General features: G+C 42.7%; 8 protein-coding genes and 1 long non-coding RNA gene across 26 annotated transcripts in view; 2 read left to right on the top strand and 7 right to left on the bottom strand.

Moving 5' to 3' along the window:
* The window catches only part of LOC110395443 (glutathione S-transferase-like), a 22,352-nt gene extending 22,210 nt beyond the window's left edge, over positions 1–142 (bottom strand). The window contains exon 1 of one of the 2 annotated variants that reach the window (XM_021389841.1): positions 46–142. In XM_021389841.1, the coding sequence (XP_021245516.1) occupies positions 46–108 (63 nt within the window). In that variant the 5' untranslated portion in view covers positions 109–142. The remainder of the gene's footprint in view (positions 1–45) is intronic. The other variant, XM_021389842.1, reaches the window with a different exon arrangement.
* Positions 2,664–13,968, bottom strand: LOC110395444 (glutathione S-transferase-like). 3 transcript variants are annotated; one of them, XM_021389844.1, is made up of 7 exons: positions 13,861–13,968; positions 11,111–11,232; positions 10,384–10,435; positions 6,787–6,919; positions 6,302–6,443; positions 4,127–4,258; positions 2,664–2,949 (listed from the first exon to the last, which is right to left on the bottom strand). In XM_021389844.1, the coding sequence occupies exons 2-7, from the start codon at positions 11,195–11,197 to the stop codon at positions 2,824–2,826; spliced, it is 672 nt and encodes a 223-aa protein (XP_021245519.1). In that variant the 5' UTR covers positions 11,198–11,232; positions 13,861–13,968; the 3' UTR covers positions 2,664–2,823. The 3 variants fall into 3 exon arrangements, with proteins under 3 accessions (XP_021245519.1, XP_021245518.1, XP_021245520.1); XM_021389843.1 differs by having other exon boundaries at positions 11,111–11,245; positions 13,861–13,961; XM_021389845.1 differs by lacking the exon at positions 4,127–4,258 and having other exon boundaries at positions 11,111–11,245; positions 13,861–13,961.
* On the bottom strand, positions 22,330–30,229 carry LOC110396690 (glutathione S-transferase 3). Its single transcript, XM_021392529.1, has 7 exons — positions 30,075–30,229; positions 29,041–29,146; positions 26,196–26,247; positions 25,087–25,219; positions 24,581–24,722; positions 23,838–23,969; positions 22,330–23,102 (listed from the first exon to the last, which is right to left on the bottom strand). The coding sequence occupies exons 2-7, from the start codon at positions 29,125–29,127 to the stop codon at positions 22,959–22,961; spliced, it is 690 nt and encodes a 229-aa protein (XP_021248204.1). The 5' UTR covers positions 29,128–29,146; positions 30,075–30,229; the 3' UTR covers positions 22,330–22,958.
* Positions 31,653–51,577, bottom strand: ICK (intestinal cell kinase). 4 transcript variants are annotated; one of them, XM_021391244.1, is made up of 14 exons: positions 51,274–51,414; positions 47,608–47,857; positions 45,880–45,934; positions 45,207–45,328; positions 42,973–43,052; positions 41,796–41,928; positions 41,167–41,338; positions 40,527–40,694; positions 39,570–39,866; positions 38,324–38,514; positions 37,521–37,672; positions 36,049–36,177; positions 35,243–35,356; positions 31,653–34,777 (listed from the first exon to the last, which is right to left on the bottom strand). In XM_021391244.1, exons 2-14 carry the CDS (start codon positions 47,706–47,708, stop codon positions 34,623–34,625), a joined length of 1,869 nt encoding a protein of 622 aa, XP_021246919.1. In that variant the 5' UTR covers positions 47,709–47,857; positions 51,274–51,414; the 3' UTR covers positions 31,653–34,622. The 4 variants fall into 4 exon arrangements, with proteins under 4 accessions (XP_021246919.1, XP_021246920.1, XP_021246917.1 ...); XM_021391245.1 differs by having other exon boundaries at positions 47,608–47,778; positions 51,274–51,393; XM_021391242.1 differs by lacking the exon at positions 51,274–51,414 and adding an exon at positions 51,432–51,577 and having other exon boundaries at positions 31,655–34,777.
* FBXO9 (F-box protein 9) lies at positions 51,702–77,312 on the top strand. Of its 3 annotated transcripts, XM_021391248.1 has the most exons (14): positions 51,702–52,019; positions 54,880–54,957; positions 55,829–55,987; positions 56,609–56,666; positions 58,345–58,444; positions 59,626–59,756; positions 62,289–62,403; positions 63,646–63,764; positions 64,155–64,245; positions 65,230–65,325; positions 66,074–66,167; positions 66,718–66,872; positions 67,847–67,995; positions 75,171–77,312. In XM_021391248.1, the coding sequence occupies exons 1-13, from the start codon at positions 52,017–52,019 to the stop codon at positions 67,953–67,955; spliced, it is 1,308 nt and encodes a 435-aa protein (XP_021246923.1). In that variant the 5' UTR covers positions 51,702–52,016; the 3' UTR covers positions 67,956–67,995; positions 75,171–77,312. The 3 variants fall into 3 exon arrangements, with proteins under 3 accessions (XP_021246923.1, XP_021246924.1, XP_021246921.1); XM_021391249.1 differs by lacking the exon at positions 75,171–77,312 and having other exon boundaries at positions 54,884–54,957; positions 67,847–69,240; XM_021391246.1 differs by lacking the exon at positions 75,171–77,312 and having other exon boundaries at positions 67,847–69,240.
* Positions 79,821–87,620, bottom strand: GCM1 (glial cells missing homolog 1). The gene is made up of 5 exons (XM_021391250.1): positions 87,310–87,620; positions 85,742–85,994; positions 84,713–84,825; positions 83,620–83,748; positions 79,821–81,172 (listed from the first exon to the last, which is right to left on the bottom strand). The coding sequence occupies exons 1-5, from the start codon at positions 87,409–87,411 to the stop codon at positions 80,648–80,650; spliced, it is 1,122 nt and encodes a 373-aa protein (XP_021246925.1). The 5' UTR covers positions 87,412–87,620; the 3' UTR covers positions 79,821–80,647.
* LOC110396021 lies at positions 86,584–106,537 on the top strand. Of its 4 annotated transcripts, none has more exons than XR_002436750.1 (4): positions 86,584–87,056; positions 88,694–88,736; positions 89,980–90,758; positions 105,668–106,537. It is a non-coding gene; the product is annotated as an uncharacterized LOC110396021 (long non-coding RNA). The 4 variants fall into 4 exon arrangements; XR_002436749.1 differs by lacking the exon at positions 105,668–106,537 and adding an exon at positions 93,764–94,877 and having other exon boundaries at positions 89,980–90,806; XR_002436747.1 differs by lacking the exon at positions 105,668–106,537 and adding an exon at positions 93,764–93,854 and having other exon boundaries at positions 86,587–87,056.
* Positions 107,209–146,168, bottom strand: ELOVL5 (ELOVL fatty acid elongase 5). Of its 4 annotated transcripts, none has more exons than XM_021391253.1 (8): positions 146,113–146,168; positions 123,755–123,820; positions 121,667–121,854; positions 114,703–114,780; positions 114,104–114,275; positions 112,492–112,616; positions 110,604–110,738; positions 107,209–109,128 (listed from the first exon to the last, which is right to left on the bottom strand). In XM_021391253.1, the coding sequence occupies exons 2-8, from the start codon at positions 123,810–123,812 to the stop codon at positions 108,997–108,999; spliced, it is 888 nt and encodes a 295-aa protein (XP_021246928.1). In that variant the 5' UTR covers positions 123,813–123,820; positions 146,113–146,168; the 3' UTR covers positions 107,209–108,996. The 4 variants fall into 4 exon arrangements, with proteins under 4 accessions (XP_021246928.1, XP_021246927.1, XP_021246926.1 ...); XM_021391252.1 differs by lacking the exon at positions 146,113–146,168 and adding an exon at positions 145,217–145,337; XM_021391251.1 differs by lacking the exon at positions 146,113–146,168 and adding an exon at positions 145,037–145,060.
* On the bottom strand, positions 174,752–207,057 carry GCLC (glutamate-cysteine ligase catalytic subunit). Of its 4 annotated transcripts, XM_021390810.1 has the most exons (17): positions 206,908–207,032; positions 205,933–206,106; positions 193,780–193,892; positions 192,264–192,446; positions 189,846–189,959; positions 189,059–189,117; positions 188,831–188,967; positions 186,587–186,661; positions 185,594–185,710; positions 184,720–184,858; positions 184,083–184,195; positions 183,304–183,396; positions 182,491–182,595; positions 179,721–179,802; positions 179,530–179,633; positions 179,309–179,429; positions 174,752–176,373 (listed from the first exon to the last, which is right to left on the bottom strand). In XM_021390810.1, the coding sequence occupies exons 3-17, from the start codon at positions 193,881–193,883 to the stop codon at positions 176,168–176,170; spliced, it is 1,752 nt and encodes a 583-aa protein (XP_021246485.1). In that variant the 5' UTR covers positions 193,884–193,892; positions 205,933–206,106; positions 206,908–207,032; the 3' UTR covers positions 174,752–176,167. The 4 variants fall into 4 exon arrangements, with proteins under 4 accessions (XP_021246485.1, XP_021246483.1, XP_021246484.1 ...); XM_021390808.1 differs by lacking the exon at positions 205,933–206,106 and having other exon boundaries at positions 206,908–207,057; XM_021390809.1 differs by lacking the exons at positions 205,933–206,106; positions 206,908–207,032 and adding an exon at positions 195,772–197,458.

Below are 218,471 nucleotides of genomic sequence, written 5' to 3'. Positions count from 1 at the left end.
CAAGATAGCCTTGCCATTATCAGTAACATAGCTCCAGGGTGTTACCTGCTCACTGTTGCTTCTAGAGCTCTGCGCATTCACATCACGACACACTCCTCTGAAGCACATCCCCTGCTTTGAGATTTTCTTCACCTTCCCTCTTGTTTGCTCCCTTTCTGACTATGTCCTCACTACCCTAGAGGGAGAGATGTCAGCCACATGATTGTTAGGTCTTCTGTCAGGAGCTGGGAGCAGAAAGAAATGAAAAGTGGGAAACTGAGGCACAAGAGAAACTTCTGTTTTGAAACCCAAGTTGGGCATGGAAAGGAAGACTTTTGCACCAAGTACGATAATGGTGTATTTGTTGCCTTCTCCCTTATGCTGCAATGGAGCCTGGACCGTCAGTGTAGCTTGTTAAACTACTATGCTCTCTGTCCCAAGAGTTGTTTAAACCAATGCATGTCCTGAACTAGCTAGCTCCAGTCTTTGGGAAATGCAGTTGTCATTAACACTGCATATCTCTATGCAGTTGAACTGCAAATAGGATATGCTGGAGTTTTTCCAGGACATTTATTTTCAGAAAATTATCTATCTTTTTTATCTGGCCTATAGACTTGATAACACTGAGGGACACACTGTATTTTTTATTTTAAAAATTTTACAAACATGATAATATTTTACAGGAGGGCCCCACCTTACACACATGGGAATAACTCACATGGGGATATTTTCTACTTTAGTGCTATTTATGCCCACAGTGCAAAGATGTGTGTGAATAAAGAATTTGCTAGCACTCGCTGTTTGTGTTATAGCTGTAGTTAGGCATAGACTTGGCTTCAGATTGAGAAGTACTGCAAAAAGACAAGTTTCAGAGTTTGCAGTTCATTTCTGGTACTGTCCTGGTAAAATCCAGCCATCTAGGCAGACAGGAGGTTAGGTAATCATCCCCATGTAGGATGAATGGTTTTCTAGAGCCAGGTGCTGACACCAGTCCTATCCCACAACAGCTACCATCGTCAGGCTCAATAGCTTGGAATTTGGAGTAGCTATGCAGAATGTAAGCAATGCAGCTTTGTTCCTCCCTTCAGTCTGAGCTGCTGACCCTCACACCAGACCCAGCAGTTTTTTGGGTGGGACATTCTTCATTGCTCTCACTGGAGCATAAGTCACTTTCCAGTAAGACTTCACTAGCTTTTGAGGATAGAAATAATGAGCATAATCCACTAAATGTTTAGTGAACTTGCTAACAAGAGGGGAGAGAGATTGACAATAAGGAACCATATGGCACTTTTAATGCACTTTAGTTGTCCTAGTCATGAAATGTGCTACGCTGTGACTTGCCTTTTCCCTTCCCTGCTGTCCCTCTATGGATCAACTCCAGCTCTATGGACAGACCTCACTGGAGCAGCTCTGACCACCTTGGTGTCACTGTCCCACAGCAGTGACACGCAAGTGGGTGGGGACACATGGTGCCCCTGAAGCAGCAGCAGGTCAGGGGCGCCTACATTTGACTCGATGCAAAGTGGCAGCTTAAGTTTTGCCCTCCAGAGATCCAAAAAGCCAACAGCAAAAATGTCTGCCTTGGTACAAAATGAAGGTGTGAGACTAGTCTTTCATTTTTGCTTGCATACACATGCACTTATCCCTTAGGTGTTTACAAGGTTTGATGGCAGCTGAATGTCGGGTTGAGTGTTAGAGTTAGGGGCTAAAACTGTTTTTACATGACATAAAAAGAGTAGTCTTCAATTTTCAAAGACAGAGCCATGAGAAGAGGCGTGGAGCAAGGGAGGGTCAATCTGAACAGCAGAAAAGGCAGATCTAGCACAGCTTCTGCAAAGGGAGAAAAATTTCTGTTTTTGATGGTGCCAGCAAGTGGGATGGTGTCAGGGCACAGGTGGTACTCAGGGACCACACCATCGGGATGTGACTTTAGTGACAATAGATGAAAGTAGTATTAATTTAGAAATTTCTTCAACAATACTGTGAAAATAAACTAATATAAGCACTTACCCAAATTGCTGTTGAAACTAGTGCATTTCCTTAAAGGATAAGTGACTCTATCAGTCTTTTTCTTCTCTTCTGTAGTCATTATTTTGAAGCCTATTTCCACAGAATCATAGCATCTTTTGAGTTGGAAGGGACCTTTAAAGATCATTTGGTCCAACTCTCCTGCAATGAACAGGGACATCTACAGCTAGATCAGATTGTTCAGAGCCCCATCCAGCCCCATCTCAAATGTCTCCAAGGACTGGGCATCCACCACCTCTCTGGGCAACCTGTTCCAGTGCCTCACCACCCTTACTGTAACAAACTTCTTCCTTATATCCAATCTAAATCTCCCCTCTTTTAGTTTGAAGCCATTTCCCCTTGTCCTGTCACCACAGATCCTGCTAAAGAGTCTGTCCCTTCTTCCTTGTAGCTTCCCTTTAGATACTGAAAGGCTGCTCTCAGGTCTCCCCGGAGTCTTCATTTCTCCAGGCTGAACAGCTCCAGCTCTCTCAGCCTGTCCTCGTAGGGTAGGTGTTCCATCCCTTGGGTCGTTCTGCCATACTAGCACTTCATCACTCTCTTTACAAAGGAGTAAGTTCCCTACTCTGACAAGGAGTTCTTTGCTTCCATTCCGTTCTTTGTTTTCTTGTGTTGCAAAGCATTAGATACCAATAAATGAAAATCTGCTGTCACACTGCCAGAGTAAACAGAATGCTTTATTTCACTTTTCTATTTATTTCTACCTTTGCTTTTAAGTACAATAGAATTTCTCTGAGTTTCCTACTTCCTTTAAGGGTTTGGGTTTTGATGTCTTTCTTCCCAGCACTTTGGGACTCTCTGAAGTTAACATTTCACTCAGTTTATCTTAAAAATCTCCATCACAGTTGCTACATAACGTTCATCTGGTGGGGGCTTCCTTGGGCTGCCAGGCTGCAGGAACTTCTTAATTGTAGGCATGTTGCTCATTTTGGTTTTAAAAGCCTGAAAAATGAAAGCAAGAGAGATAAATCCCAATGATGTGAGCAGCAGCGTTCCTTGCAAAGGACACTGGATAGCTATTTCCCCCTGCTGGTAGGATAGATTCAGTCAGGTGCTGAGCAGGTCTATGCAGGCTCCTTCTGTCTAACACGAGAATGACCCAGCTGCTGCCAAAAGCTTACTCTTACCAGCAAAAGCAGTGCTGAAGCAAGCAACACCTAGATCTGCACTGCCTGCAAGAAACTGAAGGCAAAACTGCAACATCCAGGAGCGTCAGGGATTAGTTTGGAAGGTCTATGTACACTAACCAAGTTCATGTCCTTTTTCTTTCCATTGCTTGTTATGGCGGTGCAAACTTAACACCTAGGCAAACCAAATTAGCAACATGATTTCCATTTTTACCACAAGGCACTTCTAAGATTGTATGGGTGAAGGTGAAAGGGCTGGAAGCAGTCTTTGCTCAAGTCAGTTGTCCTGTGGAGGCTTCTCATGCTATGTGTCTCACCTCAACACAGCCAAATTATTTGCATGGAGCTGGCAAATAAAGCATGGGCCTCAGGCCAGTTCCCTTCTAGGGTTGTGTGTGGTGGCCAAGATGAGGATGACTTGGCATCTCAGATGACAAGAGATTCCTTCTCTCACTGTACAGTCTGAGGGGACTCAGTGGTGCAGGATTTGAACATCTGGAGACTCCACAGCTAGCTCAGCAATATTACATACATGAGAACCTCCTCTGACAATGGGACTAAGGGAGAGGAGCTTCACAGAACAACAGCCATTTCTTGCTGGCACATGTTTGGACATTTCCACAGACTAAGTTTGTTATTGGTATTAGATAGTATTTACAAGCAGGAGACAGGAAAATGAAAACAGAGCAGCTTAGATCAGTGATTTCCTTAGAATGACATTGATTTCTATTGAGATGGCATATGCCACTTGAAGAGGGAGAGGTATGCCTTAACAGGGTTAAACAGGGGCTTGGTGCCTTACAACAAATCAACAAAATCCATTCCCTGGTGTGTTTTATGTTAAACAAACATAAACATTGATAGTTTGTTGAAGAGCCCACAGTATTGATTTACACAGCATGGAGAGACAATCACTGCAGGATTGCATTAAATTTTTGAGGTCTTTGTATTGTGTGGTTCCTGAATACGGGCGTGTTCAATAACATTATTACCTGCAGCTGAGGAAACCCAGAAAGCACAGAAGGTACTTTCTCCTCCACTGCCAAAATAGCTTCCAAAAGCTGAACATCTGCCCAGCTGAATCGGTTGCCCACGAGAAAGTCTTGGCCATGCTGTTTCAAGACCTGTAGAGCACAAGAGAATGTGGGTTGCAGATGATACCTGGCAGCTAAGCCTTATGGCACAGCTGTAGAGATAATCAGTGATTACAAGTGATTGTAAGTGAAGTTTCAGTTTTTAGCTAGAGATCTGTGAGCCCAAATTGCTTCACTGTTGTTGGAAAAAATCAGAACTTCTAGTACACATATTACAAACTCTGGTGTCAACGGTTCACGGGCGTTAGGCCCGATTCCGTGACGAAGGGGACGGGGGACCCAAGGGCCCACGTCCCGGGAAAAGGGGAAAGGGGAAAAGCGTAGGGAGATGGCCCTGAGAGCAAAGAACAGCGGCAACAATCTGAGGAGAAACAAACTAATTTACTAAATAAGATATCGGAATGCAAAACAACACACTATAGTACAATATAATTACAATTTAAGCTGATAAATCCAATACAGAGAGAGAGAATGTCCCAAAATCAAGGTAGGCCTTACTCTACTACCGACGATAAGACGGCCGGAGAGCGAGGTGCTGCCAAGACGAGAGACGGCGGAAAAAGGGATGAGGTCTCGTGATCTGCAAGTTTTTATACTGTGAGCTTTTATCTTTTCCCTCCGTCTGGAAATGGTAACAGAGGAGCAAAGTACCGTGGGGACTGTAGTAGTCCTTCTCTTCTGAGAACCAGGTATATCCACTACATGATGTTATGATGTGGAATATCAATAACCGAAAATCACAAAACCATGACATCTGGTCATTTGGTAATGATGAGTGATGATCAGTACTGGGAAAACAGACAAAACCACACGCTTAAATAAGCTATTAATATTCATAAGATTATAAATAGAGATAATGGAGGAATTGAAGAGAGTTTATAACATTGCCACTGTCATGGTTTCATGATTTTCGGTTATTGGTACTCCACATCATAACATCATGTAGTGAATGTACCCGGTTCTCAGAAGAGAAGGACTACTACATTCCCCATGGCACTTTGCTCCTCTGTTACCATTTTCCAGCCGGAGGGAAAAGATAAAAGCTCGCAGTATAAAAACTTGCAGATCACGAGACCTCGTCCTTTTTTCCGCCGTCTCTCGTCGGCAGCACCTCGCTCTCCGGCCGTCTTATCGTCGGTAGTAGAGTAAGGCCTACCTTGATTTTGGGACATTCTCTCTCTCTGTATTGGATTTATCAGCTTAAATTGTAATTATATTGTACTATAGTGTGTTGTTTTGCATTTTAGTTTGTTTCTCCTCAGATTGTTGCCGCTGTTCTTTGCTCTCAGGACCATCTCCCTACCCTTTTCCCCTTTCCCCTTTTCCCGGGACGTGGGCCCGTGGGTCCCGTCACCTTTGTCACGGAATTGGGACTAACGCCCGTAAACCGTTGACAACCACTTAGATATTTAATTTATGGTTATGTTTAACATACAGTATGCAAAATTACAATAGCTAACCTAAGAGAATCCCTGCTTTTGGGAGCAAGTTGTTATAGGAACTTCTAGGATGTTGAGCCTTTATTATTGTTTTCCATCAAAACTAAATGAATGTTACAAAAGTGAACACTGTTGCCAGATCTTGTGGGTTTGGTTCTTTGTTTCTGCAAGTGAGGCATGCAGAAATCTGAGGCTGTTGTTTTACTAAGGCAGTCCTAATACCACAGTTGTTTTGTCTCTCTATCTGATTTATTTGCAAGGGATTTTTGCATTCTTCAAATGAAAGGGCTCCAACTAATATTAAGGATAGCAGAGAACAAATACAAGAGTGGAATTTTCTCTCACAGAAGAAAAAAAACAAAAAAACATATGTGCTTGCTTTTACATCAGTAAAAAGATATGCTGTGTAAACTGAAAACATTTCACTTTGTTTGCTTGGTAGCTGTTCCAATATTACAGCCCTGACAACACAAGCGAACAAACAGAAGATTTGCTGTATCATTTCCCCTTCTTTGTTAGAGCCAATAAGGTTGAGGATCTTGATCTAACTGCACCACAAGTATGTTCTTACTTTTGGGAAAGTTTCTGATAACTGAAATGCAAGTTTTCTAGGCACATCCTCACTGTCACGTACCTTTTCAAAGACAGGGAAGTACCTCTCTGTTGCCTTCTCTGCAATTGAAGCAAGATTTTTCTCTTTTGCCTCAGGTGGAGAGAAAGGAAACATCAAAATCAGCTGCATCAGATCAGATATTCCTTCCACATACATGTCAATCCTGTTGGTGGGGAGACAATAGGCAAGAGCATGGGAGTTATTTCATCTGTATTCCAGTTAACTAAGGCAACTTACAAGAATTGCATATTATGATCACAGTGCCAATTTTCATAGCCAAAACTAAATACAAAATAAAGCTAGGTGCGTTTTAAAAGGACTAAAAGCCCGTTTCTATTCAACAACATTTCATAAGCAGTGGTTAAAACTTGAACATAGGCGAGAGATTACTTTGTTGTGTTAGCTTTTCTCACACTTTTCTATTAGATTTACAGGGTTGCATTTGTTCTGTAATGCAGCTATCAAATAACAGATTGCTCATTAAACAAGAGGAAGTGTTACGATACAGGGCTCTCTCCTTCAGGTCTTTCCCGTAGAGATTGTATTTCCCTGCTATGTAGCTGAGAATGGCTCTGGACTGCACCATCTTCATCCCGTCGATCTCAACCAGTGGCACTTGATGGAACAGCAGGGATCCATCTAGGGCAGAAAGTCGAAGGAGAGCTTGTTAATTCCTCCTGGACTTCTAGCTTTACAGGAGAGTGCTTTTCTTTTGCAGTGTAGATAACGCACACCTTGCCCTAACTCTGAAACTCCATGTGGTTAATTAACATTGTGGGAAAGAAAGATCAAACGCTGTCTGGTAGGCATCAGGTTTGCAGCTCAGTCAGTGCAGTGCAGCTGGGCCCCATGCTTTGCAGCTTTGCCAGAGCTGCAATGCCTGATGGAAACTGGCACCGCTCCCTTGTACTGGCCCCTGACCCTGTTGGCAGGAGAAGAGTGACCCAGCAGTTCCAGCCCCGGGGATCTGAGGAGAATGAAGAGCTGTGTTAAATCTGAACTTCAGAACAAAAAGTCCAATTATTTTGAATGCAGATCAGTTCCCTGGCAGGCACATAATTATGGGTGGAAATGAAAAAAAGAGGCAGTACCACAGTAAGACTGAGCTACTGGGATAAAGGGACAGGTCAGGGCACTGGGAGCAGCAGTGCCAGGTTCATTGTGAAGCAGCGAAGCCAGGGACAGGGAGTGTGACAGCAGCTTGCTGCTTCACTAAGTCTTGCATAGTTGCTCCAGAAACAAGACTTCAAGCATTCCTGTAGTTTTCCATTACCTGACCGTCTGTTCCCAGTTTCATTCCACAACAACTCAAACCCATCCAGCCATGCTACCACTATCCCCTCCTGCCTCTGTGCTGATAGCCCTGTTTTCTCCTGGTGCTGGAAGTAATCTGGCTGATCCTTTAGCAAGGCTGCGCTGTGACCTTGGGTTCAGCATAGCAAAGCCAATCTTTTCTAGTGCAGTTTTCTGCTGGACTCATTTGCCAGCTTTGGAGATACTCCCTGCTCCAATTACATGTTTAGGGGCACCCAAAGAACAGTCCTGACCTGTTAAAATCACACTGAAACTCTAAATCCAAGTAGACAGCTGCCACTTTGCATTGCTCAAAGTTAAGCATTTATTTTAATTGCTTGATTTTTATTAATTGCACATTTCTTCCACGTATAAGAATTCACAGCACCTTTACCTACTCTCTTCTCCACAGAGCACTAAAAATACTCTGCTAACCAAGAATTAATAAAAACTCTTCACTACATCACTAATTTACAGCTTAAATTCAAAAAGCAGCTCTCTTTGTGGCAAGGAATAGCTCGTTTATTTCTCATAAACACTAACAGAATGATCATGTGTCATCATGTCTTACCAGAACACATCTCTGCAGATTAAGAAAAAATATCACCTGTAAAAAGACCCCTATCTAGCAGAAATACCATAGGACGGGAAAAATAACAGCTATACAAGCATACTTCTCAGCAAGAAGTTGCACTAAGTGGATAATAAATCTTACTTTCTGTCCCTTGATAAGTATAGTTTAGCAAATGTGAGAACACTGAATGCCTGGATTGTTTCTTTTCTTCAGAGAAGAATTTTCGTCTTATGACCATCAACAGGCTGCTGCTTCTGGTTTTGCAATGGAACCACTTCATATAACTACTGCACATAACACACATGTAGGATTTAAAGCAGTTTGCCACCCATTTTGCTGACTGTATTGTGTGTCTGATGATGGTCTGTGGGCATACATTAAGGAGCTACAACCTGGGCCTGTTTGTCACAGAACAGCAGTGCTTCTCGACATCAACCTGTGGCTATGTAGATTGAGCCAAGCCACCTGGTCTCAGGCCAGTGGGTACAGGCCTGGCCAGGGTGATATACTGGAGTCTCTCAGTCTCCAAAGCAGCTGTCTGGCTGCAAGGTGCCCACTGGGAACAGTTCCTGGCCCAGGCTGATTCCCAGAAAGTCCTGGGGGATTGCTAGAAGACCATCAGCTGGCACAGGCCAGAGCCGCACCAGGCCAGTGGTAACAGTGCTCTGGAGCCTGAACACAGGGCACCCTGGCACAAGGCACACTGGCAGGGAGAGAGAAAAAAAAAACTGGAGGGAAAGGGAGTGGTGGTTACTCATGTTCAGTCCTGCTCTGAACATCTGGCAATGCTCCACCAAATGACTAATATTTTTCTTTCTTCAATTTATTGTATCAAAGCCAACCTTTTTCTTTGTGCTCTGAGCCTCTTAAGCTCAGTATACATATATACATAAAGAGCCTGGATTTTCCTTAGAAGACTTCCCTGTCTCTTTTCATCGTCATTTAATTTTCCTCTCTGGCTATGGATAGGCTTTGTTAATAAATGCAGAATTATGCCATTCTGTTTGGGTTAAATATCTTTGAGAAGGAAATTCAGATTTGGGTTTTCAGTACCTAAGCTATTGTATTTAGGGCTATATTTGTTGTCTTTACAGCACACAACCCTCCCACATTATCAGATTCCTAGCCAACTACACCTGCAATTGATCTCAATGATACCACTTTTTTTACTGCTGTTGTTTTGTTCATTTTAGTTTTGTTTTCAGCTTTTCTTTAAACACAGCTTTCCCCATTTGGGGCAACCAGAACAGCCAAGTCCTTTTCAAGGCGTCTCTTTGCTGCACTGGGATGTTCCTGCCGTGGGCAGCAGGAAAAGTGCAGGACAGGCACAGCTGGCAGTGCACCGCACAGGCCCAGCTCCTTCCCTGCCTGGGTAGGAAGGCCTTCTCCTTTGAGGGTGGCTGCAGAGGGCTTCGAACTGGGCTTCAGCTGACCATGTATGAAGGCTGGTGGCTGGGGGTTTGCACTAGTGTTGGAATGGTCTCATTCCTACAGTTTACGTGAAGGCTTTTTGGCTGCTTGGACCATGTCAGACTTACCTGGGGGAAGGTTCATGGTTCTGGCTCATCCAGCACAGCTGGCCTCAGACCTTACTGCCACGTCAAGTCCTACCTTAAACTTCCAAAATTCTGCCTACTGTTTGCACATGAGGGTTTGCAGTGTATGGAGAAGGACTATCACTGTGGGATTCACACAGAACCTAATACAAAGGCCACAGATGCCTTTCACTCAGGAGGTTTATCTCTACCCCCCTGAAGATTAAGTCCTATGCAAAGATATGTCTTCACTAGTCAGCTCTACGACACCTCAACCGGCTTGCACAGGCTGGCCACAATCTCAGTTCAGCTCTCTGCCTACAGAAGACGGTGGTCACATCTAAACCACAATTTGGAAATGGGTCTGGGCCTCAGCTGGCTTCAGAGAGTGCTGTCTGCCCTGCATCAAAAGTGTGCCAGGAGCCATGCTAACAGTCCAACAGCACTAAGCTGCACTAAATAGGAACATTTGCTAGTCATATTTAATGTGTTACTGTGAGCACAGTCATAGAAGCTATGACTTCTATCTTGTAGGAGTTATTTGGCACTGCAAAGAACAGGTTACAGAAAACCAGTGTTTCTGCATTCTAGATGTACACCTAGAAGTTTGCATTGGTTTAAATGAACTTCTTTTAAATCACAAATGTAGCTAAATATGAGCAACTTTTTGATGGCCAAAGCCTTAAGCATCATAGTCTTACCTTTGATTAACTTCAATAATTGTTCTCTTGTTTGCAGAAAAATTTCTTCAAACTGGAAAAGAAGACAGAAGAGCTCTTTATGTTTCTGGCATTTTTCTCTAAGTGACTGCACATAACCTCAAGCAGAACAATCCAGCCAAGCAAAACACGATGAGCTGGGCCTTCAGCTGTGCTGTTTGGCTATGAATCCCCTGAGGACTCCCCACCCATCCCATGGATGGATAGCAGCGGAAGGGCCTGGCCACTTCTGCCTTGTTGCACTGATTCAGGAATTATTGGAATGCAAGCAGAAGTCAGACACAGACATCTACAGGGTAGAGCAGGCTACAGCCAGTGCCAAGGGAAGCACAAGGTAAATCAGCTCTTTTTAACACCACCCCAAGAGCATGTGGGTCAACATCATTTTTTTTATACACTTTGCAAATGCAGTCTAAATAAGACTGAGCTACAGTGATTTTGCACAACTGGAAAACTTAGATTCATTAAAGGTCTTTTAAAAAATTTCCATTTAGACCCTGTATGATTACTTCAGAAGACTGATGCTAGCTCTGTGAAACCTAAAGCTCCACTGAGTTTGCATCCCAAATGCCAGCCACTGAACAGGGTAGGTCCAAATCTAAATTAATTAAAAAAATAATTTATTCACCCTTTTGCAGTCACTTATTCCCTATGTGCATATTAATTTTTTTCACACAGAGTCCATTTAAAGAGCTGAGTATCAACCAACCTCCACTCCAGCTGCAGCAAGCAGCCATCGGATGGTCTCCATTCGCCCTCTCCCATTGATATACGTGAGCCTGGGCTTCCCCGACATGCTTCTGAGCTCCCAGTGCCTTGAAAAATATTAAGCTAAAAAGAAAACCTCATAACACAGGTGTAAGTACCATTATTTGAGGGGAAAAAAAGAGAAAAGCCTTTTATTCTCACTACATCTGCTGCAAGTGTACATCATTTGACTTAAAATATAAGAGATGGATTAGTGACAACACAGCTTATAGAATCACAGAATCATTAAGGTTAGAAAAGACCACCGAGATCATCTAGTCCAACTATCAACCCATCCCCACCATGCCCACTAAACCATGTCCCTCAGTGCCACATCTACACATTTCTCGAACACCTCCAGGGACAGTGACTCCACCACCTCCCTGGGCAGCATGTTTCAAGGCCTCACCACTCTTTCTGAGAAGAAATGTTTCCTAATTTCCAATCTGAACCACCCCTGGCACAGCTTGAGGCCATTACCTCTTGTCCTATACTAGGAAAGGAAAGATGTGCTGAGTGGTAAAGCTTTTCCAGTGCTACTGGAAGGGGTTTTCATGGTTATCTGCAAACACCGGCATGTTTAAACAAGCAATCTGAATACTGAGCTGGAGGGGGAACCTTACTGCATTACAAGACATTAATACAAAGCCACTGGAAATCCTACCATGCCCTCAGGGGTATGACCCTCATTGCCATGATTCCCACTGAAAAGAAGGAAAGGAAAAGGTGTTTTACTGCTAGGCTGAAATGTGCCTAGCTTTGCTTGCCAGATGTCAGAATGCATCACGCAGCTTCAGCTGTCATCCAGTTCTTTCTTTAAGTAAATGAATCATTGATCTTCCCTCTGTTTCAAGAGGCAGGTTGAGCTGCCTTGGCAGTCATAGAATCATAGAATCACTGAATCACAGAATGGCTTGGGTTGGAAAAGACCTCAAAAATAATCTAGTTCCAACCCCCCTGCCATGGGCAGGATTGCCAACCACTAAACCAGGTGCTAGATCAGTCATCTTGGATGGCCTCAGCCTGTCTCCTTGTTGCTTATGGTCCCCTCCAAAACCAGAACTGCAGCCCGGCTGCACGGCTGCAGGTACCCCCAAAATGTCCCCCAGGGCACTAGGGAGTATGTATGCCCAGGGCCCTGCACACCAGCACACCATGATCTCTGCAGTTCCCATCACAGCACACACCTTTGCGCCATGAGGGTGTGTGGCACAGGCAGCAAGTCAGTATGAACCTGCTTCATGCAGTACAGACAAACAACTGGGCTGTTTGTGTTGAAGCTGGATCATAGAGATCGTAGAGCCTTAGTTGCTCTACGTTCCATTGCCCTAATTACTAAAAAATGGGACTAGAACTTCCCCTTCACAAACATGTTAGTGTCACATGCTACAGAATGGGAGAAAAAAAGCTTAAAAATGGGTATTTTAAGCATGTCCCAAAACCAAAACAAGACAAAAACAAACAAACAGAAATCCTACAGATTATCTCAGTTTTCTCAGAGCTAAAAACAAAAGCTGCAATAGTAATACTATTGCTACCAGTGACTGCACCCACACTTCTTTTTCCATTTAACTAAGTTTCAGTGTGTTCTAGTAATATTTTCTCCAGATCACAGTGCTTTTTAAGTGTGCTTAAAATGATGTACATTCAGATGATACTTTACCAAAACTTCATTTTAAAGAGCAATCAAAACAATTCTGGTAAGAATTAAGTTATGCTTTTACAATAAGAAAGGACTGTTCATGTGATTTTGACAACATAATCCAAATACTCAACAGAAGAGAAATTATCACCTCTAGTTTTAGAACGCACACAGCTGTTGCTAATTAGGGTTCTGCCTGTAAGACAGTGGTTGCATTTGATCCTACAAATGATCAGTGAACAGTTTTTACGACGTGACTGTACAGCTTATCTGTCTCTCCACAGCTAACTGGTGCCTCTTCATCACCATGCTTATCGGAAACATTGCATCGTATCATTCCAACACACCGTGACCCTGTTTGTAAATAGAACGTTAACTATACAGCCAAGGATTCTACAACTGCACAACAAAACAGAGGGATCACAAGCAGACAATAAAAACTTTCTGTCAGCTGCAGCTTTCTAAAATAAATAATAATTCCATCAGCCATAAGTGGATTTTAATAATCTTAAACCTCTGACAGAAAGAAATACTTGGGTGGGTTTTTTTTTGTTTGTTTGTTTTTTGTAGTCTTCTCAGTCTTAGATCCACCAAACATTACCATTGACTGCAAAGGGCCCTGCCACACATAGCTTGTATATTGACACTCATGTCACAGTGCCTGGATCAGGAGCTGAGTCTTGGACACATGCCCATGTGCCTGTTGCCACTGGAGATGGGCAGAAACCACTCAAAACTTGCTGGAGCCCTTTGTCCTTCTGAAAAGACAGCCTGGTGCTTGGCAGGAAACTGTGGGTGCAGTCAAGCTCTCAGCATCACCACTTCAGTGGAAACCCACAAATTGCTCTTGCTTCAAGTACAAAAGTTAGTGGATGTATCTATACACATATACGTTCACCGCTTTTGCCTAGGCTCCGTATTTCTATCCTACTCACTCCCTCAGCGGTTAAGAATCTGCTTTACCCAGATGTGAACCACACTGCAGGATTAGTTCCCCAATTAAAAAGATCTTTCTTGCTATATATATAGTAGCCCAAACACTTAAAGGGAGTTTAGAAGTCTGTACTTACCTTCTGAGCTCAGTCTCCACTGCTTATGGGTGTGGTCTCACTTGGTTTAACTTGGGAGCTCCTCCTGCACCCAGGCAGCTCCCAGCCATACCCAATGAGAGACAAATTCTCCTACTGCCATTAATCTGATGTTACTGAACTTAAAGGCATATGTATCTGAAGGTGCCATTCAACGCAGAGGCTCTTTCTTTTGGTTCCTGATTTGACCATACTATGGGGTAGTCACACAGTTCCTATCATTGCCATCTATTCAAGCACCTCTTTTGGAGCTATTGGGGTGTTTTACACACATATAAGAGAAAGACATTTTAAAACATTGAGAATGTTATAGGTTCATCTATGTCTTATTTAAGATAATAGCAAGTTTTTAAAAACTAACCAGTAAATTTTCTAGGCCCGTCTTAACAGTAACCTAGGTTTTTATTTTCAGTGCTGTCTGGCACAAAAAGAAGATCCAAAGTATGGGATAACGATTCCCAGCTACTTCTAAACACAGCTTGCCAGTGACAATTTACGCAGCGACAACTTGGTATAAAAAATAAATACGCAGTTTATGAGACAACTTAGCCCATGTGTGAAGGCAACAGCACTCATTTCACAATTGAGTGTACATGGAGATGTACACACAGTGCATACACAGATGAAGTAAACTATGATTTTCCCACCCTGTTTCTGTGACATATAGCTACCTCAGCTTTGCTATCTACATGTCAGATGAAATGATCAAAATGCAAGGGAGTGTGGACAGACACAAATGTGGCATAACAGATATGAGGTAGGATTTGGACACCAAAGATCATTTTCTCACCTCTAGTGTAGACTCACATATGATGTAGCATCATTTACTCTCTGCATCAGATGTTAGCACAGCTAATCTGAAGATCTGCCCATAGAACACACACTGAGCCATGGTACAGTCATGTCTGTACCAACTTAGCATCACAAGGTGGAGAATTTCAGGACCAAAGTCTGTACCTAACTACCTTGAAGAAATTCCCAAAATACTGTAACTTTCTTTTCGTCCTCACATTTCTGGTTTAGTTACAGTTCATCTTCCTGACAGTTGCTGACAATCTTCTCTAGAGGATGCATTTTCGCTGGAGTCCTCTTGGTAATTTGTAATTTATGTTCTACAAAGGTTGATGGTGTCAGCAAAATACAATGATATGGCTCTTCTTCTTACTTTGCTTAATTCTAACTCTCTCACATTCATCACCTAGAGAATAAAGTAGATCATTAAATGTACATTTCTGCATTGCTTCCATGTCAAACCCAATTAGCACCCTCCAGAAAATCCACAGGTATAGGCTGGAAATTTTTGCCCATACCTGTCTGTGATGGCAGCACTGAATGAAGATTAAACCATTCCTGTTTTGAGGTCTCTGATATCTCCGATTTGAGTCACAGTGATGAGCAGTCAAGCAAACTGTTCTGATGCTTTTTGGATTTGCTGAACAATGTCACATCTAGTTTCAACAGTTGTTCCCCTTTCACACATCCCTATTTGCCAGGAAGAGTTTATCCCTTGTTACCTTTAGATCACCTTTGAGGTCCCTTTCAACCCAAGCCATTTTATGATTCTGTGAACTTTTTGTTTTGCTTTCAGCTCAGCAATTGTGAAAGCAATGTAAGCTCCACTGACATCCATATCTACTGCCTATAAAATTACTTTCATCTCTAACTTGACTTGTTGTATAATCCTCCAGAGTAGAATAGAAAACAAATTTATTTTATAAAACATCTGGTAAGCCACACCTGTGAGCATCCAGGCAGCTGGCATAGATCCCAGGTACCACTTAAAGGATCTTGGGTTGGGCACAAGCATGCCCCAGCCAACATGTCAAGTTCCCAGTGCAGTCTGTGAACACACTTCATGATGATGCACCTTAGAGAACTCAAAGACTTCTCTAAATGTGATGCTCACAAACCCCTAAGCGGCTGTCTTGGGGCACCATGCCTGATTCCAAATTCTGGCAACATCTTTTCAGAGGTAAGGGCTGGGTATGCAGCTAAATGCTCCTGGAGAATGAAGTAAGGAGTTGGGAGGATTCTCCCTGTACTTCCAGTCAAGCTCTTAAAATGAAGCACAAGAACACACTGATTAGTTTTATCCACATAAACAGTTCAACCGAGTTGTGTGTCACACAACCCAAGACATGCTGACCTGCCATACTGTGACTCTCCAGCAATGACTCTGGTCTTGTCCTGAAAGCCCTACTGAACACCCAAGTACACAGACTCTTAGAATTCTGTGATCCTTAGTTGGAAGGGACCCATAAGGATCACCAAGTCCAGCTCCTTGCTCCACACAGGAACACCCAAAATTCAAACCCTATTGTCCATACACTCCGTGAACTCCAGCAGCTCAGGGCAGTGCCCACTGCCCTGGGGCAGCCTGTTCCATGCCCACTGCCCTCTGGTGCAAAACCTTTCCCTAACCCCCAGCTGCCCCTCCCCTGATGCAGCCCCATACTGTTCCCTCGGGCCTTGTTGCTGTCACAGAGAGCAGAGCTCAGCATTTCCCCTTCACTCCCTGAGTGGGCACACTGTTGACTCATGTTCAGCTTGCTGCAACCAAGATCCCCTAAAGTACGATGCCAGCCAAGCCTGTGTTCACCTCCTGCGCATTTCTGCAGGCCAGTTGGCACTTACCCAGACCACCAACACAGAAAATTCTGAGAAAAGCAATCCTAACCCTGATTTACGCTCATTGTGCTGCTGGCAAGGAAAGCTTAAATGGAGGGACAGAAACAAGATTTATGCTAGAAAAAATGAGAGGCCAGCACACAGACCCCAGCAACAGCATGTGCTTCTCCTTGTAGCAAAAGTTTCCTAGCACAGCTGTGACCTGGGCCAACCAGCTCTGTCCCACAGGGTGACCAGGCACTGCGGGTGGGCAAGTGTGGGCCAAGGATCGTTGCCAATAACTGCTTCAGAGGTGGCCGCTCTGTTTGGGGAGTGGGAGTAACTGTACAGACACCAGCTTCACCGTGCCAATGGCTGCAGGGCCAGAGCAGAATCAACAGTGCTGAATAATGCAGAATCCTTTGAGGGGCTTTAGACAGAACCTGGAGTGATGTTTAGCAATGCACTTAAAAATGAGAAGGACAGCAAGGACAACTGAAGAGTGTGCTAAAGCCAGCAGGCAGGCAGGGAAGGTGACTCATACTAACTCAGGTCAGCGTCAGGGTCAAACATAAATACCAGTTACACACGTGCCCAAAAGGGAGCAGGGTCTTCATAGATATCTACCCCCATATCTGTAAAATCTGGTCAAAGAGTGGGTTGTTATCCCACATAGCGTGAGATGTGCAAGATCAAGGCTTTAAAGCCAACCAAAAAATAACTTTAATCCCTAATGTGAAATACTGAACTTAAATAACTTATGTATTATAATCACTCCTTATTTCAATAGTAACTTGTGTATGTTTCCTCTGTATGGTTTCTGGCATGTGCTGCAAAACTTTCAGTTTATGTGCATTGTTACAACCAAAACAAATAATTAGTTTAGGTTTAAATGATATTTGTATTTTCGAAAGGAGATGGAAGGAAGTAAAGCAGACTTCTACATTTATCTGATGTTGACCAATTATAAAGCTGAACAACAGCATTTATTCTTTTTTTTTTCCCTCAGTCTAAGAAATTGTATTTGAAATTGGTCACTGGAAAATATTTAAAGCCAGATTTTATCCTGTGAGACTTTTTCTTTGTTTGTTCTGGTCATTGTCTTCATAAAACCAGATCTACTTATACTTCTTATATAAAGAGAAATAGATTGTAGTGAACACAAGTCCACTTCTATTCCTATGAAACAGCTTTGGTTTTACTGAAGTTTGTGTTTCCCCAGAGTTCATCATTATTCTCATAAGATTCAGTATCCTTAATATAGATTTCAATCTTCATTTCCCTTTAAAAAGAAATACTCTCTCCTTCCCTTAGACTCTCTTACACAGACCTGTCAGCATGAAAAGATTCAATGAGACGAGAGTAATGACACATTATTTATGCAGTATTGAACAATCTGACTTTTAAGATTCTCTTTATTAACTGTTTTGTAGTATCTTCAAAATTATAACATGTATATGTTTTAATAATATTTATGAGCAAACTTTTACCTCAGTATGTACTTTTCTTGCAGATACATCTAACAGTTTATGAAATGTAACCTGGTTTGCTCTCTGCTGATGTGAAAATATGATTTATTTTTCTGTGCGGCATGATCATACAAATCTAGAAGGACAAAAATCAGGGAAAGATGAAATAGGAATAGGGGCTGGAAAATGGCAGCAGATGTTGAAAATTCTCTGTATTAATGCTACAGCTTCTTCATCTGGTGGTGGTTTCCTTCCTCAGCTCTGCTTCTTCATTTTATATTCTTTGTACTTTACTTTGTTGGCTGTATTTCCTGATCCCCTCTTGACTACTTCTACACTCTGGAAGATTGCAAAAACCTTCCAAGAATTTTAACTTCTCTTCCACAAGAGAAGATATACTGCCCTTCCCAGAACAGGAATGCTGAAAGAAGGCTTTGGTGGGCTTGAGAACCAGGCTGACACTTTATGCACTCTTTATATACAAAGTAATAAACTTGTAGTAAATAAAACACTGGCAGTACATCCATGCTGGAAAAGTTATGGTGAAGCTATGTCTAACTGTTCCTCTCAAGGCTGGTACAAAGCAAACACAGAAATCTGTGTTGGGATAATTGTTTTATTGCCTCCAAACAGAGTTTGGTCATGAAAGCCAAGTACATAGTCCGAAACAGTATAATTGTATAACAATAAAGAGAAAGATTTATGAATCCTCCTGCAGGTTAAACTTTCTACATAAGTATACTATGACATATAAATGTCATAATAATTCCTTCCTACACATCTCCATCCACAAGCCTCCTGTCTATAAGGTGCTTTCCATGGACACCCATGGCAATAAAATAAGCATTCTGCTCCACTGCTGTAGCTGTAGCACAGATTCCTAGGCTTCTACGTAGGAATGAGAAGACAAATCATCTTTGAGGCCTAAACCTGTACATGGGTTTTCAGGAGTCCAATTGGGAAAGGTATCCCTCCTGCTTCAGGAAGGACCAGGACACTCTACAATGTGTGAGTCTGCTCCTTTCAGTGCAAAATCAGCTCCTGGATCCTGTGCATGTACATTCTCCTGCCTCCAGCCTGCCCTGCTTCACATGAGAACCTGTTAGGATTAGCAAGAAGGTACCACGGCACCAGGAAAATAAAGAGTGCTTGTTTAATTAACGTTAAGGTACATACACCCCTGTTACACTTTGTTGTTGTTGTTGTGTGGGTGTATGTGCACATGAGAACATAAACAATGAGATATTCTACAAAGCGTGAGAGTTACGCCTGTCATCTGAGGCTGTCTCCCTTCTTAATCTAACGTTTTCTGAAATTATTTCCCAAAGCAGGCTTACAAAGGAATCTGGAACACACAGATCTTTCATCTCAAGGCTAAAGTTTTCCAAGCGCAAAACTGCCCAGCAATGGCAAGTCTTCAAATACGTAATTACTTCTCTGACAATGCAAGTGGAGGGGTGCCCTGTGCTTGAACTCATGTTTATCGGAGTTGGAGCTGAGCTTTGGAGTCTCGGGCTGAAGGACAAGGGTAAGCCCCTTCTGTCTCTTGCCAGAAAGAAGGCAGCGTTTCCTTTACATCCATTTCCAAGTGTGTATTGTAGAAAGTAGTAGGGCAGGCAACAGAAAAGACTTGGAAGCTGCAACTTGGTTTATTTAATCTCAGTGTGCACACTGACTTGGATCACCAGTCTCACCTTTCCTCCCCCCTTACTGTCAACTTTATTTACTTTAATATTCTGCAAACGTTGCAATTTTTTTTTTTAGTCCCCTCATAAACCATTAAATTGCAGAGTACCAAGGGTCTAATTGCTGTCTTCAACTATCTAATGAGAGGACAGGAACAAGCTCTTCTCAGGGAAGCAGGGTGAAAGAAGGAGAGGCAACAGACACAAGATGCAGAAACAGAAATTTTAAGCAAACACAATGAAAAGAAGTTTTACAACGGCGTGGTTGAATGCTAGAAGGGGCTGCTGCAGATGTGTTTGAACAAGGCTGAGTTCTGCTCTTAACTCCTGGGAGACATGCAGACATGCTTCCAGTCACGTGATAAGAGGTTAACCATGCCTTACAGCTCAGATAAATGGCCATTTGGATATACATACTTCTTTCCATGGCTACAGAAGTAGTCATAGTTCAAAACCAGGCATCTGGTGCTTAGAGTTACTGTACTAGGCTCCGTCCTTCAGCTCCTTCCCATAGAGGCTGTACTCTTCCTGCTGTGTTACTGGGGATGGCTTGCAGCAGCACCATTTTCACCCCATGTCTTCACCATTTTCATCCCGTCAGTCTCCACATGGGCACTTGCTGAAGGAGCAGGGCTCCATCTAGGGCAGAAAAAGTGTAATGTCTGTCTAATTCAAGGCCTACAGCTTTTGCAGTGTTGAAATGGAGCTGACACACCCCTGTAAGTGCCTAAGGCTGAAATTATCTCCTGTAGCAAATAGGATCTAGAATAACCTTCACTAGAAGCAGGATCGTGTGTATGATGCCAACAGTAAAACAGTATGGGAGAGCTACGGTGGCTGAGCAGTATCCTATGCTCTGTTGTCCTCTTCCCTGTGTTGGGAAAACCTCTCTCTAGAATCCCCATGTCACACTCCAGATGCGTTTATAAGTGCTTTGTAACGATTAAGAGATTTTGTAAATCTTTTACAACCATGAATAACCATACTAAAGGGTTTTTATATAAATTTGCAGGCACCTTGGGCATTGCAGTTCTTGATTTTAACAATAAACAAGCAGGTAGTTGGACTTCTTATTACAGAGATCCCAGTTTAGAAGCAGCTCCCTCCTGCACAGCCCCTTGGCAGCTCCTATGGCAACTACTGAACTCTACTCTCTGGCCTCCCACTTGGCAGCAACCGTAGCCAGTCAGCTGTCCTCAGCCTTCTCCACAAAGACAGCTTCGGAGTTGCATTTCAGCAGGGGGGTTGTAGTCTGCTGAGGGGGAAAAAAGGAAAAAAGAGTAGAAACAATAGGTTCATAGTCTCAAAGAGGGGAACTTGAACTCCAACAAGGACAAAAGTGGAAACAATTGATCACAAATATGCAAAGAATGAATGAAAAAGAAACAACTGAACCACAAGTATACCGAAGATGATAATGTGCTGGTGTCAACAAGAAAGAAAGGGAAATTGTCTTGTAAGTGACTTTCAGGCTCATAAATGGCTACACACGTACTAAAAAATGTATGAAAATGGGACAGCAGCTTTCCCCTCCTAAATCTAGAACCTTCTAGCCCCAAAATACGCATGACTAGCAAAGCCCCTCTTGAACCTCAAATCAGTGCCTGATGCACAGAAGCATTAGCTCCAGGGCTACCACCAGGTCCCAGGAATCCGCATGTCCATTTTGGAAATCAGCCAAGGGGCAAGCTCCTTCATTGCACATCAAAGCATACGCTGATGTGCCAGGTGCCGGTGTTTGCAGCCCCTTGATCTTCCTGCCCAACTCATGCTGGCCCCAGCAGCCACCTGATTGTGTGGTTAACTGCATGAGACAGTAATATGGCATCCTCCAAGAAAAAACTCTTGAGCTTTTAATTGGATCAGCTCATGTTGTAAATACTAAGACAAGAAAAGCATGGAAGGAGACTGTAGGCAGGGGAGGGTTTTTTTTTGGTGAGAGCATAGCCGTAACTGGCTGTAAAACCACAGCCTGAACCATTCACTATGAATAGGGTGCACAGTAAAGACGTCAGAACTCTTGCAGGGGACAAGTTTGGCCTGCATTTGGCATCTTACTATTCTTTTGGCTTTTGTAGTGCTGAGAACTTCAGTCGCTCTGAAGCTGTGAGACTGATGAGCTCTCTAGTGGGCAATTTGTTCATCAAGTATTACTCAAGCATATTCGCTGCGTTACAAGGTCAAGAAGTTCCCCATTTCTCAACATACAGCCACCACAGGAATTAAGCAATGACACTGGAGATTGAGCAGAAGTGTTTTTTAAACTATGTAATTAATACAGAACTATAAAAGCCATGAAAGCCTAAGATAGCATTCTATTAAGCAGCCCTTCCAACCAGTGTGATTTACTTAAATGATGAAAAACCTTTGCCAGTCCTTTGTGCTGAAACTACAGATTCCACCTGCTGAAACTACAGATTAAAAATAACAGAGAGAGGAAAAGACCTAACATTTTGAGTCTGGAAATTATTAGAGCTCAGACAGGAACTATACCAGGTTGGTGTGGTGGTTTACCACTTCCCATCTCCTTTCTTTGGTTTATAAATGCAAAAGAAATGTTTTTTCATGAGCTATGCGGGTTGATTAGGATTTCTTTCAAATCAAGCATATAGAATATATCCTCAAAGACAGGTTACAACAACTTGCAAACTTCAACTTTCAATCATGAGACAAATGTGACAACAAGCATATGTAAGTATAACGAGTTTATTTGATTAGAATAGGTCTTCTAGATAGGCCAGTTATACACTCATGACATTTGGCAGTCATTTTATTTCCTGATTCAGTTATAAAAATGCAGCTAAGTTAGGAAGGCACAAAGGCACAGCACTGGTATTTCACATATGTCACTAACATCCAATACACCTGGCAAGAAAAACACCTCCATCCCACATTCTTTAAAAGCTCTTTGTTTCATTTGCTAAAGTGAATCTAAAATCAGTAAGGACTTGAATCAGAACTAATCATACAGAAACCTGATCTGGATCCTCAGAGCTAGCACAAGATGCTGGAGCTGTCAGTCAGCAACTCACACTTCTTTCTCTTTTGCTTTCCCCTCTTCTGGTGAGACTCCAGGAAAACAGCATGTCTGCTGCCATTTCAGTCAGTGGAAATTACCAGAAAAATCTCAAGAATGGATTAGTAGTAAAGTGTTATATTAGTAGACAAAATACTTGCATACTGCATTTTGTATGACAGAATACAAGGTACTGCTCATCACAACTACTTTCAGATGCCTCCTCACCTTCCCTGCACAGTTTAATTGTGCCGTCTGGTAGCTCTCTTCAACCAAGAACAGCCCTTGTTTTAGACAAGCACGCTAATTTGGTTTTAGATCATAATACATACGGAGAACCCTCCTCACAGTCTCCACGTATTTATCATCAGAAATAGGTTTCCTTTTGCTTCCGGGCGCTAGGAACTTCTTGATTGTGGGGATGCTGCTTATCCTTTTCTTAAATGCCTAAAAGGGAAATGTTAAGAACATTGCATTCAAAAAACAAAGTAAAAAACCAGTTACACTCATTTGTGTAAGTGGGGGATTTGACTGAAGAGGGGAGCCCTGTCAGAAATCATTAAGCAAATCGTATCAGCTGCTGCTGGAGATACTAACGATATATGTCCAGTACTGCTCCACCAGTACAGGAAATATTGATGAGACCTGTGCTTGTATTCATCTCAGTCTTCTTAATGAAGTCATTAACATCCTTTAAAAAGTGGCTTGTGAATGCAAGACAAAAGAAATGCCATCTTAGCTAAGAATAAACTTTACTCTCTCTCACCCCAACCCCATTTTAAATAGTGATTGAACAGCCCTCCACATTGTACTGATGTAGGATGGCGTGGCAACAGTTATTTGTGGATTCAGATACGTACTTTTCTCAAATCACATATTTTTATCTAGAAAATATGTTCTGCTTCTGGCATCATAGAGCTGGTGAGAAGAGGGGGAAAAAAAGCAACTAAACAAAAAAAAGAGAGTTGTTTCCTTCAGGCTTTACAGGAATGACTCTAAACAATAATACATTCTGTAGATGAATCCTATTAGGACGTTCATCCTAAAGCAAGCAGAGCAAGACTGCAATAAAAGACGAATGACAGACACTCTTTGCCTTATGGAATTGTCCACGCAAATTAGACTTTGAAATATATTTCCACGATACTTCCAGCCATAGAGTGTACTGTTAATGTAAGTCACCTGTAACAGAGGAAAGCCCGACAGAGCATCTGACTTCTTCTCTTCTACCATTAAAATGGCTTCAAGCAGATGAATATCTGCCCAGCTGAGACGGTTGCCAACAAGAAAGTCCTGGCCATGGTCTTTCAAAACCTGGAGGCGTCAGAAATGAAAATGTTCCGATGTGGATAAGCAGATGGAGTTATCTTTTCAAAAAATGCCCTGGTACACCTTTGGCAATACTTCTGTTCTATTCACCTTTCTCTCCCATGGCACTGGGATACTCTGAGAGTGGGAAATGTTAGCTCAGTGCCTGCAATCACTGAGCAGTTACCTGCGAGCGGTCCTCCCAGCAGCAGTCTGGAATCCAGGGTTTCTCTTACCCATCCTTCCTTCCTATAGCCTCATGTAACCCCACACACTGTACTATACTGGACTGCAAGGTTAGACCTCTCTTTGGTTTCCTCTCCTTTCCAGTCTAAGAAATCTCTTTCTGTATATATGTGTATATTTAACTCTGTTACAGCTTCAATGGGAAAATAGAGATCAGCAAGAGAAACACTGAGATCCCAACATGGCCTATGCAGCAGGCCATTCAGATCAGAACATTTCATTGCCTGGAAGTGCTCCTCCTACATCTACCTGGGGAAACACTGAAGCATCTTTGAAACTGTACTTTATAAACTGCTGTAATAACTGTTTGTTACTGTGGTTAAAATTAAAAATAAAAATCAAACATAGGAGGGAGCGATTCTCCTACTTACCTTTTCATATGCTGGGAAGTATCTGCTCGTAGCCTTCTGAACTACAAAGGCACATTGTTTCACCTTATCCTCAGCCGATAAGAATGGGTAACTCAACAAAAAGCCCATAAGGTCATCTGTGCCCCCAACATACATGTCAATCCTTAAAAACAAACAACAAAACTTAAATAGGGTGGCGTCTCCACAAGCGCAGATTTGCACTGTGTTAAAGCTGAATTTCCATATGCAGAAATAGTTCAATATTTACAGTCATCTCTTGAATACCTGTGTCAAGTTGTATTAATATTTTACTAGATAATGGGCCTACACATCAAGTATTTTTTATGTAAAGATAAACTAATTAGAACAAATTAGTTGGGTTGCATTTAACTGTGGCCTGTCGATCTCACAGCAAATTATGCATCACCAAAGCAAAGGTGGCTCTCTGAGTGTGCAAATATACAGTTAATTCTAGATGTATCTAAGCTACTATAACATGTTCAAGAAGAATAGTACTGGTACAGTACAGGGCTCTCTCCTTCAGGTCTTTCCCGTAGAGATTGTATTTTGCTGCTATGTAGTTGAGGATGGCTCTGGTCTGCACCATCTTCATCCCATCGATCTCCACCATGGGCACTTGCTGGAACATGAGGACTCCACCTAAAGACAAGGAAAGCCACACATTACTGTATCGGTACTTTTATGTAAGATGTCTTGTTGTCTTCATAAAAGCATCACTTTTATGTTGAACTTGCTCTAGAGAGTCTTTATATTAAACTGGCATATTTCCATGCAAACAGTAAATTACAGAGGTGCAGACTAATTAAAGTGAAGAATGGAAGAATTGTGGCTTATCAATCTTGCTTTAAAAAACGAAGTTCATAGAAGTTGCAGGTAGGGCTGCGTACAAGAGCTTTTATGCTGAAACTGAAATATAATTGGGACAATCATCATACTAAACATATAAAATAAGTAAGAAGCTTAGTTTATATAAACTAATTCTAAATACATAAAAATATATTTCTTTCCTACTACTTAAAACACAGTTGAAGCAAATGTGAGATTATAAAATGTTTTCCTTATAACCTGTACCTTAAGCTAAACCAGGGCATTCCATGAACTTTTAGGTTAAGCTTGTGCAAGTTGCTGAAGCCTGGAATAAGTTTGTTGGACGATATTCCCATGGAATTAACTTCACAACTCTGCTTTCTTTGGGAATGAGAATCCAAGAATCCCAGCAAAGCTGTTTTAAAGAAAGATTTACAAACACCCACGGCCTACTATATTTTATGGCCAACTGACAAACAACTGCTGTAAAGCTGAAGACTCAGAAAGAAGTCAGGCCAGCAAGAAATTGCACATTCGCTGAAGGTGAATTTTTGCCAACAAACGTTTGGCAGCAGTGGGCAAAAACAAAATAGCCCAGAGGACTGCGAAACTCTGTGAGTTGGAAGGACATTCAGTTTTCAGTTGTATCTGCCCACATGTGGAAAACATTCAGTCTCTGCAGCTGCTCAGAGCTCTGTTCTAATTCCCTCTCTGCTGCGTGGAAGTCAGTCCACACAGTCTTCAAGCTTCATCTCTGGGACCGAGCAGAACCTGCTCACACTTCTCTTGTGGTCTCGTATGCACTCACTTTGCAGGAGCTTCTCGTACTGCTCTCGTGTTTCCAAAAACACCTCTTCAAACTGGAAAAAAGAAAAGTAAAAGAAAAAAAAAAGAATAGGGAAGAAAAAGAAATGACCATCTTTGCATTTTTCTAGAGCAGACAAACTTGGGTGGTGCTTAACAAAGAAGAGAATACATGCTCTGGCCCATACATTCCAGGCATGGCCCTAAGGGAGAAAATGTCAGGAGCAGAAACACTGGCAAAATCTCTTAGAATCATAGAATTGCTCAGGTTGGAAAGCACCTTCAAGATCATCAAGTCCAACCGCAACCTAACCATACTACCCTAACTCTAATGACCCACCGCTGAATCATGTCCCCGAGCACCACATCCAAATGGTTTTTAAACACATTCAGGGATGGTGACTCAACCACCTCCTTGAAGAGCCTGTTCCAGTGCTTAACAACCCCTTCTGGAAAGAAGTTTTTCCTGGTATCCAACCTAAACCTCCCCTGGCGCAACTTGAGGCCATTTCCCCTTGTCCTGTCACCTGTCACCACTGAGAAGAGACCAACCCTGCTCTCACTGCAATCATCTTTCAGGTATTTGAAGAGAACAGTAAGGTCTCCCCTCAGCCTCCTCTTCCCCAGACTAAACAGCCCCAATTCCTTTAGTCTCTCCTTGTAAGGCATATTCTCCAAGCCCTTCACCAGCCTTGTTGCCCTTCTTTGGACCTGCTCCAGCACCTCAGTGTCCTTTCTGTACTGAAGCACCCAAAACTGAACACAGTACTCAAGGTGAGGCCTCGCCAACGCTGAGTACAGGGGCAGGATGACTTCCCTAGTCCTGCTCACCACACCATTCCTGATACAAGCCAGGATGCCATTGGCCTTCTTGGCCACTTGGGCACACTGCTGGCTCATATTCAGCTGACTGTCCATCAGCACACCAAGGTCCCTTTCCGTCAGGCAGCTTTCCAGCCACTCCTCCCCAAGCCTGTAGGGTTGCCTGGGGTTGTTGTGACCAAAGTGCAGGACCCAACAATTGGCCCTATTGAAACTCATACAGTTTATCTTGGCCCATCAATGCAGTCTATACAGGTCCCTCTGTAGTGCCTTTCTACCCTCTGGCAGATCAACACACCCTCCCAACTTGTTGTCTGCAAACTTACTGAGGGTGCACTCAATCCCCTCATCAAGATCATTGATAAAGATGTTAAATAGGAGTGGCCCCAGTACCAAGCCCTGGGGGACACCGCTCGTGACTGGCCGCCAGCTGGATTTAACTCCATTGACCACAACTCTTTGGGCCCTGCCATCCAGCCAGTGTTTCATCCAGCAGAGTACATGCCCATCCAAACCATGGGCAGCCAGCTTCTCCTTGAGGATGCTGTGGGGGACAGTGTTGAAGGCCTTACTGAAGTCCAGGTAGATCACATCGACAGCCTTGCCTTCATCCACTAAGCGGGTCACCATGTCATAGAACAAAATCAGGTTTGTCAAGCAGGATCTACCATTCATGATCCCATGCTGACTGGGCCTGATCCCCTGGTTGACCTTTAACTGATCCATGATGTCTCCTGAGATTATCCGTTCCATAACCTTCCCTGGCACCGAGGTGAGACTGATAGGTCTGTAGCTACCAGGATCATCTTTCCAGCCCTTCTTGAAGATGGGAGTCACATATGCTAGTCTCCAGTCAACCGGGACATTCCCTGTTAGCCAGGACTGTTGAAGGATGATGGAGAGTGGCTTGGCAACCACATCCACCAACTGCCTCAGCTCTCTAGGGTGCAATCCACCTGACCCGTGGACTTGTGAGTGTCCACCTTTTGGAGCAGGTCCAAAACCATCTCATTATGGATTATGCAGGCCTGTTCTGTTCCCCATCCCTATCTTCCAGCGCAAGAGGCTGTGTGCCCTTGGTCTATTGTGTCTGAGAAACCCTGCTAAAGGTGACCCCAGTAGAAAATCTGGCATTAAGAACCAGAGTGAGGATGGTTTATTTGGTGCTGAAGAGGGAATTTAATCTGAGACATTCAACAGTACAGAGCAGGCTGTCCTTACAATGCTTTCTGATATGTGAAAAAGAGCTCTGCCATGTGATATGTTGATTTGGGAGCAAGACAGAAACAAATTCTTAGAAAGTTAAAACAAATCCTTTGCAAAATGATGTTCAGGAATTATGCAAAGCAGCAAGCTTAGTGCAGAAGCATATTTAGGACACCCGAAGATGAATTATTCACCAGATGAAAGTCAAACAGAAGCAGAATTGCCTGTGATCTGTATGATGTAGTTATAATCACTATGGATGGGGATGGCTGTTACTTATGGAGGGATTCAGTTCAAGATGAATGTGCCAATGTTAGATGTCTATGTGTACATGTTTGCAAGTGTAAGTGGCCATTACAGTCACCTTGTTCACTTCACCTTGTTCACTTCACCTTGCTACGCCTTTCTACATGGTGCAAGCAGGACAATGTAAGTGCCATGCTGCAGCTTACTGCAAAGGATGGAAGGAAAATGTAAAGAATCCTGGAATGAGCATCCAACAGAAAAGATAAAGACCAAACAAAGCAAATTCATTGCTGTTTGCCTTGGCACAGATTATATTTGCTATGTCAACAACAAATCTGTCGTTCAGCTCAATAGTGCCTGGCAAGGAACAGAAGGTTTAATTAATCATTAATCATTCTTTCATTAAGCACAATTTTGGATGATAGCATCATGTTTGAGAAGAGATGTAACTTAAACTTTTGTGCACCTAAGTACTTTCTGTTGCATCTAGCGGTATTTTTTTGGTTAATGACTGATGTTCTGACTCACAGACAAGCTTAAAACACATGCAGTAATGTCACAAAGATGGAACAAACCTCGACCCCAGCTGCAGCCAGCAGCCAGCGGATCGACTCCATTTTGCCTCTTCCATCAAAGTAGTAGAGTTTAGGTTTTGCAGCCATGCCTTCAGACTTCCTTTACCTACAAAGTGTAAAAGAAATCTGTTAATAAATGATTCAAAAAATGGATGGCTCTTGGAATACTGGTTCACAAGTCACTTGCAGGACAGAAAATTGGGTTAATGTCAGACAAAACATATCAGTAAAGCCACTGTCTGTACTGACTTGGTTTTACTGTGGCACGGCCACAGCTCTTTTAGTTTCCCCCAAGCAAGAAAAAAAAGTGTTGCCACTGAGTACATCAGCAAAAGTGTCAACAGAATCATTAAGGCTGGAAAATCACAGAATCATAGAATCACCAAGGTTGGAAAAGACCTCCAAGATCATCCAGTCCAACCGTCCTCCTATCACCAATGCTTCCCCACTAAACCACGTCCCTCAGTACCACATCTAAACATTTCTGGAACACGTCTCGGGACGGTGACTCCACCACCTCCCCATGCAGCCCATTCCAGTGCCTTACACGCTTTCAGAGAAGAAATTTTTCCTAAAGTCCAACCTGGTGCCACTTGAGGCCATTCTCTCCAGTCCTATCGCTAGTTATGCAGGGAAGAAGACCACTAAGACCATCTAGTGCGACCAGCAGCCGATCCCCACCATGCCCACGCACCGTGTCCCTCAGTGCCACAACCACACGGCTCTCGAGCACCTCGCGGGGCGGTGACCCCACCACCTCCGCGGGCCGCCCGTCCCAGAGCCTCACCAACGCGCGTTTCAGCACTGTTACTCGGTCAAAAACCGCTAGCAGCCACGTTTCAACCAAAGCGACGAAAGGGCTCAGAGAGGCTTTCCAAGCCGGGCCATCCTTTTGCCAGAGCACCAGAAGCCCGAGTACGGGAACCCGCTTTCAGGACCCGGCACGGCACGGCACGCTCCCGGAGAGCCGCTCCCCGCCCCACGCCCCGCACACCCGCGCAGCCCCCGCCTCGCAGGGCCGGGGTCGCACGTACCCTCGCCACAGGTCGCTACCCCGGGGCCGGCGGGTTCGGAGCGCGCAGCGAGGCGGGCGAGCTTCGGCTGCGGGAGGCTCGGTGTCACCCAGAGCGCGGGAGGACTCCTCCGAGCCCTCCCGGTGCCGCCCCCTCAGGCGGGCCGGCCGGCACAGCCCCCTGCAGCCGCCAGTGGGAAGGCTCTGCTTTGCATAACGCGCAAAGCCTGCTGGGAGGAAAGCGGAGCGAGAAAGAACGTTTACGTGCGCCGGCGTATTTTACAGCAAAAATATTTCGACTTGAACGATCGATGAGAAATGCTTCTGCCGCCCGCTTCCTAGAAGTTTCAGACCCATCGCAGATCACCATGACACTTAGGGCATCGAGGTACTGGCCCTTATATAGTACTTGGGGCGGTGTGTTGCTCTGGATGTGAGGGCGATCTGGCTGCGACATCTGTCACCCCATTGATCGCCAGGGTTGATTCGGCTGATCTGGCTGGCTAGGCGGGTGTCCCCTTCCTCCCTCACCGCTCCATGTGCGTCCCTCCCGAAGCTGCGCGCTCGGTCGAAGAGGACGACCTTCCCCGATAGAGACGGTACCGTTCATCGGTCAAGGGTATACGGTAGCTGCGCTCCCCTGCTAGAACCTCCAAACAAGCTCAAGGTCCATTTGTAGGAGAACGTAGGGTAGTCAAGCTTCCAAGACTGCAGACACATCCAAGTGAGGCACTGCATGGGGCAGTCTGCCATTGTTTTGTGCCCACCACGGCTGACAGGTGTGTTTTTAAGCCCCCTCCCCTTCCCTGTTCCTTTATCTCTCTGCGGTCCGAGCGCTGGGAACTACGTGTTCTGCTCATCACCTCTCCCGCTTCTGCCCCACAAAACCTCTGAGCTCCCTCCTCCCTTTACATGCACAACCCGCAAACCACAACTGTCACACTCTTTCATGCACGTCTCATTTCTCACTGTCACATCTGGTCCTTCCCCTGTACTACCAATTTCAAGCCCACTCAAACAGCAGGCAAATAGTTGGGATTAAAAGTTACTGATCAGCTTCTGCTGCCTTGAAAGGAGCAGGAGGAGCTGACACAACACAGCAAGAATATGTCCTTCTTTCAGGGTGTGATGTATTTCTCTCATAGGATCAGAGAACATCCCGAGTTGGAAGGGACCCAAAGGACCATCGAGTCCAACTTCTGGCTCCACCCAAACTTCAAGCCCAATGTCTGAGAGCATTGCTCAAATGCTCCTTGAGCTCGGGCAGCTCAGGGCCGTGCCCACTGCCCCGGGCAGCCTGTTCCATGCCCGCCGCCCTCTGGTGAATAACTGTCCCTGATATCCAACCTGACCCTCCCTTCTACTCCCGCATTATAGTTAATTTCAGATTTGACATTACATCCAAAGCTTACAGAACATGGCACAAACCATGTGCTTAGAGTCACATCACGCGGCCAAGGAGCTGCAGAGAGAGCACAGGCACGGAGCAGCACCCACCAGAGAGGGCACCACATGGAAGGCTTATTAAGTAACCATAAAGCAGCCAAACCAAAGCGTAGTTATTAACACTCAGTACAAGGTAAGGACTCTCATCAGTCAGTATTTCTTCAAGAGTAACTTTATTCTGGGCAGGAGACTTGACAGAGAAGGAATGAAACAAACATTTATAACATTTTTGAATAAAAACACTGAATAAACAAGAAGCATTATTTCTTTATGATCTTACTTTGACAATTCCATGCTCTTCATGTAAGTTCAAAACAGTTCTCTATGAAACATCGCATTTGCACCAACAGCCTTACCAGATACAGAAACACCACGGGTTGCATGGCTTTGTGGCTAATATTGTGGCACTGACACAAGACTTAGGAAGATCTGGATGGCAGGGGTGAATGGGGCCGCTTTATTCCCAGAAGTCAATACCACACGTTATGCTTAAGGCTGAGAACAAGTAAACAGCAGAATTCCAACAACGTTTCGCGTAACGACGCTGCTAAGCATTACATCACGAAGTAGGATGCTACGATGACAAATGCTCTGATATGCAGCTTGTCCAGCTCTCAGTATAACCAACAGGCTGACAGCTTTTCCCTCTGCACTGCACTCCGACGCACTGCACATAACACATTGCTCAGTCAGGTTAATCCTTATTGAAAAAGAACATCCCCAACTTCCACGGGAATTTGCTTGTGTAAAGGCTACAAGAGTGCTGCCAGAATAGCAACATTTTGCAGTTTTCCCACCCCACTAAGCTAAAAGTAGCAGGTGTCATTCTGAATGTCAAGATTATTGGCTTTTTTTCCTCCAAAATAAAGGCTTTTATTCAGGAAAGGAGGAGTTGTGGTAACAAGTGTACTACTACATTTTCTAATACTTTTGCTGGACTGACTAAGACCGAACATTATATGCAAGAAAACAGGGCTGGGCTGATGGGGGCTCACATATACACAGGCCAGGTCCATATTCATCCTGTACCACTTTGAACATGTGGAACAGTCCCCGCTGTTGACAGGGAGAGGCTTGGGCATCTCCAGGGGAGTCCTCAGGTGAGCTGCACTTCTTGTGAGGCAATTCTCACTCCTCCCTGCTTTGGAAGAAGCTCAGGCATGTGTGGTTAGGTAGGATGAGCCCAAGCCTCAGCAGCCCGCTCTCATGGCTTGTCTCCTGCTTCCATTCATAGGAATTGTATGTACGGAACAGATTACATAAACTGCCTACGTGGGTGTAGGGATACTTAGGACAGGTTCAGGCTATTTCCTCCTGAATTGATTATTCAGCAAAAAAATAAATTAAATGACATCTAGACATAAATACAGATATTTATTTCCACCAAAAGAAACAACTATCTTTCCAGTTTCTAACACAAATATACATATTTCCCTTCCCACTTACTCAAACACAACATCAGCGTGTGGTTTAGAATTGGAATGGTCATTGCTACGCACTGGCATTACTGCTATGAAAGCAGTTAGGTACTGTTTGCTGCTAGCACTTGTTAAGAACAAGTGCCTGGTGTAGCTGGACACATTCATGGCATGTGCAAGTCTTATGTATGCACTTCTTTAATGCTTAGACACTTCTGGTCCTTTCTGCCTTGTGGACTCACTGTGGATTGAGTCAGTAAAGGCCAACAGTGACCAGAGCCCCTCCCGGTTCCCCCAGCACTGAGCCAGCAGCCTACTCCGGGGTGCAGCTTCCCCAGAACAGCCAAATGCTGCCTATGACCAAAATGAACCACTTGCTGATAGTCGAACTGCGGCGCTCCCTTCCAGTGCAGAAACAAGCTTCCTTTGTCTAGAACGCGCTCATTCATTTTCTCCTTCAAACTGAATGGTTTTTAGCAGTATGACATAAGGCCTCGTTTTTACCCAGTAGAGTCTGGGGGCCTAATTTACAGCAACTGACATACTCTTCACATCACAAGTGAAGACATGTTGAAATGAAGAAGAACTGAAGCTTGAACATATTCATTTGCTCCAAATTTATGTTTTTTTCCCCCTTCAAAGTCATTTAAAACAGTTACAAAAATTAAGTCAAATGCATAGATACTGTTTCCTTAAACTCTGCTGGTGGCATCTCACTAATACTTTTTTACTACGAAACCAGCTTCGCAACTCTCAGTACTGCCTTAAACATGTTCTTGCATCTTACAATTCCAACAACAACAAAAACAGAACCTGATGTTTCTCCTTGTTAGTCATTAGGAAACATTTCAACAAATTTAAGAGAGGTAGGTCCACATTCTCTTTCATAGTGAACAACACCAAGAGGTAACTTTGAAGCAGGACAAACAAGCAGTGTCAGAAAACAAATCTACCCATTATCCTTCACAAAACAAGATTACCCAGATTTGGTAAAAGCAAAAGAATGGGACTGGAAGGCCAGGCAGCAGTCCAACAAAAGCCTTGTGAAGTTAAAAAAAATAAATACAAAAAAGAAAAAAAAAGAAAAGCTTCCCACTGACTTAGGACTTCCAGCAGTCTCTCTCAGTGGCTGCAAAGCAGAGGTTACACTGTTGCTCACTCATTCCTTTGATGTACAAAGCAAACGAGTACGCAACAGTAGGGTGGCATCAAGATGTGGCATCACTGAAATGATACAGTCTCACTTAGCGCATAAGCTTTAGAACATATCTAATGAATGCCCCTTCCTCGCTCTTCTCTTCCATCGCAATATTGCACCGCTTCGCTTTTTGTTTTTAAAACTCGTTTTTATAAAAATGTCGAATCCCATAAAGGAAAAGCTACCATTTAAAAAAGTTTGTTATAAAAATTTATCATATAAAAATGCCAAGATCCCTAAGCCATATATACAAAATGTATCAGATTTATGAAAATAATTGGACCCAATTATATAACAAAATTTCATACAAAAAAAAAGTACAAGATTGCGTTGAAATGAATACAAATAAAAGTTAAAAAAACAAAACCGAAATAACCTTCGGAAAGGTCTCGACCATAGAAGATTTGTTTCTTTTAAATTTACAAGTCTATAAAACAATATAAAATCGTCACACATTAAGTCACCATCTCAGGGGAAATAAGCACCGCTGGGAGAGTGTCTGCACGCGTCACCGGTGAGCGCCGTACTTTGCAGACCAGTCAACACGGCCGTGGATGGGCTGAGCCGGGGGTGGAAGAGCCATCAGCCCCGGGGTGCTTTTCGAAGGTGAATTGAATGGTGGCTGTCCAAGCTGGGGTCTCACTGACTTCAGAGAAGCATAATCTAAGGGAGAAAAGAGAACAGCAGGAGATTAAGGTTAACTAAGTGGCTGTCCACACTTAAGAACAACTGGATGCAGATCTAGAACTTGTTTCCTGAAGAAATTAAGAATCCTTTTATAATAGGATTTGCCAATGGAAACAGCAGTGAATCCAAGCCCTAAAACCTTATTATACAAGGAGCACCTGTATCTTGGATTTGTAAGTGTGAATTCTGCGCCAGCTCTCTCATCACTCTAGGTTCCATTGCACTGTGCTTATTGGTTAACAGCTGTGGTTAAAATACATAATTCATAAACTATATAAAAATAACCCTTCTCTATATGAAGTTCTGCAAGGCTACGAGCCGTAGTTCCCATCGCTCAAATAATTGCAAAGTAAAGCAAAGATCTACAATATAATGCTGCATATACACAGAATAATCAAAGTAATGAGCAAGGGACCAAGGTGATGGCAGTACCACACTTACTTGAAGATGGATCCACAATCGGCGCTAACTGAACCCTCTGCCCAGCAGAGCCTACTTCCTTCTTCAGAAATGAAGGGATATAACCACCAGTTAGACCACCCGATCCTATGGGACCTGAAAGAAAAAACAAGGAACATTTGTGCTCATTGCAGTACATCTCCTATACAGGTAACAAAGGTGTGAATTGATGGGCCATATTTGAGATGTAAACTGATCAGAGACCGATGGAAACAAGAACTCTGCCAAACACGCTGAAAGTCCACAGATCCTTTATATGCCTGCATTTATCCCAATAAACAGGGATAGATTCGCATACCAAATTTGGTAGGTCAGCTACCAAACTTGTCCCTGCCATATATGAGAACAGAAGTGACTGACCTTTTGGGTAAGCTTTGTTCCTTTTGGAAGAAAACAGTTATAAATAAAATCATCTAGAGTCATACTACAGCTGTACGCTAAACAAGTCAGCACGGACGGAGCCATAGCACACATTCTTGTAACACAATAGAGCAGCAGAGCAGTGGCAAAGCATATTGTGGGAAACGATAGTACTATGAAGGGACAAACCTAATGATATCCTATGAAGCTACAAAAATAAAATCAAAAAGTGGTAGAGGAGCCAGGAAGGAGCCTGGCCACGTATATAAAGGTTCTCATGTAGTTCAGCCATTTACGTTCAGTCATTTAACTCATTACCTCACTTAATAAAAGGAACAGGCACAGTAACACGTATCTTTGGAGATGGCAATGCACTAGAAATGGGTGATCCCCAAACACAGCTATGTGGAATTGTGGAGCCATCTTACCTGAATTTATCCTGTTAATACTTCCTCCCAAAACTGAAGCTTTTCCAGGCAAACCAGAACCGGGCCAGGGATTAGATGGAACAGGCTCCTTGCTTGAAGCGGAGACTATGCTATTTCTTGTGTTTACTCCTATTGCAAAAACGCAACGATTACCACAGTGAAAATCTCAAATTACACAGACTTGCATGCATTCCAGCTGACACACAATTTTGGAGCAACTACTCAGTTCAGTGAACTCAACCAAAACCTTCTCACCCTACCATGCCTCTGGGTTACTTCCCATCCTCTCATACCATATGGGAGGCCACAGGCACGCCTCCTGAGATTATAGTAAAGAGTCCCACTGGTGTCAATGGCTGTTTATGCCAAGGGCAGGATCCTTACCATCAAGGCCATTGCCTCACACCAAACACAACATTTTACAGTTTTCAGCCTGACAAGATAGCCCCTGGGACTAAATAATGGTAGACAGTATTTCTCAAAGTACGGTGCTCTTCTCTGGTGTACCTACTGAAACCACTGAGCTTGCAAACAGTTTGCAGTAGAACATGTCACATATTATTTGCATTTAATACACAGATGATACATAAGCAGGGTATCTAACATGCAAGGATACGCTCACAATTCACAGAAAAGCTAAAGCAGGCTTGGGATTCATGCATTTTACCACCTCCTACAATAACAGAACTTTGAGCTACCAAACTCTATTTAAATGAACCAATTTGAAAGTGTCCGAAATGGTGAAGCCACACACCATCTTTTCATTTTTTTTCAGGAAAAAAAGACCAAGTCTTACGTCATGGGCTCTTCTAGTTAACTTCATCAACTTGGAGTATTCATACTGTAAGTTAATGAACAACTGATACTGCCTTTGTAAACAGAAATTATGAAACATGACACATTTCTATTTAGTTCACTTTAATTACAGGCAGCCATACTCCCCAGTCCTGCACTTCACTCTACTTCAGCGCCAGTCTCAGTCTAACTGGAGGTTTGTATGCTATACTGGCATGCAGCTCCTCTACAGAGACAGGACTTGGATTCTATAAAATCCCAAGCTATGGCAAAGCTAGCTTCTGTTGTTCGTGGTACTACATACCCATGAGGCAAGTTCAGGGCACTATCTCTTCCAGTCTACAAGGCCAGCCTTATTCTTCTTAAGGAAACAGGGAATAGCTTGGCACATTATTAGACATATTCTAACACACTTTAAGATACAAAAGAGCATCTGGCAGGAGGAGGAAATGCCAGCATCCCCTTCAGGTAAACAGGATTCATCTCAGTTGCTAGACTGCTAGAACGCAGTTTGCATTATACCCACCTGCATTGGCAAGAAAGCTCCTCCTCTCCTTTCTGTAAGCAGTAGCCCCAGTATCACAAGCTCAAAGTATAAAGCATAATGTATTCATGACTATTTCATACTGTTGTTGGTATTACAAGAGGAAAAAGAAATTAGTATTTTTTTTACTAACCGGGTAGATACCTAGAATGTCTCAGGTAGTGCTGCTTTGCTGCAGAAACTTGCAGTGTGGGAGTGTCTTGCCGTGGGAAGATAGCATGGGAAGGTGCACTGCTGCCGGAGCCAACGGCATCCAAAGGCTTCAGGTCCAAAATGCTCTCAAATCTATAACCCAAAAATTGCTATGCTTAGTCCAATACTTATAGCATATGTTTATCCACAGTTGGCCTTCTCTCCTCCTTCTCATCTCCAGGAATCATTTCCTCACTGTGTTTGCTACAGCATAAACACACAGACAACAGGGAATATTTTCAGCCTGAAGCCATATGAGCGCTCCTGAAAATCTGACCCGCACTTGTAGCTCCCTTATAAATGGCTTCATCCGTTTTTATATCTTGCTTAATAAGTTTTTCTCTACTGCCTCTAATCCATGGAAAATGCAGCTTACAGTAATGCAAAATAGTTTATATGTGTGAAATACATTGAAACGGTTCACACGACAAACAGAAAACATGTAGTAAACAATTAACCTGGAAAAACTTACTTTAAGCATTATTTTCAGCAGGGAAAAATGAGCAAGGAATTGCTTAGACACATGCACTGTCCATGAAAGAAGATGTTGCAGTTGAAAGGTCAGCACTCAACAAGAAGCTATGAGAAAGTAACATACAGAAAAATTGCCTGTCCTTGACTGGCATAGATGTATGTTTCTAGGTCCATAGAAAACATAAACAGCAATGTTATGGGGGAAAAAAAAAAAAAAAAAAGATGGGAAATTTAAGGAAATAAGTTCAAATATAACAAAACCCAACCTACCTACAAACAGATTCATCACCCTGCCTCTTCTTGTTTTTCAAGTCAACCCTCGTGACAGAAGAGCTGAAATCAAGGTCTTCCAAGTCATCCCACTCTTCAGAATTCTTCACTGGCCTAGCAAGATGTCCCCACCTTCGCCTAGCTTTTGGTTTAAGTTCACCATTTATGTTCTCAGTCCCAGTAGATGTTTTCTATTACAGTGATTGGAAAACAAAACAAAACCCCACACACTTACAACATGAACCAGGTGATAGGACCAAAGCAACTTTTTTCCTGTCTTAAAAAACAAGATTGGTAGCAGAGCTGTAGAAGACATCTAGCCTTCATTAAGCTTGCTAAGAACACAGTCTCTAGCCCATAGACCTCACTACTTATCTTCTCCATTTTATCCTATTTATAATATCTTACACTGACAAAACAACAGATTTCTTAGGACTCATTTCCAGTACGACTTATCTTTCACTACACAGCTTCAGAAGAACTAGCTCACTCTTGATTTTTAATTCTTGATCCATCTTGGGAGTACAAAACCACAATCACATTCGTGCTTTCACAAGCCTGTACCTAGACATTTATAAAATATATTTTACTTGTGGCACAGCCCAGATAAAAAATTAATTACTAAAATTAGCCATTTAATTGCATTTGTACAGTTGAACTTTGTGCAAATGAGTACATGGCCGGCACACACAGTCTTAAGTAAAGACCAACTGCTTGCAAGAAGCATTCACCCTTCTTTAGTCACCTACCCAGCCTTTGTTAATCAGAAGAAATGGCAGGTTCTTATTCTGAAAGAAGAAACTGTTGTCTTTCATGGCAAGTACAGAAGCTCAAAGGGAATAGCTGTCCTGGTCATGTAATCTGGAAGACTTCAACAGCCTAAGGTAACAGCTCACCATCTCAATTCAATACCATCTGATTTAATACTTTTTTCCTTGGAATCAAAGCCATTAATATTCTGACTCCTGTACATCATTTCAGTTGTGTAAAATCATCCTTCAAATGTGCTATTCCACAAAGGGGAACGTAAAACACTTTGAAATGAGAGATCAACTTGCTTGTTTTAAAGCAATCAGATTTAGATTTCAACATGCTAACTTCCAGTTTATGACAGAAAACATATCAAACGTATGCTATTTTTTCCCCAATTTCCTGTACTTTTAGCACAGTATAAGAACCTTATGCAAGAGAACAAGCAAAAAAACAACATAATTAAGGAAAATCCGTATGCTAGATGGACTTTTACCTGCTGAGAAACCTTATTGTGAATTGCAGGCAGAAGAACCTGGTTAGACTTGTCCTCCTGTAAATATTTACTGTGGTCAGCCCCAGAGTTATCTGTCTTACACGGATAGACCAAATGTTGTGAAGTCTGGCTTTGCTGAAATGGCCGTGAAGAAATGCGGGCGTGGGATTTTGAAGGAGGTTGTGCTGGAGGGACAGGCTTAATCTGCAGAGATGATTTATCATGGAGTTCCTTTTGTCTTGTCAGTTCCTGAAGGCCTAGGGCATGTCCAACCTGGAAGTATGGATATCGAAGCGCCTGAAACACAATGAAGATGTTAGGAGCTAACTTAGGAATCCAAAGTTTCTAACTTACGCTTGCTCTATGGGACAGCACAAGTTTTACTTCCCTTTTTCTGGGGTAGAAAACAGCAGGTGCTCCCGTCTGAACATCAGGAAACACTTTACTGGGAGAGTGACAGAGCACTGGTACAGAGAGGCTAATGCATCTCCATCCTCGCAGACACTCAAAAGCTGTAAGTACATGGTCTGGGCAATCTGCTCTGGGTGTCCCTACTTGAGCAGGAAGGTTGGAGCAGATGGACCCAGAGGTCCCTGTCAACCTCAGCCATTCTGTGATTCTGCGACACATATCAACAGCAATGAAAGCACAGCATCACAGCCTTCAGCCACACATCCTACCTTCACTCTACGTAACTCACTGTGACTGGGTTAACCTTTATTTAGGTGTACATACACTGCACTCACACATTTGATCATTGAGGATACACCTCATACAGCTCATGCTGCATGCAACAGATTAATTACTTCCTTTTAATTACTCTTCTTTGTCTTGGAAATTGTACTTGGCTTCTGCTCTTTTCCCTTCCAAGAACTGTTGAATAACTGCCTATACCTAAGTGACTTGCAGTGGAAAGAAGAGTCATATGCAGAAATGAGAAAGAAAACAAAATCAAACCTGGCTAGCTGTTGGCCGCTTTTTGGGATCCCACTGCAGCATGTCTCTCATGAGTTGCACTGCTTCACTGCTAGCATTAGGTATAAGGGTTTTTAGATTGTTAGGTACACACTGAGGCCAGCGAAAATTCATGGACGATGAAAGTTGGTAGCCTTCAGGCCAGTCATTCTGGGAGAATGAAATTTCCAAACACAAAGAAAATTTAAGTGTAAAATATCGTAGTGCCCAAAAACACTAGCATATATTCTCCAATCAGTTACAGACTGCAACCAGCCATTCTGCAGCCAGCTAGAACATTTTGAAGGTTTCACTAAAAGTTCTCACCTCAAAGCTCTAGTGGGAACTAAGGGCTTTATATTTGATCGTGTCAAAGGCACAAACGTGAAGAGGACACAGGAGTTTGCTATGATTTCTTTATCCTCTTACAGCATAGCTTTCCATGCAAGAGATAATGAAATTTCAATGGCAAGATAAATCACAGTCTAATGACTTTGTCTGCTATTCAGGAGTCTCTCTCTCCTCCTCTACAAATTAGTTTTTACAGTAAAACTACATAATGCTTATGCAGTAAGTGTAAAGTCAAGTAAAATTATTAGGTATTGTAGATCTTTATTGCAGAGTGGAACGTTACTGTACCTACCTTCTTTGGTGTCCCCAACACTTGACAAATTTTGAATATTGTATCAATTTCACTGGCGCCTGGGAAGAGAGGCCTCAGTGTGTAAACTTCTGCCATTATACAACCGACAGCCCAAATATCTATTGGAGAGCTATAGCTAGTGGATCTCAGAAGGACTTCAGGAGCCCTGTACCTGTGAGAGAGGAAAAGAGAGAAACAAATCCCAACCATCAACACAATTCAAGCGCAGTCATACATGAAACCTTTCAGCTTTTTGTTCTATCCAATTAATAGCAAGCGTCCCTTAAAAGGTTCCTATCCTTTAAGGCTTCCTTTTTTTTTTTTTTCCTTGAACAAAGAATTAAAATCCATATAAGCCCTTTAAGTTCTCTTATGTTTTCCTGATGTGCAGCATTGCTACCACGTCCCACCTGTGTTATCAGGTCCCTCTCAGTTCTTGTGCTGGTGCCGTCTGCAAACCACCTTGCTCCAGTTGAAGCTTTTTGAATTATGCTCAGCTTAAGTAAAAGTTTCACAAAGAAGATGAGTCAAGAGTGATATTACACTCTGCATAAATGTTACACTGCTTATTTACGAGCTTCATTTTTGACCTGTAGATTCCCACAATATCAAGAAATACGTGCACCTACCATCTTGTGGATACATAATCGGTGTAAGGAGGTCTCGATCGGATTTCTCGGGCTAAGCCAAAGTCTGCTATTTTCACAAGCTCTGGTCCCATACAAAGGAGGTTTTCAGGTTTCAAGTCTCTATGAAAGAATCCTAAAATTCAAATGAAATATTGATGTGCATTGCGATGCCACCATTTATTTTCCACCTAGATTGTTTTAATTCATTCTGCTGAAGCTTGAATAGCACCACACAGAGCTGAATGTTTTCAGTGACCAAGATAGCCAGTCAGTATAAGAATTGCTCAACAGACTGTGAAGAACAAATCAACTGTTTTATAACAATTCTGAGCATTCAGTCAGGTAACTCCCTTTCAGGTGACTCTTCCTTTAAAAAAACAAAAAATACTATTTTAATGTTAGCTTTATTTAAATTATGATGGAAATCATGCAACGAATCTATCAAAACTTTTTACTTCAAAGCTTTTTTAAATAGAAATTTAAATATGAGGTTTTTTTGTACTTAGAAGCTTTTACTTTCCCATCTGAGAACTTCTTAATAGCCTGCAAGCGCTCATTGTTCTATCAGGCAGTGGATCTCAGTATATTTTTTTCTTTCTGTAGAGTTCTCTGCATTCAGCAAATAATAAACAGAATAAGATATCCTTTATTCTCAATGTCAAGTGACCTCTAAGTCTACCAGGAACATGGCCATTAACATCAGATGAGTTATAGAAGGTGGCTAGCTACCAGTTACAGAATGTGGAAACATACAGAAAAGAAACTAAGCAAACCTCCAAACTGCAATATCAGGCAGCTATAAAATCATGGAATCGCAGAATCATAGAATTGCTCAGGTTGGAAAAGACCTACAAGATCATCCAGTCCAACCATCCACGTACCACCAATATAACCCCACTAACCCATGTCTCTCAACACGTCTCAACGTTCCTTGAACACCTCCAGGGTCGGTGACTCCACCACCTCCTCGGGCAGCCCATTCCAGCGCCTGACCACTCTTTCAGAAAAGTATGGATACTTGCCCTCTATTTTCAGTAATCTGAATTTCTAGCCACTCTTCTGATCACTCCCTGTCATGAAGTTAGTAATGCATTGGTACTCACCGAAACAAACAAGAACGTTACACAGAGGTTATCTCATTCTAACTCAAAATACTTACAACTAAAACACAGCTTACCATGTTTATGGATAAATGCAAGCCCTTGTAGGATCTGATACATAATATTCCTAACTGTGGCCTCAGGAAACAGTTTGTTTCTATAGTTCAAAAAGAAAAAATAAAAAAGAGGAAATGTTAATAATTAAGTTTACATATCAGCTTATGCTTCTTATGAACCAAAGAGAAATGGTAATCATAAAATCATAGAATTGCTCAGGTTGGAAAGGACCTTCAAGATCATCAAGTCCAACCGCAACCTAACCATACTGCTCTAACAACCCACTGCTAAATCATGTCCCCGAGCACCACATCCAAACGGTTTTTAAACACATTCAGGGATGGTGACTCAACCACCTCCTTGAAGAGCCTGTTCCAGTGCTTAACAACCCCTTCTGGAAAAAAGTTTTTCCTGATATCCAACCTAAACCTCCCCTGGCGCAACATGAGGCCATTTCCCCTTGTCCTGTCACCTGTCACCACTGAGAAGGGACCAACCCCGCTCTCACTGAAATCACATTTCAGGTATTTGAAGAGAGCAATGAGGTCTCCCCTCAGCCTCCTCTTCCCCAGACTAAACAACCCCAGTTCCTTTAGTCGCTCCTCGTAAGGCATATTCTCCAAGCCCTTCACAAGCCTTATAGAATCATGATAATAATGAGAGTAAAACTACTAGATACACTCTAAGGACTCTCAGATAGTTTATTGCTCTATGAAAACTTGCATGGTATTTTCACAATCTGCTACCAGTTAAAACAAGAGGCTCTTCTCACAATATTCAGGCAAGATCAGCCATAGCAGGCAGTTTAATGATGGCCCCTTTCATCAACAGAAGATTCTGATTAAGCAGCTCTGTATCAGCTGCCTCTGCACACGGGGCAACACTGTACAGACGGTTTGGGAAGAAGAGGAGGAAAAAAAAAATACATCAATGACAATTTTAATTAGAAAGGCCCCAAGAGTGAAAGAAGATGGCCTGGGCCTGGCTGAATTTCCTGAGCTTGCTTCCTCTAAAAAAAAAGATCATCACATATTTTGGAAGTGAGATCAGCTCCTACAGCCAACTTTTCATACTTTATTATTTTTTTTAAATTACAGCAGAAAAAAAAAATTCCTCCGCAGTCCCTTCAAACAGAACTAGTAATTCAAACTAAGATTAAAGAAAATAAATCTTATCAATCAGATCTTTAAGAATGAGATGACTAACCAGCCTGAGACCTAGCTAAACTGAAGAGAACGTGGTGTGCTGCATACTTTCACAGACATCTACTTTTTTGGTTTTCACAAGGAGGTAAACTATATTCTGCATTTCTATGCATTTTTGTGATAATTCCTAGAGGTCACTGGTTTGTATGTTAGGCGCTAGAATTATTTTATCAAGGTTTGTTATTTCATCTAATTAAAGATCAGCATATACATATAAGTGTACAATTTAGTGAAAGTTGTTCTATACCTGTGCATGCATAGTAAGTATTTCTACTTTTAAAAGGGTATTTCATTAAGTATTAATAAAATATTCACAGGAATATATTATAACAATAGTCTTTTGTGGCTACATCAAGAAGACTACGGCCCTCTCACTGGCTTATTCTAAAGACCATAGAACAAAAACAGCTTTTTCAGAATGATTCAAAGCAGAAAGCTATTTTACCCCAAATTACCCTCCGGAGGATCCTGTCATGGTCTGAAGACTAAAATTAAGACTTTATCAAATAGGTAGAGGATTTTTCTGAATAAAGTGACAGACAAAACAGGCAGTCTTTTGGACGTTTCAGATAAAATTGCAAGGCAAAAAAAAGAAAGAAAGAAAGAAAGAAAAAAAAGATTCCTAGAAGCAATCCACGATAAGACCTCTCATAATTACTATTTAAATGACTTATTATTTATTTATTTGAGGAAGCCAAATCTGTGTCTAATAGAAAATCATTGCTAGTTGAAGTACCTATGTAAAAATCAGAAGTTCGATGCCTGTTCAGCCTGAGGGACATTAGAAGTCCACAGTTCCTAATTCTCAAGAGTACTCAACTTTTCTGCCAGGCTAATCTGAGAAGAGACACTGGAAACTCTCCTTAAGCTGTCTGGGATACGCTCAAAGGTGACAGCCACAGCTCCTGCTGCAGCACACAGGCTTAAGCCATTGTGATCAAAGAATAAACAAAAGATCCATAGTCCTTTGAAAAACAGCAGGGGTGTTAAAAGTAAGTAGAATTAACATATTACAAAGGTAATTAGGAGTGAGTGATGTTGTTACATACCTTTCTTTCATTAACTGATAAAGATTTTCCTTCATGTACTCAAACACAAAATACAGATGATCATTTTCCCTGATAACTTCTTTGAGCTTCACTACATTGGCATGGTTTAGTTTCTTCAAAGACTGGAAGCAGAAAACACAAACAGGATTTTACAAGGGTCTTACTCTAACAGAAAGGAAAAGATTATTTCACTGATGCAGGAGACTTGGCTTCCAAACTTTTAACATTTTAAATAATCAGATGGCTATGAGATCAAAGACCAGACTTCCAAATATCGACTGTTACTTAAATTGTATACACATATCAGTATAATGCACAGTTGGTCACCCATAGGCCAGCTGCCTGGCAGCACAGCAGATACCAAAACAATGGTATTTTCTCTATATGTAGCTTCCCATTGACAGAATTTGCACCACTTGCACTAATGACAGTCAAGTCAGACTGAGGATTAAGTGTAACCCTGGAAATCATTGTTGATTCTTCACCCTCCCTTGTTTCTAGATTTTCTCATGCACATTCATTCTTGCAGTAGCATCACAGTTGTACTAGAAGAAAATGCATCATACTGGAAGAGAAGTGACCTTTTGTCAAAAGAGGTAGAAAGAATTTGATGTTACCCAAAAATCTGTTAGGGATCTTCTAATTTAAGTCAGACATTGAATGAAGCATGTACCTTAACCTCCCGAAGGTTCATGCATTCCTCCCAGGAATAAAACTTTCTCTTCATTCTACAACAGTAGAGGCAAAAACAATTAATATGTGTTCAACATCAGCTACAGTCTTGGATCTAAAAGTCTCACTACAGCAGTATAGAATGTGGTGGAGAAGAATGCAACACTAAAAAGAACAAGGGCAACCACAGTCATGATTGAGTCAGACTAAGTTTTGAAACAAATCTATTGAAAATCAAATTAGATCATGTCATGGGGTTTTCCAATTTCATCATATTCTATTTGTTCCTCTCCTCTATATTTTGATTTCTTTGTAATTTTTATACATAGAATTTTCCCTATATATTTTCTTTATTTTTTCAGTGTCTACTGCTCCCTTGCTAGTTTCCTCTACCATGCCAATTGCTTTTCCAATTTTGCCTTTCCTTTCAAGCTCATAAGCAACTCTGCTTTAACAGGAACAAACTGCACGACAGATCTTTTCTATCCTAATCCAGAATACAACTGTACAAAGTATTAACGTGTAAAGAATGGTCTTACATGTTCAAACATTTTGACTGTGAATCAGCTCTTTCATGTAATGATACTTTCAGAAACACAGACTGAAAGCAGTATGTGTACCCACCCACAGAACTACACAGATTAAACTCAAAAAGATAACTGCCTGCTTAGAGTCTGGATTTTGAAGGGAGTGAGGTACCCTTCGAAGACCTGAGTCTTTGTCAGAATTTAATAAGAAACCATTACTTATTATTATCATAGTGATTTCCAAGTTTGAAATCAGTTCTTAGGATATTTTAAGTATATTGACAGGCTCTTCGTTCTTGAAGAATGTTACATTTTTGTTTGTTTAAGCAGTGTTTTTGCAACTAACACCTTGTCCTGTCAGGCACCAGTTCACTTCTGCTCTTAACGGGTTGGCGTTCAAAGGTAAGAGATCACACTACTATTTCCTGGTTTGTTCTGAAATAGTTGAGTTTCTACCATGCTGCAAAACAAAAATCCAAAGCATTTCTGGCAAGGTTTGGCACAGGTAAAACATCTCAGCACAGAGAATTTAGGAAGTTGCTGAAGCCAACTATTGACTATTCATATAAAACAACATTGTACTGAAAGCTTTTTTGACAAGTACATCCCTGGGTCGAGGCTGGTATTTCAGGAAAGTGACTGCAGTCCAATGTCTCTTACCACAACTAGGACAAGCAAGCCTTTTACAAACTGAGGTCATAACTGAAGTGGCAGAGGAAAAAAATGAGAAAATCAAGCCAATTTCTCAAGGAATTTTAAGAAAAAACATAAGCTGAAACTACTAATAATTAATAGAATAAAGAGTTAATTGACACATCAGATCTCATTGTCTCTTACCACTGCAGTATTAACAAGATACTGGGAATAAGACCATTAAATATATATTCCATGTAAGCAGCAGAGAAGAGGCTACAGATTCCCAAAGCAGCATTGCAGAGCAGTCTAAATAATATACACGTGTCCGGCAGCATGTAGTAGCTGGGCACTGTTATAATATACCCATGTATTTCAGCCTCTTTATTTTCTGCTGGAGCTGAGGAGGATACAAGGAACTTGTTTTGAGGAAGCATACAGAGCTCAGTCACAAGCGTGTACATCACGTGGCACCTGGAGTGCTCAAACTAGTGCACAACCAGGTGATAACATCACAGAAAGGAAAAACTGGGACCATCCAGCATTAGGTAACAGAGGAAAATACTTACTTTTTAATGGCTATTAGCTCCCCAGATTCAATGCTTCTCCCTAGGAGGACAGAGCCGTAGGTCCCATCACCAAGCTGTCTGATAGTTGTGTACCTATTCATGATGAGGATACTTTAGCTGCAAGCGCATTTGAGTCCTTAGGGTTTCTTCTCCGACTGTAACCAGTTCTTTCTGTGGCAGCATAAATACAGAGCACTCAGGACAGTGTCAACAGTTGCAGGAATCATGTTTTCAAGACTTAGCCTCTGGTCTGAAAGCACAGAACATAATCCACTTGATTTCTGTACCCTTCCGAGATTGCTCGCTTGCAGACCCCATTCTCCTCAAAGAAACAGCCCTTGGAAGCTATAAACAAATACCTGCCTTGGTTCCCCACCAGAAGCAGACAGCTTTTAACTGGACTTAACTGTTCCCCAAATCTGCTCTCACGCTAAAGGTCCCTTACAGAAAGCTTGTAGCCAGCTTTAATTACACATACTAGAAATGAAAACAGAAGACCAAGTCTCACAACTTGTTTTGTAAAACATTATGCTCGCATCAGATAAGGCCAAATGCATGGTACAGCACTCCTAAGAAAGGATCAGTCTCTAGCAGTGGACACATCAGTTTATCCATCAGACCTTTTGTCCTGACACTGCTCCTATGAACAATAAGTTGCTAAATAATAAAGAAAGATGGCTTATATTCCCTCACTTAACTGCTGCAAATATTTCCCAAATTTTACATTATTTCACAACAAACGTGATCTACGCCAATTAATCATACATTTGGAATAAAACAGAATTCCTCTGCAATCAGAGTCTGTACCCGCTTTTTTCTCCAGCTCTCAGAAGACAGCAACGTTGCTGGCATGTGACTTTTGCCTTTTGTAACCCGCTTTTCAGCAGGATTGTAAAAGGATTACATTGTTTGAACTCTGTAACCAATATCACTGCAGAACCACAACTCGGTATTTGCAGGATGTTGCTAAGATTCTTTGTTTTCAGTCTTCTAAGGCTATCAGTCCCACTAATATTGGTACAGGAACAAACACAAATTAGGAAATACAATGACAACACACCTTTGAGCAATTTTACACCTCATGTATCAGAAAACCAGCCTGCTTCAACCTAGAGCATCTTCAAGAATGGCAGCAAAGCTGGTGAAGGTTTCCAAGGAAAGGGTAAACGTGGCACTGAGGGACATAGATCAGTGAGCACAGTGGTGATGGGCTGATGGTTGGACTACATGATCTTAGAGGTCTTTTCCAACCTTAATAATTCCATGATTCCACGCACCTGCCTTAGACAGGTGACCTGTAGGACAGGTGAGAGGAGCTGCCCTGCTGCAGGACCAACTTCTCTCCATGCACCACCTTGGGGAACCACGACGGAGCAGATTAAACAGGAGAGTCAGTCCCACATTTTGTACTGCTCACCAAGGAGTACAGAACCTGTCAGGATAGCACTTTAGGGTTCCGGTTTCTTTTTGTCTGGTTTTCAGGCTGCACACCTGTCATGGTTTTATGATTTCTGTTATCGGTATTCCACATCATAACATCATGTAGTGCACTGGGAGTTAATGCTCCAGTTTCGTGGATTGATGATATTTCTGGGTACCTGGTTCTCAGAAGAGAAGAACTACATCTCCCAGAAGACTGCTGTTCTGTTTCCGTTTTTGTTTAGAGGGAAAGATAAAACTGCTTGCAAATCATGAGGCCGTCCCTTCTTTCACTGCTCATCTCCGTATGCATGCTCCCTAGCCGTATCGCCTTCAGCATTAGAGTAAGGCCTTCAGTTTTGGACACTCTCTCATTTTATTTGATTTATTACCTTCAATTCCAATTATACTGCATTATATTGTGTCGTCTTGCATTCTGCTATCATATTAGGTAAATTAGTTTTCTCCCTTAGGTTGTTGCCACTGTTTTGTTTTTAGGCCCATCTCCCTATCCCCTCTCCTGGGGCGTGGGTCAGTGGGTCCCCCCGCCCCAATTAGTCACTGCACTGGGCCGAAGTGGCCCAGATAACCGTTGACAACACCAGCATAGCATAAATGCGTGTTCAGGCCACATTTGTTCAGCATCCATGTGAACAGCTTTGGTTACTCCAGCTGTCAGCAGCCCTGGCTCCCAGCCCTTTATTCAGACCCTTCACCTCACTGGGGATACTCCTTTAAGCCTCTCTGCTTTCCACAGCCACTGATTTCCACTGAACCTGTAAGAAGCTCTCTTTGAGACTCCAGCTCTGCTGTTGAACACAACCAAAACAACAAACGGACTGAAATATTGCTTGTGCGTTAGGGGGAAGTGTGAAATCATTCAGATTGGGTAAGATCCCTAAGATCATCTAGTCCAACCGCCAGCTCACCCCCACCACGCCCACTGACCACGTCCCTCAGTGCCACATCTACACGGATCATGAACACCTCCAGGGACGGTGACCCACCACCTCCCAGGCCCCCGTTGCAGCGCCTCAGCGCACCACCCCCGGCCCACTGCCCTCACAGTACTCGTGCCCCACTGCCGTTCCTCCTCTCTCAGAAAAATCAAACATGGGGCACACCCAAGGGCCGCACTAGGCCGGAGCCACATCCCCCTTCAGCCCGTGCAGGAAGGGTGGACAGAGGGTGGGTGGCAGCGGCCACAGACACTGATCCCCGGAAGGATGAGGGCCCTGAGCGGGGGGAGCACCGCGGGGGCTGCAGGCAGCCTGGCGATCTGCGGCTGCCACAGCATGGCCCCCAGCTGGCCCTGCTCTCGCCATCCCCGCGGCTCAGGGCCATGCCCACTGCCCTGGACAGCCTGCTCCAAGCCCACTGCCCTCTGGCGCAGAACCTGTCCCTAACCCCCACCTGCCCCTCCCCTGACACAGCCCCGTGCCTCTCCCTCGGGTCACTGGTCACTCATTTAAAAAGACACTCGTTTAAAAGGTTGTGGGCGGGCTCCAGAAGGCCTGGACACACAGGGCCACACAAATCTACATTGAGACCGATCTTTTATTTATTAAACTAAATAATATTAATAAATAAAAAGAGCTGAAAAGCAAGAGTTAAACTCTCACAGGTGCATGACACTTCCTGAAGCCAGCTGGAGCTGCCTGTATTGACTTAAAAGCGACTTCTGCTTTAAGTCACCCCTGTGCCATCCCGCAAGCACACACACACACACAGCCGCACGCAGCCCAGTGACAGGGCTTCGTTCCCGAATGAGAGACGCGCCCAAGCAGGAGAACAGCCCAAAAGCTGTAGCAAAAAGCCATTCCAAAAAGCCATTCCAAAATGGGTTGTACACGTCTTCTTGACCACACCACCTCAACACCTCAGGCACGCAGCGTATCCCAGCAGCTCGCCCCGCCGCCCCACAACACAAGCACGCAGACGCGCTGGCACTGCGCCTGGCGGCCCCGGGGCGGCTCTCCTGTCCCAGGCCTGGCGGCTGAGGCCCGTCCTGCAGCGGCCGCCACGTCTCTCCGCGCTGCCGGGGGCGAGCCCCGTCCCCGGAACAACCACGCACCTCCTCTGTTCCGAAAAACACTCGGGGCTGTGGGTATGGATAAGGGTTAAGAGGCGATGCGTAAAGGACATACGTGTGGGATTTCTTCCTGAGAAAATCGCCACAGAGGTTAACGAGTAGCTTGACTCCTATTTTAGAGAACCAGCTGGAGCAGCAGGACGGCACATACAAACCTTTTCACTGCACTGGATGGACACGGACCCGTGACACTCGCGTGACTTCAGCGGCGCCGCCGCTATGCAACCACAGTACTGACCGCTCTTACCCGTAACAGCCGCCTGACCGCGCCGCCCCAGCACGGGCCCATCCCCCAGCGCCCCGGAGTACTTACGCATGGCAAGAGAAGGGCTCCGCTCGCTGCGGGCATCGGCACGCTCCAGGCCGGGCCCAGCCGAGCCCGCAGCCCCGCACGGCGGGCCGGAACTGGCGCCATCCAGCGGAGACGGAGCCTCCCCCGGGATGGCCGCCCGCGCGGGACTACAGCTCCCGGCAGCCCCCGCCCCTCCGCGCCGTCGGATTGGTCGATGCTGCGGCCCACGTGGAGCGCGCTTCCCAGCGGGCGGCGCGCCGAGCCGAGCCGAGCCGAGCCGCTTCGGGAGAGGCGCGGGGGGCGTGGTGCGCCCAGCGGGGCGGGTGGTCCCAGCCCGCGGCCGGCGCCTCGCAGCGGCCCGCGCGTCGGGCGGCGCTCTGGCTCCGCGGGTTTGTCTGTCCGCCCGTCTCCGCTGCTCGCGCCCCGCCTGCCCCTCACTCGCCGGGAAGATGGCTGCCGTACGCCGGGCCCGCAGTTACTCCCGCTGCGTGGTGCGCTTCTCCGACCGAGAACTCTGCTAATTTCCCCCTCGGGGACGACGCGCGGGCCGAGAGGGGGGGGACGAAGGCCCCCGGGACGGGACGGCGCCGCCCGAGCGCTGGCAGCATGGTGAGCGGGCGGGGGCCGCGGGCGGGCGGGAGCGGGGAGCGGCCCGGCCCGCCGCTGGTGCTGCCCGGCCCGCCCGGCTGAGCCGATGGCCGCGCCGCCTGGAGGTGCCCTGCCTTCCCCGTCCTGTGCCCCGGTGCCGCCTGGGCTCCTTGTGCTGCGTTTGTGGTTTAGCGTCGCGGCGGTGCCCGGTTCGGTACCGCCCTTCTGACAGCGCGTTTGCGTGAGCTTAGGTGTCAGCGATCGCAGCCTCAGCCCTCGAGGTCCGTCAGAACCCTTTGGTGTCACTCAGGAGCTCTTAAAACTCCTTACCGCTGTGACTAAAACTTACTTTTGAATATAGCGTTCGTTTGACAACGCTGAGAGAAAAATTGAGTTACTTCCTCGATCTCTTAGAAGTCAGCCAGCCGTCAGACCTGTTTTGCAGTGTCATCTCTGGGATGGACGCGTACAACTGCCGTGCGGCCCCATCCGCCGCGGCAGTCAGCGCTGAGCCGGTTCTGATCTCAGCTTCGCTTTGCTGAAACGAGGATCTGAAATACTGAGCGTAGCGTTGAGTCCTTAGGAAATGGCTGTTGAGCTCCGAGGAAAACAGCACACAATTAATGACTGCAAGAGTTAAAACTGACCTGTGCAAAAAAAGCTGGTCTCATGTTTTGCAAGCGTTTTCTAAAGCTTTGCAAACAAATTGGAACCAAACAGGCTCAGCTGACTTATTTTTAGAGGTCGCTGTCTAGCTCAGACATTTGCTGCTTCCACATTGACCTTTTGGTTGCTTGATTTGCTACCACTTTTCTCGTGGAAGAATCACTTGAGCTGATCTGCATAGAATGAGGATGGCTCACCTTTTAAGCAGGATACAGTCGCTCACTGTTAGATGTGACAGCTGGCAAGTTGCAGAAGGAAGGCAGGTGGCATAAAGATGAAGAGGATGGAATTTTTTAACTAAGCAGTAGCTACAGTATGGTATTCTGTGAACTTCAGAAGCTGGAACTGTAGCTTACGTTTTGTCAGAAAGGGCAGAAGGAGCCAAGTTCTACAGATTGAAGCCTGCCTTATGTATGATCTCAGGAGTTGCCTGTGCGTGTTTATTCATTTGTATTAGCAAAAGTGTAGAGGTTTTGAAGATCAAATAAATAGCAGAGAGGTTTTTAGTACAGACCAGTTAAACATGCAGTGCCTATGTGAACTAATTGCTTTACTGGTAAGTGTGGAGGAATTGTTGCTTGTGCTGCCACTGCTCCCTGAAGACAAACCTTTCATTTGAGACTTGAGCTTGCGTATAAACTCAGCATAGAGGAAGTAAGGATGAAAGTCAAATTTTGGTTATAACTAGCTTTGTAATGCCCAGACCTGTTAGACTTTGCTCTAGGACTCTGTTGTATTTTTTTTGTTTGGAGTGAGAGCACATTGAAGTTTTGAAGAACATTTAATGATATTTGGAAGCAGTTGGTGCAGAACCACAACAAGTTTTTGACTCTGCAGCAGAGAAGACATAGGTTGGCTGGAGCAGAGACCAGGGGAAGGAAATCAGGATTCCTGAACAGTTACTGGAACGAAGTCTGTGAGTGCTAGGTAGACTTCAGCCAGCTTCAAACCTAGGTCATTCCAATTCTTACCGCAGCTTGGTTTGAAATTTATGTACAGGCTTTATAGGTTAAAGCTTTTAGTGGGTGCGCCTTTATGCACTGGAAGATGGCATGTTGATTTGGTTTAGAAATAGCTCTACCAGGCTCTGCATTTTGCAGATAAAACCAGACTTGTGGAGCCCAGGCTGAGAGCTGACTGGGCATAACTCAGCCATGCACCAGAAGCCTTATATCCGCACTGTGCAGGCAGAAGTCGGCCTTCCTTGTGTCACCACAGTGCCACAGTAGTGCCCTTACCAGACAGCAGTTTCAGAGCTAACTTGTTATCTGGCTGTCTCTGTCCAGCATAGATGTAATCCCTGTGTGCTGCAGTACTGTGGCGACAGGACAGCTCAAAATCCTATAGCATGAGCTGCCTGCAGTCAAATTCAAAGTTACTTACTAGCTCAGTTGTAACTCTTCTGGTGCTTTGGAACATTGCTGTTTATCTCTTTCCTCCTCTGAAAAATCTTTGGTGTTAGGGTTTGTTTTTGGTGGTGGCTTTGTCACTGACGCTTAGAACTTGTTTAATTTTAACAAGGCCCTTGTTAGGTTGAAGGTCTTATTTCGAGTCTGACTTGTTTAACTTATCTCATAGCAGTATTGTAAACAAAACCAGCTGTCACACTCTCGTGTTAGCTTCTTCGCTGCTTTTACAGTAAGGTGGCTTCTGTATATTTTCATATGTGATTTTTTTGAGATTACCCATAGTGTCCCACGATTTTCATAAAATAGCTGTTTTTTTCTCTGAGCAGTATCTTTTCATTCTTTCCTAAATACTAAACAAATCAAAACTATTGGTTACCTTTACAATGAGAAGATAGTGATTAATCTTTAATTTCTTACATGCAGCACACTACTACTGTTTAGTACTAAAGCTTTGGTGCTGTGTCTTGAGCCCTGGGTGTTCTTAGTTGGGTATTGTGTCGGTGTGCTGATGTACGCGTGTCTTAACGTAACTAGTCTGTATTGGGTTGATATGGCTGAAGTGCAGAACATTTCATTGGGTTAACAGGGAAGTGCAGACAACACCAGTTAATTTAAGATGAAGTTTAATCATCAGTTAAGACTGATTGGTGGGCATGAGCGGGTGGGATGGGAGCAGGAAGGAGGTGTTGGTTGTTGTGTGGTGGTGTGGTTTTTTTTCTAATGGGTGTCTGTAGTGGCTGTGCATTATGAAAGTTCTGCTGGGACTTGTGCGGACTGTGTAACCACATTGGACCATTCTCTACTAGGCAGAAGCTGAAGAAGATTGTTACTCTGATTTGGTAAGAACTGATGACAATGAAAGATCTGGTGAAGCAAACCTTCAGGTATGTCTTGTATGCTAGTGTTTCATTGCAAACATAGCACTGCTGTGATTTAAACTGTGATGCTTATGCTCATTTGGTTACCATGTATTTGTTGATCTGACGTTTTTAATCTCCCTGCCCCCCAAAAGTGAAATAGTTGAATTTTGCGTTGTGTTCCAAGAGTGCGAGTCAGTTGTAAGTTATCTGTACAGATGGAAGTTTCTGTCAGATTTGGAATTTCTTTGAAGAACTGTAGAAACCAGACAGCAATTTCTGCATGGATTAAAATCAGGTTTAATTTGTCACTTTGTTCTGGAGCAGAAGGTTGATAAAAGCAGTCTGATAGAAAAGCACATCTTACATTACTTGCTTTCTATGTAGTTGTTCTCCAGCAGCCTTGACAATTGCAACATTTAAAGCATAACTTCAAAGGTACTGAAAAAAAAAAACATGGCAAAGATGTTTTGTCTTCTTTCACGGAGCATAATACTTCATTTTAAAAAGAGAAAGGAGAGTAAGGCCTCAGATCCGCTTTATTCTAAATGATAGCCTTGATTTTCATGAAGTTTAGTATGCTTATGTACAAAAATTAGCTAAATTCTAAATTTTACTGTCAAGAGCTTTTCCTCTGAGGTGGACAGTCCAGATAAAGACGTTTATAATATTGAATGATATTGAACAAATACATGTGTACTTAAAAAAAAAAAAAAAAAAAAGTATACAGAACGATGGTTAATTCTCCATGACTACAGTCACTGAAACCATGTTAAGACTTGTAAGTATAAAGCATAATTTTGAAATTCTCTTTTGGGTTCGTATTATATCACCTCTGCTTGGAAGGCCTACTGTCTGATTATGTGATACTAAATCCGAACGTGATGGATTTTTTTAGGCAGAGCTCCAGATGTTCAGAGCTCAGTGGATGTTTGAGCTTGCCCCAGGTGTAAGTTCTAGTGGGTTGGAACCTCTGCCATGCAGAACATCATCGAGAGGACCTGGAGTAAAGTCTGTAGATACCAGAGGGAAACAGGAGATAGCAAAAGAGGAAAAGGTACAAAAAATACATGTTTTCTGGCCCAGTGCTGTGCTGCATTTTCTCCTAATCTTTTTAGTTGTATTTCAGTAATCATGTTTATTTTTAAGATTTTCTAAGGGGTTTAGCGTAGGCTATTTTTTTACTTCTTTCCATCTCCTCAGTTCCTTTTGGAGTGCATAGCTCTCTGTTTTTGCAAAGCTACGAGGCTTTGCAAGGCATTGTCATAGTTGAAAGTCAAACCCCTGTTTTAAGGGAATCAAACTACTGAAAAGAATACAACCTTGCAGACGACGTGTCATAATGGGAGTACTGTGATCCTGTTAGAATTAGAATTCTGATAATTTTATACTCTTCTTACACCTCCAGCATCATTCTGTGATCTGGGTTGATAGTGCTTCTTAATTTTTTTTAACTTGTTCGGATCTTCTTCTTCTTTTAAAAAAAATCACATGGAGAGATTGTTGTTTGGGAATTTGTTTGCACTTGAATATGTCCTGACATTTTATTAATGCCAATGGATGTATTTAATTCATCTTATTTGTAGAATACAGTATGTAAGATGAAAATAATTCTAAGCAAAGGATGCTGCACTTGTATTTGTAATGAACTTAAGAAGTGTTCTGTGTAATTGTGCAGGCAAAAGAACTTTTCCTGAAGGCAGTGGAAGAAGAACAAAATGGGGCCCTTTATGAAGGTAATACAGAAGTCTGCAGTGAATGCCCTTACTGCAGAGTAACAGTCTAATTTATGTACAAAACTGCATGGTAACAGTGATCTTGAACTGAAGGCTAACTGTAATTTGAGAGCTCAGTTGTTTGGATAAGCAAACAAACTAGGTACCAAAGGAGTCATTATATCACAGATCTAAGGTCAAAGTGAAGCTAAAGGGTGTTCAAGGAAAGAATTTCTAGCTTTCTGACAAAATGTGAGAGTATTTCGAAATGTAACAGAATTGCACGGAATTTAACACCCTCTTTCTCAGTTGAATTTCATTTGTGGAATAAAGAAACAAAACTGTTCCTACACATACATCCTTATGAGACCTTAGTGACAAGGTCCTACACTAGACATGGATATCTTTCTGAGTGTGCGCTGGGACATCTGTTCCCAGACCACACTTCTATTTGCTGACCTGGCCCAGTTCACCAGAACCCAGTGACATTTTAAGCCTGCTTCTGAAATCTGCTGATAGCTGACATTTGTGAGGCAGTCATGTGAAGCATTTTCTTCCACGTTCAAGTGCATTGCAGGCCTGGCTGTGAGATCAGATGCTGAAGTTGAGACCAGCTTGCTCAGCTGAGGCTGCTGGTATTCCTCATCCTCACCAGCCAAAGGCTGCCACTTGTCAGTCAGCAGCACTGACGTGTGCTCAAGGAAATAAGAATGCTTATTTGCCCCAAACTCAGGCTTCTCAGACTCTGTAGCGTAACCAAACTCACTGTTAATTTGGTGCCGAGAGGTCGAAACTGAAGGAGAATAGTCATCCAGCCACAGGTTGGGAATCAGCATGTGGGAATACAAAAAGACACGTAAATACATACATGATCTTAATACCAGTATTTTACCAGTGTTTTTCCTTTGCCTATTCCTGTACTCAGTTTTTATAGTATCTTTGGAGTGCTAAAGGCAGACGTGCTTTCTCTGAGTGCTGGGTGAAGCCCCACCTGTCAGTTTTTCTCTTGCATGCCATTGTGTTTTGTTAGCTGCATAACTTCTTGAACAGGCTGCTTTCCCCCAGTCAGCTTCCTCATACTCAGTGTTCTGAGTGGCTTGCTCCTGTGCCTTCTCTAGTTTACATGATTGTACCACAGTCACATTTGGTTTGTATCTGTTGTAGTTTTTTAAGCGTGCAGCAGTATTTTTTGCTATTTTACTGTTGTAATGTTACGTAGAGCTGAGGTGTCTGCAGTGTAATGGATATGTAACTTACACCTGCATCTTCTTTTGGACTCTTTTTCACGTTCCTTTTGATTATTTAAGACATTAGTGCCTAAAATCTGTTTTGTTTCCTGGAAAAACTGTAAGTCCTGCGCAACAAACGAAATCAAGACTTGGTACCATTTTGCTGTAAAATTTTGCATACTCCACCACTGATGTTTTTTTTCCTAACAGTTAAGGTAAATTTGTAAAAGCTGAAACATATGTGAGATCTTTATTCTGAAAAAGTATATGAAGTTTTTTGTTTTGACAGTGTTTGGTTTGCTTCTCTTCTGTACTGAATTTAAATCCAATCAGTTGGGACTTGCACAAAGGAGTTTTCCACTTTTTTTTTTTTTAGCACTTTTGGTTCAAGTCATCTCTGATAAAATCTTTGCTTTGATAAGCAGGTATAGGCATCGGTCTTGTTTAAATGCTACACCTTTTGTTTTCAGCCATCAAGTTTTATCGTCTAGCCATGCAGCTTGTCCCTGACATAGAGTTTAAGATTGCCTATACACGGTCCCCAGATAGTGATGGAGTTGGAAAGAGGTGGTAAGTATGAAAATTTACTAACTGAGTACGTAAGACTATTGAGACCTGAAAAAATTTATAGGATGCCCTGTAGCCACTGGGACTCTGTGTCTTAGTCTTCAAAATAAAGGAAAGTTTCAGTTTAACATCTTAGTATGGATTTAGTTACAACAGGCCCGGACCTAATTTCCTCCCCTACACATTTTAAAACCCGTTGGTATGTCTCCTTGTTACTGGTGGGCCTTTATATTCTCAGCTCATTCTATTAAGCTTGTTTAGTGTAGATATTTAAAAAGTGACTGGAAGATCACTGAGCAAGTCTGTGTCCCAAGACAGGGGAAGGAAAGTGTTTTTTGTTTTTTTTTTTTTTTATGAGATTGAGGAGAATTGTAAGGTTTGTGGTTACTTGCTGCAGGCAAACCTACTTCTTTTAAAGGATTATGCTATGATACACAAATTACATGTAGATATACATATTTTTTGAATGTAGTAATGTTATCTTTGTAATCCTTCAAGTTTATGGATGAGTAGTAAGCATAATTTTTCTATTCTGGCCATCTTTTGCTCCCTCCTGAAATATTTTAAATCTGTTGACTTTACTTTTTGCCAACTTTTTTTTTTTTTTTTTAGTTTTCCCAAAAGAAATTTTTCCTTACTGGTAAAAACCACTAGGGGTCACTCTTCAGCGACTAAAGCAGTAGAAATAAATAAATAATTTTTAGTAGTTTGCAGTACTTTACAATGGGAGAGGTATTACTAAATATAACAGTCCATCAATGATAATAATTTATTTCCTGCATATGGCTTATGTTAGACAAATTAAAGAATAGGATTTGTCTTTTCATGGGATCCAGCAGTTCTTCAGTGACTTGGCTTAAAAGAGGAACTGTGAACTCTCAAATCCAAAAAGAGTCTGGAACTGAAATTAAACGAGGGGAAAAAAGAAGCTGTTACTATCATAGAATCATTAAGGTTGAAAAAGATCTCTAAGATCAAGTCCAACTATCAATGCAACACCACCGTGGACACTCTCAGATGGGTTCCAGCAAAATCTAAATGAACTTGAAAGGATTGCTGTACTGTTTTATTATGTGATAAGATAAGATGGCTTTAATATTGAAGACAGCAGATTGATGCCAAGGTAAGGACATTTGTTGTTACGTTTTGTCCAATATCACAGTGTTGGCATTCCCCTTTTCTAGTGTTGAGGATAATGAAGAGGATGGCAAAATGGCTGATCTCCTGTCAGATTTCCAGCAACAGTTAACCCTTCAGGAATCTTCTGTCAAACTTTGTCAGCCTGAGCTTGATGTCAACCAGACCCATATTTCAGGTATGAGTTAAGGTGGACTGGAAATGTTCAGAGGAAGAAATTTTGGGGATGTTTCACTGACTTCTTGAAAAACATCTATCTATTTCATTCTGAAGATATTTTTAAATAAACGAACACAGCATCTCTTTACTTACTTTCATAGTTAGATGTGAAACAACGCATGAAAAATTTGTCTTAATCCCACAGCTTTTTTTACATAGTGCTTCTAATATAGTTTTTTGGGGATTAAGAAAGAGTATTGCTTAAGTAATAACTTCTAGAAACAAACGTACTTCAGTAAGTTTTTTCTACTTTGACATACTGAACTTGTTTACTGGTTTGTGGATTTCCTTTGTTCATTTGTTTTAGTTTGACCTTATTTATTGTGATTGTAAAGTGTAAGAAAGAGACAGTTATTTTGTGAAGGGATATGCGTTTGTGTGTTTTGTATTTTTTATATCTGGCTCTGTATCAGATTCTTTACAGCAAATGTTTTCAGCTTCAGCAAAACCACATAACAGTTAGAAAGGTTTTTGAAGGTTAATGATTTTCAGTGCTTCAACTACAGGATTGTCATCGTGAGACTCCCTTACGAGATGTAAATTGTAGAGCGTGTGTATAAATTATGAACTGTCTTAAAATCAGATGCCTCCAAAACATATGCATTTTGCACCCACAGTTATCAGTTGCTCTTGGAAATCTGTTCTGCTTAAGGAAGAAAAATAAATATACCAATCTGTTTAAGTCAAAACATAAAATGGCATTTCTTATTTCTAACCAGTGTGGCACTACATGCTTGGGAACACAGTTTTCCTTTTTTTGTGAGTAAAGTCAAGGTATTGTAGGCCATTACTATAAAATGATCTCAGGACATGTCATTTTTTAGCATCAGTCTTCATCTCTTTCTGGTTTTACTGTTTCCCTTCCTGACAGTCCTGTGTTGCATTATCTCACTTATCTATGTTTCATGGTACAGTGAAAACTGTTAAAATTGTGATATCTGCTGCAGAAGCTAGTAGGCTGGAGAGATCCATGTTGATCAGCACAGCAGTACAGTAGTCACAGATTTCAGCAGTCAAATGGGAATCAAAACATGAAGCAACATATTTAAAGCAACGAATTCCCTTTCTTCCATTATGTTTTACATTTTATTAGCACTCATAACCTTGTAATACTGGTTAACTTCAGTACAGGACAGGTTTAGTCCTCTGCTGTATTACAGAAATAGTGAAGGGAGGTTAGTTTATTCATTGGGGAGTGACTTTACATTGTATGTTGGTTTCTGATGTTGTTGCATGGGTAGAGCTTAGAACTTACCATTCTTCACCAGAAGACCGTGGATCATGAATTTAATGATAGGAAATAGTAGCAATACTGCAAATTTGTGAGCGTTCCGTAGTGAAACATATAATTAATTCAGATTCATAAAATGAGGGGATGTGTATTAAATGAATACAAAAACTGTTGCCCAAATGAGGTGTCATTTTTTAATCATGTCAGTGTTCTTAAATATGAAACTTGGTTTTATCAATTTTTGTAGCAAAAACAGTCTCCTTGGACTTCTGGGAGTGCAGAAATACATTTTCTTGTTGTAATAAGCTTGTATTTACACTAGAAGTCAAAATTTTATTCAACTGCGGTCTCTACTGTGGTATTTACAGCTGGTTACTGTTTAATGTACTTTTGTGCTTCAGCTATTCTTTTCTTCATTTGATCTTAAAGTGGTTATACTGAGTAGAGTCATTGAGTCTTTTGTGGATGTGGTATTACAGGTCAAGCCATAGGCTCCAGAAAGCAGCACTTGTTGAAAGTAAGTGAAGTGTAATTCCTGATGATAGAAGATTGGTATACAAAATTCTATACAACCGAAATACAGAAAACTCAGGGAGGCAGAAAGTTATGAGAGAGAATTTTGGCTTCATTTCCTAGGGCATTCTCACTGAGCTTATAATTCTAGGAAAAGTATCATATGATCTTTTGAAGCTTTGACGATGGCACTGTCATTATCTTGTATTACATTTTTTAAAAAGTTTTTAAACACAGCAATAACATTTTTGATCATTCGACATGTACCACAAAATATAGAGTGGAATAATACATATTTCACAGTGGATAGGTTGTTCTTGGGATTTTCTGTCCAATACTAAACCTGATCTGAGCCTGTCATACAGAAGTACAGCATGTACTATAGTGTTACACCTTAGGTCAGTTTGAAGAAAACACAGATTTATGGACACTGTATGTATGATGTGTCTGTGGAGTTCTTGGTGTGACACCTTACAGTTATAGCATTAGACTACAGATATGTTTTATCCTATTGTTTTACATAATGCACTTAACTCTTGATATTTTTTTCATTCTCTTTGTTACTTTTTTCTAATGCGTAATTATTTCCTTATTAAAGATATTTTTGATAGCTTCCTTGGCATCTGAATAGTGTGTGGAAAAGTAGGGTTTTTTGTGTGTGGAAAGTCAAAACATCAGTTACTGAATTATAGATAAGCTATTGATTTACGCATCAGCATCTAACAAGAAATTCTATTCTATTTGCAGCGTTGCCTCTGGAGGTATTAATGTACATTTTCCGATGGGTGGTTTCGAGTGACTTGGACCTGAGATCATTAGAGCAATTATCTCTTGTTTGTCGAGGATTTTACATTTGTGCCAGGTATCGTAAATAAGTTACCTAGAGTGAAGCTTCTCTCTGTTCTAAGAAAGATAAAAATAATTTGTTTTTTTTATGCACAAGACTCTGTAGACTGTAATGCAGAGGTGGATGTTAAATCCATACAACAAAATTTTCTGTATTGGAGGAATGGGGTTGTCATTGTGTTTTTATTGGTTTTGCATTCAGGCCGCTTATGTGTAGGACTGTGTTAATGCTTTTTCTTCCCAAGGAAAGTCCTATGTTATGTTCCTCGCAGCGCTCACCAGCTTTAGAGCATGTCAGTAATCAGTATCTTACAAGGGCTGCTCTGAAAGCAATGCCTCTTATTTTGGATGTTGTGTTGACCCTTGACGTCAGAGGCAGGTGTTGGTAGTATGGCAGTAGAGGCTGAACCTTCCTGCCAATATCCTGTTCCATTTTGTTGCCGTGTGACAGATGGTGGCAGCGGGACAGTATGACAGAATGGTGTCTGACATGGCAGTGCCTATGAGGCAAAGGTGTGTCATAGAATTCCTCCATGAGGAAAAAATTGCACTCATTGACATTCATCGATGCTTGTTGAACGTTGATGGAGGTCAAGCAGTAGATGTGAGCACAGTGAGGTGATGGGTGGTGTGTTTCAGCACTGACAACAGTGACGTGAAAGACAAGCCACATTCAAGATGGCCAAGAAGATACTTACTAGCGTAGCATGCAGGCTGCTGTTCATCACTGGCAAAAATGCATAGCTAATGGCGGTGACAGCGCTGGAAAAAAAAGTTTTGTAGCTGAGAATTTGCTCTATCAAATAGTGTTATTGTGCTGCTGTGGTTCCCATGGAAATAAATAAAAGGCCTTATATTCAGGACAACCTATGTACTTGACTTCACCGTAGTAAAAGATGCTCAAAATCCTGTTTATTCTGCCTTACTTGGAAAAAGTTGCAGAATCTCCAAAATAGTGCTTCTTGAGTTGTAACCCTCATCTTGCCACACAGAGAAATGCCAGGCTGCTCAAGTGTTGAGTACTTGGCTGAAAATCACATTGTGTTCTTGGATTTCACAAGGAGGAGGAAATGGCTTTAAGAGCTCAAGGATTCAGGCAATTAATGATTCCAAGTTATGCTATAGTGTGAGCAACAGAAGCTCAAGAAGGTTTATTTAAGTTGCATTCAAATGAATAAAGGAGTTTGTTGCTCTGATATGTAAAAGAAAAGGAAAGTTTTGAGTTACAAATTCTGCTTTTTTCCCTCTTTTTTTCCAGAGATCCTGAAATCTGGCATCAAGTCTGTTTGAAAGTATGGGGCAGGAGCTGCAATAAACTTGTTCCGTATTCCTCCTGGAGGGAAATGTTTTTGGAAAGGCCTCGTGTTCGATTTGATGGTGAGGTGTACTTCTGGAAACAAATTTTTGTTACTGCGTGTAACTGTGACAGAAGCAGTCAGATGGGTTTTGTGTTTATGAGGTTGTTCGACCTATTTTGAATTTAGCGAGGCTGCTTGGTTGTGATCCTGGGCAACCTGCTCTAGGTGTTGCTGCTTGAGCATGGGGTTTGGACCAGGTGACCTCCAGAGGTCCCTGCCAACCTTAACCATTCTGTGATTCTGTGGGCTTTTGAATCTGTAAAGATGACTCTCTAGGGGACTAAAATAAAAACTTTTGTGTATTTAAGTAACTAAAATAAACTGAGAAGTTTTGGATTATCATTTTTTAATCTTAAGAATTGTGTGTACTTCATTTTTGTTCTTATACTTATTTTCTTCATTTCTATAGGTGTATATATCAGCAAGACAACATACATACGCCAAGGAGAACAATCTCTTGATGGTTTCTATAGAGCGTGGCACCAAGTGGAATATTACAGGTAGAACTGTAGTACAATGAGTGAGTGAAATGTTTCTCTCTCTTAAGTTCTTGAAATCCAGCCCTTGGTATCGCAAACATTAACCAGCCTGTAAACTCCAGTGGGAAATTACTCTGTGTAAAGCTATATATAAATATTTTGAGAATAGGTCTTAAGAAATAGGATTTATTGCAATAATTAGAGATGAGTTTAGAAACGTATTTCATCTTTAGTTTTACTGTTTCTTGTGAATAAGAATTAAACAATAACAACACTATAACTTATCCACAGATTTCTTTCCCAAGATTTTTTTTTGCTTTAAATTTCTGAAATAATAATTCTTTTTAGGAAAGGGAAAACAAATGATTATACAAGAATTATTTTTTAACTCTTTTGTAACCAGTTGTAAGTAATCAAGAGGCTGGGCTTTCTCAGTGTGCTGTAAATACCTTGCCATTTGTTCCTCTGGCTGTTTTTCTGTTGTCCTTCATCCTGCTGCTCACCAGGCTTACTGTGCCGTTCTGCTGTCCCTTCTGAGGCTGGAAACTGTTAGTAGAAGTTGCTGACTCTCTTGGACATTTATAGAATGTCATAAACATCAAGGTGGTATCTGAGTACTGTAAAAATTGATCAGATCCTGGAACCTGAAAAAGACCTTATGACATTGTCCATTCAGTACTAACATTGTAATTGAGATTTTATCACAGTTGTCTTAAAGCATGCTGGGAATGGAGACACTTATTTGAGGTCAGGTTTGATTCAGCGTAGCCTGTTTGCTTTATTGAGAAGTGGCAAAACTCCAGAACTCGTCTTTTTGCACACTTCTTCATACCTCGATCTTTTAACCTTCCAAGCTATGTTTTTTTCTGATCTCTTCTGCTGTATTGTATGAAGAAATAAGCTTTCAAATCCGATTTCCTGTAAAGTTTTATATTCTTCTGTGCTACACTCTGTGATTTAAAATAAACAAATCTATATTTATATTGTGTAATTTTATTTTTTCAGGTATTTGAGGTTCTTTCCAGATGGTCAAGTTATGATGCTTACGACGCCTGAAGATCCGCAATCTATTGTTCCTCGCTTACGGACTAAAAATACAAGGTTAATGAAATAAAATACAGATTTGTACAGTTTTCCCATTGCTTTCGCCTGGCAATTTCTGTTTGCTTTTGTCTCTGATTCTGTATGTGTGCTTAGCAAAATGAGAATAAAACTGTAACAATCTTCTTGTTGTATGAGAACTATTGAGAACTGCAAAAAGTTTTGATCTTCATGCCAAGATATCCTTCATTTTGTAGTTCTGGTATTGTAGTTAGATTTCCTTTCAGGCTATTTGTTTTTAAGCTTAGAAAAGAAGTAGATGGAAGAATACTGAAGCCACTGATCTAACAACATAGGTACTTTTAAAGATACTATTTCGTTATTACTTGCTTTCTTGTACTTCCTTGACTCTGTGGAGGAAAGGAAAGGCTTTGGTGGGATTTGACTAAATTATGGCTTGATTTCTTGTTGATGGTTGCATGAATTGGAAAAAAAAAAAAAAACAGATGGGTACTTCAAAACAGGCTTGAGCTGCTCACCAGAAATCTGAAAATATTTAACAGCTGGGAAGATAGAACAGTAAAGATTAGTTAGTTCTATGTATGAAAATTTTAAAAGCATCTTTCCAAAATGTTTTCATCATTTCCTAACATCAGTAAGCCTGGTATTTACTGACTGCAAATAAAAATGTTTCCTTGATTATGTTACACATTCTTCTTTCCATTTCTGATATTTGTGTTGTAAGTAGAGGAGTTTTTGGACAGCAAACATCTTTGGCCTTGATACTGTTCTGCTCTTAACCTTTCAGAATGGATGCAATCTTGCTTGGTCACTATCGCCTTTCCCAGGAAACAGACAATCAAACCAAAGTATTTGCTGTAATAATGAAGAAAAAAGAAGAGGTAGGTTCCAAAATAGATTAGAGAAAAATAATTTAAGAGGGCTTTTTAGTAAGGTTTTTCTCAATCTGAATATTTTAAGGGGAATATGGGGATTTATCCCACTTTTTTTTTTCCCTTCAAATCTTTTACAGTTATTATGAAGACAGATTGATATTCAGTTCACTTTTCAGCAGTGGTTCTTCCCCCTTAGGCTTAAATATTGTCGGTGTTTCTATTAGGTAGCTTCTAACAAACAGGAGGGAAGGGTGGAAGAGGTCACTTTCTGAAATCAATTTTTGGTTGCGTTTATATTCCATAGCTTTAAACAAAAATAAATGAGTTAGAAGTGTTACCATACTTTACAATGAGTTTGCATAATTGGGTGATGTCCTCCATCCTTACCTTTCTGTGAAAACTTCTATCATCAGTATCTAAACTGATGTATTTTCAAGGAAAACCAGCACTTACTTTTGAGGGTTTAACAATCTGACATCATACTTCCTTAGTCCTGATGATAAATAGTTGCACCTCGTGTTCTTTCTACATCTCAAAACTTTTTTTCTTTTTGCAGAAACCGGTTGACTTCCACAAATATAGGTATTTCCGTCGTGTTCCAGTACAGGAGACAGAACATAGTTTTCATGTAGGACTTCAGTTGTGCTCCAGTGGGCGCCAGAGGTTCAACAAACTTGTTTGGATACATCATTCTTGTCACATAACTTACAAGTAAGTAAATCCAGAATAGGATCGAAGAGGGATACTTATTTGTAGAAATACATGTGACAGGAATTTGTCCAGTGCTAAGTTTAGGAAATATATTACCGTGAGACTGATGAGGCTTTAAGAAAACGTCCTGGGAAGAGTAACTCGTCTTGAATTGATAAATTCTTATGAACTTTAAGAAATCCCAAGGTTTTATTAACTTTTTTTCTAACGGTACGGGAAGTATACTAAGTAGTAGAATTGCAGTATTTTAGCCATTTAAAGGATTTATGCAATGTTGAAAAGATATCAAGATGGAGTCAGGGTTGAATGGCTTCAATATGATGTTAGTATAAGGGTGTAGAAAACAAATATTCGGTAAGGTCTGCTTCTCCTCTGTGAATGTGTAGAAATGCTTTAGAAGATATCATTAGGTGAGTCTCTGCACCCACTGTGTAAGCAGTGCAGTGTCTTGTTCAGGTTCTGCTTTACCTGTTAGTGTGTTGGTGTCCTTTTGAAACTAGAATAAACATGAGTATGAAACACAGCTAGAAGGACATGTGCTTCCTGTTACTGATGTTCAGAAATATTTGTGGGTTTTTTTTTTTTGGTTGTTTCTTCTCTGTAAACATACAAAGTGAGAGCAAAAACTTCTCTGTATTTTGAATTCTTGGTTCTAACTGAAACAAATGAAAGGGGATATGTTATTTTAAGATATGATGGCTCCAGTGATATCCTGCACTATTTCAAGTTTCAGAGCTAGTAATAAAAGCAGAAAGAGGAAGGTGATTTCCTTGTTATTAAAGTTTGCGTAGAAGTGTATTCTGCATGGTATGGTCTAGCCAACTTTAGTTTGATTTCGGAATGAGGTGGCATGAAAGATGCTTACATTCCAGCTGTAGTTTGCTGCACATGCTGTACTGTGGATCGTGACTTCATAACTGAGGGAGTTAAACAGCAGCTTGTGTCTGATTTAACTTTCACTGTGCTCTTTGCAGATCGACCGGTGAGACAGCAGTTACTACTTTCGACATTGACAAAATGTACACCCCTTTGTTCTTTGCACGAGTGAAGAGTTATACAGCATTTTCAGAAAAGCCGCTCTAAGAAACACCTTTTCCTCTCACAAGTCATGCATGAATAAAAGGTTGTAGCCGATGAGCACTTAAGTTATAAATGTGTATATATTTGGAGCATTTTAAAATTCCAGGGTTGGTTTTTTTTTTTTTTTGAAGGCATTATCGTTCTCTTTGGTTGTTTGGCTGGGGTTTTGTTCTGAGATGAGCTTTGAAGTATTAAACGCCTTTACTTTGTGACAAGAATTTGGTAACAAAGTTTTTATTTTTTTTAAACAGATTTTATAAATCAGTCTGCTTAAAATGTGAGTCTTCATCTGCCTGGACATTGGTCTGTCCAAAAGGAATTGCCATAGGAAACTCTCATTGTCCATGGGACAGTGTTTGTGGTCTTGGGTGAAGGCTTGAAATGTGAATGGGGGAAAGTTGTCTTATATTTGTTAAACTGTGTGACTTAAAGTAACTTCAAATAAATGTTCTCTTTAAATTAAATTAATTTTGTTTGCCTTCAAGATCTGGCATTATATCAACATCAACCTTAAGAAAAAACAATCAAGGGCAAGCAGTCATGAAGTATAACATTTAAATGCGGAGGTACATCCCCACCAATGCAGTGATGCCAGTTGATCATAAAAGTAATTTGATCTTGATACCAAATTGGTGGAGTCTACCTTCTCAACAACATGAACATAAAAAGGAGAAGGATGTGGGCCGTGAGTTGTTTTCTTGTAGTGTAGGATGAGTTGGCAGGGCACACGACTCTTCTTGAGAAGTGTCACAGTGCAATGGTAAAATGCTTGTGTGTGCTGCTTGTGCATTGGCAATGTCTGACTGCACGAGCAGGCAGGGCTTGTTTGAACTTGTTTGTAATGTGTTATAACCCTTCATCTAACCTTGCTGCAGATGCTGTAAGTCCTTCGAGCATTTGTTGTACTAAGATAAATCTTGAGGCTGCTGTAGATGTTCAGGTGCTGTGTACTGCTAATCATGAAGTGTACCTTGAGATTTGGTGCAGGTACTGTATGCTGCTTCTCCTGCATATATTGCTTGGGGTTTAGTGCAGACACTGTTATACTGCTTATTATCATATGTGTATTGGATTCTGAAAGAATTGAAGCTTTTTAGTGTAGTTTTTTTAAAGCCATTTTGCATCATTTACCTTTGAACATCTCATTTCAAAATACTGACCTGGACTTGAGGACTAAAGTGTGAAAGAGCTGTGGGAAGTACTAGACTTGTTCCGTAATTTATAAAGTGTATCTTTGCAAGGAGTTACACAATTAAAAATACATCAATAAAAAGTGATTTGGAACACACGGTCCCTTGCAATTTCTTATTTTGTCAAGAAGTCATTATTTTCGTACAGTAAATGATTACTTAGGAGTTGCCATGTGTGAACTACCTGCAGAGATGCTGTCAGATACCTGAGTTCTGGGTAAGGGTGCTTGTAACTAAAACTGTTTGCTTTTTCTAGCTTGTCTAGTAAGACTCTGCATACAACCCTTGTTTGGCCTATGCCCTTGGACTGTAGTTAGGCTGCAGCTGCACTATTACTTCATGCAACAGAACAATTAATTTAGTGTATTTTATTCTCAGTGTTGAGTGGGAAATGATTGCAAAAGAATGTCAGCTTTGCGTTTTGTAGATAAGTAACAAAATATTGACAAGTTTGTGAACAGGAAGAGATGTTAGTTCCACTTTTGTTGATGATGATGAAGGTCAAATTCTTCCTGCTGAGAGATGTCAAAAGCTTTTGTGACAAGAATCAGAAGATTATACTGACTATTAATTTTGTCCAGGAACCAGATTTAATGTAACTGAGCTATCATGTCAGTTCAAAGCACTCTTTATACCAAGACTTCTGAGCTTCTGGTTAGTTTTTCCTTTGTGCCTAGCGTGTATTTCAAACATATTCAAACATATGGCCAAGGAAGGAAAAAAAAAACAACAAAAAAAAAAACAATCTAATGTCCTGCTACGAGTTGAGATTATTATAAATTGAGGTGTAGGTTCAGTGAAAGCATCAGGCAATGATTAACATTATATGAAATACTTATTCTCCAGGAAAGTTACATGACCTTCCTGTTGAGACCTAGCTATGACTAATATGCTGCTTCTTTTATGTTTAGCAATATGAGAAAGTCAAGCTACTTTGTCTCTTGAAATGGTTTACTGTCAGCAGATGCTATTACTGTCTGTTCACATGCAACTATTAAAACAGTACTAGTTTCAGCAAAGAAGTAAGTGAGAACTTACTATTTCTTCATTCCATGTAGGAATTTGTAATAGTCGAAGGCTTTGATAGCTGGTGGCTCTGTGTTTTTACAACTGACTTTTATTGTCCATTTAATTACTATAGAAAGACACTGGTTGGTATAACTGGTTTACTGCTGGTAAGTTGTCCTTAGCTATTTAGACTCATGAAAGAATCAGGTGTGTGTACATATATACCTCTGCAGTGCTTTTTCCCAAGAGGTTTTTGTTGTTTTTGTTGTTACATGTCCACTTGTTACCTTCCTTCCATTTGTCAGAGGAGAGAGAAGATGCTCAGATGACCAAATATTATGCTAATTTGACTTGGTCTAATCTGAGATGAGCACCGGTTAACCCTGTGTGTAATGTTGGCCTGTAGATGGTGAAGAGAACTAGAGACTGTGACTCAGTGCTCAAAGCAAATGACCAGCTGTAGACACGTTCCAGATGCTGAGCTCAGCTCCTGATCGTCTCAGTAGGCTTGAGCCAGCCCAGTCAGAATTTCAGAAGCACGTGAGGTTTTTCATTAAATAAAGGAAACAATGTAAAAGCTTAAATACATCTTCAGAACAGTTTGGACTGCAGAAATGTACTGCTGTATGTATTACTTTGATTTCTCCACATTACAGATACTAAGGCTTCCGTTTGAATTTCATTCAGTCTGGGGTCAAGCTCTGTTCTTTATGTGATGATGAGAAGGAAGTTTTCTTGGTAACATGACCTGCATAATGGTTTTCTTGAAAGAAACAATTAATGCTTTGCCCCACATCTATTTTTTTTCCCCAGAGTTTATCTCCTGTTTCCTTAGAATAGTGTTTAAAACCACTAGTCCTTGATGACATTGGATTTGGAAGAGAAGATAGAATCTGCTACTGAATGGGAATTTTGGAGATGCATAAAAATGGCACTTTCTCTTAGCTAAAACATATTTGAGCTCTGGTGATGTAGCCCATTTGAACAGGTCCAGATACTGCTGTGTGACCATTGCTCAAGGCAGTAAGAAACAGACTGTAAAATTACAATATAGTGTTGTTTTTTTGTGAAACACACACCCTGGGTATAGGTAGACAAAATATATGAAATGCAAATAATGTTCCTACATATTTCAGGATTTACAGCCTTCCTCCCTCACCAGCTGCAGGTACTCCAGTGTCTTCTGACTGTAACACATCTGCTAATTTAGCGTCAGAATGTTCTGTGAGGAATAGCTGGGTAAGTTGCAGTGCTAAGAAAATTAAGACTTGTAAATCCCGTCAAATTAAATGATTCTTCAGTATGGAAAGCCAAGATGAGTAGACATTCCTTCACACATTCTTTTTCTGAATGAATGAAAATTCTTCCTGATCTAGTTTTTGTTCATTTTTGCAAATGAATTCTTTTTTCTTGCCCCCAGAGTAGCGGTACTGTGCAGGTTGCTGAAGCTCAGTAACAAAGACAAGCTTTGGGATGCAGCTTTCTGATCTGTGTTTACTGCTACGCATGCAGGAGAATTAAGCTGTTTTGCCATTAGGTGGCATGCCACAGTTGAGAGTTTCCATTTGTGCTTTAAAAGTTTAGGACATTCCAGGAAAAAGAAAACAGAAAATGCAACAAGCTGTAGGTTTAGCCCACCGGGCATTCAGCTCCTTAAGTTTCTGCCAGTCAGATGCCCATGATAAAACAACGGAATGGAGATAATACAGGAAAGCTTGCTCTTCAGTGGGCTTCTAAGTGTCTGAATCTGAGTGGAGTTTCAGGGTCCAAGTTTGCTTCCAGGAGAACAGTTTCCAAATGAGATCTGAAGCAGCCAACGTGCTAAATGAGAACATCCTGATACGATGGGTAGTAGTTAACGGAGTTAAGTCCAGCTGGGATCCCATTACAAGTGGTATCCCCCAGGGGTTGGTACTAGAATCTTGTTTAATATCTTTATTGATGACCTAGATGAGGGGATTGAGTGTACCCTCACTAAGTTTGCAGATGACACCAAGTTGGGAGGTAGTGTCGATCTGCCTGAGGGTAGGGAGGCCCTTCAGAGGGATCTGGATAGGCTGGATTGCTGGGCTGAGGTGAATTGGATGAGGCTCAACAAGGTCAAGAGCCAGGTCCTGCACTTTGGGCACAATAACACCATGCAGCGCTACAGGTTTGGGGCAGAGTGCTGGAAGACTGTGAAGAGGAAAGGGACCTGAGGGTGTTGGTTGATGCTTGGTTGAACATGAGCCAGCAGTGTGCCCAGGTGGCCAGAAGGCCAATGGCATCCTGGCCTGCATTAGAAATAGTGTTGCCCGTGGGCGCAGGGAGGTAATCATCTCCCTGTACTCAGCTCTGGTGAGGCCACACCTCGAGTACTGTGTCCAGTTCTGGGCCCCTCACTACAAGAAAAACATTGAGGTCCTGGAACGTGTCCAGAGAAGGGCAATGAAACTGGTGAGGGGTCTGGAGCACAGGCCTTATGAGGAGCGGCTGAGGGAGCTGGGATAAGTTAGTCTGAAGGAGGCTCAGGGGAGACCGCAGAGCACTCTACAACTTCCTGAAGGGAGGTTGTGATGAGGAGGGGGGTCGGCCTATTTTCCCAGACAACAAATACGACCCAAGGAAATGGCCACAAGTTGCACCAGGGGAGATTTAGATTAGATATAAGGAAAAACTTTTTCTCTCAAAGAGTGATCAGGCGCTGGAATGGCCTGCCCAGGGACGTGGTGGAGTCACCATCTCTGGTGGCGTTCAAGAGGCGTCTGGATGAAGTGCCACAAGATATGATTTAGTAGCTCAGTGGGTAGTAATGGTGATAGGAGGATAGTTGGACTAGATGATCCTGTAGGTCTTTTCCAACCTTGTGATTCTATGATTCTATGATGAAAGATGGTGTGCTGTAGAGAAATGCAGTTTCAGCACAGCTGCTTGGGGAGCATATACGTCCAAAGCAGCAATCATAGTCTCCATCACTGATGTGCTCTGTAAGCATCTGTTCAGGCCTCCAGTTTCCTAGGGCAAAGCTGGGAGCCCTCACTCCTTAGCTCAGTCAGACATGCTTTTGGCTGAGGGGTTGCTCATTCTGCCCTAAAGTATGCATTACGAACCTATGTGCTCTTGAACAGCTTTAACAAGGAGGGCTGAATGTCTCTGCAGAAACCCTATAAAACTGTTATGCATGGGCCAGGATGTTGGACTAGGTGATCTTAGAGGTCTTTTCCAACCTTAATGATTCTACGTGAATGGAACAGGAGACAGCTGAACCCATGAACTGCCTGCAGGAGTGCGTATATCCTCAGTGCAGATCTCCCCCGGACTTGGATGCTGCAGCACCTGCTGTGTTCAGAAGCAAAAGGCACCAGTCCCTTCTTGTGTTTTTAAAGACAGTGCTGTGAGGTGTCTCACTGCCACAGGAATGCAGGATGCTCCTTCCTATCTTGTTAAGAAACTAGGTTTACTTGCCTATTAAGATATGTTTACAGAGGTGGTAGAATCTCTGATACAGCTGGCAGTTGCAGTTAAAAAAAGAAAGAAAGAAAGGAAAAAAAAACACAAAAAAACTGGACCTCTTTCTCCTCTTTTCCCTAAAATCCAGTATCCTTACCTCCTAACTTGAACTGAGGTAATGCAAACAAAGCGACTGGTTTTAAAGAACTAGGGGAGCAGGCAGCTTGGGAGTGGTGGGATTCAGGGTCTTACTTTTGAGGAAAAGGCACAAATTTGCATAATGTAAGGGAAATTTGATAAACATATATGAAACTAATAATCAGTTGCAGTTTTCCTATATTGGGTTTAGGGTTATTTTCTTATCTGATCTATGCTAGTGGCTATGCCTACTTCAAGGGCATCAGTGTTGGAGATCAAACTATAGACAGAGCTGAATCTCTCTAGCACTGTGCCGTGATGTGCAGGCTGAATGCTCAGTCCCGGGCTACCCGACATCTGCAGCAGTGCCTGCAGGGCTGCCTCTGCACCTCTGGGGGCTGCTGACCTGTGCTTGGTAAGTAATGTGTGGGGGGGTCTAGCTGCACCAGGAGATACTTAGTAAAAACTGTATTTAAACTGAACGTAAATGCTTTTTTTCCAGTAAAGCCAAATCTTTCCTTGTACAGGTTTGTATAGGGATGGGTATTGTTAGTCTGACTGCTCCTCAAAAGCTTTTCCATTTCTTCTCAGTAGTATGTAATGTAGCATTAATTCACAGCCCATGTCAGTGAATCCTTCTTGCCCCCAACTTAGCATTTTTTAGGTGGGGGATATCCAAGGCAAAGACAGCTCCTGCTATGAAACCTTCCAGAAGACCTCTGAAGTTTAGGGTACTTCCCAAAACTTCTGCACTTTGTTTTCAGTAAAAATCAATGTAAAGGTCTTTCATTTGTTTTGGATAACGTGATGTCTGCCTGAAATGACGAATATGAATATAGTGGGTTGGTTCAGTACTGCCTGGAAATTTAATTACGCGGGGAAGAAAACACTGAGTACCCTTAAACTCACCTTGAGTACATGCATCAGTAATTGACAGTGTCTAGACAGATGGTGATCTGGAAAGTAAAGTGTGGGGAAAATAAACGTACAGATATTAAAGTCAGCTGCACTTCCCAGTGCCAATAAAGGGGAAGGAGCTGGGAGCGGGGGTGACAACTTTCGTAGCAACTGACAAAACAGTTGCCAGCTGTTTCATGTGGAACCTGCTCCCTTGCGAAGGAGTGTGTCTTTTTAAAAATTTCACATAAAAAAACAAGGTCTGTAGAACCTGAAAAACTACAGCAAAAAGCAATCTGACGATAAGGTGAGTATTTGTCTGGGTATGTGCAAAGCCCTGAATCAAGTTTTTCTTCTTTCCTTTCCAGCGACTCTAATTTAGAAAGGCGGTTGTGAGACCCAAATCATACAGTGGATCATAGCACGTGATTACCAGCCCTCACTGGAGCATAGCATTCGCAATGGGATGTGCTGCTGGTCAGTGTGTGATCTCTGAGCTGTGGCATAGCAGCAGTTCTGATTACCCCTCCCCCCCCCCCCCTTTTTTTTTTTCCAGGAGTCCTTGTGTTACAGATGTGTTCAGAGAACACCCAGCTGGTGACCCTCGCTGTGCCCATGCCCAAGCCACCCACTTTGCAGACAGAGGTGATGTTGGCTCTCAAGAAGATGTGTGTGAGCTCAGCTTTCTCTTGTTATGCTTCAGAGCTTTCCTGAAGCCCAGGCCTGGAAGCAGGCTTGACTCTTTTAATAGACAAGATCCAGACACACAACAACTTCTGCCTCTGAATCTGAAGGAGAGTTATGCTGTGGTTATACAGCTGCTGCTGATTGTGTCCAGGAACTGTGAGTTTGGTGCTGCTAGTCTCAAATTCCTACAACTCTGCTCCTACTATGAGCAAACAGCCTGCATTGTTAGGGTAAAGTAAATCAGGACTTTCTGGATCACAGCTTCGGCGCTTAAAAATTACATTCGTTTCCTTGATAGTTTTCCCAGTCACTTTTTTCAACTGACTGCTGCTTGTAATGCCACTTTGCCATTTGCAGTGCTGTGATGGTAGCGTTTCTGGAAAACAACCTGAGCAAGGATTTCAGTTAAAGCTTTTTTTACTCCCTTGCTGTAAATATGCGCTCAGCTATCAACAGGACTAAGATGGAACAGGAGTTGGAAAAGCTATAGCCATCATGGAAATGGAGAGGCTGTTTTGTTTTTAAAAGACCATGTTACGAAGTTTATCCGGACAATGACAGCTACTTGCTGCAGCAGTGTTGTCTGTGCTGCAATCACTCTTCAGTGAACTGGTAAAAGATGTGCTTGGATCCCCAGCCATGTGAATGCAGATTGATATTTAGCCATCTCCCTGTCAGTCTGATGGCTCCCATTAATAACTCTTGAACTTGCTGACCAATTTCAAAATAAATTTGACCAGTTATACAGTTCTGATGCAAGCGCCAACAGATGATGTTTTAAAGTATCTATTTAGAAGAACTTGAAGCTTGTTGCTGCTTAATGAGGTTTTCTTCTCTTACTGGAATAGGGGATCAGAGAGACCAACCAGTTAGAAACACTGAAGGGGTCCCTTGCCACCCAGAAGGGATCTTTTTGGGAAAGCATTAGTTTTACAGGAAAGAGCTATAAAATGGATATAAAACCAGAACACACTTCACTTGACCTTGAGGGAAAACCTCTGCCTCCACAGGCCCTGCTCTGTTCAAGGCCATGGCCGAGGAGCTGGCGTTGATAACAGAGGACTAAAGTCACATCAGTGATGGTATGATTGCCAGATGACGTGAAGAGCTGCAGTTCAAATCTTGGCATAACTGGTTTTGAGAAATGAAGAGCACTCTAATCAGAGACAAGCCCTCCCAGCCAGTTTTGGCTCTTCATTTACTAACTCAAAACAGAAGGAATGAACACAGTGTGAAAAGCTGATCAAAGGCCTTCCTGGCTTGCCCTGCTTTCTGAAGGGCCTGTCTGTGCCTCAAGAATTGCTTGCCATCCAGGAGGTCATCCCGTCACTCACAAACTCAAGCACCCAATGAGGAGAAGGCAACTGCCTGACTTGAGAAGAGCTACACTGGATATTAAATGTTCCTAGAATCACAGAACAGCTGAAGTTGGAAGGGATCTCTTGAGATTATCTGGTCCAACTTGTACTTAGGGACACCCAGAGCAGTGGGCCCAGGAACATGTCCACATGGCCTTTGAATATCACTTTTTTGGGCATGTGGATGCATTGCTGTCTCATGTTCAACTCGGTGTTCACCAGGACCCATAGGAGCATCCTACCAGGACCCATAGACTTGTTATCCTGCACTGAAGGCAATGCTTCCTTGCTCCTGAAGGTGAGCAGTGTTGAAATTTACTTTGCTGAAGACAAAACCCCGTGGAGCCTGGGAACTGCAGCAGCTCTGGGAGAAGACACTGTGTTGAATCAGGACATTGCACAAGAGCCAGCTTCAAACTGTTTAGGGTATTTAGATGCGCAACATTAATATCCTACTCATGCTCTGCTTTGATTGCTGATTGCATCTATTTATAATTGGACGTCATCAGAGTTCCTTCACTTTTTCCTCTTAAATAGACTGCACCACCTTCTCATCCTTCTCCACCTTTCCTGCCCTCCTGCGGAGTCCCACCATGGGGCCACTTCTACATTTTGCTTGTGGTAAAGTAAAAGATTATGTGGTTCCATTCTAACTCCTTGGTCATAACTACTTACTTAAAAAGCCTCAAGTGATGACATCAAGGGGAAGCAGAGCAGAATTTCCATGAGTACCAGATGCACAGGGTAGTACCCTTCACAGAGGCCAAGAAGAAAGAAAATAGTTGATGAAATTACTTGAATTGTATCCCACAAAGCTTACTCCGCATTTGTTTTTTTTTAAATCAGAGAGAATGCATTTAGGAGCATATTTTAGAAAGCAGCCCATTATTTTGCACATAGTTTATAGCCTCAGTCTCCTAATAAAAAAAAGAGGAGATTTTGTATCATCAGTGGTTAAAAATGAAAATATCTGATTGTATTCAGTCTATAATTTTTTTCACTTGCAAAGTTAGAGAAGGCTGAAAGAAACTGCGCAGGGACTGTACCCAGGGCTTGGGAGATGTGGGTCAAATCCCTCTTCAGCATTCCCCTTTCCCTGTTAGTGTGATTGATACAGAAGCATTTCCCTCCCTTACAGTGATATTCTCAGGGCAACAACATTAAGAATTGGAGGTGTCCGGTTGCTGCCTTTTATTGTTATCTGATTATATGCCTATATTTCATCTTTAAATTCTGCATGGTTACAAAACCTCACAAAAACAAAAAACCCAGCACCAACCCAAAACCGAAGACAAACAACAAAAAAAACAACACAAGAAATACTATATTTTTGTGAGACATAGCTTGCCTATGTGTATCATTCTGAGTAACTTTGCTACAGGGTATCTGGTGGCCTCAGAAGAGCCATGGTAGATCAAAATATCTGCTTTGAAGCAAGCACTGGGACTGCTTCCAAAGAATACTGGAGGCAGGGCTTCCAGAGCTGGGACCTTGGGAAAGAAGAGTGTAGTCCATTCGTGCCATGCAGTGATATTCACACAGCCTTGGCAGTACAACTGGCTCAGTGTTCATGACAGTTTCTTCAAATTGCAGGATAAAATGTACCTAGTGCTATCTTTCACCTCTGATTCCTGTCATTGCTCACAGCTGAGCACAAAACTTTACAAGTTCTTAACAGAGGGTTACAGCAGGGAGCGAAAGGCATTTCTTTTCATACATTCTAAATATATTGCAAAAAGTCCTTATTGCAAAGACGAAACCTGGAACATGTGTCTTCATATTCTGAGCCAAACAGTTATAAATGTGGCACCATACTGATCCAGCATGTTATTGTATCAGAAATGGAGGGAGCTGCTGCCAGCACAGAAATCAGTGCAACAACGTGGAATGGTCAAACTGACCTTGGCAGTGTGCAAGTCTGGAAGGCCTTTCTGTGCTTATTTAACCTGAGGAAAATCACATGGTCATCCTGTGTCTCATTTCCCTTCTTTTCAAAAGGCATTTTATCCCTGAGCCTGAAACACATTTAATTTGGAAACATGCTGGGTGCAGTCAATGCTGCACAAATGGGGGGCCAGCTGTCCCCCCAAAAGTGAGGTATGACCCTGGAGCCTGGGTGCACGGGATCATGAGGAGGGGCTGCACAATGTAAGGAATGTGGGGGAAAGGCGAGACATATGTCAGGCAGGGTCGGTCCTGGTGCGGCTGGTTGGGCAGCCACAGAGGAATCTCAGCTATGGGACATGCAGCCCCAAGGGATCTGTCTGCCCCTCCTGCATCTCACTTCTTGGAGCACTAGTGCTTATAGCTCTCATCATTTTCCCTTTTGCTGTCTTAGGGGTGGGGGATGTTCACACCCTTGACGTTTCTTCTCTGAGACACTGATCCAAAGGAGCATAAAAAATGCACAGAATTTGGGATTGGCATGGCATTGGCATAGTTTGGTGAACTGACCCTTGCGTATGACAGTGGGCTGTCCTTTTGTGATCTACATTTAGATTTTTCCACATAAAAAATTCACTACACATCCTTTGTTTCACAAGCATTTCGAAACATACTATAAATATATTTTTTCTGGTCTTGTAAATGTCTCTAAACTCCACCCTTCATAATGAGAGCAGTTTTCCTATATCTGATGTATTCCCAAGTCCTTAAAAAAAAAAAAAGAAAAAGAAGGAAAGAAAGAAAAAGAAAGAGAGAAAGAGAGAAAGAAAGATGGAATCTAAAAAGCTGAAAACAAGCAGAAAAAAAAAAAAAAAAGACAAATCATGGAGTCAGAATGGTTTGGGTTGGAAGGGATTTTTGAGACCATCTAGTCCCAACCCCTCTGCTACAGGCAGGGACACCTCCCACTAGACCAGGTTGCTCAAAGCCCCATCCAGCCTGGCCTTGAATGCCTCCAGGTTGAGGGCACCCACAACCTCACATGGCAATCTGTTCCAGTGTCTCACCACCCTCACAGTAAAGAATTTCTTCCTAATATCTAGCCTAAATCTACCCTCTTCCAGTTTAAAGCCGTTTCCCCTCATCCTGCCACTACATGTCCTTACATAAAGTTCCTCCCAACTTTCCTGTAGACCCCCTTCGGGTACTGGAAGGCCACTATAAGTTCCCATGAGAAGACCAAACCTGTTTTGATGGACACCAGATATGCCACGGTCTGAGGTACTGTGAAGATTTTATTGCCACTTTTTGTAATACTGTCCTCCCAGACTCATCCCAATAGAAAGGTTATTTTGCCTGGGCACGTCTTGCTCCACAGGCATGGCAGGGCCAGTCAGGACTGCCAGTGCTGTGTCTGACTCCAGGGGCTGGGCAGCGTGTGAAGCCATGGAAGCTGGGGGAACCAGCCATAGACGTGGCTCCAGACTTGGCGTCCCTCAGCTCTTCCTTGCAGAGATGGCAGTGGAGGCATGTACTGGGGCTTCCCTCTACGTGATGTTGGATGGTGGCCCCCAAAACATGGTCCAGAGAGTACAGACGTTGGGAAAGTCGGATTGAGTTATGGTAAAAAAGGTAAAGAAGTCTTTGCCAAAAATCTCAAAGCTGGCCACTAAATTCAGACAAGGAAATTCATTTTTGGCACCCTACTTTTTTAAACAAATTAGGGAACGAATATCTCCTGCTGAAATATAGCTTGCAGAAGTGACTGGAACATAGGGTGATGTGGAGGAAAGGATGCTGGAGGATTTGTTACCAATGGAAATTAGCTGGATAAAGCAACGAGACACCTTCAGTACAGAAATGTGTGAAACTGGGTCAGGCGGTACGGTTATAGGGCTGGTGCCATGACATTCTGCCAGGCTGCCTGGTAGCAACTGGGGTAGTTTGTAAGAAGAGATGATGCCTTTTGTTAGATTAATAAAGTAGTGAGGGAAAAGAAAAAGAGCAGAGAGAGCTCTGCAGGCACAAAAGCCCTTCCTTATATCTAAAAGCGAAGATGCTGCCCATTGCCGGAGGGGCACGTAGAGAGGAAATGTTAACCCAGTCACCGTAATGGGTACAGGTTGCAAAACAGGTTGTTACAGTAGCTGTGGTTCGTGCAGTGCCTTCCCTCTTCCACGTCACCATGGCTTCCCTTGAGGAGCGCTGGGAGGTGCTGGTGGTGCTGGTGTGAGCCCCCCAGGCCGGGCCCATGCTGAGGCAGAGGATATGATGGAGGGGGGAGGTTGTAGGCCAGGGGGGCTTTTCCCTCACTGTTTTCCTCGCCCAGAGGGCCAGCACTGGGCCTGAAAGGATTGTGGCCACCCTTCATCACTGGCGGCACACTGGGGATGTGCAGGGGGCTGCTCCAGGCCTGTGTGCACGAGCCGCCATGGGCAGGGTGCACCCCGCCTTCCACATGCTCCCCAGCTGCCCTCGGGTACGGCAGCTGTTCCATGCAGCATCCTGCTGTCTGCTCCAGGGAGCTTGTGCTTAAGCATCCCCCGAAACTGGCAGGTAGCATACACGGGTCCGGCTTGGAAAGGAGCAAAGGCAAAGCCTTCTGGGTAGTCATCTCACCTGTCAGAGACTTGGGAAAGTAAGGTGAGGTTTAGAGAAACACGGTCCAGATGAGCAACATAAACCAAAGAGCAGTCAGTGCATTCAAAAAGGCATTAAATTATGCAGGGAATAAAGCAGGCACAGCAGCAGGGCCTCCTTTTAGGGCAGCGCCAGGAGCTATGGGGGAAAACACAGCAGGGGTCTGAGCTCATGGTTCTCAGCTTGGCTCACTGGTTTTCAGCTAAATTCTGTCTTAAATGAAAAGAATCTCTAGATCTCACATTCACAGCTGCCAGGATATACTAAAGGAACACCTGAAAATGGAAATATTGAAATACATTTGATTCCATAGAATTTAAATTATTCCTATTGAGTTTGGAAAAAATACAAAATTTTTTTTTACTGGTTGTTTTGAAGTGTACTTAACTATTTTTATTATCTTTACATTTTTTTTTCTGCCATAAACACCTCTCACTGAAGGAGGGAGCAGCACACTGGAATTACTCTTCTGAGACATTTTTTTCCCTGGATGTTTTGCAACCTCTTTTAATGCCTTAATTATTGGATTATAATTTTACACTATTTAATTCCTGTCAGAATACTCATTCTGTGCTATCATTTCTGATTAGTACTTACAGCTCTCTGTTCTTTATAATACTGCCTTTGCGTCCATTTAATTATAGTGATTTTCTGACTTGTTGACATCCAGAGTAGCAAAGCTCCTTTCAGCTGCTCTCCTCTCACCATGAGAAGAAACCCCAGTGACCTAATTTAGGACCAGCCTATCTTCAGCTAAAAATCAGGTGACGACACAGAGAAAACATCCTACGTATCACTTGCTCTATTTTGGGCTCATACTTTCTATGGCTCTCCTGCCTCATTTCTTGAAGGCAAATCTTCTATGGAGACTTCTCTCAGCTTCATCAATACCAGCTGCACGTGAGAACCAGTTCCTGAAATTGTTGTATTACAACCGGTCATAGAAAACAAGAATATAATGAATTATTCCCAAGTCCCACTCTGACTGCATGAAGTCAGGCCAGCTGAAGAGTGGGCAATTAGGTATTAATTAAATATTTCAATATTTATTAAAAAATTAGATTTTGAAGACATTTGTGTGAATTAAACCAACAGTATGAAAATTATTGTTTCAGTCTTTGTTAGATATTAACATGGAAGTCTATCTTCTTGTGTTCCCATGCTCCTGTGTCAAGAGGTCACTGTCAGCCCATTGTGTGTTCTCCAGCTGTCCTGTCCCAAGTCAGTGTGTTCTCATGAGAATCACACCTAAGCTCTGTTTTTTAGTGTCCTCCTGCATATTTCTAGTAGAAATAGCTGCAGCTTTAATATTCATATTCCATTTAAATGGATTTAACGTCTGCTGACTCATAAGCTACTTTGTGGGCTCTGGATGCCCCTCTTTCCCTATGGAATTTAAGAAGTCCGTCTCCGTTCGGTCCACTTATCTTTTTTATCTGTTGACGAAGGGGGTATGAGCACTATCCTTAACACCGGGCTGGGGAGGATACGCCATCTCCAGCACTTCAAAAGACAAACTGCATGTGAAGACGTGTGGTGTACAAGTGGGTGTAACACAGCCTTAGCAAGAAAAGTCACTAAATGCAGCCTTGCTGCTCTACCTTCTCTCTCCATCAGGCACACAGGGGTCTACAAGACCTCAATATCTTGTCTTTCCCAAGAGCTTCCACACCCAGCTGCTTGGGCAGAGATTTGTGGATCTGCCTTGTAAATGACAAGTTTGTTTTGTCCAGATACCACACTCAGTATATAATAGAGATATAATATAGGTAATACTACATAGTATTTATGGTATTCAGAAGTGACATAGTATACTCTGTATGCACACTCATACACAAATATTCCTCTGAGCCCAGTTATTATCAAAAAGATGTCCCAGTTTTTGTGCTCATTTGTTACAAATATTCTCATACTAAAAGTTAAATCCAATTAAAACCTACCAATATTCCCCTTCAATGTCAATACAGAATCGACCAAATACCTAATTACTTTATTCCCAGATTTGTTTACAAGTAATTTAATTTCTAGAGCAGCACTTACACTTGTAAGAAAATTTTCTAAAGGGAACTTGTGCATTTCTAAAAAAGGAAAAAGCTGCAGCTCTAAAGTTATTTACATACCACTACACAAAATGAGGCCAGGAACTATTTGCAAGCATGAGTTACGTGGGCAAAAACCATGTTGGGGATGATGTGAATAGTGATGTGATGGCCCTCCAGCCCAATGAGTCTCTGACTGGAGAATGCCAGCAATGGACTCAGTGCTGAACTGAGCAAGGTGCTCAGGATGGTCCTGCTCCATCTGCACCTGACAATGGGGAAATGAAAAATAGAGACATAAAACCCACTCCCACCCAAAGACAAGGCACCTCAAAGAAAGTGTCTTGGACCATGGATCCCTCACCCTGCAATTTCATTTGTTGATAATAAAAGTTACCTTCATCTCCTGGAGTCTTATTAGTGTTGGAGAAGGTGGAGAAAAAGCTGTGTGTGCTTTTTGGACGGATCTCCTTGCTTCTGCTTCTAGCTTTGTTTCTGGACGTGGATGGTCATGAGCCCCTTTGGACTTGAGAAAGTAATTGCAATATGTTAAATTTAGAAATAGTCTTGTCATTAATCTTTAGGGAGCAGGATTTATTGCACAGGCCAAAAACATACACATGGCCGGGTTTAATGCCTTGTATTTAATAAGACTTATTTAATTTGAGCTCAAGTAACAAACAGATCATTGATGAAGTGTGATAGGGCAGAAATTCTCTTAAGTCATAAAGAAGTACACCACAATGATACGCAGAAGAGACTTCCCACACTGGAGACCCAATTAAAGCCACAAGGTCAGCTGGCTACACTGTCCCTGCAGCTGATACCATTCTTCTTAGATGTGTTTAGCAGGACATTAATTTCCATTAGCTCCCACAGAGAATTAATCTTATTTAATCTGCATGTAAGTGAAAGAGAAGTATGAAGACTTAGAAGACTGGACAATGCAATGTTTATGGTATTAAATTAGGACTATGGCTTCCAAAAATAGTTCCAATTATTTAAACATTCTCATGCATTGTTTTCCAGGTATAGGTTGAGTATAATGCATAGATGGTGTTTTCCATACACAGTCCCTTGGGATAGCATCATGTCTACACAAGGTTCCCTGGCAAGGCTGATATAAAATAGCATTTCTGATTCTTTGATCATTTGTTGTTTCCTATATATGAGGAAAACTACTTCAAAATCAACAGGTTCTTGTGGGAGCCCAAATGAAAAATATGCCGTGAAATTATATAAGCATAGAGTAATTTAGATTGGAAGGACCTTTGGGGGTCTGGCTCATCCTCCTGCTCTAGCAGGGATGCCTTCAGTTAGATCAGGTTGCTCAGGAATTTGCGCACTAACCGTGAAAATTTTTGATCTTACAACTGTATTGTTGACATATTCCATGACCCTTATTTGGTGGAACAAAAAAATCTTTATCAACATATAAAAAAAAAATCTTTAAAATTAACCTGCATAATGAAAGGTAATTTTATACCAACCTGAAAAAATATGAACTGGCCTTCATGCCTCCAGAAGTTGGTGACTGGGTAACCCCCATGGCCTCGGCAGGAAAGGAGCCTCAGGGGTCCATTGCAGTTTGGGCAGCATTTCCCTGGAGCAAAGACAGGGTGAAATATTTCCTATGTAACACCAGTCAAGTGAATCCCATCTGGTACAATGGTTCACTTGGAGGTGGACTGCCATTTCTAGTTTGGGTCTTAGAAACTGCACCGAGAATAAACTATGCAAAAAAATTCAAAAATCAACATAAATAAATAATTACATTTATCCTGTTTCATTATTAAATATAATTAGCAAAGACTATTTCCATGTTTAATATGGTCAGCTGTGTCTAAAGTAAGAGCTTTCACCTTCAAAGGTCTTAACATTTTCTTTCAGTTCTTGAAGGTGCCTGGAATGTCAGGTATGTTCTTGTCTGATTTTTCCATGGGACATCATTCTGACCTCAGTGAGCGCTCGAGTAAAACCTTTCTTTAGCTAAAATGTTCATTGGTTTCAGAAATCAGTAGCTCTACTGAGGAATACAAAAGAGCTTGGAATACCTTAATGAAGGATGTACATCCAGCTCATTTTCTCTGTTTGTACGGTCTTGTCTCTGGTGACGTGGCCATGAGGCCTATATGCCAGACGTTGTAGTTAATGAGCACCATCTTTCCTGCAAGACTTTCCCAAGGTACTCTCGGGCCCATGAAATAATGAAGCCAACACTCAGGTCAACAGGGCCTGAGAAGGCTGCAAATCAATCTCTAACCACTTTCCATCAGCAAAATATACAGTTGTAAATTATTCTGAGTCAGAAGGTACCCATAAGGATCATCGAGTTCAAAAGAAAACAAATAAACAAACAACACCCTCCAATTTTAAGAAATGTAAAGTGCAGTGTTCCAAGAGTTTCATTTGAATACAGGAATGGCTTGGTAACCCGAAGTGTATCCTCTACTCTGATTTGACTTACGTGGTGTTCGCTTACTAGCTGCCACATAATGAGCAGCCATCCCCATACTCACGCTGTTGTTTTTGCCTAGCTTTGTCGCATATGGCTGGCCTCAAGTAGATCTTCCTGCCATCCACAGTGGAGCAGTCGTTGCCGCAGACCACCACCCCAAGGCAGGACTTCTTTAAGATACGGGAGTTGTGGTTGTTGGTGTTTCTCATTGCCCAGCTACTGTGGTGTCTCTGAGCATTTTTATCCTCTGAGCTGTAAATACGTTTCACGTAGGAATCTGGCCATTCTTGAAACCAGTCCGTCTGTCTCACATCCTGAAAAGAGGCAAAAAAGAAACAAAAGTGTTAGGCTGGAGGAGAGCTCATGTAGGAGCCCAGCATGGCGTTCTGCTGGGTTTCCAGCAGTCTGGGTCACTCCCGCACAGCAATGCTGGTTGGCAGCTCAGCTCCTAGAGCATGTGGCAGGGGGAAAGCTGAAAAAATGAGGCTCCTCACAAGCTCCAGAGAGCCAAGAAGGGCTGGCCATGAGGCTTGGCCTGTGGGTCCTGCTCCGAGGGAGGAAGATGGGGTACCTGACAGAAAACAACATGTGCTGTTCTGATTGCCATTCAAGTCATGAAAGCAGCATTATACTGAGTCATCTGGCTTGATTTAGCTCAGTGCACTGGATAAAGAGCAAATAATGAATTGAACTGAGGCTATTTGCACGTTTGTAGGTCTTTCATTCTGGATTTTTGGCCTAAAAGTGCCATGGAAGACTTCCACAGTGATTTTTTAAGTCCAAAACCAAAGGTCAGGTTTTATTTTCAACACTGTGGAGTGAGAAGGAAAAAAAACCACAAAACAAACAAACAAAAAACCCCAAAGACAATACTGTAAAGAACAATAAAAGAAAAAAAAAACATCTCAGTGGAAAATAAAATAAGAAAAAGAACTAATTACACAACTCCTTTATTGCTACAGTTGCCACAGTAAAATGTGGTAAGCTGTAAAACAGGAGGCATACTCTCTTACGGTTTTTGAGGGAAAAGGTTGATCATAAAAAAGGTATAAAAACTGAATAGGACTTTACTTAAAATTGCTGTTCCCAGCCACTGAGAGCCATTATTGCAGTAAGAATATAAACTGTGAAAACAAAAACTGCTGAGCTCCCTCATTGGAGAGCGTAGAGAAGGCTATGGGGGAAGCCTCCAGGCTGAATGCAGGTGAAGGTGACCTTGGGGAGGAGGTAGCCTGCAACATGGAGGCTTTGGGCCAGCAGCAGTGACATAGCAGGGAAGAGACTGGGATCAGGTAAGAAGGCTGGGTTGGAAGGTGAAGGACAGAGCTGGATGGCAAAGAAGCCAGGCAGGAGGAATTTGGCGCATATGTACTAAGGTAAGAGACAGGGAGATGGCTTTGAGGTGTGGGATGGCATGGGTTTTCCGTGGAGGAAAAGATGGTTAAGATTTTTAGGTAAGGAGACCAGAAAAGGACACAAGGAGGGAAAGATCATTTTACTGGATATTTTCTAGCCCTTTAAGCAAAACAGTGTGCTATAACTCAGGGTGACAAAGAGCATAAATGCAATGAGGCACAGACGAAAGAGAGAGTTTTGAATAGGGTAGATTTCTAAGACACAGACACATACCTGGGGAAGTTTGATGTCATTGATATCCCAACTTGATATTTCTTCATTTTGGGAAGCAGAGTCCTCCTGCTTCATAGCAACATTGTCTGCAGCCTTCAGCATTTTTGAGTTCCTTCCCGAACTTTGTAGGAAAGTCTCTACTGGCTGCTTTTGAAGTTGTCAGCACTCTCGAGCAGTTTACAACCAGGAAGCTGTTTCCTGAAGCAAAATGATAGAGAGGCTGCTCATTAAAGATAAAAATCAGTGTTCTTCTGCCAGAAAAACTTGTTCCATTAAAAGTTTTGCAAGCCAGCAGTGCAGTAGAAAGTATAGCTTAGAGATAGACCATGATATTACAAAGGCATGGTGAACAGCAAGCAAATCATGCTTTTATTTGTGTTATTTTACTGGGTTTTCTCTCCCACCCAATCATGTAACTCTGGTGACAGACTCCTTGCACACAAGATCTCACCCTGGCTCAGTATTTTCAGTATTTTAATCTGCTGCACAGGGCTCATGGAGTCGCTGCTTATTCGTTAGGTGTTTCACATATGACATGTGACAAGGGTGGGAAACAAGAATGTACTGCTGCATCACTCCAAAAGAGATTGCTTTCAACCACTGCAGAAACTGTTGGCATCTCTGAGAGCTTATCAACTGCACAAGGGAAGTAGGGAGAAGAAGGCTGGGCTGCCCATGTGTTTGGCACCATTGTGTGCAGGACTTGGAGCTGAGGCTGATTCTGAGAGGGCAGTGCAGGTTCAAATGAGATGTTAGACTGTAGGAGAGGGGGATGTTGCTGCCTCAGAACATAAATGGCTGTAGGAAACATCAGGTCCTCAGCTATTTCCATATCGCATTATAACAGAGGTAGAATTAGTAGTGTCAGGACAAACAAAATATGAGCTGCACTGGAAAACTAGGGTGAACGTACTAAATAAATAACTCTTGACTTATGCGTGCTCTAAAACATGAAATGAATTGTTACTTAATCCAAAATGGCAGTCCTGTTGCTTTTAAAATAACTTTTCAAAATGAGATATCTTAGAGATTGACTTTTAATTTCCACCTTGTTAGAGAGAACAGAATATTTCTTCTTTTTATGTTATATTGATGAAGATAAAACCATAATTAAATATTACCATAAAGTTTAATGAAAGACAATGATAGCTTCATGATAATAAGCAGAAAATCCCAAATTTACAGTGAGTCATACCAATCCAGCTACATGCTGGCAAAGGCTGAAAGAGTAGCAAAAAAATATGAGTAATAATTACAGGATGATGTAACATATGACTTTTTTCATTACTGTGTAGCTTAAATTATTACTGAGATGTTGCAGCTTAACAAAATATGAGCTCTGAATTAGTCTTCTTTTTTGGTTTTCCTCCTTCCCTTCCTGCAGAGATACTGAGTGGCTTCCTGGGTTTGTAAAGTGCTTGAGGAAGGTAGGTCTAGAACAAACAAGCAGCCTTCTGCTCCTCTTAGATAAAAAGTGATAATTAAAACATCAGTGCTGATTTATTTTGATTTGTAAAAACAAGCAGCAACGTTGGGATAGGCTTCCACTACCTCCAGAGGTGCTATTTAAATATAAAGAGGACTTTGCGAGATGAATTGTAACACTGAAGTAATTTGTTCTTCTCCTGCCCTTTGCTTTATTTTTGTTTTCTTTTGACTTGTAATCATTACAGAAGGTAAACAGCAGGGTGTAGCAAGATTCTGGTTTTGGTCCAATGTTCATTGTATTTATTGATGATCTAGAAGGGGAGAAAGCAGAAAGGGACAAAAAAATAGATTGCAAGAATGTATCTGAATTAATCCCGTAGCTGAATCTGCCCATATTTCACCCTGATAAAGTATTTCATATTTAGAAACGTAATACATAAAGTACTTATTTCACAGACATCTAAATTAACTCATGGAAGTGACTGAGGAATCCATATGGGCAGTTCTGTAAATGCAAAGTGTTGGACAGAAAGCAGCCAGGCTGCTAGACTGCAGAAAGCTTAAATGGAAGGACTTCACACAGCGCTGTGATACTGCCAGTTGCAGAACAGCACTGCCTTTTTTTGCTTACATTACCGTACAGAAAGGTCAGTCCTTCCCAGAAAGAGAAGATGGTTGTATCAGAAATAGTGTTGCCAGTAGGAGTAGGGAAGTCATTGTCCCTCTGTACTCAGCCCTGGTGAGGCCCCACCTCAAGTACTGTGTCCAGTTTTGGGCCCCTCACTGCAAGAAAGACATTGAGGCCCTGGAGCATGTTCAGAGGAGGATTGTTCAGTCTGGAGAAGAGGAGGCTCAGAGGTCTTATTTCTCTCTGTATTTCTCTCTGTAACTACCTGAAGGCAGGTTGTAGTGAGCTGGGGGTCGGCCTCTTCTCTTGTGTAACTAGTGACAGGACAAGAGGGAATGGCCTCAAGTTGCACCAGGGGAGATTTAGGCTGGACATTAGGAAACACTACTTTTCTGAAAGAGTGGTTAGGCACTGGAATGGGCTGCCCAGGGAGGTGGTGGTGTCACCGACCCTGGAGGTGTTCAAGGAACGGTTAGACAACGTGTTGAGGGACATGGTTTAGTGAGAACTATTGGTGATCTTGTAGATCTTTTTCAACCTTGGTGATTCTACGGTTCTAAGAGAAAGGGCTCAGAGCACACAAAATCCATAAAAGCTGGACTTGTTCTCTCTAGAGAAGACAAATAAGCAACAGCCCAATAAGATGATCTAAAATATAGAAGGGTGGAGAGGAAGAAGGGGGTTCTTCTCATTGTAACTGCCTAAGAGCCTGGAGAGCACAGAATAAAATCTACTGACAACTTCAAAAGAGAGGTAAGAAAATATCTGTCATTCATTCTATAATTAATATCAGCTGATCTGGTGAAGGCTATTTCCCTTGCCCACATTTCTTTAGACCCTTGTGTTATAACACTGCTGCTGGTATTGCCACAGTACGTCATGAAGATCGAACAGAGAAGATTGAAAAAAATAGGAAAAGAAATAATATACAAAGATCTGCTCTTTATTACTTCTATCTGTGTAACATCTGAAACACGTTAGCGTACATTTAGAAAGAGTTACTCTATATTTTACAGCTTATGATGGTTCTTCACTTCAGCAAGGATTAAGATTTCTTGTAGTCTCCTCAGAAGCTCTTGGTGTTGGCCACTGTTAGGAGCAGATTTATGTATTTATAAAAGAGATTATGTGTACTACAAAGTGCCATAGTATCCAACAGCTTGAATTAATTTTAATTCGATGCAAACTGCAGGCTCTCCTTTGAAAAGGTGGTCTTTCAAACCACAACCACAGATGGACCTTATGAGTTCTTCAGTCATCATCTGCGACGACGGATCTTGGTCTGGAGCTGTGAGCTGCTTTTCGTAGCCTCATGGAGCAGTGCCCAGCAAGCAGCCATCTCCATGTGGGCTGCTGCTGCTGCCTGTCAGTTGATGCCGGGTGCTGATGGAAGGTGAGAGCTGGAATGCTCGGATGGAGGCTGCTGCAGGGTAGTCACCAGGTTTGGCTCCTTGTTTGTGCTATTCTGTTGCCGCACAGAGAAATGCTTCTGTCACTGCCACCATGAGGGTTCCCTTCTCCAGTGCCGTCTGTCAACGCTGACAATATTTACTTGACCTCAGGTGCAGACGGTGGCCCATTCCATGTCTGAGTTACCTGTCCTGCCACCAGCACGTGTCTCGCTCTCTTCCATGCCTGCATTTGTGTCCTGTCTTCAACCCTGACACTAAAAGGCTCTCCGTGCAGCACTTGTGGGAGCTGTACTACCCAGATGATCCCTAAGATCCATTCCAACCCAAGCCATCCCATACATCTCACAGCCACTGCAGGCATCACCCCTTGCTGCTCTCTTGTCCTCTCTTGGTCTTCCTTTCATTACTGCTGAGCGCAGTGCAAGGAGCTGGCAGCACCATGCTAAGATGCTATGGTTACTTCTTGTGGAATAGTTCTTTAAATTGACAGGAAAATTTGTTTTCCTTTGAGTTTTTTTTTTTTCCTCCAGTGACTTAAAAATGCCAATTTTATCCACGGATCCATCGTTCTCATTTGATCAACTGTGGCAGCAGGATGGAGGAATTTGATTAAATTCCCAGACATGGAGCATAAACTTCCTACAAGTAGATATGTCACTGGTAGTGAGAGAACAGTTATGACCTGTACAAAACGTGCTGGGGATGCTTCTTATTTTGTGGAGACAGGCTTTGTCCCAGGTAGCCCCAATGTGTTCCCAAGGTGCTGCCTCTATACTTGATATCACCTGAAATGCTTACGCTATCTTCACTGCTCAGGATTGCAGAGATGAGCGAAGGCTTCTCCCCAGTAATCTGGTTTGAAGAAAGATGGACACAGTTGTGAATCTTTCTTTACTTTTGTTTGGGCATTTTTTCTCTTTAATATTCTACTTGAAACTGGCCTTATTAACACCCTTAATATCACAACAGGTTGATCACCTCTGCTTTTTATCCAGTTAGAACATTTCTGGATTCCAGACCTCTCTGGATTAGAAGCCAGTTTAGTTAGCACATCTCTTCTAGCTTTTCTATTTCAGTGACATTCACTGAACACTTTTTTTTTTAATTTCAAAGATTAATTTCCCATTCCTATCCTGACACCCTCTGTATAGAAGTGCTATATGGAGTGGCATATTCTACATGGTTCTCTGTTGATTACATTGTATGAGGCAGACTATCCTGGCCTTCGTGTAACAGCTCAAACACTACTGGATGTTTTGGACTAGTTTCTGATAGACTACAGACACATACATCAGCTTTGCCTACATGGGCTTCTGTCACTGCTTGTACTGCACAGAATAGACATGCACATATAGAGCAAATAGGCTGACGGGATATTAAAATACTCCTGATTGAATGGTAATTTCTAGACCTCCTCTAACTCAATAGCTTGCAGCAATCTCAGTTTTTCCTTCGTGTCAAGAGAATGATGCTTCCACCTGTTGCGGTATTCTCTTTTTTCATTTTCCATATCCCTGGGTCTTTCCAGCAGATGGGTGCTGTTGTGGGCATGATCTGCCAGAGGTCCTGCCATGTGAGCTTCATGTCCACACATTCGTGTCACACAGAGTAAATATCTCTGCCAGGCATCTTGGTTTGTCCTCTTGAGGAAATCAGTATTAATCCACTTGTGGGATAGCTCCCAAATGACATTCTCAGCTGTCAACCTGGGATGGGTATGAATTACTACTTAAAGAATAGTATGAATAATGTAAGAAGAATATTTGGAGACTGAGCTCTTTATAGTGATCTCTTTGGAGTGCTTGAGTCTAGAGACTTCACTTTATTTCTTGGTAATTCTTCATTAAAACTTCAAGCTCTAATGCTTTGACAGCAAAGTCTAGCTTTATTATTAGCTCTATTGATCATTTTAATGGACGTCTGATCTACTTCACGAGGTGGCAGCTATTTCATAGATGCACAAACACCATGATAATATAACTGCATTAATATTGGGATACTTTGGTGGAGTCAGCTCTGAATCTTCTTTTTACTTGTTTTGCTTGTGCGTCTTGATAGCTCTATAAACCAATTTTTCTATTTTCCCCTTACGATCACCAGTTCCCTACTTTTGTTGAAATAAGTGGTTTCTGCAGACTACCCAAAATTTTAATTGAAATGCTTTCTGTGGGTCTTATGCTTATACACTGTAATAGCTTAGAGACAGTATTTCCATGTAGTCAAAAATGGATTTATTGTACAGACATTGTGCCTACTTATTTTGCTAATCTTCTCAGTCTAGTGCCTTCACACGTATCATGTCCTGATTTTACATTCAGTTTCTCATCTTATCTTTGTATCTGGTGGAAATACATTTAATTTCTTTGTTCTTCGTAGCATGAACATTATTTGCAGGCAAATCATCTTACAGATTGACACTTATTTGCATATTGAACATGGTTCTATTTTCCTCCCAGCAATTTTGTATTTTCCCCTTTTCTTGATCTGAAGAGCACCTGATTACTAAATGAGTCACCTTCCATGTTGTGATGCTATAATGTGATGGAAAGCACAGCAATAATAGTGGGGTGGCAAAGTCCTAGGCTACAGCAAATGAGGACAGGCCCAAATGCAGCAGCCATAGACACAGAAATAAAAGAAAAAAAAAAATTGCTTACCTTTAGAAAGCCTCAGATATACAGGGATCTCCAGCAAGATATCCTTGCCTTCACTGCCAACACCTAAATGAGGTCTGGGAAGGAGTGGATCCTGGCTCCACCCCTTCCAGTCACTCAGGTGCATGCAATGCACCTGAGCTCCCCTGGGTTGACCCTTCCTTCCCACCAGGTGCTCAATCACTGGTTCAAGCTGTGATTTCACATTTCTGCTACATGTCTACATACTTCAGAAGAGAAATTTAGTATGTTGATTATTGTCTTCCCTGTTCCTTGTAGGAGCTGACTCATTTCTAATATCATCTCTGACAGCTTTTTCTTTTCTTCTCCAGGGTCAGATGAAGTATCATCCCTGATGAATCCAGCCTCACCTATTCGTAATTCCAAAATAAATTCCTATCAGTTACTCACACCCAAACTTCAGATCAGCCTCTGTTGCTGGTATAATCATCTGCTACAGTGATCCAGTATGCACACACTGTTCCAGTTTCTACAGATTACATCTTGTCATGGATTCATGTTTTTGTGCAGAAGTTCTAAAGCTTTGACTAATTTGCTTTGTTGTATATTCAAAAATGAGTGGAGCTTTCCACTGCCCAAGCAGCTGGAGGAACACCTTGTGGGAGAAATCATTTCCTCCCTGTTGTTTGCTTCACAACAGGACTTTGTATTGCCGCTGAGAAAGCCTAGCTTCTCTTCCAAGTGAGCTTTTCTCAGTATGTAAGAGATGGATGGGAATTAGAACAGTGATAAAAGATCAGGTCTTTTTCAGCTTTGGAAATGCCAGATTACGCTTGGCGATCTATTTGATCCCAGATCCTATCCCTGTAGCTCTTAGGAGAGAGGTTTCTCAGCTGTGAGTGCAGGTTCAGCAGTATGATGGAGCCTTTGGAGATGCTTTCTCTGTCACCACTTGAAATCCCTCAGCTCCTTCCATGTGCCTCATTGGCTTCATCTCATCCAACTAAAGCTGTTCCAATATCTTTTATTTAAGCCGTTTCCCCTTGGCCTTCACAGCAGCTCCAGCAAAGCCCAGCAAAGCCAGGAAGACTAGTAGTCCTGGCTACCTGATATACTCTTTAGCTCTGACCTCCCTTGTTTAGACCCAACTAACTTCGTTGTGTTTGCAGAATAATGATTACGTTGTGAAGCCCTCATGGAACCTGAACAAAGCTCATTGAAATCTGGGTATATCTCTATAAAACAACATAGTTGATTGGGTAGTGGAAGTTGTACAGGGTGCTCTGCCAATGTTGGTTAGCTGTGCTGGATGTAGTGGTATCTCACACCACATCATGACATGGAGAGGGTCCCTCTGCCTTTCCACCCAACTCGATGAATGTCTGACCAACATTGCTACAAAAGGTTTTGCAGGTTGTTCTGAATCTGCACAGAACAGACCATTACCCTGTGTTCGAAACTAAATACAGCACTGTTTCCAGCATATCTAATAGCACAGTGCAGCAATTTTCCGGTAATCTGATGACAAACTCCAGTGATGGCCTATGTATTCACTGTCATGCTGCAGCACAAACTGCAGTGGGACTTTAATAAGAATCACTGGATTTCTTACCCCTTGTGCTCAGCGCAGAAGGGCAAGCCTGCCTTTCATTTTCTCTGTTTTTCACTTATCCATTTGTCCTTCACAAAGAGGAGTTGCAAGTGTTTTTTCTGCACAGGCTATTAGTAAATTAAAGCCCCTGGATTTGTACCTGCCTTAATAGCTGCAGTGTGTGAGGGCAGTGCTGTGCAGTCCTTGTCCCACAGATCTGGGAAACCTGCTGGCAATACTGAAATGGAAAAACAGAGACCAAGAAAAAAAGGTACGCACAATCCATGCTTTCTTTGGCCAAATCTTGCCTTGAACAAAGCATTCACCTCTTGCAACTCTTGATGGATTCCTGGCCTCCTATTGCCCTAGATGATGTGCACATTTTTGCCTCCTCCCGCTGTGCCTCCCACAGTACTGGCAGTATGTCAGGTCAGTCAAGAAACATATTGCATGGATAGGCATTTTTCAGTGAAAATGTGACCTGTTGTCTCTAGTAAAATGATGTCCACTATTGCTAATACTAGAAATTCAAGTCATAGTAGGAGAGGCAGTGCAAAGCTGAGAAGGACAGCAATATAGCAAGCAAGGAAGGGCTTGATGCAAAAACCATACATACATATAGATGGATAGATCTACTGGGGTGCACAGGTGCCTACAGGTAAGGTCTAATGCTGACAAAATGCACAATACTACAACATGTAGAGTTGAGGACAATTTAAACAAACTGGGCACCTACACGTGTCTGGAGACTGGATGGGATGCTCCCAAGGACTGAGGGAGCTGGCTGACGTCACTGCAAGGTCATCTCTGAAAGGCTGCAGCGGCTGCAGGAGAGTCCTGATGACTGGGAAAAGGCAGACATGAATCCCACAGCTGGGCTGGGACAACCCCAGACATTCATGTGAGAGAAACCTCAGCTCTCCCCCCAAGATGCTTCACACTTTCCTATTAACTAATGAGATGGGAACATCTCCACTTTTCTTGTTACTGGCAGCGTAACTGTCTGATGAATCCTTATTCCTCCGAAGCATTTCTTCACCAGGTTTGTAGTTCCTCTGAAGAACTGTGCTTCGGCTCAAGCCAGCTTGCTAACTGAAATGGAAAACTCATGTGAGGAGCCCCGCAGCCCATGTTTTGCCAGGCTCTGTGGTTGCATTTATACCTCCAAAACTGAAGGAAACAATGTACCAGTGCTGCTATTCAGCTCACACCAGAGACCAAAATTACTTTTCTGCTGCTTTCTTCTAGCTTTCTTTATAATCCTTTTTTCCCCCTAGCTGCGTTTAGCTAGTTTCTTCTTTGGGGATGGCATTAATTTTGTGGCAAAAATGCCTTTTTCACTGCTATTGATAGAATGAAAAATTGCTTTTAACACTCCCTTCCCCAAGCAACTCACTGCTGAACAGAGGACCTTGCAAAGTGAGAAAGTCAGGATGTTCCCATCTATTCTTTGTGCAGAATGTGCGTGACTCCAGTTCACCTTGACAAAGGAGGCAAATTGATCTCTGTATGAGAAATTACATCTCCAGAAGTGATGTCCTAGCACATCTAACTGGCAGCAGGTTTCATACCTTTGGAGAGAGACACACAGTCGTGCTACCTCCCCCCACCTACTGAGCCCCATGTCCCTTCTGTAAGGACCGGCTGTGCATTAGCCATCTGGCCGTACAAGTGATGGCTTCCACTCTTAGCTGCTGTTTGCCCACTTCATTTTGCTGATCTCAGGTTAGATGCAGAACACATTAAGTGTCTTAATTTTAAATAGGTATGAGCAAGAGATGCTCTTGTAAATTCCAGAGATGATGTACTCTAATCCTGCTGCTACTGTGCCTAGTTGAGGCTCAAAATGTTCTAGTATGCACTGTGCCTTGTATCACAGAGAAGAGGCTCTAAAAGTTTCCGTACAGAAAAACAGAGAACAGCAACAATAAGAAATAGAGCAGCAGTCCACTGACAGTAAGAACTGCTCCTGCAGCTTCCCCCCAGAGACATGTGGACAGCACAGGATGCAGCTGCCCATCAGGCCTTTAACGAGCAGGCATCACAGAGGGGTAGACTGCTGATGTCAAGCAACAACTGAGCTCACCGCAGCTTTTTTCTGAGCCATGAAACTCAGTTGTTTGTGTGTAAAGGATTTGTGCAAAGGGACTATTTTACCGTAGACATAGCAACCACTACAACATTTATTAGTCATTTAACGGTGAAAAAAGCAGAAACACGGAAGTATTTGGAATCCAAAGTTTAGGTGGTTACTCATTTGCTGGAAGTGTTTCCTTTCACTCGCACTCACTGAAATATTCAGAAAGAAAAAAAAAGGTGAATCATCTCATTCAGAACAAACATTTTCTTAAGTAAAGCAATGAATTGAATTGATGGTTTGAGGATAAACATTTACTACTGAGATCTTACCTACCATACCACGCTGGGCAACACAGAGAAAAAGATAAGAAGAGAAACGTGTGAGTCCAGGATGCACAATGGTCACTTACGCATTGGGCTGCTCCATTTTCTGCTGCTGTCTTTGGCAATGCACATAGTGAGGTCATAAACTAAAATGACTTCCAACTATCTCTGGAACCTTTCTTTGCTAAACATGCCAGGTGAGTAAAGCGGTGGGGCAGGCAGCTGTTGGGTTTAGTTTTCTTGCTTCCCCTTCTTCCTTGATACTGGTTCCTCATTTCTACGCATACTGGAGCTTTGCATAGACCACAGGCAGGAGAAGACATGACCAGATTTACAGGATCTTGAGAAATCACCACAGAGATGGCACGGAAGGACCCCAGAGATCCTCTGTGTTCCATTTGCACTTGCAGGGCTTCACATCCAGGAATCATCATTGCAATGGAGCTCTGCAAGGGGCACACACCTGCTTGAATTAGATGGGAACTGGAATCAGATTTGAGAGAGAAGTTTACAAAGTGGCTCTGTTTTCCTGGGGAGCAGACACCATCTGCTTGCTCCAAGTATTTTTGGCTCCCCTTCGTGTGATATGTCTTCATATTTAGTACAACATGACATTTAAAAAATGATCCAGAATCCTAAAAGCTGGCAGTGACAGACTTCGAAAGTCACCTAAACCCACCACTTAGTGGAACTGCTTTCTTTTGCCCCAAGCTGAATGCAGTTTTTGCCCCAAGGGCCAATAATTTTGCCTTAGGGAGGATGTTTTTTTTTTTACTAGGGGAAAGTGCTCTGTGCTTACCCTGATCAAATAAGAAATGGACCCCTATGTTATGAAAGTTTTCCAAAATGACTGCAAAAAGTAAGCATTATGCAGCTAAGGTGTGCTTTGTGCTCTTCAGTGGCAACTGAGTACCGACCCTACAATTACTTGAAAATCTCAAGGAGAAGTTGTCAAATATTTCAGAGAGCTGAACAGAGTTGTGCAGCTGAGGTCAGTAACAAGGCCCAGAGGAGACATGCTCAGTGCATTTTCCCATCTATTACATTGCTCTGCTCCAGCAGCAAACTCCAGAGAGAGCCTCTGGCTGCCTCTTACGGTCACTGAGTCATTTCACTGCAATAGATGATCTCGCTAGCTGGAAATGCTGGAAAGGCTCTCCTGGCACTGATACAGCTGTGAGTCACTTTAATCCCCGCTTTCACGGGTGAGGAGGCACTGCACCCAGCCTGCCTGCAGTGCTCTGCTGGCTTGGTCCTCCTTTGTACCCCATTACTTTCCTTAGAGCATTGAACTGATACAGATCTGTGTATTTTTCACAGTCTGTGGATGGAAAAAGAAGACACCAAAAGAAAATAAAGCAACACCCTTCCAGCAGTAGTTCAGATTCCCTGCTCGCGACAATCATTGGCTTTGCCACTCGTAGGCAATTACCGGAACCAGTTAGCAATGCTCCCATGGGTCCCTGGCAGAGCAGGAGGACAAGGTGTCCTGGAGCAGGAACAAAGCTGTCTTCTGCACGACGTAAAGCTTGGAGACAGCAACTCTGGCAGCCAGCGCACGGAAAGGTTTGCTGGTTTGAATGCAGCTGACACACATGGTTTCGCACACCGTGTAATCAGTAACAGAAGAAAAGTCCGAGAAGCTAAGACTCAACCACAAGGCACAGCTGCGATCCAACCAACTGCATGGAGGAAGCAGACCAACGCATCTTTGATAAATGCCCTAATTTCCCTCGGCGGGAGACAGCAGGCAGTTCTTGTGAAACAAATCCCTCAAGCCTTGTCTGCAAGCCCTCAGTGACACTTCTCTCCTTACCCTCAAGTCCACAAGAGATTCCTCCTCCAATTTTGATTGTTAGTTCATCTCATCACTTGCTTTACTTTAAAGCTCAGCTCTTTTTTGTCTTAATCCCTGCAGGACAGAGGTGCAAGTAAAAAACTCTCAGTTGTTAATAGGTTAATTTGTTAGTACTATTTACAAACTGGGCTATTAACACTTCTATGCATTATGGCACAGGTGAGATTTGTCAGGCTCTTGGGAGGCAAAGTAACTTCTGATGGGGAAGTTTGTACTTATCTGTAGGAAGCAGAATAAAGAAGGAAGGAGCTCATTAAAGGAACAAACAGACCAAGTACAGCCTGACTTTTTGGTAAAATGTTAAAGTAGCTGAACAGGGCTAGGACAAATAGCAAAGGATTTAGGAAGTAAGCGTAAGTATTTCTGACAAGAAGTATTAACATCCATGGAACATTTAACCTAAATGTTCCTCAAAATCTCAAAATGAAGATAGGGCTCTTTGTCCAATAAGCTGAGTTTCAGTTAGTTAGTTACTTCTTAAAAGGGCAGAAGAAAACCATTTTAATTTAGCAATGATTGTGCAATAAACATTGCAGTTTGAGTGGTGGAGCCAGATATGAAGAAAAGACATGGAGAAATTTCAGAAAAAAGGTGCCAGCCTTTGCATCTCATTGCAAACACAAAGGTAGCTGGAAGAACAAGGTTGTACTATTTATCCTATTATCGCACAGCTCTTTTTGAAAAGTTCAAGTTTCAAAGTGTTTGCTTTCAGATGGCATTTACTTCTATCACTTAGCGTTCACATATGCAAAGTTCATATACTACTGACTTGCCTCTGGCTTTCAACTGCAGCAACTCCTGTGCAGACACTCTTGGCTTGGGCAAAGGCTAGAGTACTTCCCTCTGCTTGCCTGGAGGAGAGATCTACTGCAGTCATTATCTCTCCCATAAACAAGGCCTCTTCTCATTCTTCTACACTGTCACAATGAAAATAACTCAAGTTGGAGACGCCCTTTGGAAACCCTCCCCGCGCAAAGCAAAGCAGGCTGCCCGGGGCCTGGCCAGCTGAGCTCTGAATGTCTCCAAGGACGGAGATCCCACGGCCTCTCGTGATACTCCTCAACCACTCACCATAAAGAATTTTCCCCTTATGTTTTATCTGAATTTCCTTTGCTTCAACTTGTACCTTTGTCCTTTCCTTTTTCCCCTTGTCTTCTTACTGTGCTCCTCTAAGCAGATCCTGGCTCTTCCTCCCGAGGACAGCAGTGAGGTGTTACCCCTATAGCTGCATCTCCCCGGCAACCTTGGTGCTCCTTGTGGTAGGCCAAGGACCTGGAAGCACAGATGCTTTGCCAGCAGCCACCCTCACAATGTCAGGACACTGAAAGACTTTGACTATGCTAAGTACAGACAAGCCGTGACAGAATGTCCTGAGCTGCCCAAAAGTCGAGGGGAGCCAGTGGGAATGGCTGCCCCCAACTCTTGTTAGGGATCTTGTTACCCAACCTCTCTCCATCAGAGTTCAAGCATGACATGCTGCCTCCAACTCTTCCATTCTTACACTGCGAAAGTAGGATTTGATCTGGGATCTACGGTTTCAAAGGACAAAAGAGTCAAGTCCTCTATGTTAGCATCTTGCAGACACCATCATTTCCTACCTGGATTACATTATTTTTAGAATGTGTTCAGTCTGCTTATGACCTGGTATCTCCACGTTGTACCATGAATGATCAGCGTATAACCTTTCCTCAGGAGGAGCTGGCATCTCAACAGCCAGCAAAGTTATTACAGTTCTGCAGCTCAAGCACACTTCTCATCCACTCATCAGATATATTTGCCATTGTTACTTTAATGGGATGTTGCTGCACTGAAGTGATGTGATCTTCCAGCAGCCAGCGGGACAAGGCTTGTTTTACAGGTGGTTGCTGCAGTAGAGCAGACTTGAGGCAGGCTCCTCAACACATAAGACCATGACCTCTTCTGATCTGTCTTTTAGTACTGGGAGTAGGAGAGTATTTTTGTTTTGTGTTTCGCCATATATCATATTGACAAAAATGTAAACATGCTTTCCTTCTGGAAAAAGTGACTTTTTTTCCTCAGCAAAAGAACTGGTAAATTGCTGCTGAAATAAATGGCAAAAAATGTTGCCTTAGGATCTCAGTGGTAATGGACAGGATATTCTCCCACTGAAAGATTCCAGGAGCTTGTCAGAGCACTGCAGTTAACTGCATCTGAAGGGACAATATTTTTATGAGAAAGAGTCAGAGAGGTGGGAGAAGGAAAACCTGGGAAACCTGAGCTACGCCAAAGGGATGTAGCTACAGCTCTGAGCAGAAACTCAGAATTGGGATGTTAGATTTTAGACAAAAAGTAAGCAAGTCAAAAAAAAACTGATTTTTCCTTTCTATTTTCAAGGATTCCTTAGTTGAGACCCACTACCTTCACTTCCGAATAGCAGATTGTATAAAAGGAAGATAAGGTAGCTGGGTCTGGGCAAAAGGACAAGTTGAAACTAAGCCCAAGTTCTTTCCTTACTTGAAAGCAAGAATACACTGGTAGGCATGGAAAAACCTCTGCAATCTTGGAGGTGAAACCTACGAAGAGCACTAGAAGGAAGACAACAGTGTGGCACAGGGCCAGAACTGGTGCCAGGAGAGAGCAGCTCCTGCAGACCCCAGTGATCCCAAAGGCTCTGTCTGGAATGCTGCACGGGTTGATGCAGTTGTCAAGAGTCATGACACTCATTTCGGGGTGAGCACTGGGTTACGATTCATGCCACTCTGTCTTTTCACAGAATCATTACAGTTGGAAAAGACCCCCAAGGTCATCTAGTCCAGCTGTCAACCCATCCCCACCGTGCCCACTAACCATGTCCTATACAGAGAGACCGAGGGCAGGAGTTCCAAGGCAATGTTGGTATGGAATGGGGAAATAAGCACCACACTCTGCTTCTTCTGGGCTGAGGTGTGGCCAGCTGTTGTCCTAACCCATGTACGTGCCCATGAAGTGATGGTGGACTTCTTTTCATCTGTTTCTCCCTCTGTTGGTGCCCCTCCAAGGCAGACTGTGGGGGCTTTGCTCACTCATCTTTGTCTGGTATAGAACAACCAATACCAAATGCTATTAGGTAATTGCAGCCATTCATAAGTGCTGGGCAGCTGATGTTGTATTACAATAATAATCATTGCAGAATAACCTTTAGATGTGTCTGATTTGAGCTGAGTTTGATTTCTTTCTTTTTTTCTTCTCCACCTGAACATACTGATTCACCTCCACCTGTAAAATGCTCTGAGTAGCCTTGAGTACCAGAACACACAGATCTGTACTCCAATCATTTTTATCCAAACAGCTCCTGCTTTCTCCCCTGAATTGCTGCTCCTGATTTGTGTAACTGGGGCTAGATGCAGCACCAAATCCATTATACAGGATACATTTCCTTTTAATTTCCTTTTCCTTTATGACCCTCTTTTCACACTATGAAAAGCAATAGGTCTCAATTGCAAAGGCTTCACAGCAGTGAAATAAAGAACAACGTTTCATTCTCATCTCCAACACTTCGCATATCTATAATATACTGTTATTCTGCTAGGCTGAGCTGCCTAGGGTATTTCAAATACAAAACAGGAGCTCTTTTCACCTGAACATTTTCTTCCTGCTCAGTCCCCTCCTTTTATAGAGGACCCAAAGTCGGCCCAGCCTGTCCCCAACAACCCCCATCTCATCGCTTATGCTGCCAGGAGAGGGCATCCTGCAATAGCGAGGTGTGCACCCCAGTTGATACTCACCCTGTTTATTGGGGCTCACAAGAACCTCCTTGAGCAGGCAGCAGGAAGAATTCCTTACAGAATGGTGGTAAAAGGTTAGGATTTGGGGGGCTGTGATAGGTTTTTGGGGTCCTGCTTGTTTGGTTGGTGTCATAAGATGGCTTGAACTGGAAGAGACCCAGGAAGCGCTCCAGGACAGGTTGGATGGGCCCTGGGCAGCCTGATCCAAGGTGGGAGGGAGAAGGAAGCTCTGCCCACAGCAAGGGGTTGGAACCGGTAGTCTTCAATGTCCCCTCCAACCCAAGCCATTCTGTGGGAATTGGCAGCAAATTTCCCTAACATTTCCAACTGAGTTGGACTTGCATCTCACTCTGGTTTCTGCTCTAAGAGGATTTCTTAGCTCTTTAAACTAGGGAGTGTTTTTCACAATGACTTTCAAAAATCTTTAAAAAAAAAAAATTAGAAAGGAACCAAAGCTGATAACAGCCAATAATAGTTGTGCCATCTGTATGCACAGGAGGTACTTCCTGGTCTTTTCTGCAAACTCATCACTATTCCAGTGAGCAGAAGTCCATTTACATCAGAGGGGCTGCAACAGCTCAGTGTACCCTGAGCAGCTCCCAGCACTTCCCCAAGTGCTGTGGGAAGCAGAACCAACTGAGAAATGAACAGAAGATCTTTCAAAGATGGAATCCTTTCCAAAGGTACAGAAGCGTATTAGGAACTTGCCCTAGAAAGGCCCAGAGGCACTGAGGTGCCATTGACTTCAATGGAAGTAATGTATTTAAATAACTATGCAGACTACAGATTCTTTATTTTTCCCCAGAAGCTCCTATTTTTGTGGTGTGATCTGAGATGCTGATTTCCTACAGCAGCTGGTAAAATGACATTCATAGCATTTAGTAAACATCGGCTTCTAGTGGCAGGTAGAGTAGCTGATGAAGACAGGTTTCCTGCTTGCTCAATGGGATGTGACACCATGTGGCCAAGCAGTGACACAGATGCTGCAGTGCTTCAGTATGCACGGAACAGATGTCCCTTGCTTTCTCTTTAAATACTTCTATCAGGTAACTTATCATCACATAGCATTAACTCGATGCTGGCTAATCCTTTAAAGAATGCTGAGAATAAGGCAGGAACAGCCAAATGGTGCCACAATATTTACACGTCCCCCTGCACACCAACTCAGGAGAAGCAAACACACAGATGGAGCTCAGAGGGGACTGCATTTTTATGTCAACAAATTCATTTCCCACCATGTTTTGCCCATTCCTAAACAAAATGCAATGTGAATAGTCTTCCTTTCCTGTTGTTGCACTGCTGCCCATTCGCTATTTGTAAAACAACAGGGCTCCTTCTGCCTCTTCGTGTGAGGCAGTTCTTCCCACTAGGAAATTTAAGACCTTTCTGCTGACAGTGGGCTTCCACCACACAGTGCCACTGTGGTACCTTTCTGCAGCAGACAAGAGTTTCATCCATCCCCTTTCAAATCTTTCAAAAAATTACAGGGCAGGTTCCTGAAAAAGTTGTTGCCTTGCCATGGGTTATACTTGGAAGAAGCAAGGTAAAAGTATGCGGCTGCTTCACTCCATGGAGTATGTTTTCCCAGACCTTGAGAGCTCTGGCTGCATCACAGCGACTGGTTCCCTTTAGAATTCCACTCTCTCACTCTCTCTCCTCTATAGGGCAGGAGAACAAGATAAGGTGGTAAGTTTGAGGGCTGAGACTCAGCTTCTCCTGCTCATCCACATTTGTTCTACTGAAATAAGAAATACACAGACCTTGTTTTGCATATCTTTCTACTTAAATGGATTGAAAGTTCAAAATTGGATTCAAGTTCATTTCCTTTAAAGCCAGTTCTTGCAAGATCTTGATAAGTACAACTAAACACCTTTGTTGGTTCAGCAATTCTTGGCAAGAGGGTGATAATGACAGTGTGAAGTTAATCTCACGCACCAACACAATTCTCAGCAGCACTTCTCTAGCAAGAGAGAGTTCTCTCTCCATAATTTAATCACTTCCTGCACTGTTTTCTAGCAGGTTCCCAGCAGAACCCTCGCTGTCAAAGCAATTTTACCTACAATTTATTCACATTTTCCTTCAACATCCAGTTTACATGTTGGGTTTTTTAGAATAATGCATACCCTTTAACTATTCCAGTCACACAACACGTATTTTTTACCAACTTGTGCCTCAACACAACAATTAAATGTCAAAGGTAGAGGCAATCCCTAGAAAACTCCATCAGGTTTAGAGCTTTAGGAGGTCTCTTTGCCCTAATTTTGGTTGTAAAAGGCCTATCAGAAGCTCCAGCACTTAATAACTGCTTTGTATCAGGTGAAACAAACAATGCAGAAGACTTCCTAAACTCTCAGCATTGTTCTCTGCTTTTGCATTACCCTCTGCAAACCTCCAACCCAGTACCTATGTGCCCCAAGACCAAGGTGCCTCATGCCACAGCAACACAGTGCTGGGGGTACTCACATCGGGACTTCTCTAAGAACAGCTGTGCTGGGCAGCTGGGCAGCCACGCTTACGTGGCCCCTTTGAGTTGAACAGAAGCATTTGCCTCCCTCTCCACCACAAAAAACCCACAGGGCTTCAACAAAAGAAGTGGCTTGGTCAGCTTACTAGCTACGTGAGACCTCAATAGAACAGTTTGTGGCTTGGTCATTCACTCTTTGCAAACAGTCACTGAAGTGTTTTCATTTCTCCTTAGCCTGCTTCACGTGAAACCTCTCCAGGCCCATGGCAGCAGCTGGTCCTTTTTCACCCCCGCAGCCTCCACAACACCAGAGGTCTGTTCAGAGGACTCTGACAATCCCAAGCCCCCAGCCACAGTTGCATCTATGAACAGAACAGCAGGCAGTCAGTGGAGGCGACCCAAAGGCTGCTACTCACCCTGGGTCAGGCAGCGCACTGGAAGCAGAATCAGGTACGCAGGCCCAGGCTCAGCCCATCAGGTTGGCTCCTGGTTACGATGAAGTGACACTTGTACCTTTACAGCTCTCATCCACTCTGCAGTTGCTGCTGAGACTGTAGCTGAATCCTAGGCAGTCTTCTATCTGGCCTACAGGTATGAGGGCTACTGATGCTGTACATCTTTTTGGCCAGGGTGGGCCTGAAGCACAGCTCCCTGGGGAAGGCTGGGTTGATGCCACAGCTTCTGCCTTCAAGGAACAACCTGCAGATTTGGCTCAGCATCCAAGGTACTGTGTTGCCCTTGGTGAGACTTCTGAGCCTGTTCAGAAGAACACTTCTTTTCACAGATAAATCCGCGCATACAGGAGAAAGAAACTGCCTTTACAGTTATCTGGAGCTCCCTGCCAGAAGAGACGAAAACGACACAAAACCTCTGAGACTTTCACACAAAAACTCATTTCCTTGGTCTAGCTTTCTTGTACTAAGAGCCCACAAACCAGAAGACAGCTATATTTTTAAGTCGTTTTATTTTCAGTAAGTCCATCACCAAGCTGTCTGAGCTCGCTGCTCAAACCACACGGGGCTCAGAAGTGATCACTCAAAGGGCAACAGGAGCAAGAGAGAAATGGCAGAAGTGTTCTCATATTCTGGAGAGAGGTATCATTCCCATTCTATAGACAGTGTATATAAGGCAGAAAGCCCATGTTAAGTTTTGCTCCCAAGACTGTGCCTCAGAGCTACTTGGGGTGTTCTGCTTTCAGTGAGTCACTAATCCCACTGGAAGCTTGTAGCAATCGGAAGGACCAACATGATGGAAAAGGTGTTACAAAAGACATGGAAGGACTGGCACAATAGAAAAGTGCTACAAAGGAAGGGAAGTAGACTGCTCACCCATATCAGAAGATGCTGGGTTCACGGGGAAAAGCTTCCACTAAGGAGGGATCTCCAGAAAGAGATCCTTCCTCAGGGGCAGTCAGCCCTTAAATGAGGCCTAAGAGGGGTGGAGCCTGGCTCCACCCCTTCTGGTCACACAGGTGAATTGCCTTCACTTGTGCTCCCAGGGCTGACTGGGTCTTTCCTCCAGGTGCTCTGTCAGTGGTTCAGGCTGTGACTCAGCAGTTCCCATACAGAGGTTCAATCCATTGCACAGATAACAATTTCTTCACCCAGGCAATGGATCGGTGTTCTGCCAAAGGTTTCTGCATGGAATTTGATACCAAATCTCTAGCATGCTAAATTTCTCCAAATATCTGTAGCTGTCCTTTGGTCAAGACAACAACTTCTTGGCATTACGCTTGAAGCAGCAATGTATTAAATCTGTACAAACCCACTATAGAGTTCAGGCAGAGATCATCAAAAGTGTTTTAATGATTAAACCATGTCAAACATTAACAACGTAGGTATACTCAGATGAGCCAAAAGTTTATTTCTAGCACATTTAGATAGCCTATTTGGAACAGTATAGCTGCTGTACTGAGCTATGTAAAGACTCTGCAAACCAGTACCTAGAAATGAAGACACACACACGAGTTTCGATAATGTAAACATGACAGACACTGTCTCCTTCAAAACAAGGAATGAAAACCCACAAGGCTAGCAGGAAAACTTATTAATTCCCTAAGAGATGTGCAAAAAATTTTAAAAAGGTTTAATTTAAAAAAAAGAAAAATTAAACAAGTTAAAACTGGCATTTATATAAATATCAAAAATAGCTAAACTTGAGCAATGCCAACTGAACATCTTGCACAATTCCATTTTTCAGAGCTTAGTGAACGAGATATTCATAAGCCAGGCTCCACCATGGCAGATACCAGAGTAACATCCCAGCAACAGATATGGGCTTTGCAGCATCTGGCTCCTCATATGTGCAAGGCAAGATTTTACAGGAGCAACTTTTAGAAGCTCTCTAAACAAATCCGCAGATAACAAGCCAAGACATTACTGGTGACATACACAACTCACACTACAGAAACAGACATCTCCAGCACATTTCAGTAACACTTAAAAAACATTACCTATGACTTAGACCATTTAATTTTGCTTGTTTGGGAAAAGATGTTTGTTAGGCACATTTCAAAAATGAACATATGCTACATGAAGACCAACACAGATACCAACTTAAATGCAGACGGTTCCATCAGAAAAGCATCCTTCTGTCTTCGTTTTTAAATACACTTCTGGATATGTTACAGATTTAAACAGTAGCTCTTAAAGTCTGGATATGGCTATGGTAACAACACTTGAAATTCTGCCAGTTTCCATATTAAAAAACACTCTTCATTTAGCATTTAAGAATTCCCAGAAATAAGAAAGAGAAAATAAAAGATGGGACCACCCTGTATATACCCTAAACCTTAGAGACAAATATTGAAGTCTTACTGGACTGAGTAAGCGCCAATTAATTTTACAGTAGTGACATACTTCAAATAAAAAAATAAGATCTATTAAAAAGGTAAAATAACTTTTCCATCTGGTTTGTGACTGTTTAGTCTGTTAAAGCCAAATATACAAAACTAAATGCACCATTTCTAATTTCACTGTATCACGTAAGAGATACTTAACACTGCGTATCACATACAGACCAGTAAAATGATAATGGATTCTTCTACATGACTTTTTAATAAAAAGTCAGTCAACTGAAAAGCTGAAACGTACCCTAATTTTTAAACCAGTAATAAGCTTTGGGCCCTGCTTTTTAATTTAAGGCATGTGTGTTTAACTACTGAAACCAGCATCATACAAATTACCTCTACAATCACATGCATGATCTACAGTAAAAAAAATGGAGTTTAGATTACAGTGTTTTCAAATTGTGAATCATAATTCAGCACCTATCATATTGACTAGTAAGGCAACAGCAGTGTCGTATACTACAATAACACTCCCTTCCACAGTCTATAGCGGGGTCAGTGACAGCCCAGAATTATTTTTAAACTTCAACCTACTTTTATGTTCTGTATACAGTTTCTAGGGTGTTTGCACTGGTTAAGTCCTACATAAGTCACACTATTCTAGGCAGGAATAGTTACAGTAGCCATTAGAGTATTAGTGCACAACTCTTATTGTGCTTTTACAATCAGATGATTTTGTTGTTGGGGTTATCAAAATGGTTTTTCAGTTTGGTCTTCAATCCTTCCTTTGTTTTCTTTGTTTCACATTGTTCTCAAGGGAAGAAAAGCTGTTTGTGTACCCGTTCACAGTAGCTGTAGAGCCATTCTGATACTCTTTCCTCCTCGAGGATGCCTTCTTGTTGTAAGTCTAGAATATACAGAAAGACACACGGTTTTGCTTAAACAGATTTAAGACAATTTTCTCACAGCAGCAATTCAAGAAGCACAAAAGTAAACTTGCATCCGTCATTTCTGAAGACCTTGTGCTGGTGGCAGAGTCTAACAAGCTAACATTTTTTGTCTATGAGGCTATATTGTGTGTTTCATTCATCACAAGAAGAGAATTAGTTCACTGGCAAAGAACAAGGACTGTTGTACGATGGTAGCATTGGCAGTACTATGTTAACAGTAAATTAGAAGCAGGAAAGCAATTTTATGAGCAGACTATGGCACAAGAATATACTCAAAATGACAAGGGAGGAGGGAGGTTTGATGCACTGCAGGTGGCTGTCTCCAGCAGTGCCAGAGCAAGAAGTGGGTAAACAAGAACAGCAAGGGAAGTTTCAGAGACAGAAATATGAAACAAATTTGCCGCAGCGGACTTGCAAAGCAAGAAAGAAGTAAAAACTAACAGCTTTCAGGAGACTCGGGGCACAAAAAATTACTGACAGTGAAAAAATATACATGACTTAAACTACGTCAGAGAGGTTCCATTGCCTGATGAGAAGGCATTTCCAAAGTGTGCACGTGAAGGAAAATTAAAATATGAGAAACACGATGAAGGAAGTAGAGTACTATTTGGAACATATGATCGTGTTTAATTAGCATGTTCATATGCAGGAAGTGATATGGACCACGGGACTGATTTTAAGAAATACCTAAAGAAAAAAGTGAAGAGTGTTTCAGAAAAGTGAAGCCTACTATGTTTTCTCCTGTCACAGTCACTGTCACCAGACCTGAAATGTTCAGCTCCTTAAAGAGACCTTTAAAATAGGTAACAGAGTTTGTTTGGGTTCAGTAGATCATATAGGTTTGATTTCCTGAAGATGGGTACATCTTTGCCCAGAGCCTGATTATGACCTACTCTGAAAAACATAGATTGAGTCTAAATCTGTTCAGACATGAGACAAATATCACAGAAACACAATTCAAAATGCTAATTTTCCATATAGAAAATGCTTATAAAGGTGAACCCAATCAGAGTTTTGTATGCTGATAGTTTCAGACATTTCCCAGGAAATAAACTAAGCATTTACCCTTGTAAAAATAGTAGGGAACAATTCCTTTATGCGCTTCAGAGGTTCACAGGCTGCTCTTTTATTTCAGAATGAAAAAGCTTCCTAAATTAAGCTCCTCCTCTCCCTTACCTGCAGTTAAAATTGCATTAGTAAAACGTGTTTTTGTGATACTCTGCTTAAAGAGCTTTCTAATAGTTCTGAATTTTGTAGACAACACATCCGAAGTTCTCAAATTTGTGCGTAGACAAACAAGTATAGTAAATTAAAAATGCATCCATGTTGCTGAAAGAAAAAGGGTACTTCAAGCAGACCTTTCTGTAAAACAGCTTTCCAATGATACAAAACGAGCAGAACGCTACAAAGAATCTATGAGTATTACTTTTACCTGAATGTAGAAATTTGTGAAGAGGATAATCAAAGAAATCATATAAAAAATCTGGAAATACAGCCAGCCCTGAGGAAACGCACATGGCCAAACAACACCACAGCTGGTCTGGAAGATTGTCAGGACAAACTGAATCTGGGGACAGAAAAAACAAAACAAAACAAAAACAACAGAGCACATTAGTGCAAGAAGGGAAAAAGTCATTACTGACCAAAACTTATTTAGGTATTTCCAAAACAAGTCAAAAAAAAAAAAGCTAAGTTTGATGCTTTTATCTTCTCTATTTTACTAAAACAAAGTAAACATGATTTAGCAAGACTTTCAGGTTGCGATTTTCTATTGTTTAATTTTAGAGCATTAGTGTATGTAGAACTGGTTTATAAGTACCCTAGGGAACAAAGACCACCACCTCCCGAGCGAGACCTCACCAGGGTTTGACTCGGCCAGCCTAACACAGTAGCTCTGCAGAAGACCTGGGGTCACCCCTCCCACAGGCTGAGACCACCCTATACATGGCTCCAGTGAAATAATTTTAGGTCAAAAACTGCACATACGAAGCAGAGAAGTTGAGGGAGTGGGAGCATGGAAGAGGTCAGAGGTTCATTACACCTGTTTACAACTATCTTTAGTTTTCTCTTTTGGAAAAAAAAAGTTTGGGCTTATGCGCTGCAAAGGCTTTTAGGCAAAAATATCATCCTTACGTGAAGGCTACCAGATTAGGGAATGTTTATTTAAAGAGAGAAAGACAGCTCTGTTCTGCTGTTTTGCTGGCCTAATAGTTATGCATGCAGAGCAGGCAGGGAAGTGGAAGTGCTGTGACAATGGCCAGGGGAGCAGCTACACCGCAGAGGCACTTGCACTCTGCAGCACTCAGACAGCACGGATGAAGAACAGGCCCCAAATCTGGAAGGGAAACAAACCAAAACAAAACAACCCACAGAAACAGTGCTAAGAAAAAAGATTTTGAGAATCGAGCTCTGAATTGCTGATAATCACCAGCAAATGTGAAAACCTAATCACAGGTCTGAGAGGGAACATGCAAAGTGGGGAGAAAAAAAAAGAATAAGAAAATAATAATTTAAAAAATCTCTAGGCTTTGTTTTCCCCATCTATAAAATGAGGAGAACAAAATGCCTATGAGCATTTCCTTGTGCAGCTCTGTCATGTTATACACATCAGAACACGTAGCATCACTGCAGCATGTGCCTCACCGCTTAATTTCAGTGCTCTTTTCACCCCCAGTCCACACCATTCAGGCTTCATCACTGTGCACCCAGGAAACAATACAAATGGATGCAACGGGCACAACACAGAATTACAAGTGAAAAAAAATCTGCCCATTTAAAGTGCGGAAGGAGACCAGAAATATTGAAGAGTTTTTAATAAACCATTTGCAACCGCATGCAAAAGTGGGACAGAAAATCCATTGTCCTGCAGGACAAGAATGAAGGGCCTTGTTAGTTGCAGACTGTGTCGCACCCCGCTTCTGATCAGCCCTCTCAGCTTCAGCTTGAGCAACAAGCACCCTGAGGGGCACACGAGCTACGTGGGCTCCCTCCTCTCTAGCTCCCAAGTCCCCAAAAACTCAGCAGTGTGATTCCCAAACACCTCTTGCCACACAGCCTGGGGAGACAGAGAAAGATCCTACTAAGCTGCTCAGCACTGATTTGCGTATGCCGTCAGTTTCTCCCTCCCTTTTGCCCTGAAAACAGTACAAACACAGGGGCAGAAGCTGGATTTCTAAAGTGATTTGGGTGCCTGAAGATGTAAAAGCCATTAGATTTCATTTCCCCTTCTACCCACGCCAAAATTTTAGGTCAGTAAAAACAAAAAGATCCCATTGAGAATACAAGAACCTGCTGAAGCGCTACAAGAACTCATCACTCACCAGCTGCCCCTGAGTGATGTACTTCTTCCACCACAGATAAGGACGCATCGCTGGAACAGCCGACAGTCCATAGTAGGAGTACATGAGGACATGGATAAAGCTGTTCAGTGTGGCACCAAAATAAGCTGAAACAGCAAAGGAGAAAGAAAGTACACTGAATTACCAGGAAAATGCTGTTTCACAGAACCAAAAGTTCAAAATGTTACTATTTAAAATATGATTTCTCTTAGAACAAAGGCAAAGAACTCCACTCCCCTGAAACTTTTTATGTTGACTCAACTGAGTGTTTGAGATGCTTTGCAACTGTGTGCTCTGTATCAGCCTTTCTGATTTTGTTTGCTCTATTTATTATTTTTCTACACTTCATCTTCTCAATAGGAAGCTGATAAAAACGAGTCATGTAAACGTGCCCAACAATCCATAGCTTCTCCAATCTAATTTTAGTCCAATTTCACTTTCTGGAAGGGATTCTATTTTATCATTTATAAGCAAAAGAAACAGGTATCTTCTGAATGTGAAAGCTAACCATTCTATTTGTCCTTGTTTACAGCATCTTTAGTCATCAAATAAATTTCAATTTTAACTTAGCACCAACCTGCGTGGTACTAGATGACCAAGCATGACACAGAGATTGGTAAGGAAGAAGAAAAACACATCACCAGAAATAGCACAAAAGTATTTTCAAGACCACAAAAACTCAAGATAGACTCTAAGTACTTGTACTTTTGACTGTTCTATAAACAGAGATTGACTTCTTTAGAGGAAAATGTGGTTCTGGATGCACGCTTCCCATAAGTTCAACATTACTCACTGTTGTGCTAACAACACAAAACAAATGTGAGTTTCTATGTTGTTTGGCTGGGAAAGCAGATTCCTGAGCAATCCAGCTACTTGGTCTGCACTGCTGTTAGTTCACATTGAAAAGGTTTCTCTCGGATGAACATTCAAGAAAGCCAGAATCTATAAGTTGCACATCTGAACCACAACTAAACCATGCCAATACAGTTAGTAAATTAGATGCCAGCTAAAAACAAAGGAAATTAAAGAATCAAAGCAAAGTTGCCAGAGGTTAGAAGGATTTAGACAAGAGAGACATGGAAACCTTTCACTTAAGATGCATTCAGTCAAATTCATTAGTGCTCAGGGGAGAACAACTTTTTAATTGAAATCATTTGTTGTGGTTACAAGTACAATGAGATTGATTTAAGAAAGTAACGTCGCAAGTGAACTTTACAGATTTGAACACACGTGTCATTATTTGACATCTTGCAGCCAAAACAAACTTCTGGTCCTTACTTGGAAAAAAGTACTGTTTCATTTGAGGGTCTCCAAAAAAAGAGAAAGCAAGGCTGATAGGTGTCAGTCCTGGACTACTGCAGCGGACAGATGTCACACTGACAAGCAAAATCTTCAAGCTACATAGTCATGTATTTTCCAGACACTCCGCAGGCATCTTAATATCTGCAAGAACTAGCTGCAATTCAGCAAAGTGGCTTAATATCAGAAACAACACATTCTGTGGCTGAAGATACCAGAAATGTTTGATCTGACCAAATGAAAACCAAAACAAGGCCTCTGATACACGCATACCCCACCATAACCCAGTACTTACAGTGACCACAAGGCACCCAGTTCATAACAAACCACCAAATATTCAGCATCGTTGCATGGTGATAGACATGCAGGACAGTGATCTGATGATTATTTTTCCGCAAAATGAAAAAGAAAGTATCCATGAACTCAATGAGTTTGGAGAAATAGTACCACCAGAGGACACGTATGATCTAGAAAGGAGGAAACAAGTTTTAGAAGTATTGCTCATTGTGACCAGACAATATTTAGCAAACTATGGCAAAAAATGTGCTGTAGTGCTGCCTGTAAAGGCGATGTCTGAGGAGAAATCATCACCATCTCATCCCCCCAACAGAGAACAGACACACAGTGGCCAGATACAGACTGAAGACCAACTCTGTTTTTTGAGCTGGGAACATATGAAAGTGTAAATATAATAATTCACTGAAATTGTAAATATCAGTGAATATACTGTTGATTAATTCCTGTGTTTGACTATGCATCACCCATCCATATTGTGGAAGGAGAAAAAACCATACAGTTTGAACAAAAACTGCATAATTGATACCATTCTGCTTTCTACTTACATTCAAGGAGATGATTTAAAATGTAATTAGCTTGAAGTCTTGATTACATTACCTTCATATCAGCTTCACCTCCACTGTGTGTATCCTGACAGTAGAAATTATATCCTCCTTCCCATACTCCCGTCACCAACTGGGGAGAGCAAAGAACAAAGTGTCACTCAGTGCCAACACCGTGCCTCGCAGTGAACGCGCACCCTGACAGAAGCTTTGGGAGACACCTGGTGACAAGGCATCCGTGGACACCTCAATGAGACACTAGGCTGGGTTTCAGCTCCAAACAGTAAGTGAATCATAACGGAGAGTGAATTAACAGATAATTATAAACATTATTAACAGATAATAATAAAGATTATTAAGAATAAAAATAAAAAAGATTAACAGATAATAATAAATAAAAATAGGAGGGAACACTCTATCATATCCTACATAGCATGTGTTTGGTATGGACGTTCTAGACAGATTCTTAAGAAATACACTTCAGTTAACAACTGATGTTTTACCATATTTTGATTCTTCGGGATCTTTTTAAACAAATCCCTCATCCCAAGCACATTACAATCTTCACTGTCCAAGTGATTTCCTCCAAAGTATCTGCCACTGCCCACCTGACTTCCTGACATATCAAACAATACTTCAAATATGACAAAATTACTTTGAAGGGTAAAGATCAGCTAGCTATCAGTCAAGAGAGGGGAGCGAGGAGCCCTTTGCCTGGGGCTGGCTGAAACCAAGGTAGAATCCAGATCCAGCTGTCAGCTGCCCGTATCCCACTCTTTTCCCACAGCTGGCGGATCACGTTGCTGTCCCTGAGCATTGTGTATGAGGGCTCATGGGGAGGAGGCAGACTGCAAAGGGAGAGGCTGAAACAGGCTCTGAAGGAGTCTGGAGGAAGGGGCAGATGGAGGAGCACCTGGAAGGGGAGATTTTGAGGGTGGGACCTGAGAGGGCAGCAGGCGTGAGGACACGAGATGAGAACAAGTGTCTTGTCTCACGCCATGGTCAGGAGGCAGCTTTCTATTTAAGCTATTTATTTTTAAAACCAAGGAGGATGCCCCAGTGGTTCTGGCCTCTGACTTTTAGGAAGCTGCCATCAGTGCTTCTATTAAAGTAATAATCATGACAGATCTTGCTTGATGTCTACAAAGACATCTTTCCTCTTGGAAATAGCATTAGAATAGGAATAACAAATTTAGACTACTACCAAGCATAAAAAGTATGGGAAGGTAGCCGAAAAAAGAAGCTTTTAAAAGCAGAGACAGACATCCTGCACAAGTGACTTGTCCATTCTTGGCCTTACCTACACTCATGGAGAATTAAAAAAAAAAAAAGGCTTTGTAAAGCCACGGTTAAAAACTCATTATACCAGAAGTCATTTAAAATGATTAGTTGATTAAAAGACTACAATAACTGCCGCTATTAAACGCTGTCCAGAACCGTGAGTGGGAAATTAACTCTGAAAGGTACAATAAAGATTATCATTTAAATGACCTTTTCCTAACATTATTTCTTTCATGGCTCATTTTCTCCCTAAATTACCTTTAAAAATGCCCAATCAGTCTAGGTCATTATTTTAGACATCCTGAGATAGTATTACGGACACTATTCAGTGAGGGAAAAAAAAAGACATCCAGTTATACCATAACATATAGACCTGAAATTACTTCTTGTAATGGAGAAAAATCAATATTACCATGCCCCAGTGACAGCAAGGCCGCCTTGTGGATCAACAGCAGACCCAAGCAATTTCTCTATCCAAGCAGCGAAGAGAACTCACCCAGGTACCAGCTACCTCTGGACAAGCCTTACACTGAGCTGCTCTGATGGCATTGTGGGAAAGCCTGTAGGGTTTCTTGGGTGCCTGCTTGTCCACCAGACAGACCACATTGTGCTGTAATAGTGTTGCTAAGAGCCTACAGAGGTTTTCGTACAGTTCTCACAGTTCAAAGAAAGGTGAGAAACAGAGGAATAATCACTATGTTTGCACTGTGATTATTCCAAACAGTGAGGGTCGGCCTCCATCTCCAATTCTTCCATGAACTCCTTCAGAGCAAAGGCTAGCACAGTGACACCCAGGGGGCTTTCCCTGCATGGATACAGGTTCACTACCTAAAGCTTGACAGAAGGTGTCTGGTTTGATTCTGCTCTTTAAAGAATAAATGCATCAGTGTGGATGTAGGTAGCTTCAGTCAAACTCAAGTATTCCCTTGTTTCCAGAAGAGCATACTGTAATATGCTAGGAGTGGTAGTGTTATTCCTCAGCCATAATGCTTTAAATGGCATAAGCAAAGCAACATTTGTAGGAAACAGTAGTTATCTTTTAACATAGAAACGGCATAGTTACAAAATTTAAGCCTCCCTTTCCAGAAGAAACTAAGAGGTCAAAAGCTGCCATAAACTGATACCACAGCTTAACTTTGCTTTGAGCAACACACGGCACCCATAGGTAATGGTTTTCCAGAGGGAACCAGCTGCTCTACCACTATTTATTACACCCACAGTAGTTTCAGCACATGCTGGAAGGCTTCAGAAAACAAAAAACAATGGGTTGCTCTGAGACCTGACCAACAACGGTTCCCAAACGGCTGTGTTGTGTACAGAGCTGGGCACATCAATGCAGAAAACGATAAATGGAGCTATTCTCTTAAAATGTAGGTGTCACAAATTGTCAGCAGGTGCATTTAAGTCATTCCTTGTGCTTGCTGTGGCCTGCTCCTACCTCCTGAGCCCTCCTGCAGCTGCTCCAGGCCCAAGATGGCCCTTCTCGGCAGGCTGACCCTAGGAAGTCCTCCAGCTCCAGGCTGGCAGGAGCCCAGGCCTGCTAATGGCACTGCTGATCCATGGCCGCAGGCATATCTTCTCTTGAGAAATTAGCCTGTCTAGAAAAGGCTGACTGTAATGATTTTCAGAGTCTGCAATTTTTAAATGACATTCCAAGAGGACAGCTCCTTCATAATCCAGTTAAAATAGCACTCCAAGTCAATGTTAAGTTCTTCAGCCCCAGGCAAAAAAACTGCACTTCGAACTCGCTTTTGTGCTTAAGTAGGATTCTCTTCCTTCCCCCAAACGTCCATTTTTATATTACACTTGTTTTGTTGCTGAATTCCTCAAAATGCTGTAACATGCACTTTTTATCACATCTGCTACCCAAATGAAGCAGCATACCTACACTTCTCTGAACTGGCTGTAGGAGAGGGCTGGTGGGGAAAGATTGTGTGTTCTGATACCAGCCAAGACCCGAGCCTGGCTATAGACAGGTGCTTCAGATGAAGAGTGAAGACAAAGAGATTGCTTTTAGGAAAGTGAGCCCTCATCACAGGCCAGTTTCCTCAAACAGAAGTCTGTGCAGACCAGATCACTCAAGCAACCTTGCAAACACACCAGAATAAAACAGTTGCATTTACTGCATGCCCGGCACTCGCGTGTGGGATCAGCTCCCTGCCAAATGCACAGCCAGAACTCAAGGAGAGCACTGTGTTGGAGGACAACTTCACTCACAAGCTCAGAGAAAAAAAAAAACAACGCGAGTGAAGGCAGGATTGCCTCTATGGCTTCAGCTCCTCTGGCAGCTTGCCCAGATGGAGTGCTTGAGGAGCAATGTGAGGGCAGTGCTGATGTCCTTCACTGCATTCAAGTTTGGGGTTTAAATAACGCACCTGTTAATGACTGCTTCCAATTACAAAACTGATGTTTCATCAGCTTTTTGGGTAATTAACACTATCAGAGCCCACATGGCCTCTCTCAATGATTAGGCACTGTGTATTTACATAGAACAAAAAACCTGCTTTTTCCCTCTCACGAGCATGTCCTCCTCCTGTGGTACTGGCATGATGATGCTGTGCTTAGAGGGCAGTCAAGAGGAACCTCTCCCACTCCCCCGAGCATGCCTTGCCTCTTAAATTACCTGGGACAAGCAGCCCACTGCTCTGTTTTGCTAGTACCAGAATGGACCCTAGCTTTGTCCAGTCACTGAATGCCAGAATAAATAATTCACAATCATTATGTAGATAAAATACTATCTAGAAACCCTAAATAAGAAGATTTTCAGTGATTTTAAAATAAGGTTATACTACACTGCACCAGAAGACCAAGTGAGGCAAGAACACAGTAGCTGGAATTATGCAAATCCCACACTTTTTTTTCCATGTTATTGCATACAAACATTCAGATGAAAAGGTTAGAAAGCCATCTGGGTCACCTTTCTCATCCTGGTTGGGAGTATGCCTCACTTTAATATCATGCTTTGGTCACACAACACTTAAACTGAGCTGTGATGCTATGATTCACAAGCTGAACCATGACAGCTACAACTCAGGAGAAACTCCCAGGCAGGAGCTTAACAGCAAGCTATTAAAACAGTTTATTTTCAGACAGGATACTGAACAAGTTTGTATGTGGTGCTGTTTTATGACTTTCCTCAAACTAGGCCTGATAAAAGTTTAGTTCAGCTGAAATAGAACATGATGAGGAAGGTATTACACCTCCCTCTTTTCTTTTTTTGAATGTTCTTTGTCATCATTTTAGCTTGAAAAAGAACACGTCATGAAGTGTGACTGATGGTCACTCATCCTTCACAGCTAAATTTCAGCAACAGATGTGGTCTCAGTGAGGCTGCTGCTGGCTTTGCGCTGACATGGGTATTACAGAGGCACTCACTACAGCCAGCAGATGTACATGAAGTTTAGGAATCTGACTTTTTCCCTATCACCTGACCCTTTGGCTCTCATCCTGCAAACAGCAAGCAGCGTAGTGTTATGTCAGCAAGGCTGTCTGCTTGTAACATTTTAAGGGATCAGTCCTTGCTGCAGATCACTGCTTGCCCCCAAGTCACAGAATCACAGGGGCTGGAAGGGACCTCTGGAGATCTTCTAGTTCAACTCCCCGCTAAAGCAGGTTCCCTATAGTAGGTTGCACAGGGAAGCATCCAGGTGGGTTTTTAATATTTCCAGAGAAAAAGACTATCTGGGCAGTCTGTTCCAGTGCTTTGTCACTCTCACTGAAAATACTTTTTTTTGTCATGTTTGTATGGAATTTCCTATGCTTCAGTTTGTGCCTGTTGCCCCTCACCATCTTGCTGGGCACCACCGAAAAGAGCCTGGCCCCATCCACTTGAGTGCCATCCTTTAGATAAGCATTGACAAGATCCTCTCTCAGTCTTCTCTTCTCCAGCCTGAACAGCCCCATGTCTCTCCTTGTGAGGGAGATGCTCCAGGCCCCTCATCACCTTTGTAGCCCTGAAGTCCAGCACACCCTTGCTGCATCAGCAGGGAAGCAGCATGGAATGCCCACAGTAAAGGACATCCAGCGGTCTTCTAAGGCAACACAGGCTACAAAAGAGCACACTTGCCTATAAGATGATCTCAAAAGCATTTTGTTGTAACTGTTACGAGTTATCATGAGTTTATCATGAGTTGACATAACACTACAGCTTTGTGTATTTCTATTTATAAGAAGAATGTATATTTACAACGGTACCAACAAACATTCACATAATCTTATATTAAGAGCAACATTCAAACTGATGTGAAGTATTTTACTTTATAGAAAGCATAAAGCTTGATACTCACTGTGTTTTAATTGTGAAGAATGAGACAATGTAAAAGCTATTCAGGTGGTCACAAGTATAAGGAACTTCAACATAACCTTTTCTTAGTAACCTATTCACTGTTAGCAAGAAAAGTTGTATAAAGGCCTATAATCAACAGTCCAAATCTTTTCTATTGTTTAAATTTATGCAGTAGTTTTCATTTGGAAACTATGAGAATTATTGCAAGTATTCAGTAAAAGAAGATTGGCTATTCTTAGAATTTTATCCATACTTAGTAAAACTGAGAGAAGTTGGCACTTGTAAACCTCTAATATAAAGACTGGAAGTTAAAATAATATGAATTATTGTATAAGTAATCTCTGCATAAACTAACATTGTAGATATTGTCGATGAAACCCACAGCAACACCATGTGTTAACATGTCAATAGACAAATTCTGTATGCACTCCTCACACACTCACATTTAGAATATCCTGAAAGGACGATTAGAAACATAAGCAAACAGAGCATACAAATTGTTCTAAGTACCTACTGAATCCCACAATGCTCACCCTGAAGAATTAAATATCAAAATTCGCAATAATCCAAATCAATACAGCAATTTTGACTAAACTCATCACTATACAAGAGAAATTGCCTTTTAGTTTAAATCACTTCCTACCTAAATTCATCTCTTGAAAGACTATAAACTACAAACTTTTAAGAATTACAGCTTGCGTGTATTTCTAAGCAAACATCCCCCTCTTCCTCTCAAAGAAAGCAGTAGTTTTAGTTCTTGTTTGTAATCCTATGTTGAAAATGAAATAACTCCTTACAAAAAGGAGAAATGCTTCTCGTTAAAAGCAAGCCACAGTGTTCTGTACATTAAAACCACATGCTGCACCATTTACTGACCTCATTCTTATTTAAATTGCCATAGTTTTCCATTTTAACGTTAATCAAAGGCATGCAATTCCAATTACAAGCAGTTAAATTGCTCTGTGGAAGCAGAAAACTTGCTAGAGCCTAAATCTTTGTTTTGTTAGAAAAGAAAATAAGTCCACGGAAAGTCCAATTCAGTTTGAAATCTATTTTGTTCAGATTTTAACATTCAAGAACAGATGAATCACATCTGTCTAGATGCAATTGTTTCAGCAAAATTAAGAGGACACGAGAAGCAACTCCAAGCTTACAGAAACAGATGCAAAGAGTGTGATTAAACACATTTAAATAAGACACATTTTGCACTCCAAAACAAGATATAGTTTTGCTACCAAGTATGTTGTACAATCCATCAAAGCAATCAAGTTAAGCCCGTCTTCTAGGCAACAAGAGTATTCTTCTCTGAGAAGTGACATCAAAGAATGGTGCAACATTTTTGCTAATGTCTTCCCAGGTTTAGGAGGACTATCTTCACAGATCATTTTCAACATAAGCCAATATAATTAAAACAGACACTGCAAAATAACCCCAATGCAATCCTTTCTCCTACCTCATAAAACATATACAGAGAAAGCAGTGTGAGTCCAAGGTTGTAGATCACTAGAATACCCCTGCATGAGAATGGTTGTTTGTTCCGCATGTACTTTGGTCCTAGCCATACAATTAGTAAGTATAAGACTGAGAAGATAAAGGTAGGTGTATAATTCTCCAGAAGAAGCCATCCTTTTACTCTGGGATCTGAAACAAACAAACAAGCAAAATTACAAACACTTAGACTTTTGTACGGGGAAGAATTCAATGCATTCAGAAAAATCTTTGCTCAAGAACAATTCTAGCGCCAGAATGACCATAGAAAGATGAAGGAAGAACAGCAAGTCTTTTTATCAAGGGCTGTGTTATTATTACAAACAACTTCAGAAGCAACATTTCAGTTATACAGTTGTTAAGAAAACAGGAATCTTCGTAAGTCAAAAAGATATTTCTAAACTATTATCTAATTATTATGAGTGAAATACTAACTACTGCTCAGAAGCTTCATCCATCCTGAATACCAAAGATGAGTTTAAATTATAAAGCAAGCTTCAGCAGTCTTCTCTCCCTTCTTCTCTCAAATCAACCTTTCCAAATAGCACACTCTTTATTCCTTCATAAAGCCAGCAAAGCTAGGAGTGAAGTGGACACCCTGAGGTTCTCAGTGGATGGTCCTGATAGTTTTTTGTAGTCTGCACTGTGTCAATACAAGCCTAACTAGATTAACAAATGTGCTACTCGTGTTACTTAAATTTTGTAGTCCTTGTGTTAGCAATGAAACATGAAACAGTCAGTCCTGTTTGACTAACCAGAACAGCTGGCAAAATACAGAAGAAGTACATAAACTCCTCAGAAAAAGCACGTCAACTGCTCACAATGAGCATTTCAGAGAAATGCCTGAGACAAGTATGTCACACTTTTTTCCACAGTGACTGCTGAACTACAACAGTGTGGTCCCTACCCAGTAACAGCACAGCATTTAACTACCTTCACCTAAGCCCCGTCTAAAGGACAGAAGCCATGCTTGGCAAACCATAAACTAGCAATGTCTTCATTGTAAAGGAGTCAAATGTGGAACCTGAACGTAAGAAATAAGGCCTTAAAATGTAGGTTGGGAAATGGCTAAGAAAACCTGGGAATTGTTTGCATTTGCTGCCTTAATTTTCAAAACATGGCAAATACAGGCCATGCGCAAGCACAGACAGTATGTTATATTACAACATCCTGACTAAACTGAACAGCTTTAACATGAAGATGAGCACAACCGGGGCACCAAGCAACTCAAGAGCAAGCAGAAAGCACTCTCTGAAGGATCAGAGACCTGTTCCACAGCAGAGCAGGAACTCCCCAGTGGACCTCGTCAGGCGAGGCAACAGCAGGAACTTCACTTGGATAGAGAAAGAGGGTAGGGAGCAGGAGGAAATATGCTACCGGAACAGGAAGAACAAGCACTGAGCAACACCACATAGGTTAACTATGCACGCCAGTTATGGGATCACACCAAGCCTGGATGAAAGCCCTCACTTAAGGACACTGTCTGCTCTGGTGCTAATGCCTCTCCCTTTAGGCTCAGCAGGATTTCTGCTCTCCACTTGTGAACTTTTTTCCAGTGAAAAAAACCACTGTTTGTTTTAAAAGAATGGTTTCAAAGAAGCAATGCATTCTAAAAAATACTTTTTTTTTTAATTTCAGTGAAAACTAATTAAGCAGCTTCAATTATGAGGATAAGAGTATTTTTATTTCATCAAATGCAAATTCCAACAAGACTTTTTTTTCCAATACAACCTATTATTAACTTCTAAGACAAAACCTGTAAAGACCTGAGTGAGATAAGTAGGTCACTGAGGCTAACACTGGCATGTAACTGCTAGTAAAAAGAACAGCATCTCTGATTGCTGTAGCTGAAAAATTAGCAGCTCTCCAGGTCAGAAGAGAACAAGCACTAAGACATTACAAATTTATTATAGAATCACACATTATGTTGCTCTGTAGATACTAAGAAAACTGATCACTTTTTAAAGTCAGGATGCTAGAAATGTTCTTTCTTCTACTCCCATGTCTGTACTTTTGCATCAGTTATACTATTTTATTTTCTGAAAAAGCCTACCTCTGGGTCCAAGCCAAACATCCAGGTAGCTATTGATTGTTTTATCCAGACGTTCCATTCTACAATCTGGTGAAATGGAAGAATGAAGAGAAACTTAGTTATTTTTTACTGTGCAGAAACAGCTTAATTATCTGAATACCAACTGCTAGAGTTAACAGAGAAAATACTAATATACAAAAATTGCAGACAGATACTAGACATTATTAGCACGTATCACGTACAGAAAACATATTCTAGTGTCAGAGAGCCACAGCTGTAAAGACGTGCATTTAATCACAGATAAAGAAACACAGAGGTTTAAAACAATAAGTTCAGATTAACCCAAAGATCTTTCTAGTTCAGTATTTTAAGAGTATAAACATAGGATGAGAATTTGCCAATTTGCCAGATTGCTCTACAAGGAGGAGGAGGGTTGGACTTTGAAAAAAACAGCAACATTGAAATCCCCAAATAAATACTGTGAAGCTATTTTAACAAAGAACTTCAAATAGTTGGCAACACTAGCTGGGGAGGAGAAAGGGAAGGAAAAATGCGAGAACTGGCTCTCTGTCACTTTGTGAATAGGTGATTGATTACAGCTGTGATTAATAGCCCATAAAACTAACAGATGAACAACTATGGAATAACAGAGAGCTGCACAGGCAAGGAAGGAAAATATTGCAATTCACAGCATGAAGATCTTCACTTCCACTACTTCCTTACAGGCGAACTATTATGAAGTAACACTCCTCAGATAGAGGAGAGACCCATAGGATCATCGACTCCAGATCCCAGATCCACACAGGACCACCCCAAATTCAAGCCCAATGTCTCAGAGCACTGTCCAAACGCTCCTTGAACTCCAGCAGCTCAGGGCTGTGCCCACTCCCCTGGGCAGCCTGTTCCATGCCCATCGCACTCTGGTGCAGACCCTTTCCCTAACCCCCAGCTGCCCTCCCCTGACACAGCTCCATGCTGTGCCCTCGGGCCCTGTCGCTGTCACCAGAGAGCATTGCTCAGCGCTGCCCCTCCGCTCCCTGGAGGAGCTGCAGCCGCCATGACACCTCCCCTCAGCTCCTCTGCTCTGGGCTGAACACGCCAAGGAACCTCAGCCGCTCCTCACACCTCTTGTCCTCCAGACCCTCTTCCACCTTTGTAGCCCTCCTTGGGACACTCATGAAATTCTTATGAGAAGAGGAAGAAACTTTCTTTTTGCTTTTATATATACATATAATTTCCTCTTTTCTATGCAGAATTCCTTCTAATATCTTCAAATTGTAACTCCTGGGCAGAGCTTTCACTAAAATAATTTTGCCCATTTTCAGCAGGATAACTTTCACTTCCTGATGTTTCTCTCCCCTTAAGTACTTGCATTAACAGCAATTTTTAGTTACACGGAAATAATGCTAGCAACCCATAAAAGGTCAACATACAGTGAAAACTGAAACCATTATGCAAGTTTTCAAGTTTGTATACAGCTAACAACAAAGAAATTAATCTTTTTTCTTTTTTTTTCCTAGCTAAGGAAACATCTTACTTTTACCTGTTAGAACTCTGTTTTTAGGATATTTCTGATTTACACAAGTTAAATGAAGATTATGTCGGCTAGGACTGACACCTCAATTTCTCCTGAGGGCAGCAGAACAGCAAAGCAGGATGCCAAGGAGATGCGGTGTGCAGGGTCCCGCACAGCCCAGTCCACCTCTGTGGCTGCCTGCAGGGCAGGCGGGGCTTCAATTTCATTTCAGCTTCTACTCCCCATGAGACCAGGAGAATTAAATGGACTAGAATGTATTTACATCACTTGTTGTTCTCTATAACCCCATATCCTTTCCACCACATTGTAACCTTGAGGCTACAGTACTCTTCGAGGATTTCTGGCTGTGCCCCAACCCCATCTTTACACATTGCATTTTCAGGGACACACAAAAGAGGACTTTCTTAATCTGTGCACACACAGCCATTTCTAATGTTTTGAACTACATGAAGACGCATAAACTTCCCTGAAATTCGGTCACCAAAAAAAACCAACAAGAGTTCAATTAAAATAACAGGGAAAATCAAAAGTCTTTTGTAGTCCAGATTCATGCCAGCTTTATTTCCCCATTCTGAATTTTGAAGAAGTCTGGTTCGAATAAGTATCCACTTCACAAGAACATACATTTTTTAAATTGCTTTACAGCACCAATTAGGACACAATTTATGAGTGCTGCTGGCATGCTGGTATCCTAGGAGCACTGACATATAACTGAGAAGGCTACACTATCAGAAGCATGAACATCAGGAAAACTTTTAGAGATAAGTACCTGATTTCCAAGGAAAAGAAATAAAATTATCCAGAGCAAGCTTCTTTCTTTGATCTGTTAGCTATTAAATATCCCCAGGAAAAGCGTTCACTCTGCAGCTGATAATTTATTTTATTGTTTGAAACCCTCACTTATTCATCTTATGAGTTGCTCCTTTGATCCAGTAACAATTTAGTTACACGTTCATCTGATAAACCATAACCTGCTTCTAACTTCAGCTTCCCGCTTTGAAGGGGAAAACTTGAGATGGTAGAGTTTGATTCAAAACCAAGGATTTGTTACACAAACTGAGTTCAATTCATAACTGACTTGCTATTTATTCTTTTTTTGCTGGACATTGAAAGAAAGTTCAGATACGAAAACAACTCAGAAAGCAGAAACAAATCACATCAAGCTATATATAGCAAAGAAGGAAAGAAATGAAACTCCATGTTCAATCCTTTCATAAAACTGTAAGAAGAACTCATTCCCAAAACGAGGCTTTCTGCAGAGGTCTCACCTAGGAGGGCTGCTGCCCCAGGTAGCTTTTGTTCCATGGTTATTATACAGCATACTGTAAAAGGCACGGTGAAGGAAGGACCAATCCTAGTGTCCATTTCCAGAATTTGCAGAAAAAAAAGAAATTGTTTCAAAAGGAACTCATTTGTATAATACAAAAACAGAGTGAAACAATCTGCTTTTGTTCCAGAGGGGGGTCATGTGAAAATGCATCAAGTCTGCTGCCAATAACTGCACAACATTAAACACTGCTTCAACTGCAGCAACTACAAGGGTTCTTTTTTAATTAGAATAGTTTCCCAATTCAGAGGAACATCGACTTCCAGAAAAATTAAACCCGTTGCTATTTGAAACACTGTAACCGGCACATTTCCTAATACTGCAAATAAATAAATCCTGAAGCTTACTACATACATGAACAGATAACTACAGTGCTCCTTTACCCCCGAGTCATATACCACAGCAAGGCACCAGTTGGCACCTGGAGTGAGAAAGAAAATTACCCAATTATGTCACGCTCTACTTTCTAAAACAAGTGCTTTCATCATATACATCATTTTTCCCTTCCAATCCCTGACATTCTGTGATTCTCTAACTTGCCTTTCTACAGTGGACAGGAAATGAATCATCCTCTCTGCTAACATTTTTATCAGCACAGTAGGACCCCAGAACACCAGGGCAGTCCGGATCAGAATCTAGGAGAGCTCAGATTTACAACCTACAACAGGCTTTACTCCTTATGGTCCAAATATTTAATCTAGGAAAACAAGGATCTGGTGTTTTAAGCAAAATAAAATAAAAAGGAAGTGATTTTTACAGATGCTAGAGAGTCTTCCATATAGGCACACGGGGAATTTCTCAGAATTTATGGGTATTCCCATTAAAGGACAGAAACCAGACCTCCAGTACACTCTGAAAAATGCATTGTATTTTAATTGCTCTCCTAGTACACACAAAAATCATGGTAGCGCTCTCAAATAAGCCTCATTAAGGTCAAGAATGGTCTTCATAAATGAGGAAAGGATCCATCCTAATTACTTGACTTTATCAATTATGTTCAGCAGAATGAAACGAGCTCTTACTTTCTCTTTCCCTATCATTTTTAGGATGGTAAGTGAGCAGAGTTTGGAAATCCATCAAAAAAGCCATTAAGGCTTATAGCAAAAAGAAGTCTGTAATGTGCCCAGATCTATTTCTGCTACTGTTAACTGTGAAATTCTTCACACATACTAAGATATGCTAATGCCAGATATAAAATTGCCAGATGTCTGATCAGAATTCAGAAGAACTCGGGCATCTACCCACTCACAAGTGACCACTCAATATATTAGAAGTCTTAATTCAGGGGACTGTGAAGCTACTACCAGCATTAGATAGAATCCATCGGCACACATGAAGGCCATGAGATATCGCTTTGTGTTATGCCACGAAGTCCAGCAGAAACCAAAAAGGAAGCTGCTAACAAGCTGGGAGAGATGGAAGGACGAAGGTCCTGCAGAAAGTAGCTACATGGTTGTAAGATGATGGAAGAGAGTCAGTCCCAGTGAAAACATGAACACCTTCCCACTCCCAGAAGAAAGAAAGAAAAAAAAAAAGAAACATGCACACTGCTTATTTGTTGGGAAACATTGCATGCCTGGTAGCGCGTAGCTGACTTTTCTCAAAGATTTATGGTATGACCTTAGATAAGAAGTAAGCTGTGTATGTGTGGAATTTACTGCTTGTAGTGCTTTAATTAACAGCAGGTGCTGTGCTCTAAAATAGCCTGGGAAATGATATAGTTTTGAGACACTTTCTTGTGAGACACTTTTGATGTTTGTGGAACACCTATCTTGTTTGATATGTGTGGGGCACCTGTCTTGTAAACAAGTGTGCTATATAAGAGAGGGCTGCTGCCCTAATAGATTGAAGCTATTTGAACTCACACTGAGTTGCTGCTTCCCACGCGGGCGGGCGGGGGTTTGTCTTTTCCCTTTGCCGACTGTCGGGGTGACCCTGTGTCCAAGTGTTTTCCTACACTTATTTGTTCATACTAGACAGGGATGTGTCGTTATTCCAGGTTGTTATTTCAAAGTACCAAATGTCTGTTTCCTTGGCTTATATTCAACTTCTTCTATGACTTGCACTCTGTAAGCAGAGATATGGTATTGCTAGGCTGTAAGGTACCCATTGCAGATTGTATGTTACAAGAACACTTCGTAAAGCAATCAAAAACACAGACAACCACTGATTTCTGAAAATGAGATGAAGTTTAAAGCTGGCAGGCAAGAGGCTGTGGCTTTGGCTGCTGCAATTACTTATACGGCATTACCTGTCCTGGCTGAGGTAAGATGCATTAAGCACTTGTTAGTGCCCAGGATGAGCACACTGAATTAGAGGTTCTACAGGTAGAAAGGTTTGGACAGGAATGTTAAAAATACTTTTTTTTTTTTCAGAGGTTGGTTGTTTTGACCTTTATCTTTTGAGGTCTGGTGTTCCATCCTAAAGAAGAGGGAAAATTCACACTGACTAGGTGGCATGGAGCATGAACATATCCAAGTTACTCAGATCATACAGCTCAAGAGACAAAAAAGTCTACATTTTTTAGTTGTAACTAGAGAAGAGCATAAAGCTGTCCCTAAGAGGACAGAAGATATTAACAGGAAACACAGAGTACAGATGACCTTAACTAGGCCTTCGCCTTCTCGTAGTAGCAAGTACTATATCAAAGAAGTAAGAAACACATTGAGAGATCACATTTTTGACTCTTCTCATATTTTTAAAGCTACTAGGCATCTCTAGGCAACCCTAATTTTCATAAAACATTCCCAGGCCTTTTTAATTACTGACCTTCTAAGTCCGCAACACAAACATAACAAAGGCTATAGTTTCATGTTGCTCCAACCAGATCAAGGCCTATCATAAAAATATTCGTTCTTTCAGAAAATCCTCTGGACTTATCTAAATAGGGTTTTGGACATCTACAGAACATTTTGTATGCTTTTTCTACTTCTAGCGCTCCACACACATACTCAAGATTGTGCGGGTGGAAAACTTGAATGCTACTGAGATACTCAGCGTGGGCACAAGTGATCCTTGGCAGCTGAAAGCACAGGCCAAAGGCTACACTAAGATGTGTTTTTTTCTCAGGAGATTTTACTAATGTATCACTGTTTTTCATACAGCAGTGGGAACATCCTCTTCTAATGAACATCATGACTAAAGAACTGCTAAGTACTGAAGTGTTTTACTAGCTTATTCCATTCAAAGGAAATTCTTCTCCTAAGCTTTCAACAGAAAACACATTTTGGGGGGTTTTATGCCAAAAGTTTATTAATGAATTCTTGGTCACATTTTCTTGTTGATTTTTTTCTTTATTTTCCAGGTCCGAATTTCAGTTTGCAGTTCCGAAGACCAGTCACTAAAACCTGAAGGTTTGCACCCTTTTATCAACAAACCAAACAACAGCAACAAAACATTTTGGGCTGAATGCTCAACACATTAGGTGCCTGCCCCCTTTAAGCAGGCTTCAGCTTTTATCCTGCTGCTCCAGAACTCCCTGAAATAACAGATGCCATGTATCAAATCTAAGCGCCTCAAGTTGAGCTCAAAAAAATCCTAAAATAGACTTCTAAATAATTGTTCTGACTTCCGAGCGCAATGCATAGTCAGGCCTGGCTGCTCTGCATTCTTGGAAATCAGCCACTTTCTCAGTTCTTAAATTAGGACTTCAAAGCCTAATTTTAAGCGCTTGATTTTGAAAATCTTGAATGATGTTTTCTGGTTGATGTTTCCCAGTTCTCACCACTGCGGAGGTAGCTCCTCTTTTCTCTCCTCCAAAAGTACCAATGGTCCCTCGTCCAAATACAGTCATCATATTGCTGTTTGCAAGTGCTCATCGGCTTGATAATGGAAAGACAGCACCAATAACCAAAGTTGGCAACTTTTTATGATACATTTGCCAAAGCTGTCCAGTTTCTCCTTCACATTTCCAAATACTTCATTGTCCCTCACATATGTTTTCTTTGTCTTCCAACTTGCCACCGGCCCCAGATTCCCTTTTGTCCCTCTTTGAACACCCTTGTAGGCCTCAAGCATGCTTCCTGTTAGCAGTGACATGAAGTTTAGAATAACTAATAGTCCATTTGATCTGAAAGCATAGGTACACTTGTTTTATGGGAAGCCATATGAAGCATGAGTGCTGCAGATTTTGCTTTTTTGAAAAAAATGCAATAAACTATTTTTAAACTTCAGTTTGCAACTGTATCTCTAGCAAAGCATCGCAGATTTTCGGCCCAACTTGCATCGGTGGTAAATCATCCCATCTGCTGCTGACTCGCCAGGACTCTCTGTGCTGAGCTTTCATGCTCTCCATCAGCACAAACATTAAGGAAGCTTAGAAATAAATTATTTGTACAAAACTCAGGGAAGCGTAAAAAAAACAGAGGACAAAGGGAGAAGCTAGTCTCAAGCAGTCTCAATGGTACTTCAAAAAATGTGAAAATGACAGGGTAAGGGAGAGCTTTGCCCAGATAATTAGAGGGATGATTTCATGCCGTTACTTTTTCCTGTCATTCCTCCCACACCTTTCCAAATCCTTCGGCAGTGACTGCCTGCACAATGAAGAACAACTGTGGTAACTGACGTGTTTAACAGAATAGAAACAAATATAAGAAAGAATACAGTAAAATGGAATAGTTAATTGTCCTTCATACCCCATACCTCATTAAATCTAATCATCACCAGATAGATGAGGCAAGACAAATCATAGATCCCTGATTTAAATCACATTCCCAGCAGATCGCAACTAGCTCAGTTTAGCTTGAATTAGGATCTGAATGTCCTAGGATTAGGACATTCACATGCATTTCATCCCCTTGCAGCCAACAGTTTGTGCTACAGGACAACTTTAGCCTTAGGGAGGGCATCGAGGATGATAGCCAAGAGGGAGGAACAAGCTGGAAGCAACCAAACAAATGTTCCCACGGAAGTGCTGAGAACAGGTGAAATAGGGGTGCACCGTCCCTCTTAAGCCCAGAAGGACACATCCAGCTAGAAATAATAGTTTCTCCATGCTGCAAAGTGCCAATTAGCAGCAGAGAATCCAGTATCCTTTGGTGCTATGGTAAAATGCTTTTTGCAACAGTATGCATTTTCCAGGAATCGAGCGTTCAATGCAGTATACTTTGCCCAGCCACTGCTCATGTTATCCAATAACCACAGAACCGCTCACTGCAGCTGCCAGCTTGTAACATGGTGCTGGAGTCATAAAGTGCACACTGCAAAAGTATTTACAGAAATAAAATGAGGAAGAAGAAAAGACAAAGCATGCAGGTGCTTTGTTTGGAACAGCACACAGCGCCAAAACATGCAAGGATGCAGCACAACCAACCACCTCTTGACTATTAAGGAACTGATTTTGTAAAAATGCGAAGTAAAGCAGAAGATTGGATAAATCCATATCAAACTAGGCTGGATGGAAATGGAGAATACATACATATATATATAGCACAGTAGTTACTGGCTGACTATTTTGGAAGTAAAGCTGAAGTGTAGCATTTCCTATACAGCTTTGCTCCAAACCCCTGCTCCCCACACAACATGCAAGTATTTGGTAAACAACTGCTGTTTTAATGTGAAGCTCTCTTTTTATTTTTTCCCAAAAGCTTTGCTGGTATTGCAGTTAAGAAAATACTGCTAGCTGAGTTTTGTTTGTTGCAAGCCAGCAACAAGCAGCCTGGGAAGCTAAGGAGATCTGACAGAAAGGAGGAGCCAGGAGCTAAGTTCCAAGGGCCACAGCTTTCATTTCCCATCATTTAAGTGCCACCCGCAACAAGGACTGCAAAACTCTATTAATAAAGCAACTCTTCTCATCTCAGACTGTACTCATCCTCGAGTCAACTTCTTAAATCCACAGAAGAAAATAAAGGTCTGGTCCCTGAAGCCTGTTTTCATAAGCCTTCTTGGTCATAAGGCTAGTCCCCCACCACACACAAACACTGAGTTGTATCAGCAATACACAGCGGAGTTATTTTCTAGTAACAGAGTTGCTGAGACCACAGCCAACAAAGTCCAAGGGACAGAGAAGACTGGTCTTGAGTGACCACCACCAGCAGCCAGCACTGACAGCAGAGCTCAGGGGCACTGTGCAGCTTCAACATTGAGCTCCAGCTTTTTCTTTCCTTTCTTTACAAACAAACAAACAAACATGCCACATCTCATAATAGCATATAAAAAAAACAAAGAAACAAACACCAAAAACACAGTGAGTAGCAATACAAAGAGTTTTAAGTGAAGCCGCTCCCCCATGCAAGCCATCATCTCCTTCAGCACCCCACAGCAGCCACACCAACTTGGTCAGCCCAGTGGACTTCTCAAGAGTGAAACAAAGCACAGGACATCTGCAATTCTGAATTATATTCTTTGCACTTATTAGCTTGATATGCAAAAGCTTCCAATCTGCCCCGTAACAGTATGTGAGATTTTACTGCAGACATGAAACATCATGCTAAGCAAAGAGCACTGAGCACAGCTAACAGGATTAGAATTAAAGAGATTATCTAGGGTCCACGGCATGACTAGATACAGTGATCACCAAAAAGCCAAGAAATTATAGGAAGATCATGCAGGAGAAGGTGACGGTCACAAAGATACAGCTCACCACACAACACTGACAAGTACAGGGATAACAGAGCACACAAAACCAAAATCAAGATGCCCTGTTAAGCCACACAGCTACAGTCTGTGTTCTGCTGGTTAACTGACATCTTGTGGAGAACCACTTGTGCTTGGGAACCAGAAAAAAAAAATCATCTCCACAAGTCAACTTTAGGCAAGTTACTGCATGTTACTGATTTGTGTGCTTGCTCCTATTTCCAGTAAGCATGGGGGAGAAGTGAAATTCCCCAGCAGAATATAATAAACAGAAAAATATATGCAGTCCACTGCATTCATTACAAAAAATAATAAATAATAATAATAAAGGCCTCCAGAAAAAGTGATTTTCTACACTTTTACCTAAAGACACTGGAAGCCCAGCTCACAGCTTGCCTTGTTGTCATCTCTTCACAGAGACAGACATGTTACCAGAAGTTAATCTTGAAACTTTTGCATTTTCCTGGAAGACATGAGCTAATCCAGCACGGCTGCAGCTGCACTGATGGTCAGTACCTTCAGTGTAAGATGCTGAGTGCCATGCCAGGCAGCACCATTCACTGCATGCAGCTGTGCTATCAAAAGAGTCAGGCAGGTATGAATGGCTTTAAATAGAAGAAGGCACCAAAACAGTTCTCAGAATGGTGGGCAAAGCAACATGGAGAAGGGAGGAAAAAGTTTTGTTGAGATGCAGCTGTTAGGTCATGACATCATGCTGCTCAGAACAAAATCCTGCAGCTACCAAACTCTGGGTTTCTGTAAATGCTTTCCTGGTGTGGTCGACACATTCAAGAATATTTTTGTTGCCTTGACAAAATGATAGACTCTCACAAAACACAGACTTGTTTCTATCTCTCTCGCCTTCAAAATGGTGTAAACACAGAGCTCATCGTTCAGAAAAGCAACTGCCCTTGAAGCACTCAGATCTTACTCTCTTTTCCACAGGATAAAGGAGATAAAATGCTTCTGTGGAAAACAAGATGGATTTTTTCCTGCCCAGGACTGACAAGCAGTGTCAGAAGCGAAGATGACACAGAATAGCAGCAGAGGAAGGGGACACAGGAGACTTCTCACAGATGCCTTGCTCCCATCTCTCCCACTCCTTTCCCTTCCTGTATAACATGGGCACCTGGCAGCATTCCATTCACAGATTTGCCAAAAAAGCCAACAGGCAGCCAGCTGCTGGCATTTCTGCTCCAAAGGATCTCAAAGGGCTTTGGGGCTGTACCTGTGTGAGACTCTGCACCGGCTGTGCCCCCAAAGTGCTCTGCTAAGTCAGCGAGGTGCACGTGATGTGGGGCACCAGGTCAGCAGCCCAACAAGGGCTGCTGGAACGCAGGCCTGACTCTGGGATAAACTAGGAAAAAAAAGTATTTCTACATATAGATATCCTGGTTTCCTAAATACTAATGCATCGGGATGCAAGCACTGCAGTTCCCTGTTGCTTGTTTTCGGGTGAGAAAGACCAACAAGCTGAGAAGATAACAGTGGTAAGGTGTGATCACATCACTAGTTCTTTCTATGAACTTTAAGATGATTACTCAAGGAAAAAAGCATTGTCCACACGTCTGGCAGCTGCCAGGCCATTTTCTACAAGTTCACAATATTAAAAATTCAGGCACCTGCAGAAATCCCGCAGGGAATACCAGCACAATGATTTTGTTTCCTCCAGAACTTTCCTGCTGTTTTCTTTCAACAAGACACCGCAAATTCCTGGTGCAAGGGAAACCCTCTTGCCATTAAAATCTCTCCTAATGAAGAAACCAGCTGCACTGAACTCCAGCTTTGGGGTTGACCCTGTTCTCTATCCAGTATCCAACAAGCTGACCTTGCCAACACAAACCTTACTAAGTTGCATAAGCGTTTTAAATTCACTACCTTAAAGCAATGAAACACACTGCTGCTGCTCTCATACGAGTGAGGTGTACAATCTCCTCCACAACAGGATGGTGCAGTCAGCAAGACAGCAAGTGGTATCTCTGCTTATAAGGAGGCATGGAATGAGCACGAGCTCCAGCTCCTCAGCAGAGTGGGCTCATGACAACTGGCAAAATTGGAAAGTCGCTGAAGAGCACCTAAAGGCAGCTAGGGGCCGCACTACAGATGGAAAAGGGTAGGAGTTATCTGCAAGGTGCTAGGCTCCTGGTTAGAAGCTGCATACGGAGAAAAGGAGAACAGAGGTAGTAAGGAACAGGACCTAGAGAAAGAAATAGAGGACAGGAAGGCTACGGAGTTGTTAAGGCTATGGAGTCTTTAAAAGCTGAACAATTGCAGAAACAGTTACAGGAGGAAAAGGAGAAAAGGAAAAATTTGGAAGAGAGGGTTGAGATGATGCTTATGCAGGTTTCCTCCCACCCAATACTGCATATTTTATAGGAAACCTATATATACATAGGTTTGGTATACCCTGAAGATTGGGATGGGGATATCTGGGGTGATCCTGATGGCAGAAGAAGATGATCCTTTGTTTCCCATAAATCCTCCTGAGTATGAAGCCAGATCTGCTGTTCAAAGAAAAAGAACAGAAGGACCTTGGAGTATTACTCTGCAACATAATACAAAAGCCATGCAATCCATTGCAATTAGTACATCTGCAAGAGACATATAGCAGAAAACCAGGTGAAACTGAGCACTTGTGGCAAGTACGCCTAAGTGGCAGGGACTGAATAATGTCGAGTGGGAACAAAGCGAACAGCTATTGTGGTCAGGGAGTTTCCTTCAATTTGGGACTGCGTGTGGTAAATTCTATCACCGGTCCAGCAGCAAACTGGGCCACGGGCACAGACCCCATGGAGCAAGGTGAATCCCATCAAATCCCCGAGGAGCTCTGCTTGTGTGGTAGCGAGCTGTGTGCCAGCACCTGCCCCCAGCACAGGGACACCTCGCAAGGTTGCTCCTCAAGGTGGAGACTCCTCACCTGCGGCAGATGCCAGTTAAGCGACCAACACCAAACTCCTCAAAAAATGGAGAGACTTCCTATGTGCTAATAGCTAACTAACTTGCTATATGGTATTGAGAGATACAAAAAAGTGATGGTGCATATAATCCTTTAGACATAAATCGTTGGCCAGGGGGTCCCTTCCAAACCCCATGATGCAGCAGGAGGGCCTCCCCAACAGCCTTGTCCGACCCTGTTCTCCAGTTAGCACACAACCAAGTGACCTCGCCATCATGAACTTTGTTAGGTCGTGTAAGTTTTGTTAAAGCACTACCTTATAGCAATAAAACACACTGCTGCTTCTCTCTTACAAATAGTGTACAATCCCATCCGTGACACAAGCCAAGGTGCAGGTTTTTCACGCTTTCAAAAGCATCAGAGCAAAGGCAGGGTGAGTACTGTAATTCAGCATGGTGTATCTGTTCCAAACACAAGGACAAAACACCCATACTCAGCAAGGTGATGAGTCTCCTCCCTCCGCCCTACAACCATCCCTTCTTCTACAGGGCAGTACCAGATAGGCACCTTCTGCCTTACAGTTTGCCTGCTTGGGGAAGACAGCAGAGAAATGCAAGGGGCACCCTTGCCCCTGCCCTGCTTGGGAGAAAAAAAGCAGAGGAAATTAGGATAGCCCCCCAAAACAACCCAATGAAGAAAGGAGTTTTTGGCCATGTCCGTTCCACCACCTGTTTCTCACCACTTGGCAAGAAACCAAGGCTGCAGCAAAAAGGAAGGTAAAGAAAGCATACAGACAAGGAGAAAGATGCCTCTGTTTTTGAGGCAGAATTATAAAACACTATTCAAGTATGGCCAAAATAAAATGCATTGTACACACAGCATTGTACATTGGAAGTGTTCTGGAGGAAAGTGCAAGATCTGAAGGAAAAATGTGGTATGCTAAGTTACAGAAGGTCATACAGAACGTGCTAAGGTCATACTGAGCTACCTGATAGAGATACTGTATGTAAACACTACAGCATGAACTGACAGATTATTGCACTGTAAAAAGCAGCAATAAAAGAGGACCGAGATGTTCACAATATAAAAGAAGAGAGATTTTAAGATGCATTAGTATCTCTCCTGCAAAATGCAGGACCAAGGATGGATGCAATCCAAACCAGCTGTGAGAGAGCAGGATGTAAGGTGGAGGAGGAGAGAGCCAACCATCAAGAGACTGCACAGACAGGGACAAGGACAGGCTTCTTCACAAAGGGGCAGCCTGAGTGCTTTGGTCAGTCTGCAAGAATATTCCAACAGAAACAGAAACAGTGGAGAGAAATAGAAAACGATAAAAATAAAAAGCTAAACATGGGACGTCAGGTGAATTTGACCAAAAACACATTAGTCAGTCAGAAGATGAGGATCTTGGAAGGCAGAGGAGATACTTATCAGTATATCTCAGTGCTCAGTATTAAAGCATATTATACTGCAAGAAACAATAATTAACTCCTCGATAGCAATTTGAGACAAGCCTCAAGTGCAGGAGCCTGAGAAAAAATGACTGTGACTTTGATTTTCTGATAATTCCAAGCAGTTTAACTCAATACCCAGATCTTATAATTAAATTCATTATATATGAAAAACACATTGCTAGATAATTAAAAAGTAATTTATATATGGAAAAAGAAGCTTTCTCCTTTCTGCTTACAGCAAAGTGAAAACCTAACTTACAGTGTATTTTGTAAGCACTCATCTTTTGCCAGGAGTGAAAGGTGGGAAGGAATTAACTTTTGTTTCATTAATCACTCTAGTAGAACAACTCTTCTAACTTTATGGAAAAGAGATGCTCTTTAGCCTGCACAATAGAACTCTGTGCACATGAACAGTAACATATAACAAGTTGCCCAGGAAGCAAAACGAGACCTTTACCTTCTGAAATGCTCCTATTTCCAGAGAGGATGTGGTTGCCCCTCCCTGGAGGCGTTCAAGGCCAGGCTGGATGGGGCTTAGAGCAACCTGCTCTAGAGGGAGGTGTCCCTGCCTATAGCAGGGGGGTTGGAACTAGATGACCTTAAAGGTCCCTTCCAACCCAAACCGTTCTATGATTCTATGATCCTATTTTGTGTATTTTTTGTACAGTCTGGGAAGAACACAATGTTTTAGATAATAAAACCACTTACTGATGGTGGCTCTGTGAAAGTTGTCCCCCAGCCTCTCATCACAACGATGGGTCTATTTTTAATGCACATTAAAAGCAAATCATTCTTTTGTCCAAAATACCTCCTTTGTGGACCTATTTTTTAAATGTCTAAACACAATCCCAGTGATCGGAAATTGTCATTCCACAATGTTTTATCACCATGGCATATGGTTCCCCCACACAGGCGTGCCACCTCTACACAAACAGCAGAAAGGGACTCTCCACTAGGTAGACCTGTTATTTCACACAGGGGAAGCGCAGTGCCCAAGCCCACAGCCTCACACGCGTCCTTCACCTGCTGACCGCAGCCAGGGCTCCTCCAATGGCTCCGCACAGAGCTCAGCTCCATTTGCCCATTTTGCAGAACAACCCCCCACAACATCTGCTGAGCCAGCTTCCAAAGGGCAATGCTGGGAAACGGGCAGAGAGAAATGGAGAAGGAAGAAAAGGAAAAATGAAAGGGAAGAAGAGTAGAAAAGCCCTTAACGTTACTGATGATCTACCACACGCATGCATTTGGCAATTCCCTTACAGCCCTGATGCTGCGGGTAGGTTGTGGCCACCTCCTCCAAAGGCAACAAATAGCACTAAAGCACACACATCGCTACGAGGTGATCATTTTCCACACTCTCTATAAGTTGGCTAAAACCTGGTGAAACCCCTGTGTTCTCACCTACTGTGTCCTTGAGAACTCAAAGCTCTATTTTAAGTTTCTTAAGTACCTGTTTTAGCACAGAGCCAGCCCACACAAACACCCAGAGAACAGACTTGTGCTACATGCAACTGATACCCAGCCCTGCACATCATTTGAGCCTGATGTGTGCTTTGTAAAACCAAGGAGCATTTAGCCCGTGCAACTGAAAGTTCATGATAGCTTTGCAGTTACTCAACTGGAGTTTATATCTGAATACATTACCTAAATGAGCTCTGTACTGTACGCAGAAACAATGAGTCAATTAGGTGGGGGTCTTCAAAAAAATGATACAAAACCTTGAAAAGAACATTAGTGATCTCTTCCTGTATCATAATGCAACCACTTAGCAGTGGTGATAGAGCAAGAAATCAATACAGAAGATAAAAAAGTATCAAAGCATGTTATTTTTGTTCTGCAAGGCATTGTCAGGCTTGCAATTTGCCTTTGATTGCTTCAAAGGCAGACGATGATGGCTTTGAAAGGGCAGAAGAAAGGGTAACAAAGTCAGGGGTTTCATGAGCCTGCCAAGGAGAAGCAAGGGCTGAGTGGTGCCTCAAGGACCCCTGGACATTTCAGGATTGCTTGAGAACCTGGTAATGGCTGCAAAACCAGAAGACAGCTAGAGTCATGTAAAATCTCATGGTAAGAGGCACAACACCACAGCTGGCTCTAACAATGGCTCATGTCTACGCAAAACTTTTACCTATAAGCAGCTATGGTATCAACAGGGCCTTGATCTACACTGAAATGTGGCGACCTTTCTGGGACCACTTCTATTTCTTTTTTCCTGTCTATTTTTAACAGAACAGACAAGGCTTCCAAAATGCATCAGTCCTTACTGACTCACCTGGTGTCTTCTGTCTCTATCATCAAGCAATGGGTCTGCCACTCACCACATTGCTGGTGCTCCCCATGCACGTGTCCTACAGCAACCATGCTACTTTTGAAGCTTTTGCAGAAGGCGATAGGGATGCCTGCCCAGAATTTCACTATAAACATCTCTGACCCTGCAATCCACACAGTATCACAGCATATACATACAAATGCAAGTATAACTGCCACATATAAATGCAACTTTAAGATTCTACCTATTTTACTGATTCTATGTTTTTTACTCAGAGGACAGTGAGGCATGGGCACAGGCTGCCCAGAGAATCTGTGGATGTCCCATCCCTGGAGGTGTTTAAGGCCAGGTTGGATGGGGCCCTAGGCAGCCTGATCTGGTGAGGTGCAGCCCTGCCTATGGCAGGGAAGGTGGAACTGGATGGGCTTTAAGATCCCTCCCAAGCCAAGCCATTCCATAATTCTACAATTCTATAATATGATAAGTAACATGTGGCTGTGTCCTTCAAAGAAAAATCCAGCTTCATGTCCTTCTGCCCACAGTCACAGGGAGGGCAGCTAGAGAAGGAGGGGAGGCCTAGCTCAGAAGCCTGTAAGCACCATACGAATGAGCTGGATGTGCATGCATTTAGGCAAGGATAAGAGCCACACTCCACAACTGGCATACAAGCTAAACTTCAGCATGCAGAAAAGTTTCTCCAATTACTTTTTTTAAAGGGCAAGGTTAAACATTGGAGAATGCCACCGTGCTAACTGGTTAATGGTTTAATTATTGTTGTTTAAGTCAAAGGTTCTCCCTACTGTTTGTCTAGGAGACGATCAGCACTTCTACAAGCCAGCTGGGAACAAGAAGTAATCCTTCAGGAGAAGGTTAAGAGAAGCTTTTTGATTGAATTACATGCATAGAAACAGCACTCCTGAGGGGAAGTCTTCAAGATCACAGCATGAAGGTTTACAGTTTCCCAGATGCTGATCATCTCAACTGAAATCAAAGCAGAAGACACAGGACTGACACAAGACCACAGCCCTGTGCTGGGATAAGTCTATTAACAGCTGATAAAAGTAGAGGCAAATATACAAGGATTTTTTTTTGCTCATTTCTAAGAGCTTTAAAACCTGGTTGCCCCTACCCACATACAAACACCACAGTTTTAGTTTATTTTGCAGCCTGGTGGCAAGTGGTGCTTGCTGGAATTGCCTCAGACTTTCAGTGGGCTGGCACGAGCCATTCGGTACTGAGGTTCTTGCAAATGTACAGCAGCTCAGGGTGGGAGGCATCTTTCATAGCCGGCCCCATCCAGGGGCTCCTCACCCAGCATAGGCACAGCACATAGACTGCCTCAATCCTAACTGCTCCCCAGCATGTCTGTACCACTATTTAAAAAAAAAAAAAAAGAAAAAAAAGCGTTAGCAAATAAGGCACCTGCAAATTTACATGTTTATGAATTAAGTAGCTATGCATGTGGCCTAAAGCCATAGGAGACTGTGATGTGTTTTTTAGGCTCATAAGCTTAAACACCATATTGTACAACTTAATACCTGTTAGTTTTGGTCTATTACTGGTAACATCCCTAAACTCGTGACACCAACAGAAACATCTATCAACACAGATTCTCCAAAAACTAGTGTGTTATCTGAACTCAAGTCTATGGCATTTCTTTTACAGCAGAGAGCCTCAATTTGTGCAGGGGAAGGAAGCAGTTATCCTCCAGTCAATGCAAATACAGCTGGCAAGAAGAATAACAGTTTTGTCAAGGTCACAAGAGGGAGAGAGGAGCACTTGGAAGTGACAGGACAAAGACAATTGCTCTGTGTAAAGGATTGGCCACGTATCTCCATGGATACCATCAGGAAGGAATCATCGAAGCACAACCTATATAGCTAATAATGCTTTAATATAGGCATGCAAAATATCCAGATGCACTGGGATGCTAAGACCTGACCCTACTTTACAACAGTGAGTTCAGCTTTAGTAGCATGATTCATTTGTTCTTGGAGAAGTGACAGCTTCGCTAAGCAGCACACATCTGTAGAGTTGTGCACCTGGTAAGGGAATTCACTGGGCTGCCATCATGCTTCCTCAACGTTTGATGCTTTGTGCTTCGAGTGAGTCAACCATCTCAGCAAGGAAATGAAATAATAATTCTTTAGCATGTTGACCGCACTGGGAGAGCATTCACAGGTCACATGCTTCGGGCAAGTTTGTTCTTGTGCTCTTATTTACCCTGTGCAATAACGTGTCCCAAACACCAAAATATAAACAGCGAAACCATGGCATTACATTTTAGGGAATAAAATCAATTTCAATAGAGTGACTGCATACACAGTCCACTGCAACTACGAGAGGAACGTTGACAGCAAGATTCAAGGCAGCATTTGTCTGATCTGATCGTTTATTTGAACAAAGAAAAGCAACTGAACTGGAAACAAGATTTCAAACAGCCTAACTTCTACATAATTCCTTACTTACTCTCTTTATTTGTCTGGGTGTGTGCACGTGATCTCCAAGGGAAAAACTGTTTCACACATAAATCCTTTGAAGTGCAGGAACCTGTGTGCTGTTAACGCATTTAGGAATCACAAAACAAATTAGAGACTACGCTGTACATGACAAAACAGCTACAGATTACAAGGATTGTTGTCAGTTTTGTCAAGTGTTTTGAGGTCTGAGCAGCCCACAGTAAGCATCAATTTCTTAAGTCTATTACACAGCTTTCAGAAGCATATGTTGTGTCCTGGAAGGATATAATTTGGTACATTGTAAAAGCAGGAGAATGTTACTGCTAGAGCTGAGGCCAACAGCCTCAAAAGTACTCACACGTATCAGCATAATTCCAGATAGAGCAATGAAGGAGGACAGAGATTAAGAAGACAAAGTGAGCAAGCTGACTGGTTGCTCACGGAAGCTTACAGCAAAAAGCATCAGAACAAATAAGTGTCTTCACGATCTATACAAAGAGCCGGCGAATCTCAAACAGAATTCAGTACCTTTGAGAAGGAAACAGCTTGTGAAACATCTCAGGATAGCACATCGTTTCTAGAAGTATTCCCTGGAGGGGTTCAATGCAGGTTGTATAGGGCCTGGGCAGCCTGATTACTGGGTGGTAACCTTGCCCACAGCAGGTGGGTTGGAATGGGATTGTCTTTCAGGTCCCTTCCATCCCTCACCATCTATGATTCCATGTGCTTCTCCTCAGCAGTGAAACTAAAGGCTTTTCAGGTTTGAGGGAGCCTCCCCAGCAGACAACTCCGCATTAGACAAGAGCAGCTTGGCTTCTTGCCTCAGAGGCAGGCACCTCTGGCCAGGCAGCAAGCTGACAGCATGGTGACAGCTTTGCTGCATGGTGACAGCTGGAATGCCTCCCAGCTACCCTCCTGCACAGTCACTGCCCTGGAGACTCACTCCTTCAAGTACTGCTGAGACCAGTAAAAGACAGGTAGGAGACAAGGACAGGAATTGTTTTGGCCTTGCAAGTCACTCTTGCATTTGAGCGCTGCCATGTTGCTGTACCCTGGTGGATATTTTGAGCTCTACAGCCACAGAAGTGTTTCATGTTGCAACGTTTGTGGCCCCAAAATGAGGAAGGTAAAGGAATGAGGTCCACTCGCTATGTGGAAGCATTTAACCAGTTATCAGCAAAACAGTACTTACAAAGAGTGTGCTCACCGGCAGCTCAGCGCTGGGCTTTCCACATGTGACCACCCGAACAGGAACACCACAGCAGATCACAAACCTACAATGGTCAGATCTGCATCCAAAAAATCAGAACCTTCAAACGTTTTTCCAAAAAGTTGCACAAGAACGAGCAATTGAAGTTACCGTACAGGAGCCTGCCAAACTCACAGTATTACTTCCAACTGACAGATTTCTCTGTTGTTGTTCTGTTAACTGTATTTTCTCCAAGCTAACTCCTCTTACAAACAACATAAAATGAAGGTCAGTGTGGAAAGAACAGATAAGATGAGAGAATTCAAAATATTTAATTTCAGCTCTGACTGTACTAAGAGCAAGGAATGCAGTGAGGAATTCTTGCTGAGAAACATGAAGACAACAACTTACTGAAATACTGCACTAAGCATACCCAAAGGTCGGTCAAACAGCACACCAGCTAAATACCCTTAATGATGCTATATTTATGTTACACATACACATGAGTTTCGTTCTAAGATACTTAATCAACTGCTGATACAGAAAGTATACCAAACTACACAAAGTGTAATTGCTTTTTAAATGACTATGACCACAGTGGGACAAACAGACCAACTTCTCCTGACCTTGCAAGACAAAGCTCCATGGCACACTAACTTCATGGCTGCTCTCTGGTTGCTTTTGAATGCTAAAATACTGGACGCTTAGAATCATAGAATTATTAAGGTTGGAAAAGACCTCTAGGATCATATCGTTCAACCACCAACTCATCACCACCGTACCCACTAAACCACGTCCCTAAAACCGTGACACTTAGCTTAGTTCACTTACAATTTCCTTTGCTCATTACAGACAAAAAACACACAAAGAAACCCCTAAGTGCTCCCAGCATGCATTACTCGCCTAGTTTGTGCCCTGCAAGAAATGCAGCACAGGATCCAAAATTCTGGCATCTTTTATAATGCCCTGGACCCACAAGCCCCATTGGTTGGCACCTCTGATACCAACCCACTGCTAGCCTTGGTGCAGTGCTCTCTTTGACACGTGCAGAAAGCTGGCAGGGATTTCCAGTACGTCAAGCCCAGCCATCCACAGGCACACAAGTTTCAAGGGGAACCCTTCACCTGTGCCTGCCAGCAGACACCCCAGCCAGCAAACTGGTCCCGTTCTGGCACATGCTTTGGTTACCTGCTGCCCCAGCAACAGATTATGCCTACTGCAGCCCAGATACAGGCACACTTTAGAAGAAGCTCCAGCCTTCCTTGCTGAATAGTAGGAGATGACACTGTGCACTGCAGGCTTACAGCCCTGATGCTGTTTGTGCTGCTGCTCCTGGCAGCAATGGCACGCCAGCACCCAGCACGAGCTGTGAACCCTTCCAACAAACCCTCCGGCAAAGGAACGAGGCAGGCTTAGGCTGGAATACCTATGTTAGATCACAAAACCCTTTGGTGCTATTCATGACTCGGCATTAAAAACAAACAACCCCCCTTTTTTTCCGCCTGCAACCCACATTCGCGCTGCGTCCCGGCGGCAGAGCCCTCCGTCCCAGGGCCACCAGCTTCAGCCGCGGCCTGGCGGCAGATCCGGGCGCTGCCTTACCCTGGGAGCGAACTTGGGCGAAGGGCCGTGCCCCGCCGAGCAGCCCGAGCTCCCCCTCGCCTGGCTCCAGCTGCAGGGCGTGTGTCGTTTGCACGGAGCGGTTTCGAGACTTCCTGTTCGGAAGCATCCTAAACACAACAGAACCCGCGCCTTTTTCGCGTGTTGTTTTTCCCTCCTCACCATCCCTGGCAGCCGGGCTGAACTCTCCGCCTGCGTTTTTCCGCAGCAGCGCTCGGTACGCCGCGTGGGAACCCAGCGCCGCCGGGGCACCGCCAGCACCTCCAGCCTCCCGCTGCTGGAGGGATCCATCAGTCCGTCTTCTGCACCCCCCCGGAGCCCGTCGTGCCGAGCAAGCAGCGGTGCCCGGCGGGAGAGCTCGGCCCTGCACAGCCGCCTTTGTCTGCGGACGGAGAGCAACCCGGGGCCAGACTCCACCCGGCCCGGCCCCGGCCGGCACACGAGCGGGACGGAGGGCGGCACCACGGCAGCAGCACGGGGAAGTTTTCAGCAGAGCCCACGCTCCCCCACGGCACGTGGCCGCCTCCCGCTCCCGTCCCGTCGCGCCGCCCCACCCGGCGCCCCCACCGCGGCCTGGCAGCGCCCCCGCCCCGCGCGGGGCTCGGGATGCTCCGAGCGACTTCCGCGGGGCACAAAGCGCGGACGCCGCCCCCCCGGCTCCGCCGTTCCCGTTAGCTCCGGCGCCAACGCTTCTGATTCCACGTTTTGTGTTTTTTTTTTTAATTCCGTTTTTTTTTTTTTTTTCCTCGCCCCCCCCCCCCCCCCCCCCCGCAGAGCAAGCACGGAGAAGGACCCGCTTCCGCGGAGCGGCGGGTGTGGGGGGGGGGGTCGCGAAGCTGCAGTAGCCATGCCAATGCCGATTGCATCATGCTCTTCGGGAGGCGATCTGGGGGGAAAACCCCGGCTCAGCTCCCGCCGCCCCCAGCCCGCCGCACGGCTGCCGCCCCCAGCCCGGCCGCCGCCACACCGACCACCCCGCGCCCTTCTTCCTCCTCCTCCTCCTCCTTCTCCTCTTCCTCCCGGGCACGGACAGCCGCAACCCAGCCCGGCGGCCCTACCTGACGGCGCGGCGGGCTGCGGGCGGCGGCGGCACCGGCCGGCTCTGGCACGCTGCGGGGCCGCGGGGGGCGGGGACGGGGGCGGGCGCGGGGCGGTGGGGCTCCAGAGCCCCGCACCCGCCCCCGTCCCCGCCCCCCATGGGCTGATCGTGACGTAACGATGGTGCGGGTGGCGAAGGGGGGGGGGGGTGATAGTATGACGTCATGGCCGGGAAGGCCTTCGCTGCGGTGGAAGGTTCGGGAGTGATCGGGTCGCCATTTTGTGGGTGCCTGGGTTGGCCTCGTGGGTATGGAGTGGGTTGGTGATCACAAGAACCCCATGCATCGCTACAGACTTGGGGCAGAGTGGCTGGCAAGCTGCGCAGGGCCAAAGGATTTGGGGAACAGCCAACTGAATGCAAGCCAGCAGTGTGCCCAGGTGGCCAAGAAGGCCATTGGCATCCTGGCTTGTATCAGAAACAGTGCTGCCAGCAGCAGCAGGGAGGTGATCGTCCCTCTGTACTCAACCCTAGTGAGGCCACACCTTGAGTGCTGCATTCAGTTTTGGGCCCCTCGCTGCAAGAAGGACACTGAGGCCCTGGAGTGTGTCTGGTGAAGGGCAATGAAGCTGTGAGGGGCTGAGGGAGCTGGGGTTGTTCAGACTGGAAAAGAGGAGGCTCAGGGGAGACCTTATTGCTCTCTACAACTACCTGAAGGGAGGTTGTGGCAAGGTGGGGGTTGACCTCTTCTCCCAGGTAACAGTGATAGGATGAGAGGGAATGGCCATGAGTTGCACCAGGGGAGGTTCAGGTCAGATATTTATTAGGAAAAATTTATTCTCAGAAAGGGCAGTGAGGCACTGGAAGGGGCTGCCTGGGGTGGTGCTGGAGTCACAGTTCCCGGAGGTGTTCAAAAACTGTGTAGATGTGGCACTGAGGAACGTGGTTAGTGGGCATGGTGGGGATGGGTTGATGGCTGGACTAGGTGATCTTAGAGGTCTTATCCATCCTTAATGATTCAATGCTTCTATGGTTTCATGGTGCCAGGCTGGCTTCAAGGGCATAGGATGGGATGGCAGCACTTGGCTCCCAATGCAGAGAGCCCATGGGGAGCCCAGCAGGGAGTCCAGCTGCCTCCAGCTGTGCCCAACAAGTTAAGCCTCCACACTGACTCCTGAGGATTGAACAAAATATTGAGAGGCTGCTCATTATGTGAGCATTTTCCATTCTAGTGAAAAACGATATGGGATAATGTAATTAAAGACTGCCATAATGAGGTGTGCCACAAGCCTAAATTAAAGGTCACAGGTAGGTTCTGTTGATCTGTTTGCCATGTTTGAAGTAAAGGGCTTTACTAATAACATATTTGAATGGAAGCGGTGTGTGTGGTAAATAAGGTGAGGTCTTATCTTGATCATATAATAAAACCCTGATTTTGTTGTGTAATTTAGATATATATTCGGAGCCTGTTCTGATAGTGTCAAATGTCTGAGGAAGGAATCCTAACATATTCTCTTTGGCTTCTCTCCAACATGCGGCACTTTCAGTGGAGAACCTGCCCCAGACTGTCCCACTGGATTCAGACAGCCCATACCAGGCAGTAGCAGGGAGCCTGAGGGTCATTGTGGCCGCCAGGATTAAGTCAGCAGCCCATTTCTTTTCCTGTCAGGTTGCTGTTCGTACTCTCTCATGCTGGAAGAGAGATGGCTTTTTCCTTGTCTTTTTTTTTTTTTTTTTTTTTTTTTTTTTTTTTTTGAGCAAGAGAGTTTGCTCCGTCTCTTTGCTAATTAAATGAAAATGTTACATAAATAAAGAGCAGCTTTGCTTCACTACGGAGAGGAATAGAGCAGCATTTTGCTTGAGTTGTATTCAAGATCGAAGATTAGTGCTCAACAGGCAGCACTGAACTGCACAGTCAGCAATTTTAGAGAGTTGGAGAAGAAAGGATCTTTTTTCCCTCTGACTGTAAGAAAAGGCCATACAGATGAAGCTATCAGTGCAAATGATAGCTAACCTTGCCAACATGATTTCCAGTAGCTTTTCTTCTGCAGTAATTCTCTGGTCTTATGTCTGTGGCCATTTAGCCTACGCAGCATGTTGCATATAGGGCTGGCCTGGTTTGACTTCAGTGTGCAAACAGTTCCCAAGAGTGATACTCTGTTCTATCAAGCAGCGTTTTAACTGTTTGCTTGCCCAGTGTGAGCAGAAAAAAAAAAAAAAAACCAACAAAAAAAAAAACCACCTTATTAAAGATTGGGACATAAAAAAAACGCTTTCTCCAAACTGGACGTTGTGGCCATACCATAATGTTGTGTTACCTTACTTCTTGATCCTAGTTACTAAAAAATGTACGGTTTTTGCTTTTAAAGCCCAAGTTTCCCATTTCCCTTTCTCTCTGAAGGAACACAGCCCCTGTATGATCTTTGCTTATGTGATTTGAGCCTTTGTAATGGTTTTCAGTAAGGTATGAGCATTCACAACTGTCCTTACCTATTAAGCTTTAACACTTACTTTGGAAGAAAAAATGAAAGCTAGCACAACTCTGAAGTGAGTACACCAGTCTGAAGGCCTCTTGTGCAAGTTTTCATTTTGGGTGTCACAGAGGTGTTCCTTCTGGTTTGAGGGGGGATAAAGCAATCTTGCTCCTAACAAAGTTAATGGCATTAGGTGCAAGTCCCATTTTTTTCTCACTTGTGCTAAAATGTCATGTGCTCATTGAAACGTGACCGACATTAGGTCTTTTCACATCTGTAGATCTGAACTTGACTTTTAAATGTGCGTTAAATAAAGTTGCTTCCCAACAGGTGTACACATTTGTTTCCATGGTTTATTGATGAGATATGATTGCACTGAGTGTTACTTTCACAGCCAAAGCAACTTTCTATATCTGGAAGATGCTTAAATAATTAAGACTCAATCTGGTAGTTTAAAAATAAATAACAGCCTCTGCAACTTCAGATGCAAGAAGGGATGAAACGGAGCACAGGGAATGCCAATGCAAGGGCCAGTAGTTGCTGGAAGGCGAGCGGTACCCTGTGCAGGAGAGAGCTCCTTTCCTCCTGCCCGAGATGTGGCCAGCATAGGAGGGAAGATGAAGCTGGTGAATTCGGGCATTGTCAGCATTGTACCAGCTCCCTGATCTGCTGCTGCTTTTCCTCACCTGACCTCTCTAAAGTTCTCGTGCTCTTATCAGTCAGAAAATGAGAACAAGGTCATGGCATAGGAAGCTTTATTTCAGAATGACCCCGTCAGGAGAACTAAGTAAACAAATGGGTTGTTTGTTCATGCTTATTCTAAGAGTTTAAAATTTGCCAAGTAGTTTTAGCACCAAGTGTTTAGCGTTTAACAAGGAGTAGGGGCAGGTCAGTGTCCTTTTTTGCTGCATACGTACTGAGCCTTGGATTTCTAAGTGTTTTGTTAGAAGATCTGCAAATTTTTCACAAGTGAAGACATCGCTGCTGGCCTCATTGCTGAGTGCTGATGGAAATGCTGTCAGTGTGTTTGCTCAGGATGGACTTCATAGACCTCGTTATCAGAGCGGGATCGATGAGGCTGGAGTTCAGAAGAGGGACGATTAAACATTATCAGGGATTCAGACAGAAAGATTGCCAAGACAGGCATAAAGCAAATTATGCCTCACATTTAGATAACTTACTTCATCCAGAGGTCCCATAGGGGATTTATGTGTGTCTCAGGACTATCATAGTCCTGAAAGAAGAGGCAGAATGCTGAGGACTGTGGAAAGCCAAGCCAAGAGCGGCCCAGCCTAGCTATCTGCAGCAGAGATGACAAGGGGCCTCAGCAGACACAGCTGTCCTCACTAAACCAACTTGCTCCTTAATGCAATGATAAGCAAAGAGAACAGGCTAAGTAGCTGCTAGTGCTTGAGAATGCAGATAGGAGGGCAATAGCTGGATCAGCTGTTAAGTAGAACTGAGAGTCAGTGAGGGCTCTAGCACTGGATAGAGAGTTTGGAGTAGAAGGTCCCTCGGTGTTTTGCTTGAAATTAGCCTGGATAAAGTGATGAAGTGTGCATTGCAGGGAAATGTGCCTACATTTTATTACTTTTTTTTTCTGGGAGGTGGGGGAGGTGAGAAACCAGATCTTTTCCTTCTCTAAAATCAACTAGATATCCACAGTATGCATGTTTAGTAGTGGTTCATCATGCATACTATAATGAATAGGTCTCTGTTGTGATTTGAAACAAATTAATCCAATTTTTCTTGATTTGAATGAACAACCATCATTTGTGACAGTCATCTCAATGCAAATCCTCAGTTCTGCTTGAGTTTGCTTTGGCTTCTGTCCAGGCTGACTGTGGCAGTCCCATGTTCTTTATCAGTGAGATAAGTGGGATATGATTACTGTTCACTTTAAATCAAATGCTGGACTAAAGTACCAGGCTTGGAATTTCAGTTTCTCTCTGTTCAGAATATGGCAATTTCTTCTACTGTGCAAAGCACAAATGATTTATGCTGTTTGTAAAACTTTGTCTAAGTCTTTTGATTACTTGATTTTTTTGCAAAAAGCTTCCGGTCAGGGGTTTCTTGGCAGTTCCTTACTTGGCAAGTACTATAAAAAGTGGCAGGGTGAAGCTGTGGGTTTGAGACTTCAGCACAGAGCTGGTGTGAACACGCTAACTCTGTTCTGAGGGATGATCGTGTTACCAACTGCTGTAACTTTTGAGAGTGCTTTTGCTATCTGCCATGAAGGGCAAAATTCTCACATGCAAGACTGGAGGCAGGGTACTGCCCCTATGTTTCTAATCCAGTTTCATGTGTTTCATATTAAGAGCAGTTATTTTCCTGCATTTCCTCTTCTTATATCTTCCTCCAGTGTTCGGTGCTGTAGGTAAATGATTATTTTATAAGACTGTATAAACTCAGCAAACCTGTGATGTATTTTAAGAGCCAGGCTTACCCCAGAGGCAGAACAGATGGTGCCCTGCGATAGCAAAATGTTTTATTTCTAGCCAAACAGAACATACGTTAAATAATTGGAAAGTTTTCTGTGCTGTTGTTGATAGCGTGTTTTTCTCTCTCATGGTGCTGCATGTCAGAGAGAAAATTTGGTGAAAACCCACTCTTGTCAATGCTGCTTATTACTTGTTACTTGGAGATACGTGCATTTTTCTTTGGTGTCATCAGTTGGCTGCTAAGCTTTGATTGCCCTGAGCTTAGAAAACAAGAAGCCTTGGGGATCTTGCCATTGTCTACTAGCTAGCTTCCCCCTGTGGCACTGCTAGATGGCTATCACTGTCAGTAGGAGACATTAAAAGTGTTTCTGATGAGCAAGTAGTAAAGGAGCGGGTAGTTTCAAAAGAGTCATGAAGATAAAACACGAGGAAAAGAGAATTCACTTAACCAAGAGGCACACATACTCAGCTAGCTGTGCGGGTAGTGCTCGTGCGTCATTCTGCACCAGTTGCTCCTGTGTTAGAAATGGCAGTCAGGGGCATCTAATTTTCAAAACTGCTCAAAGTGTACCTCTGTCTGGAGGCAAATCCAGCTCCCTATCTGCTTCTCATAGCCAGTGTAAACTGTTTAGGATAATTCTGTTACTGATAGAAAACATTGACCCACTGCTTAGAGCTAACAGCAAATCATACCATTTTAATGCAAAATAGGCAAGGAAAAGTATTTTTGTAAATGCTCTGACTTATCTAAGAGCATGCACATAAATCTGAATGGTTGTCATTGCTTATTGGAATTTTTCAAGTATTAAACTTTAATTAATTTTTCAAGTATTAAATTCATTCACATTGCCCTGGCACTAAACTTTGACCTGAACCGTCAATGTAGGTGTTAGGTCATTACTGCAGCCCTATTATTGAGGAGGCTGTTTGCTGACAGAGCACTCAAGTTCTGCCATAGTTCTTCTCCCTTTGTAAGCTTTTGTGTTTATTAAAGGCACAGACATGGTGCACCCCACTGGAGTAATGCTGACAATGACTCAAAGAGCTGCAAAGGAAGACTGGGCATTGTCCTGGTAGCTCTCCAGAGAGGCTTCATGACTCACCACAAGGCGATTAGGAAGCAAAGGTTTTCAAGGTAATCTAATCCATTCCCTCACCCTTAGGCACATGAGGTTTTCCTGAGTAGAGCTGAAGATTCCTGCTGTCCAAGGTTAGCAGTCAGAATGAATGTCCCCTATCACAAAGATTGCCTGCTTTACAGACCCTACCTTACAGATTGAGATGGAGACTGCCAGCCAAGGCCTCACGTTCAAGTCAACAGGAGATGATGGTAGGGTCCTTGGAAAAAAGAAGAGTTCTGTCTTTCAGTTTTAATATTTTCCATTAAACCTGACACTTTTTATGATGCTGGACATTTTTACTCTGTCTTCGGTAGAGAATTGGGGCTATAATTTTAATTCCATTTTCATGCTTACATCATTATTTTGCATTTATAAAACTTCCAAGTCATTGTCTGCTAAAACCTGATTATTTGTCCACTACAAACTTTGTTTTGTGTCCTTTGACAGAAATCTTACAAATTATTAGGATTTCTAGAAATTATTGGTTTTGGTTTTTTTTTTTTAAAGGCAGTCAGAGCAGAACTGTGAGTGAATTATTATTATCAGACACTATGTACTACTCTGTCACATCCGTATCTGCCTGATTGAGCTCCAGTGTGCTGAGTTTATGAGTTTATGCTGTGGGCTTTGTTGACTACTCAGAGGGGAAAGGTCGTAGATCTACACATATGAGCAGCTACTTTTATGAATGTACTGGGATTATGAGACCCAGTCCTTGGTGATGGTGTTTTTTTTTTTTTTATCTTTCTTTTTGATCTGTCTTTATTTCTCTAGCATGACTACATATTAAACGAACTTCCTCTTTTGAGATAGTTTTGTCTCTTGCATTTAAGGTTAATCTTTTCAGTGATTTCTGTGGTAAAAGGCTCTACTTCTCAACTTACCTGCATCAGTGTCTAATAGCTGTGTTGTTATTATTTGCTAACTGTATATATTAGCAAATGTTCTTATCTGATCAATTATAGAGAAATTCTCTACTGTATGCAATTCTTGTAATTGCCTTTTTCTCATTCAAAAGGTGGAGATTCAGTATTACTGGTCTACTATCTTTCTGTTTTATTATCAGCATGATTTAATGCACTGACTTTTTCTAAAACTGAAAGCGGTAACAGCATATATCCAACCTCATATTGTTCTTGTGTTTTGAAACAGAAACCACAAGTTATTTTCTGTGCTCTAAGAAGCTGACTGAGGAAGCCCAGATACACTGAAACTGGCAGTTGCTTTGAGTGTTGCAGTACTGCCAGGCAAATAACTTGTGTAAGGTGTGATTATCTCCTGGAGTGTGACAAAGCTGTAGGCTCACAGGAGTTAGTTTCTCTGGTGTTTCAGGCTGTTTTGTTTTGTTTTTAAGTAAGAAGGATATTAAGTATCGTTAGGTCTACTTTCCTTCATCTTTGCAATCCCAGACTTCATGAACCTTCAGCTCTTGAGAGCCTTGTCAAGTTCCTGCCTGAAGGCCTCCTTGTCATAACATATTTCAGTGAAACACGGTAAGGACCAAATGTTTCTGAGCAATTGCTGTGGCTCATTCCCTGCTGCCTTGGGCCCCGGGGTGGGAATCGCTGTGCTGGGGTGTCCCCTGTCCCCTTTGTCTCTGGGAGGGCTTCACTGGGACAGAGGGAAACAGCAGGAACTCAGATGCTCCATGTTACTGCCATTCAGTGAGTTGCCAGGCATCATTTCAACTACGGAAATAAACTGTGCTCTTATTTCCTGTTGGAAGTGAGAAATGAAGAATATTAGCAGAATTTGTTTGCCTGCAGGGACTCACTTAAGGTGCCTGAGCCCTTACATATATTTTAACTACATCTAAATTAGCAGTGTGTATAACGAGGGCACTTATAGCTGCTAACAGCTCGTCTTGGCACCAGAAGCTTATCTAGGCATATATATGAGAGTGCCTCGGTGCTCTTAATTACAGTATCACAAGAAATGTGCTATAATTAGATGAGTTAAAAATTGTCTGAACTCCTACTTATTGGTGAAATGCACTACATTCTGGATGCAGTTGTTGCTGAGAAAAACCACTCTGAAGCTGTAGCTTAGCATAGGTGATATCCTCACACCCACCTTACCTTTCACTTGAATGGAGATTTCTGTGTGGACTTAGCCACACATGAATAGTCTTTGTAAACAGATCTGTTGTCTTTTTGTCATATACCAGGAGAAGCTCAATGGAGTGTATTTTTTAAAATAATTCCTTTATGTGTGTGCACCCACCAGCATTAAACATCAGGATTTTATTATTTTATATGGCAGTTTCCCACACACTCTCTGAATATGTTTATCTTACATGCTGGGGCTGTGCAGAGCATCCTCTGTGACTCAGGAGGAATAAGCAATTCCTTCCTTTATTTTGTGCATAGACTCTGTGCCCCTCATCCTTTACCTTTTGCACATAGCAGGTGCACACCCCAAACAGCACAAGCAACGTCCTAGCTTTGAACTGCTGCCAAACAATACACCGTCAGCTTCAATATATCTTGCTTACTTCAACCTACTTTTATGGGGAAAAAAAGCATCGCCAAAGCCTGTTTGCTTTTTGCTATACACTGCTCCTCCTCAAATAATTTTGACAAGGTAGTTGCCTTGTTACATCTCTTGTATGGATCACTGATTGCGTCTCTCTCTATAAACATCACAGTTTTGTTCCAACTCTGTAGCTGGAGCACTAACCCCACAGGAGAGGCAGCTCAGAGTTTCGACTTCTAGCCCAGTTCTCATGACTGCAGCAGCAGTGCATTAATCATCAAAGGCTCTCATTTGAAATCCCCATTCTTCAAATAGTTTCTTATTTGTCTCTTCACTCTTGGCTGGTTTTCGGCTTCCACCCACATGGTAAAGGCTTGTCTAATAATGGCAACAGCATGAAGTCCATTAGGATTAGAACTACAAGCAAACTCAGCTTAACTCACCCTTTTGATGATAGAAGGTTGCCCTCTTTAAAGGATAGTAGGAAAATGCATTTTGTTTAATAATAATATGGTTCTGACACTTGGGCAGTAACGTGTGGCTCTGCGAGTGTCTGAAGCCACTGGGCTCTCCCCTAGATGTGCCTGCACTGTGCCTGGTGCAGCGAGGTCCTGCTTCGTCTCTGTGGAGCTCCCATGGGCCATGACTGAGGGCAGGCCTGTTAGCTGCCCTGCTGCTTCCAGCAGATAGCTTTGTTATACTTAGATCCTGTGTTTATTTCAAGATACAGTGCTCGCCTTTCCTCTGCCCTTTCCCCAGCACTAATCTCTGCAGGACCAACTGGAAAGTTGCCGTCACGTTATCCCACGTGTGGTGATGGCTCTGGGGAGGAGGCTTAGTGTTCCCACAACCAGGGCTTTAGGGTTGGCTGTCCCCAGGGACAACACAAAAGGCTTCACAGGCACTGGAAGGCTCTGAACTTCACCATCTGTATGTTAGCACCACATTTTTGCTCCTGTGTTTAATGCTCGCATGAATCAGTGTTTCTTACTACACTATTACACTCTACAATGTGTAGTATGGATTTTGTCACAAGTCTGCAGGGAAAACATATGCTCCCAAAATGAATGAATGTGCATGCCTTAACTTTGTAAAACATGATTCCCGGTTTGACATCACAGCACAATGTCCTATACCTAAAAGCACACATACAGATCCATGAAAGGAGGCTCAGAGGAGGTAGGCAAGAAAGATGTTCTTACGAAATTCAGGAAAGAATGTAGGAAATGACCAAAACTATTGCAAAGAAGTCATAGAATCACAGAATCATTAAGGTTGGAAAAGACCTCTAAGACTATCTAGTCCAACCATCAACCACCATGACCACTAAGCATGTTCCTCAGAGCATATCTGGAAGATGAACTTATTTCAACACCAAGTGGACCGGAAGGTGGCCGTTGTTTTAGCTAATCAGCTACAGCTCAACAGTATCAATTGAGCAGGTCAACTGCTTGTGTAAATGGCCTTCCCTAAGATGGTCAGTAGAAAGTATTGTCTTCCTGAGCCAGCCAGACCAGCATGGTGGAAGTGTATATGTGGCTCAGCCCAACATGGATATTAAAATTGAACAACCATCAGAATGAGCTTTGAAGAGAACAACCCACCTATTCTTTCCCAGCAACTGGGAACACGCAGAACTGTGATGGAGAACACGTAGATACTGGTAATAGCAATTGTGTTTGTACTGTGAAACAACTGTATATTAAAATTGCTGTATTATACATGTTATAATTTCAGTATATTGGTGCATCACTCTGGATAATCAAAATCCTGCATAATGTCAAATATTGTCAAATAAGTAAATTTGATATTAAAACATTACATGCTGCTCACGGTGCATAAAAGAACCTGCTCAGAGAGTAATGGGGTCTGGCATGCTGCATGAACGTTGGTGTGGATGCAGTGGAGCATGGGACTGAGAACTGGGAGCAGGGGAAGACAGGACCACTGTTTTCTGCTTGAGTGGGTGCTTGCACTGAGTTAAGGAGCAGTGAAACTGCAATGTCAGTTGTCACTGCGGAGATAGAGGCTGTGGTACTTAATGCAGTGTGCTCCTCTCATTGCAAGCAGACTTCTCTGCTTTAATTGCTCGCAGTCTCTCAAAAATGGGCACTTAATACATTTTCTAATTTCGCTCTTCTGTGTTTTTTTGTTGTCATTTTTACCCATAAAAGGCTTATTTCCCTGCATTAACTCTTCTTTCTTTGGCTGAAATTGCAAGGAGAAAGAAAACCGTGCTGGTCAATCTCATACAACTAGAGCTGAAAGAAAGCAACCCTACAATAGCAGGTATTGACTGGACCTCAATCAGTTTTTCTATTTGTCAGTGAAGCCTTAGAGCAAATGAATGCTGTGACTGGCCCCTGTGAATTGTAGCAAGTCCACAGCTGGGGGAAGCAATGTCTGTACTTTGAAGGATCTCAGGAATATCTCTGAAGCTTGTTAGGATGTGCAGGGTAGGATCCCCAAAGTCACATAGCAGTGAGAAACAATCACCTACACTAAAGCTGTCCAGCCCTCTGTACTTTGGAAAATTCATGTAGAACTGCTGAAAATCCACAGATCCAGCTATATGGGTAAGATGATATAAAGGAAACCTCTGAAGCAAAAGAGTGAAATATTTTTGGAATTATCTTTATCAACATTTATTTAGAACTGGATGAAGCTTAACACGGCATAGGTTCGTTGATTTCTTTTGTGAAAAGGAAGAGGCACAAGAGAGAATGATCTGGTTTAGATTTCCACAGAAACAGGTCCCAACTTCTTAAATTGCCATTGATTTTTACAGCAGAAAGAATGAGCCTCACATTGATTTAGACAAAAAGAAAATGGACTTCATGTGGCAAACTGTTCTTGGATCATGACAAATTACATCACTTTGGGTAAAAGCTATTAAGAACCCTATAATTCTTATGTTCCCTTTTTAAATGCCATTTTATCTGATGTAATTTCTCATGAAGAAAAAAACAAACTGCATTCAGTTCAGTTTTAATTACTGAACAATACTTCTGCATTCTGTACAGAAATAGAGAAGTGAAATTACAGATACCACAGAGGATGACTGGAGAGCAGTCACCCTGCCTTAGTGAGAAGTCAGAACTCACCAGCTGAATCACAAAACACACCAATGTGCAAACAGAACACGTCATTTTAAAACTCCTTCTTGATGAGACTGGGAACATTGCCTCAGGCATTTCTTTAAATCCAGTTGACAAAGGCTCATTTGCCAAACTGCAGTCACCCTATTGCTTGCAATTCCAAGGTGCCGGCCCACCAGCCCTTCTCTGATTTTGCTCAGAGCACTTTAAATCAAGAGGAATCCCACTAAAGCTGGGAGATACATTTTGGTGCCTGTTTCAGTACGTGTAGACACTCACCTAGGTTTCAATCTAGGCATTCTCAGCTGTCCTTTCCTTTGCTTGCCTTAAAAATTTTATCTAAATCAAAAGGTTATCAAATGCAGCCCCACAGTTTTGGATCAGGCATGAGGGCTCAGAAGCTTTCCAGCCTTGTCTCTGAAAGGAAAAATGCAAAATTCTTGGCAACTTGTACCGAAGACTGCAGTGCAAGCAGCTGCTCAGCACAGAGCCATGAGCCTGCATTTGAGAGCATTTTGTTCTGAGATGGGTTGAAAGTGAAATTTCATCATGTGAAGTAATGAGGATTGTTTAGTTGCATTTTTGTTTCTCAGCTGTTTTGTTACTAAACTGACTGTTTTGATAACAGAATTTAAATAGGCTGTTAATACTGAAAATGTCTGATGAAGCTCCTACCCCTGGAGATGAGAAAGACACACGGCCTTTGCAAAAACTCCATCGTCGTTGGTGTGTGTATAAACTCTGAGCATGAGGCAGCAGGCTTGCCCAAATACACTGTCACCTGGGAAATGAAGGAGGGGCATTAAATTCCTTCTATGATGGGGATTTAGGGCATTGAAGGATGATTTAGGACCCAGCTGCCCTGCTGCCATCTTGTTGTCCCAGGTGTTGGGCTTGGGGGATTCAACCAACCACCACCACTGCTGGTGCCCTCCAAGCTCAGTGCCATGACACATCATTCTCTGCCCACCTGAAGAAATCTCAGACTTGAAGAAAATGATGAAGTGCAGACTGTGCCACTGGTCCCACAGGGAGCGTTTACCATTCTCACAGAGCTCCATGCCAGCAGGCTGCACAAGATACCCCTTTTCCAAGAGCACCAATGCAAAGTTGAAGCAGGCAGCCCTCACCAAGGTCATCAGGCTATGCACAGCACAGGAGATGAATGAAACCAGCGGCGTATCCAGCGCAGTTTCCTCTCCAAGGGACGGTGCACCTCACGTGTGGGCTGGGCCCGGCCCTTGCCTGGAAGTGATAGTTTTTTTCCAGGCTGTGAGTCAGGGCTGCCTCTTGCCTCAGGATGTGCTGTTGCAGGCCGCGCTCTGAGGTACTGCAAGGCATGTTTTACTGGGGAGGCTGAGGGATTTGGGTTAAATCCACAGACAAGCAGCTGTTTGGCTCCCTCCTCTCCCCATCTCCAAGGCACTTGAAGGCAACTCCAGGTGCCAATAATATCTCTGGTGGAGATCAAGATGTTACAGCAGATTTGTAGGGACTAATTATTCATGACTTGCCTTCTTTACATTGTTCTGGCCTTAGCGGAGGTGCAAGGTGCCCTGCCCTGCCCTGGAGCAGGAAACACCAAAGCCTTTCCCTGAGGTGCAAGGTAGAGGTGGGACAAGAGCATAATTCTTGCAACAAGCATGGTTTTGCAGAGGGAAATAAGGAGCGGAGAGGAGATATCTCACAAGGCTTCTGCTGAAAGCCATGGATCTAAAGGAAGGCAAATCAGTTATTATTCAGAGCCCACTGCTCTGCTGAGCATGGTGTTTGTGCAGTAGGTGTTGTTAGCAGAAGCTTTGCTTCGTGGGAGAGCTACAGGTCTCTAGTGGTGTAGAAACTTTCCAGAGTTTTATTAAAAAAATAGATTTAGTCATTTAAATCCTAGCAGTCAGTGCTAGACATGGCCATCCTGATGCCCCAGCTGGGCATGTACCCCAGCAAAATGTTGCAACCTGCTTCATTACACAGACTTGTTCTCACCTGCTGGGACGGGCAGCAGACTAAAATGGAGTTTACAGGAACTAACCAGAATTTTGGGACACAAACTGCCTCCCATCGTTCTCTAGTATCTAATCTGTTGGTCTCACCCATTTTCAGGGCAATTTTGTATCAGTAACATGAGCACCTCTTTGGGATTTTCTGTCTGCACCAACTGTCCCTTCCAGATTGATGCCATGCCCTCCCAACCAAGGCAGTTGACTGCAGCCTTTCAGCCAAGCACTGGGACGTGTGAGGTTAGTTCACCAGAGCAATACAGAAGTCTCTTTCTTCACACTGAAACTGTGTGGTCATGGTGTCCCCTTAGGAACAAACTGATCCTCATGGTCAGGAGCTAAGTTCCTCCATCAGGCCAGGATTCATTCCTCAGATGAAACCAAATCATAAAAGCATCTACACACAATAAAAATACATAAAAGAATGCATAAAAGCATTCTACACACAGTTCTTTCAACATCCTCATGGTAAGCCTCTCTCTGCAGGTACTTTCACAACATCCTCTTCTTCTAAAAATACATACTTCCTTCCTGTGCCTCCATTCTTTTTATGTTATAAAGTATCACTTAAATTACGTATATTTATGGTGTTGGCAGTTCTTTATCGTTAGCTGGAAAAAAGGATCAGTAAAGAAACTCAGAAACTACAGGAAAGCTAGGGAGGAGGGTATGTAGTGTTAGGACAAGGGGAAATGGTATTAAACTGGAAGAGGGCAGATTTAGACTAGGTACTAGGAAGAAATTCTTTCCTGGGAGGGTGGTGAGACACTGGAACAGGTTGCCCAGAGAGGCTGTGGATGCCCCCTTTTGGGAAGCATTCAAAGCCAGGCTGGATGGGGCTTTGAGCAACCTGATCTAGTGGGAGGTGTCCCTGCCAGTAGCAGGGGGGTTGGAACAAGATGATCTTAAAGGTCCCTTCCAACCCAAACCATTCTATGATTCAATGAAAGTAAAATTGAAAACCAGTGGAAATGATTCAGTAAAGAAAACAAAGGAAAGGCACTTGAAAAACAATAGCCACGGAGCAGAAATTAGATAAGGTTTAAAGAGATGGTAACAAGGAAATTCTGGCTGAAAAAGCGGAGGAGATGTTGATTAAACTGTAAAACTGTACAGAATACAGCCATTCATACCAAATCTGCTTTAACATTCTCTTTTTGGAATACCAGTGGTAAAAAAATAGGACCATAAATATCTTATTTTGAACCAGCAAAAGAAGCTGTAGCTCAGCTTCCTTGGAAGCACTTCCTAGTGCTAGCAAAAGAGCCAGTCAAAGGCAGAGTTCCACAGACTTCACCAAGGCTGAATCCTGCTCCCAAAGAAAGGCAAAAAACAAGAAACAAAACATACCAGGGGCTGTAGCACTCAGGCCAGGCCTGAGTACAAAGGCCAATCCTTTATGTGCCAGCAGAGCTTTACTTTCCTGGGAAAGAGGGTGCACTGATGTGCCTGCCAGCCCTGTGGAGGGGGCACGTGAGGGCAAGCACCAGGAGAGCCACCAAGCGCAGTGGGGAACACAGCACTCTGCATGCAGAATGCAGCAGCAGCTAATCAAATAACCCTGATTATTAGCGCTTCCCTGTAGCTTTCTGTAGGGTGCTAATCAGCACCTCGGCTATTTTCCAGCCTGCATAATTACATTCCACCTGCTGAAATTACTTTAAACCAAATTTGGTATTTCTTCATTTCCCAGCCTGAGCTGCTGGGTGGAAGTGTCTGTGTCTGTATTTAAGGAAGTGTGGGTGCAAGCAATCAGGCAGGTCCCCAGATGACAGTTGGCCTCCATGGCTTATGTGCTATCAGCCTGTGGGATTATCATGTAAAACCTGTTAGCTGAAGGAATTTAAACAATGAGACTTATTTCACAAGGGCTGTAGGCTGAGCAGGCACGACACAGCTGATGGCTGCCCATGGGAGCAAGCTGCTGGGAGCCACGGGCTGTGCTCACCTCCAAACCCAGGCACCTGCCTTGCTTCCACTTTGCACTTCCACCTCCCAGAGCCATGAGCAGAATCCGCTCTGCTGCTGCTGCCGCAAACCTGGATTTTGCTCACACTGCTGGGAAACCTCAAGCTGGCTATCACATGCCCAGTTACTGCACTTTGGTTAGCAAAGAGTACTCACTCATCATGGTGACTTACCTTCAGAATGCAATGCAAGAAATAAGGTCAAATCCTTCTCTCAGCTCAGTTTGGACTTTTGGGAGCTTAAGGGGGAGGAGGGTGTAACCCTGAATCTCCCAGCAGTCACAGTTGGCACTCAGAGCCTCTCCTCACCAGTGCTCTGGGAACTCAAGTAGTTCAGCCATTCTCCTATTGCAAATTGCTCTGAAAGTTTTTTTTTTTTTTTTTTAAAAAAAAGGGAAAAAAGAGATCTGTTCAGGCAAGCTTGGCTGAATGTTTCATTGTTCCTTTGTTTCTAAGCACATGGAAGCTGATTTACTTCTGCTGCCATCCTGTCAGAGAGGAACAACTATTAAAAAACTCAGAAAATACAGGAGAAAACAACTGCGTTTTGAACATGAATGGCCAGAAGCCCCAAAAGAACCACATCTGACAAAGAAAAAAATATAAAAAGATTGATTCCTATTGTATATAAAACTTTTTTTTTTTTTTTAAAGAAAACCCGTAAGAACAAATGCCTTTTGTTTTCAATGCATTTTTGAAAATGGTGGCATCGATAGCAGGGAAGAAACAGTTTTAATGCCTCACTTGGGGAAAATGTATCAGCACTTCCCGTCTTTGTCAATGAGGCATTCCTCAGCCCTGGCAAACAGACAGGCCTGGGCTGTGCTGTGCTGCTGAGTGTGCGTGTACTTCTCCCAGAAGCCGTGTTCCCCTTTTTTACTTCCAGTTGTCAGGTTTGCTGCTTGCTCGGGGGCTACTGGATAAGCCTGTTAGATAAGCACAAGCTCCTTATTAGTGTAGAAATATTCCTAAGCTGATCTTGTGACAATATTATTACAGTGCTACGAAGGATATGCCAGCTCAATATCTTTTGCCAGACAGCGACTATAGGAGCTGAACATATGATGATAGCTATAAATGTATTTTTTCATGGTCCACAGACCACTCTTTCTACTGAAAGAGAAACAATGAGCTGCAATGTGTGCACACTCCTTTGGTTGATTCCTTACCCTTTCTTCCAAGATCCATGAGAAATTCAGCTTGCAGCAAGAGGTAGTTTGGTTCTGCCATGAGAACAGCATAAATGACTCATTTTCACTTTAAAATCTTAAATTGTTCACTAATCTTAACTACCAAAAAAATGACAATAATTTAAGAGAAACCACTTGCAGCATTTTGTGACCTAATTATGTCCTCTGGCTGCAGGAAAAAGCTTTAAAATGTGGATACCCTGCAGGCTCCTTTACCTTGCCAAAGAGACATGTGTAAGTATGTGTGTCAGCAGTACAATAACCACTGCCTCCTGTTGCAGTAATTTGAAATTGTGTGGCATTTTCTTACATCTACTGTGCAAGGAATAAGTAAGGATGAGGTCTAAATGTAGCAAGGCCACATATCGTACCTTCTGAGTTTTGAAAAGGATGAAGATTTTAACAAAATTAAGCTTGTTGACTTTTGTCAAAAGGAATTTTACTCTCCCTATTCCTGTAAAATGCACTCATAACAGTTCTGCACAATTCTAAACATTCAAAAGGGGAAAACATTTCTCAGAAACAGCTTTATCTCTCTAGCCATTGGATGCTAGTGTCTAGTGTAGTGGAAAGGACTAAGCAGCAGGCAAATGTACTGCACTCCTGCTCTACTTTCCCTCTGTAAAAGTGTTAAACAACATTTTTCTGAAATTAATCCAGTGTATCTGCAAGAGACTTTATGGAGATTGCCTTGGTGTTTAAATAAACCCTGACTGCAGGTGCAGGTTATATAACATTGCCAATAAATGGATAAGCAGCTAAGAATAACAGAAGATAATCTATTTCAATGGCAAAACCCTCCTGCAGTACAACTTTCTATACTCGCTAATTGTCAGCGTAATGTTGAGATAACCTCAGAGCCATAACTCCACTTTTATACCAACACAGGTGAGAACCAGAGTTTGGCTGCCTGCCTTATTTTGATACAAAATTCTCTGGACATCAGTTACCACCAGGCAACAAATCAAGGATCTGCATGGTTCTGCACAGTCTTCATGTGCAACACATTCCTGCTGTGAGGTGCTTTCTTTTTGAAATAAATGCCATATAGCCAGTAGAAGTTGAGGACCAAACCATGGCCAGTAGCACTGGAAACAGCTTTCACTGGAAATACATATGAACTATGAGAAATTGAAGGAAAAGTAGAAATGCATTTGTGCTTAAATGACCAGGAAGGTTTCTCCCACCACAATAAAATGGCCTAGTGAAAGGGCACCTAGTGGGAAGTTGAAAGCGAGCATCAGTGGGAATATGTGGAAGGTAGGATAGGAGGGCATCGTTGAGGTGGGTATATGAGGAGATACGGTCCGATCTGAAACATAGAATCACAGAATTGTTTGAATTGGAAGGGACTCTTAAAAGTCATCTAGTCCAATCCCTCTGCAGTGAACAGGAACACCTACAGTTTGATTAGGTTGCTCACAGCCCTGTCCAGTCTGACCTTGAGTATCTCAAAGGATGGGGCTTCCATTACCTCTCTAGGCAACCCGTTCCAGTGTCTCACCACCCTTACTGTAAAAAACTTCTTCCTTATGTGTAATCTAAATCCCCCCTCATTTAGTTTGAAAACATTTCCCCTTGTCCTATCACAACAGCTGAGCAGCTGAAACCAAATTTTTGATGTGACTACCTGTCACCTGACACAAGGTCAAGACTCTGCAAAACTCTACCTCAATCCCTGTGAAGATAGTGGAGAAAATCTGGAAACACGTTCCAGACATGCAGAGAAGAAGAAAGTATGAGCAGTCAGCATAGATTTATGACAGAGAAATTGTCCATAACCAACATGATAGGCCTTCTGCAATGAGTGGTTTGGTGGATGAGATGGGAGCAGTAGATGTCATTTGTTTTAACTTTAGCCTGTCAGCACTCCCATAAATTGTCATAGACAAGCCGAGGAATTATGGGCTGAAGAAGGGCTGGCATTCCAGGCTCAGAGGGCAATCATCAGTGGCACAAAGTCCAGGTGGAGGTCATTCCTTAATGGTGTAACCAGACATTGATACTGTGGCCAATATTACTCAACATTTTCATTTATAATCTGAGTGATGGAACAAGTTTGCAGATGGGACAAAATTGGGAGGAGAGGCTGATCCATCAGAGGGTTGTGCTGCCATCCACAGGGACCTAAACAGGCTGGAAAAGTGAAAAGAGAAGAACCTCATGAAGCTCAATAAAGAGAAATAGAGTCCTGCTCCTTGGGAGGAGTCACCTTGTGCTGCTGTACAGTCTGGAGCCAACCAGCTGGAAAGCAGCTTTGAAGAAAAAGGCCCTGAGGGTCTTAATGGACAACAAAGTGACCATGAGTCAGAAGTTCTGTTGCATGGCAAAGAAGGTCAAGATGTACTGCATTAGGCAGAGTTGCCAGCAGGACAAGAGAGGTAATTCTCACTCTGCTCATCACTAGTGTGGCCACACCTGGAGTGCTGTTTCCAGTCCTGGTGTCCACAGTAGAGGAAAGAAATGAACTTACAGAGGGAGGATCCATGAAGGATCATAGAATCATAGAACGGCTTGGGTTGAAAAGGACCTCAAAGATCATCGAGTCTCAACCCCCCTGCCAAGTGCAGGGTCACCAACCACTAGATCAGCGAAGTGATAAAGTTACTGGAGCATCTGTCATATGAGGAGAGGCTCAGAGAGCTGGGACTGCTTTCTTTAGTGAAGGGAAGGCTCAAGGGAGATCTTGTTGGTGTGGGGAAATACCTGATGGGAGGTTATAAAAAAGACAAAGTCTCTTATCAGTGGTGCCCTGTCACAGGATGAGAGGCACCAACTGAAACCTGAAATTAGAAAAGCCCTTTTTCACTGTGAGCACAGATGTGGGCACAGGTTGCCCAGAGAGGATGCAGAGTCTTCATTCTTGGAGACATATGCAAAATCCAACTGGGCATGGTCCTGAGCGACATATTTCATCTGATCCTGCTGTGAGCGATGGGTTGGACTGGATGAGCTCCAGCGGACTCTTCCAATCTCTATGGTTTTGTTCTTCTTTTCTTTCATTTCTAAATTGCTAGGCATTTTGAGCTGCGCTTTTGTTTATCGGGAAAGAAAATCAGTTCCTGTGCATGCTTTAGGGAACAGGCAATGATATTAGATCCTTTCCACACATTATAACATCTGTTTGTTATTTCAGACACAACATCTGAATGTAGCTTTACAGATGTTTTACCAAAAACTGGACTTGGAGACAGTGTGTACAAATAATATGTTTTATATGAGACTGCCACTTGATTTTCACAAGGTTGAATCACACATTTCTGAGGCTGTGCCATTTGCTTGAAGTAGCAGTACTTGACCAGGCTCTTCATCTGTGAAGGGCTCCTTGGTTCCTGTACAGTACGTGATATGCCATCAAGTACTTCTGGATGTAACTACAACAGCATAAATTCTGGTTCTGTAGAGAGTCTGCTGGCAAAACCAAGAAAAAATGTGGGTATATGAAAGTTAAGAGTAATTACGGCTAATTTATGGATATGTCATGTTCCCTCCGGTGGAAGCTGGTGTGAAATACACGGGTTAAATCTGTAATAGAAAATGAAATGGTACAAAGAGGCCAACTCACCTTGAGGCAGCTTGTGGCCATACAATCAAAAACTCTCTGCCCATCTGAGCAGCATGGTCACATCGTGCCCTCCTGCATAACTCTCAGGGCCATCTGTGGGTGTAGGCTAGCAGACTGCTGGTCAGATCAGGCTAGGACTGTGCCAGGGGGTGAGCTAACCACATGTTTATGTGCACATTTGGCCATCTATGACTGCTTGGTTTCCTAGGGCCATATTTTAGCTCCAAACTCTGCTTCACAGGGAGAGTATTTATCTTTACAGTTCAAAGCAACCACAATGGCTAGTTACTGTTAACAGGCTGTTACAACAGTGCTTCCTAAGATGTGGATTGTACCCATCAGTATGATTTGGAATGCTGAAAGAGATGGAAGAGATGGTTAAGGGGGAGTGCAGGAGCAGGCACTGATCTCTTCTCTTTGGTGACAGTGACGGGATCTGAGGGAATGGTATGGAGCTGTGTCAGTGGAAGGTCAGTTTGTGTGTTAGGAAAAGGTTCTTCACCAGAGGGCGGTGGGAGTGGAACAGGCTGCCCAGGGCAGTGGGCACAGCTGCCAGAGTTCAAGGAGTGTTTGGGCAATGCTCTCAGGCATTGGGTTTGAATTTGGAGTGTTCCTGTGTTGAGCCAGGAGCTGGACTGAATGATCCTTGTGGGTCCCTTCCAACTTGGGGTATTCTGTGATTCTGTCTTATGATGATGAAGGCCTCCCTCCTAGCAGACATGGCCAAGGCATAAAACTGGTGTGGACACATTCTGTAGTTGCAATACACTGCAAGTTGGTGGTTGAAGGAAGCTGTTGATTGGAATGTTTAGCTGCTAGGTGAGAGGTCTGAGTGGCCCGTGCTTTCCTTTTGCATACTCTACTAGTGACTGCTGAATTATTGAACCAGCTCCCAGTGCTCAGGGCTTCTAATGCAGTCCCTGCCTTCGGGCTGCGTTATGCCCTCTTCTCAACACAGAATCATGTAAGAAGGCAGAAATTGTTTAACTCAGATCAGAGAATCAGTATTTCCCTCCTTGCAGATGTAAATGCTTAAGAAAAGAACATGAGAAACAGCCTGCACAAAGTGATCCTTCCCTGAAATATTTTCCATGTTGCAGAAGTGGTTTGAGGATTTCCATGGACAGAGATGGCACCAAGACTATGGCAACCAGAATGCGAGCTGTTAAAACACACAACAACAGTAATAATAATGATGGTTGTGCCACTATCTAACTATATAGCTACATCTTGTCTATCGCCTTAGAGTTTGGCTAATCTCTTGCTGAACACTTCTGTATTTTGGCCTCTATAACACCTTGCAGTGTTCAGTTCCACAATTTAGTCATATGATTTAATTTTATGTACCCGTCATGTTCACTTCCCAGATGCCTCTTTTCCAAGAGAACAAGTTCTAATATTTTCAAGTCTCTTCTTTCTTCCTTTCTTCCTTTCTTTTTTTTTCTTGTCTGAAAGTTCTCTTTGGCCTTAGCCGTCTCTAGCTCTATTTTATGCCTCTTGAGGTTAGACAGGCAGAACATTGCACGGTAATGAAGATGTCAGTATATTACTGATTCATACAGAGGTTGAAAAATATGTTCTGTTCTTTTTGTCTTCTACAGTAGCAAAGTCCAAAAGGGAGGCTGAAGAATTTGCACCATTTGCAGAGACTCCTTAGAAAATGTGCTAATGAATAGGTTTAGGTAATCAATGTGGAGAAGCGCATTTGTACTCTCTGAGGCAGCAAAGCATCTCACCTTCTATTTTCTGAGAGGTCTCCTAACAACAAGGCTCTCCTATGAACACTTCTTTTGCTAAGCCCTTGTTGAAAAAGTGAAAGATGCCACTATTGCTACTCGTGGATTGCCATTGCCTGTTGCTTACCTCCCAAACTGAGTCATTCTTGGACTTCGGCACTGTAGGTTTGGATGGTGGTTCAATTTACACGGGTCTCTTGGTGCACCACACTGTCTGGAGGGTACTTGCAGAGATGCCTGGGAAGCCTGGAGATCCAGTCCAAGCTTGGAGGGGAATCCAGAGCTCAGGCACTGGAGAAGGCAGTAAACGAGCAAGTGTCTGATGCTGTGGTCCATCTTGGAGAAAACTGTCAACATAAATGGACTTTGGCCACTCCAGTTCTAAATAAAAATTTGCTCTAAGCCTACAGAAGCCACAGTTTGAGTTAGGATCATTGCTATGAATGACATAAAGCTTCAGCTGCCACTGTACGGCACTGTGGCACAGCCAGTGTCATTCACGGTGTTGTCCCTGTTATGTTAGTCCCAGCCATCCTACAGGCTCACCTTCTCAGAGCTCCCTTTTCTCAACAGCAGGCTCTGATGCTTCTCTGAGGCATCTGAAGTTACCATTTTTACCTCAGAAGTGCTTAATTACTTTCCAGTCTATGCGTGTCACACAGAAAGATGTAGACAGAGGATGGAAAACCCAGCTCTTCTCACTGAGAAAGCCTTGTTTGGGATTTCTGGAAAAGCGTTCCTGGTTGCACACCCAAAACCTGTTCCCCATTAGCCACACACATAGAAACTCCCTGCCTGTTTTGCCACATGCCAAAGCTCATGAGGTAAGAATATAAAAGCATTCACTGGCAATCAGTTGTGGATGTCTAAGTGGCAAGGAGTGGCTTAGAATTAGGGTTGCTTTATTTTGCTTTTAATTTTCTGTTCAAGATAAAATTTTGCAATCAGAAAGGCCTCCGGTCCTAAATAGCAAACCAGCCTTACCTCCTGAAGACCATCAGGCGCCACAGACACCATCACCTCATCCCTCCATGGAATCTCCCTGGCTTTTTCAAGTTTGCCCACACCTGGGCTCCCTCCCAGCTATCTCCCCACTCTATCGCATTGCCTTTGGTGAGTTTTCTTCCTCTTCTCACCTCTCTTCTATGGCCAAAGGATCTCTACAGCTGCTGCCTGTTTCCTTGTCTCTGGATGAAAGCAGAATTTCATCTGCCTGCCTCTTTGCAGACCATTTACAGCTGTGCCAGCCCCGTTTTCTTTTTCCCACAATGAAATCTCAGTTTGTGCCTTCAAGATCAGAGGCCAGATAAGCTGAGCTTGGCCCATCTGGGACTTTTCAGCATCTCCTCCTTCTTCCTTTTTTTTTTCTTTTTTTGGTTAACCATGGACCAAAAAAAAAAAAAAAAAAAAGCGCTCATGTTACAAGGCTGTGTGCCTTTAGATCCCACCCTCTCTCTCAGTTTGTACATCCTTAGAGTGCCTAAGCCTTGAGTCTTCTTTAGGAACAACAAATAATAATGGGGACTTTCAAAGAGGGCTACTGTGTGGCTAGCTCCTGTGTCTGACTCCACTGGTCTTCCTGCCTCTCTCACCTCTCTCTGGGACCAGGAAGAAATCACCATCTCCTGCTTTGCTTCCTGCGGGCTCAGGGCTGCTGTTATGCTGCTGTGGGAGGATGTGCAGCTGCCCTCTTCCCAGGCAGGCAGATGGAGGCAGAGCTTGCACCAGTGTAAGGGAGAGGAGACTCACTGATGGAGACATTCTGCCTGGTGATAGGGGAGGGGTGTGCTGGAGGAGAAGGTCAGGCTGCTAAAGAGGGAAGGAAGGATGGAACCAGCCATTTTCCCTGAAGGCTGTCTTTGTGGTTTCTGCATCAAGTCTGAGCTCTCATGGGAGCACTCATGAGAGCAGAGTGGCTGAGATTTGCTCCCTTGCCTATCCAGAGAGAAACCACCAAGCAGGTCACAAAACCAGAAACTTCATGTTATGGAGTTTTTTCCTACCCCGTTTAAAGAGCTTTGGAGAGCAGCTGCTATGTCACTGGTTCCTGTTGCAAGGGCTTGTCACAGCAGCCTATACCCAACTAGAGATGTGTCATGAGGACACAGCACCAGCATTCAGTGACTTCAGCACTGTCTGTAATGCTCTTACCCTGGAAGAAAGACACATGGAGCCTGTTCTAACACAGCACAGCTTACAGGTGTTTTCTCACAGTAGGTATCAGAAGAACACAAATCAGACTGATTGCAAGCTCTTCCTGCCAGTGGGCTCCACTGGTAAAAGCTGTTACAAGGATGTCTCTGGTACAGACCAAATTTCTACATGCTCTTGTGTATTTCATCATGTTAAGAGAAAGGAGATGCATGTGTGAGGCTGTCACTGCACCACCTCTCCCAAACTCTGGGCACAGCAGAGGAAATGTGGTAAAGACAGAGCAGCTGGTAGATAGAATCAATCAGAATGTTTTCATATTAATTGCAATTAGAGCATTAGACTCACCACGTCACATCATCTCCTGGGTTCTTCTAGACCAGTGTTAGCGTTATCCCACGGGGAAACAGAGTGATGACATCCCAACCAGGGATGCACCTGGATCATCTCCTCCTCGGGACAGCACAGCCCCAGAGGACACATTCCTCTGCTCTGAGAACAGCTTGCCCTGGTCTTTCTTGAGAATAGCCACGAGGCTTTGTCCAAGCCTGCACACAAGGCAGCCCGCAGCACACAGCATCCTGCAGAGCCCTCCTCTGGATACTCTGTTGCACATCTTGAATCCTCCCTTCTGTTCCATGGATTCCAAGGGGAAATAGTTTTAAGTTGAAGGAGGGAAGATTTAGGTTGGATATCAGGGGGAAGATCTTTACTATGAGAGTGGTGAGGTGCTGGAACAGGCTGTCCAGTGAGGTTGTGGATGTCCCGTACCTGGAGGTGTTCAAGGCCAGGTTGGATGGGGCCCTGGGCAGCCTGTTCTAGTATTAGATGTGGGGGTTGGCAGCCCTGCCTGCGGCAGGGGGGTTGCAGCACATTGCCAGTTCATATCGAATCTTTCATCAACTGACACCCCCAAATCCTTCTCCTCAGGGCTACTCTCAAGCCATTCTCCATGCAGCCTGTATTTGTACTTGGGATTGCCCTGACTCAGGTGCAGGACCTTGTGCTTGATTTTGCATTTCTGAGGTAGGATGAGAAACATGGTCTTGTTCTAGCGCCAGGTTTGGATTCAGGGCACTGCGCCAGCTGCTGGCAAGGCCAGATGCTGTGTTGTGGGAAGTGAGAGCCACAGCTGAGGGACACAGCAGGCTGCAGGCCATAAATGAAAGGGAAGAGACAAAAATCTGAAGTATGTTATTTTGTGCTGTTCTCTGAGCAGTCTTAGACAGGAGTTTGTTGTTGTTGTTTTCTAAAGTGATGTCTGCTGTCCAGAAGTGAACACTTAAAGAGCAACTCCTGCCCCATTTGGGAGCAGAGCTCTCCTGCCCACCCTGCAAAGCACATTGGGATGTGCCATGCCCAGGATCACCTGGATGCTGCACACTGTGATTCAGACAGAGGCGGTTTGCTCTGGGCAGAGCACTCGTACAGCTGAACTGCCCACCCCATTTCCCAGCCTGTGCAGGCTGCTGCTGCAGCCACTGGGGCTGCCGGCTGTGTCCCAGGCTGTCATACCAGGATGCAGCATGGGCCAGGGCTCAGCACAGCAGCAGACACCTGGAGCCAGAACCCAGAGAGGGCTTGGACCTGAAATGCCGCTGTGGCTGTGACTGTTTTTTCTCCTCCTTCCTCCAGGACTGTGATTTTCACTTCCCAGCTCGCTGCCCTGCCTCTGAGCCTAGGAGGCCACCTAGGGCTGGCCGCGGGCTTAGCAATGAGCTCGTCCTGTGTTGCAAGCAGACCCCAGCCAGGGCCGGGGCTCGTTCTGCCCTCCCCTGGGACAAGCTGCGGGAAGGAGAGGCCGCTCTGCGAGGCCTGAGTTACATCCCAGGGCAGGCCCAGGGGCAGCTCCCCTGCAGGCAGCTGTGCGGAGGAGGCCGAGGACAGCACTGCGAGCACCGGCCTCCGACTGCCCGCGCTGTGAGGAAACTGGGGATTAGCTGTGCGGCTCTGCCTGTGTGTGCCCCTGTGGGAACGGGCTGAAGGCACGGAGCCCAACCTACTAAGTGGTGTAAGGGGAAGATTAAACGGAGCTGAAAAATGCCAAAGAGCCGGAGGTCAGCTTGGCGCGGCTGCCTGGCGAATCGCTGCGCGGGGAGAGAGCGGGCGATTACTGACATTCGACGCTCGTCAGCTTCGCTCTCAGATTTTGTTCCCGCCTCTCCCAGCTGCTTTCACCTCACACGACCTCTCCTCCTCCTAGACAAGTTCTCAGAGCCGCTCCGGGAGGCTTCGTGCCAGCATCCCCCTGTGAAGAAGGGAGCCATCGCATACCAGCGCTTCCCCTTGGGATTCTGAGCACTTCTGTCAGCAGCCTGTCTCTGGGTGCTGCCCTCCCTGTGCTGCCCACTGACCGATTTTGCCTTCTCACTGCCAGGATGATTACAGCTTTCCCTTAGGTCCATGTAACAGAGTAGTTTTGGAAAGATCTTTGAGATATGGGATTAAACTGAAAGAGCTAAATTAACAGGTGCATATACATATGGACATAGAAAACACTATACAGAGCCATTTGTTGCTTAACGCAAGCCGTTCACTTGGTTGTTCAGTTTGCAGACAGCTAAACTTTCTTCTGGAGGAACATCCTTCAAAGGTTTGGGAGATGAGGCGGTGTCACTGCCTCCTCTAAACCCCAGCACAGGACACAGCAGTACTCGGCAGGGGCTGCCCGGACCTGCTCCCTTCCACCGCTCTGTGTGCCAAGGACACACTTCCACCTCCAGTTTGACTCCTGGCAGAGAAAACAGGTGGTACGTGGATGCCTTTGCATCACCTGTTTTTTTCTGTTCACTCACTGAGCAGTCTATTGTGACACAGGAACTTTCTTGCTTTTGCCCTTCTTATTCTCCTGTTGCACTGGGAAGGGGCAGGTGAACTGTTCCTCCCCAAACAGGTTTCTGTTTCTCCCCGGAGATGCTTCAAGAACATTCCAGCAAATCATCAGGTCTTTCAGACTTGGAGGAACCCATGTTTCCTGTACAAGTACTCCAATGCCACGTTCTCGTTTCTAGTCTCTAGTACACCACAGGTTCTCACACTGCTTGGCGCTCTGCTCAACGGCAACCTTCTGTTGCACATTGCTGCAGGCTGGAGGACTACTGCACTTTTGTCCCTTCATCTGCTTCCATGGAGAATATCCCCAGGAATGTATTTTTGCATGCACGTGTTGATATGCATAAGAGGCAGTCAGGAGGACAGGCCCAGCTCCTGGAGGGGCTGCAGCAATCCCTTCCTGCTGACACCCAGCTCAAGCTATCCAAACCACTGCTGGAGCCACCTCTGCTGTCACCACTTCTCTTAAATTTGCTGCAAAACCAGAGTAACACACAGAATATAATCCTAATCCTCTAATAAAACTAAACACGGAGACTGTAAACATTTGTTTTGCAGTTTCCATAAGCTGTGTGATTTTTTCAGAAAAAGGACAGCTGTCCCAGAGTATTGTTCATGGTGGCAAAGCTTCAAGAAATCAGAACAGGGTCTTCTAGCTGAAAAGAAAGGCAGGAGTCAGATTACTGCAGTTGAACTGGAGCCAGGACATTGTGATCTTTATGGGAAGTGCCATGGTTAAGACACTACAAAGGTTTTGGGCAAGGAATCAATCACATTCACTTGGGGTGTTCAGTACCCCTTCCTCTCTGTTTGCTCCCATGGCTTTCAGGAGGGTCACTATTTCCATGATAGCACCTCATGATGCCAGAATGCCAAATCCTGCACTCATAGCTCAAGAGAATGCCTCATGCCTTCTGCTGGAGGCCAGCCAGAGCTTGCCAGCAAAGGGCTTGTTCTGTGACTTGCTTCTCACCTCTGAGTAGGGGCAGGTACCACACAACCTCCTCTGGGCACATTCCCAGCCAGTGGCAAAGCTCATCCTTTCCTACACCAATTGCTGAGAGCCTTCACATGCCCAGCACCCAAAGCATCTCATCATCTGGGAAACATCAGCTGCTCAGGCACCACAGCCACAGACACCTAGGCAAACAAGCAGCTGCCTTGATCGATCCTTCCCACCCTGCCCTGAAGTATGCATACAGCACAGCAGAGACTTGAAGCCGCAGTTTTTAAGCATCAGGACAGTAGTTACTCTCATATAGAGGACAGGACACACCTGCTAGGCCAGAATGGTGACTTAATGCCACATTTAAAGGACACATTGATACAGTATCTGTAGCAAAGCATTGTTATTTTTCTAAGCGTTCTTTCAAGTACAGCACTTGATGCTGTGCAGTCAGATGCTGCATTAAAGATGACACAATTCTCTATTGCAGGAGTGGAAAAACCTTGGCTATTAGACCTCAGAAGTACAACTGTTTCCTTTTTGAATTTGTGACTGACTCAAACTCATGCAAGTGACAAACACATACTGCAAATTTTATTTTATTTTCTTATTACACAAACTAAATTAGCGTATGCCTACATCTTGATTAAAACAAATTCACCACCACATAAAAAAAGCATTCTTTATTCTCTAAAGCACACCTGTGAACACAGAACAAATTCTAATGTCAGTACATAAAAGCTTCTCGTTAGCGCACCTTTCCAATCCGTCAGTCCTTGGTAAAGATCATTACACCTCAGGTATTTATATGCGCTTGCATTAAGCTTTGCATAATGTATCCATAATGCAATGCACTTCCAGGAATCAATTAAGAAGCTAAATTAAAAGGCCCCGTAAGTTTGCTTTATTTACAGTTGCAACGGCTAAATTTTAAGTATCTTACAGTCACTACCAGCACTGGCTCCCAGTTCAAATGAGTCACGCGCTCCATTATCTCCTTGCATCTATTTTACAGAGGGGTTGAATTTACCCATACTTACAGCTCTGTAGGTACCTCAACTACCTCTATGAAGTATAAACATGCTGCCAGAAATATTTTAAACAGTGAATGATGAATGAGGAACTCAACCATTAGGAAGAACGAAATGGTTGTTGGTTTTGTGCTGCAGTGGTTATTGACTGTGGGAGAAGCAGCAATGCAGGCTCTCCCAGCAGTTCAGGAGTGCCAGAGCCATCACCTCTGGTTCCTGTGTAAGGACAGCTTTATGTTCAGCTCGCATTTCCTCCTCCCTTTCTGCCGTTTTATCATAAAAAGAGAGGCAAATTTCTGAACCATAAGAAGGGGAAGGAAAAAAAAAAAAAACACGTTCTGGGAAAAGATGGAGCTTTTGTTGCAGGAAATGCAGGTTACGAAAGAACGCGGCAGCCCTCACACCAACCTGCAGTCACCAGGAGACAGGGAGCTGTGTTACCTGAATAGAGATCGCTCTGTTCTCTAATTCTACGCTGTACGCCTACATATAGGTCTTGCGGCAACTGAGAAACTGCCGCAGAGATTAACAAATCGGATGCACGTGCATTTTTCTGAAGTACTTTCAAAACCCAAGTGGAAGGAAGAAGTCTGGGAGTCAGGTAGGTCAAGAAGAATTTTCTTCCTTTCTTACACAATAAGATAGATTACTCAGCACATTCCAGGTTAAAAAATTACAGTAAACATTCAGTAACTGGAATGCATATAATATACAAGTACCATTACATTTACAAAGCTGTTAAGGACAATTTTCCTTTTCTAAGCATAAAAAAGTTAACAAGCTAATTCACAATAACTTTAGATACAATGCTTATTAAAATACATTGATGTTAATCATAAAAATATTTTACTATTTACATGTACATTGTATAAACCTTAACAATAAGAATATGCCCATTTTAGGATGCCTTAAATGAATATTGAGGCATTGGCCCATTTTATAGTGCAGTATCCCTGTTTTGGTCTTCACACCATGAAACTGTACCAGATTCACAGTATCTTTGCTAGTGCTTTGCTAAAAGACTTAAACTTTCTATTATTTAACAAACATTCATTACAAAGAGTCAGTTTTGTTTCCGCTTGGCTTCTTGTTAAATCCTACCCCCAGTAGTTCAGGACATTCTGCCTGGCCTTGTGCGATTTGGTTGCATTTCCAAATAAGGCTGTAATTCATTTCATCTGTTATCACGCTATCCTGCTTGTAGTCTGGGTGCTGTGCAATGAATTCCCTCATCCATCGGGCGACCGTCATTAATTCTCCTGGGGGGCAAAATGAAACCAAACTTCAGTTAGTACACCTAATGTAGCAGATGTAGCAGTAAAACATAACATTCTGCACATTACACGCACAATTAATTAACAGTTCATGCTTTCATAAGAAACACATTCCTACTTCTTTTTTTTTTGTAAGGCTAAACTTGAAGCAAAATTCAGCTGACACATCACTGATAGTCCCAAACTCACTCTTTTGGTACGATCTTCAAAATTTCAGATCTTTTAAAAAGGCAGCACAGAGAGAAGTATCACAACCAGATGCTAGAACAGGTGTTACCAACAGACTGGATAGCAAGAGATCTTTAAAACTCTTTAATAGCAAAGCTGTCTGAGATCAACTAACAGACACCGCTACAATAATTATGTAGGGCAGTGAGGCACTGGCACAGGCTGCCCAGAGAAGCAGTGGGTGCCCCGTTCCCAGAGGCACTCAAGGCCAGGTTGGACAGGCCCTGAGCAGCCCAACCTAGAGGGTGCCAGCCCTGCCCATGGCAGGGGGTTGGAACTGGATGACCTTTAAGGACCTCTCCAACCCAAACCATTCTGTGATCCTATGTAATTTTCCATCCAACTCAGCTGCTAGCTCTGCTCCATCTGTCTTTAAATACTCTCTTATTGTTTCCCTCTGGCAGCTCCCCTAGCAGAAGACAGGAAGGTTCCCAATTACACCAGCTCCTGGCTTGCACACACTGCCCCTGCTTCACTACGCAGGGTACCGCTGGCCATCAGTTGCTCCAGGGTCCTCAGCACCAAGTGACACACGCTGCCTGCAGGAGACCTGTGTCCTTGCCAAGGAGCAGCTGTGGGCCAGCTGGACACCAGCATTTAGGCTACCGAATTTTGCTCCTGAATGCAGTACATGCAAGCAAACCACAATGAGTACAAGATAAAGGTAACTAAGATACTAAGACGTCATGGTAGGCTGATGGGATGCATCCCTCAAAAAACAAGTTGTGTTTTTAAGAAACACAGCCAGTGTCTTCTGTATAAAAAAAGTGGCAGAACAAAATATACGCAAGAAACATTTGGTGAATGTTTTAGACACATGACCACAAACCAGAAGCGTGGCTGGGAGATGAGCTGAGCACAACAAGAGACGTACTCCTCAACTGTCACCACCCAGAGCTGTGCAGCCCATACCAACACGGACACCTAGTGGTCAGATGGCCCAACCACTCAGCACTCTCCATTGAAAATAAAGGATGTTATTTCTAAGTGCATACAGCTGTATAATACTGCATAGACCTTCACTTCAAACGCAACATGCAGTTCTCAAAAAAGAATATAACCAAATTAGGAAAAAGCACCAGAAGGCTGACAAAATGTGTTAGAGAACTCCAAAGCAAGGAAATACAGGGTGAAGGAATCTCAAGACTGGAAGAGACTATATTTGTGAACAGCTTTCATCAACGTTCATGATTTTGCAGAGTGAATGGAGAAACATTACTGTGCAGCACAGGAACTAAAAGGCATACCGTGATATAACTGGGAAGCACATTTAAACATGAAACACTTGTGGCACAGGGTTGAGCATGGGTAATTAGCTCTTGAGGAAAAAAAGAAAACAAAAAAACCACTCCGTAATAATCATGTATTCCCTTTTTTTTTCCTCCCAAAAGCATTTTTTAAATTTAATTATAAGCAATGAAAATAATGAAATATTTTGGAGGCACTGCTGCTTTGAGGGTTAATGTACCTCAGATGTTTTCTTCCTGCCAGTTTCTTTCCTCTGTCTCAGCTAAGCCAAGCACCAAACCCCCAGTCTGTGTTATCTGAGAGAGAGAAGCCTTCTGCAAACAAGCAGGCTTTGGAAAGAACATTTTCAGTGAAAGCAACAATTAATTAAAACTTGTTACCATTTTCAAGAGCTGCTAAAGCATTAAATTTTGAGGCAGGAGAAAGTCCTGATTTTTAGCCCAGCTTTAAAAATATCTTTAGCTTGAAGGTTCTGTAGCAATCTTTAAGAATTAAAAAGGAATGCAACACTAATTTAAAACCAATGAATATATCATAATAAACAAAACCTATGTCTTGACTTGTAAGACTGGGGCCCTAGGCAACCTGGTCTAGTACCAGATCTGGTGGTTGGTGGCCCTGCCTGTGGCAGTGGGGTTGGAACCTGATGAGCTTGGGTTGGAACTGAATGCCCCTTCCAACCCAAGCCATTCTCTGACTGAAGTTAAGCGTCTAGCTAAACTGAGCTAGGCACAAGAAGGATTTGCACAACAGTCTGTAGCAGCTTTATACTGATATGTGCCCAGTTCTGAATGAAGGCCTTTGGCCTTCATCTTCTACTCAGTACACTGTTGCATTTTAAGAAGGAGTGTAGGAAGTCATTATACCACCTACCTTAGAAGGCACTGTAGCATGAAAAAGGCAGGGGAAGAACCCAGTTTACTTAGACTTCAAAGAGTTTTGCTACTTACAGAAAGGCCTTTAGTTCTCTGATAAGAAAGCAAGTCCCCATGCTCTTGCATATCGGAGCTTAACCTAACTTAATGCCAGCACACTCTGGAGCCACACCCACTGCCAGGCTATCAGACCCAGCCCCACATACTTGTAAAACATATAAAAGGAGAAGGAGATTAGTTTATGTAAGAACACAGACAACATACTGGCAAAAGCAGCAGAAGTGCTGCTGAAAAAATATCTTGGAGATACAGCTGCAGCGGAGGGAGTACTGTACCAGTTACTCCTAAATTAAGTTCAAAAATGGATCATGAAACATTTATGATCAGAATTCAACACGACCTGATTTAAGACAGAGAACACACGCCAGTCCTTTGCTCCTATGATTTAACACTTAACCAGAAAGCCATAGCCGCCACTACTTTTACTCAACTGATAATTAGAGAACATCCTTATTACTTTCAAAGTAGAAAATGGCTAGAAAATCAGTGCCTGAAAGAGCCAAACGTACCAGATGCTCTCTTTTTTATTAACTTCAGGTAGTTTAGGATGGTGCATCTTGTGTCCACATCCACCTCCATGTTTTCAAGGTAAGAATTCAAAATCGGGATCAAACCAGGGAAGACTCCTTCCTGTGTGAGAGAACACAGTCGGCATGAAACACGCTTGATCAATTTCAGGAGAATGGAGCAGAGGGGAAGGCTGTGTGCTCCAGTCAGAAGAGGCTATGACCTTCCCGTTTATAATTGTATCGATGCTCATTAAGGTGTACACTTCTGTGTCCGTGCCCGTTCCATTTTGTGCTGAGCCACATCCATCCACAACGACATTTCCACCTTCAGAAGTGACAAAGGGAAAGAAGTCAGTCAGAAGAGATGAAGTAATTATCGACAACCATGTTGTTAGATTGCTTGCTGGGATACCTTTGCAAATATCCTTTCTGAAGTAAAACATTCCCTGCCGGACAGCATCTCTTTTCTGGGCCATCTTCATATTTTCATCCACCTGGCAAAACAAGTATTGCAGAAATCCGTGACATTTTAGAAAGTAAGGACTCTCCAAACCCTCACATTACTTTGGAGTCTCATTAGTTGCAAAACCTCCCACATTTTTCACTATTTTACCACATAAGACCAAACTCTGGAAATAAGTATTTACTGGTTCTGTACAAAACCATGAGAAGGTGACACTATAAAATCAGGTCCCCAACAGAAGAGGTACTGCATTAGAAAATGCTATGTTAATCTTTTAAGTTAGACTGAAGACAGAATACAGCTGCGTTTAACAGGTTGCATTCCTTCTGTTTTATTGTTGGTTTTTTTTTTTTTTTGCATATTCAGATGCAATTTAAGTGTGTACAGACAAAAATGGCCATTTTCCTAGCCATAGTTAGTGGCTTTTATTAACAATGCCATTGAGGTCTTCTGAAAAGTTATAACTGTATCTAAAAAAAGTTAAACTCAAATATTTCTGGTAACATTATAGGGGAATCCCATATCCAAACATCCGTGAGATACTCAGATAAACTGCTAGAAAAGTAGTTCTACATTGCAGACTTCCCAGAAAATCTACAAACAACGAAGCATTACTCATGTGTCCAGAGAGAGAATTTATCCAAGTTCTTTGGTGGGTATGTCCTCTGGGAATTAACATTGCTTATTTTGGACACTAGTTTTATTACATTGCCTTTAGAAGAAGGGATACTACTTGCTGAATTCTGTGTTTCATCTTTAAGGGCAATGCAAAATCATCACTTAATCCTTACCTTTCAAAGCTTCGCTTTTCAAGTCTGTTTTTGTTCTTTCTGTATTATGAAATTTATTTACACACTAGCTACTTGAACTACCACAGTACTCAATCAAACAGAAGAGATTAGTGTAAGATTAGCCTCAAAAACCTGTATTATTTTTTTTTTTAAAACTGAAAGAGGCAGGTTTACCAATGGTTGTGCAGTTCTGTGTTGCATTACCTGCTAAATTCCTTGGCAGGCTCAAACAAATTGATTTCTTCATCACAAACTCTTCATATTCTTTCTGCACCCGAACTCTGTTTCAGTCTTAACAAGTATTCAATAAATTTTTTGTGCTTTTGAGACATTCCACATAACAATGTCACTATGCCCTGTACTATTTTTGGAATCTGAATTCCCTGACATAAGGAAGAGAATTTCTCTTTGTAGCTTTGCTATGATTTCATTTAGTAAGAGATCACACCACCTGTATGGTACAATTACCATTAGTTTACAACTTCAGTACTTTTCACCATTTTAATTAAACACGTTCAGAAAAGCATCAGGACCCTATGGCTATCCTGTAGCCAGCACCGACAGTGCTTTATCTTGTACAGTCCATCAAAAGCCTTCTACAGTACAAGATTTTCTTTAAAGTTACCCATAACATTGCAGGACTATCCCCTTAAGCTAAAGGGGATTTTATGGTTAGGTACCTCAGCTTCTCCTTCCCCTCTCCTCCAAATATGAACAACAAAAAAATAAGAATGCAAGATACACACTATAATCACATTAAAACAGATACCAAAGCAAGTTTGTTTTGAACTTCACAAGCTACTTTCCCAGTAAAAGGGTGGAAGCATGCCCTTTTTGAGACTCAAAACAGTTTTGTGACAATGCTCTTTATCAGTATTTCTGTAGCAGTTTGACATTGTTGGGCACCACAGGAATTCCTATGCCACGAGCAAGCAGGCCTTCAGGGAAGCGTTTTGTTTGGTGTTCACTAAACAAGCATGAAGCCACACAACGACCAGAAAGGAAAACTACAGTATCACATGGCCACTGCTCACTGAGATACAGCAGCAGGACTGTAGAAAGAGCGTGCAACTGAAATGAAGGCAGTGGCTTGATGCATATATTAAAAAAAAAATAAAAAATGAAGTATCTACAGAGCCGTTTCATTTAGCATATAAGCTTCATTACAGCTGCCTTCCTCCTTTTTCAGAACTTGCCCTAGAATAGACACCTGAGGTTTAACTTTCATTCTTTCCCTGAATGCAAGATAAACTTACGTGGAGAATTAAAGGAACTGGCCACTGGAACTGAACAGTACAGATGACCTTGAATTAGTGCTGGGAGAATAAATACAATCCCAAATCTGGATTTTTAAATACAGAAATCAAAAGGACTAAGCAGAGAAAAAACAGGGAGGCATACATTTTTATGAGCTGCTGGAAATGTGAATCTTTGAAGGAAGTCAGACACGTAGAAGAGTTAGCTTTGGCATCCTGAAAACAGCTTAATTTTGGCATTTGTGTCAAAGCACCTTTGGTAGATACTCCATTTTGGCTTTGTGTAACAGGAACACAGATAAGGTGTGCCTATGCTCTTACTGCTAAAAGCTGAAAGCTAAATTCACCTGCTCTTAGAAGAAATAAACTAAGACATTCTGTAAACAATTTCTAAATAAGGGCCCATCAGCCATTTTTAAGGGAGTTATGAAACATCAAGAGGCAGCTAACAATACCCCTGTAAGCTTAACTCCATTAGATGGCAGTAAAATATTAACAATTGCAGAACTCAAATTGAAGCAAATTACTGGCCCAAATGAAAACTGACTGAAAGACAGAAATGACTGTTCAGTAAGTACACTAACAGTAAATCCTAGATTGCAGAGGATAAAAATTAAATGCGACACAAATATGTTGCAATTAGCTCGAATAAATCCAATCTTTCAAACCTACCTTGGACAAAGGAATGAGAAAATCCAGTTTGTATGAGAGAATCACTCTAGTTAGCAGTACCACAAACACAACATACGCAGAGTTTTCAAAGTCTGTTAACTGGACCTACACATAAAAGAATTAGAGATGGAGTTACACTAGTAGGAATATGCCCACAGAAACAGATGGCTATCTGAAAGATTTTAAAGAGTTTGACTCAAACAATTCACGCTGGCGCTTGTATTCACACACATTCCACTAGCAGAGATGGTGATGTATGTGCTGGAATGACTCTGCCTTCAAGTGCACAACGCAGTGTGGACACGTCAACAAGTTCAGCCCTTGAAACCAATGCCAAAGCCCACCCGTGTTTCAAAAGGCTACCTAAGAACCTATATCTTCAGTCTTCTTGTAATTAGAAACGCATAATAGCTTTTAAATTCCTACTTAAGGGACTCAATTCAGACAGCTGTAAAATAAAAGCACTTGTGAAACACAAAACAGTGACGGCGGAATTGTTCAGTATCAATAAAAGTATTGGAGAAGTAAGGTTCCTGGAAACTAAATGAGTCTTTATTTGAAAAAGTTTTAGTACAAGCCTAATTCCTTTCCCTGTCACCCCAAATCCACTAGCATGCTTTGCTGTGCTACAGTGGATTCTCCTGTCAGTTACATTCCATAGTCCATGTCTGATTAAACACTGCTGTCCACTTCATTTGCATCTAGGAACGCAGAGGGAAGAAAACACAAGTAATAAGGGTCTGATACTGCATGGCAGCATGCCTAGTACTTTTCCACTTGAAAATGTATTTGTGCAAGTGACTCCTTCCTTACCTCCATTGGCCTGAATTCTACTCTCCATCCTATATCTGAATTTGGAGGAGGTGGTTTAAATCTCATTGTCTGCCAGTTTGTCGACTGAATGTTCTACAAAGCACAAGAAATTATCTGTTTCAGTTAAGATATGCATCATTATATAATATAATCAAAGCAAAATGAACCATTGTAATCATTTCCCAAGAGTAGCTCAAATTAACACTCAAATTAACAGAGAAACGTTTCCAAATTGAGTAGTGACTTCCTAAAAAGCATAATGTAACTACTCATCCTCTAAGCATCTATGCTATACTTTCTCATGCTATTTGGTCTGAAGATTACATATAAGATACTATTTTGGGCTGAGATTATGCAGGTCTTTTCCTAGGGGACTGATACATCCGAATGTAAAAATACATAACAGTATCATATTTTGTAATCACAGTATGTTACACAAACTTACCAAAGTCTGTATAAGAGAGACTACATACGTAAGAGAGATGTCATGCAATTGAGTTTTCAGGAAGTCATACAAAAAAGGCAATCCCCCATATCAATTATATACATTCATGCCCTTTTAATTTTGTTGTGTTTAAAATAAAAGCTACCGTCTTCTAAGTAAACAATTAAACAGAAATATATGCTTATGACTGCACAGTCATATGCTAAAGAACTAGGTGGAATGAAAAATTCAAGAAAATTCTTAGCCAATATAACCATCCTCCAATTAAGCAGTACTATAAAAAAAGAGAAAATTTACATATATATTTATTAAATTCCTCTAAATCAGACACAACCTCAAAATGGTCGGATTCATTTGCATCATCTAGATGTATTTTCTCCTCAAACAAAGTCAATGGGTCTCGAATAAACAAGTGTGCAATATGCTGTGCCAAAAGGTGGTCAATACCTACAAAATGAAAATTCAGAGAAACAATTCAAATGCAGCAAAGGAGGCTCTAAGAAATGATTTGTTTTACAAGAACCTAAAATGAAAAAATCCAACTTTGTAACACTACCTCAACCCACCACATCCTGTTAAAGTTAAAACAATGATTTGGGGAAGGAAGGAAATGATTAAAGAGAAAAAAAGAACAAGTTCTTCTTTGGAGGTGGCAGTTGGATATTGGTGTGGCTGCCATTCTTTCTGCTTTCTGACGCACCTCTGTGCCACGTTTCCTAAAGCAGTTCTGCCCTCTCCACAAAAGTAAAAGATTAGTACACGAAACACTAAGCTTCTCACGCTGGAATTAGGGACAGTTTCTATCACAAATATATATATTTTTTACTCTTAAGATCACAGTGCATAGATACTTTCTGAAAAGGAGTCACTCTCAGGGAATCACAACGATTGAAACAAAAACTAAAACATAAAATATCCCCACACACTGCAAGCACAATTCTAAACCTGCTCATAATGAAGCAATCACTTACCTTCCTTTATTAGGTGCTCGTAGATATCTTTGTCTATTGTCAAATCAATGTCATTGTATTTCTCACCACATTCAGATAGATAACTGTCTATGGAATCATATCTGGATTTACTGATTCTATAATGGTTGTTCTTCAGTGGCTATATAATTTAAGAATACAATATTTTAACAGCTTGTTAACAATGTTACCTAAGTTTTGCTCACTAATGACACTTATGTCAGAATTATTACACTGTTTAAAAAAAACCCTACAGTCTCAATTAAAATTATTCAAAGCACGAATCTTAAATGGAAACATTTTCCTGATGTAATGAACATTACCCCGACTATCTGGAAAGCATTATGACACCTACTGCAACACATACTGATGCAGTTTATTACACACACATTTCTAGAGATGCTCTTAAACTGGGTAGCTCAAGAAATATTTCAAGTAGAATTTTTTCTTGTTGTTACACTGTGCGTCTTGGATGCCAATTCATGCTTACAGAAATTCCCGAAGTTCTGGTAACTGCTCTCTTCACGTAGCTCCAGTTTACGTTACTGGATTACTCAGCATCACCTGCTATTTAACTCAAACCAACTTTTGCCTTTTGGGCTTAAGCACAGAACGGAGAAAGTTTAAATACGAACAACTTTAGCAAGCTGTGGAGGAGTAAAAGAGGAATTTTACTGGAATTCCATACCTAACTGAAAATGTATTTGCTGTAAGCTGTACAAACAACATGTCTGCTTACACAATCTCTTCTGCATCTACCACGACTGCCACATTCCCCCATCAGGGACTCTGATGACCACAAGCAGAACTTGATATTAAAGGAAATTTAACATTTTTGCCTGAAGAAAGGCAGATACCTACTGCCTATATCACTTACCTCTAGCCCCCTCTCTTCCCGCGTTCGATCATCTACCGATGCAGAGATTACTCCCCAGCGACAATCAATATCGGACACATAGCCTCTGTAGAATGGAGATGCAGCACTCAATGCCATCTAAAAGAAAATAGCCTGACATGAAAACAAAAGTACAAGCCAAGGAACCAAAAACAATGCCTTAATCCTGTAGGAAAGGGAAACTTGCTGGTCCATAAGTAACTGAAGTATACATTTCAATTTAGCATGCAGACAAAGCCCAAACCACAAAGTCTCTCAATTGCTAACCTCATAAAATGCCTGGAATAAATATCAGTATTTCTGAAGTGGCACCCGATGCCCTCCATACTTATTACCTCAGCATTTAAGGAACAGAAAGCTGATAAAGTAGAAGAAATTTCCTAACAAGATCAGCAAGTACGGTGCTTCCACACTCATGAAGTTCACCAAGCAATCTTTTTATTTTTGTCTGGCAGGCACTTTAGCAGCAAAGCTGAAATACACCTCACTCAGAATAAGAGCTGTTCGCTGTCCAAAACAGATAAATTTTTATTTTATTATAATACTTGTTTCCCCATGCTTACAAAGGGACAGATGTAAGCGAAACAGACCAAAGCCAAAAATTTAAGAATTGTTTAAGGAATGACTTCAGCTATCTTCCAAGAAAAGCTTCCCCAAATGCATTTCTAGGAGCATTCAACAAGTCTTGTCCATGTGTTTAGCAGGGCAGAGTCAGAGACATAAACTTTGTGGTATCACATGCTTCCCTCTCAAGACTGTAACACACACACCAAAGTGATAGCTCAAATACATTAAACATATCTGGATATTAAATGAACGACGCTGTTAATGTGATTGTGTAGTAAGAGAAGTCAACATTTTTCCCTGAATATTCAGCTTGTTGCTAGCATTTAAGGTCTTAATTCGGATTTTATTTTTCACACGTGGTGGCTTTCATCCGATGAGGATGTGATGCGACAGAAGAGCATTACTCACCACAATGGGACAGATTGTGGCTAGCTGATCATAGAGATATCTTGCTTCAGAAATGCTGCAAGCCTGGAACGTTACCTGATGGAGGAAGGACAGTTGCTATTACAATTTCTATAATCTTATTGCAAGCATAGTCTTCCTGGAATTAGAGTCTATGATACTGTAAAAGAATCTTAATACCAGAATTCTAAGTGTTTTTCCTCTTGAGATACATGGACAAGCTTTTGCCTCATCTACCAGCAGCATCTGTATTACAAGCTTCCTTCCCCACACTTTCCATGTCTATTAAAACACTTCAGACGACAACACTTCAGCCATGAAACCAGATACACAAATACTTGCCAGAACCAAAGACGACTGTGTTAACACCTACAAGACACGTGGGCTGATAATGTGCATTTAGGAACCATATCAAGAATCTACTCACTTACAACAACAGTCAGATGTAGAAGTAAAATTTGCTTTATGTGACGGCTAATCCTGTTTTAATTCCTGTTTTCAAGAACTGCCTTCAGTATGTTTTTGTTTGATTCTGCAACTGGGAAAAAATAAACTTTTTGTTTACAATAACTTATTTTTTGAAAATACAATTTTGCCTGCATTTGAGGCCAGGTCACAACAAAATGAAACATTATTTGCCATTAATAATGTGGAAGCTGTACCACACAAGCCCCCAGAAACTGTAATTTCTTTGCAATTTTGGTGAAATTTGCTCAGAGCAGCACCAAACACAAGATGCACTTCTAACAGATTTTACACCCCAGAGTTCCCAAACCACTACTTCACACACTTGAAAAATGCAGAGAGCCCAGTCACCTCAAAACTGTTAAAAGATGATAAGCAGATTAAAAGCTTCTGTCCCCTTTTTCTCAGTTTACACATTCATAGATCACAGAATAATTTAGGTTGGAATTGATCCTACCATGACCTTACACAATCTGCCTCCAACCCTGAATCACCATCACTGCATACTGGCCTGAATAACGCCAGTTGAATACAATTATCCTTGGCCACAGACTACAATCAGAAATTCCCACAAAATACATGGATGCTTAACCTGGCACTGAAGCCCTCCCCACCTGTGAGCAAGCCTCAAAAAAAAAAAATACCCAAAGCAAAACAAAAACATATCCAAAACCTCACAGGCTTGGTGCATGAAACCTGAACAAGGGCAGGAGCACGACACTATGCCTCGCTGCTCAAAGGGGACTCTGCCATTGCAAATGATCCCAACTGAGCTGATCAGGACACTATTTCTGACCCTGAAAATATCTCAAACCAAGTTATATTATAGGTATGTAGTGAGAAAAAGACAAAAAGTCTATACTACAAACTACAGAAAATAGGCAGGGAACATGTTTCCGTCTAATTGGTTATAAAGAATTAACAGCACATAGACAGCTGCTTACAGCACCTGACAACTTTGTTTCGTTCTCCTTTTGATGCTAACAAAGAGTACTGAACTTAACCACTGATTATAAGCATGGTGAATAGCAAAACTGTGTTCTATAAACAGAGATTAACCTTTTCTTGTTGTTTTTTTTTATTTCAAACAATGACTGAAAGTGAAAGCTGAATTTCTTTATGGTCTTGCATGATAAAAAGAGCTGGTACAAAATAGGCTGTATATAACATAATATTGCAAGTTTTCACATTACACACACTTCACTACTTCATTATATTCTCCCCAGCTTATCTACAGCAAGAAGAAATCATACTTAGCTGTTGCCCAGAACATTTTACCTACTCATCTTTTTAACTTTCTTAGTCTCAAATAGAAGTGTTTTGAATGTGGTTATTTCTGCCAGTGCGGTGAAACAATAGGAGCCTGGAGATTTTCCTTTAATCCCGTGGAGACCGAACACTAGCCTCTTCCTCACTCTGCTTACAAGCTGCCAGTGCTGGCAACAAGCATGTTTTATCAACAGTCAAATACATCATTGCTACCTGAGACATCATCCCCACTGGGTTACTGTGAAAGAGAAACATTAAAGCAAACCGCTTCAGCAAAACATCAAATTACCATTGAGAATTTGCAGAAAATAAACATAGTGCAGGCAATCAAACCTGGATTTTAAGAAGGCATTGTTACACATAAGTCTGTTGTTTTACTTCCCCTTTTGCCACACCGAAAATTACATTAAGCTACAACAATTAGACATAAGGTAACTTTAAAAAAAAAAAAAAAAAAGGAACAGTTTAGGAAAGGTGACATTCAGTTACACCTCAAAAGTAGATGTATTTTACCTGAAGACAGCAGTTGCCCATTCCAAACCCCATAGCGTCCATATATATAAAGTCTGGCTTCGATGCTTTTGCTGCTTCTCCATCATCATTAGGAAACGTTTCTATAAATGGTGATGGTGTATTCTTATCTTTAAATACTGTGTGGAGAACGCAGATATTCAGCAACCCAGAGTAAGAGTCTGAACATTTAATTTGGAAAAGAAGAAACAGTATATTGGATTTACTCACTTGGCACATTTATGACAACCTTCTCTCCTCTTCGGTGCCGAATGTTTCTGGTCAGGGTACTAAAACAAGAAGAGTTCAATGGAATACCCAAAGGTTTCTATTTACGAGAATAGTTTCACAGTTTATTTCTCATTAATTTTCAAGATTTCAGAATATCAGCTTCCTGTTTGTTTTGAGCTTTCCCTTTGAGACCTTTCTTTCCCTGTTTACAACAGACTATAACAGACACCAAACTGAATTTTTCTTCACTGAAGTCAGTCCTATTTTGAGGGACTTGGTGGGCAGAAGGAATAGACTACTGACCTGAAGAAAACAAGGGCAAGTGAAAAACCACTGCTTAGTTTTTAAATGGAATGATTTGATTCTCCTACGTCTCACTCTATAATCAAACCCCTTTTTGGACCATACAAGTTGTTTGACACTCTGCTCCACATTAGATGAACCTGGCTAAGTTCAGTACACTGTGATGCTGCTGGAATAAAATGCACTGCAACATACCTGAATAAGAGCTGGATTAACAGTGAGCAAAGAGGTTAACCACAGGATTTCTAACTGGAAACAATTTTGCAGAAGCAAAATCAACACCATTTGTCTGAGAATGTCATGACACTACTATATGAAATTCCTTGAGCTTAACAGTTTACTTGAAGTCACTGACAGAAAACACATGCCATCACAACTCTGTGGGATACATGCAGCCATGCAGTTTCCTATTGAAGGTACGCCTGTAATAATTCAGCAAAGAAAAACATCTAGCTTCTCATTCACACTCCCCGAATACTCTTACCTAAATCTAGGATGTTTATTGATAGCTTCATCTGGAAAGAAGAGGGATTTTGAAGCGCCTCCTTCTACTGGCGTTGGCTTATACTCCGGCAGCGTAAATCCAGGACACCCTAACCTATGTAATACAACAATGAGAGTCCAAGCTGTTAAGAAAACAGACTGATTTTAAAAGTCAGATGACCTAAGATAAGGATTCCAGTATGCAAAGGAATAGAAAGATTTTTAAAAACTTGTCACAACAACTTGTGATTCTGGAACTCTGAAGAACTCTCTAAATGGGAGAAACAATAGTAAGCAAGGAAAAGATACACCTGTAAGGCATAAAATGCTGCGAGGTGATCAAGAAAATCAAAATACAATGTTCTGCTTTGGAGCCTTCATTGCAAGTTTAAGAATCATCTGAAACAAGAGTAAGCAGGTTTTCAGTACACCTGAGTCAAAGAAAGTAAAGCTGCATAAGATTAATTCCTCCATATTGCATAGCGTATAAGATAAAGCTGGTATTACCCAGAAAGACTCTAATATTTGGATGTATGAAAAGTTATAATCAAGCTACTCAAAATACCAGTAAACATGTTCATATTTCTGTAAATATTACTTATGTTCAACATGTACTTTGCTATTGCTTTCTTCTTCCTAGCTTAAGTATACAAGTTGTCCCACAATATTTAAACCCAACTTTATCACTTACATGATGAATCAGAAAGAACACTGTAATCACATCACTCCAGTCCTTCAGAAAGTAAACAGTTTTCTGGTCCAGCAACAAGGGCTCACGAATTTAAAAACTGGGACAGTCAGTTAGCTTCTAAGTTAGTGCTGTTTTTGTTGCTGTTGTTTTAATATTTAAGCAATTTAGGTTTATTTTTAACTGAATTAATCTGAAAAAGCCTACTCTTGATCTTTCTTTCTTTCCATATGCACAATTTTTTTAATGTATGTTATATGCACATCAACAGACATGTAATTGTAGAGGATATAAAGACAACAACAACAAAATATCTCAAAAATAAAATTAGCAGTATTACAGTCAAACAAACAGGGACTGGAACGGCGAGACAGCAAAAGGCAGAAATAAGAAACTATATAACCTAGGGAGAACAATCTCTGAAGGATCAAGCTAAGAATAATTCCAAACATAAACCACATGCAGCCTGCGCATTTTATTATTTACTGGCCTTCACTGAAGTCTAATGTACACCTTTTACAATTAAGCTATCTGTATTTTCAAGGTGATGAGTCCCTCTCCCTTTATTATTTGCAAGACTGGCTCTGAAATCTTTGTATACAGAAATTATAGACATCATCTTTTAATTATGTTGCAGGGCAAAATACAATTCTGTAACATACTGAACTGCTTACTACCGGACTTGAAATAAGCTATCATTACTATAGAGATGTCTAGTACAGCTCTCATGAAGAGGAAGTGTATTTTATCAACAGAGTGTTCTTTAGGTAGAATACATGAGGGCATTTTGGTACCTGATACTTGCTGCTAAGTTACATTCTGCCGTGTTCATACTCTCAGTAAGAATTCAGGGCCATTTCATTCTGTACTACACAAGAAATCAGGTGGTAAGCCCAGATGCTTCTACTCTACTGCAGAACTTCTTTCACTTCTAAAAAAAACCAAACAAAAAAACCCAAGCAACCAACCAACGAACCCCACTATTTTAAGTGTAACTATTTTCATTCATTTGGCTAACCAGGCTGGTCAGGGCTAACATATTAAATCCTCCCTTAGAACCATGCTTGAAAGGAAGGTCTCAAAGTACAGTTCCTCCTAGGCAACGAAGTACTTTCTGAATGCATTTCATCAAGAGTCTCTTCACAATGACAGATAAATAAAGAAATCTGCCCTTTGAAAAGATGTAGGAAACTCAGGAGAGGCGCACTACTTTCTAGATTTGATAAATACAGGATTATAGAAGTTTTAAATCTTCATTTTGTAATGATAATCACATTCTTCTATTGTGTTCAAAGCCATAAAAGGAAGAATGCGTGCGCTTCAGTGAATAAGCAGTATTAAAAAAAAACAGATCAGGTTAGCCACATTTTACAGTACTGCTATTTATAAACATCAAAGCCTGGAAAATAAATAAAGAGAAACCTTGTGTGTATGATTTGCCATATCAATTCAAAATTGCAGGCTACTCTACATACAATACTTCGTTATGAATAATCAGATATTCTACCGCAAAATCATAATAAATTAGAAGCAACCTAAAAATATAGAAGATGTCCATTTATTTCTGACTCACAGCAATAAGAAGTTTTAGAAAACAAGACTGTCAATTGAGTCATATTTTGCTCAGTTTAATTGAACAGTTTAGTTAAAAAGTAACAAGGACAAAAAGCATTTAAGGAGAATAAGGAAGAAAGGAAATACAGCATTACGCTCCTGAAACAGCAATCTCACCTTGGAAAAGATGTCACGGTGCAAACAGCCTCATTTTCTTTCAGCACTGAAGCGGCCTCTTGCCTCCTTTTCCTCATGTTGTCTTGTACAGTGTTGAATTCTGACATGGTTCCCCCATACGGCTGCCCAGGTGTGCCTTCAATCATATAGCTTCCATATTCTGGTCGCCAGAGTGTTGGGTGGCTTTAATACGTAAATAGCCTTATTTAAATATTTGTACAACTTTAAAGAAGATGGATTACTAGCATAAGTTTCAGACAAATGCGAACTGTAAGAAAAATCTCCTAAAGCTGATTAGCTGATGGAGTACCACGATGTACACTCCAATGGATCTCACCACTGGGAGACAGTTAAGAGAAATGAAGGCAGTTTTGTGCTAGAAAGTTTGCTGTACAATGCAGTAAGGAGAATTTGCTTATGTCATCTTGCAACCACCTTCAGTATTTGTCTCAATCTTTTGTTTCTTGGGGTTTTAACTTGCCACATCACAAAGCAAGGCAAGTTAGGCCCAGTTTCTTCCTTCTGCTGCTAGTGGAAACTTGGTCAGATATCACAACTTTATGAGGTTAAGAAATGAAACAAAGTTTAAGCACACCATTAATCTCCCCCCAAAACAGCTTGCTTTCTCAACAAACCACCCCACCTCCACTGAGGAGGAAGGCAGAGAAGCATTTCCCTGCTGCTCCTTCACAAAGTAGTGGTTTCAAGCACACAGATTTAAAAGCGGAGGTATTTCTTCTTGCAGGCTTTCTACTCCCTCCACTGAGAAGAAAAACAGGCAAGCCTTACTGGATGATATGGGCTAAGGTACCTAGCAAGAAGCAGACAGGCCTGAGGGACAAAGACCTTTCATCACCACAGCAGTTTCTCTAACTTCCTCTAAGCGCTAGCTCTTTTCAGCCAAAACACTTCACTATCTCTGATCTCATTTCTCTGCTCTGGAAACATAGATCTGTTGCCATCAATTAGAAGACACTGCAGTTCTACAGCTAGCTTAAGCAGGGACATGATCTAATTGCTGCCGCAAATTCCACAGGAGAGCAGAGGATGGGGAAGAACTGCCCTGCCATCTTATGTCTATCTTCCTAATTCTGTTAAAAATGGGACAGCGCTCCTAAAGATGACAGCTCCCTTAGATAGACCTCATCTGCTCCTGCAGTTAGGGATACACTGAGAGCATACACGCGCTTCACTGGGCAGGAAGCTCTGGTATGCAAGCACTCCGTACACACCGCCACAAAACCAGAGCAAGACAAAACAAATACCTAAAACTGAAACTTCCGTGTGCTCATCATCACATCCTTCATTTTCACAGGGTCTAAAATAAAAAGGTACATGGACAACCTGCAGATGCACTCAAAACCTCCCACTTCCCACGCCCCACTCAAATCTGCAAATACCGATACCTGTGGCTTACAGTTTTACAAAAAGCAGACTTCAAGTTAAGTCAGCTGTACAAAATTCTGTACGGTATCACAAGAAGAGGAAGAAAAAGTAACAGGAAATAGCTACTCACTTGGGGTTTATCTTCTCCCCCTTGTCTTGCAGCGTTTGAAGAACTTCTTCGCCACACAGCACTAAGCGCACTTTCTTATTCTCATGGTCAAATTTTACTAACATATACTCCACCTTGTAAATACGAAAAAGAAAACAGCAGTTAGTGGTAGGGCTTTTTTCATAAACAAACTCTCATTGGCACATGATTGTAAGCATCAAGTATAAAGGGATGTCAAATGTCAGACTGAACAGAAGCTTAAAAAACCATGGCTAACTATGAATACGGTAAACAACACTGGAGAAGAGGGCTGCATGCTTATTTCATCTTAGATGCAGAACTGAAGTTTCTTGAAATATGACAGATTTTTTTTTTTTCTAACCGCGGACACTTCACAGAAAGATTGTGAATTTGTAAAGCTAAAACCCCATACAAACTGCTAACCACAAACGTCCCTCTGTCATCCCACAGGTTAGTCTCCGCAGCTGATAAAAAAAACCCTCATTCTACAAACAGGACATCCATTTATAGCTCCAGCAATTGACTGGTTATTAAGAATGGTGCAAAAGAGCCTCATTTACACTATGGGAAGTCCATGGTTGTAACAAACAGCATCAGGCTGCTATTAATGCACTCCAGCTCTTAGTATATCACAGGGGGCTTGCTTCAGTTTCCCTTTCAGAGCCTTTCTTCCATCCCTGTCTTCCTGACCTTATCTCACTGTGCATCAGGACCTCTGCTTGTCTGTGTTCCTGGCTGCCCCCTCCACTCACTCTAGTGTCATGCGGGAAGAGAACTCAACCCCACAAGCTGCTGCTGGAAGCAGTTGCAGTGCTGTCCCCCAGGCCTGAAGGAAACGGTCTGCCTAACAGGTTACCTGAAAGCTGCTAAACTTGGAACACCCTCATTTCAAACTTTCTAATTTTGATGCATGTTTGCTACCAAAACTCCCTTATGGACCTATAGAGCACTACCAAGCAGAGCACCCTGACAGCCACCTGGACATTATAACCTTTCAACACTTACTGACACAACTCTATTTTCTGACACTTATTTGGAAGGGGATGTTTTGCTTGCCAAGTAAAATCAGAAGTCGTAGATGGAAATGCATCACAAGAGTAATGGCTTTAAAAAGCCCTGGCTGGACCAGCTTTGATACACAATGCCTTGTGTTTGAGGCTCTTAAATCTCTGCTCCAGGTCTTTCACAACTAATCTAATGCAAACATCCAGCTCTAGTTATAAATTCAAACTGTACTTCCACAGCTAGAATTTACCAGCATTTGCACTCAGTTATGTTTTCTGACTTTGTCTACAAAGGCACCCAGAAGTACTTTCTGAATACCTCCCTCTACTTCAATGCCAGGAGCTCAGATTCACATAAGACACTGATTCTGAAGTGCCAGTGTACAAATCATCAGCAGCCACTTTTTATACAGAGGTCCGATGCACCTGGGAAAACAGTCTGGCAAAACACAGGAAAGCCTGTGCGGTGTTTTTCAGCACACTAAATACATTCGTGGGCTTCCTAGTCTTTGGTTACTTTGGCATTCATAGAAGAGTTGCTGCTAGCCACACTGACAATGAATGTAATACTCTGCCAGGATTTATGATTAAATCTTGAACAGCATGATCTGAGAACGTCTGTAATTCTACAGAATCTGATTAGACACAAATCCCGGAGGGACTCAATGAACAATCAGGCATGTTCTCAATACTTTTTAAGATCAAATCTTAATCCCCTTAAGATAAATAATGATTTCTAGTTTCCGTGCAACACGGAGTTTTCTCAGCACAGCACGTTTTGTGGTTTGTGTGCATTACGCCACAATAATCGACTCAAGATAAGTAAAGACAACAGCCAACCGGAATGCACTCAAGCATTGATTTAGTTATTATCAAGTGACACTTGACTCATGATTAGCGGCAATACAGAGGGACTTCTTTCACACTTCCTGGGTTCCTACCATAGTCAACATCAACTCCTGCTTTGGAAAAGCTTCAGCCAACTTACCTTCACTCCTAAGCTATAAGAGGTACTTAAGCGCACAATTCAAGTTATGAAGACAGATGTGTGACTGGGTATTGAGCCTCCTGCTCTCCTGGCCTCCACACTGTCCTTATGGCACCTTCTGGAAGGACTGAGAGCAGAAAAAACGCAAAAGAATTGCAGCTGTGTTTCAGAGACCCCAAAGGCCAACATTTGTCCGCTGTGTATAAATACGTTTCTGTGATTAGCCTCCTATCTCCAAAAACGCTCTTGTAATTTAACTACAATAATCTGGTAGTGAGAATACTGTCCTTCTCTATGAACTACATTACATACAGTTTAAAAGCATCACAAAAGAAAATAAACCAAAAGAATGTAAAGAAGCATTAAGCCTAGAAGACGGTAAGAAAGAAATGAAAACGTTTCATGATCTGAGTACAGTAGTGAATACATGCCATTTACGCATCTAGTTTTAAAACAACTGCTACTCTTGCCTCCAGAAACACTGACTAATTCTTCAAAGCTGTCTTAACACACAGAAGATCTGCCATTAAAATTAATGAGAAAGAAGAACTTCAGACAGCTGCCAACAATTAGAATTTGCCCACAGAATATCTTGCCAACAGACAGACTGACTGACTGGGCATTCTGAAAGAATTTAATTTAAGCTCATCAAAAGATTTAGCCTACAGCTAGAAAAAGGGAAACAAATTCACAGTTCACACACTATTACATTTAACTTGAACTCTTCATTCACAGACTTGGCATGTTTTTTATCCACAAACATGTTCAGAGAGTTGTGGCCAAGCTGAAAGCATCAGCACGCCTGTAAGTGCTTTGAGTCTGAAAGTCAATTATGTAGGTTTCACCTCAAACTTACATTTTGACAAACTCTTGCAGTTCACTTTTCTCCCTACTTTTAACTAGCCTACCTAGCAAGCAGCAAAATACATACTAGGTCAAATTACTAATGCACATGGCTAAGACGCATTACTTAGGTCTGCTAGGGAAGTGCACTCTGCTGCTTTAAGAAAGGCAGACAACGTAGATTCATGTACTCAGGTGGTGTTCCTGCCCCAATGCAAAACACCATCTGGAATGCATAGTATGAGGAGGATACCAGCAAAGACAAAAGGCTGCTCCCTGCAGTGGGGTGCACAACACAGTTCCAATACACAAAACCTTCTGACCAGGAAGGGTCTTTTCAGTTTACAGAAATGCTGTGGACGGATCACTGGGAAACGGAACAAGAAATTGGCCAGGAAGATAGACAAGTGAAAGCTGTAAAATCCCTCCAGACATACAGAAAAACTAGAAATAGGCTCAAATTCAAATGGTAAATAAATTTCCATACCAATAAATAAATTAAGTCACGTATAAAAGATCTACCCTTGAGCCAACATAAAGGAAAAATATCCCTTATCAGCTTCCTTCAACCACCAACTTGCAGTGCACCACAACTACAGAATATGTCCACATCAGTTTCACCCCATGTTTTCTAGAGCGGAGACCTTCACTATCGTAGAACAGAGTCACAGAACATCCTGAGTTAGGAAGGATCCACAAAGATCATTGAATCCAGCTCTCTGCGCCACACAGGACCATGCAAAATTCAAACTCCGGATCTGAGAGCGCTGCGCAAACACTCCTTGAACTCCGGCAGCCTGTTCCATGCCCACCGCACTCTGGTGCAGAACCTTTCCCTAACCTTCACCTGCCCCTCCCGACGCAGCTCCATGCAGTTCCCTTGGGCTCTGCTGCTGTCACAGAGAGCAGCGCTCAGCGCTGCCCCTCTGCTCCCTGTGAGGAGCTGCAGCCGCCATGACACCTCCCCTCAGTCTGCTCTGAATACACCAAGGGACCTCAGCACCCCTCGTATTTCTTGTCCTCCCACCATCTTCACAGGCCTCCTTTCAATGCTGTCAAACTGCTTTATGTCCTCTTATATAGTGGTACCCAAAGGCCACACAGCACCAGAGGTGAGGCTGCCCAGCAGGACAGCCCCACTCCTCACCCCATAGCCATGCTGGGCCTGGGGCACCTTACTGGCAGGACAGTTCCTAGAACAGCATCGCTTCATTTGTCAGGTTTTACTTCTTACAGTTGCCTACTGGAGAAATATAAGACTTTTCAAAGTTCTTTCAAGTTGCCTCTGTAAATATGACTGCAGGCAAGACTGAACCACCCTTGGCTGAGGAGCCAAACCTCTCTCTACACAATAAGCCGAGTAGCTGGGACTGGACTTGCCCAGCATCAACGCCAAAGCTAATTATTTTTTGGAAATGGGCAAACATGTCTAAAACCAGTACATTAGCTAGAGCTCATGTACTTGTATTTTATTAATTACATGTATTCTTTCTTCACAAAGCACACGACTTAAAACTGAAGACACGCCAGTCAACCAAAGTTTCAGTAGCAGTCCTCAGTAACAAGGAGAACTTGAATTGATCTTTGTCCAGCAGAGTATCGGTGTACAAACACTTGCCTTGGCAGGGGCCAGTTTTCCAGTATCAGTCCCCTTCCCAGCACACTCAATGTAACACTGTTATGCTAAGTACACTACGAGCAAAGTCTGATTGATATTCGAGTGCCAAACCTCTGCTCCAAAACATTAGACAGATGCTTTTAATGTACAATGCATTTGCGATGAGGAATTTCTGTATATAAATACACAAGGAAGCATCCAGACTTGCACATTGGTAAGCTCAGAAATAAGGAGCTGAAGAGGCTTAAATTATACAACAGAGGAAAATAATTTTTAAAAGAGTTATCTGAAAAGGGGCTGGTTTTGAGAGGAAGGTGTAAGTTTGCATGCTCTCTGCCTTGCTCTTCCCTCCTGGGAAAAAACCACTTCTACCCAGGCAAAAAAACTGACACAGATGAGTCACAGGAGACACAGAAGAGCCTGGGATGACTCACAGACGACCACTCTTCCTAGAAGACAACCTTACTGATGTTTTCTTCCCTAGCAGCGCCTTCACTGGGCAACCATTGCCACAAGTATTCGGAGCAATTACTTGAGTAACCTTAACAGCAGTTCAGTAGCTGTCTCCGGATTCATAATTCCCCCTTGGCCTGGAGCTTTAAAAAAAAATTGCAATCTTTTCCTGAGCACCGAACAAAGTCTCGAGGCTTTTGTTTACTATTCCCAGAAGCCACTAAAGCATTTAAAATCTTTTCATGTAGTATGCCTCACATATTAACGTCCACATTTAAAAGAAAGTTAACCTTCCTTCTTGAGAGCCTCAAACAAACAAAAAACCCGAACTCATTTCACTAGTTATTAAGCTCCATTGTGGCAAAAGATGTAATTCCTTAGAACATTTATTGGTCAGTTAATACATCATTAAAATGCCACATTTCATTAAAATGTGAGTCTACAGAAGAACAAAATTTTAATAATCTGACTGCTCATTAAAAAGCCCTACCGCAAGTCCACAGTGTTAACATGGAAAAAGCAGAGTTTTCTGTACTTGTCATACACGCAATGTTTTTTTAACGGTTACTTTCTTACCCACTGCTGTCATAAAACAGAGTCACAGTAATAACCAGCTCATAACATACATTTAATGAAAGGTTTGCAGGCCCACAAAGGACAGTCCAAGTCCTGAGGGAGAGAACTTGGGAAGAAAACAACTCTGGCGTCACAGCTGAAGCCGGTTTCCCATTTCTCATCAGCAAGCCCCCAGGTAACTCAGTGGCACAATGCAGAACACATCCAGGCTCATGGGATTGCAATCCCCATTTTCTGCCATTAAAACATTTTTTATTTTTTAAGTTTACTACTCAAATTTGTTTCCCAAAATGCTTTATTTTCATCAAATACCCTTGGAGCACCTAATCCAATAAACAGTCTGCAACTCTACACAAATCCAACCTACAGCAACCGTGCTCTTAAAGAACAGCAACAAAACTCCCAGTGTCACTGGTGTTTATTATGCTGACAGTACATACAAAGCTGAAGCGCTTCTGTACCACATAAAAGATGAAGATGCAGAGGCAGATGTAGCTGCAGAAGATGAAGAGGCAACAGAGACCTAGCTAAGGCCTCCTGCCCACTCCCCTCCCACTTGCTGACATTAGGTTTGCAGATTTTCTTTGCACGTGATTCAACGTGACAAGAGCATGTCCTGTGCTGCGTATACCAGGAAGCTGGGGTACTCAAAACTAAATCTGGAGGTTGTAACTATTTTTGCGTGCTTCTCCGGAACAAGATATGGGCACATTAGAGAACAAAGCGTCTCCTCTTCAATCGCTGCATTGTGTCACACCTGAGGTAATACTATAAATGACTAAGATGATGTTAATTTCACATTGTTGTATCAAACACAAATTTAGGATACTCATGAATTTTTAAATTTAAAACAAAAAAGCACAAGTCTTTCTGGCACAGTTGTATTTTCTAATTCACACAGGCTAGATATTTTTATAGACTAGTAATAGATCGTTTCTTCAACTGTTAACCAAGATGCTGCAAGCTTCTACATTGCCTCTTGCATCACAAAGTGAGAGAGAAAAAAAGACCAAGAAAACCCCTGTCCTGTACTCATGCTTCCTACTCAGCCTTTCTCATACTATTAACTGAGATAACACATCTGCACAGCAAGAAGAGCAAGACTGTGGCAAAAGAGGAATTATGTTGAAACAATAGATGGTAATTCCATGACAAGATGATGGCAATTCATTTGACATCCACACAAGGCAGGAAGTTCACTGTGAACAGAATATTTCTCTATGTAAAATATACAGGCAGCGGAAAATTAAAACTACTTTTATTCAGATCTGCGATTGTGGAGGAGGAAATCAATGCACACTGTGGGGCTTGGTCACTATTTATTATGAATTATGGCTTGTTTAGAGAAAATTGAAAAAAAATAAGCCCTTCAAAACATTTTCCATGAACTGCAAAATTAGCTTTCGAAAAAGCATCCGACTATAAACTATTTGCTGAAACACTCAGTGTAACTCAGCCAAATACATGTAGGATTAGACTAATAATCTTTACAAAAGCAATTCCAAACCTATAGAGAACAGTTTAAATAAAGAGAACTGAAAGCAGAAGCATAATAAGAGGCAAAGGACTTGTATCTGTATTTTCACTTGCTAAGATGGAAAGAACTGAGAACCACTTTTGCTTTCCTAACATCCTAGGGTAAAGAAAACACCAGGATGTACTAATCTCTGTGCTTGTGCTTTCTGCTGTTTGTTACTCTTCTGCAGCAGCACTTAGGGGAGCTTCCCAAATCCCAGCACATGGCCTCTTCTGGGTGCTCTGGAGCTAAACTACTCTCAGATCTGCATTCTCTCTCCAAATCTAAGCTTCCACATTTTCTTCAGCCTAACAGCTCAGGTCTTCTCAATATTAGGTATCTTGCATTTTTCTTCCTGTTCATTTGCTCCTCTCTTCCGGAGTCTCCTCTGTTTTAAGCTGATGAGGCAATGCAGGCTAGGCTACTGCAGCAAATTCCAGGTATTAAGAAAGTTATACACAGTAATTTCCAGAGAAACAGCCACCAGATCCATTTTCCACGGAGGCTGCAGAGCACTGCAGATATGTACCATGTTTTATGAGGAAACAGATCAGCACCTACCACACACGAGCAGTCTGAGGGAAGGTGCACACTACTTCTAGCAGGACCGGACAGAGCCGTGAGCTCCGCACCACTGTATTCTCAGCGCATCCAGCTGTGGTGGCTCATGGCTCAGTGCTACTGCACTACAACCTGAGCATGTCTTGCAATTTGGTCACAGAAGAACTGAGGAGGAAGCAGCTGAAGCAAATAATGAAGGAGGCTAACAGTTACAGTTGTGATGCAAAGATTAAAGCAAGGCAGAAATGGAGTTTCACAACTGTCAGCCAAAGCACCCAGGGAGGGAATAAACAAGCAGACTCTTCAAGGGCACCTACCTTGTTCAAATCAAGATTTAAGGAGATACATTTGCATTCATTAGCGTATTCAAACACTCAAAGCTTTCAAGCAGTGGCAGCTGATGCATTAAAATCATACCCCAGAAACACTATTCTAATAAACAGCAAATGCAGCTATGAAAATATAAAGGAAACAAATTACTTGTAAACAAATAATGTCACTGTCCTTTTATTTAGGGAAAGCTCAGAGGGAAAGTATGAACAGGCAGACACGTGACACATAACCCAATCATTCATGAGCGCTGCTTTTCCTCACGTGGCAAGCAGGCAAGCACATTGATTAAGACAACTACCATTCAAATGCATCCAGACATGCTGCATCTGGCAGGGAGCCATCGTGAGGAATTTCTGCATGAAAGAAATTCAAAAATGCATTGTTTGGGGAATTTTGCAGGGGGAGGGGGAGACTAAAAGTGATTGTCTTAAAGTGACAATAGCTCAAATGCTAAAAAAAAAAAACTTTTAAAAATGATGATATATTAGTGTTTTTGCTAGCAGAAGACTCCCATGAAAAGCTTTCAAAGCAATTTCTGCAGAGCATTTTGAACAAAGTGAGATTATGAGCTCTTCACATAGAGATCAGGCTATTTGTTTTTTTTTTTTTTTCTTGAAAGGAAAATCTATTACTGATAGCCAGGAAAATAGAAGAGCAATAAATTGCTTTTGTATTTAGAACATATACAGTAAAAAGCTAATTAGAAAGTTTCAGATGAATGTTAAAGAAACCTCATGAGCGATGTGAAAATTGTTTAAGTGGTTTGGTCAGAGGGACGGGTATCTTGCAGCATGTGGAGCTTTGTAAATGAAAGCCTTAAGAAACTGCCTACTCTTGTCATCCACGTAAGTGTCCCTCTTAGATGTAAAGTTACTATGTGGCATCCTGTGCCACTGGATATCTAAGCTTTGTCCTTTTAAGATAATTGCTTTATATCTGCTGCTTCTCTGTTCCATTAGCTTACCCAAATTTCTTGTAAAATAAGGAAAGCTGAATGCTTTTTCTGTATGTCACAGTGCTCTCTTGAACCTATTTCTTATTTTGTAAAAGTTTTCTCTCATCTCTGCCTGAATACCTCCTTGCACGTCTCTCGCTAGGCCTCTGCAGAGAAGCGGTGACCAAACCTTCAGCTGTGTGTTTTAGAGACAGGAGCTATACTTACTTCTTACACCAGGTGAGCTAGATTAATCATTGTTAAAAAATGCTCTATAGATTTTGTCTCCGGTTTTAAATAGGTAACAGACATTGAACAGGAGCCTCAAACCATGTGCATCTGAGCCCAAATTCATTTCCTTCAGTTGTAGTGTTACTTTACCAGCCTGAAATTCTGTAGGCCGCGGTGCAGCATCACTGATCCCAGCACCTTGCTGCTCCTGTCTGGAAAAAACAAAGGCCATGAACTGCAGCAAGACGTTAATGCTGTAGCTAGGTCCTCGAGAAGAATTATTCAAAAGGATGAGGTGCTCTTTTCGAGCCCAGGCTTTTATCAGGAAAAAGGAGAAAACTTTAAAGATCTTCTCCTCAGAAGTAACACCCGTGGGTCACTTTGCCAAGAACCCTCTGGCTTCTCTTCTCGCACCTTCTGAGAAAGGATACTTTGCTGCTTGCATTAAGAAGCGCTGAGCAGAAAATGTTCATTTCCATTCTCAATTTATAAGGTATAATTCAAAAAAATTAGTAAATAAGGAGCAGAATAAATCGGAAGTAAAAACAGGGAAAGAAAGCAGACCAAAAGAAGCTAAAAGAAGAGACTGAGACATTGTGCAGGAAACAAAAAGCAACCCACAAAAGAATGTAGTCAGGATGAGTACCACTTGAAAGCAGTATGGGAGCACGTTTCATAGTGTCTCACAAAATTCAGTATCAAATGAACTAAAATTCACATGAAATAAGTCCACATCGCCACAAAGACAACAACTGAAGATGCACGATGCATTGCACGGCCTAACACCAACAGCAGCAAGACTCATGCAGCAAGGAGATTGTTATGTCCAATTTCATTAAGCAAGGCAGAGCAAGTCAGAGTGCCATCTAATTTACGTGTACTTTCAAATAAAACCATCCTGTTTGCTCACCCTTGCTCTCTATAGCTTTTACTCTGAGGGGGATCTCCCTCCAAACACTTTCATATACTCTTTACAGTTTTTTTTGAGCCTTCAACATCCCTTCTCCAGCTCTTCTTGCTTGCATCATTTTCCCAGCCCAGACAGGCATTCAGCCTGCAGAGCATCAACCTGTCCCGTTCAGGGACGGCAAGAAAACTTGAATTATCACACGTAAGTACTAATGGATGCGCACCCACATATGTAGATCTGCAAGTGATGTTGTTACTCTGTACACACACACCCACACAGCACAAAGTGACGGAGCTGAGCCTAGCCAAGAGCCACTCATTCCACTTGTCTGATCTGAATGTCCACATTAAGCTGCAAAGTAAAATTTAAGCAACAGCTGTCAGCTAGAGGAATGCAAACAGCAGACCAGAGGCACTGCATAGCACAGTAGTGCACTAGTACACAAGACAGCTTTCAGCAGAAAAGCTTGGAAGCAACTGGAGTAGGTTTTGCCTTACTCTCAAACAAACTTTTTAAACTTGGTACCACTAACACCTGCCAAGCAGCACGATCCAATTGTTTCCTGTAGTGCCTGCTACCTCTGCTAATACACACTAGTGAAAAGGTGGAGGTTTTTGCATTTGATGCACAAAAAAAAAAAATTAAAATATTTAATGACTGTTTTCTCTGAAAACACACGGTTAAGCATGTATTGTTGGTGGGGAGAGAAGGATGAAAAACCTCAGGAGAATGTGAGACAGACATTAAGGCAAGGACTATAAAGAGGGGTTTAATGATGGATAATGAGACAGTTCGATGCTTTGTATTTTCCACAGCCAGGAGATGCCAAGCATAAATAGGGGGTTTTAAAGTAAATGAGGCAGAAGGATAATTAAGGGGCAAAGGACACCTACCTGCAAACACAGCTTCAAAGAGATGCTTAGAAAGATTTTTTTTTTAAGGAAGTCTTATTCTGCAGTATACTTGCAACATTTTTTTTTTTTAAAAAAAAGTTCACAAAAATTTCATGATTGTAGAAAACAAAGCCCCCAGAAAAAACAGACCCCAAAAAGCCAAGATCGGTTCGGCAGAGCCCTTGGCTCTCCTAACACCACAAGCAAGAAGCTGCCTGTCTCAGAGGCAGCAGAGCCAATGCTTCAACCTCTCCAGCTCTGTAGTCAGGGTCTAAAGCAGCAGTGGGAGCCGCAGCGCTGCTCAGCTTCATTCAGAACAAGTGCCACCACACCGCTCTGTCAGCACCTCTCCTTAGCACTCCTGTCTGGCAGCAGGAGGCAGACAGCGACACAGCAGCTCCCTGTAGTTTCATCTGGGACCACGAGTGGAGTCTACAGCAGTTTACAAGCATCCTAAAGGACCACCGCTGCTCTCGTAACAAGTCTTACAGCATATGCTGTGTGATAGAGCCCTGATGATAATACGATCAAGGCTAAGGCTGCCTCTTTCCTCAAAAGCAGACATCATATTTTCTCTCCACAATGGCTTTAGCGAGATGGGGACAATCTGCCCAATATTTGCATTGTCTGCAGTGAAAGACAAACTCAGTGCGTGCTACAGAAGTAGGGTTTTGCTTGCAAGTAGTCCTTAAAAATGAAGTTGAACAAAGTATCTTCTGCCAAATTATGTCACACTAACATCTTGTGAACACAGAAGTAATTTTCTTTATCCTGGTTTCATTGCTATCATCATGTGAGGCCTGTCATCCTTCTCCTTGATTTCTGTCTTCACGAGTTTTTAAGACAATAAGATGCCCTCAGGCTGTGACTTTATACACAAGGGTCAAAGAGCAGAGAAGGCAAGTTAGTGACAACTGGCCAGCTCTCAACTGGACTGTGTAAGTGCGGGTCCACTTTCTAACAACCAGAAATGGGAAGAAAAAAAGTGAAAACAAGTTTACTGCTTTCCCCACTAGCTGCCTACAGCACAGAAAGCTACACAGACATGATTCTGCTTTGCACAACTGCAGAGTGGCAAATGCACCCAGCACGCTAATGCGCGCCTTAAGGCTGCACTATATAAAAATTGTATGATGCAGTAGAACCAAGATAAGCTGCCACACCTGAGGTTACTATCATTTGCTAAGATCACACCTAGGCAATGCACCCAGTGACTCAAGCGAAGCAACGCTCACTCAACAATGGGCTGCTGCTGCTCGCCCGCTCATCCACAGCTCCCAGTGCTTCCCTCACCTTAACCAGGGCCTGCTGGATCGCTGTGAAGTGCTGCTGAGAGAACAAATCATGCTAAAGACACGACCTGGTGCCCAGTCCTTGGGTCAGGTCCTGAGCTTGGGCAGCGGTGGCAGTTCAGGGAGCAGCAGCCAGGAGGGACACCGAGCCAGCACACCTGCAGACCGACCTCACCTGAGAACACAAAGCCAACTTACATGTAACACTGAAAGTAGGCACCTCTGTTAAAGGCTCATGAGGAAACCCTCAAGTTCAGACCTGGAGTAGTAGGAGTACTCTCTGCTCCATTTTTACTCCTGAAACTACAACTCACGATGCTCTTCTCTGCCATACAGGAGCTGTGGGAACACCGGTGTCAGACCGGGCCAGATCTGCGCGTTTCAATTTGCCTCGCTAAGCCCTGAACTGCCAGCAGCTGCTCAGGGCAATACAAGTAGGACACGAGGTCTCTCACCACGCAAGAGGAGAGCAGCGTTTTCCATCGGCAACGAGCACCCGCACGCACCCAGCGCTGCTCCCAGACGGCCGGGGCTGTCGCCAGGCACAGCTCGGTGAGGCGGCATCACAAGGCGTGGATGCGGCGGGCAGGCCCCCGTAGGCCTTTACAACCGGACAGCGCCGAGCCGCTCCGTGCCGGGCAGGCGCAGGGCAGCCCCGCGGAGGCCGCCTCCAGCAGAGCTCACGGGCGGCCTTCCCCGCCCCGCCGGCCCCGGACGCCCCGCGCGGTGCCGCCGAGGCCCGTCCCGGCAGCCGAGCGCGCAGGGCCCGCCCGCAGCAGCACGCCCGCCTCCCGCGGCCCCTCGTTCACCGGCCCCGGGGGGAAGCGGGGCCGCGCGCGCGGCCGAGAACGGGCGGCGGAGCGCTTCCCTCAGGGGAAAGCACGCTCCGGGAACCGCGAGGCGGCCGCGCTACGGCACCGCGGGCGGGGGAACAAAGGCGGGGCAGGGCGCGGGGAGGCCGTGCCGGGGGGCTCACCTCGTCGCCCCACTTGAGGACGTCCTTGTGGCGGTCGCGCAGCGCGCGGTAGATGTGGAGGAACTGGAGGATGCCGTGCTTCCGCACGTGCTCCGCGTGCCGCCGCGTCTCCTCCCAGCTCAGCGGCGAGCCCTGCGACAGCAGCCCCATGCCGACCACGGGTAGCGAGGGAGAACGGAAACGAGCGACGAGCGGCACCACCGGCTCGAAGCGATCTGCGCTCGGTGCCGCGCTGCGCGGCGAGTCCGAGCCCGGCGCCGCACGTGACGGCGGCAGCGCGTCAGGCCGTGACTCAGCACTTTCCGCCGGCAGCCCCGCCCCGCCCCGCCGCTCCGCCCGGCTCCTGCGCCCCGCGGGTAGCGCCGCGGGAATGACGGCGGGGATGCCGTTGCTGGCCGTGCGAGTGGTCCCGACTGGCCCTCCGGAAGGGTCAAGGAACGCAGAACGCTCCCTCCTGCCAGACCAAGGCCGGGAAGGAGCTTATGCTCTTCCTTCCTACGCGTTTGTCAGTATAACAGCCTGGCTGCAGCGAGATGGGCGCTTGGGTCCTCTTGAGACAAATAAATAGATATGTTTCACGGTTAGGAGATTCCGGCGCGCTCCCGGTGCCGGCAGTACCTCGCCCTGCTGAGCCGTTGGGGCTCGGGCCGCGTTGCCCGCGCTGCGGTTGCGTCCCGTTGTGCCGAGGGGAGGGAGGCCGCGCTGTGCCGCAGTTGATTGCCTCGGGGGGAACCGGAGCAACGTTCGTCTGGGGGGAGAAGGAGGAGGGGAGTGTCACGGTGTGCGTTGTAGGCTTGATACAAAATGGAAGAAGGGCTGTGTCACTGCTCTCAGAAGTGTCATCTAAATGAAGAGACGAGCAAGGAGCTGAAGCTTAGGTGAAGGGAGAGACTTGCTTCTGAGGAGGCTGTCCTTTCTGGGCACCATTAAAAAGCGAGGGATGTAAGGAAGTTTGCGAAGTAGACAAGGGCTCAGACGTGGCAATTCATTCTGCCTGAGCCCTGTTTTTCATTCTATTTACACGGCTATTTCTTTGTAGGCCTTCAGGGAAGGCATGGCTGGCATGCAGTAGGATTGCATAGTTAAGGGTTTGAGGATTAGTAGAACATTTGAATTGTGGTATACCTACTAATGGATGAATTGTCTTATTAGCTATTCCCTTAACTGAAAGGTTACATAGACAAAAACTGCTTAATTGTCTCTCTTCCAGGATTTGAGGTGCCTCGAGGATAGGACAGGCTCCTAACGCATTAAAATAATAAACCTAAAGTGCATTAGTGGAAAGGAGAAAATACTAAAGTAAAAACCACTGGAATTTGAAATATGTTAGTTATTTTTTCAATGACTAAAATTTGCATTAAAAGAGCGGTGTTGACAAAACCATTGCAACAAGAAGGGCAGGGACCTCTTTAGTTAAAACTGTGCACTGCTTTTTGGGGCTTACAGCTTTGTTAAAACTCATGGTTGTGACTACGGTTTTCATGGCTGATGTCCAGCTGAAAGCACTGTGCTGCTGCTGGTAGATCTGAACAAGGCTGGTTGACTTTGAAGGAGAAGAAGATAATCTCTTCCTTTAGTTCCAAAATTCCCACAGCCTTTTTGATTTTTGAGAAATGAGGAAGTAAGAAAATCTTCACGCTTTGCAACAGAAGTCTGATGAAAGATATTGCTTATGCAGAGCCTACTTCTACTTTCTTTGTGCTATGAGAGGACAAAGTGACTGCATGCATGGTCCCTTCTATTTGAAGCCATTTGTGCCAAAGGATGGAGACTGAAATGTCAGTGCCACCACACTGCCACCCAGTCTCAGGTTTTCTATAGGTTTAGTGTCCAGATGGCTGCACCTGAGGAGTCCCATCAATACCAAATGCATCTAAGCAATGTGAAATGGCTCTGCCAGTGGCCTCTTTCCTTCTCTTGTGGCAGTTCTGGTTTTGGAGCAAATGTTATTATATCAGAGCAAACTCCAGTTGTTGTCTTATGAATCCAGGTGAACGTGTCTGGGTTACCTAGGACTTATGCTTTCCATTCACTTGACTGGTGGAGTGCTGTGTTGCTAAGTTTTTGAAAGGTTTGGGTATTTGTTATCATCCCAAAGTGCCTTGAGTGTGCTAGTGTCTGTAATTGTTCTGTACATTTCCAGCAACATACACAACATTTCCAAAGTAAGATCAGCTTTATGGTAATGCAAGATGCTATTAAGCAGTCCATACTCTTCAGCTGACTGCTAATGCTACTCCTCATCCTGAAATTCAGGAGCTCATTTTTAGTGGTTTTCTCTTGCCTTTTATTCATATTATACCAATTCTTGAGTTGTTTCAGTGTAGTTCTCTACTTTTTTCCCCCATCCTTGTGTGCTTATCAGTTACTGAGCTAGTATGCTGTTTATGACAGAAAACCAAGTTATTTTCCTTCTGCACCATTAAAGCTGATAAAAATATAAACTGTTTTCTCACATTGTAATCTTTAGCCTCACAGTGTAACATATGAGCTCTGTTTATGAAGTGTTTACTGTCTTCAGCTGAAGCTCCTTCCAGTTCTAAATATATGTGTTCTGGCAGTGCTGGGATACGTGTAGCCTTTTCTTCTGCAGGGAACCGTGCTGTAGAGGAGTATAAGTCATTCTAAGGCTGACAAGCATCACATGCAGATGTATTCACTTATGTATAACATAAAATATGACTTCAAGGTGCACAAGTATCTTGTAATATCTGCCTGTGTTCCTATTGTAGCATAATCATTTCTAGTCCACTTAATGTGATGTATAATTGCTTCCAATACACTTAATATGGAGGACGAAAAAGAAAAAGCTTTTCCAAACATACATGCAGGGCTTTGGTTGATGTTATGAGTTTAGCTCAGTACCAATATTCCTAGCCCCAAGATGTGAGTTTTTCTTGACAGTGCAAAGGAAAATCTAGATTCATCTTTGAAACAAATTGTTTACTAGAAAGCTATTTTATGGGGAAGAAATACATCCTCCCCAAAAATGTCCTTTATGTAAACATAGCAACATGGAACTTTAATAAGGCAGATTCAGTCCAAATTCACTTTATTGTGACAAGATGTGTATTATAACTGGGTCAAACCATTTTATTTGGTCCTGATCTCTTGAGTAGATGCTTTTCAGTCCCAGCTAGGGATTCTGTTCCTCGTTCTGTATCTGTAAGCTGTATCTGCTTACCGCACATCAAATTATCATTTATTTAAGGATGTGACTTTAGTATGTTTTCAGTGGTAGGGTGTTGTTTTTTTTGTTTGCTCTTTTTTACCAATTGGGCAGTTAGGATAATTGCTCTAATTAAATTACATGTCCACTTAAATAAATATCAGCTTTTCCTTTTTTGTTGTTATCTCTGCTCTGATTTAAAATGGAAACTTAATGGAGAAGCCTTGCCTTATACGAAAAGGAACACAAATTATTTGCATCCAACTATAAAAAGGATTTTTTTTTCCCAGAGATGGAAAAATCATTTTCAGGTTAGACTCAGCTGAATGTTTATAATAGTGTTGAGGCAGCATGATAACACCCAGAGAGGGCTATGCCAGGAAACAAATATTTTAAGAAATAAAGATGTACTGAAGTTACAAAATCCTAGGTGATCTTACTGATCCTTGCCTTGAAAACCATTAGAAAAGCATTCTAAAACTATCTGCATTCTACTAGAATTTCTACTAGATGAAGATCAGTAGAGATCTGGAAGAGTTTTCCAGCTGAAATAGTTAAAGAAAAAGGCCTATGTATTTTTAAGTTGGAGATGATAGGGTTATAGGAAGAGAGTATATGGCATGGTACCTGTAACAGTGAGCAGTTGGCTTTAGCGTTTATATGTTCCTGTCTTCCTAGAAACTCCCCAGAGTATAACCCACTTCATCTTTCAAGTATCTGCTAAGCTGTTAAAATCAGCTGCCACTAAATCTAAATAAAGTAGCTTGGAGCTTTGAGAATATACTCGTGAGAAGAAGCTAAAGACTCATAGGTGAGACCAGGCATAGAATCATAGAAACGCAGAATGGTTAGGGTTGGAAGGGACTTTAAAGATAATCTAGTTCCAAACGCGTGCCGTGGGCAGGAACATCTTCCACTAGACCAGGTCACTCAAAAGCCCATCCTACAGGAAGCCTTGTTTTACCAGCTGTCACTAGAAGTAACAAGTAAAAAGTAGATGTCTTGTGATGAGGCTGTTACTACAGGGATAAAGAAGGGTTTGTTTTTCTTCATGAATCATCAGATAAAATTTTTAGAGTAGCATTTTTCGAAGCAATTATTGAGTTGTCATTTTTGAATATTGTGTTATTCTGTGAATACAATGAAGAATTCATTCGGAACAGCCTCCTTTCAAAGATTTAGAATAGTGTGTTTGGTAGAAAAAAAAAATTGTATTTTTTGATCCAGGTCCATAAATATGTGCACCTGTATCCATTGTCAACAGAGATGAGCAGCAGATGTGATAACTGTCTCCTTTTGGATTAGGAAGCCTCCAGGCATTCCCTAAAGCATTGGAGAGACCTGTGCTCAGGCAATTTTTTGATGCAGAAAAAAAGTCTTCCAACAAGTAACTTGAACTAAACAGATTGTTTGGGGTTAGACAGGTCAGGCTCTAAAGGTTATAGTAAATGGGATTACATCAGGCTGGTGGCCAGTCACTAGTGGGGTTCCACAGGCTCTGTTTTAGGGCCAATTCTCTTTAGTGTTTTCACACGTTTTCAGTGTAGGACTTAAAGATATACAAAGTTTGCAGACTATACTCAATTAGGAGGAGCTCCCTCAAGGGTGGAGACATCATGCAGAGACATCTTGACAGATTAGTGGGATAGGGAATCATCAATAAGATGAAGTTTAACATGAGCAAGTGTCAGATTCTGCACCTGGGACAGGTGGATGTATGTAACCCTGGATGTATGTACAGGCTGGGGGATGAGAGGCTGGAGAGCAGCCCTGTGAAAAGGGATCTGGGGTTCTGATGACAAGTTGGACATGAGCCAGCAGCGTGCCCGGGTGGCCCGAAGGGCCAATGCACCCTGGGGTGCCCCATGCTCAGCACTGCCACCGGGTGAGGGGAGGGGTTGTCCTGCTCTGCTCTGTGCTGTGTGGTTTCACCTTCAGAACTGTGTGTGCAGATTTGGGTGCCACAAGGTAAGAAGGACATAAAACTGTTATAGAGCATCCAGAAGAGGGCTATTGTGATGGTGAAGGGTCTAGAGGAGAAAGAAATACACAGAGCACTGAGGTCCCTTGGTTTGTTCAGCCCAGAGCAGAGGAGCTGAGGGGAGGCCTCATGGCGGCTGCAGCTCCTCACAGGGTGCGGAGGGGCAGCGCTGAGCTCTGCTCTCTGTGACAGCGACAGCACCCGAGGGAACAGCATGGAGCTGTGTCAGGGGAGGGGCAGGTGGGGGTTAAGAAAAGGTTCTGCACCAGAGGGTGGTGGGCACGGAACAGGCTGCCTTGGGCAGTGGGCACAGCCCCAAGCTGCCAAAGTTCAAGGAGTATTTAGACAATGGGTTGGAATTTTGGGTGTTCCTGTGTGAAGCCAGGAGCTGGACTCAATGATCCTTGTGGGTCCCTTCCAACTTGGGATATTCTATGATTCTGTGATCTTCTGAGGATCGTCAAGCAAAGGTTTTCCTGTTCTGCAGTGAGGAAGATGACTAACAAAGGCCTACTTCAGTCAAAATTATAATGCTGATTCCTCTCCAAACTAGGTTCTCAGTGTTTTCTCTGTGTAGTATGAAATGACACAGGGTGCTCAGTAACAAAGCTGAAGACAGAATTCCTTCTAATCCTTTCCACATGCCAAGTTGTTTTCTTTAACATGTCACGTAATTTACAATGAATATCAGAAGCAGTAAAATTCCTTTTTAGGCATAAGAAATGAGGAACAACAGAGGCATGACCAGAAACAAGTGGTGTGTGCAAAGTCCTTCTACAGGCTTTGCTGACAGCACACTTTTCCAAAGGACTGATTTCAGACATGTGCAGCTTAACAAAGCAACTTGATTATTTGGGTTTTTCCCACTGGTAGGACAATCTGTCTGTGCTCTTTTCTTGCACTCAAAGAGGGGACACCAAAAAGTCTTAATTCCACAATCAACTTCTGAAAACAACTCACAAAACCCCAAACATTAGTTGAAACATTCACAAGTTATTTGAAAAGTAGAATAAATACATAACATTTTTCTTTTTAGCAACTGCCTTTTCTTTCCTGCTATTCACAATCTGTGGTATATTTATTTTACATAGAGAAGTTTAGCAGCTATGAATAAAATACTGATCTGTTGTGGGGAAAAAAAAAAAGCATAATTCCTAAGTAAGATGCATTCATGACCTGTATGAAGGGAGGGGGTCCACACTCAGCACGTTTGCTGATGATACATCTGGGAGGAGTAGCTGACACATCAGAAGGCTGTGCTGCCACTCAGTGAGATCTGGACAGACTGGAGAGCTGGACAGAGAGGAACCTGATGAGGTTCAACAAGAGCAAGCGTAGAGACTTGCACCTGGGGAAGAATAACTGCATGCATCAGTACATGTTAGGGGCTGATCTGCTGGAGAGGAACTCTGTGGAAAAGGACTCAGGTGTCCTGGTGGACAACAGGTTGGTCTTGAGCCAGCAGGGTGCCCTTGTGACCAAGAAGGCCAGTGGCATCCTGAGGTGCATTAAAAAGTGCATGGCCAGCAGGTCAAGGGAGGTGATCCTCCCCCTCTACTCTGCCCTGGTGAGGCCACATCTGGAATACTGTGTCCAGTTCTGGGCTTACCTGTACAAAAAAGACAGGGATGTCCTGGAAAGAGTCTAGCAGAGGGCCACAAAGATGATAAAGGGCCTGGAGCTCCTCTCTTATGAGGAAAGGCTGAGCAACCTGGGTCTGTTCAGCCTTGAGAAAAGAAGACCGAGGGGGGATCTCATCAATGTCTATAAATATCTAAGGTGTGGGATGCAAAGGGATGAGGCCATACTCTTTTCAGTGGTGTGTGGCGATAGGACAAGGGGAAATGGCCACAAACTGAAGCATAGGCAGTTCCACACAAATGTGTATAAGAACTTCTTCACAGTGAGGGTGATGGAGCACTGGAACAGGCTGCCCAGAGAGGCTGTTGAGTCTCCTTCTCTGGAGACTTTTAAGACCCGCCTGGACACCTACCTGTGCAACCTGGTCTAGGGAGCCTGCTTTGGCAGGGGGTTGGACTCAGTGATCTCTAGTGATCATCTTCCGTGATTCTGTGAATCTCAGATTCATTTGCACCGACAGGCATTCAGGTCCTGTTCAGCTCAAGGTACCAAACAGTCACACTATTAGATCTGCAAGCTGTAAATATCACAGACTTCCCAAGACAGGATCTGATTTCCTACCCAATTTGTGCATCTGTTCATTGCCTGGCAGCTGTTTTTGTATTGCAGCTCTTTCTGCCTTGGTCTTTCAATTTTGTTACTATGGCTTAAATTATGGTTGATTGATTTGTGGTGGAAATAGTCAATATTTACAAGATTGCTCATTCTGGAAGCCTTTGGCCATGTAACAATGAACCAAATGGGAATGATCCCCTGTTTTAAATGGCCATGTGTACAGGTGTTTGTACCTTTGATAAAGCAGCAGCAGAAACTACCTAACCTTCAGGAAGAAAATGAGATAGTAGAGTTGAATTTGATAAGATAAGGGCTTTTCAAAAACTTGAGTTTTTGAAAGTGAAAGCTTTCCAAGCCTCTAAATAAGTCCGAAGTCTCAAAAAAAAAAAAAAAAATCTGATTTAAACACTTGATCTTTTTGTCAATTTGAAGCAGGGATGGTTGGGAAAAGATTATACAAATGTTTTCTTCTATTGATTTTTCCCAAAGTATTAAGTCCCAGAGAGCATCTTAATCTAAAGAACTGCATCCAGTTAGAAAGGCTGAGGCAGTCAGCAAGTACCCTTTGATATTTTACTAATAACCAGGATATCATTTTCCTTAAAGAATAATTCACTGTTCACATGGCAAGAAAAATAATAACAGGCTTTTATATAATAGTATCACATAGCATTGGCTGCACTTGAAAAACTGTTGAAAAGCTATCTCAAGCTTATATTGAGAGCCATACCTTAGTGCCTGTGTGACTTGTGGCTCTTTATGGGTAATGAGGAGAAATATATTTTCAGAAATAATATTGCATGAAAGTACTATTTTCAGGAATATATTGAAAACCAGGATACCTTAAGGTCTGCTAATAATCACACATGGAATAGTTTCCGGAGATGAGTTACACCTTCCTCAGCTGCAGGAAGCTGAAAATGTCTTATTTGAAATTTCTCTAAGTGGAGTAACTGTTACAGTTTTAAAAGTTGGCCTAGTACTTAGTGTTATAGCATTTTTAAAATACGTTTTTATCATTATTGCGCCTCTGAGGAACTGGCAGGTGGCAGTAAGCATAAGCAGTCCTAGTGTACAGGTAGAAACTGAGGAGGAGAGATGTCAAGCTGGATGCTGGGTGGGATCGAGGATGCTTCCTTTAAGTACATACAATAATTATTTCATTACTTTAATTGTAGGTCCTCAGCTATAGGGGCTACTCCAGTTATCTTAGGGGAAGAGGCTAATTATAAAAGTATGTTTAAAGTATATGCATAAAGTATGCTGTGAAATTACCATGTAAGAAAGAATAGTGGCAGGAATCTGTGGGCAGTAGCTTGCCAGACACAGTATATCATCCTGTTCTCTCCTGTCCCCTCTGTTTGCACTGGCACAGTCATTTGTGCATCTTAGTAGCTAACTGGAGCTGGGAACTGTTTGGTGGCATCCATGCTCTATGCCAGCTTTGCAGGGGAGAGCTCCATTCCAAAGAGCACTGCGGAAAAGGTCAGGACTAATCAGAGACCACTTGGGCAAAGCTGTGTTCCCTACCAAACGCTCATGTGAGACTTGGACCTGTTGATGGTGACCTACTGATCTCCCAGTGCAGAAGGTCAACGGACCGGGTAAATGATGTGTGCTGTGTCCTCACTTTCTCTGACTGATTCCCTTGGGAGGCTTGACAAACCGTATTCCCCTTGCTGTTCAACTGCTGATACTAAAGCTATGACCATAAAACAATAACAATATGCAAGTAGGTTTTAAAATAGTTCTACCTTTGTATGCGTGTGTCTGCGTTAGTAACATTGCTTTGTGCAAGGTACAGTGGTTTTACATTCCCCGTTTCAGCTCAGGCTCTGTACTATATATATGCCTGTCATATGGCATTCATGAAGATTTTCATTTTAAGTATGAAGAAATAGTTAATGCTTAGCAGGTGAGGTAAGAGTTGGAACCCAAGCCAAGCTTTGCATTAGTAAATCCCTAAAGTCTCCATTGTATTTGAGGTTTATAGAAAATAAGTGCTTGGTTTTTCTTCAATGCCTGTAAATGATTATGTGCTTCAGATAGGCATATATTAGCAAGGTAAGACATGCTAATACTGCTGGTAACAATATGTGGTTACCCAGTAGTTCACAACCGTATCTTCTTTAGTCTTTGCCCAAATCCCCATTTCTGTGAAAGAACACATTGGATACAAAGATAAGAGTAGAGGAAATGTAACCCTTGCCCCATATAACCTGTAAGATACTGTAATGTTTTATCACAGGAACTGTACTTTGTACAGTTATGTAAAAAAGACAGCATCTGCCTGCCAAACACACTGTGCTCCCGTGCTTGGCGGTGCTTACAGCAGGACTTCTGTCTGTTTAGCTTATGGGATTAGATGTGATCACCTGCTGCTTTCCAAATATAGGGTCGTATGATCCATTGGTGCTCTTGCTCCAGGAGGAGACAGTAAGGGCATTGCCAGGGCAGCAGTGCTGATGTGTTTTGGTCCAACATATATCCATGAACAATGCAAGGGGGCAGAGAAGGCTCCTCTTTGGTATGTACGTGTGCAAGTTTTGGTCCCATGAATTATCCCATGAGAAACCTTTGTGCCTTTCAAATTTCTCATGACTCTTGTTCCACCAGTCTACTCTAATCTTTCTTTTCACAAGAGCTGTATAATACTGTGGCACTCAACCAAGGAAAAGGCTTTAACTTAACCATGAAATAGTTGCTCAAAATCCCAAGTAGAATCCTGTTTATTACTAGAGGTAACAGAAGATTAAATGTATTAGTGTGCCAATGCATGTTCCAGACGTCTCAAGAATCAACAATGCTTATAGCTAGGTTACCAAATACTAGTGAAGCAGAAATGTGAATATGCTATTCCCATTCTGAATAAACAGACCTACTAGATCAAAAAAGGAAATCTTGGTCTTCCATTGAGTGTTTCAGGTAGTCAAATAATTTTACATCTTCCTTATATCTTTCTGTGACAGCTTGTATTTCTGGAAGGATCTTTTCTCCTGGCAAGAATGGGTGGACTCAGCAGCACTACTCACTCCCTGTAAGAGGCTGTATCACAAGGGTCGAGCTCTGCAGGTTGTTGCCTCAGTGCTGCTCCCATACACTGTGCAAACATTGCTGTTAGATGTATCCATGGACTGTGGGCTGCAGTAGCTTTGGTGACGTTACCACACATGTTTCTCAGCACGTGTTACAGAAAGATGTGCTCCTAATTGACCAAAGAGGTTGCCTGGAGGCGAGGACCAGATTCTTGATATACAGAGGTGCTACAGATGAAAAGAAATGCATAGCTCCCAAGGGTTACCAGAGTGCTTTGTGAAAATCTCATTGGATGGTAGTGTACGTTTTAGACCACTAAGCTTCTGAAGTTTTCTCTGGAAGTTCTTTAAGTTCACCATATATCACATTGTTGCTCAACACTCAGAGCCAGGCTGATTAATTACTGATGGGCTGCAAATGGCTGTTAAGACAAGTCTATATGGCAAGTAACTGAATTAGCGTCTGCAACAAAGCTGCCACAGGTGAAATTACGGGTTTGGGCTTGAGATGATCTAACAGCTCATTTCCACGTATGGGAAAAGGCTCTTTGCTCTACTCATTGCTCTCCTCATCTTGGCCCTCCTCTCCTCACTTGCACTGGCTTGTGCTTTTTGACCCTGCACCAAGCCAGTTCAGTTTACTGGAAAAAAGGTGAATCATTTTGTGATGGTGTGTGGATTTGACTAAAACCATGAAGGTACTGAAGAGTACTTTAGCTAATGCTAGTGGATAGGACTGCACGCTCGGTCTGGGTCTCAGGAAGGGAAGAGGAAGAAAGGAAACAAGGTCTTTATCTCACAGGCAACCTGGTAGATCAGCTCACTTGTAATGTGCTGCTGAATAGCAAACAACCATGCACAATCCGCTTTTAGCACCATTCCATATTTGCAAGTTCTTTTTATTTGCTGTTAGGTTTAGCCTTTCACAGAGTAAGTATATGTGGATAACATTCTGACTGCAGTATTACAGATTAGCCAGTGTGACAGCAGCAAGAAGGCTTTGCTCTCAGGGAATACAGTCAATAAAATTTGGATATTTTGTAAGCTCATTTCTCAGTTCCCTGCAACAGATAACCTGATAACCGCAATCTCTCTTGCCATCTCCATGGAATCTAGATAGGCTTCCTTCCTTCCTTCCTTCCTTCCTTCCTTCCTTCCTTCCTTCCTTCCTTCCTTCCTTCCT

This window comes from Numida meleagris, chromosome 3 (assembly GCF_002078875.1).
Source record: "Numida meleagris isolate 19003 breed g44 Domestic line chromosome 3, NumMel1.0, whole genome shotgun sequence".
Lineage (NCBI taxonomy): Eukaryota > Metazoa > Chordata > Aves > Galliformes > Numididae > Numida > Numida meleagris.
This window is presented reverse-complemented; position numbering and strand designations above follow the sequence as displayed.

Bases quoted from the DNA above. Each gene is read 5' to 3' on its own strand.
- LOC110395444 (XM_021389844.1), bottom strand. From the start codon at position 11,197: ATGTCGGGGAAGCCCAGGCTCACGTATATCAATGGGAGAGGGCGAATG. The intron at 10,436-11,110 runs GTTGGTTGATAC...CTTCTTTTCCAG, and splicing joins TTGCTGCAGCTGGAGTGGAG to TTTGAAGAAATTTTTCTGCA. The intron at 6,920-10,383 runs GTAAGACTATGA...TTTCTGCCCTAG, and splicing joins ATTATTGAAGTTAATCAAAG to ATGGATCCCTGCTGTTCCAT.
- ELOVL5 (XM_021391253.1), bottom strand. From the start codon at position 123,812: ATGGAACGTCTGGATAAAACAATCAATAGCTACCTGGATGTTTGGCTT. The intron at 114,276-114,702 runs GTAATGTAATCA...CCTCCTTTCTAG, and splicing joins GAGGTGAAGCTGATATGAAG to ATCATACGTGTCCTCTGGTG. The intron at 112,617-114,103 runs GTAAGTACTGGG...TTGCTGTTTCAG, and splicing joins CTGGGTGCCTTGTGGTCACT to CTTATTTTGGTGCCACACTG.
- GCLC (XM_021390808.1), bottom strand. From the start codon at position 207,057: ATGGGGCTGCTGTCGCAGGGCTCGCCGCTGAGCTGGGAGGAGACGCGG. The intron at 193,893-206,907 runs GTGAGCCCCCCG...CGTATTTACAAG, and splicing joins TCCTCAAGTGGGGCGACGAG to GTGGAGTATATGTTAGTAAA. The intron at 179,634-179,720 runs GTATCCCAGCAA...TCACTTCTGAAG, and splicing joins CAGAAAGGATATTTGCAAAG to GTGGAAATGTCGTTGTGGAT.
- FBXO9 (XM_021391248.1), top strand. The intron at 55,988-56,608 runs GTACAAAAAATA...GTAATTGTGCAG, and splicing joins AGATAGCAAAAGAGGAAAAG to GCAAAAGAACTTTTCCTGAA. The intron at 62,404-63,645 runs GTATCGTAAATA...CTTTTTTTCCAG, and splicing joins GGATTTTACATTTGTGCCAG to AGATCCTGAAATCTGGCATC.
- LOC110396690 (XM_021392529.1), bottom strand. From the start codon at position 29,127: ATGGCTGCAAAACCTAAACTCTACTACTTTGATGGAAGAGGCAAAATG. The intron at 23,970-24,580 runs GTAAGTAGGAGA...TGACGCCTCCAG, and splicing joins ACTTCCCAGCATATGAAAAG to GTTTTGAAAGACCATGGCCA. The intron at 23,103-23,837 runs GTGACTTACATT...TTTCCCTTTTAG, and splicing joins CGGGCTTTCCTCTGTTACAG to GCATTTAAGAAAAGGATAAG.
- GCM1 (XM_021391250.1), bottom strand. From the start codon at position 87,411: ATGCTGAAGGCTGCAGACAATGTTGCTATGAAGCAGGAGGACTCTGCT. The intron at 84,826-85,741 runs GTGAGTATGGGG...TCTTTGCTCCAG, and splicing joins AGCTAGGCAAAAACAACAGC to GGAAATGCTGCCCAAACTGC. The intron at 83,749-84,712 runs GTTGGTATAAAA...TACTTTCTCAAG, and splicing joins GCCAGTTCATATTTTTTCAG to TCCAAAGGGGCTCATGACCA.
- ICK (XM_021391242.1), bottom strand. From the start codon at position 47,708: ATGAATAGGTACACAACTATCAGACAGCTTGGTGATGGGACCTACGGC. The intron at 41,929-42,972 runs GTAAGCTGTGTT...TTTGAATTTTAG, and splicing joins TGCATTTATCCATAAACATG to GATTCTTTCATAGAGACTTG. The intron at 41,339-41,795 runs GTAGGTGCACGT...CCTCTCTCACAG, and splicing joins GATTATGTATCCACAAGATG to GTACAGGGCTCCTGAAGTCC.